The 254,191-nt window shown below is 39.0% G+C and overlaps 3 protein-coding genes and 1 pseudogene across 19 annotated transcripts in view; 1 reads left to right on the forward strand and 3 right to left on the reverse strand.

The window, feature by feature from the left end:
• The window catches only part of AP3B1 (adaptor related protein complex 3 subunit beta 1), a 158,001-nt gene extending 112,528 nt beyond the window's left edge, over window positions 1-45,473 (reverse strand). For 4 of the 5 annotated variants that reach the window (XR_016462209.1, XM_090132254.1, XM_090132253.1 and 1 more), the window contains exons 1-6: window positions 45,264-45,473; window positions 24,452-24,527; window positions 19,948-20,022; window positions 13,354-13,449; window positions 11,643-11,803; window positions 6,581-6,647 (exon numbers count right to left, since the gene is read on the reverse strand). Coding sequence is in view for 4 of the 5 variants with exons in the window: in XM_090132254.1 (XP_089988380.1) it covers window positions 6,581-6,647; window positions 11,643-11,803; window positions 13,354-13,449; window positions 19,948-20,022; window positions 24,452-24,527; window positions 45,264-45,394 (606 nt within the window). In the remaining variant the exon portion in view is untranslated. Of the gene's footprint in view, window positions 1-6,580; window positions 6,648-11,642; window positions 11,804-13,353; window positions 13,450-19,947; window positions 20,023-24,451; window positions 24,528-30,437; window positions 30,619-45,263 lie in introns of those variants that run through there. The other variant, XM_090132257.1, reaches the window with a different exon arrangement.
• Window positions 45,474-79,227: 33,754 nt separating this feature from the next.
• On the forward strand, window positions 79,228-115,811 carry SCAMP1 (secretory carrier membrane protein 1). Its single transcript, XM_031610167.2, has 9 exons — window positions 79,228-79,736; window positions 93,774-93,851; window positions 100,953-101,051; window positions 101,294-101,405; window positions 104,238-104,366; window positions 109,407-109,566; window positions 111,035-111,136; window positions 114,225-114,342; window positions 115,613-115,811. Exons 1-9 carry the CDS (start codon window positions 79,419-79,421, stop codon window positions 115,775-115,777), a joined length of 1,281 nt encoding a protein of 426 aa, XP_031466027.2. The 5' UTR covers window positions 79,228-79,418; the 3' UTR covers window positions 115,778-115,811.
• Window positions 115,812-119,139: 3,328 nt separating this feature from the next.
• On the reverse strand, window positions 119,140-123,685 carry LOC116239923 (uncharacterized; annotated as a pseudogene).
• LHFPL2 (LHFPL tetraspan subfamily member 2) lies at window positions 123,337-241,906 on the reverse strand. 13 transcript variants are annotated; one of them, XM_090130503.1, is made up of 6 exons: window positions 241,712-241,906; window positions 179,556-179,607; window positions 153,545-153,660; window positions 147,504-147,612; window positions 135,430-136,213; window positions 123,337-123,993 (listed from the first exon to the last, which is right to left on the reverse strand). In XM_090130503.1, the coding sequence occupies exons 5-6, from the start codon at window positions 135,857-135,859 to the stop codon at window positions 123,737-123,739; spliced, it is 687 nt and encodes a 228-aa protein (XP_089986629.1). In that variant the 5' UTR covers window positions 135,860-136,213; window positions 147,504-147,612; window positions 153,545-153,660; window positions 179,556-179,607; window positions 241,712-241,906; the 3' UTR covers window positions 123,337-123,736. The 13 variants fall into 13 exon arrangements, with proteins under 13 accessions (XP_089986629.1, XP_089986634.1, XP_089986632.1 ...); XM_090130508.1 differs by lacking the exon at window positions 241,712-241,906 and adding an exon at window positions 184,877-184,970; XM_090130506.1 differs by lacking the exons at window positions 179,556-179,607; window positions 241,712-241,906 and adding exons at window positions 174,956-175,056; window positions 176,738-177,502.
• Between the last annotated feature and the right edge of the window lie 12,285 nt (window positions 241,907-254,191).

Raw genomic sequence — 254,191 nt, forward strand, 5'->3', positions numbered from 1 at the left:
AACTCACATGCTGCTTTCCATTTATGTATTTTTTATATTAAAGCAATAAGCGTGCTTCATTTGTCTTCCTCTCGTTGCCACATTTTTCTGTGCTGTTGCTATGAACTTCAGCCATTAGCTGTGCTCCAAGGTAAACTACATGAACCATCAACAAAAGTGACACCCAATCTATGGAGTTCATATTTTCTCCAGATTATCTATGCTAGTTGACAAGCTGGTAATGAAAAAAATCACACTAAGCAAATGGTTCCTCTAATAACAATAAATTTTCTATAAAATTATGAAGGGTACAAAACGTTTCCTTGCATCTATTTTGTCATGAATTCTAATTAATGCTGCAAAAACCTGAGAGTGCTGGGTCATCACAAGAAGTACATCCAGGTTTGATTGATAATATACTGCAAGTTGGCCTATGCTGCCAAGATTCTTCTCTCTTAAATTAATGGCCACCCCACCTGCCCTAATCATGCAGCCCAAATGATATCCCCCTTCTTATTTCAATTTTCTGGAGGCACAGAAACTGGAAAAGATCAGTCATTTATCTTCTAATGGTGGGATAATAGATCTATCACAATAAAACATCTGCACAAAGCCAGTAATTTTTTTTCCAAAGGAGCAAAGCCTTTACCAACATTAAATCAATAAGTTAGAAAAACAATGTCTCAGACATACATTTTGATTTTAAACCAAAACATTAACTTATTAACAGAAGCCTACATTTGAACAGTAGACCTCAGCTTTCTTTTTCCCATTATCCCCAACGACATTGCTTTAGTTTAAAAGATCAAGATCCTCATTGCAAAGCCATCACCAATTCCAACCATCATTTTTTAATGTTAGAGATCTCACTTGCCAAGAACCTGTGCTTCATCTTGTAACTATGCAGTCTGTAAAAAATATCTCAATGCTCACACGTATGTTTAAAGACCTCTGATCCCTCAAGCAGAGTATATACTAGGCTATATGTGTTATATTTAGAAGTAAATTTTCACATGGGAATGGAATGATGAATTTAAAATTTAGAAGTAATTTAATGTGATGAGGATGTTTTCATTAAAGGAGAATACAATGTTTAAACAGCATCTGCAAAAAAAAAAAAAAAAAAATTATCCTTTGGGGGGGAAAAAATGTAGATCTTAACTGGGAATAAATAAATTCCATGCAGTAAATTAATTTACTGTCAGTCTTCACTCAAAACTTTTCTCTAACCTCTGCAGAGTTTCTTCACAACAGAAGTTTCTGGAATACATTATAGTGCAGGTTTAACAACATGTTTTGAAATTTCTCTCTAACATCCTTCATTCTAGAAGAGTTCAAAAGCAGTACTGCAGTCAATACACTACCTGGTCCCAGAAAAAAAATGCTACAATAGCAACAGCTATGATATATAACATAATACATGCAGCCACATACTAATCCCATTCTCTGGATGTGGGTGAACAAAATCATTTTTACAATGCAGCACATACATATTTATATTTTTATACAAGTATCATAAGCTTCCCTTGTATCAAAGAGGCATTTGTTCAAACCAAATAAAATCAGATCAAAAACAATTGATCAAAATTCTAGACATTTTTAAGACACTCATCATCCACACAATTACATCCCAGCAGCAGGTCTACACTCTGCCTTCTACTTTAGATGTGCAACTTGGAGATATATTTCTCAGTCCAAACTAAAGTGGGGAGCTTTTATCTAAAAGTTTTAAAAAATGGACATGATTTCTTCTCAATATCAGTATGAATGTTTAAAATTATTAGGTAGGTTAGGTATTGGTCATGCACTTGATTTTGTTTTTTATTACTGCTTACAAAATTCAGGTATAAAATGACCAACCTACAAACAGAATGTAGTTCTACAGTCCTTCACAGCATGCCAAAAGCAAATTGAGCAACAAATCCTGCCTGAAACCATTTATCTCAAAACTAGAAGAGCAGGCCTGTTAAGAACCTGAGGGAAAAAAAACGAGGAAAAATAGAGTGAAATCATATAGAAACCAATGATCTAAATAAATGGATGGATAAATAAATAAATAAATGTCCAATTACACATTCACACCTACCTAGCTCTATTAATTTCTGAAAAAGTGTCACTTTAGTATAAAAACATATATGGCCTTATCTTATTTTTACATAAAATCACATCAGCTGCTCAGTTATTCAGCGAAACTAGAAAAATAAAGCAGACATTCATGCTATTCTACTTGCTTATCAGAATTTGATGCACTTTTTATGTAATGGAAAGGTAAAACAGAAGTTTAAGTTACTGTAATAAGCAGATTTTTAAACATCTGTTTAAAAATTAAATACATTGGTAAACAAAAATCAAAGCTTTGTTGATACAACGTAGTTATGCTAAACAAGTTACAGGGTCTGTGGGGATTTTTTGAATTACCAATAAGAATAAACATGAAGTTGCATTTATTGCCTCCAGCTCTATCCACATTCTGGTACCTGCTGGTCCCAACACGCATACAGTTCATTTCAGGGAGTAAAATCTGATTATTTGATAGAGCTAAATAAAAATATTTAACATCTAAAAACAATAAGTTGATGTTGTTGTTCTACTGAGTTCTCTTCTTAGCAACCTGCTGCATTAAGCTCCTTAGTCATTAAAAAATACTGCCAGTTTACATTTAGGTGTGGAACCTGAATGGATCCAAAGGTCAGGAGAACACAGTGGTTAGCTCCAGGCAAAGCACTATCAGCCCAGAGTTGCGCTCAGTAAGCCCAGAAAAGCTGGTAAGGAAGAGAGTAAAAGTAGTGAAGAGTTGTATGCTAGGACTTACTTGTAGCAAAGCAATTTTATCAAAATTCTACACTGTCGTTCAGTTAGCACCTTGAAGGTAGGTTACTGTTGATTTGCACTTGATACTGTTTGCAAGTTAGATTAACAGAGAGTTTGGCTTTTAATTGTATCTTCGTGTTAAGCCATTTAAGGAGTAGAGTGATCTTTCATTTATATCACCAGAAATTTTAATTAAGTGCTGGGTTAAGGTTGGATCTCATGCCATTTTAAGTTTTGCTTACCTCAGCTTATATAAAAATTTACTGCTGATTGAGACCTAACAAATGAACACATGTTGTAGAGTCTGATAAAATAGTTCAATTCTACTGTAGTAAAATTCCCTAGATAGTATCTTTCTACTTCAAATATGAAATGACTGCAACTAATTTAAATGCATTTTGCCCTTTCTATGCAACATAAGCTGCATTAATAATTCACAATAGCATGTTCTCTTTGAAGAAATTTGCTTTACATAAATTTAGAGGCATCTATGTTTAGTAGCTACTCTATCTCATTTTAACGTAGACATTGTATTAGTAAGTTTTAAAACCACTGTGCAAATTCAAATATTTATAGAAAAGAAAATAAATGTGTTTTTTTTTTTAATATGGAGAATTTTCAAGCATCATTCGAACCAAACATTCATCTGTTATGCGACATTAAAGTTAAAAATTACAATCCTCTTCCAACCGTATCTAAAACAAATTGAATAACAACAACAAAAATCATGTGCATTGATTTCTCTCATCTAGACATTAAATGTAGAAGACATGATTCAAGGATTATTGGTCCTTAGGTATATAGAAATGCCAAAATCAACCTGACTCTTTGATAGAAACACTGTGACACGCTTCCATTAGGGAAGAAAAATAGCCCAAAAACAAACAAACAAAAAATCCACAAGAATTCAACAGTTCCCAGTCACTAGGATTCTCCCATCTGGGTAAAGACACTATTTAATGATGTAATATTGTGATCTTGATCTACTAGTATTAGAATAAAATTACCAGGAGATGACAATTAATGTTGATATGTGGAAACAATTTCTCTGCACTTGTATTGCAAGACCCCAAAGATTAGTGTCAAAAAAAGTCATGGGCAGAGTTCCACATTACTACCCTCCAAATTTCAAGCAAACTATCACTAGCAAAGGAAGCTGCAAAAAAGTCTGAAAAAAAAAAAGACATTAATCAGATGAAATTCATATGGCTATAGCAAATTATCTTTTTCTAAAGCTCAGTTTCTCAAAGAAGTCTTGTGCAGACAAATTTATCAATTTTCTAGGAGCTCTAGCAGAGAGCTCCTTCCTCTTGCATCCTAAGTATATGAAATCTAGATTCCCTTACAGAACATAAGAAAGACCATTCAAATTATTTAAGCTTATTTAAGCTATTTAAGGCTTTATTAACGCTTATAAAGTAACCTACATAAGATTATGTAAGCTACATATATAACTTTAAGAACCACCACGTGGACTGGAATCCATCCTCAGCAAGTCTGCTAATAATACTGAACTGGGAAGTGTTGTTGACTCCCTGGAGGGACAGGAGGCCTTACAAAGGGATCTAGATAGAATGGAGCACTGGTCAATCAGTAGCAGCATGAAATCCAACAAAGGAAAAAGCTGGAGGCGGCACCTGGGACAGAGCAATGCTGGACACAGGCACAGATGGGAGTATCCAGAAAAGGTATCAAATCTGGTGACAAGGCAGGAAGGCATGTCTTCTAATGAGAAGTTGAGGACACTTGGATTGCCAAGACCAGAGAAAAGGAGGCCAAGAGGACCTCAGCACTCCCTGTACCTCCCTCAGGAAGACAAGAAGGATGAAAACAGCACAGAGATACCAGGCAAGCATTACACTGAACATTAGGAAACATTTCTGTACTGTGAAGGTGGTCCGACTCTGAAACAGGCTTTCTAGAGAGGTGGACAATACTCCATGCCTGTTAGTGCTCAAGTGCTTTTTGTAAACAAATTTGGAGCTTTCCTGGGAACACTCAGTGGAACATGACTAGAGATGACTACTTAAATTGGAGCTTTTCTGTGCTATATTAGTCTTCCTGAAATCAAATGATCAAGCAGTAAACAGAGATAGATTCCTTTTAAATCAGAACAAACTGTGAAGCAGCTTTGATTTAAAATCCCAAAAGCAGATTTCTATTGCTCCTGTTTGGAATTTTTCATACTGCCTTTTGAAAAAAGTAAAACTTCTAAAGCAGAAACGTCAGCCAAAGCTGGAATCAGGGCTTGCTAGAGATCAAGTACAATTACAGGGAGAAAAACACTTCAGCAGTTATGACATTACATCTCCAAAGAAGCTTTCTGAAAAGGCCACAAAGAACAAAATATAAATTATCATTCTTAAATTCTGGGGAAAAAATAGCATAGCTGTGACTACTGCTTCAGCTGATATTCATAAATACAATGTCTATTATTCAGTGTCACAAAGACACCAGAATTATGGCATTTATTAGGCAGATATTAGGCATTAGATAACTAGCTTCCCCTGTAAACATCTCCAAGAATAGCCATTGAGAAAAACAGAAAAAAAGTTGGGATGTTCTAACATTTCATTAAAATTCATGTATAAGTGAGTACTTGTCAGGTACCTTATTTCTCACTCCAAGTACTAGTGGCCAGGGAAATTTAAGGATTTTATTTTCTTGCCATCAGCAATAAGAAGAAACAAAGATGGCTTCTCTGTCCTTTATGCCTCCACAGGTACACAAAATCTAATCTCACATTCACAGATTGCATGCACACCAAGAGCATGAACCACAAAAAGAAAATACACTAAGAACCACTGGGGGCAACTCCACAGAAGCACAAAGGTCTCTGACAAATGAGTACAGGTCAAGCATGGATGCAGCCAGGAGAACTAACTAACTGATTTACTGCCTGCTGAGCCATTAAGCTCTGACACTCTTCTTCAGCAACCCTTCAGTGGAAGTTGTGAGATGTCTATTAGAGATTGACACCATTTTTGTCCTGGACATCTGGACTGTGCTAGAACAACATACTGTACATTACATTAGTAATAGAAGACTAACATTACACATAAACACTAAAAACTGACATCTAAAAACAGAAAAAAAAACCCAACAAAGTAATAGTGACTAATGGTACCTGAAGCAACTCACTATCTGGTACCTAACAATGCTTTCACTTCGTATATTCACAAGGACAAAAAAGCACACAGCAAGTATTGTTGCGTAAACATTTGCATACACCACAGACTTCAAAAGGTACACTGTGTATTACACAGAAGTTATTCTTATCACAAATTGACATGATCCAGTTAATATCTCATTGAAAAAATACAAAGACACTTGTACACTGATTAATATAATTATAAATTTTTCATTTTTTAAGCTAAGTTTTAAAAAAAAAAGCATACACAAACACACACAAAAAAGCAACAAGAACCAGTAATAAGAAAATGGATTAAAAATACCTGAAACATAAAAAAAATTACCAATCTTGTAAAGGGATATTATCATTATCACATTCACAGTATAATGCATGGATACACAATGATGCTTCTATTTTAAAGCATATAAAAACATAGTAATAAGGCTTCAGGAAAAATCTTCCTCAGGCTGTCATTCAGCTGTATAGTGTGCGTTAAGAGTGATATAACTCCTTAAATATATGCAAATACTTATATAATATATATATATAGTTAAATATATAAACTTAAATATATATTTGTACACACACATACAAACACATACACACACACACGCATACAGCATATACATATATATGTAATAGCAACTCGTCTCTTACCGTACTTCTATCCTTCAACAGCTTTTCTATCACTTCAATTAACATTTCCTTTTGCTCTGGGTCAAGACTAGAAAAAAAAAATTGTTTTACATATTTGGTTAGAAATATCGGAAATTTAAGAAAGCTTAGATTTTTTGCTAACCAGACACAAGCTGGGAACCAAATTGTTGAAGAATCTGCTTGCAGAAATATCAAGTAATTCAAAGAACCAATTTCAAAATACCTTGTCTGAGAAAAAGTTCAGCATGAAATGTAATCTTCATAATTTTTAGTCCACACTTAAGTAGTATAACAAAGATAAAAATCTTATCTTGTCTTGTACTGGTGGCACAAGGAGCTGGCAGAGCGCAGTACCAGGACAGTTGACCTTAACTGGCCAAAGAGATATTCCATACTATAAGGTGTGATATAAAAACAACTATAAAACTGTAGGGAGTTTGTCAGGAGGCAGCCACTGCTTGGGGATTGGCTGGGCATTTGTTGACGGGCTAGTAAACAGTTTTTATTTCAACCTACATGTTCTGCCTTTTTTTTTTTTTCTGATTCTCTCCACATCTCAATGGGCAGTGGGGTTGTGAGCAAAAGGTTGGGTATGTTAGCTGCCAGCTCACTTCAACCACAAGAAATACCAAGAGAAGCCAACGTATTAGTGTTGTTGCCCTGTCAAATCCATTTTCCAATTTGTAGAGAAAAGGTTATGGGGTCTGTGTCAAAGACCTTACTGAATTCCAGACAGATGACATCAGTGGCTCCTCCCTTGTCCATGATGCAGTTATGCCAGCACAGAAGGCCACCAGGTTGGTCAGGCAGGAGTCACCCTTGGTAAAGCTATGCTGGCTTTATCACCTCCCTCTCTCCCATGTGCCTTGGATGCAAGATGACCAACAGGTCAGTAGTTCCCTGGGTTGTCCTTCCTACCCTTCTTAACAATGGGATCAACATTGCATTTTTTCCAGTCACTAAGGATTTCACCTGATTACCATGATTTTTCAAATATTATTGAGTGGCTTGGCAACTACATAAGCCAATTCCCTCAGGACTCTGGGACGCATCTCTTTGGGACCCACGGACTTAGAGATGTTCAGGTTCCTCAGGTGGTTGCAAACTTGATCCTCACAGCAGGAGAGACACTGTTCTCTCAGTCCCCACCTTCTTACTCATCTGCTCAGTTGCCAGTGGTGACAGAAGAAAAAAGTTGAGTACCTCAGCCTTAACTTTGTCAGCTGTTACCAGCTTGCCTGCACTGCTCGCTAGGGGGCTATGCTTCTAGTTTCCTGACTTCCTACTCCTGGGCATGGAGAGCTTCTGTGCACTAAAGAACATTTCCTTAAAGATTTGCCATCTCTGCTTCATTCACACCCTTGAGGACTGTTTTCCAGGGGGTTTTGCTGACCAACTCCCAGAAGATCTGGAATTTGGCTTTCCTAAAATTTAGCATCATAGATTTCCTGCTTTTCTGTCCCATACCCTTTAGGAGCATTTACTGCACCAGCCAATGATCTCTACAGCTGAGGCAATCAGCAATCCTGATTTCACTGATCAGTTCACTTGAGTTGGTGAGCAACAGGTTGGATATTGCATCCCTCCTGGTTGGGCTATTTCTTGGCTCAAGAAGTTATCCTTTATGCATTCCAGGAGGGTCCTGGACTGTCTACAGCTCACTGTGCTACTTCTCCAGCATATTCATACCTTTCCTTTGGCATTTTCAAACCAACCATGAAAAATTTGTCAGAGACACTGATTATTGAAAAACTTGCTTCCTTAGCTTTCTTGTATTTCATACCAAAGACACAAGGGGTAGGCAAGAACAAAATTTTCATCCCAATTTCCTCTTCATTAGTGATCTACAGAGCATGGCAGAACTCAAAGCCAAGGCAGAAGAAAACAGAGACTGTAGACTCAAATAGCCATAAAGATGTGGAGTTCTATAACTTTGAAAACTCATTTTAATATAGTTAAGTAAAGAAGCATTTGGTCATCATTGTACACTTAAGTTTTAATGGTGACTTATGAAATGTCCTAAAGCACTGTCCATCCTTTATAAGTACAGATTAACTATATGTACCCATCTGCATACTACGTCACTGAGGTTGTAATAACTAGCAATACTAGGCTAAATGTATAATAAAACTTTTAGAAACCACAATCATTAGCACATGCAAAACAACAGCACTGTCTTAAAAGGGGGAGGGGAGTTTAATCGAATCTCTGCCAAAGACCAAAGTCTTCAGATAAAAGTCCTAAGTCTTTTTAATAGATAATATTTCAAAACTTCTAAGTTAGCATGAGAAAAAGGGAGGAAGAGAGGTAGGTGAGTAACTTAGAATCACAAAATCATAGAATTGCTCAGGTTGGAAAAGACCTTAAAGATCAAGTCCAACCACGACCTAACCATACTACCCTAACTCTAACAACCTTCCGCTAAATCATTTCCCTGAGCACTACATCCAAACGGTTTTTAAACACATCCAGGGATGGTCACTCAACCACCTCCCTGGGGAGCCTATTCCAGTGCTTAACAACCCTTTCTGTAAAGAAGTGTTTCCTGATATCCAACCTAAACTTACCCTGGCATAACTTGAGGCCATTTACCCTCGTCCTGTCACCTGTCACCAGTGAGAAGAAACCAAACCCGCTCTCGCTGTAAGCACCTTTCAGATATTGGAAGAGAGCAATAAGGTCTCCCCTCACCTTCCTTTTCCCCAGACTGAACAGCCCCAGTTCCTTCAGTCTCTCCTCATAGGGCACATTCTCCAAGCCCTTTACAAGCCTTGTTGCCCTTCTTTGGACCTGCTCCAGCACCTCAATGTCCTTTCTGTACTGAGGTGCCCAAAACCGAACACAGTACTTGAGGTGAGGCCTCACCAGTGCCGAGTACAGAGGCAGGATGACTTCCCTAGTCCTGCTCACCACACCGTTCCTGATACAAGCCAGGATGCCACTGGCCTTCTTGGCCACCTGGGCACAATGCTGGCTCATACTCAGCCGACTGTCCATCAGTACATCAAGGTCCGTTTCCATCAGGCAGCTTTCCAGCCACTCCTCTCCAAGCCTGTAGGGTTGCCTGGGGTTGCTGTGACCAAATGCAGGACCCAACACTTGGCCCTAATAAAACTTACGTAGTTTAACCTTGGCCCATTGATCCAGTCTATCCGGGCGTCTCAGTAGTGCCTTTGTACCCTCTGGCAGATCAACACTTCCTCCCAGCTTGGTGTCATCTGTGAACTTACTGAGGGTGCACTCAATCTGCTTATCGAGATCATCAATAAAGATGTTAGATAGAAGCAGCCCCAGTATCGAGCCCTGGCGGACACCACTTGCGACTGGCCACCAACCGGATTTAATTCCATTTAACAATTTGGGCCTGGCCATCCAGCCAATGTTTCACACAGAATATGTACGCCCATGCAAACTGTGGGCAGCCAGCTTCTCCACAGAATGTAGTGGGGGACAGGCTTCACTGAAGTCCAGGTAGACCACATCAACAGCCTTACCTACATCCACTAAGTGGGTCACCTTGCCATAGAACAAAGTCAGGTTTGTCAAACAGGATCTAGCATTCATAAACCCATGCTGACTGGGCCTGATTCTCTGGCTGACCTCTAATTGGTCCATGATGGCTATCAAGATTATCCATTCCATAATATTCCCAGGCACTGAGGTGTGACTGATAGGTCTGTAACTACCAGGATCATCTTTCCTTTCCTTTTTGAAGACAGGTGTCACATTTGCCAGTCTCCAATCCACTGGAAAATCTCCAGTTAGCCAGGACTGCTGGAGAGTGGCTTGGTAACCACATCCGCCAACTTCCTCTACACTCTTGTGTGCAATCCATCCAGCCCCATGGACTTGTGAGAATCCAGCTTTCGGAGAAAACCCATAACCATTTCCTTGTGGATTATGTAGGTCCTATTCTGCTCCCCATACATATCTGTCAGTGCAGGGGGCTTAGTAACAACATATTTCGAAAAAAACCCATTTTGCATGAGATCAAAGCAATCTCCAGTAAGGGCACAAGTGATTTAATTTTCATTTCTCCACCTACCTCAGGTAACATCCTGACCCAACTACTCCCAGCGCCATCAGATGAGAGCATTCACTGAATAAAAGACCCCAGAGAGGAAACCTCTGCCCAGGCTCTTCACAAGGCTGTCATGAAAAAAACCATCAGCCTTATAGCCCAGAAGTTACACTCATCATCTGTACTACGAAAGGTACAGATATTATTGCCCGCAGATGGGTAAGCTACTATCCTCTTATTTGTAAGAGCTCTTCCATAAGAAGGATTTCTGAAGAGAGAAGAGGAACATTTGGAAGAAATGGATTTACACAGATAGAATTTCTATTAGGAAGCATTCTTTTGTCATCTGTATCGCAAACCAAAGTCAATGCCTTCAAGATGAAAGATACAGATGCTAAAAACTATCTTGCATTCTGAGTTGCTACAGTGATTACAGTAACAGGCTTATTAAAAACAGAAAATACTGCATCAGTTTCTCTTTTATATATTTTCATACTTATCATGTTACTGTATCAAGCAAAAAACTATTCAGCGTTGTGTCACTACATATACCGTACTTGTATTTGTTATAACTATATAAAAACTCTCTTTAATCAAAACACTTTGAACTTATACAAGAATATACCATAGAAAATAATGGAGAAAAAAATATAAAGCTCATCCCCCAGTAAAAAAAAAAAAGCATATTAAAATAGAACAGAATTTTATTTTCAAATTTTCATGAAGACATTTCAAAAACATAACGGTGATTTAAAAAATTCTCACAGTACTCTGTCTTTCCAAAGAGCAGCAAACACTAGATACACTATTGGTAAATGGTTAAGACTGAGAGTATGAAAACCTTTGCTGTAGTAATTAGGGAAAAAAAATTCAAAGGTGTCTAAATTCCAATAAAATCAGCTGAGTGATTGAGTCTATTTTATACTTCTAAAAAAACAGATCTGATACGCATCTGGGACACACAACATCCACAACAGTTTTACTAAACAGAATCCATAATGATCTTTAAAACGCTTTTCATTATTTCTCAGAATAACTCACCTGTACAGTTTTTGGATTGCATGGGCTGCATTTTTCCTCACATAAGGTGATAAATCAGAAGAGGCTTCTTTAATAGCAAGCATCATAATAGGAACAATAATTGGCACACGGATACTAGATAAAACTCTGAGAGCACTTGCACGAATTAACTGATTAGGATCCTAAAACATGGGAGAGAAAAGGAAAAATAAGATAAGAAACATACAATTAAATCCTCTGGAGTGTTTACCCTAGTAAGGGCATATTAAGGGGACTAGGGGGAATGGTTTTAAACTAAAAGAAGGGAGATTTAAATTACATTAAAGGGGGAAATTTTTCACTGAGAGCATGGTGAAGTACTGGAACAGGCTGCCCAGAGAAGCCATCCATGTCCCACCCCTAAAGGTGTTCGAGGCCAGGGTTGGATGGGGCCCTTGGCAACCTGATCTAGTGCTTGGGATTGTGGTCAGCAACCCTGACTGTAGCAAGGCAAGTTGGAAGCAGGTTATCTTTGAGGTCCCTTCCAACACAAGCCATTATAAGATTAAACCACCCAAATTTATCACACCATAAGTCAGACCTGCAAATTAAAGCCACACCAACAAGTAAATGTGCCAAACTTCATGCAGGAATCTTTTAATGAGAAAAAAAAATCTTTAGCATCATTTACTTTCCATTACAAAAGACTAGCATTTTATTTAATGATCTGGAATTCAGATATTTTGAAAACAACAACTCTGTTTTACTACTGAAACATAACTTCTAGCAAATTTAAATGTGGTTCTTAGTTGTGACACTTCCACTCAAGTTCTTCCTAAGTACATACTCGCTTTTATTCCTAGCTGGGAGATATAATACAAAGCCAGTAAGGAAATTAATATTCTCAAGAATGTGTAAAATCTGAAAGACAAATGTTTGGAAACCTCCTTCGTTTTCTACCATTTCTTCTTTCCTTCCAGGATATGTCCTTCTTTACAATGCTAAGGTTAAGCTGGAGACACAAAAATACCACGAAGTAACTGTACACTGAAGAACAGTTATGAAAACCTACGCCATTAATCACGGGTTTGAATACACAGAATAAATCTAGAATAGCTTTAGTAGAAAAATGCAAGGGAAAAAAACTCTCATAAATCATAAATTCTTGCCAAATTAATTTGTACAGATTTAAGAGACCTTTCTAAACCTCGAAAGTCATACTTCAAGGGCAATCTTGACTTCTGTTCTCTAATCCCATACCATGTTGTGACACAAATCAGAAGCAAACCAGTACAAAAAGCATTTTCAACACTTAATATTAAAAGAAGCACATGCAACATATTGCATATTGTAATGTAAACACTATCTTATGCTTTACTTCTCTCTTGTATATACGCATCTTTTACATAAACTAAAAGAAACAGGGGACTTCAGTTATAATAGGGTCTTGCTATATACATAATTTAACTAGGAAAGAAGAAAGGCATTCCTCAAGTTAGATGTTGTCTGTGTGAATCTGAGAGCACCAATGAGCTTCTTTTCTTTAGAAAAGTAATGGCACTTCATGCAGGCTTAGCTGCTTAACACTTGAAGTTTGAAGCAGCATAAAAAAAACCCTGTCAATGACATATCTGAATCTTGTTAAGTACATTTAAGTTAATTAGATCAAAGAACCTGATTATACTTAAGATCTTTTTACTTTTGCGATGGCAGCTCAGAATTCTGCATAAAATACTATTTCATAGTCACTCACTTTCAAAGCACGCTGAAAAGTACTGATGGACAACAATGCTAAATCTTGCTGTTCTTCTGCATATCGCATCAGATAAACATACACAAGCTTCTTTATCTGAAAACAAAAACACAAAGAACATTATTACAAAGAAGTTCTGGAATTCTGCAAAACTAAGACCTAGATTGCAAAGTTTCATAAACATTTTATTTTTTGAAGGAAGAGTTAATAGCATCACTGGAACATCCACATGCTTCTCATATGTCCGATGATTTAATGTAATCCCTTAAATAGAAATTCCCTGAGGTGCTGCAATATTACTTAATTTATGATAGTCAGATCAAGACTAAAAGTATAAAGTACTGTTTTATATTACTAACAGATTTATAAAGACTTCAATACATAAGAAGCTACCATATGGCAACTGACCGTGTGAGAACTGCTAATACATTCTTAGGGAAAACAGATTGGGTGAAATCATTGGTAACCACAGTTTAAACAGGCACAGTTTACACTAAAACTCAAAATGAATTACTTCACACATTTGAAATAGAATACAACTTCAAGCCAAAAAGTGGTAGTTTATGTAGTTTAACACTGATTAAAAAAGCATTCTGACTATGTCTTGGACAAAAGCAAAGGGCATTAGATCCACCTTTGCATGGCTCAAAACATTCAAAGGATGTGGCCAATATAACTATATTACACGGGACATAACATTCAAAGAGTAAGAAAACCGCAGTATAACTTTGGGGGAAGCACATATTCAATTTAACTCACTTTACCCCCTCATAGCCACTATAAGTCAAGGAAGCAGGGATAATATTTTTTACATTGGAAAACTTCAACTGACTCTTGGGGCTTATAATAGAAAACTCCTCAAGACCCTCAACTACAGCTGTGCTATAATTACCATTGCTATCAGAAGATGTATCTTTGTGCCAGTTCTGGCAAAAAAAACAGAATATTAAATCACAGAAGGTTACACCACACTAAATTATTTGCAGTTCTGCTATAGACAAACCACAATCAACATCGACCACAAGAGGCCTAGCACTGAATGACTGCAGGTGTGCAAAGATAGCCTCCTTTCCCTGAATCCACTCTGTGACTAGAAATGGTAGCCCTTACAGCTTCGTGACTACACTGTTCTTCTATCACTTACCTTCATTCAATGTTAAAATGCTCCTTTCTATGAAACTAATCATAACACGGGCACATTAGCCTTGAGGAATATAGGCAGATTTGTTTAATTAGTTTATCAATAAAACCACATCAAACTCCAAGAAGTATTGACCAAGATTTATATTTGTTCTATACCACCAATTGTTTATTAGGTCACTTTTTGCATCCTTACAATGCACGCCATGATGCACATAATCAAGTTAAGGTCAGTATGTACTTACAAAAACAAAAATCACAAGGCACTTCTGTAAAACAATAAGATGCCCTTTGCTTCTCTTAAGACAAATGAGTATGTTTTACTGCTTCCTCACCTCTACTTTCTTGTACCAGAGCACTTGGCACAGGTTTAAAGAAAAATAAAAAAAACAAGCAGCCTTTTCTGGACAGGAAAAGCACTCAAGAAGACCTGATATATTTTATGCTACTGCACTGTAGCAATCTGTACAGACAAATTTCTGTCAGGGTTAAAGCTAGGGGGAAAAATGACAAAAACTGTTTAAGAAAACACTATCGAGATCATAGAATCATAGAATCATTTGAGTTTGACAGGACATTTAAAGGTTACTTAGTCCAACTTCCTTGCAATGAACAGGGACATCTATAGCTAGATCAGGTTGCTCGGACCCCCATTCAGTCTGACTGAACTCATTCCAAGTAATTTCTAGGAATTTCAGAGTAAAAAGTGAACCATGAAAGGTCATTTGAGACCCTGAAGTGGTTAGCTCTGTCTAGTTACAGTGACCTAAATTCATCAATTTAATTCTTTACAAAGGTTAGCTGTCTTTTCTAAATGCCCTGATCTGTTTTCTGTTTAAGTCTCCTGCCACATAAATGTTTTTCACCAGTAAATAGTGGAACTTTGACCACTGCACAGAGAAAATGTAATTATATAATTATTTGATTTCAAATATAATAAAATAATCACAATAAGACTAATACAAAAAATGAATAGTAAATAGCGTTTATGTGATAAAATGTTATCTTCACATACAAAGGAAAATTGAGAGACAATGCAGTGAGAAGTAGCAGAATAATAACCTGACCTAGATCGGATCCATGACAGGAACCATCAACACTTCTCCAAGCAGAGAATTCAAATTTGAGGCTCCAAAGAAGGGATAAACTTTTGGGTCCCTCCAAGGATCTTCTCAGGCCCAGGGTCCAGGTGTGAAACCCATCAAGAGTAAACAGCTGTGCACCTTTCATTTGGGCTAAACAGTATTGTGGTCTAAGGGTATGGGGACACATTATTATATGAAGAGGAGGAGTATTTTAGGACTTTACAAGACTTACAGGATGTTCTAGGAAAGAACCAAAGGCATGTAAAAGAAGGAACCGTAATGTGATCTGGAGCAGAGTCAGTAGGTAAAAATAGAGAAATAAGGGGTAAAAAGGACTGGCTGCATGATTGGGCTCAAAGAGAGATGTGGTGAATGAAGTTGAATCCAGCTGGCAACCAGCCAGTCATGTGTTCCCCAGGGGTCAGTACTGAGGCCAGTTCAGTTTCATATTTTTACTGTGATCTGGACGAGGGAATTGAGTGCACTCACAGTAAATTTCCACACAACACCAAGTTGAAAGGAAGTGTCAATCTGTCTGAGGATTGGAAAGACCTATGGAGGGATGTGGTCAAACCAGACCGATGGGCTGAGGCCAGCTGTATGATCTTTAACAAGATAAGTTCCAGGGCCTTCATTTTGGCCACAACAACCCCAGGCAACACTACAGACTTGGGGGAGAGTGGCTGAAAGACAGAGAAAGAAATGGACCCAGGAGTGCTGGTTGATATTCAGCTGAATACAAGCCAATAGCATGCACAGGTGGTCAAAGGCCAACTGCATCCTGGCTTGTATCAGAAAGTGTTGCCCGCAGGAGCAGAGAAGTGACATTCCCTCTGGGGATGTACTTAGAGTACTGCTTTCAGTTTTAGGCCTCTCACTACAAGAAAGACATTGAGGCCCTGGAGCATGTTCAGAGAAGGGCAACGAAGCTGTGAAGGGTCTGAAATACAAGACTTAAAAGGAATGGCTGAAGGAACTGGGACTTTACAGTATGAAGAAGAGAAGGCTAAGGAAAGATGTTATGGTTCTCTGCCTCGGTAGTGAGGTGGGAGTAAGCCTCCTTTCCCAGGTAACTAGTGATGAGAGGTAATAGCCTTAAAGTCACACCATGGGAGGTTCAGGTAGGATATTAGGAAAAGTTTATTCTGAGAAGGAGTGGCAAGGCATTGGAACAGGCTGCCCAGGAGGTGGTGCAATTACTGTCCCTGGAGGTTTTTAATAAAAGGCACTGAGAGAGTCGGTTTAGTGGATAGGATGGTGATAGATCGAAGGTTAGACTAGATGATCTTAGTGGTCTTTTCCTTAAATGAAACCTTAAGGATTCTATGATCCTCTGTGTCCTGCACCTGATTAGCATTCTGTCATGTAGTCCTTTTTAAATTATGTTCTGTGAAGTACGTACAGCTTCATGCTGAATACACAATATATGACAGCAATCAGAACCAGAGCATGGGCCATTGGGTACCAACAGCAAAAAACACCACGTTGAGAGAGATCTCAGGACATAGTTGCCCCATAGGTGACAAGAACAAGTGAGGGTCTGAGTGCCATCACCACAGGTTAGAGGGCCCATGAGCAACTGGAGAGTGAGTGAAACTAAGTGTCAGCAAGTAGGTGGAGTGCATGGCAAGTGGAAGTAAGAATGCAGATACAGAAAAGAGACATCCTAGAAAAAGCTGGCAAGAAAGTGGGCAAGAAGAGTTCTGTCCAACTTCCAGAAAAACCAAAGTGGTCTGGAGGCTTTAGGGAGAGAAACATATTTATGTCTCTCCCTAAACAGAAAACTATAGCAGACCAGGATTATCCTGTCCAGGTGCATATGTTTGTATACACACACACACAGTTGTCCGTAGGGCAAAACTACAGGGTGGTAGCTACTGGTGGACATAGAGAGCATGTATGTGCAGAGCATTCTGTAGCAGCCACAGTAGTTCTGGAGACTCAAGGCCCTGTGTCTAGCTGCCATTATGAATGAGATCAATGAAAAGATTGGCACCTATTGGCCAGCTACTGGGGAGACTCAGTTAGATTGATTCAGTCTCTATATATGTACAAACCTATTCCCTCAAGAACTTCCTCTTGAACTGCCTGGCAGCTGCATTCATACAAGTTCTCAGTCACCTTATGTGGCAGCTGCAGTATGTACCTGTATTGCATATATCTATACAGACAGACAAAATATACCTGTATATGTGTACGTATGCACTATAAGGAATACACTCTCAGACTCAATACTATTGTACCTTGGAGCCTGGAGCTACACAGGACTGCCTCTACTGGACTAGCAACTCAAGCTCTAGCAATTAAAAACACTTATTACCTTTGCTTGGTTAGCCCTTATTGTCTTCCAGAGCGCAGTATTTGGCATTAGCCAAATACAGGCTTTTGGAAAAAAAGGAAGAAAAAAAGAACTTCTGAAGTAATATTTAAATAACCAACATTTCTTTAAAATAAAATTACACTAACTACAATTCTAGTAATCATCAGTGTAAAATAAGAAAACAGGTATCTGTGACTTGCTATACTGCAGTACTGTAGAGTGAGATAGCAGTTTCTGAAACCATCACAGCAGGAAATCTAGTCAGCAGTGGCACAAGCCTTGGAAAAAGCAACTTTTAACTCACAACAGATGTCTGGAGTACATATTTCCAGAAAAGAAGGGATGAACCACAGCATGCATTCTATTAACAGCACTTCAAAACGCTTTATTTTCCCAAAATTATTTGATAATTGCTACTACACAGGATGATAAAGTTGCATGTTTGCTCTACTGCCCAAAACCAGACCTCATTGGTCACTATGCAGTCTTGAACTGCTAATTGACACATACAATTTTCATCCAAATTTAATTTGTCAAGTCAACTACAATTTTGGAACCTCTGTACTAAAGCTGACTTGGTATGCATAGCACTGGGTACTGAGCGTAATAGTTATTTTATTTATAAAATGCCTGGCCGTACAACTTCCTAATGCAGATGTTGTTTTAGATCCCCTCAAGCCACGTGGAAAGTCTGTGGACATAAACAAGTCTTAGTTGGAGGCAAACTCAGTTTTTTAAAATCCTAGATAAAAATTTAAGTGAAAAACTTTTTCCAAAATAGGACATTTTCTCTCACATCCTCCCCTCATCAGAAAGCAAGAAAAGATACAAAAGCAAGAAACATTGTGAACTTACCACTTGATTCTGGGGAGAAGCTAGACAAATAATCGTGATGATAAAATTGATAGTAAACAAACAAATAAACCTTTTACTTCTGCTATTCCTTCTATTTATCGAAGTCCTGAAAAAGCTATTAAGTCTCCTTATAATTCATTTTTTTTTAATGACATAATTAAGTACAAGTCAAAGAAATTCATTCCTGTCTCAAGAAATTAACTCCTACCACTGATGATTCTGACCCAAGTTCTTCACCAGCTTCTCCTACATGACACTTAATCTTTCTTCAGTCCGTCATTTTTCATATAATACCCTTCATAACTATTCATATAAAGCAAATGAATAAAGGCAAATCCTAAAAAGCATGCATAGCCTCGCGTTAAAGTCTCCATGTCTGTTAAAGCATGCACCAAACAACATAAAGATTTGATGTTAAAATGCACAACAGTAAGTTTCTTCACTCAAGATGAGACCTACTTCCCCCCTCGGAAAAATTTCCACGATTTTCTGAGATTTGAAAGCTTCTGTTTTGTGATCTTCTCAGATCACAGACATTCACATAAAAAAGGAGGGCATAAAAATAACTCTTCCAAATTAAGTTATCAAAAGAACCAATATTTAAGTGTTGTGGAACAAACTACATATTCTTAACACACTTCATCAGCAACTACTGTCTAATCAAATCTCTAAAGAGACTTGAGTTAAAGTGATCTTCCTTCACAATCCTAATGCTTGGATACTTCATTTCTGTAAGTATAGTATAGGACTAGGCTCAGTGAAAGTTTTTTACTCCACTCTTCTCTCATTGTTAATCTGTATTTGATGTTTTCAAATGCATTGTAGCACAAATCACACTACAATTCGAAAAGATCATGTCCTCAGCAGTTAATTGCAACCACATGCTTCCATAAGCTTCCTCTTATCAACCCTTTTGAGCATGTTTCATGTGGTTTTGATTGTTTTTAATATTGTAAATCATCAATAGTTGTCTCTCCTCCCAAAAGCCATCCAGTGGGCTTCCTTTAATCTATACACAGAACTTTTTCTTTAACGCTATAATTGTAGGGATTTTTTTTTAAAAATAGCAATTCTAGTAAAAAAAAAGTGCTAGAAATATTTTACAGTTTATGCTGAAGTCTGATACAATTACATGAAATTTTTGTTTATGCAGTGATCTTCTCTAACAATGTTTTTAATAAGCTGTAGGAATACCTCAATATTTTTACTGGCAACATTCTTCACAACAGCAGGAAACAGCTCAGAAGCATTTTTTCCCTTCGCAATCATCTGAAAAAAATAATAAAATAATAGCATCATTTATTAGTGTTCTGGTTTCACTTTTTGACTTTTTTTTTTTTTTTTTTTAAAGGTAAGAAACATTTATTATAGATCTGTATGGAAGATAAGGTCTGAATTCAAACAAACAAAAAAACCAAACAACCAACCAGATACTGCTAGATGCCATCCATATAACAGCACCATGACCACGTGCAGGCTGGAATGACAGTAGGGGAGCAAGGGTGCAATCAACAAGCTGGACTTCACCCTACTAGACTCTAAAGCAATTTTAATGCTTTAGAAATTAAAATTAATTCTTCCAAAATAAATGAACATTTCTCTCATCTAAAATTACAGAACACCACTTCAGGGGGCTACTATCGAAAAAAGATAAAAGGCAGAGAAAGAAAAAAGATGGATAGAAAGAAATTCAAACCAAATTGTAGGACTAAATCCTGTTTCATTTCTCAGGAATGACTTTAGAGTGCAAGAAGAAAACCAAGAAGAAAAATAAATAAATCGACATTACATCAAAATCAAAGCACAGTTGGTTTCCATAGGAAGTTTAACACAGAAGGCCTTACTAAAGTAAGTACAGAGAACAAAAAAAAAAACCCCAAGGTAAATACACAGCCTGTCAACCTACCAGTATGCATGGTTGTTTTTAAGGGAAGTATTTGTATTTGACGTCAGAAAAGTCTAAAACTGGGATGTAGAGTAAACAATGGTTGTTCACGCAGTAAAGAGCACTACTAACAAAAACCCATTCAGTTTCATCCTTCATATATGAATAGCTAAAGGAAAGAATTCTATTTATCAAAAACAAATACATCAAAAGGAATAAAGTGAATGCATTTCAGCTGCGCAACTCTGTCATCGATTAGATCTAATTTCACCAGCATGTATGCCAATAATTCATATCTACACTGCAAGACTGCAAATCCTGGGACTGCAATGATGTGTTACAAATTTTCTAGTTTGGGTATTGCTGCAGACTGACAAGCTCAGAAGACATCAATTCCAGATACAGACAAGCTGGGATCCAGTCAGCATACTGGAAAGGATAAGAGTTCAACAAGACAATTAAGTAAGATTCAGATTGACCAGAGTTGTGCACAACCCAGTAACAGTGTACACTGCAAAGTACCACAAAACAGCATATCAACAATCTTCACAGCTTAATACAGCATGTTATTTAAAAATGCAGAGAATCCTTAAAGATTTCCCTTATAGGCTGTAACAGTATGACTCTACAAATCACTTCCATTATTTAACTCATCCACTGTAACAGCTCCAGTATACAATGTAAATATGTATTGAAGTTCTTTTAGAAGACTGTATTTTGACTCAGAAAGTCATAATGATTAGCATAAATGGAATATTAAGCTGGAGGAACATGATCATCCTTTCCAAGACTATGGTCTTATCACACCATTTTTGCTTCTGTGCACAGATACACAAGTTGTGTTGTATTACATACCTCAAGTTCCTGCACAGACAGGAACATTCTGAATCAAGAATCTTTACTCACATCTACAAGTCTGTGCACGCTTCTGTACCTACAAAATACTGTGCATAATACAGGGTTTGCTAAGCTTTTTTTTTTCTTCTTTTTTAAGTGAGAGATGGACATACACAAATGTCTCTATGGAAAACCAGGCACATTAATTTGTTTCTGAATTTATTCTCTGTATTGTTCTATTTGTAAACCATTTCCTTCTCCCCAGGAGAGAATTTGCCAACCACTTTAGAAGAGCAATAAGCAGCAAAAAGAGTTCTAAGAAGCGTTCTCCTGGTACTTTTCCACCACACCTATATAAACACAGGAAGGTTCAGCTTGTTGAAGTCTACTAAAAGAGTAAGAAAATTACTGGCCTATACAGCCTTTTCCTTTATCTAAAATTAGTGAAAAAAGCCAGTGCTCCCAAGAGACACTTTCAACTATGCTCTGACAAATTTCTTTTTCCTCTAGTAATAAGGGCAGAGGATGTCCTTTATCTCTGAAAAACATATCATGCCTGAGAGCTTACTAAATGTAAGCACATAACTGTGAATGCACAAATGTCTCTGTGCCCAGCAGGAATATTATTACAGCTACAGGCCTCATAATAATTACAGAAGGTCCCAGTCCTGACCTGGAAAGCTCGTTGTTCCAACTGGCTACATGACTCAAAGGTTGGTACCAGGTATCAGTTATGAGGCACAGTTCAAACACAAAATAGCAGTAAATACTTTGAAAGCATGGAACAGACTGAAAACAGAGCATCTTAACATAAGCAACTCATTGTCAGTCAAGTAATAGCCAACCTTATGAGCTAGAAGACTGTTTTTGCTTAAAGAAATGGAACAGTGGTGAAACAAGGAAAAAAAAAAAAAATCAAAGACGTTGAAGGCACCTACTGCCATCCGAGAAAGTAATACTTCTCCAGCACTGTGTAGTATATAGAACAAGGACTGAAGCTAAAAATAGAAACTTGAGCATCTTACAAGAGGGAAAATCCAGAATTCCTGCCTAAGACCATCAAGAACTGTAGCTATCGGTTAAATTTCACACTGTCACAGTATTATACACTTATTGGTAGAGACAGTGGTATTAAGAACTGCTTTGAAAATGTTGCAGCAGTGAGTGCAAATTAACCATCAACAAAGGACAGTAGTGGGAGTGAGTATCAATCTGGTAAATCTTTGTTTTAAATCTTTATTTTTGATCCAATTGCCTCAAACACACATGCATCCAGTTGTTAAAGTTTCCAAGTGCAGTTAAAGATCTAGTCACCTTTCTGAAAAAGAACAAAGTAAGCAACTTGCAATTCTCTTCAACTCTCCTGACCACAGTAATAAACAAAAGAAAGACTTTTACTGAGCAAAGCAGAAGAAATTACATTACATACTGCCCTCCAAAGGGCCATACTTACTAACACATAATTTACGTCTTTATTAGGACCAGGATCCAGGGTTGCAAAGTGAAAAGTTGAAGACAACCAACTTGAGTAAAATCTCCATTGTTAGAGGATACCAAAGAAAGGGAGAAGTCACTAGGATCCAAGGAAAGAACAGTAACACAGGATATAGCCAGCAACTATGCACTTCAGTACGTGCTTAGAGAGGATTAAGCCACATAAAAAGTAAGCAAAATGGAAAAAAAAAAAAAGAGCATCCAAAGGAAATTGAAGGAGAGGAGCTGCGACAGAAAGCAACTGCAAAAGTTCCAGAAAATGAAGCTAACTGGATACTAATCAGATTTCCACAGCACATTCTTCTAACACTTGTCAGAACTAAAAAAAAATATCTGTTATCAAATTCAAGATGTTTAGCTTGCAGAGCTTAAACACACTGTGATGTCAAGCAATGTATAATCACCACAGCAGGTACACAGTTGACTTGAAATACTTGGACAAATAAATAGGTAACAGGTTCAATTAAAAAATATCCTTATATCATCTTAAAGAAACATAAAAACAAACACAAAAAAAATACATTTAAGTATACTCCAATAAACTCCTGTTGCTTCCTGACTGCTGAATTAAGACAGTTCCTTCAGAAAAACTTCAATTGCAATTTTATATTTGAACATAGAATCATAGAATGGTTTGGGTTGGAAGGGACCTTTAAGGTCATCTAGTTCTAAGCCCCCTGCCATAGGTATGGACACCTCCATCTAGACCAGGCTGCTCGAAGCCCCATCCAGCCTGGCCTTGAACATTTCCAGGGAGGGGGCATCTGCATCTTTGCTGGGCAGCCTGCTCCAGTGTCTCACCACCCTCTCAGTAAATAATTTCTACAATAATATTGTCTAGTCTAAATCTATCCTCTTCCAGTTTAAAACCATTCTGTCATAAGAAGTCCCTCCCCAGCTTTCCTATAGGCTCCCTTCAGGTACTGGAAGGCTGCTATAAGATCCCTTAAGAGCCTTCTCTTCTCCAGGATTGAGTCCCAGCTCTCTCAGCCTGTTCCCATAAGGGAGGTGCTCCAGCCCTTGGATTATCTTCATGGCTCTCCTCTGGACCCACTCCAACAACTCCAAGTCTTTCTTGTGGTGGGGGCCCAGAAGTACTGCAGGTGGGATCTCACGAGAGCAGAGTAGAGGGGCAAATCATCTCCCTCGACCTGCTGGTCACACTTCTCTTTATGCAACCCAGGATACAGTTAGCTTTCTGGGTCCTCCCAGATGGCATCCCTTCCCTCCAGGAAGTCAACTGCACCATTCACCTTGCCCTCCCTACTGAAAACAATTATTTATAGGCATATTGGCACTGTTGAACAAATATTTTAAAAGTGCATGACTGTATACATTTTGAAAGAAATATACAAATTTAAGACTGCACAGCAGCTTTTAAACACCATCCAGAGATTCAAATTTCAACTTTGTGCAGAATCTGTGAGGTAAAAAAGGTATTCACGTCCAAGAAGAAAAATAAATAAATAAATAATCACATACCCCAACAATCCTTTTCATTGCGTCCAGCTTTGCAGAATCTTTACTGCTTTCCAGCATTTGTTTTAAGTCTTCATTTCTAAGACAAAAACACAGAAAAAATCTCAATTAGAAATAGTAAAATATATATATATATATATATATATATATATATATATATATATATATATATATATATATATATATGTCATCTTAACTCAAATAACTGAGAAACTCATTAGCACACTTTAGGATGGCCTAAACTCCAACAAGAATAAAGCACATAACCTTACTTTCATATTTGCCTTTCTGAATTTCCTTTCTGAAAAATCCAACCCCTTCAGACAAAAAGCCACAGACTGGTAATATATCTATTCTGCATCCCATAAGATTAAGACAGCCACATGGTGAAACGCATATAATGTCCAAATACTTTTTAGAGACAAAACAAAATTCCAATGTGAAATTACTAACTTGCAAAGGACATTCTTTCAGAGATTCAGCTTCCCATTAGCAATCTCTAATGCAAATCCAAACTTTGCTTGGCTTTTTGGATGCGAGGGGATCACAGTTTATTAATGTGAATTAATTGTATTTATAGACTCTGAAAATACATGAAAGATTCTTTGATTGCTTGAGTACTGAAATATATAAACCATGCAGTTGCCCAAGAAGAAGACACATGCCAAACACCAAAGAGCTCTGGAAACGTTTCAAGCCTACAAACCCTCCACGCTGTCCCACAGGGAAAGGTTTCATGGAAATCCAGAGACACGACTTTAAAAGTGTATATGAAGATTTAAGTATACTCCAGTTTATCAATCATAATTTCAGATGAAGAGAAAATGGAGGTCTAAGTAAGAAAACAGAATTAGACCATAAAACTTTGTCACATTCCTTCATGAAGTGTTAAATAGGATTTCTCATACTTGCAAGAGACAGTCATTCTAAAGAGATTTTTTTTCTTATGTTCTCAGACGTATCACTACATCTATCCCCTGCCCAATCATGAGAAATCCACACCACTCTCATGTTTCGGTGCATATAAAAGTTAAGAGCTATAGTCAAAGATAAAAAAAATAATAATTCTAGTAAACCAAAATAAAACCATAAAAAACCTGAAAAAATAGATGTATCATACAGGCAACTTTCAAGTGACATCAAGCTACTTTTTTCAAAAACAAGTATATCTTAAAATACTTAAGCAACTGAACACAGATGGTCTGCTCTAAGTAAAGGCTTCACTTAACAGGTGAACATTCTATTTTCTTGCCCACTTCAGCACAGTTTCTGAAATATCACTTGGAATCCCTCATATTTTCTTTGTTGGACACCCTCAGAAGAATTAACTGTTCTCGGTTATTCCTGAAGTATTCACTGAACTACCAGTCAATATTCTATTGCTGCATTTTTATTTTTATTTTTTAATTTGCTTCTCTCCTTTGAATTATACTCCCAAATGGCTTTGTTCTGTAGTTTTCAATACTATTAAGGTCAGCTTATAGTTTCCCTTCTTCATCAGTTCAAACACTAACATATAGTGTACCATTTCAAGTTGATCCATTTGTATATAATAATTAACGCTAAATTTGTGATGTCTCAGGTCTTTTCCTAAACCTCTCCTCCGAACTTCTCCATATACCCGTAAAAAAGTAACTTTTCTACATTTTCTGTCTCTCTGTGTTACACTTTGGTTTCTGATCTGACTTCATGTGCGTCCACGATCAATTCTGGATCATCACAATTCTGTATTTATGTATGTATGTATAATACACACACACAACACACACACACACTTTCCCCTCAGATGTGTAGCCCTTTTTTATATAAGAAATCAGTGTTCTTTTAAGGTCATAGAATCATAGAATTGCTCAGGTTGGAAAAGACTTTAAAAATCATCAAGTTCCAACCACAACCTAACTATACTACCCTAACTCTAACAACCTTCCGCTAAATCATGTCCCTGAGCACCACATCCAAACGGTTTTTAAACACATCCAGGGATGGTCACTCAACCACCTGCCTGGGGAGCCTATTCCAGTGCTTAACAACCCTTTCTGTAAAGAAGTGTTTCCTGATATCCAACCTAAACTTACCCTGGCATAACTTGAGGCCATTTACCCTCGTCCTGTCACCTGTCACCAGTGAGAAGAGACCAACCCCACTCTCGCTGTAAGCACCTTTCAGATATTGGAAGAGAGCAATAAGGTCTCCCCTCACCTTCCTTTTCCCCAGACTGAACAGCCCCAGTTCCTTCAGTCTCTCCTCATAGGGCACAATCTCCAAGCCCTTTACAAGCCTTGTTGCCCTTCTTTGGACCTGCTCCAGCACCTCAATGTCCTTTCTGTACTGAGGTGCCCAAAACTGAACACAGTACTTGAGGTGAGGCCTCACCAGTGCCGAGTACAGGGGCAGGATGACTTCCCTAGTCCTGCTCACCACACCGTTCCTGATACAAGCCAGGATGCCATTGGCCTTCTTGGCCACCTGGGCACAATGCTGGCTCATACTCGGCCGACTGTCCATCAGTACATCAAGGTCCCTTTCCATTAGGCAGCTTTCCAGCCACTCCTCTCCAAGCCTGTAGGGTTGCCTGGGGTTGTTGTGACCAAATGCAGGACCCAACACTTGGCCCTAATAAAACTTATGCAGTTTACCTTGGCCCATTGATCCAGTCTATCCAGATCCCTCTGTAGCGCCTTACTATCCTTTGACAGATCAGCACTCCCTCCCCTCCCAGCTTGGTGTCATCTGTGAACTTACTGAGGGTGCATTTAATTCCCTCATCACAATCATCAATAAAGATGTTAAATAGAAGCAGCCCCAGTACCGAGCACTGAGGGACACTGCACGTGACCAGTCACCAACGGATTTAACTCCATTGGCCACAACTCTTTGGGCCCAGCCATCCAGCCAATGTTTCACACAGAATATGTATGCCCATGCAAACTGTGGACAGCCAGCTTCTCAGTGATGATGCTGTGAGGGACAGTATCAAGGGCTTTACTGAAGTCCAGGTAGACCACATCAACAGCCTTACCTACATCCACTAAGCAGGTCACCTTGCCATAGAACAAATTCAGGTTTGTCAAACAGGATCTAGCATTCACAAATCTGTGCTGTCTGGGCCTGATCCCCTGGTTGACATCTAATTGGTCTATGATGGCTCTCGAGATTATCCTTTCCATAACATTCCCAGGCACTGAGGTGAGACTGATAGGTCTGTAGCTACCAGGATCACCTTTCTGGTCCTTTTTGACGATTTGCCAGTCTCCGATCCACTGGGACATCTCTGGTTATCCAGGACTGCCAAAGAATGATGGAGAGTGGCTTGGCAACCACATCCGCCAACTTCCTCAGCAACACCCTCTAGGGTGCAATCCAACCAGCCCCATAGACTTGTGAGCATCCAGCTTTTGAAGCAAATCCAAAAAAGTTTCCTCAAGGATTATGTAGGGCCTATTCTGCTCCCCATTCTATCTTCCAGCACAAGAGGCTGGTGTGTCCAGGGAACAACTAGTCTTACTACTAAGACTGAGGTAAAGCAGGCGAAGCTTTATCCTGATCCTTGGTCATTGTGTTCCAACAAGGGATGGAGATTCTCCCTTGCCCTCCTCTTACTGTTAATGTATTTATAGAAATATCTGTTGTTCTCCTTCACCTTAGTGGCCATGTTTAGTTCTAGTTGGGCTTTGGCCTTTCTAATTTTCTCCCTCCACAGCTTCACTACATATTTGTAATCCTCATAAGTTATTTGCTCCCTCTTCCAAAGACCATAAACTTTCCTTTTGTTCCTGAATTCCAGCCAAACTTTCCATTTGTTCCTCTGTTCAGACAGGCTGGTCTCCTTCCCATCAGCTTGTCTTCCATGACTTGTGGATGGTCAACACCTGCATCTTCCTTAAAGTATTCCCAGACTTCCTGGGATCCCATGCCCTCCACAACTACCTCCTTAGGGACTCTCTCAACTGTGGTCCAAAAAAGACCCAAGTCAGCCCTCCAGAAGTCCAAGGTGGCAGTTCTGCTGACTCGTCACCTCACTTCAACAAGGACTGAAAAAAATCTATCATTTTATGGTCACTTTGTTCCGGACTACCTCCAAGCTTTACATCCCCCACAAGATCTTCTCTGCTAACAAACAGCAGGTCCAGGAGCATGCTTTCTCTTGTTGACTCCCTCACTATCCGTGTCAGGAAGTTATCTCCCACACATTCTAGGAACCTTTGGGACTAATCACTTTCTGATCTCTTACATTTCCAGCAGATATCTGTAAAGTTGAAGTCCCCATGAGAACAAAGAGTAGAGACCGCAACACCTCACTCATCTATCTATAAAGTATCCAGCTCTTCATCCTGGTTGGGTGGCCTGCAGCAGACTTTCATGATAATGTCTGTCTTATTGATCTCCTCGATTCTAACCCAGAAGCTCCCAACCCTACCATCACCATCATTAATTTTCAGATATTCACGTTTTTTCTTAACATAGACAGCCATACCACGGCCTTTCCTGCCTTGGTAGCCATCAATCACAGCACTCCAGCTGTGAATCATTCCACCACATTTCCATGATGACAGTTATATCAGTTATTATATCAATTCTGCACAAAGGCCTCCAGCTCCTCCTGTTTGTTACCCATGTTGCACACATTAATATAAATGCATCTCAGCTGGGCCATCTTTAGAGTGGAAGAAGCCCTAATACCCTCCTGACCATACTCAAGTGTTTCCATAGTAACCAATCTCACACCAACCCTTGTGCTCTTCCTGCAAATGGTATGTCATCCTTCTCCTTCACCAAGACACAAGACTGAGATTTTGCTAGCACATTTCTCTCCCACGAGCACAGACATGTTACATTCAGGCTCCTTTCTAGCGAACCCAGTTTCATCCCCACTCCCGTTCATACCTTGTTTAAAGCTCTGTCAATGAAACCTGCCAATTCCCATCATAAACCCCCTTCCTATGCTTAACATATTTTACTTTTTTTCTTAAAGTCTCTATAGTATTTGTAATTAACTTTTCAGAAAGTCTAACTTGATTAACTTTTGATAATTCTCTATATTCCTATTCTTCTTGGCCAGAGATAGCTTTCTTTGCTCCCCATTCCTGTGCACCTAATTTTCTACCAGTCTAATTGAGAAAGCTGCTTCTAGACCTGCGCTACTGCTTTCAGCTTCCTTCTCCCATCCCACATGATTGTGCAAAAATTGAGATCGAAATACCAGCAAAGAGTATAACACAGAATAATATAACTAAATCATGATTCAGTTATAGTGTTTAGTGCTCTTCACAAAATTGGTAGGAGGATGTTTCAGTTCTCTGGCATAACCAACAACAAAAAAATTAAGATCTGACCAAATAATAAAAAAATGTTGAATGAATGAGACTTCAGAGAAAGCGTGTAAAATTCAAGTTTAGGTCTATATTTATCTAGCTAAAATATTACTAAAAAAGTTGACTTGAAAAAAAATAGGAGTATGTCATCAAAATTTCCAAAGAGAAAGTAGGAAATATGCAGGCAAGACTGGACTTTGAAAACTAAGTAGCAGAAATGAAGGAAGTTACACAGCATAACCACAAGGTGACAACTCACTGACAGACTTTGGGAATGACAGAAACAGCCAAGTACATAATAATGCTGTTGTGAGCAGAGAAGACTAAAAGGTGAAATTCAGACATGTGAAAACAGGAGAAAAAGTAATTAATGATGAAATGCATTTTTAATTGCTTACAGAAAATATTTTATCATATTACCAATAAAAACATTTTGAAGAGTTAATAGGAAAGATATATCTCAGAGACATTGAAACAAATATTTGCTTTTCTAAGAGAAAAAGCAGCGTAGAGGAAAAAACTCAAGAAAAATAGAATGATAAGTTGTTGGTTAATCCATTCGGAAGTTAATTTCTAGAGTAACTGATAATTTTTTAAAAATCTCTTCAAAAAAAAAAACAAAAACTACTTTTCTAGCACAAACAGTAATCCAGGACTAGTAGGCATTAGATACTTACAGAGCAAAATACTGTTCCATGTATTCATAAGGATCATTAGCAGCAAGCCTTTTTTCCTCAATACTTACATATGGTTTCAGTGTAACTTCAAAGTTTCCCACTTTAAAAGCAGATTTAATAGTGCATGAAACCTCTACTATTTTATCCAGCACTGTAGAATTTTGCTCCATTCTTTATAGTATTTAAAAAGAAAAAAAAAAAAAAAAGCCAACTGCACTCAGCTAAGCTTGCCTGCAGAGACTGGAGACTGAAGACTGAAGACTACTAAAAAAAAAAATCTTACAGTCTTATTATGTAACAGGATACTCACTCCCTTGCTGTTTTAACTTCTAGAAACAAATATCCTACGTAGATTTCAAAGGTCATTTCCCTCCAAAAACAGCTCTTATCAGAAGCCTCTAACAATGTTTAAAGACAAATGTATTTCAGTCTTTTACAGTATGTTGTATAGAATATCAATATGTCCATCTTCAGAACACTAAGAAGACTTAAGGGATTTTCAATTCTTAAATAAAATCCCTCAAAAAAAAAAAAAAAAAAAAAGCAAGAAAAAAAAATCACAACAAAATAAACACAATCCTCATAATGCTGTTTCTATGCTCATTAGTCACTATGAACTGACAGTTCTTCAGTGCACAACACAAAGACAAATAATGTCTTTATCACTTACATAAACCTGCCAGGAGCTTAGGAAAGTCCAAAGCAACCATTCAGCTGCATCACTACTTTTGCCTCTCCCTGCTAGAAGTTGGAGGGTGATAATAATGTAGTCTACAGTCACTACACACTGCAGGTAACTGAACTTTATTACTTCAGCAGCCAAAACTAGATTCAAAGAAGCCAAATGTGATAGTTTATGGATAATACTGAGCTATATTAAGCAGGACAGTATTCATCCCAACAAAAATAGGTAAAAAGAAAAAAACTTTCAGAGTAAAGATACAGTCTCTAAGTTCATTTTCCCTTCCAACAGTAGGAAACAGTGAAATGAGCTTTCCCTCCCCTCCTTTTTTCTCCTCCTCTCAGGGAGCAGACAAAAACAAGAATCCCTTAAGTCTGACAACCACCATATCTAAGAAAGTATAGAGGTTTCCCTCATCTGTTTAAGATGTAGTCTTGCATCTTAAACTCTATATAATACATCTCCTACTGTCCTAATAAGTTGCAATGTTTTAAGAGTATCAGTGTGCGACTTTAATCAGAAACAGACACATAGAACTTAAACAGGCTTTCAGATTCTGCTGAGCAACATCACCCAACTTTACCATAACAAAAAAAAAAAAAAAAAAAGGAACCCATATCAAAAAGGGTAGGTATATCTGTACGTCACTGAGGTATAAATCAGCTATGCCAGTGATAAATCTGGACCTCTCCCTCAGCTTTTCTTAAAGGAATTATCAGAAAGTGTTAGGAGCAATAACTTCTTAATCTGCAATAAAATGCTAAATCATGATCTCTAGAAAATAATTTGCCACTTCACCTAATTATCCCCAACAACTGCTGTTAAGAGAACACTTAATCCACACCATTGACAGATATTTATTATATTTCCTACTCTCATCCAGCAATACCGTAAGGTAATAATACCCATAAATTATTATTCACTACATTTCTAACATGCCCTGGTACTGTAATAAGTAACTCAGTAATTATAAGACTGTCATATAAAGCAGAAGTTTCATAAACACCAGGACTGCAACTGAAGCCCAAATAGCAATGAAACAATGACTCAACCACTGAGATTTATTTTATCTGCAGCTTAAAGTGTTCCAAGATAAAGCTGAAAATCATACAAATGTTACCAGGTTTGAAGCAGAAAGTGCATACTGACAGAGCAACCTATCTTGTCTTGGCACTTCATCAGTAGTTAGGTCCTATGGAGGTATTTCAGGAAGGAAATGACCTCAAGAGATCATCTAGTCGAAATCCCCTGCTAAAGCATAAGCGTACAGGGGGGTCTCGAATATCGCTTTAGAAGTAATCTTCAGAATCTCTCTGGGCAACCTGTTCCAGTGCTCTCAACCTTAACATAAAGAAGTTCTTCTGCATGCTAGTAAGAAACTTCCTGTGTTCAAGTTTTAGGCCATTCCTCCTTGTTCTACAATTAAACACCACCAAGAAGAGCCTCATCCATTTGCCTCCCACATCCTTCTGAATGTTTATAAACATTCATCAGAACACCCTTCAGACTTCTTTTCCCCAGGCTGAACAGATCCAGATCTCCCAAAGGAGATGCTCCAGGTCCCCAGTCATCTTTGTTGCTCTCAGATGGACTCCTCCTAGGAGATCCCCAGCTTTTTTGAACTGGGGATCCCAGAACTGGACACAGTGTTCTAAATGTGGCCTCGCCATGGCAGAGTAGAGGGGATAGATTATCTCCCTCAACCCGCTAGCCACTCTTTTTAGTGCACCTGTCTGAGCCTTCCTTTCTTCTTGTCTCAAAGCTCACTTTCTGAGGCATTTTTTGCAATAAGACTCTAACTTACATAGAAGGTAAGTGGTGGGTGTCACCATGTGACAATCAACATCACTGTGTGGACAATTTTACATTTGAAAGCACTTATTTGAAGATGTTTGCCTTCAAAAGAGAGTGACTACGAGTGTTTACTGGCAGAAGACCTGGTCCATGACCAAATAACTCCAGCTTCGTACAGGAGATTGGGGGACAATACCATTGTATCCTGTGAAGATGGGAACAAAAGGAGTTCCCGAAGCCAAAAGCTGTCACTCTAAAAACCACTCAACCACTTTGAACTTATTTATAAGTTTGTACTGTCATAAGCAGAGGTCTCAACTGAACAACACAACCTCCGACATTCCATCACTATTGAAGATCAACACCTAAACTATGAGCAATGCTGGAAACCTCAGTGGTGACTATCGCTCCTGTTTTCTACAAAGACTACTTGCTTTTATTTCCTATCTCTTTCCTGTCGCCTGTCTTCCCTTCCCCATCTCCCTTAGAGACTAGGATTTCTAATAAACTGGTCTGGCAAACAATTGACTTGTGTCTTAATCTTGCTTTCAGGTATACATATACTAAAAAGAACCTTCTCTCCTTCCTATGACTGGATCAAGACAGCACCACAGGATACCATTGGCTTTTTTGGCAACAAGGGCACACTGCTGGTTCATGGCCAACCTGCCGTCCACCAGAACACCCAGGTCCTTCCCTGCAGTGCCTATACTCTCTGGTGACAGTAACAGGACCGGAGGGAATGGCATGGAGCTGCATCAGGGGAGGGCCAGGAAGTATTAGGAAATGGTTCTGCTCCAGTCATGGAACAGACTGCCCAAGGCAGTGGGCATTGCCCTGAACTACTAGACTTCAAGAAATACCTTAACACTCTTTATGTCCTTTCCCTTCATAAAAATCAAGGTTCCTTCCTTCTGCCCCCCCTTTCCAGTCTACAGGCACTGTAAAATCCTTAAAATAAATTCGTTTACTCTAGTCTAGAGTTCATGCAATTGCCTGAACAAGCCTATATATAACACAAGAGAACCACAAACTGATTTCAAAGCCGTATAACAAGGAAAACAGAAGTGAATACATGCTATGATTTGAATTTATTCTGCTGTTGATTTGAGTTCTTTTTTCAGCAGGAAATTAAGAAGTCTCTGTTTCACTGTGAGCATTTCATTCTATTGCACAAACTGTTCGAATGACATCTTGTGGTGCTATTCAGTATTGTCACCCTTTCTCATTACAATGTATTTTTAGTTCATAATCCCACCTTGGAATTCAACTATTATTTTAAGGGAGACAAGTCAATTATACTGTGATTTAAAGAAAAATGATGAGATGAGAAATCAGCTACTTCCTTTTCAGCCTCACCTAACTCTCGTTTCAATCTGAAAAACAAATACACTCCTCAGAATGTGAATTTTGTATTTTTAAAATGTAGTCTACAGAGATGCAAGGAAAAACAGGATCATGTATGTCTGAGTGTTTTAAGTGAGGGAAGGGAGATTTAGATTGGACATCAGGGGGAAGTTCTTTACAGAGAGAGTGGTGAGGTACTGGAACAGGCTGCCCAGAGAGGTTGTGGATGCCCCATCCCTGGAGGTGTTCAAGGCCAGATTGGATGGGGCCCTGGGCAGCCTGGTCTAGCATTAGGTGGGAAGGTTGGTGGCCCTGCATGTGGCAGGGGGGTTGGAGATTCATGATCCTTGAGGTCCCTTCCAACCCTGGCAATTCTGTGATTCTGTGAGTGTCACAGAGAACAAGGCAGGTTATATTTAGATGACCAAGATAATTAACTAATTAAATGACTTTTTTCCAGTAGCTTCTCAAAGCACACGTCATTAGGCAGAGTAGGTAGTCTCATCCGTAGTAAGCAAAAATACAGAAAAACATAAAATTAATATGTTTCCTACTCACTGCTGTTGAGCTACGCTGCTACTTGACATATGCTTGAGCACATCAGCTCAGCATCAGAAGATGCTGCTACCACCAGCTTCAGTGTACAACCTACACCTCTAAAGCTCTAACCAGACAGCAATATGATACAGTAGTTTGAAAGACCTTCTGGAGAGGACTGCTCTTCATTTTCTACCAAAACACCAGAAATGTTTAACTAAGGAATTCTAATTTTCTCAAGAAAACTACTATGAGGAAGACAGAACATAAGCAAGGATGATACTAGAAAAAGCAGAACTTTTTTTTGCAACTGTCAGCCTTGTAACAATGCTACTGAAAAACATTTGTAATGTGATTCACCATGCAGATCATACTGTTTACAGCAAATATGTTACATAAGTACAATAAATATTTAGAAACCACAGTGAAGACCTTAAACTCACCTTTCTGGAAAACAAATAAACAAACAAACAAAAAAACCCCACCAACAGCAACAACCTAGGGCTTGAAAAAAATAAAAATCAGTCACTATATTACAGAGAATCACAGCAAATCAACAGTTCACTGCTTACATTCTCATATGTGCCAAGAGCATGGACATAAGAACATAGCCACTGTGTGTCACTTTCCAAGAAATCTGACCAATTTCAACTGGGGAAGTGCTCTGCAACACTGTTTCTGTTCATACACTGTATTTTGTTCCTATTGTACTGACTACGGGATCAGATTTTATCTTCTAGAGTTGCCATTTTACCCAAACCATTCCTCTTCACTGGCTTGTGCATCCTGCTGAGGTTGGCATATCACCATATCAGTGGGCACAGTGCCATTATAACAGATGGGAAAAAAGAGTGGACTTGCCAATGAGCTACTGTATGCATCAAGTTTGAGTATTAGGCTGGACTCTCCTCCAAGAATTTCGTAAACAGAAGCCTATACAAGCTTTCCATGACTGGTTGAACAGGATATGCTAAGGTAAAGCTAGATTAGCTGAAGACTCCAAGAACATCTCTGGCAGCTGTTGAAAGCAAGTTTTTAGCTTTGATGAATTTGGAAGAGTCTTGTGCACAGGGAACTGGGGAATAAGTACCTTAATGAAATCACCACCTTAGATCATCTCTCTCCAAAACAAACTTGCAAATCCCAGCAGGACAAAAAAAAAAAAACCAAAAAAAACAGGAGCTTACAGCACTGTTGAGCTTCCCAATGACATGTTCAACCGAATGCTTAATACAAAATACAAGGGTAATTTATTAGAGTTTTTTTCCTGCGGATCTGTTTGGCAGAAATATAGCTTAAAGATACAAAACAGTTAAGTTCAAAATGATTGTTACAAATTTTGACATCTGTTTCAATACTATGTTTTTGAGTACTTGCTGATGTCAGTCATAGGATTTACATGTAATTTTTTACATGTAAATTTTTACATTGGATTCCAATAAAGCAACAACTAGCTACATTGTTGAATTCACGTTGCCTCAAAGAACCTAACGTTATTATATTTTTATATTACAAAGCAATTAATATACATGAAAATCCTCCATGCACCTGGAATTAACAGGGATGGGCAGTAATAGCATCAGTGTAGCATATACAACCAATGTGGATTCCAGAAAATATTCTCTCTTTTTTTCTTTAAAATCAGAAAGTGGTTAGACTTTTTATCCATTTACATACAGCAACATCACATACTGTAAGGATAAAAATATCCCATTATCTGTGGCAATCTGCATCAAACTACATCTGCATGACTGCACAGTACAGTGAATATTGTCTTCCTGGACTTCAGTAAGGCCTTTGATGCTGCCTTGCATAAGATCTTCATAGTAAAACTGTTGAGGTATGGGCTGGGTAAAGAAACAATAAGGTGGATCAAAAACTGGCTGAATGGCTGCACACAGGGGGTAGTGATTAGTTGTGTAAAGTATAGTTAGTTGTACCTCCAGAGTCAATATTGGGTCCTGATTAACATCTTCATTAACTATCTGAACAACGGGGCAAAGGGCAGTCTCAGTGAATTCAAGGATGACATGAAACTGGGGGTAGCAGCTGATGCACATGATGGGTGCCACACATACAGAAGGAAAGATGCTCTGCAGGTAAAGACCTGGAGCTTTTGGTGGGCACCAAGTTGAATATGAGTCAACAGCATGCCCTTGCTGCTAAAAAGGCAAACAGTATTCTTGGCTGTGTTACACAAATATTGCCAGCAGGTCAAGTGAAGCAATCCTTCACACAAGCATAGAATCACAAAGTGGCTTGGCTTGAAGGGTCCTTAAAAACACACAGTTCCAACACTGTCATGGACAGAGTTACCAACCACCACATCAGACTACCCAGGGCATCATCCAACCCGGTCTTGAACGCCTTTGCAGATGGGGCACCCACAGCTTCTCTGGGCAGCCTGTGCCAGTGTCTCACCACCCTAAGTAAAAGAGATCCCCAGTACATAATCTAAATATCCCCTCCTTCCCAAGGAAGGAGAATGGCTTTAAACTATCACTACCTGCCCATGTAAAAAGTTGGTCCCTGGCCTATTTATAAGCTTCTTTTACATACCGGAAGGCCACAATGAGGTCTTTCAGAGCCTTCTCTTCTCTGAGATAAACTAGCCCAACTCCTTCAAACTTCTTTCACATGAGAGATGCTCCAATCCTCTGATCATCTTTGTGGTCTCCTCTGGACTCAATCCAACAAGCTCTATGTCTTTCTTGTGCTGGAGGCCCCAGAGCTGGTCACAGTATTGAAGGTGGGGCCACTCAATGGCAGGGCAGAGGAGCTCAGCCACCTTTCTCTCCTTGCTGGCCATCTCTCTTTGGATGCAGCCCAGAAGACAGCTGGCGTTCTGTGCTGCAAATGCACACTACTGGTTCATGTCAAGCTTTTCATCAGCCAAAATCTCCAAATCTGTCTAGATAGGTCTGCTCACAAGGATTTCTCCCCATCTGTACAACTACCTGTGGTTGACATGACCCAACTGCAACACTTGTTGAACCTCATTCGGTTCACATGGGCCCACTTTTCAAGCTTGCCCAAGTCCCTCTGAATGGCATCCCTCTGTTCCAGCATATTATCATATTCATAGCACTGAGCCTTCAGTGGACAATGCTCTCAGTTATGTGGCTGGGTTTTTGTGTAGTCCTATATGGAACCTGGAGTTCGACTCAGTGATCCCTATGGCTCCTTTCCAACTCAAGATATTCTATGATTCTAACTGCAGCACTCAGCTTGGTACAGTTTCCAAACTTGCTGAGGATGCACTTGATCCCACCATCTAGGTTATCGATAAATATATTAAAAAGTATCAGGTTCAGGATGGACCTCTAAGGGACACCATTCATGTATTTTCTGCCCACTCAGCATTAATACAGCCACACCTAAAGTGCTGTGTCCAGCTCTCGGTCTCCCACTCCAAAAGATACATGGACACGCTGGAGAGAATACAAGTGGAGGGTCACAAAAATGATATAGAGAATAGAACATTTTTCCCATGAGGTCATACAGGAGAGCTGGGCTGTTCAGCCTGAAGGAAGCTCAGGAAGAATCTCTTCCATGCCTATGAGTACCTGAATGGAGAGCAAAAAGAAGATGAAGACAGGCTCTTTCAAGTGGTGCTCAGTACAGGATGAGAGGCAATGGGCACAAACTAGAATGTAGGAGGTTCCCTCTGAATACCAGGCAGCACTTCTATGCTGTGCAGATGATGGAGCACCTGCACAGGTTCCCCAGAACAGCTGTAGAGTCTCCTCAGAAATCTTCAAAAGCTGCCTGGATGTCGTCTTGCACACCCTGCTCTGAGAGTCCCTACTTCTAGCAGAAGTTGGACCAGATGATTTCCAAAGGTCCCTTCCAGTTTTTCACCATTCTGTGAAACTATCCATGCAACAGAGATGATTTTGACAGTCTTCTGCCTAAACAGTTCTTAATCCATCAACTCCACCAATCTAGACAATGGAGGAAAAGTCCATGGTCCACAGGTCCATATGGTCTATGACTTACTTGACCTCTCAGCTCTTAAAATTTTTCCCCTGAATACTCCTGTTTAGAGTTTATGTGCCACCTCCATTATTCTGGTAATCAACAACCTGATGTATTTTCTTCTTTTTCAGAATTTTGGGGCATATAAATTTATGTATATTTGGAACAGGTAGAGATATCTGTGCCTTGGATATAACCAATTCACAAGTAAATACAAGACTACCTACCAAGGCACATGAATATGTTCCTAAAATGTAATTATGGAAGGTGTGTAAAGGAATACCATACATAGAACCATATGTCAGTTCATATGATGAATGTGGGGGAAGGAAAGTTGAAGGAGAAGAAGTACAGCCATCTCCAGACATTCAGTGGGGTCCATTTCACGCAGATTAGACTGACTCATCTCAGGTACAGAAAATGTTTTAATTGTTCAGTTACTGAGATATCTAAAAGATGAGCACAAAGGCAAAGATGCCATAGTCTGAGTGCCAGATTTATTTCTATTTCATAAAATCACAGAATGGCTTGGGTTGGAAGGGACATTATAGATCACCTTCTTTCAACACCAGACACTTAATCAGGCACTAGACCAGGCTGCCCAGGGTCCCACACATCTTGGCCTTGAACACCTCCAGGTATGTGGTATTTATTTGAAATTATCTAATTAACAAAAGTTCAATCTTGTGTTCTTACAACTTTTTTTTTTTTTTAAGCAATAAATACCTGCCCAATGGCAAGTTATATTTCTCTTTTCAGCCAGGATTCAATAGTCTGAATAAAAGCTAGCTCTAACCTCATCTTTGTTGTGAAACTTCTTATTCAAGAACAGTTCCAGTTTAGTCAAAACTAGCAAGCAGGAAAACAGTTCCTTCTGTATATACTATACTTAATGATAATTATTACAAAAGGGTTTAGAAATTTTCCATTTTTTCTCACTTCCTTTGTCCCGAATATTTACAGGGTTACCTGACTGAAGCAGATCTATATTCTATTTTGACAACCTCAGATATTTTTCATTGCACTGAACATATACAACGTATTAAATAGCAAGAAATGTGATATTTGCACATTCAATCTGTAACCACTTCTTTGTGGCATAGTAATTGCCTGTTTCAAAGATCATCCTCATTGATTTTCTCACAATTCTACTTATTCCAATGCAAGATTACATGACAGAAGTTCAAGACCCTGAAGCACTTTCAATACTGAAAACATGTCTCAATCAAACCACAGTACTGACATGTTGAGAAAATGCCATGCCCATTAAATAAAGATTCTATTTGGAACTGAAAATTTATGAATAAACCATAGAATTGATAAAGCTAAAAAAAGAAGCTTTAGCAGGAGAGAAGAAACATGGGCTCTTCACACTACCCAGTACTCAAAATGTTCGGGTAGAAAGTACTTCAGCTGTGTATTTTTACTGAATAAGTTTTAAAAAGTTACTTAGGACAATTAGTTTATACGAGGCTGACCTTAGACATCAGACTTGCAGCAGGCAAGTGTAGATCTCTGGTTCAACAGACAAGGGATGCTCTAGACCATACATGATATGTCTGTCCCTGTGCGGAGGGTGTATTAGAACTGTTGGATCATGGCCTGAACCTCTGATTGACCACCTGAGGCAAGGACTGAGTCAGCCAGGGGAGCACAGGTGAAGGCAATTCACCTGTGTGACCAGAAGGGATAGAGCCTGATTACACCTCTCCTAGATCCCATTTAAGGGCTGAATGCCACTGAGGAAGGATCTCTTTCTGGAGATTGCTCCTTGTGAGCTTACAATGCTGGTGAGTGCTTTTCATTTATCTCTGATTATCTTTTCCAATGTGATAATCTTACTAGCCTAACTTCTCTGTATACTTATTGATCATCCAATACTTTACAGCATCTGTATACTTATTGATCTTATACTTGGCGAGCCAGGCACACCAAATAGATTAAAAAATACATAATGTCTTTTCTTTGGAATATCTATAAATGGGTCAGGAGGGAGAACATTACCCCCCTAGATAAAATGAACCCTGGACAGATTCCAGGATTTCTGAGTTCCCCTTATTATGAGTAGGTAACCATAATTGAAAAATGGGGACCCCTGTGTGTTATGGGGAATATTTCCCCATTCTGCATGGCGGCAGATTTTCAAGGCCTAGATAAAGACATACTAACTACAAAAGAATGGCAGTTAGCTGCCTCTACGGTGGCATGGCCACTGTTGAATGCTTTAAACCAAGCTGAAATAAGAGCCAGTACTTTAGAAAGTGAAAACCAGCTATTGAAAGATTGTACTGAAAAATTAGAACAGCAAGCAACTTAGTATACTAAAAGGAAAAAAAACAACTTTGCACCTCCCAATAGGCCAGGTCTGTAATATTTCAATAGATAATGACCACATTTCTGAAACAAGGGACCTGGTTGAGCAGGGAAATAAAAATCCTAAATCAGATCTAGAGGTTCCCCTTGCAACGGATTCCCTAGAACTCTGCCCTATTATAACCCCAAAAACAAAGAAAATACAAGATAGGCTGTCAGGGGTGCCCTCTGATCAGTGGCCCTCTGCCCAAACACATTTATATGCAGCACCTAGGCCATACGTGCCAACGGAATTAATGGATGTGGTACAACGATCCCGGCAGAAGCCAAAGAAAAGTGTACCAACTTGGTTACTAAGACTATGGATTCAGGGGCAGAAGGTGTCATGGTTAATGGGCCAGAAATATCTGAACTGGCCACCATGATGATGCACCCTGCCCTCTGGCAAAGATTATATGCAGGCATCCAAAATACTAATGAAAACTGATTGGCTAATGGCAGCATGCCATATGGTATGGCCAAACAAATGAGATATACCATTAAATACCTGGAGAACCTTCAAAATTACACATGCGAACTAGGCATAAGAGAGACAATATATGAAGACTCATTTGAAAGTCCAGATATGGTAAGATTTCCGGCAGGTATGAGAGACTTGATCTTACAACAGGTCCCTTACCATCTATATGTTGGTATTCCTATACTAATTCCTATACTGAACCCTCTGGTGGCCTCAGAGTCTGTAGTCCAACAGGCTAGCCAATTAGTGGCAGACCTGGGGGAGACAGAGCACCTGCACACCAGGCACAATATTCGAGCAGTACAGGAAGCAGATGTACTCCCAGTAATTAAAACTAAGAAGTCAGTTCTATGAAATTCTCAACTGGGGCCTGTAAGGGCTTCCAGGAAGCAAATGTTCAACAATCTTATCCGGGCTACGGATTGATGAATTGACCGCCAGCCCAATCGTGTCCTCCTTCAGCTTTAGAGACAGCAGAAGGATAATCAGAAATTTGAAAATTACCCTAAAAAAAAAAAAAGAGGGTAAGAGTTATAGACAGAGTACCAACAACATGGAACCTAGAGGATTCATAATCCCTAATTGGAAAAAAAGAAGCCCTCTCAGGTGTCTCGGGCCACCAGAAACGAAAGATTTGACCATAGCACAGCTCATGGCATGACAAGCAATGTTAGTCCCCCTAGGGCCTCCAGAAGGGACTGGAGGGCCTATGTGGAATTGACAATTTTCTGGTCCCAAAAGAATATTCAAAGAGTTATGGTGCTAGTTGATACAGGGGTGGAAACATCAATAATCCATGCAGATCCAGCTAGATTTAATGGTGATAGAGAAATGATTGGAGGTTCTGGGGGACACACCATTCCAGCCACCTAGACCTGGTGGAAACTGGGAGTTGGGAGTCTCCCACCCCAGGAGTATAACGTATCTATTGCCCCAGTCCAAGATCCTGTACATAGATATTTTATGGGGTGTGGATCTCCAGACAACTGTGGAGGAGTTCAGACTCCAACAAAGGTGTATCAGTGTCCGGACAGTACAGGCAGTATTGAGAGGCCATGTGAAGCATGAGCACATTTGCCTGCCAAAACTGCACTGTATTACTAATGTAAGATAGTATAGACTCCTGGGTGGACAAGATGAAATATCAAGAACAGTGCAGGAGTTAAAAAAAAAAAAAAGTAGGCATTATAAGACTTGCTCACAGCCCGTGTAACTCCCTCATATGGCCAGTGCAGAAGTTGGATGGAACATGGAGAATGACAGCGGACTATAGAGAGTTAAATAAGGTCATGTCGCCTACTCATGTGGCCGTACCCAATACTGCCTCCCTAATGGATATATTGAGTAGAGAGATAAAAACTTACCATTGTGTCCTAGATTTAACAAATGCATTCTTCAGTATTCCAATTGCTGAAGAATCACAAATATGATCAGTTTGACTTTACATGGGGAGGCAGGCAGTGGACCTTTCAGGTTCTGCCACAGGGGTATGTGCATTTGCCAAAGTGCTGTCATAATCTAGTGACCTGGCTAATTGGAGGAAACCCGATAATGTTATTTTGTATCATTATATTGACAATCTCCTGTTGATATCCGACTCATTGGAGGCGGTAGGACAAGCAGCAGATTTATTAACTACCTATATGCCATCCTCTTTCCTGCAGATAAATCCTCAAAAGGTGCATGGTCCGGGCCTGTCAGTAAAATTCCTGGTGGTAGTTTGGACAGGAAAGACCAAAGTAGTAGTTAGTGCTGTAAAAGATAAGGTTCAGGCATTCCCAGTCCCTACAACACCCAAGCAGCTGCAGAAGTTTTTAGGTGTACTGGGGTACTAGTGCTCCTTTATACCTCATTTAGCACAGCTGCTGAGGCCATTGTACAGACTTACAAAAAAGGGACAACTATGGGACTGGGGGAGAACAGAACAGGATGATTTCCAACAGGTGAAACAGGCAGTTAAGACCTGGCATTGGATATATTTGATCCTACCCTCCCAGCTGAACTGGATGTTCATCTGAGCTATAAGCACTGTTCTGAGATCTCCATTTCAGCTCCAGATTCTGGATACTTTTTTGCTCTTATTGTGGATATGCGGAATTTGTTGGTTGAATAAATTACTCTGGGGTTTTTTCCAAACAGAGCACAATGCGGACAGCCTGTTTCTCTAACAACAATCTGCACTTGCAGCCCCGTAGTAGAATGTTGGCATTTTCACACTTTGCAAGTTTCATAATCTCTCCCGCAGTGTTCATTCCTCACACCTCCAATGCAGATTAAGAGTTTTACCACACAGGCTCAAAATCAAGGATAACTTCCACTTTCAGCAAGGACTTGTTTGTCAGCTACAAAGACCACAGAGACAAAAACCTACTTTCCTCCCAAGCCTCTTCTTCAGGGTTCTTCTCTCCCATCCTTCAACTACAGAAACAATAATTAATAAGGTACACAAATCACAACCTCCTGAGCTACTCTGGCTCTTTCATGTTCATAGAAAGCTACACACATATATACACAGCCTTGAGATGCCAGAGCTGAATCTCCCTAACCACTGGGCAGCTCCTGTTAAATTATTTTGTTTTTTTTTTTTCCAGCTAGAAAAACACTATATTTAACCTGCAAAACAGTGTGAAATCTAGGATGAAATGAGCTTATACATAGAATTGTGACCATGAACAATGACCAGGGGTATTATCCTCTCTCTGCAGAATAGAGGAATGAAAACAACAATTAAAAAAAAATAATGCACATAGGTGTTTCTACAGAAAGGAACAAAAAGAGAAGAGTGCAAATGACGTAAATCAGACACAGTGCACAAGTCAGAGGGGCATCCATGGCAGATCACTTAACATTTGAACTAGAGCAGAACAAACATTGGGCCAACAAGGAAGATGAGTGCAGCTGAGCAGCAAAGTGGTGAGGCCTACCAACAGCTGACCCAAGGAGCGACGCATCACTCACAGGAGCTTTGCCTTGCCATTTACTTAACTGTGGCATAAAAAACACATCAGTCGAGGTTTCTAAGCACAGATGCTCTCTTTGTGCAGAACGATCAAAGTGAAGAACTGATGATTGATTTCCTAATGTGCGCGAGGCTTCAGTTTACGGTCCTTTCTACTTGTTGCTCTAGGAATAGATTTCCAATGCGTTGTAAGGTATCACTCCCACCCGCCAAACCACCTGATCCCCTCTGCATGTCCTGTCAGCCCTCCAACTCACTTCTCCTTCAAGGAGGGAAAGGCTTTCCGCCCTTATTTCCTCATTTTGGTTTCTGACAGACCTCCTGGCTGCTGGCTCCCTCCCACCTTAAGGCAGACCTCCGCGCTTCCAGCTTCTGCAAATACTTCCAACGACTTTTTAAAAAGAAAGAAAACAAACAAACAAAAACACTTTAAGGCAGAACGAAACTTAGTGTGAACGCAGCTGGTTATTGAAAACGATGGAGGACTGTACGTTTGTCCCTTCCAGACAGCAATCAAACGGAGCCACACGCCCGCAGCCTTACAAGGGGTCGGCTGCGGAGGCCAGGAAGCGCGGCACGAGGCTCCCGGAGCCACGAAGCGCCGTCCCGCGGCCCCGCCGCACCGCACCGCCCCGCCCACGGCCACGCAGACGGTCACGCTCCGCCGCGCTCTCCCCGCCCGGCCCGGCCCCTTACTTCTTGGTGTCGCTGCTGAAGAGCCCGAAGGCCGCGGGTACCGAAGGGACCGTGGTGGGCGCCGCCTCCTGCGCCAGCTCGGGCGCCGCCTCCCCGCCCTGCTCGCCGTAGCCGATCCCGTTGCCGGACATGCCGCCGCTCCGACAAACTTAGCGGCGCGGCACTCCCACACCCTCCACCCGGAAGCGGCGGGTGCCTGACCACGTGACGGGGGCGGGGCCGCGCGGGTGGCTCGGTGCTGGCCCCGCCCCTCCCCGTCCTCTCCGCCCCACCCCCGCTCTGGGGCGCTGCCCAGGCGGTGGGAGGAGAGGGCGGCGGCTGAGGGCTGCACCGCCTCGGGGCGGGGAACCGTGGAGGGCGGCGGGGCTCCGAGCGGGCAGCCGGGCCGGGGCTGGGCCTGCCGTGCCTCTTGTGCCCTGTAATGGAAGAAAAGTTAGAAAGTGTCAGAGTGCAGATCTCCAGTGCGGTTGGTGGGGCGCAGGAGCAGATTGCCCGGAGGTGGTGGTGGATGCCCCATCCATGAAGACACTCAGGGTCGGGCTGGACGGGCTCTGAGCAGCCTGGTCCAGCTGTACGTGTCCCTGTTCACTGCAGGGGAGATGGATTAGACTGCCTTTAAGGGTTCCTTCCAAGTCACGCGATTCTATGATTCTACTCCCAATTTACCGTTTGCGGGTTCTTGACAGCGCCACACGCTGACTTTGCTGCGGGCCTGCTCCCAGGCTGCTGAGCGTTCAAGAAGTTACTTAAAAACCGAGTGCAAGACAAAGGGCATGGGGAAATGAAAAGGAAACAGCTCGGGATCTGACAGTTCGACAGTGATAGGCGCCATTTCCAGTGTTAACAACCGTAACAGTGTTGCAGCTTAGATTCAGCAATTTCCATGCAAGTGGCCACAAATATATATATATATATTACAATCCTATTTTCCTATTTCCTCCTTCTTTCCCCAGCAGAGAACTAATCTGTGCTCATTAAAATGCCCTTCTGTCTATCTGTCTACTGACATAACTTACATTAGTGGAGTCCAACCTTTTCATCTTGAGAACTGAACTCATTTCCAAAAGGTTACAGTTCACAATCGATACATTTTATCTTGCAGAGGGGAAAAATAAATGGTTTGTCATCATATTTTCTGAAGCAGATCCTTGAATTTCCTGTCTTTTGCCATCTTGTGTATACATTTCTGATTGAAAATCGGTCATTGACAGGCATGTAAACTAGAGGATATCAGTTATCATTTTACCAATATATTAATTGTTGTGTTTATTACTTTTGGGGTCTCTGTTGGCTCCCAATCACAAACCGAATATTCTTTATTGTCACCATTTTAGCTGATGGTTCTTCAAATTTACCTGTTTTCCTCCGTCCCCTTTCAATGTCTCACAGGAGCTTGTTCTAATTTTCTTTCCTTACAGATAAGAATATCTCATTATAAGTACTGCAAACACTCACAGTGCCTATCAATACTCCTCCAGTAACACGACTTGAGAGAGACACCTCTCACAAAGTCAGGTGGAATCCTAGGTTCTGATTTTCAAAAGATAAAAAAAAAAAAAAAAAGAGTAGGCTGTGGGAGAGTTCTGAGAACATCAGATAAAAATGGACAGTTATTCCTCTCCTAAAAGTTTAAACTACTGCTATGATCTACAGAGAGATCTGAGAACTCGTACCAGCAGTCTTCTGAGATCAGGTTTCTCAAGCTCTGCATTGATTGCAAAATGTAACAATGAGAGCACTTGAACTTCAGTCCTGTATGTGGTTTTGTATCTGCGTACAAGGGCCCCTGGCTTACATCTTTGATCTGTGTGTAAGGCATATACAATGTAGAAGTGGCCAAGTCCATAGTTCCCATGGTAGATCTGTTCTAGTTTATTTTGAGATTGTCTGCCTGTTTTCTGAAGTGAGAGGTTTAAGGCTGCTTTGTATAAAGCTGTAAAATACATGCATATTTTGCTGGCAATATAAAACACCATAAGTACAACAAGCTAATTCTTCTCTTATTACAGCACATAGCATTCAAAAATCTTAGAGGAAGGATTAACAGAAAAAGGAAAACAAGAACAGTGGGCATGTAGATTGCTTCAGATAAGTTTGTGGGAATATGAACAAGTGAGAAGGCAAACAAATGAGCTCCAGAGGAGGATGATCATATAACTGTGTTAGGAAAAGAAAAACAGACAGTAACAGTGACGCACAGCTCAGCAGGGCCTTGAAACTGACAACAGAAAGCAGTTATTGTACGAACATTTATTAAGTACCTTAAAACAGCTGTATCAGGAGGGTTCAGTACAAGTTCTTGCCCTCAGTTCTTGCTATGCTATCCTCTTTTTGCTTGAAAATACACACTCATTCATTGAATAGCCTTTCTCCAGGTTGCATTATCCCCTCAGAATAATCTTGCAGGGGTGATGTGTTCATACACTGAATTTATACTCATGCAAGATTATTTCAAAATTTCTGGATTACAAAGCACAAAATATCATTGAATCTAAATGAATTTGCATTCCCTGATTACAAAATTCTGTATTTCAGGTTTCTGCACACTACAAAAAACATCATAGACAATAATCAAAGACTCACTGAATATCCTGAGTTGGAAGGTACCCTCAGGAACCATAGAATCACAGAATCATGGAATCACAGAATCTTCAGAGTTGTAACAGAGCCCAAAAGGTTATCTAGTCCAACTCAGCCACAGTGAGCAAAAGATATTTTACAGAGCGTTTTGGAGTGAATTATGTCTCTTCTTTCTTTTCCAGCTAAGCTGGTTTGCCGTATGTTTACTTGGTGCCCTCTGGTGGATCATATTATTATTATTTTACTTGTCATAATAACAAATCCAGTGGATGCATCAGTACAGAATCTTATTTTAATGGCATTCAAGCTCTCTGTAACAGAAACTTTGGAATGTTAAATGTTTTGCTAGTATTTTCTATATTGCTGATAGTTTCAGATACACCTAAAATGTGCTGGTGTTGCAGATCCTACACAAATGTGTAAATTTTGACTTTAAGTTACATTTTAGTAACTTAGTAGTAACTTCTGTAGTAGTGTCAGCTACCAAAGGTAAATTATGATACACTACAAACTTCTGAATATTAGGATTTTTCATTCTGTAATTACTTTGAAATCTAATGTATAATCACTTAATTTAAAATTAAACAACAGAAACTCATTCCCTAACTAGGAATATAAGGAGTCATTGCAATGCACTTTCTGCCTGTGATCCAAACTCAGCTGCTAGTGTTCCACTGTAGTAGTCCAGAAAAACTCTTACGCAAGAGACAATGCTAGTGGCCCTAAAAAAATGTTTGATCAGCCTTACTCCAATTGAATATGGGCTTGGGAACGTAAGAAAAGCAAACAACTGTTCTTTTAGAAGTACTCATTCCATATAATGTACAGGAGCTACTAAAAATGCATTCTTGAAACCGGCAGACCCCAAATTCTCTTTTGTTCCTATTTTTTTTTTCTGTGAACTATAAAATTATGGAATATGTGTCATCTGGCTTCATTAATTAATATCCCTTCCAATGCTTACAAAGATTTTGATTAAATGATAAGCAAGCAAAGCAGAAAACAAACAGCACAGATGTTGAGAGTGAAAGTGAAAATAATTCTGCAAATTTAAGCATAGCAAATTTAAGCATTTTTTCAACTTGTCTTCTGATTTTCTTAATCTGCAAAAACACAAAAGTCTAGCTAAGTTAGAAGAAAATGTATTTTATTGCTTTAAGTAATGCAGCTCAAATACACCCTAAAAACTTTTGCCTGTATAAACAACTTACACTGTAGCATATCTGGTTGGATAAGCCTGTAGGTTGAGGTTACCTTCAAACTTCATTAGGGTTTTGCCTTTGTTGAAAGATTAAAGCACAGGTTTTCTTGCTTTTATTAATACTTTACAGTTTATTAGTTAAAATTCTTAAGATAGCAAAATTGTTTGAAGTTTTTTTTAAGCTAGTTTGAAATAAAGTCTTTAAGATACATGCATAGTTGATGTGTATATGATAATTTATCTCTCTTTATTGTACTGCCTACTAGTTGTAACCTAGAAACGCCATTGAGCTAGGTGCCTTTGTAAATCCATGCTATGACAGTTGGAAATAGTTCTTAATGAATCCTGAATTTTTAAAAGAAAATCAAGCTGTACTTACTGAGGACTTCATCCTTTGCACTCCTGTGTACTTAGACATCCTCTATGTTTTACTTTCAAACCACACTAGAATAGCTAACACACATACATGTTTGTTTCTGCTTTCCACTGCGCTGCAAGTGAAGTTTTTGGCAGAAATAAAGTGCCGAATATACATAGAAGAAATGGCAGGATAATAAAAACTTCTTGGAGTGTGCCTCAATCCTCCACTCAACAAAGAGAAATATACATCTATCCTAAACAACTTTCATTCAGGTTGTGAGTTAGTAATTCAGTTTACTACTGAGTGAACAGCAATTACAACACACACAATAACAAAAAGAGAAATAAATAAAAAAGACACTTGTGAGCCCCTTGCTCACAAGCAAAAGAAGGCTAGATGTAAACATTCTGCAACTTCCCTATCTTAGGGCAAACTATGCATCAGTCCTGGTATAGATTACAGCAGTATAGGAACAGACATTATCTAAGTTGTATGAACATAGCATTCAAATACTTTCAATCTTCTGAACAGCTGGAGCACACTGTCCTTTGAACACACTGTCTTCTTACTTCTGCGGCTGTCAGCATGCATCCTGTCCCAAAGGGGGTGAGTAAAGACAGCCTACAACAAAAATTTCCTCGTCCGAGGAGATATGACTGCTTTTCAAGCATTTTAGTGCAATTTGAGGACACAAACTAATCAGATCCACAATGACATTATAGAATCTGATTTATAATGTAAATTAAAATATAAAGTGAAGCCTACCCTTAAATAACAGAGGAAAGGCAAAACTTTTTTTTTTTTTCTTAGTAAGAAGGAGAAAATAAGAAATAAATGCTTAGAAAAACACCATGACTCTTTCAGATGGAAGCAATTATAGAAGATAAAATTCTGACACAGTGTGTAATAAAATTTGCAGGAAAAAATGTAGGAGAGTCTTTTACTGGAGGAGTAACAAAGAGAAAAAAAGAAATGCATGATGCCAAGAAGTGGTTACTCCTCATATTTTCCTAAGGGTGAAACACTTATACTACGTATCCTACCAGATTTTTTATTTATTTTTTTTAATATATGATAATTTCTAAATGGTTTCTGGAAAGAACATAATGAGCTGGCTGAGAATCAGATCTGTAAGCAATTGCTACACTCAAGTGCACTTGTATATGAAAGTGGTGAAAAGGCCAATAAATTATTTTCCCGGCAGATCAGGAATGAGGAAGTTGAAAGATTTATCTTGGAAATAAGACTGGATACACAAAATGTAGTTGCAGACAAGAAAATAAAAGCAGCCTTTTTTTTTTTTTTTTTTTTTTTTTTTGGTCACAGATTCCCTCTGCAGTTGCAGAGATCACTCATAACTTGTAACTCCAAAGGCCATGGAAACTTTTCTTCTTGCTGAACAATCTCTCTCGCTTGTCTTGGAATGAAATAAGGGTTCACAACTGAAACAGGGATTTTAATAGTTGCCATGGATGCTGCTGGTGCCAATAGTTTTCATTAGTCAAAAACAACAAGACAAATTCAAAGAAGAAAAGGTTATTACATGTAAAGATAACATCTCTGGCTCAGTAATTGCCTGAGCCAAAGGTTTATTACAGAGAAGCATCATATAATCTCCTTGTTCTGAATCTCCTCCACAGGATTCTGGCTCTAGACAAATTTAAATTTAAGTATTTTGTACTAGATTGGAGATTTGCAGGTGCAACTGTTCTTATGAGATACTTTTCAATTCACTATGACTATTGCAGCTATGTAATTGTGTGGATATCTTGCTGACTTGTAATACAGTTCAGCAGCTGAAAAAGAGACTGCAAGTGAAGAGCCAACTTTGTGCAAACTGCACAAAAGTACTCTGTGGAGCACCAACAGTTCACACACTGTAATAGGATTTTCAGCACAAGTAATGAAAAGATTTAGCATATACGAAGATTGCTCCAAAAGTAATGCCTATTTTACGATGTTGGTGGTCTGGCAGTAGAAGTTGAACCTTCCCACCAGTATCCCATTACATTTTGTTGCCATGTGACAGATGGCAGCAGAGAGGCATTCTGACAAAATGGCATCTGACATAGTGGGATGAAACGAACTTGCATTGAAAAAGAGTGTTTTGTAGTTGAGAACTGGCTCTACCAAATAGTGTTATTGTGCTCTTTGTAACTGTTGTAGTTTCCATGGAAATAGATAGGAGACATTACATGCAGAGCAACCTTCATGTATCATCTAATAGTATGATTCACATTTCACTGAAGACTTGAAGTCCAGTAGGACAGAAATTAAACTCACACTACATTTCTTCTTCTCAGCTTCGTCTTTTAAGAAACAGAAACATACCACTCTACCGTATCTATAGTTGAAGAATGCCACATATAGGGCAAATCAGGCTACACATCACATGCTCGTCTCAAAATCTGAAACATGAGAGCAGCTTCATGTTGTATTTCAGAGAAAAACAGAAACATCCTTTGTTTTCAGTCCTACATATCCCTCTTAGATCTCATTTGCCACACTGCCTTTGAAGGGAAATAAAGTGTCTTTTCACTCCTAACGGACTACCATGATAAGTCTTTATAAATGGTAAATGTTTATAGCTCTGCTATCTTCAAAATGTGCTTGAGATGTCATAGCGAGGATGACCTATCTGTTCTGCCCTCAGGAATACCAGCTCACATCTTGCTGGTTATATAGTTCTTCAATCAAAACACTTCAGTGATGAACAGAAGAATTCAGTCCTTCAGCAGAATCAAAACAGCCAATATGATTTAATAGAAAGTCTTTAGATGAAACTAGAAGATGATTGTGTTGAAGAGGAAAATCCCACTTCATCTTTTATATCTCTTTGTTCCACAACTCAAAAGAAAAAAAAAAATGGCTTTAGTTACAAAACATAATTGGAAATTAGTTACTATATGTGGAGATAAGACTGTTACTCAAAAGAATATCAGCCAAGCAGCTAGCAGCTATCAGAGGTCCTAAATATGTTTCCTTTCGAAACAAAATAAAGTGTATAAAGATTTGACATTATGTCATGTAAACCTTCTGACACCATTCTTGTCAGAAAATTTTACTTCTTTGATGTCTGCATTGCTTCCTTCTCTTTATCATTAGTGACTGGTTCATGAAATGCTAGTGAAGGAAGACACTGGATTTTTACTTCCTCCTTTTAATGGGTCTTCATCAGCAAAAGATAGCTGTTCATTACTGATTTGAGTTGCAATCCAGTAATCAAGGCATTTTATGCTTATTTTTATAAGAAGAAAATGAAGGGATAATCAAAGTCAAATTAATGGCCAGCATTGAACAACAGGAGCATCGCAAAAGGAGTGTTATCTACCCTGAAAAATTTAGAACTGAACATGCAGCGAAGATGAACCTGGCACAACAGTCCGGACACTGGGAGGATAGGAGTGGGATGAGGAATGCAGCTGGGACAACAAGGGAATACTACACCTACACAACAGCCAGGGTGGTCTACATCTGCTTCTTGTCTGCAAAGCTTTGAGCACTGGGCTTTGCTGCTGGAGCAGAAGATAATATAGAACACTGGACAGCACTACTCCACACATGCACATGTTCACCCACATGTGTGGGTGGGGAAGCAGGGAAGAAAATAAAAGCACCAAAGCTTTCAGCTGTGAAACCAAACCAGCATTCTTTCTGCCCTGAAAAAATATTTCTTTGTTGTAATTTTGAACACTGTCCTGCTCCTTGAAAACAGAAACAAGGACCCCATAGCAGTTTCCTTTGGCACAGTTCACAAACCCCAAGCCTGGGGCCCTCTAAGACCGCTTTCTGTAGTCATACGTCCTCAGACACCTATTCACCCTTTCTTCTTGTTATGCCTAGTGGCTTTCTTCCTCATAACTGCATTTTACCAGTCTAGTTCCCTAAAAGGTTGATTTTCATACAAGATCTACTTATATCTTTTTCAGCAGAATAGAATTTAAGCAGAATTAGTTCCTCTAGAATCAGGCTATTTCCACCCAAGAACTTGCTAATTGAATTGAAGTGTCTAAATTCAGGCATGCTCATTTTAAAGGGTAAGTAATTGTAAACACTAGAACAGAGTACACCAGCAAGACACTTTTAAATGGAGGAGAACTTTCAGACTTCCTGAAACAACAAGTTTGAACTGTAAGTTACCTAGGAATGTAATAGTTCAGTTTGCCAGAAGACATCACTTCTTCATTTCTTCTCTCGTGCTTTAAGCGCTCATAAGTATGGTTCTTAATTTCTCCATACACTTTTACTCAACTTCTCCTGTGACAGAGATGGGAAAAAAAATCATGCTAAACATTAAGAAGGTCTAGGGGAGCTCTCAAATGAATCTGTATTTTTGCCTTCTACTGCCTTCCACTGGAGTCTGCGGACCAAGAGATAAACTTTCATTCTGACTCACTGTGGTTTTGCTTTTGAGACAGTAACACGGTCAAGAGCAATATAAGGAAAAGTAGTGTAAAATTTGCATGGGAACAGAAAATGGGAAGGCCAAAGGGAAATTACCTAGAAAATGTGGCTTTACAAAAAGAGTTGAAAGAATACATAACAGAAAAAAAATCAATTATCTGCACAATACGTAGGTGAAAGACATCAACTCTGCTCTCTGAAGATTTTGATATTGTTTGTTCTATTCTACCTATATTAAGTAAATTCAAATTCTAAGTCTCCAGACCACAAATAAAACTTTACGCTTACGAGATCCTTATTTTTTTTCACATAAAGTTACTTTCAGATTAATGAAGTAAACTTAGTTTCAAAATTGACTTAACATAACTGCATTAAATAAAAGTGGTTTTAAAACTTCTTTGCATAAACAGACTTGTGTCCTGGCCTCGCCTTGCCCGCAGCCCCATGGAGGTGTACAGTACTGGGGTTGGGACTGCCCCAGTGCTCCCTGATGCTGGGGCAGTGGGAGGGCCTAGCTGACCCCCCAGGAGACCTGGCCTTTCCCTCACTTGCTCTACGCTGGTGTTTATAAATCCATAGGTGGAAAAGGACAATTCACAGACAAGTATTGGCTTTGTGGTATAAAGAAAAGTATGATTAGCATTTGACGTTGTTGAAATAATACACGCACACACACACACACAACACATATATTTTATTCTAGAACAGTAAATGAAAATTAGCCTTTTTAGTGGTAGTTCCAGCTGTGGGCACAAGAGGTAGTTGTTTTCACAGGAAACTTTCTGCAGGTACTAAATATTATTTAACTTGCTTTTATGTTCAAGGTAAGCAATGATGACCAGTTACTTCTTTCTTTTTCTGTGTTATATTTAGAAATATATTTACAAAAAGCTGTAGTAATTGTAAAGATGTAACATAGAGAAAGGAGACAGCCATGAGTTAACTTACAGTAGACTATAGTGAATAACTTGCCCAGGGCATCTTAAGGGTTGAGAAGGGATGAAGAGTTCTGAGAATACTGTGTTCCCTAGACAAAAAGATGGATCCTTGTATGCACTTACGAGGCCGGACTACAAACAGTACCGTTAATTGTGTTGATATGCATCAATGACATTTATTCAGCCTACACTGAATCTAGTAATTCTCTATGAGTTTGGAACTGTTTTGTTAGTTATTTCTTGCACTCTGCAAGTTAAACCATTAGTGATCAGCAGTTCAGAAGGCAGACTGTCATGCCCTCAGCTCCTGTTAAGTTCTGCTTAGTGTATTGTTTACATTATGTGTTCAGCTTTTTTCTTTGTTTTCCAATGAGAAGTCACAGGGACGAACTTTTAACTTCTTAAGAGTTTTTCCATTTATACACATAATCTAGAAAATGTGAGACATTACCAATAGTTATTTTTCATAGGGATCCTCGGAGTCCCCCCTAACATTCACTGATTAACAGCTACACAACAGAAGAATTATCAGCTGAACACTTTCGAAGGAGAATATGAATGATATTTTTATTAATGCAAATTTGAGGATTATTTTACATACAAACCTAAGTCAGATTATTATGTTCTGTATCAATTAAAATACTCTCTGTAATTTTCCAGTTACATGAGCATGACTTTTCAAAGGGCAGTAATAAACATACATATATTGTTTCATGGATGTTATATAGACTCAAACTATCCAATGCGAAAAAAACAATTTTTTTCTTTCTACAGTCTCAGGAGCAACTGGCAAGGAATCTGAAGTGACAAATACTGAGACCTGGCTTTGCATATATGTTCATTAGCTCAATCATTACCTTTAATATAGTTACTTACATGAGGATTTCTTGCACAAATGAGAATTTTCGTAGAAGAAATTATTTTGTCACATGCTGTGGCCCAGAAAGCTTTTAGAGGAAGTGCAATCAGTGACAGGCTTCACATTTTTTCATATCTCCAGGTCAGTAAGAAAGTTATTTTACAGAGATAGTCTTTACTTCAAAGGAGTCTGAAATTTTAAGTAGTTACTTGCCATTAGTTATCTGAAATTTCCTTTATTCTGTTTCACTTATGTGATGAACCTAAATTTCCTGTGGCAGAGCCTTCCAGTATTCACAGCATCAGTGTATACAGCTACTCCGTGATCATCAGTCACTGTGAAAACTGGCAGATTCCTTTATCCACTGAACCAGTTTTCTACAGGAGTCCTGGTTCTGATTTGTATCCATTCTGTTTTGCTTTTAAGTTTGATGCTCTAAGTGTATAATCACTGCCACAGGTGATTTTTAACTGTAGGCTCAGACAAGTGAAATACCAAATGAAACAAAACCGAAACTATTTGTTGTTATTCGTCCTACCATTCATTGGCTTCTCAGCCATCCACTGTGTTTCAACAGGTGCTCAGGATGCTGCAGTCGAAAGTGAAGAAGCACTGATTGAGACAGTGTACTTGACAATGATGTCAGAATCCTTGATTCTATCCCACTATTTCACACCACTGAGGGCATAAAGACAGTACATCATGGAAGTGCAAATCCTTCATGAGGAAGATTGTATTGGTTCGTTATTTAAATCTGCATTTTCCTACAGACTCAACAAGTAAAGAGCATGTACTTAGCAAAACCAGTGCAGCCAGCAGGAGCTGAGCATGACTTAAAATGAGCTGTCTCTCTCACCAGCCAGAAACCGATGTATTTCAAGCAGAGACCACAGACATCCCTCATCCTGCCCCTAAGAACCAGTGGGACTGCAAGCACTTCAGCAATACAAAATCCTAGTTAAAAATTCTGTGAGCACAGATCAGTTACCCCAAGAGAGATTTGGCTCTGGTCTCCTTTCTTGGCTCCTCATCTTGATGGACCCAGCTGCCATGGTTTCAATAGCAAGGTTCAGAGTTCAGCTGGCATCCTTGTTGCTGGGTGATAAGACATTGTGTTGTGTATCACTTGTTTTGTCTATTCCTTTTGTTTTGTTTCGTTTTGTTTCTGTTTTGTTTTGTTTTGTCTAATTCCAACCCGTTTTCTATTGAGCTGTCTTTATCCCCACCCATGACTTTTACTTTTGTTTTTGCCTAATTCTCTCCCTGTCCCCCTGAGTCGCTGCATGGTACTGAGCTGCCTGCCAGGTTCAACCATAATAGAAATGTACCAGACAGAAAGGTAAACAAAGCTTGCAGAATCGGTGGAAAATAATGAGATGATGAATTGTGATAACTATTTTAAACTCAATAATTCCTAATGTAGAATAAGGCATATGATAATTAATGCTATGCACTTCACAGTTTTTAATGTTTTAGAATAGCAATAGAAAAAAACACAGAAGAACATCTTTGAGGCAATGGTCATCAATGTACTACAGAGGAGAGCTAAGCTTGAAAAATAAATCCAACATTTAATAAAACAGGAATGTTTTCCAAACTTTCTTTTAAGCTATATTCTTCATATTTTTTTCTGAAACTTAATCCTAAGTGGTGGTTTAAAATTGGACACTTGCAGTGAGAATATAATTTAATAGTGAAGTACCAGTAACAGTAGTTCTCCAGTGAATATGAAGACAGCTGTGAAAACTTAGTAAAACCGTAATTTCTCATATATATTGCTATTTTAGCACCATGTGGACCCAAATGTTTAATTAAAATAATTGCCTGTGTGGTTCTGGATCATCTTTTTATTATGAAATGGAGACTTGATATGGCCTTTTACCTACTTCTTACTTTAATTAAGCTGAGCTGTAAATCTTTTTTTTTCCCCACTTAGTTCAATTCCAGCTCTTCTTTTCCTCTCCTCCAGAATAATTATCTCCAGTCAGGGCATCCATTGTTCAACAGTCTATTCCTAAGTATGCAGAGAGAGTACCATATATGCAATTTAGATTGTTGTCCAAGCTAAATCCTGAAAGAGTGTTTTTCAATCTAGTCCTCCCCACAGATGAAGTAGAATATGTATAGAATATTCCTATTTCAAATGAAAACTGTTCTGCGCTGTGACTACTTTTTACAACATCATATCTTCAAGATATAATGACAAACAACCCCTTATGTTGACACTTCCTTGATTACTAGTATTAAAATTCAGTGTATTTGAATCTGAATTCATGTCAGTTCTACTCACGTCTTGCCCAAGGAGGTTGTGGATGCCCCATCCTTAGAGGCATTCAAGGCCAGGCTGGATGTGGCTCTGGGCAGCCTGGTCTGGTGGTTGGTGACCCTGCACATAGCAGGGGGATTGAAACTAAGTGATCACTGTGGTCTTTTTCAACCCAGCCCATTCTATGATTCTGTGTCTCCTATTTTATGCTAGATTTAGCAATTGTGTATTCCCTGCACATGTGTAACTAAGGATTGGTGTAGGATTGCTGTTTGTCACAGTTTTTCCAATGTTTTCTTGAATACGTCTGTGTCGACAGCATGGAATGAATGACATAATATCCCTCAAAAATGGATCTGGACATGTAAATCTTTATTTGAATTGTGTTTTTTACTCTGAGATGTTCACAAGTATTGTTATAATGGGATGGTCTACTCCATTAGACACAGAACTGGAAAAATTCTTCATTTTGTTTTATCAGATCCAAATGGGAAGTGCCAAATGCTTTCTATATGGAACCAGAGAGGTTTAATTTCACTGCAGCTTTCACATGAAGAAAGATTATTTTTATGAGGATGCTTTTACAAGGGAAAGGTATCCACAGAGTAATTTAGTCCATTTTGCATAGGTAGGATTGAACTACAGTTAAAATGGGGCCTGTGAAGATTTCAGGACAACAGCCCCAGATGCTAGTGGCATTGACAGTTCTGTGTACTGCTAAGTTTCCAGTAATTTCTTCTAAATTCTAAACTGGATAGCTCTTCTGGATATTGATAACTAGATGGAGTTTAGGATGAAGAATCTGAAGTGAAAATAAACTTCTTTCTCTTTTAATAGCATGAATTTAAAATATCACACACAAAAAAAAAGAAGACTAAGAGAGTGTGGAATAAGCTACCAGAACTACTTCAGCAGCTTTAGCTGGGAGACTAAAACTCATTCAGAAGTTTTGGCTACTAATTTTAATACCCAGACTCCAAACATGTGACTCAAACACCTGTTCTCTTCACTGTCACAAAGTGTAAAAATCAAAGAAATGGTTGTATTTTTCAAGAACTTATATGTCCCAAGTGCAACAAAGTTAAACTTGTTTGTCTCTTGTGTGCTACCATGTGACTTGCAAACACTGCACTTTTTCAGGTGCGTGGCTTTGAGAGCAAAGTTTAATGTTGCCCTTTTGCAATTCACCGCAGCCAAATTATTTATGCTTGAGTAGAATTTTGTTGCACTTTAAAAATGCAAGTTTAATCCTACTGTCAGAGCTTTCACGACTAATTTGGCAGAATCCCACATAGACTGCTGCCTAAAAGCAGCAGTAGGGGAAATTTTTTGCCTTCAAAAATTATGTCTGTTTTACAGATTCCATGGCAAATTCTTTCTTTGATTTGTGTTTTAATTTAAATTAGAATTACCACTGATACTGTAGAAATTTGCTTTTGTAAATGCATGTAATGACAATGCCTAATCTTTAAGTGAGCAAATAGTAGCTTTGAAAAAACACACTTTTCTATGCACGTTGAAAATCCTGCAAAACAAAAAGTGCTGTATAATTCAGAAATTAAAATCCAGGAGTGTCTTTACTGATAAGAATATATTAAAATAATTTTCATTTGTTATTTGAATAGCAAGGAACCAAATGAAAGATAGACTTCAATCAACCTGGCTAAGGTTTTGGAAATATGTTATTTAATTTGTTAATTCCCTCCAGAAAGATAATCAGTGCATTGAAGTATGTGCCAAATGATGGCACTTCTAAGAAAACATTTTCATTAGTTTTGCAGCAAATCAGAGAGACACAAAATAACAAAACATTAAAAAGAAAAGCAATTACTGAGACAGCAGTAATTTTAGTTTTAGTGGTTATGAAATAGATGTTAGCACCAGTACAGCTGCATAAAAAAACTGAAGAGATGGGTCATTCTTAAAATTAAGCAGATTTTCAGATTTACACTGCTACCACAGAAGATTTCTAGACAGTTCGATAAAAAGCCTAGCAATCATCATTTATGATTTCTTGTTTGGAAAAATGGCAGAGAAAACATCAGAATCTATCACACTAAAATGGAATAAATATGCAAGGAATGAGATTTATTACTGTAGACCAAAGAGTTTCATTCTAAAGTAGCTGCTTGCTCAGATCTATCATGTCCTAGATCTTGCTATTAACTATAAACATTATCTTAGATGTATAGCTTAAATTGGCAGGATACGTTACAGATTTAGTCAAATTAATCCCGTCCAAAAAGAAATGTGAAGTTGGACAAAGTTTTAGAGTTGTAAGGCAAATTTCTTCTCATATCTACTCAACCATCTGTCTGAAGGCCTGCCAGAATATGCAAGTCGTTGTAGACTTCATGAATCATGAAAACAAGGGAAGATAAGTAAATTTGTTGGAAAGCATTCTAGTCCCATGACCAAATGTTGTGATTTAACCTGTCAGGCAGCTCAGTACCACGCAGCTGATCACTCACTCCCCAACATTCAGATGTAGGAGAGAGAACCAGGAAAAGGTAAAACTCACGAGTTGAGATGAAGACAGCTTAATAGGGCAGAAAAGGAAGGGAAAAAATTAATAACATCAGTAATAATGACAATAACAACATATATATATATAAATAATGTAATAATGTACATATATATATATAAAACAAGTGATGCACAATGCAATTGCTCCGATTTTGCCACTGATGATCACCCAGTCACCAAGCAGCAGCTGCCCTCACCTCAGCCAGGCCCTCCAGTTTTATCATTCCACATCACACTGAACATATGAAATATCTCTGAGTACAATTATAACCATCACCTCCCTTCTCACCAACACTATCAGCTGCTGTGTTTAATGGATTTAGCCCTGGTCACTGAATAGTTTGCCTGAGTAACTAATGTGGGTGACTAATATGTAATAATGAAGATAGCAAAAAAATAATTTAGTAAGATGAGCAGTGTGATGGACTATTACTTAACTGCACAAGAAAAAGTTAATTCACTACTAAAGTGTCATTATTTAAATAATGCTTACCTGTTCACCAAGCATCTACTTAAAGCTAAATCACAGCAAGCCTGTATGACATCTCCATCTAAACAAGACAGGCAAGTCAAAATGAGTGATGATATATTCAGTTTAGTAATTTTCAATTTAGTCACTTACCAGAATTACTACTGGGTGCAGCATCTTTCATTGCTTCAGTTATAATTTCATATTTGGAGCCATCTGATTTGTATTTCTATTGTTCTGTTTTAAACACATAAATTATATAAAGGAATATTGATACTTTTTTTCCTTTAAACAGCTACTGGAGAAGTTATATGAAAACAAGACAAAATGAAACAACAAAGGTTAGAATTTTATTTGAACTAGAATAAACTTTACTGCTGGATGAATATGGGTACTCTGCTCTTAGAGAGCTTCGTTAGGGAGCATTATCAGTAGTTCAGGTTTTTGTGCTGGAACACTTGACCTTGAAAGACTAGGCGTACTGCCAGTATTGTGGGATATTTGTAAACTTTGAGCACTGCTTAGTCTGGGTAGTGCCTTTTTTCTTTTTTTCCCCCCTCTTCTTGTTAGCTTCAATTCATTAACCCCCCTTTTAGCAGATACCAGTGATGAATCCACTCTTTATCATTGGGGCGCTGAGTAAGGGATTAAAAGCTATGGTGTTACTCACGACCTACTGGCCAATCATCAATGTCATAATTACTTGTTGTGAATTGTGTTCATATATAACCACATAAGGGCACTGATGGAGACACCTGTATGGTACCTATATTGATACCTATATGCTATGTGGTATGATACGAATTTTGACATTTACATCCCAGATGGAATGGCTAATTTTACAAACAACTATATCCCAAATGGAATAACTAATTTTACAAACCACACGATGCTCAGACCAGTTTCCAGGCTTTCCTCTCGGTTTGTCAGACGTTTTTCAAATACTGTGTTAATGCTTATGTTTGTGGGCGTAGCCCTGTTCATGTTATCAATCTCCCTGAATGTATTCCAACACAGGTGTGGTAAGTGGAAGGAGTCTCCTCCAAAACCAGAGAATGCTGTCTGGCAGGGAATATGGAGAGGTTTAGGAAAAATCTTAGAAACAGGGGGACCCGCAATGTCATGGGATTTCACTCTTGAACACCTGTGGGATCCCGAGAAACTTAGCCAGTATTTGAGTCAGGGACAGTGCGGCTTACATAAACCTAAGGAGGTACAACTTATTTGGGATTTGGCTTGTGCTTACTGCGCCCTATATAATACTACTCTGGAGAGAATTTTCGAGCTGAGGTTCAAGCCAAAGAGGAGAATCTCCAAGTTAAATCTGATCAATTACAGGAGACACCAGTAACAATATCAGCTGCCCCTGTGGAAGGCAAGAAATGGAAATGAGTGTCCTCACGTCTAGAACGGAAAAAAGAAGAAGCGGAGGAGGAGGTGGAGGAAGATACAGGTGAGGGGCCCTCTTCAGAACCACCATCATCAGGAAAGACAAAAGGAAAAACTAAAAGACATGCAGAAGAGAGTGATGAAGAAGTCACTATTATTACTCGTCAGCCTCTGAAGATGACTGAAATCCAAGGCTCAAGAAAGGAGAGCAAATAATCCGAATTCTTCTGCGTGCTGGTTTTGCAAAGCAAAGTGAAAGAACCTGCTCAGGAGATTCAGTTCCTAGGTATAAAGTGGCAAGATGGCCAGATGTGATCAACAAAATCACTGCTATGTCTGTGTCCCCCTAGTAAGAAAGAGACATAATATTTTCTGGGTGTAGTGGGCTTTTGGAGAATGCATGTTCCAAACAACAGCTTCATTGTAAGCCCCCTTTATCATGTGACGTGAATGAAGAATGAGTTTACATGGGGCCCTGAGCAGCAGCAGGCTTTTGAACAGATTAAACAGGAGATAGCCTGTGCTGTGGCCTTGGGGCCAGCACGGACAGAACAGTGTATAAAGAACATCCTCTACACTGCTGCTGGAGAGAAAGGTCCCACTTGGAGTTTGTGGCAAAGAGCCTCAAGAGAGACCTGGGGTTGACCCTGGGATTCTGGAATCCAGTGTACAGGGGGTCAGAAGAGGGCTACATTCCAACTGAAAAGGAGATCTTAGCTGTGTATGAGGGGGTTCGGGCTGCTTCTGAAGTGGTCGGTACTGAAACACAGCTCCTTCTGGCACCTCAACTGCCAGTGCTGAACTGGATGTTTAAAGGAAAGGTTCCCTCCACCCATCATGCAACTGATGCTACTTGGAGGAAGTGGGTTGCATTGATTATGCAACGAGCATGGATGCGGAATCTCAGCCATCCAGGAATCCTAGAGGTCATCATGGACTGGCGTGAAGGTAAAAAGTCTGGAATATCACCAGCAGAAGAAGTATCACGAGCTAAAGAGGCCCCACCATACAATGAATTACCAGAAAATGAAAAAAAAATATGCCCTGTTTACAGATGGATTGTGTCGTATTGTGGGAAAGCATTGCAGATGGAAATCTGCTGTGTGGAGCCCCACACGACAAGCTGCAGAGGCCACTGAAGGGAAAGGAGAATCAAGCCAATTTGCAGAGGTAAAGGCTGTCCAACTGGCCTTAGATATTGCTGAATGGGAGAGGTGGCCAATGCTTTATCTTTACACTGACTCATGGATGGTGGCAAATGCTCTATGGGGGTGGTTACAGCAGTGGAAGCAAAATAATTGGCAAAGCCCTATTTGGGCTGCTGAACTGTGGAAAGATATTGCTGACCGAATAAAGAATATGATCATGAAGGTACGCCATATAGATGCTCATGTGCCCAAGAGTTGGGCTACTGAAGAACAGAAAAACAACCATCAGGTAGATCGATCTGCCAAAATTGAGGTGGCTCAGATAGACCTGGACTGGCAGAACAAGGGTGAATTATTTCTAGCTCGGTGGGCCCATGAGACCTTGGGCCATCAAGGGAGAGATGCAGCATATAAGCGGGCTAGAGACCGAGGGGGGGACTTAACTGTGGATGCAATTGCACAGGTTATTCATGACTGTGAAACACGTGCCATAAACAAGCCAAAGGGATGAAACCACTCTGGGACGAAGGGCGATGGCAAAAGTATAAATATGGGGAGGCATGGCAGGTTGATTATATCACTTTGCCACGATCTCGCAGTGGTAAGTGTTATGTGCTTATCATGGTGGAGGCAACCACTGGGTGGCTTGAAACATATGCAGTACCCCATGCTACCGCCTGAAACACCATATTAGGTCTTGAGAAACAAGTCCTGTGGCAACATGGCACCCCAGAAAGAATTGAGTCAGATAATGGGACTCATTTCAAAAATTTTCATGTAAATACTTGGGCCAAAGATCATGGCATTGAGTGGATTTACCATATTCCCTACCATGCACCAGCCTCTGGTAAAATTGAACGATACAATGGGTTGTTAAAAACTATGCTGAAAGCAATGGGTGGCAGAACATTTAAGCACTGGGAGAAGCATTTGGCAGAAGCCACCTGGTTAGTCAATACCAGAGGATCTATCAATCGTGATGGTCCTACCCTATCCAGCTCCCTACATACCGTAGAGATAAAGTTCCTGTTGTACATGTAGAGAGCATGTTGGGAAAAGCAGTTTGGGTTCTTCCAGCTTCTGGAAAGGGCAAACCTCTCCGTGGTACTGTTTTTGCTCAGGGACCAGGGTCCACTTGGTGGGTAATGCAGAAAAATGGGGATGTTCAATGTGTACCACAAGGAAGCTTGGTGCTGGGGAAGTGCAGACAGTAATTCTATGTATACGTATACAGACGTGTGTGTAATGCATTTTAATCATTTTTGTTTGTTTGCATAGATATATATATATATATTAAGCATGATGTAGTGATGTAGAATAAGGGGTGGAATGTCATGGTTTTATGTGTTTTGGTTGTCAGTATTCTGCATCAAAACATCACGTACTGGAATTAAAGTGTTAATGCTCCAATTCCAGGTACCTATCCCTATACATTACCGAAGCCAGGGGATCTGACCCTTCCGGGGGGGGGCGGTCTCTTACTGCTTGCCAGTGGGTGCTGGAAGGTGCTTTCCTAGCCATTCCAAGCTTTTCAGGTTTGACTCAGTCTCAGGAACTCTCTCTCTCTCTCCTATCTTATCTGATTTATTAGTCTCAATTTTGATTAGATTGTATTATATTGTGTTATCTTGCATTCTGATATCATAGTTAATAAAATAAATTTTCCTCCATAGATTGTTGCCACTGTTTTTTTTTTTTTTCCTCCCTTCCTTCCTTCCTATTTTGTGGGGTCGGGGGGAGGGTGGGAGGGGCAGGGGCCTACTGCCCCCTGTCACGGGCATAGATTGATCTAGTTAGCTCCGTGACAGTGGGACTCTCATCTTTAAATCTTCAGTCTGCTATCTTTGCAGCAAACCTCTCAAATACAGTAAAAGTGTTGCCTGAAAGGTAGGAATTTGAAATAGATATTAGAAATGTTCTGTTGCTATTATTGAAATCTCATGGTTTTTAAGGCAAGCTTTTTTTCTAGATCAGAGAGAAGCACTAGATATTAATAACAGACTGCTGCAACACAGCTTTTGATTATTAAGAATGTATCAGAGCAATGACTAATCCATGTAAAGCATTAAAACCACTGAAGAAACTTAGGGGAATTGTACTAGTGCACTCTTCAGATTTCTTCCTGTCTTATTTTTGTAAGGATAATAATGTTATTTTTTTAATAATATTGAGATTCTTTGTCCAGATTCTTCTCTGTTTAGAGCAAGTGCAATGGGATTTTTTAATTATTATTTCAATACATAATAAAATTGTATATAGATTTTACTCATGGAATTGTTCTTCCATAATCATAGAAAGGCCTGGTGGGTACCAGGTTGAACATCGGTCAGCAACATGCCCTTGAGGAAAAGCAGGGTTAATAGTATTCTCAGTTGTATTATGCAAAGTAAGGCCAGGAGGTCAAGGGAAGGACTCCTTGCCCCCCTCTCTACCCACCACTGATGAGAACAGACCTGAAGTGCTATGTCTGGTTCTGGGTCACCTAGTACAAGAGAGACACATACAAACTGAAGAGAATCCAATGGAGGGTCTTGAAGATGATGAAGAGACTGGAAGTCCTTTCCTGTGAGGAGAGGCTGAGAAAGCTGGGGATGTTCAGGCTAGAGGGGGCTCAGGAAGGATCTTTTTCATACCTTTAAATGCCTGAATGGAGCATGCAAAGAAGATGGAGACACGCTCTTTTTGGTCATGCTCCGTGTCAGGACAAGAGAAAAAGGGCACAAACTGGGACACAGTAGGCCCCCTCTGAACATCAGGCAGCACTTCTGTGCTGTACAGGTGATGGAGAACTGCCACAGGTTGCCCAGAGGCTGTGGAGTTTTCATCAAGATCCCTACTACTGTACTCTGGATGTCCCTGCTTGACCAGGGGTTCAACCAGGTGACCTCACTTCATACCAACATGTAATAGCATACTAATGTGGTTACAATTCTTAAAAATACCTCATACACTCTGAAAAACTAAAATTTTACGCATAGCAGTAAATGACTAGAGAAACACCGATCTTTTATACGATGCAAAGTACAGGACTACATGAAGAGAATCTTGAAATTGCTATTTTTATCTCTTTATTAACTGTTTTCAGGCAAGCGTTTAGTCCAAAGCCTTAGACTTGAAATTTTGATGTCATCTGCACAACACTTTAGTGAAACAGTTAAGATACTAATTGGTTACGTTCAGAGAAGTTGTAAGTTTATATTAATGGAAACACACTGTACAGAATCACAGGGATTGGAAGAGACCTCTGGCGATCATCTAGTCCAACCCCTCTGCTAAAGAAGGTTCCCTACAGTAGAGTGCAACATCCAGGTGGGTTTTAGATATCTCCAGAGGAGACTCCACAGTCTCTCTGGGCAGCCTGTTTCAGTGCTCTGCCACCCTCAAGGTGAAGAAGTTTTTTCTCATGTTCATATGGAACTTTCTGGGTTCCAGTTTGTGCCCATCACACTTTATCCCACCTTTCAGTGCAAAGTCTTTACACAGGAATTAATATAGTTTAATAGAGTTTGTCAAACATATTTCTGCAGAGATGAGAAGCCTGAAAAGCAGCATAGCTATAAGGCTGGAAATGTCCATTTAGGTGCGAATAAAAGAGGGAGTACAAACAATTCAATTACAAGAAAGAAACAGAAAAATCTCATAATTAAAAGCCATCAATCTGTTGGTTACATCTTTAGATACTGGCTTTTAACATAGGTAGAAGTAAATTAGTAAACATACTCTGATCTCAAAACAAAAAGAAGCTTACTAAGCTTCTTCCATAAAGCAGACATAGCTACGACACAGGACTCAGATGAATACTTCTTAGCTACAACAACCTGTACGCCTTTTTATTTACGGAACATTTTTTAAGGAAAAGTGTCATCAAAAAATTGTTCCTCAGATTTTAAAAAAGATTATAACTGCTGAAGAAAAGGAAAATTGCTTTAGAAACAAAAGAAAGCCAGTTCAAAAATGAACTTTAAATAATGACTTCTTCAGTCACTCAGACTAGAAGCAATGATACTACACAGGAAAAAAATCTATGGACTTAAGTTCTTCTCATACTTACCACTCATTTTAACTATGAAGACATTAGGGCAGTTGGTGGGTGACTAGAAGCTGAGGAATTTATGTGCTGGAAGCAGAAAAGAAGAGTTGACTAAATGCTTATGAGTTTATGTTTTTCATGCAAGATACATAGTAAAGTTGGAAATCATTACAGGAACCAAAGTTGGCTTTTCTTTTTTTTTTTCTTTCCAGAATTGAGGGTATAAACTACTTTACTATAAACCACAGACAATTGTAGCTGGAAACAGTAAAAGATGACAAATAATTGCTAAAACTGATAGGTAATAAAATTAGTTGTTTTGGCGCTAATGTTCTGAAGAAGGAAAATAAAATAAAATATAGAATGTTAATTAATTACTATGATGGAAATTGGGGTATATTATTTACATTGAAACAGTCTGAAGACTTCCAGGGCGGTAAGTGAACAGTTGGGCTTCCATATCTCTATTAACCTACAAAAGAATGCTGAAAAAACCTTTAAGAATAACTAAAAATTTCCTAAATGTTAAATGGTCAACTCAGTGCATAGTGGAACAGCTGAAACAATCCTGTAGCAGGCCAAATCAGGGCAGTGCTGTCACATAATTCCTAGAGGAAACACTTCTTCAGAATAAGAAGAGAACTCACTGACCTAGATCCTGGAATGTAACCAAGCACCAAACCTTTATTTTAAAAACCCTCATCATTATGAAACATTCTCCAGAATGTAACAGCATGAAGGGCAGTATGTGGCTCCTTGGGTGGCAGGTAATTCGCTTCTATACATGTAATGTGTATATATGTATATATGAAAAATACAAATATCTACGTATGTATATATATGTGCATGCATTTGCGCATACTGTATTTGAACATACAGAAAACAAGCGAGGGGAGGGAAATGATTTCACATCAGAATCGGGAAAAAAAAAATTGCTTAAGCCTTGAAAGTAGTGTTAGGATTCATTTAAGGCATACAACCCTAGATAACGTATTTTTAATAGATTCGTTTAAACTACTCATACTACAAATGGCTAGAAGTCCTTGATAAAAAAGTGCCTAGAAAGCAAGCTAGTAAAAAACTACTTTACAAAATTTCACGTGGAAATCTGAAACATGCAGAGAAACATGCAGAGCCAATGGAGGTTGTTTTGCAATGTATCACCTCAAGGCTATGGTTTTAAAAATTCCAACTCAACAAAGTGTGAGTTGTATATGTGATTCAACAGAAAAAGCTTAGATTGAGATCTGCTAATGCAGATCACAAACACCATCTCAAAATTAACCACATAATGCAGGTGCTATCTATTTCACAGAACATTTTAATCTTTATATGATAGTACTGTTTTCCCTGCTATCACAGAGGAATATAAAATCACACAGGCCTCATTTCACATGTGACAGAGAGAGGAGAAGGATTCAAAAACTGATGTACAAACAAATTTTGCAACAGCATTCTGTGAAGGTATGAGTGAGGAAAACCAATCGTGGGAATGGATGAGATAGGAAATGACATGGGGGACGGTGAAAGCCTTGCTGAGGGTGGACAAGAAAGGGGGCCAGTCTGACTGTCTTGCTAACATACTAACTGCATTTTTGCTTATGTTTCATTGCAAGCACTTGGCAAATCCATTGACCAAGCTTATCTTTTGTATGGAACATCTAGGTGAAAATGTATCCCTTTTTAAACATTTCTCAGATTGCTACTAAGTGGATGGAGTACTTATCTCAAGTTCCACTTTTCATCTGAACTTAATGCAAGTTTATTTTGCTGATTCTCTTATCTTAGCTTTTCCACTGTGCTCCATGAGACACCCTTTCACAAAAACAGGAACGATATTGTTACTTGCTAAGCATTTTTGAAATGTTAAGTACATCTCAGAGAAGTGAACATAACACTAAACAGACAGAACTTAACTTCTTTATTCTGTTGCTACAAATATTGCAAGTTTAAGAAGAGATATTTTACAGTGTAATCATACTTTTGAATTAAAATCTGTTCTTGACTCAAAATTTTTCTTTTTGTGTTCTGCATCATGTCTGCGTTCCATATGATTCAGGTTTTCACTGGATATTCTTCTAATTCATAGGAGCAGGAGAAAGTAAGAAATTTCAGTTCTAGTAGTAGTATTTATCAGGAAACAGAATCTCCCTGGAGCCCAACAATATACTCACCTTACATTTCTGAAAAGTTAAAAACAGCAAAATTGCACACTCTGAATGCTAGGCTAGCTATATTTGGAAAGCAGGAAAGTGATAAATATGGAACCCTTTAATTACCATTTTCACAAAGCCACATTTTATAGCAGATCTAGACTTTATACAGTGCCACTATCAAATGTTTAAACATCCTGTGGAATGGCACATATGTTTGGTGTGATGGAATAGTATTTCTATAGGAACGGACACCCACTGATGATGGTGAGAAATTTAATTATTTGCTTTGCTAATTATTTCTGTGGAGAGAACGAGAAGAAAGAGGAGGAACACATACTCACTGAAAAAAGTACTGAAGACAAATTTCTAAAGATAAGTAGTACTTCATATATTGGAATAAGTACTTAAACAAAAAATGGAAGTACATCTCATTTCCCAAAAAGACCCTCACAGAACTACTCCATGTGTGAAACTGCTTATGAACTAGATCTTCTTTAATGTAAAGTATGCCAGGGCCATCTTCCTCATTCACTGGAAGAAGGCTGTTAGTTCTGTGAACTCATGCTTATGTAAGGAGTCTCATTTATACTATCAAATTAATGTTCAACATGCCACCATACTTCTTCCTCAGAGTTGATGTGCCAGGAATTCAGCACTTGCCTGCTCTTTTTTTTTTTTTTTTTTTTTTTTTTTTTTAAGAATATTTCCTCACAGACATTTGACAAACCCCAAATGAGTTTTCTGTGTACATAGTTAGGTCTTAATTTCATATTTTTTTTTCCCCAATGGCAGTTTCTGGCTAATGTGTATCAGATCTCTTCAGTTCTACAGTGAAAAATCAGGAAAAAACAAACAAACAAAAAAGCAGGGTCTTCCAGAGAAGAATCAAACAGAACAAAACAAAAGGATATTCTTGTCTAATTTTGTAACTTTATTCAAGACTGCTTTTGAGTGTAAGGCAAAAACAGTTATGTTTTTTTAAATGAGGGATGTGGGCATGTGACCGTAACAAGTAATCTCTTGCCTATGCTTTCAAGATTTCTTTGCATATGATAATATTTACTTTTAATTTGACACTAGGAAATACAGATATTACAAAATACACGACTTTCAGCTTTAAGCCATGTCACAGGGCTATCCTTAGATATAAGTCCACAGCAGGGGGGCACAGGGCCCGGGAAGAAGGAAAAAAAAGAAGCACTGCGTGCGCTCCGGGAGAGAAGGAAGGGCAGAGAGCGCTAGCAGATAGTTTTAATGAAGAAAAAACACAATGGCAACGATCTGAGGAGGAACGGTAATTTACTGACTTTAACTAAAACAAAACGAGAGAGACGAGAGTACCCAAAATGCGAGTCAAACCATGGCAGTGCGAGGGAAAGCACGTGCTTTGCTCCGCAGCAAGCTGAGACGGGCAGATGATCGGGTCCTGCCTGGAGCTCCACCACACTGCCTCTGCCCACCAGGTCCGATGGGGATGCCACCCCTCCCCTCCCCTCGGGATACTTGAAGTGCCCATTAGATGCAGTCAACGGAACCAGAACACTAACTTGTTAACTCCCACTGGTACACATGGTGTTCTGATGTGGGATACTGACAACAAAACCACAACAAGCCATTCACACTTACACAAATATAGATGCAGACAGGTAATCCTACCAAAAATTCACTCTGAGTTCACTCATGTTGCCCTAGGAATTTTACAATTTTTGGAAATATTGGGATGACAAGGTTATGTTTTAACCTCCCAGTGTTGTAACATCTAAAGTAGGTGTTTATAAAAAGCGATGTATTTCATCAGCGAGTATTATGATTTTTTGTTAACTATACTAACAACTGAAAACAAAGAGATGCTCCTAAAAAATTCACTTTTGAGCCAATAATGCAATTTTATTTCCCTTTCATTATCATAGAATCACTAAAGCTGGAAAAGACCCACAGGATCATCCAGACCAACCATTCACCCATCACCAATGGCTCTCACTAAACCATATTCCTCAACACAACATCCAAACGTTCCTTGAACACCTCCAGGATCGGTGACTCCACCACCTTTCTGGGCAGCCCATTCCAGTGCCTGACCACCTTTTCAAAGTAGTAGTATTTCCTAACATCCAGCCTGAACCTTCCCTGGCGCAGCTTGAAGCCACTCTGTCTAGTCCTATCACCAGTTACACGAGCAAAGAGCCTGACCCGCAGCTCACTACAACCTCCCTTCAGGTAGTTATAGAGAGCAATAAGGTCTCCCCTGAGCCTCCTCTCCTCTAGACTGAACAATCCCAGCTCCCTCAGCCACTCCTCGTAAGACCTGTGCTCCAGACCCCTCACCAGCTTTGCTGCCCTTCTCTGAACCCGCTCCAGGGCCTCGATGTCTTTCTTACAGCGAAGGGCTCAAAACTGGACACAGTACTCGAGGTGCGGCCTCACCAGAGCTGAGTACAGGGGGACAATTACTTCCCTGTTCCTGCTGGTCACACTACTTCTGATACAAGCCAGGATGCCATTGGCCTTCTTGGCCACCTGGGCACACTGCTGGCTCGTGTTCAGCCTAGCATCAATCAACACCCCCAGGTCCATTTCCTCTACACATTATTGTCTACACATCAAATGCTTAAAAACTTTGTGTCTGAAAAGACATAGATCTTTTATACGTTTGCAGCATGGCTTTGTTTTTTCCTTGATTCATCTAAGTTTAGGTAACTGTTTGCATTTTAAAGGTTATAATTACAGCATTTTTTCCATACAACAGAGCAAGGTCACAACAAAGTAACAGATCTGGTTGCCCTGTTTATTTTGTCTGGCAGCTAACAGCAGTATTGCTCTTTTTTTTTTTTTCCCCCAAAATGAATCTGTAAAATGAGTCAATAGAAAATGGAATAGATGTTGGAATTGTTTCCCCAGAGATCTGTAGTGTTCTAAAGAAAAGATTATTTTCTTCACAAAACCCTCCACTGAGCTACTGTTATTAGAAATGAGAAAGCAATTACTGCATTTTTAAGAGAAAATACCCTTTCTTTCTAATTGATTTTAAATCTGAAGAAATACAAGTTTAACAAACATTTATGTTTCTTCTTTTTCAGAGAAAGATTATCTATATGCCGAAATCTGTCACTCCCATATCCATAATTTGCCCCTTCTGAAAGTGAGCCTCTCAAAATAACAAGTGGGTTTTTTGTTTGTTTGTTTTTTTAGTTCTGCCAAGATGTTTTTCCTTTTAAGGGTATGATTAATGACCTGCTACGAATGTCAAAGGGCAAATTCAAAGGAAATATTTATTTTTCAAAAAGTACTGTTTTTAAATGTGAGCCCTTGTGCAATAATTATCTCATTTCATGCTGTCTTTACCACTGTGTCTGTGAGTAGCCACTGGAAACTTCTAGAGCTCTTTTCTGTGTCAATGCCTTCTGCTTGCTCTTTCCCATTCTCCTTCCTGCATACCTTTCTGTTTCAATGCACAACTAAGAAGCAAGAGATTTTTTAAAAGCCAACCCTTAAAATGATGTGTTTTTGTAAACCCTGAATCCTACAACACTATGCCTAAGAAAACATATACTCTTTAATCTGAAAAGGAGATAACAACTCTGTATTATATATGCTGTCAAGAAAAAACTAGCATTTGATTTTTTTATTGTTGTATTAGGTTTACAAAAGGAGGGTTGACAGACTTCTGAAAGCGGTTGCTATTATGGATTATTTTTAAAAGCATTGCTATGTAAAAAAGCACATACCAATCTACATGCCTATGACACGACAAGGCTACAGTTCCTTTTTTTCCCCCCCCATCATTGCTCTAGATAAATCCTCAGAAATCAACTTCAGCGTGAACCTGAAAACCATTACAAAAAGATACCTGGTCATCTGACTCACAGTTTACTGCCATCTCTGCTTTGAACTTTCTAGCAATCATTCATTTTTCTCCTCTACATATAAATCTGACATTGACACAGAAGAATCACACTTACCTAAATTAAACCAAAGTCTTTCCTATTTTCTTTCAGTTCTATGTCTTTCTAATTTAATGTCTACATCATACAGATTTAACTCCTTCTGTCAGTTTCACTTCATGTGTGCTATTGCAGCCTTCAGAGCATCTCCACCACAACATATCTCCCAGTAGCATGGTAATCTGCAAGATTATTCTCACCATCTTACCTTGGATTTTATATTGGACTTCGGTTTTTTGTATATGTGAAATGCAGCTTCAGACTGCAGGAAACTGCCTTAAATTTCCCTCATTGTCTAAATTTGTGGTGTCATGTTTGCATTTGTGTCACATTACTTTGGAGTACAGGCTTGCATCAGTCAGGAACAAGGGCACTTTTCCAACTACAGTGCTCACTTATCAAGAGCCAATAGTAGGGGTTGTTGGATGGCAAGAAGTTGCACGTGCAGCAGTTCACTACTTGATACCACTTCCCTGCAGGGCTGTGTATGGATTGATTTCTGTAGAAGAGCTTATATTGTGCTTATGCTATCAAACTTTTCCTATGCTGCCAGCCAGAAACAGGTGCCCTTAAAGCACTGCTCCACTGCCAGGACAATATTCAGTACTGCAAAAGCAATACCTCATTTTTGCTTCAGCCTGAGAGGTCACTGCAGAAATAGATGCATGGATCCTTGCCTGATGACAGCTATACACATCCTGATGCAGCTGCATCAAGACTCTCTATGCCAGAAACAAGCTTTCTTCTTCACTGATGGTCACATACAGGGAGATGGAATACACGTTGTTTTGAGCTTTGTGTGAAAAACTTGCACCTGCACATAAGGAGAGTCAAAGTACGAGGAATGCCCTGCGTGGTATTTTTTATGCAGATCTCCATATATTTGTTGCTCTTCAAAGCTGCATATAGTTGAACTGAAACCAAAACTTATCATTCCCTACATCTTTTTTTCCCCCTATTTCTTGCTGAACAGTATTTTTGACATTTGAAGACATTTAAGTATTGAATTACTCACTCCTTGACAGTGTATACAGATCACTTTCTAGGTCGTTTTCCAAATCCCAGAACTGCAACTCAATTGCTTTCTAATTGCAATGTAATTGCTTAATAATTGCAACTTAATAATTGCTCAATGAAGAATATACAAGGAGTGATTAGAAAGAAATAGAAAACATAATTAAAATGCAGACAACTATTTATATTCAACAATTTATGTACATTTTTAAATTGGAAGGGATGAGAAACATGCTGAAAAGTTATTAGCATTAATTATTTGGCTGGAAGAGGTCATAGCACAAGTCCTGCTGCTATTTAGATAATGTCCTCTGAAATCTACTGGTTTAACTCCTAATGAGAACAGTCCTACCTTGGGGAAGCGTAAGGAATGGACTACAATAGACAGCCACCAGAGGTATCATACAGCAGAGGGTAACACAGCAGGAGTAAGACACAGGTGAGGCTTAGGTCTGCCCACTGCTGATCCAGCTCTGCTCTCACCTGCTTTGGCTTTCTTACTTCTCACGCACTAGTGCTGGTACACAAATGCAGCACAGACTGCCAGCAACACTTGGCTTCATTCCACAGCTGCCTAAAGCACTACCAGAAAGCATGTGCTTGATTTGCCATATCTTCACCATAGTTTACTATTCATTGCTCCCAGTTTTTCTGCCATCCTCTTAAAGGCACTGTTTGCTGCAGTGTGAGTCTTCAGCAACGGGCATCACAACTCTTCACATCACTGGTGAATTGCTATTCACTGGTGAATTGCTATTACTTTACCCTCTGCTAGAGAGATAAACATGTTTTTCCAGAAGGAGTAACCCTGCTTCCATGATACACCGTGCTGTCTTGGCCAATGTTAATGACTGCTGGACTCTGCAAGTGTGCTCATGGCATACAGTCACCCCAGGGCCTACACTCACATCTTCCCTGTTGCCTGTGGAAAGCAGGCAGAGAGGTCCTATCCAGTAACAACATAAAGACTTTGTGCTGGGGATAGTTGTGCTGTGCTTGCATATTCCTAAAAATACAGGCATCCGCTGCCATGGAAGAAGTAAGGGTTCTGCTCCTTGGATGAGGACCAGCAGTTTGGTCCATGGGGAAAGAAAATAAGAAAAACTGTTTGCTGCTGACAACAAGCCTTTGTACAGTTCCCAAACAGACACAGACGAATCGGACTGTGGGGAACAGGAAGAACAGCACAGACTGATGGCTCCACTGGGGACATCTTTCACCTTCATGTTGAAGAACATGACATTGAGCAGTGTCATTCCAGGTCAGCAGGAAGGATTCACTGAGCAAGCCAAGAATGATCCAATCTTGTTATTTTACAGCATGTCCTTGATGCACCCAGAAAAAAGTAAAAATCAGCCTCTCCAAGTAACTATTCTTCAGACTGTTTTTTTCTTTTAAGTGAAGAAAGCTGTATTTTGGGGAATACTGCAGCTCGTGACCTTCAACTGTTATTCTAAGTACTCAAGTGTCATACTTCTCTTTTCTCTTTGTGAAGAGAAAATCCTTTCAACATTCTGTAAGAAAATCTCTGCTGTACAAGTTAGAAAGAGAGAAACTTGTGCATTCCAGCAATTTAAAATTCTTCCAAGAGCTGTTAGCAAGTAACTCTTCAGTTGAAATTTTACCTAACAAACTTGGTGTCTTCTGTCCAAGCTTTCAGCAAGAAGTTAGAAGTGGGATCTGCACATGTTCTAATCTGAAGCTGTACCTTGCAGTGAGACTGCCATGGAGTCCTCTTGCTTGTATTTATATGAGCTCCTAGCAGTCAGTGCTCCATGCCAGTTATTTTGACTACACTCTGCAGAAAAGCCTCCACAAAGTGCTTGTGTGGTGTGATAACATTCCTTATCCCCGCTTATTTTCTAACAATTAAGCTTGCCTATGGTGCTGTACAAGCTTCACTGTTCTATGAAGAGAAACACTTCTTCAGAGTGGTCATTGGGGCACATTTGTTACTGTTTGGCTTTATATTTCGAAGATCCATCCTCTTCACTGCGTCTGGGAAGATATATAGTGACAGATCACTTGATTGCCTATTCAGCAAGCAGGCATCATAGACTGAAAAAAAATAAATAAATAAATAAAAAATTAAAAACAAGTCTGACTTCAGCATTTCTCCTCACCATCTGAGGTTGACATACAGTGAATCCCACACAAGTGTTAGGAAATTGAGAAAACCAGGAGCTGAAGGAATACTCTCAGGTCAGATCTTTACCAAGATTTCTTGAACATGGGTATACAAGTACAATATTCACATAAATAGTTCAAGCCTACTGCTTGGTAAAGTCTGAACTACTTTTTTTTTTTTTCTGAGAAAAACAGCCAAATCAGATTATGATAATTTTGTTTGCTAAGAAGGAAATTATGTCAGAGTTACTGAAAGTTGTTGAATGAAACCAATCCCATGAGATGGGGGAATGTTTAGATGTGAGAGATATTTTTAATCAGAATCATCCATTCCCTACTTTGACTTATTTTTTAATGAATTTACATATGTGTAGTCAATGAATATACAAATGTTATAATTAAGAAATATACAAGAAAGTCAAGCTAAAAAGGTTGGCATGCTAAAGAAGAATGGATGGAAAGCTTACCCTTGTCCTGGACTCACTGAGAAGACTCCAAGGGGAGCAATTTCCAAAAGAGATCCTTCCCCAGTGGTAGTCAGCTCTTAAACGAGGTCTAGGAGAGGTAGAACCAGGCTTCACCCCTTCTGATAGCCCAGGAGAATTGTCTTTACCTGTGCTCCCAGTGCTGACTCATTGCTCGTCTCAGGTAGTCAATCAGAGGTTCAGGCCATGATTCAGCAGTTCCATACAACATATCAGTACATTCAAAATCAGACTAATGCATCCATGAATTATGCTCGTATCAGAATTAAAAAATGTTTATTGCAAGTAATTCTTACCTAAAATACACACACTACAAATTCTACACCCTTGGCTAATTGTGTATATTTTCTAATTCTGAAAGTCCTTTGGAAGACAAAGAAAATAATTGAGAAAATCTATTATATAACCCTCTGCAAGATATTATAACCATTTATATTGCCCATGTTGTGTATGTGGAGTATTAAGTAATTAGTTGGAAGCAGATATTCACATTTTCTATTAGCTAGCAGTTAGTCGGTACCTTCCAGTCTTCAAGCAGCAAGCAATGATGCGCTATCAAAGTTCTATCATTTGACAGATTAAAATAATTATTATCCTTTCAAAAAATATCCTAACACACTTTCATTACTGCCTTGAAAGTCAGATGAAATGACAGATTATTCCCCCTTAAATGTGCACAAACAAATTATTACTATTATATTATTATTATTACTATAACATTGCTATGTCCACAATTTGAGGCATCAGTAGCCATACCAGAAAAGATGCTCTTTTCAGAAAAACATTCACCGATTCATGCATACAAACAATGCATTCATACACACTCAGATGAAAAAAGAACAAATACACTGTTTTCAGTGCATAGAGTTTTTGAATAATCAGCATGTATCATTGAGCTATGATATATTGAGCCATGGGAAAATATTGGAAAACAACATGATTTAGTTTGCTGTCACAGTAAGTGAGCTGTATGGATGACTGTGACTAATACTGTAATGCAATTTTGTTCGTTGTACAACAGCTGCCTTTGTGTTTTTTGAAGCGTGAACTATTTTACACTTCATAGCAATAAAAAAGTTGAAAGTGCTTTACTCCTCAGAAGCTATGCTTTCATGATTTGTGCCATTTGCATATCATCATATATCTGACAGTCCTTCACAAATAATTGAGAAACTTCTGCATAAATTACAGGAAGCCTTGTGGTAATTATTGCTTTCTTTACTGATGCATGCAAAGTCAATCCTCTTGTACACACAGGACTTTTCTTGACTTGTTGATGAACAACACCATTGCAGCAAATGTCAGTTTCAGGATGGGAGTAACAACAAAAGCAGAGCCACTAAAATATGTAGGTCATTCTAAAAATAATGCCTCCCGTTGATTTGCATGGGAAATACAACAGATACATAGAGCACAACAGCACCATGCGAGAGAGCAAATTTCCAGCTACAGAACTTTCTTTTTCAACCTAGTCATGACCATCAGGAATGTGTTTTTGCCAGCGATGAACAAGAGTCTGTGTGCTCTGCTGGCAGCAATCTGCAGCAGCAGAGGTGACCTGCCGTCACCGCCACCACTGCTGAAACACACCACCCACTGCTTCGCTGCACTCATATTCACTGTTTGGTCTCCATTAAACGTTCAGCAAATGTTGATGAATTTCCTCGTGGAAGAATTCAGTGACGCAGCTTTGTTTCATACGCACTTGCACGTCAGTTGCCATTTTGTCAGAGTGCCCCTCCGCTGCCATCTGTCACACGGCAGCAACATGGCACGGGATACTGGTGGGAAAGTTCAGCCTCTACTTCAGTTGCACCAGTGTGTGCCTCTGATGTTGTGGTCCAGCCCCTGTACGTACACGTGTAAGGATCGTGCTCAGTGTGCATGACGGTGACGGGCTGATGTTGGACTATCTGATCTCAGTGGTCTTCCCCGACCCTCATGACTGTGTGATTCTATGCATTAATGTTCTGAGTCAGCCTTCAACAAGCCCTAAATAACAATACCCAAAGTTTGCCTGTGGTTGTTATACGGAGGAAAAAATAACAACTAACACTGAGAAAGCCAATTTTACTCTGCAACAGCTCCTTTCAGACAGACTTCGGGCCTCAGTTTCAACCCTCTCTTTCTGCATTTTAACGAAAGCTTAAACAATTTCTTTTAGAAAGCACGAAGAAGAGTTCAGGATTTGTGCCGGCGGACACATCAGAAGAGCTTCTCGGGGGCTCCTAGTCCGGCCTCCCACCTCCCCCGCGCCGCGCATGGGCTCGCCCAGCCGCACCACCTCCCCGCCGTCCGCTTCCCCCGCTAGCAGCGCCGTCTCGCCCGGCGACGCCATTTCCGGGGCGGCCATTTTGGGAGGCCGGCGCTCGGCGGCGGGTAGGTGCGGAGGGGGCGGGCTCGGGCCGCGCCGCAGCAGCAGCTGGTGTCAGGGCGGGGGGCATCCCGCGAGCCGGCGAGCGTGGGGCGCCACAGGGAGAGAGCCGCCGCCGCCGCCACCACCCGGAGATCGCAGTCCCGCCATGTCGGACTTCGACAGCAACCCCTTCGCCGACCCGGACCTCAACAACCCCTTCAAGGTGAGGCGGGGGGGCGGGGAGGGCGGTGTGCTCCGGGCACCCCGCTGCAGGAACCGGCCCCGGGAGCTTCTGCTGGCTCGAGCCGCAGTCCGGAGGCCGCGCCGCGAGCGGGGGGCTCGGCTTCGTGGGCTGGGCGGCTCGGGGTGTTGTCAGGGAAAGCGGCCGTTCTGGAAGCGCTGGGAACGGGCGTAGCGCTCTCACGAGTTCAGGTTCCGCCGTCCATACTGCAGCTGGAATAGCAGGAATTGTTTTTTCCACTTCTCTCCTACCTCTTAATTTTGTTTTCCGCGTAACGTCTGCAGATGCGTGTGTGCGTGTGATACTATACAGTATTTTTCTTTCCGTTCGGCTGACCCACATAGCGCCGTGGATTTATCACGTTTTCCCTCCGCCGTCTCCTCCTGGCCCTCATCGGGCTTACCTGCTTTGCTGCATTTTTCTGAAGCGCGCAGGGTGCTGACGGAGAGGCTGGGTTCTGCCCTGCTTTCTAAAATGCTGCGTTACAGCGTGTGCTGAGCTTTTGGTTCTAGCACTCCTGACCCGGCACGCCGCTGGGAATTGTTTCTTTACCCTCTGTTCTGGCTGCGGTGGTCAGGGTGAGCTGACCTCTACAGTGCTTCCCCACCTCATCTGCTCTTTATTATTTGAGTCTGGTTGGTCTGATTTTTTTTTTTTTCTTTTTTTTTTTTCCCCCAGCTAGTTAAAAAATCTCACCAAACTTCTCCTGTGCCTCATTATTATCTCGTGGGCGCTTTATAACACACGATACTGCATGTCAATGAATTTGGGGTGTCAGCTGAAATATTTAAGCCTTGTAGAAACTGATCTGTCACACTTCAACTGTACTCCTGCATAAGGAGTTGCTGAAAGCATGGTGTTGTCTGGTTCGTTCATTGGAGTCTTTCATCTCATAAAACTTAGTATATTTTGTTATTTGGGCTCACCACTATGTTTTCACTTCACTTTGTGCACCGTGCAGTGATGTTTCTAGGGGAACAACAGTCCAGGCACAGGGGTTGCTGCCAGCAGTAGTTTGAACTGGCACCAATGGCTGTGAGCTCTGTTCTTTACTTCCTGGCACCAGGAGACAAAAAGGTGTCATTGTTCTAGAACATGCCTTCAGCAACAAAAGTAAGTGATTCTTTTACTGTGCAAAAGCAGTATATAGCAAATTTATTGTGTGTGGATAACCAAAGCAGAAACAGCTTCCCTTGCATTGTTTGTTGGCCCTGTAAGTTCACAGAATCACAGAATGGTTTTGGTTGGAAGGCACCTTTAAGATCATCTAGTTCTAAGCCCCCTGCTATAAGTAGGGACACCTCCCTCTAGATCAGGTTGCTCAGAGCCTCATCCAGACTGACTTTGAGCACCTCTAGGGAGGGGGCATTCACAGCCTCACTGGACAGCCTGTTCCAGTGTCTCACCACTCACAACAAAAAATTTCTTCCTAATATCTAGTCTAAATCTACCCTCTTCCACTTTAAAGACATTTTCCCTCACTCTGTTACTACATACCCTTATAAATAGTGCCTCCCCAGTTTTCCTGTAGGCCTCCTGAGGTACTGGGAGGCCCCTATAAGGTCTCTCTGGAGCCTTGTCTTCTCCAGGCTGAAGAGAACTTGTCCTACATAGTGTTTCTGAGACCCAAGCTGAGAACCTACCTCAATCACTCAGTTTGCTCACTGCTTAAAGTGATGTTTTTTTCTAGTTCTTCTTCATTGTAGCTGTTAGGCAAGATCTGCAGTGTAGCACAATAAAAGTACTCTCGAACAACTCTGTAACTTGAAGCTCCTTGTTAAACACAGTTCTGGACTTCTCTCTTGCAGAAGTTGTTTTAGGAAGGCTTCATGCTTTTCCTTTCTTGGAGGGCTTTTTTCCCCCGCTTCTTCTCGTTTCTGCTATTTTCTTTCTCATTCAACTGCCGACAGAAAATGATGCTGCTTACCTTTAGTCATATACTTATTTACTTGAAGGGGTAGAAGGCCCCCTCAATATGCCAAACCTTGATTGCCGTTTCATTGCATGACGACTTTGAAGTACATGTGTCTGGATTTCAATTTACTCTATCTGTTTTATAATATGGGCTATGTATTTTATTGTATTTTACGTACAGAACCAGAATTTCCAGATAGGCCTTGATGATTTAGATTGTGTTGTCTGAACACTGTATTCAAATTTATTCATACTATTTGTCTATGAGATTACTTACTTCCCTTATGTTGGCAGGCACTTTCTATGTCTGTGTAAAATCACAAAGTAGTGTGATAGATAAAAGAGGGAGGAGCATTACATGAAGAGTCATTGCCAGGTTTGAAGACAGCTCCTGCTTTCTCTGAAGTATTTAGGTTTTGCTAATTGTCTGTGATCTGCTAGTTTCCTGCGACTGCTCTCATGTCTTTCAATGAAAAGATTTCAGTGGAGATTCTTCATTGATACTGAATGGAAAAACGGGAAGGCAGAGACGTCTAGTTTGCTCATGCTCAGCATTTTGGGTCATTACTTCTTTTGGAATCTTAAAATTATGTTTCTTGTTTGGCATTCCTGGACCTAAATGGATCTAGTCTGAAAATAGAATTTCTCATATGAAGTATTTGCTTGCTTAGATTGATCATGGCATACTGATATGTGAACACCAAACATCTCTTTTTAAAAAAGGCCAACACATTAAAAAACAAAAGCCCTCAAACTGAACCCAAAAGATGTTATGTTTTTGATATCACAGTATTCCTCTACAAGTAGTTGTCCCCTTGATGGTATACCAACCGAAATAGGAGATCTTTCATTTAGAAAGACAAGGAGTGATGAAACAAAGATATGAATAACATTCTTGCATTAGAAAGCTTGTGATCACATTAGAATTTTGCAGCAGAAAATGCTCTCATGCAAGTGAAGATATGTTAATCTCGCTATAATTTGATGTAGCAGCAGTGTGAATACATACAGAGTGACTTGAAGCATCATAAATGAAAATGGGCTAGTAATGAAAGCTGTTTCCTTCTCTGTGAAATATTTCTGTCTTGAGTGCAGGAACTCAGGTTTGGTAGCATTCTCACAGACAAATGGTGGAATCCCACCTAATCCAGACAGGGTGAGCAAAGTGGGTCCAGTGATAGTACTGTGTTCAGTTTGGAGTCAAGAACCTGCTGAGGCCAAGGTAGGAAGTCAAGTTTGGGTCAGTATCAGGTCCCCTGAAAGTAATAGGTCATCTGGTTGGGTCACTTCCCCTGCTGTACTGAGAGCTCTGAACAGATGCAGGTATTTGATACTAAATTAAGACTGAAAAGTAAGATGTATTTGTGTTTAAATATGAATGGTAGCCTCCTGGTAAAAACAACTAAATGATATGGATGGAGATTGAACAGAACACTGCATGTCTTGTTCAGTTATAGTCTGGAAGCTTGCAAGTGTGGAAACCTTCAAAATTATGTAGTTCTGGAAGCAGTTTCTTTGGATGGGTATCTGTATTGGAACTGTTAAGTCACAGCCTGAACCACCAATTGAGCACCTCGTGAAGGAGTGTAGCCAGACCTGGGAGCACATGTGGAAGCAATTCACCTGTGTGACTGGAAGGGGTGGAGCTCCCTAACCTCTTTTAAGGGCTGGCAGCTACAAGAGAAGCATCTCTACTTGGAGATCTTCTCCTTTGGAGTACTTGATGAGCCATGATCCTTGGAAAGGGTTAAGCAATTCTTTATTTACTGGCTTGTGATGTTTGCCATTCTTAGATAATTTAAAGCAGCTATATCTGCTGTTGCCTTTCTCTACATTATCCAAACAATGGTTAACCTCCAGTTATTGCTCCTCAAAGTCTTCCACAGTTCTGTCATGACTACCCTTCTTGTGTAGATGTCTGAGATTCTCTAAGACATCTAAAAATGGCATTAGATGCCTGAGTTGCTCCCACTGAGGTCACAGGATTAGTTTAGTCACTGAAGCTAAGTATACATTAGAGCTTAACTTCACAACAGAGCTAGTTCCAGTGATAATTTGGATATTGCAGTTAATCTGACTCACGTGAACACAAATAAATCTTCTGTCTTGTTTGGAAGGAAGGATGAGCTGAGATCTGATGCTGAAGCACCAGAGAATTGAAGAATGGTGCCATGTATTGCAGCAGAACTTATCTGTACAGCTTGCACCTTACTGCTGCTGTCAAAGTGAAGCTGAAGTGAAAGAAACTTGCATGAAGAAAAGGAAAACTTAATTGCGTGTGAAGGATCAGGACCCTAATTACATGAAGTGTCGTATGCCTATATGCCTACCTTTGTTTTAATTCTTCTTAGGTAATTAGAAAATGTACCCAATTAACTTGTATTTCTTTAAATCATTAAAGGACATAAACTACAGATACTTTTCTGATTTGCTTATGTTGTCCCTGCATATTTTCAAAACCTACAAGATCCTTCAGTCTCACATAATTTAACACTGAAAATAATGTTCAAATTGCCCTTTAAATATGCTACATAGTAAGTAGTTTTCAAGAGTACACTTCCTCAGTGCTGTTACAGTAATTCTCATTTATGGTGTAGTGTCTTGTTTGATGCTCAGTAGTGATTATAGCTGCATTTTTCCAAATTTTCAGTGTTTGAAAGTATTAGATTTGTATTAGTTTTGCATTATGTAGAGCGACTTCAGCATTACAAAGAGGATTATACTGTACCTTTCGTAGCTAAGGAAGGAGTGAGTCTTTAGAACAACTAAGAGACGTGATGCTTGTATTGGGCTTGCATGCGAATGTTTTGGTATCAGGAAAGCTGTAGGGATGACCTCTGTGCGCCCTCTCAGCACTGCCCCATGTCAGATCAGAGCCAGCTCCAACAGGAACCTGCTGCTGCCAGATCTGAGCCATAAGTCATGCTGGGAGTACATGGTTAAACAGCAGCTGAGAGAATGGGGTGAGGAAACAGGAGAGAAGCAGCCCTGCGGCCACCACAGTCACAGAATCACAGAATTGTAGGGGTTGGAAGCGACCTCCAGAGATGATTGAGTCCAACCCCCTGCCAGAGCAGGTTCCCTACACCAGGTCGCACAAGTAGGTGTCCAGAGGCGGGTCTTGAATATCTTCACAGGAGACTGCACAACCTCCCTGGGCAGCCTGTTTCAGTGCTCCGTCACCTTCACCGTAAACAAGTTCTTGCGCACATTTGTGCGGAACTTCCTATGCTGCAGTCAGTGCACAAAGTGCTCCAGGTGTGGAGCAGCAACACTCTGCAGCCCAGGTAAGGCCCATGGAGGAGCAGGCCATTTCTCTGCAGCCCATGGGCACCAGGAGGGTTAGATCAACCTGTGCAGCCATGGAGGAGCATGTGCTGCAGCAGTGGATGTGGCCTGGAGGAGGCACAGCTCATGGAGAGCCCTCACAAGAGCAGCTCTGGGCCAGAGCTGCAGCCCGTGGGAAGTGGCCTGCTTTTGGGCAGGGGCAGAGAGACCAGCCATGAAGAAGCAGCGGAGATAAATCGTTACGGGCTGACAACTCCCTTGTTCCTCTTCTTCCAGTGGGAGGAGGAGGTAGAAGAGGATAAATGGGAGGAAGGTGATTTTGTTTGTTTTTAGTTTCTCCCTGTTAGCAACAGGCAATAAATTACTATCATGGGCAAAACAAAACACTGTAGGGAGAATGATGTAATTTGAGTGATCTCTCTGTCTCAGCCTTTCAACTTTTTTTTCCCCTCTCTATTTTCTCCACTTATTCCTTTGGAAAGCAGTAGTGAGAGAGCAGTGTGATGGAGTTTAGCTGTCCATCAGTGTGAAACCATAATGCTTACTTAGTACTCTCTTGCAAGATGGGGCTGGTGTGGTCTTGGGAACCAATGATATTCTGTCTGGTTTCAGAGATGGAGAATTTGGTTTGCTTAGTAGCTCAGAACCCTTCAGAGCTGTGGTTCTATCAGATAATATGGCCTACAATAGGCACTGCTTGAGAGTCAAGTGAGAGAAAACCAGCTGGATACTTCTGCAGTATTTTGTTTAATAGTGTTCTGGTAGTTCTGGAGTGAAAATCTTTGAATGTCATTTGGAGAAGGAGGGGTAGTGAGAAGCACAGGTTAGAAGAGAAATGGCTGATCAGTTATGGAGATGGTAAAAATTTTGAATGGACTGTTCTGGCGGTTACTTTCAGTAGGTGCAAAACAAAGGCTGTTTCTGCACTTGTCCTTAATTCTTCCTGGTGTTACATGTGGAACTTTTCAGGACGGTTCTTCCTCACAATAAGTTGTATTTAATCATAGATAATGTCTTTCAAGAACTCTTGAACATAAACAGTTCCTACCATTAATATACTATTAAGACAGTAAAACATACAAATCTTGATTTACCACTTGTGAAATTCCTATAACTCTAATCTGCCTTGAGTTTGTAATGATGAAGGGAGAAATAAATCATGAAGAGCTTTTATTTTTCACTGCATCAAAACACGAATAACTTCTTGAAACTTGTGCAGCTTGTTGCGGCGTGAACAGGGAGGAAGTCTCTGTGGGGTTTAGTTGTTTGATTTATGCAAAGTTTTTGTTGAACAGGTACAAACTGAAATTTCAGAAGCTTGATCGCCACAATGTGGACAGTATTACGGGACTAAGAAACACATATCTATTATTTTCCAAAGGTTGGTTCCTTATTTAAAAGCTCAGAATCAGCAGTTAATGTAGGAGGAGAAAAACATTGGTATCCATTGCTAGCCAAATACACTTTTCTTCCTATTCTCAAAAAGTAAGCTCTGTCAATTCTCTCTCCAAGAGTGTTCTTTAGAAGCAAAGTATATCATACAGAGATTTTCAACTGAAAGAGTGGTGGCTTTGATTGCTCTAGAGAACTTACTCCTTCATGAAGAGTGGGGTAGGTAGTTCTCTTTTTGATCAAGAAGTCGTAAAATCTCAGGCCAATGAAGATAATTACAGGCTTTTTTTTGTGTGTGGCATTTTTTACCTAGTTTTCAGAGCTGATCATGTCACCTTAGGAAGTACTTAGCAGAAAGCAGGTTGAACAAAACTCAGGAGCATTCTTAGCATAAGGTATGTAGTTAGTATTATATATGTTTATAATGGGTATAGGAAATAATCTGTGATAACCAGTTGAAATTTGTATTGAAATAAGTTGATAATTTTCATGCATTAAAACACAGTCTACAAAGTAATCTGGGGGCACAGTCATGAGAGGAAAGACCTAATGGAGACTGAAAATTCATATTGAATTACACCCATTGCAATTGATCAGTAGTAAATTTAGTCTAAAATGGGGAAGGGTTCTAATTTTTTGTACTGAAATGCTGAAGCTTTCAGTGGGAGTGGTAGGTCAAAGAAATCCCAGTTGGCTAGGGTTGATTCAGTAAGACTTACTGATCTTATGATTTCCCCAGAGTGGACTCACCAGTCTGGATGTCTGTACAGGGTCAGGTTTTTTGAAGGCAATATCTTTGTATGTTAAGCAGTTAGAAGGATAACATTGGGGCTGAATTTCTTTCGCTCTCTTGGAATCTCCTTCCAAGTACAAAGGCAAAAGGACTTTTTTGTGAAAAAGTAGTTATCTAGGTGAAAGTAATTATGGGTGAATGCTGAAAAAGTTGCCTCAGTAAAAGGTGGATGGTGTCTGTGACTATTGAGGCAGGGAGGATGAAGTAATTTCTGAGGATCTTGAAGCAAAGGACAAAAACTGAATGGTGGTGCAAGAAAGGTGAAGCCGCCTTATATCAATCCCATAATCTTTTAGAAGTTTTTGTGATGAGAACTGTTTTCTCTGCGTGAATTGAAACCAATTTTGTCATTAACAGATCATCCTTTTGCCTTGAATCTGGAAACCCTGAAAATGAAAATCTCTAGAGTTGCATATAGCCACTTATTATTCCTTAGCTGTATTCAAGTAACTATGTTACTGATGAATTGTTTTCTTGCCCTGACTTCATCCATGAAAATTAATTAATCCTCTTTAAAAGTCTGCTTCTGCTTTCCTAGTCCGTTGCTTTATCCTTGGTTTCTTTTTTTTCCAAAGGCTAACCAGGTGTACTTCTGTCAGTTTATTCAGATACCTTTTTGCTATTGTCCTATGAATCCTATGTATATTGAGAAAATTAAAAAAGCTGTCACTTCCAAATGCAGCATTCTAGTGTTACCTGTTCTCTCAAACAACATGGTTATTATATTCCTTTGATGTGCTGCTCTCCAAGTAATGTGATCCAAGTCATGAAAGAAATTTAGTTGTCTTATTTACTCCCACTTGTCTAGTGTTAAGGATTTACCTTCCTATCCTGTTTTAGAAGTAGTTATCTTTTCCTAATAAAATTGTTTTATGCACTTATGCCTGTTATGGGTTTTTGTAATTCTCTATATGTTACACAATTTTAATTTGAAATTATTGTTTTGAGTTGCCAGTGCGTTGTGAAATCTTTGTAATCCCTGTCAGTGTTTAGAACGTGGGTTTTTTTGCTCTGTTTCTTGACCTCTGCAGTGAGATGTTGTTTTTACTTGCTTGCCAGTCCTTGGAATCAAAGCATGCTGAACTAAATTAATCATGACATCTGGTGTACTTAACATCACTGTCTCTTATGTTCCATTAAGGGGGGAAAAAAGGCTACAGAAATATGCCTTCTCAAATGTATTGTTAGCTTCTATTTTATTTTTCAAACAATTTGAACTACATGTTACAGTATGGAGAATTCCTAGTTCTCTACTCAGATGGCCACTTCAAAAGTCTTGAGTAGCAAAATAAATTTAGCTGGTAACATTTTTCAGAACATTTTCACATTGTGCATTATCCGAGCATCTTACTCACAGTGAAACAATGCTGGAGCCCTTCCCAGTGAACAGTAACACAGAGAATCATTACATCTAATATCTAGTTTGAGTCTTTAATTTGTTAATCTGTGGTGTGCTATCAGGGCATCTTAATCATGGTGGAACAATGCTGGAGCCATTCCCAGTGAACAGTAATACAAAGAATCATTACATCTAGTATCTAGTTTGAGTCTTTTAATTTGTTCATCTGTGATGTATTAGTGAAAATTATAGCAGATGACTAGCTTTTGTCTCCTAGACAACAGAGGTCTCTATTCTCTTCAATTTGATTTTTAAAAAGCTGTAAAAACTTGTATGGAATGGATTGTTCTACTCCATTTCAGTCATATGCTCTCTTACGGAGCATGGGGGTGGCTCAGGCAACCTCCCTTCTCTTTCTTTTTCCCCTTAATTTGTAAATAGGTGGTTTTGTGTGCCCTTTTTTAATAAGCCCTTAAGTGCTAATTGGACATGTGAGTGTAATTTATTAAGCTAGCACAAGAGGCATTTTTAACAGTTCTGTAGGTACTCTTGCAAATGTGAACTACAGATGTACTGTGGTTTTTCCGATTTCCCATTCTTAATGTAGGTATTGGAGTGCTTCTTACCCCTGACTCCTAGTGACACGAAATAATTCTAATCTTTTCAGGTTGATATTGTGGGAAAGACGCTACAAGAAATAAGTGAAAGTTAGGATGGAAAAGGTTGATTAGGTTGTTTTGGTTTCTTAAAACTCCTGTATTCCAAGCTAATTCAGATCTTGAAAATATCTGAAGAGTTTGTATGTGACCAGTGCACAGCGTAGAGTATCTGAGTGTGGAAAATAGCCAGTTCTTAAATTGTGTTTCTCAGTTGGTGTGGCTGAACTTAGGAGTTTGGGTGAGATAAGACTTTTGAAAGAAAGGTTAAGTGGGAAGAGGGAGCAGTAAGCTGGGTAAGCAAGAAGGGAATTCTTGGCATCTGTTCTGTAAGAAGCAAGGGCTGGGACTGGCTGGGTGTCTGTGGAACATTGAGTTGTGGCATACAGTCAGTGCAGGGGCAGGGACCGTTTTGGGGAGGTGTCCTCCAGGATATATCTTTCTCAGTCTAAGCATTATGTAGTTGCCCTATTCAGTGGCTGATGTCTGATATTTAAAGAACATCCCAGAGATTCTAAATCTTCTAGGAGTTACCTAGTTTTTACCACTTCAGTTGTGCAGCATGTGCACAATTGAAGTCTCTGGATGCTTGGTGGTTCCATTCATGCTGTTGCTTTTTGTGTGTGCGGGCATATTATCACTTAGTGGAGCTTATCTTTGGGGCCTTTTTCTGTTCCTCCATGTTAGCAAACTAGAACAGCTCAAATAATGCATTTAACTTAATTATCCAGGTAGAATACTAAATATGGAAAAAAAGTTATGTCAGCCTAGATTTGCTTGTTTGTTTAGAGTATTATGGTTCTAACCTTTTTAACCAGGAGGATATGTGTGTCTTGTACAGATTTGTTAGCTTTTATTTAAATGTCACTTTATTCCAGTGTTGTGTTTGGCAGACATTTGTCATTCACGTTTCTTGTTCCTTATTCAAACCCTGATAAACTGTTAAATTAGATGTTTTCTTACTAAGCAGCAGTGAGCATGAGTGTTTCAGTTTTTCTCCCTGCGTCTAGTTTTGAAGTGAGATGTAATGAGCGTAAGGTGAGAAGGTGCATGGTAAGCCTGTGTGTTCTCTGGGTTGTCAGGTCTGATCTTTTCAGAGTATTCTGAGCACTGTTTTGGAATATGAAATGTAGCTCTTGTTGGCATCAATACTTCACTGAATTGTGAATGTTTAGAACAGTCCAGTAGCTTTCACTTAATGACCAGGTTATGATGAACTTGTTCCTCTCCACTGTCTCTGGTTTTCCTAGCATTACAGAACATTGCAGTCAATAAGTATAGGAGAAAGTCTGATCTCCATGATGGTAATTGCCTCCTTCAATTGTGAGATTACTGTATTTTTCACTGTAATCTCTGGTTTACTTCTTGTGTCTTCCAGCTTGTGAGAGAGATCAGACCGTGAAGTTACACTGAAGTCCAGATTGAGGTTTCTGAGAGCAGAAATTTGGCATGATGGTATTCAATTCTTGTGTTTCAATAGAACTACAATAACCTTTGCAGGTTGTTTACTACGTAAGAGAACTTTTCTTACATGGAACTGACGTTGAAGATCCTCTGGGTCATTGTTTTTTTTTTTTTTTTCAGAGCTGTTGTTAATTTTGCAAACAGTGGCAATATCTGGCAGAAGTGCAGCAGTTGTTCGTTCTAAGAGCAGAATGGGCTTCTGCTGGAGGACTACATAGAGTGTTTTTGCATACAACTTATTTCTAGAACTAAGACATTTGGTGTAGTGAGCTTGTTTAGTTCAGTGAGCAGGGATTTCCTGTCATTCTTATAAATCAGTGTTAGAATGTCACAATCAGTGTGAAGAGATCTAAGAGTTCTTCCCCCATTCATCTCTGAAACACTTGAAGAAGAAAGGCTTTTTTTCATCAGACATTTATTGTTTGCACATCTAATTTGTAAATGTAGACAACCTTTCAAAATTTGATGTGACCACTCTTTCCTGTTTTTTTTGAAATCTGCTTCTGTACAGTGACTGTCTCATGAGTCTGTGATATTCTAGTTAAATCTGAGTTATTTGGTTAGTAATGAATGCACAGATGAATCACACAAGTGTTGAAGTGCGCTTTTGAAGCAACTAAATCAAATTGCTGTTTGAGTTCAATAATTTTGTTGTCTTGTTCATGGCTGATGGCCAGCTATCTATAGTTTCATCTGTGTCTACACTTGAACATTGGAAAAGGCAATGATTTGAGAAGATTTGTTGAAGTAATACTATACTAAAAGCATGAGTGAAAGTCCTGTGGAGAAGGACTTGGGAGTTGTGGTGGATGAGAAGTTTGCTGAGAGCCAACTGTGCATTTGTAGCCTGGGAGGCCTGCAGTACCCTGGGCTGCGTTAAAAAATGGGTGACCACAGGGTGAGGGAAGTGACTCTTTTGCTCTGTCTCTGTGAGGACCCATCTGGAGTACTGTGTCCAGGAATGGGGCTTCCAGCCCATGAAAGACATGGAGCTGTTGGAATAGGTCCAGAAGAGGCCAGGAGGGGCTGCAAGCTTGTTTCCTGCAATGGAATGTTGAGGGAGCTATGCTGATCATGCTTGGAGAAAGATCATTGGGGAGACTGTGTTGCAGCCTTCCCGTACTCAAAGGGAGCTCATAAATAGGAGAGAGAGCAACTTTACATGATCTGATAGTGATAGGACAAAGGGGAATAGTTTTACGTAAAAGTAGGGAAATTTACATTGGATATTAAGAGGAGATTTTATTACTCAGGGTGGTGAGACACTGGAATGGGTTGTCTAGAAGGACTGTGGATGCCTCATCACAGGAGGTGTTCAAGACCAGGTAGATCTGGTGGTTGGCAGCCCTGCCCATGACATGAGGGTTGGAACTGGGGTGATATTTAAGGTCCCCTCAAGACCAAGCCTTTCTGTGATTAGGGCACATTATGCTATTTAAGGGCTAGAATAGTCCTGGTTCTGGCTTCAGAAGAGTTAATTTTTCTCATAGCAATCTGTTTGGTGCTGAGTTTTAGATTTGGAACCGAAACAGTGCTGGTAACTAGTAGTGTTTTTGATGCTGCTGAACAGCTCTTGCACAGCATCATGGCCTTCTGTTTTTTACTCTTCTCTGCTGAGTCTGGGGATGTGGCAAATGGCTGGAAGGAGACACAGCCAGGACAGCTGACTGCCTGACAAAAGAGATAGTCCATACCTTGTATTGTCATGTTCAGCAGTAGCATATGGAAAAGAATCCAAAGTAACCATTGCTCAGAGGCTGGCTAGGTATCCCTCTGCAGGATGAGGATGGTGAGTGGTTGCCCTTGCATCATTTGTGTGTTTTTCTTTTTTTTCCTCTCCCTGTTCCCTCATTTACTCTCTACCTTGACACTGACAAGTTAATTTTACCTGTCTGATCTCTCCACCATCATGGTGGGGAAGAAGTAAGCAACTGGGTGGGAGTTTAACTGCTTTGGTCAACCCACCTGAGTAAGATAATAGTTTTCAGATGTATAAAACTTTCTGCAATCCTGTAATTCAAATGTATTGAATTATGACATTGCCTTATTTGTATTCACTTTAAGCTTTTCCATAAAGATCTTGCACTGGCAAGTCCAATAAATTGATACAAAAACCTTAGTTTAAACCAGAGAAATTACATACGTGGAACAAAGCACCATGTGGAGTAAGTACAGTTTTTACTTATATGAATATGAAGTTTGGTTTCTGGTAAGTAGCGGAACCAAGCCTGTCTATCTCTACTTAGGAATAAAGGCCCCTCTACTCTGCTCTTTTGAGGCCCCATCTGGAGTACTGCATCCAAGTGTGGAGCCCCCAGTACAAAAAAGACAGATGATCAGGGGACTGGAGCACCTTCCCTATGAAGACAGACTGAGGGAGCTGGGCTAGTTCAGCCTGGAGAAAAGAAGGCTGCAGGGTGACCTCATTGCAGTATTTCAGTACCTGAAGGGAGCCTACAGAGGGGAGGGGAATCAACTCTTTGAAAGGGTAGATAACTGCAGGACAAGGGGAAATGGTTTTAAGTTGAGGGAGGGGAGATTTAGGTTGGATGTCAGGGGGAAATTCTTTTGGTGAGGTATTGGAACAGGCTGCCCAGAGAGGTTGTGGATGCCCTGTCCCTGGAAGTGTTCAAGGCCAGTTTGGATGGGGCCCTGGGCAGCCTGGTCTAGCATTAAATGAGGAGGTTGGTGGCCTTGCATGTGGCAGGGGGGTTGGAGATTCATGATCCTTGAGGTCCCTTCCAACCCTGGCCATTCTGTGATCATTTTTCTTAAGTGCTTTTCCTACTCCTGGAGGTTCTATAGGGACTTCTAAGTAGGAAAAGCCAAACATAAACCAAGCTTTTTCTTCTATTGTGCTCTTTGTTGGTTGTATAGTTGTGGAGACCAACAGTCAAAATAGCAGCATGCAGTTTTGTTCCCTTCTCTGCTGAGAACATTTTTTCCTTATGAATTAAATGCATGACAGATGGAGTTTGTGACAAACTAAATTTGGAAGAAGCTCTGAATAGAACGATGTCAGGCTTAGAGGAAGAGGTGGATATTTACAAGTTTTTGTATTTTTTTGTGAAAGTAACTTTTTGTTAAACAAAAGCTAAATTTTATGTGCTGTAAGTGTTGTCTCATTTCTTATATACATGTCTGTGCATTTACAGAATTGTCTTGTCTTCTAGGATCCTTCGGTTACACAAGTGACAAGAAATGTTCCTCCTGGACTAGATGAGTACAATCCTTTCTCTGATTCGAGAACAGTAAGTATGTTTATGTTAACTATGCTGTTGTAGGTAAGATTTCTGGGTTATTGTTTTCAGAATTTGGAACAGTTATGTAAAATATGTGAAGAGCTAGCTGAAGGTAACGGAAGATCTGTAAGACATACCGTCTCCAAAGTATTTGAGTTTTAGTTTCAGGTAGAATAGAATCATTTTCTTCAGAGTGTCTGATACAATGCCATGTTTTGGTTCTGGGAGAAAAGCAATGTTGATAACACACTAGTGTTCATAACTGTCTGCTAAACAGTGTTGTATAGAGCCAAGGCCATTCTCAGCAAAGGATCCAAGGAGATGGGAGGGAACAGAATTAAGATCACTGACTTAATTGCTATATATATTAATATATAAATGTCATAATCATTAACCTTTTCTCCATCTTAGTAAATAGTTTTACCTCAACCCATGCGTTCTGCTTTTTTTTTTTTAATGGATTCTCTTCCCTTCTCACTGGAGAAGGGGGGAGTGAGCAAAGCAGTGTGGTGCTCACATTGTGGGCTTGAGTGAGTTTTGATCTCGAGGAATGTGGCTTCCTGAATGAGTCCCAAAACAAAAATGTTTTTCTTCTGTTCAGTGAGGTTTCTAGTAGTCTGTCCTTTGTGCTTTTTTGAATTTTTCAGTTCTTTAATACTGAAGTTTTTATAAAGAGTGTGGCATACTAAGAAAGTATCTTTTTCACATAAAACACAGAATTTAACTAATAATTCTCAGACTATGAATAGTTTTATTGTTACAAAAGGAGTAATTTATTCCTGAGAAACACAGCATTGTCTGCAATTTGCGTAGTTTCTACATTGTCTTCTCTCAATAGATTTGATTCTGTAACGTTTTTAAGTGATTATTTCTGACAGTGAAGATCTTGTGTGAAATCTGCATAATGTATGGGCAATTACTATCTATCAGTATAATTTCCAACAATAAAATACTATATTTTTCAAATTTAAACTTTTATTTCCTGTGGCAGATCTTAGAAGTGCTGCTCAGGGATATTGGTATCCCCATCTTGGCAACACAGTGGCAAGGTATCATATAGTATTATAGTGCTGGACTGAAAGCACTTTTTTTGAGCACATTTGGGTCATCTCTTAAATGAGATATAGTTAGAACATGCAGCAATATTAAATAAGCCCAGACTTTTTTCTTCTGATTTGTAGCATCACAAATTTCATCAGTTTTTCTTAGCTTGGATATAGCATGCATATAGCATGCACTTTGAAATGTATATATTAAAAATCTGAAAAAATCATTAGAGGAGTATTCTATTTTTAGAGGCATATATTCAGTAAATTCCTGGATAGCTCCCCATCTTTTTTCATCCCAGCAGTGAACATAAAACCAGACCCATCAGTTAGTTACAACTGACTTCTTTTGAAAGTTTTTGTTTTACTGATAAATACAGTACTTCATGCTTACGGAGAGATGTGCATACGGAATGTTCTTCTTAGCATTCATCTCTTGCCAGCCTATTGCCTTCAAGGGAGGTCATATTCATTTGCTTCTTTGCTCATTACAGCTTTGACAGAGAAACACTGAAATAAAAATCCGCCTAGTAAGTACAGTTTGGGATAGCCATGAAAAGCTGTGGGTTGAATTTCAAGATACAAGTACCTTGTAGTATTTGTCTGTCAAGATGAAAGACTATGGATGGATCTGTGTAGTAAAGTCTCTGTAGAAACGGACAGCATTATTATCCAGTGATGGCCAGAGGTCAGTGCAGTTCTTGCAATACAAGTCTGAATAATTAGTGTTAATTACCTTATAAAAGGTAGTTTCTGGCTGTGTTTCTCTCTGCTAATGCTTCCTCAGTCTCATCCAACCTGTCAGTCAGATATTTCTCTTCCCTACCCAAATCCCCAGTAGCACTTGGAAAAACAACTGGTAAGCACCATGTCACAGATGGCAGTGGACCTCTGGAAGTCATTCTTCAACCCTCTAATCAAAATGAGTCAGTGTACCATGTTGCTTATCTTATCTTATCCTGTTGAGTTTCGAATATATCAGAGGATGGAGATCCTACGTGATATTGCTGGGCAGCGTCTTCCAGTGCTTGATAGTTCTAATAGTGAATAGCTAGCTAGTTACTTGATAACTAGTGTGTGAATGTGGCATTGCTTTCAAAGCTGCCTCAGCGTTTTTAGTGCTGGAAATTCAGTGTCTATAAAAACCAAAATAACACAGGAGAAAAGAATATGCTCTTCTGCTTATTTAGTACTGTTCTGTGCACAAAGAAGGAAAATTGGTTCTGACAGATTTTTGCAATATCGAGCATTCACAGGTAAGCCAGTAGTCATATACAGAAGGAAGAGTTGAATGTACGCAACTGGCTCTCTGGCTGTGCAGCAGTTTGTTCTTCCTCCATGTGGGGAGTTATGGAAAGATGGTGCCTCATGAGAATATTTTTACAATGCTTTGCCGTTTTTACATAATTTTTTAGTGCAACAACTTGTGAGTGCTTTACCATTTGAAACTGTGAAGAACTTATTGTAAGCTAATGTTCCAGAAGGGATTTTATTAGGATTGTTTTGACTTTTTAAATGAAGTTAACTAAATTCTTAATTGAGCTGATTTTATAAGATGTGGTATTTAGAGAAAATCTGTGCTTAATCTGTGCTTGGAAAGTAATACAGAATGAGCTTGTGGAATAACTTTCTAACTTCCCACAAAGATGATCAGGGGACTGGAGCACCTTCCCTATGAAGACAGACTGAGGGAGCTGGGCTAGTTCAGCCTGGAGAAAAGAAGGCTGCAGGGTGACCTCATTGCAGTATTTCAGTACCTGAAGGGAGCCTACAGAGGGGAGGGGAATCAACTCTTTGAAAGGGTAGATAACTGCAGGACAAGGGGAAATGGTTTTAAGTTGAGGGAGGGGAGATTTAGGCTGGATGTCAGGGGGAAATTCTTTTGGTGAGGTATTGGAACAGGCTGCCCAGAGAGGTTGTGGATGTCCTGTCCCTGGAAGTGTTCAAGGCCAGATTGGATGGGGCCCTGGGCAGCCTGGTCTAGCATTAAATGAGGAGGCTGGTGGCCTTGCATGCGGCAGGGGGGTTGGAGATTCATGATCCTTGAGGTCCCTTCCAACCCTGGCCATTCTGTGATAATAACTGTGTACAGAACTCTAAGTCTTATTGCTTTGTCTACAAGATAATGAGCGGTTACTTTGACTTCTCAGAACATTTTGTTTACATGTATGAAGGAACACTCTTGAGTACCCTGTTTGCGTTAAGGCTTAATTTCTGTTCTTCCTACTTTTTTGTTTGCCCTTTATGCACTTTATTGAACTTCTGTTTCTCCAATAATTGCTGAACATTAGAAAATACATTTGCAGGGAAATTAAATTATTTGTGCTGCTATGAAGTAGATAAGTGGTTCCAGGTAATACTGCAAATAGCGATTTACACTTCTCTTTGATATTATCTTATTACTGCTGGTAATGGTCCAATAATAAAAGATCTTGGATGCTAGCAGGACTTCTGTTTAAGGCTATGCAGTCCTCCAGATTAGCAGTACTGTGCTAATGCTTGAGGACATACTTATTGCTTCTAAGAAACTCTGGAACTTTAAAGCTTTCATTTTCCAGGGCAGCTGGATATTCTGGTTGTTTGATTCTAAATATCTGTGGGACTTTTCTTCACTGCTTCTTAGCTTTGATTAGAGGTATAGAAATGAGTTCTTAGTTTAATAGGATGAGTTAGTGCAACCTGTGTTTTAAATGGCTTCATGTTTACAATACTTTCTCCATTAATCTGCAAAAGATGGGTTATAATGCTTGTGATGATAGCACACAGAGTTAGTCATTGAATAATAAACTAGAAAAATAAACACACTAAGGCAATTCTGAGCATCCATCATTGCAGATACATTGGAATGCTTAAGTTCATTTCCCTATATGCAAATTATGATAACACGAGTAATTATTATGATACAATGGTGTACAAAAATGTGCATGGTTCTTTCTGTTCTTGATGAAGAAATACTACTGTATTAACATAACTAGCTGTAGCTTATGAAGATGTTGGCCAAAATGTGATTTGTGTTGGAATTTTATTCTTAACTTACAGCAATCTAGAAGACAGAGATTCCAGTGAGAAATAATTACTGATCTTGAAGCAGATACGTGATTTTTCTTTTTCCCCATCTCCTCTGACTCTCTTACAAACTCTTCTTTCATTATTTTCTTACACTGTGCACTAGCTGCAATAAGTGGTAATAAGTGATAAGTCTTCAATAGCATTATTTTATGGGGTAGATGTACTTACTCTAGCTTGAAGGTAACAGCATAGGAGGGTCAGCAGCCATTTAGATGCCACCTGAGAGGATACGAATCATGTTGACTTTTTCTTGATTTTGATTTAAACAATAAGTGTACAGTAAGTGTGCTCCTGGGGTTAGACAGCATTTGGAAACACAGAGGTTATTTTTAAAGAAAATTTAAAGAGTTTAAACTCTGGCAAGCAAGCATGAAACTCTGAGGCAAGCTCTAAGGCAAAACAGTTGCAGAATTAATTGAGGAACTTTCTTTCCTGGAAGGAGGAAGCTTCCATCATCTTTAAGGTTATAAGAATACTGATAGAAGTTAATGACGAAGGAAAAAGCTTGATGAATAATTTCTTACAAGTAATAAATCAAAGGAAGTGTCTTAAACTTGAATGCTCAATAAAATAGGCTCCAGAGCAGTAATAAATTGCTAGAATCAAGGTAGTATTGGGCAGAGTATTAAGAAAACTGAAATGGGAAGTTGTTAAAGCGTGAACTGGAATGTACCTCAGTTGGCCTCGCAGTAGAGGAAAGAAAAGTGACAGCTGTCATACTTAAGAAAAAGCATTTCATAGAATTCAAGATGCTTCCAGTTCTTTATTGGCCAGGCAGAGGACAAAAATCCAAGCATAAGAGGCTTTGGGTTTGTTGTTTTCTTTCTTGCATTCTTATCAGACAGGGACAGTCTGTCAGTACAACCAACAGGGAGAACACTGTATCTAATCACTGCAGCTTCTTAAAAATCCTCTCAACTATTTTTCTGTAACATTGCATTCAGCTACCTCTATGCTGCAAGGTCTGGGAACCAGCAGCTTGAGCCTGGAGTGAGTGAACGAGGTACCAGTTGCTGTGGCCATGCCCCCAGGTAGTGATATCTGTAGTATTAACTTCCTCTTTCTTCTGAGAGGGGAGGAATGGCACAGTATAGTGTGTATCTATGTTTTAACACAATCATGTCAGTGTTCTGTAGGGATGTTGTTTAAGAAAGTTAGTGCCCTGCCTGGCTAGCTAGTTGGCCATATTAATGTCCTCAGAATGGGTGTGTATTTTTGTGGACCTCGAGTACGTATTTAGCCTTGCTAAAAACCATTCATCAACCTAAAACAGAGAGCCCTCAGTTTACTGAATTGCATGCACTGGGCTCTAGCAGTAGGAAACTGCCCAGATGGAGTGAGGGTCCCAGCGGAGACCGCAATCTGAGACTGCTAGATGTGGTAGCTATTATCCCATGTCAGTTTATGTGCACCAAGATTCCAGGCTGCATATCCACAGCTCCAAATTACTATTTCCATCTCATTTTTTCCATGGAGCACAGGCCTTTACCTTGGTGGCCAACTTTCTTCACAACTGTCTTTGTATGCATAGTAGACAGCAAAAAGCTGTATAGATGATTATAGCTATCATATAGTAGAGCCTGTACGTCTTCAGCGAGCATTAAAACCAGTTCCTTTACTTATAAGCATATGTGCATGTTCCAGTCATTAGCAGCACTGCAGGCTGTTTGGATGATGTATCTTTAAAGGATAAGCATCTTTGAATTCATTGTTCAAATATTTTTTGGTCTGCCCATCCACCTTTAAACAGTATTACAGGTGCCTTTGAAAGGCTGCTGGAATCATTATGGAGACTCTGGGTTGTCCGTAGTCTAGCGGACAGCTCCTATCAGTTATGCTTTCAAAGTCTTTAATTACTTTGGCTGCAGAGTTATAATAGTCATACTTCTGGAGGGGCTTCTTTAGCATTGCTCTGTTATGCAGTACATAATGTATGGAGTTTTTTGTTCAGTAGATTTTGTGCAGAATCTGAGTGTTATGTTTAAGTAGAAGATAAAACTCTTGGTAGTTACCTGGTTTTCATAGGAGTTCTCATGCAAAAGACCTTTCTTTGTTGTTGTTGCAGAATGCTCCAACATAAGGAGTAGTAGTATTAACAATCTTTAACCAACTTTGTTATCCTAAAATGATGAATAATCTTTATAAGGATGAAGAGTTTAAGTCACCAAATATTTCTGAAAGAAAATGAGGCCTCTGATATCTCTCCATTTTGTTAGAAGTTAATGTATAAAGATAATTTTGAAATGCTGGAAACAACTATGTTGCTAAGATGTCACAGTATTACATGTATAGATGGAATTTCCTTTGTCATGCCGACTTCTCTTCAAAGTATTGAAGTGTATTTCAAAAGGTGATTGGAAAAAGCGCATACAAAATGGACTGGATTATGATTTCCCACATTAGTGGTGTTTAGTTGATTTTTGCTTCAAATATTTTGTATTTTATTCACACTCCTCACCATATTTTTGTTACTGATTTCAGTCTTACTATGGTTTTGATCATCTAAAAAAATTCTTGTAAACTGTTTTGTTGTTTTTTTTTTTAATGGAAAATGACCAATATTTGAAACATAAATACCTGAAACTGGATGCTACTCTAAGTGCTACTGGGATAGTTAAACAATGTGTTATGGATCCTGAATTTGAACATTTAATACAGTGGATTGTTTCTCTAGGTCAGTTCTCTTAATAACTGTCCTTCCCCATATCCATTTCTGAACAAAATTAGAATTTTAATTACTTTCTAGTAATCACTAAAATTCTTTGTGTGTTTGTGGCAAGTAGTGCAGTGTAAAAACAACCAAGCAAAACACTGCATCATAGAATATACTTAGCTTTTTTCCTAAACATAGTAAATATTGCAGGCAGCATATCAGATTTTCAGGTTATCAGTAGCACTTCCTTTAGAACAGTTGTGTTAAATCTTACTGACTTAATGAAAAAATGATTTTTAGAATAGGAGACTATTTCCCTGTAACTGTCTCTTGTATTCTTAGGCTCCTCCAGGAAATGTGAAAATGCCTAATGTACCCAGTACTCAGCCAGCAATAATGAAACCAACAGAAGAACCACCTGCTTACACTCAAATTGCAAAGGTTGGTCTATAACTTTCAGGCGCTAGATTCCTTTTAAATCTAATTATGTAACATGCTTCTAGAACAGTCTTCTATAAAAAAGTATTGTTTTCCTGCTGATTTACAAAAATTAATACTGTTTTAACATAAACAGGTACTAAATGCAACACAAAGTTACTCTTATGCAGAACTGGAATTGCTTAATTATGTGAGATAGGCTTAGGATATTTATCTTTGTACATAATGATGTCTGTTTTGTTTAGGAGCATGCCTTGGCCCAGGCAGAACTACTAAAGCGTCAAGAAGAATTGGAAAGAAAAGCTGCTGAACTGGATCGCAGAGAAAGAGAAATGCAGAGTCTCAACCAGCAGGGGGGTATGTATGAAAATTGTTTTTTAATTGCAGAATTTAATTTTTCTTAGCAACCATTTCTATTTTATAGTGACATTGTAAAACAGATCTGAAAAGGTTTTTATAATCTCTTCTGGACAATTAATCTCCTTTGGAACAGTTCATACAATCCAGTAAAAACTGGCTTGTACAGTGCAAATTTTCACAGCAGTAATATTAAATGTGGTCTTTGTTACGTATTAGCCTCAGCTGTCAGTTATTTTTATTCTAATCTCCAAGCAATTCTATTTAATAGAAGTGGAACATTTTTCAGAAGTAACCTTTTTTTTCTCCTCTATTTATAACTGTAGAACATCTCAGTTTTGTAGCATTTTCTTATCTTTTACTATGTTCTGGGTATAATATTTATGCAAATAGCAGACAGAATGTATCTAGTATTAATCTTTGATATGAAACTTTGGAATCCATAATCAAGATCTGCATCTCGTTTTGCCAGAAATTGTAACTGTGCTTTTTAACGCTGTCAATTTTCGTACTGCAATTTCACAAATGAGAAGATAGATATATTCTCTTAACTGGAAATTTAGCTGGGGATACTATTCCTTTTCAAAAGGAATAAATATAGACTGAAATTATAAGAATACCCCCAAAACACTTTGTGCAGGGGTGTCTTTTGTGTGATCTTTTCACTTGCATCCTGATTTCTATCCATTTTATTTCCACATTAATCTCTGAGGTTTTATTTGCTCCTTTGGAAATAGAATTGTACATCTCTGTATGTATAATCACATAGTAATTCAAATTCACAGGGAATTTTCTAGCATGTTGTATACCACTAGGATCTTCGTATGAAAAGAGTCACATTCCCTTCATAAAGCCATTTTTATTTTCTCTGTACTTAACTCTCTTCGTTATCTTCATTAAATCTCTACCTATCCTCCAACATAATGATTTTTGGTTTATTTTTTCATTTCCTTCTCCATGTTACCCTTCATATAATTTCAGTAACTTGCATTGTTGGTCTGAATTGATTACTTTTGTCTTTTGTTACAATTTTATTCCTTTTCATCTCTGTTTCAGGGAATAGAAGTCTAATACCTGATGCATGTTTCAGAGTATTTTTAAGCGGTATTTATTGTTTTACCAGCTTCAATTGTTTACATTGAAGTGCTTAAAGAATGTGTAAGAAACTAAAGGATTCTTCAAGAAGGCTCAACGGGAATGAGAGGTCCTAAAGCTTTAAGGAGAATGCTAAATTTTTAGCAAATGCCCAAGTAAAAGATACTGCAAAGCATGAATTGTGCATTGTGACTGAGAAAAACACTGTCTTCCTTTTATTTTTTTTTTGTGCTCTCATTCTAGCTGCTTTGGAAATGCTGTAGGGGTGCCTTGATTGCAGGATAGAGCGTTCTGTAATAATACTGTAGATATTTGCATTTAATTGAGAATGGTGGCTGTATATCTAGGACACTAATTTTGTACAGCTGACCTACAGTTCTAAGATCTTGAAGCCTGATAGGTCTGCTCAACTCCATGCCTTTGGTCTTCTCTGTTCAAGTCCTGTGCAGTATTGCTTATGAGTTGGCTGAAGTGTGCTGCTTCTTACTTCAGCTTGTTCATTTGGGTATGTCTTAAAAAATCCATCAGTGTACTTTCATGAAGCTAGTTGGGATATCTTCAGTGACATGCCCACGTACGAGTGCAGTTATGTTCAGAGGTCTGGGGGTAGTAATGTTGTATTGAATTAAATAAATCTGAACTTGATCTTTGCTTATAATTCAGTACTGGAACATGAGTATCTTAAAATAGTGATACATAAAATATCATACCATCTTACTATGCTGTCTTTCACTGTTTGTTGAAAACTGGTGCTGGGTTGTAAAAGCAAATCAATTAGCATAATTAGTAACTTCAATTATTGGAAGATATCTGAGTTTTCCTGTTACTCTTGAAACTGAGAGAAACAATCATATACTGCCAAATAAAGATCTGAATTTTTCATAGAAGGAACTCCACAGTAGTTTTTAAAACAGGTGGGCATATTAATTGATTAACTTTTGTATGTTCTCATTATAAATCATCAGCTCTAAAAGCCTAGGTGAAAAAACCTGTAATGGAAGAGGCAGACTGTTCAACAGATCCTCACTGTTTAGGAGTTCTGTATACAGAACTGTCAACTTCATCTTATGTTGAGCGAGGAAAGAATTTATCCCAGTAGATCAGCATGCAGGAGTAAAAGGTTGTGTTGTCTTTGAGTCCTGACTGTATCTGAAAACCTAATATAAAAATGTAATTAGTGCTGTGGGGGCATATTCTTGTAGTTGAGAGTATTTTAATACTGCTTTTCTCAACTTTTATGGGCTTAGAAGCAATATTTGACTATAAACTGTATTGGGAACTAGTTCAAAGCTTTAGAGATAGCCAGATGTTAAAAATACCAGGATTCTGAGAATTAAGATGGCTTTTCTATCTCTGGCCTTTGTATTCAACAAAATGAGTAGGTGAGCATAGCACATCTTGGAGAAATGTGCATCTAGAAGATAAGAAACCTTGAAAATTTGTTTTTCTGACCAAAGCTTACTGGTTTTTTTTCAATATTTCTTTTCTTGGTACTCTGTAGAAGCTATTAAGTGCTTGCTTAGGCATTTACATAGATAAAATAGATAAAATATACAGTCATTTCCTTGATCTGTCTGAATTTCATCATATCTTATTTCTAAAATTTGTGTTAGGATTGGTAATAAAACTCTTGGGTTTTGGTAGCCCAAGCTATCTGTAATCTCTTTTTCTAATATAGAGAGATTGAACTTGTATTATAATGTATTTTTCTGGTTTTTTTATTATTATTATTTGCAGGTAGAAAAAATAACTGGCCACCTCTTCCTGAGAATTTTCCAGTGGGCCCATGTTTCTACCAGGACTTCTCTGTAGACATTCCTGTAGAATTCCAGAAGACTGTAAAGATTATGTACTACTTGTGGATGTGTAAGTATTTTTTTTAAAGAAGAAACAAATTGCAAATTCATACTTGATGATGATGCTTCCTACTTTTGGCTTTCGCAACATCTGTGATGATATATTTTTAAAACCCAGAAATTAAATATTTAAATGAAACTTTTTTGTTAGGTTTGATTTTAGAAACACTGAATTATTTCATAGAAACTACCCTGGGGATAAAAGGTTTGTCTTAAAGCAGTTTTGCATTATATACTGTATTCTTGTATTTTAAATCTCATTATTATCAGAAAGCAATATTTGACCATTTATTACCTTAGAAATAATTTTACTATTTTAAAAATCAGTTTGTATATGAAGAAATTGTACATCTCTCTGTATAATAGATGGTTCATAATTCATGGTTGATGTTAATATACTGTGATTTAAAAACTGTAATATCCATTTACTTCAATATGCATACTTACAATTCTGTGTAGTATTAGTGTTAGTTAGTATGATATTAGTGTTAGTTAGTATGATATTAGTGTTAGTATTATTATTGGTATGTTGCCCTCATTCGGACAATGTGTTTTGAAGAAATGCTGAATGAACCAAATATACAAATGACATTCTACCCCTTTGCAAGGATCAGGGCTCACCAAACACCCTAAAGGACGCAATCTCCAAGTACAGATCCTTCTGTTGTGGTTTCCAGCCCTTATATGAGGTTAGAGAGGAATGAGGCTATGATTTATGCCTTCCAGACACACAGGTGAATTGCTTCCACCTGTGCTCTCAGGGCTGGCTATGCCCCCCCCAACAGGTGTGCTCAATCGGTGGTTCAGGTCGTGACCTAACAGTTCCCATACAGCTGTTAGTATGATTGAAGTATGTATATGAAACATGTAAAATGAGTAGAGAACATTAAATCAATTCCACCTCATTCAGTTCAGTTCATCAATTCCACACCTGCTTGCTGTTTTCATTGCTGGGTCATCAATCATTAATGTAAGTCCATTGTAGGTAGAACACATGATTAGTCATTCTCAAAAATCAGACAGGCATTTCTGATTTATATTGAATGAAAGGTTAAGGGCTCAAGAATTTTAAGATGCTAGTTGTGGCCACTTTCAGAATTGAATTTTGAACATCCTGTATTTTTTAAACACAAGTTCAGTTGGTCAGTAAGAATTTGAATATTGTTTTTCTTTTCTCCTTATAATATATTAAGAAAGCAGTAATATAGAATTTCAAAATACATTTGAGTTCTGCACTCATAATAAGATCACTGATTTTCTTCTCATTAAACTGTGGTTTTGAATTCTCTTTCTCTTGTCTTTAGATCTCCTACTCTCTGACTTAAGGATTACTAAGGAGGGAAATGAGCATAATAAAGAAAGATAGATTATCTATTTGAGGCTAAAAAGAGATGGTTGAGTACTTCAGGGTTGACTACTTTAGTGCTTTAGGGCTGATATCTATGTAGTTTAGCTTATACCTTATTAGAGTAGACACGCTTCTTCGTGGAGGCAGTCATTAGCATAGCAAGTCAACTAGTTTCTGCTTGTTATTGTACTTCCTATTCTTCATCCTCTTTCAGAACTTCCTCCTAGGACTTTTAAGGCCTAGGGATAAATCTGGTACTGACTGCTCTGCACTTTGTAAAGCTGTTTTCCTGTCCTTTTTTTTTTCTTGCAGCTGTAAGAACACGTCATTCAGTGTGTGTGTTTCTGTGTGGGTTTGGTTAGTGCCAATTTTAATACTTCTTTCTTAGGCATTATGTATCTGAAGAAACTTTTTTTTACCTGTTTTGGATCTATGCATACCTTATCTTATGAGAATACAAACCTGCTTGTATCTTTATTCCTGTGAATTCATCTATATTTTCTCTGCTTCCACCAGAAGTCAGAGTCATCTGATTTCTTAATTTGTTTTTTTCTTTGCATGTATCTTTTTTCTCCCTGGAAAGAGACACCCTTTTTTGTGTGCTTCCTCTTGTTTTTGGACTATGCTGGTTACATGGTAATGGCTTCTGTCAGCTGCCAGTGGTGTATTTCTGTACTCTCTTTTTTGCTACCACTGCTGTTTTGGTGACTTGCAGATGAAATAGCAGCTTTCCTGTCTCTGTGGCAGTGGGCACTAGTTTTTAAATCTGTTTTTAAATGCTGCTAGAAGTGAAATGTCTGTCTCTCGATCACTTCCTGACATCAAAATTTTTTGGCTCAGAAGCCTGTTTTCTAGTTACACTCCTGACAGCACAATTGCATATGCAAAAAGAGCAGTGTCAATTTTCAAGGAATTTTTCTTATTTAAAGTTAAAAACTGAAGATCTCTTCAATCTTATGGAAGGTGTTATGGCATTTGGCTTGGTTACTTGTTTGAAATTTTCCTTTTCCTATGACAAGATTTTCACAGGCAAATGATTTAAACTACAGATGATGGTGGAAATACACTCTAAGGTGTCAAATTTTATGATATTTTTCTATTTAGAGTTCTTTTGTCTCATCCATTCTGCTGTGTGAGGATACAGCCAGTAGTCTGTATTCATCTGCGTGGATGTTTTGTTTTGGCATTTCCTGATCCCTTCAAGTGTGGGCACTTCGTAAGCTCCTTCCAATCATGCTCTAGTGTTGCTATCTTTATCATTAGGTGTTGTTTCCAAGTATATAATTTAATTCTCCAGGGATCTCACTGATCTTACTTGTGCCATCTACTGTTATTTCAAAATATGCCTGTGTCCCCTTTAGTTATTTTTTTTCCAAGTGAACTAGCATAGTTCACTCAACATGTTCTTTGTAGGTCATGTTTTCTAGAGTTCTGATTGTTTTGTTGGTATCTTACAGATTTGCTGTTTGGTCCATTTCAAATTGTTATGGCATTTTAATTATATAGCATCTAGAATTGGACAGTGTGGACCAGGTCCAATATTTTAGCTGAAGTCTTTATGTATTGTGTATAGAAGGAAAAAAAAACTTCATACTTCTGATAGTATATGCTCATACTCCTGCACACTATTAACAATTCTTGCTTTTTTTGCAATAGCTTGGTGTTGTCCATTCATAGTGTGGTGGTGGTGGTGGTGTGTGGTGATTGTTTTAGTCATAAACCGTTCAGGAAGAGCAGCACATACATGAGTTGTGTTGGTTGGCCAGTAGGCTGTGCATTGAGAGACATTATTTTTTTCTAAGCTTCTGTTTGGGTGAATTTTTCAAAGTGAAAATTATCTTGTGCTGATCAAAGCCAGTTTTATTCCTGTGGCAAATATTTGTCATTTTTAAGGTGTGTGTGCAGATGTCCCCTACCCTTTTCCAGAAAGTGCAGAACAGACAAGGAATGAAAGTGTTAAGTTAAATTTTAAGCTAACTTGTGGCTTCAAAATTCTCTGTAGACATCACATTCCAGTCAAGTCATTCTGAACCCAGCTGATTCCTGAGGGAAGAGCATATTCTTTTGCCACGTAGCCCGATGAGGACTTTACGGTCACAGTCATTGGATGAGTGCAGAGTTCTGCCAAAGACTGAAGTAATTTCAGTCCTCACACTTGTTTTTGAAGAGGTAGAATATTTTTAAAACTGCTACACGCAATTTGAAAACACCTGTCTATTCCCATAGTGTTTGTGTGAAGGCATTAGCTCTCAGAACAAATGCATCTAGTAACAAATGCTTCCAGTAATCAAAGATATTTTCCTGTTTTCCAGTATTGTCTAGAAAGAAGAAAAACACTACCCCCTCATAGTTAGTTTTCTCATATTTATGAAATTATAGTAAGAGTTTGTATCATTTGTTGTGCTTCCTGTTGAGTACGCACCAGAACTCTAACAGAAACAAGTGAGTTTCTTGGAACAGTGCTAAGATATGTAAATGAATTAAGTACACTTTATTTAAAGGATTTCTGGTTTTGCTGACTCTGAAGAAGGATTTTTCTGAGGAAGATGTTTTGAGTTCCTTTATTTTTGATGCAGTGATATAGGCGTTTTGTTTATCCACTTTTTTTCCCAGTAAGTTGATTTAAGGCTTGCTTAGAGTACTAACTGACAGGGAATGAAGCAGAAAGCTTTGAAGACTTTTTCAGAATCTTTACAATCTTACCAGTTCTTCTGTTGAACTTACCTTTCAGTAGAATGACTAAAATATTTCTCTGGGCTTAAGCAGCTTCTTGCAACGCCGTTTGCGTACTCTTAATTGCGAAAGGTGCTGCGCGTTTTACAGTGAGCGAGTAGAATCACTCCTGAATCACTGGGTATTGCTGAACAGGCACAGGAATTCATTTTTATCTTCTAAGTATCCAGAAAAAAAATAATTTCTATGCCAGATACTATGGAACTGTTTCATAATCAGATACTATGAAAATATTTTCATAATGTAATATTTCTTACTACTGCTGTGTTTTTTGTTCCAGGAGTAAAGTATTTTTGAAACAACTGTCAGAATGCCAATGCATTTCCTTTAGTTGAAATTTTAAACAAAACCTGTAACATGGTTTTGTTTTATGGATCAATTTATTTTCAAAGTAGGATATTTTGCTCTACTACATGTAAGACAGATAGTGTTTGGTAAAAATATATTTGATGTATTTTATATTTAGATTATATGTTGAAAGTTCCTTTCAAATTAGAGCATGTCTGATGCTAATTTTTAGTATATTTTGCATCACTTGTAGCATTGACTTAAAAATATATAGTAAAACAGTGGAAATGTATTTTTTAATATTAAGGCTGATACTCTGCATTTATTTACTTGCCTTATTGTAAGAGAAAGTAAACAGCCTATTAAAAAGTGCATATGTGCATAGTCAGTAGGTATAGTAGAAGAATCATCCGTCACTGCTGTAAAAACTTTTCTTCATCCTTTTAAGTATTCTGTCTTCACCGTATACCTGTTAAGACTTGATTGCTTTCGTTCAGTGCTTTCCCTTGGGAATGTTGACTTTACCTGAAAGTTAATATATAAAAATCAGTTAGATTGTTGCAGAGAGGATAATGTTTTAATTTTTAGCGTGTTTAGTTTTTTGGGTATTACTTTAACAGTTAATCTTTTCATATATAACTATAATTTAATTAAGACTTTTTCTTATTTGTGCTTCTGCAGTCCATACAGTGACACTGTTTCTTAATATCTTTGGATGTTTGGCCTGGTTTTATGTTGATGCTACTCGAGGTGTTGATTTTGGATTGAGTATCCTCTGGTTCTTGCTTTTTACACCTTGTTCTTTTGTCTGCTGGTACAGACCACTTTATGGAGCCTTCAGGTAAAAACTTCATCTTGACTTGTAATACATTTCTTAAATATTCTACATGTAGAAATACATTAAAATTCCAGAATTTTTGTGATTAGGATGATCCTTTAAACTGACTTCATTAGAAACAAATAATGTCTGCCATTGATTTGATCTCTGTATTTTATATTTGAAATATAAACAGCAGTAGTTAGGAATATCATAAAACATCTTTTAAAATATTTACCGTTTCTACCATTGACATAGTAATAACTTCTTTCTATTGGGCTGTTAACAATTTTAAGCAAAATTCTCATTCTATTTCAATCCTTTTACACCTGAGTAGATTTACAGTTAAAGGTTCTTAAATTTTTGGCTTCCTAAGTTAAATTAATGAAATGTACACTTCGTGTTTTATTGTCTAGTAGCCTGAAATGCCTGAAGTTGTTGTAGACTGAGATTTTTAAGCTTGAATAAAGCTAGAACTTAATAATCAAGTTCCAATGTTTTTTTTTTTTCCAGCTTTTGCTGATCTGTATTTGGTAGGCTTCAAAATCTTGAAATGTGTCAGTGTTGAAAAACAAAATGGTTGCAAAATTGATTTCAATCAACATGAGAAAATCTGAATTTTCTTGCTCTTAGAATATTTTTTAAATTGATTTTTACATTGAACTGAATCAGAATATTGTCAGATTAAATGCACTTAAATTTTTAGAGAAAGACTGATAGCCACAAATTGCAGTTCAGCATAATCTTTGGGCTAAATTACACATTCCTTTTGATAACCAATGAGATGCTGTTGTACCTACATATCTTTGAAGATTTGTGTAGCTTAAACTATATTTTTTCCTATCAACTTGTTTTTTTACTAACAAACGGTAATACCAGAATGCATGATGTAAATAATAACTGGTTGGGGTTGTTTTTTTTCATTTTTATAGAAACCAGTCTTCTTGAGAGCATTAGAGGAGTGATAGCTTTGACTGGTTATAGATCTGACATAGTGTTGATTAATAAATAATTGGTATTCCTGATTTAAACAACAAGCATATTTTGTATGTTTTGCTTTTGAACAGCAGTTGCTTCAGTACTGTGATCTGCATTATGCTTCTGTAATTCCAAATTAGATTTTATTTCCTTCTCAAGTAAAAGATTTTCGTACAATACTGCCAGTACTGTGAATTTCAGAGTTCTGTTCTGCATTCACTGTAGCGGAACTTCAGTGTTTACTCTAAGAGGCCCTGCTTTGTGCTGAACAAAACACAAAGGAGTAGCACCTTGCTGTTATGTGCACCTCTTAAAGAGATGCAAGAGGCAAAGATACTGTATTAAAGAGAAAAACTCTTGTAATTAAACACAAATCACAGAATACTTGAAATCATCATTGATAATTCAAAATAGTTTTCATCTAGTAAATGCAGATTTTTTTTTATAGCATAGTGGTTTGTCAAAAGTCATTTATTTCCTGGCTGCATTACATTCTTTTTTTTCCCTCTTTCAGGAGTGACAGTTCATTCAGGTTCTTTGTGTTCTTCTTTGTGTATATCTGTCAGTTTGCTGTACATGTACTTCAAGCTGCAGGATTTCAAAGATGGGGAAACTGGTGAGTATTCTGTTTTCTGAGTATGACAAACATATTTGATATAGCACTTGCAATGTAGTCTGTGTTTTTCTTTTTTTTAGTATATGTATATGTTGTTTTCACTAGAATTGTTACATTTGGCACTCAGAAAAGCTTAAGTGAAAGATGTCCCAGGAGCGTGAGGTACTTCTGTCACTGGGCTGTTCAAAGTTTTGCTGTTTAATGTACACAAATTGGCACTGCTTTTATACTTTCTCCTATATTTTAATGATGTGTGAAGGTGTTACATGCTTAGAATAAGGAAAGAAAACAGAGAAAATTAGGGTAATTTAGAAATAATAGTATGCTGTTCGCTTGTTTTGTTATTGTTGTTAGTTACTGTCATTTCGTGTTTACCACTTGCTAATGAAATTTACTAAAACTTGCAGAATGAGTCAGTCTGGTGTTTGAGTGCATATAGTAGTCTATGGCCAGAGAGGTTGTGGAGTCTCCTTCTCTGGAGATTCTCAGGATTCACCCGGACACCTACCTGTGCATCTTACTGTAGGGTACCTGCTTTAGCAGAGTGTTTGGACTCTTGTGGTCCCTTCCAACCCAATTCTATGGCTAGTTAGATGGGAGAAGAGGTCAACCCCTACCTATCACAATCTTTCAGGTAGTTATAGAGAGCTGTAATGTCTCCCCTGACCCTCCTCTTCTCCAGACTAAATAATCCATGTTCCCTCGGCCACTCCTTGTAACACTTGTTACACGCTCCAGGACCTCCATTTCTTTCTTGTAGTGAGAGGCCCCAAACTGATCACAGTATTCAAGGTGTGGCCTCACCCATGCTCTGTACAGAGGGATGATCACTTCCTTGCTCCTGCTGGCATCACTATTTGTGATACAAGCCTGGATGCCATTGGCCTTCATGGCCGCCTGGGCACACTGCTGGCTCAAGTTCAGCCAAGAATCAGCCAACACCCCCAGGTTCGATTCTTCTCCTCAGTCTTCCAGCCACTCTGCCCCAAGCCTGTGGCGTTGCCTGGGGTTGTTGTGGCCAAAGTGCAGGACTCAGCACTTGTTGAACTTCATCCCAATGGCCTCAGCCCTGAGATCCAGCCTGTCCAGATCCCTTTTCAGGGCCTTGTTACCCCCAAGGAGATCAGTACTTCCTCCAAGCCTGGTGTCATGTGCAAATTTACTGAGGGTGCACTCAGTGCTCTCATCCAGATCATCAATAAAGATATTAAACAGGACAGGCCCCAGTACCAACCCCATGGGACTTGTGACCAATCACCAGCTGGATTTAATTCCATTCACCACCACTCTCAGGGCCCGGCTCTCCAGCCAGCTTTTTACCCAGCAAAGAATGTACGTGTCCAAGCCATGGGCTGCCAGTTTCTCTTGGAGTATACTGTGGGAGACAGTGTCAAGGCTTTGCTGAAGTCTGTGTAGAATATAACAGTGCCTTTTCATCACTTTTCCTCATTCATCAGGTGGGTCACTCAATCATAAAAAGAGATCAGGTTGGTCAAGCAGGACCTGCCTTACATGAACCCATGCTGGCTGGGCCTGATGGCTGGTTTTCCTGCATGTGCCTTGTGTTCTCACTCAAGATGATCTGTTCCATAACTTTCCTTGTCACCGAGGTCAGGCTGACAGGCCTGTACTTCCCCAAACGGCCCTTGTTGTAGATGGGCATCATACTGGTAAACCTCCAGTCCTCTGGAACCTCTCTGTTGACTAGGAATGTTGATAGATGTTTGAAAGCAGCTTGGCAGTAACCTCTGCCAGTTCCCTCAGCATCTTCAGGTGGATCCCATCTGACCCCATGAACTTGTGATAGTCCAGGTGGAGTAGTAGGTTTCTAACTGTTCCCACCTGAATCGTGAGGAGCTCATAACTTTTAAATGTAAAATTTAAGTATTATTGGGAATTGTTGTTACCATTCCTGCAAAAAATCCTCAGCAAAACAGAGCTGACTAAAAGCATGATTGCAGTAGCCAGTTGATAGCATGGAATGCTGTGATTGGCAGTACAATATCTGGGTAATGATATTTTTCTATATCAGTGATATTTTGCAACTAATCTGCAAACATTTGTACAGCAGCCAAAACAATATTGCTTTACAACTGGAGCATAATGAAAAGTCCTGTTTCATTATTTTTTTGCTCTCAAATTTATTGTGTTCCTTTTTCATGGATACCTTGATTGACATGAAAAAAATAAAGTAATTTTGTAGGGACAACTTTCCTAGTACCTGGAATATGCCTCTAAGGATCTTTGCAGGATGAGTATAAAATGTAGCCAGATCAGAAGACGCAGTTTACAGTTCAGTACACTGAACTTTACAGTACATACAGATTTTAGGGATTTGTGGTAGAGTCCAGTTGGGCATAATGAATCAGAGCGGTATGAAACAGGTAGAGGAAAATTTTAATGTTTTGAAGATTTACAGAATTTATTTGCTCTCTTAATTGGAAGAATCTTTTCCATCTTGATATTCCATTTTTCTCAAGGCAGCCTGCTTTCTTGTGGTTTAAAGGTTTGGTATTGTTCTTCACTGTTGATGTCTTAGTTTAAAAAAAAAAAAAAGGTAATGTTTAAAGTAGAGAATGAGTAGATAATTGACTTTTCTACTAGTTGATTTATTAGTTGAACCTTTCTGCTTTAATAAACTATTGTATTAAATTAAATTAAATTGAGAAACCTTCATTCTGTGGATATAGCTCACTAAATCCTCCCACTTACAGGATGTATGTGTAGCATATTTTTGTGTTGTTTTTAAAGGAATTTTAAGAATTTTTTTAAAGGAATCTTCTGTTTCACAAAGTCATGCAGTTTTAAATTAGTCTGAAATGATACTGGGACCAAAGGTTACCAAGATTGATAAGCTACTCTCAGATTTCTTTAATTTCTTGACTTGTACTGAAGTTTTCCTTATAAAGTGGGAATGAAGCTGTAAAAACTGGCTACAATACAGAAATGTTCTCATTGGTAATTTTTCTGAATTTCCTTTCAAAAATTTTTGGAGTTGACTAGAATAAGAGTGTATCTAGCTTCCCTCTGATGTGGATGAATGGTTCCTGTACTGTTCAAGTAAAGTTCAGTGTTTTTCTTCCTTCAGTGGATGGATTTCATCTCTTACTGGTCTTAATAAGAGTATTCCTGTTGGCATTATGATGATCATCATAGCTGCACTTTTCACAGCATCTGCTGTTATCTCGTTAGTTATGTTTAAAAAGGTAAGCTGTTTATTCCACTTTTCTGCTTTCTGTGTTTGGCCTGGAATTTGTTTGAGAGTGGCACACTGTCACAAAGTAGGGGTTAATTATTTGATATTCTTGGGAGGTTTGCTGTACATATTAACAACTGTGCTTCTGTAGTACTAACTGCCTTACTCCTATGTTTAAGGATTTTCACATACCGAAACTCTTCTGTTCCTCAGACATCATGTCAGAAATTTTAAGTATAGCCTAGAGATGTCAACCTCTCATTATTTCTTTTCTCCATAAATACTCAGATACAGGAGAAAGAATCAAGAAAAATGTTGAACAGAGTTGTTGGGTTTTTTTGTCTTTCTGCCACATGCATCTGCATTCTTTCAGGAAGCCTGCGTACTTAGCATGCTCAGATGTGACTATTTTTCATCTGTGAAGCTATACCATGTCACATTTTAACATAGGAAAAAGATTATAAGATCAGTTTGTCTGCTGTGTGTAGATAGAAATGTCTTTATAATACTATTAACAACTATTTAAAGATACTATTGAGTGAATACGAATCTAAAATTGAGATCTAATTTTAATTCTCAAGTAATTGAAGGTTTCTCAGGATTTTATTTTTTACTATAAATCGTAGGGTGTATTGTTGGAAGAGTTTGTAAGCAATATGGTTATCATCTCTGCTTATTATGCAGACCTGTTGGGCATCATGCCTGCATATGCTAGCAGATGCATATCTACATTACTAAGTTATTTTGAACTATACTTAGTAATAATTTAGCTTAATAGATTTTTATAAGCATGTAAATTAGAGAAATTTTTTTCTAAAGATTGATGTATAAAAAAAAAAGCTTTTCAGATTGTTATTGCCACAGTGGCACTACTTCTTTAGCTTTGTTTTCAGCTTCTTTTAACATGGACATTCACTTTCAATGAGTATGCTAAATTGTGGACAAATTGAGACATAAGCTTTTGCAAGCCATGTCCCTGTGTAATACTAAGAATGCAGCCTGCTTTGCATACTTAAATATATTGTTTTAGAAAGTGAATATTATACAAGTAAAAGGCCTTTTGAAAGACCCCTGTGAAAGTCTAAGTAACAGAAATCTGTGTAGTCAAACTGTACAGCAGGGCAGTCAAAATTTGTAGGACCTTGTGTAGTAGTAGTCTGACTCATTTCCTGATACCTCTAAACATAAAGTGAGATTTCTCTACTACACAGCTCTCCTTTGCTATTACTCTACCAGTGAAATGGAAGTTTGTAACATTCACTGCTTTCTCACACTCCTAGGTTCATGGTCTCTACCGCACAACTGGTGCTAGTTTTGAGAAAGCACAGCAAGAGTTTGCAACAGGAGTGATGTCCAACAAAACTGTACAAACTGCTGCAGCCAACGCCGCATCGACAGCAGCAACCAGTGCAGCTCAGAATGCATTCAAGGGTAACCGAATGTAGAGGAAATAAAAGAAATTGTTGCGGTTTTCTTTGATTGTGCTTTATTTTCAGGTCATTTATTCTTTTTCCTAAAAGCCTAGAATAAAATTAACACAGCATGTTTGTCTTTTCTTCAGCTGTGCATGGGTAAAATGGGAAATGTTTTGTTCTATTATAAATTTATTTATTTTCAAAGTAAATTCTTTGCCCCTCTTTTGAAAGTTTCTATCTGTGATGTAAAGCCCTCTGTATTTTATGGGAGATAAATAATTTCAACAATTGGCCTCATATTGAACAATGGTATTTAATGATCAAATAAATATATTAGGAATTTGATAAATTCTTCAAATTTTTTTAGGGTAAGTCTTTTGATATAAACCTGTAAGTTTGCATGAATGCTGTTGAGCTATCTGATCATACTTAAATCGTGTTTTGGTCCAGAATTTACTTGCACCACTTTATAGCATTTGTTTGTATCTACTTTCATGGAGTATTCTCTTCCTGTGAGAAATGACAATGATGCATAAACATTCTTTGTAACGGAATGTGTAATGCAGTGTATAAGTTAAGGAAGTTAGCTGATGGTTACAATCACAGACATAAATGATTATATACTATGTTTTTTATTTCAGTATTTCTTTCTTGAGGTAATAATTTTGCTGGAAAAAACAGATATTGATGTTTAGAATTCTAGTTTCTTGTCTAGATCTCCTCATTGACTTGCAGTGGTATTTTTGTTTTGGGGATTCTTAGATTTTTTTTTTTAGTGTAGATTTGTGTTTAAAAGTGGTACTGAATTTCTAGCCTTGTCAGTCACTCTGTTTACTGCTTGTCCAAAAATATAAATACACAGTATTTAATTTTCTTACAATAATATTGTCTAAGATCAATCTTTTTAAGCAATGGCATTTAACAGATACTTGAATTCATTTTAACATAACTCAGCCATCTCTGTGATTTACGCTTGGAAGTAAGAGCTTCCTGTTTCAAACTGAAAAAGTGAAAACTATTCATCTTTCACAAAGTCATTGAGCTGAAGGCCTAAAAGGTTGAACGGTTGCTGTGGAACAGAACAGTCAGTAATGGGATGTACCGTCATAATGTTCTAAAGTTTAATCAGGTCTTATTATAAAGTGATGGATTTGTCCTTAGAAGGTTACTTAGAGTTCCTTGATTTGGCTCATGAGCATAATATTTGGGCTATTTTTTAAGCTTTATTTTAGAAAGTGAAAGCAGAACATCATCCCACGACCTTAGTGTAATTTTGTTGTGGCTGAAATTTTTTCAGCTCTTAATGTGAATCACTTTTAGCAAGATTGAGCCAGAAGTTTCTGAGGCCCCTCCATGCTGACCAATTAAATCTTTCTCATACGGTGTATTTATAATAACATAAAGTTTTTATTTTTTAGTGCTATTAACTTAATTCCTTGATGAGTACTACCATTAGCTGTAGTAATTAGTTTTCTTTATTTTACTGACTTCTTTAAATCCAACTTGAATTTGGATAAATGTAGCAATTTCACCTACGCAGAAGTTAAATATTTAGATGATAGTATATTATTATTATTCTTTGCATCGCAATATTAAAAGCAATTTCAGTGTTCTATCTAATAGGGGCTCTAAAATTTTACAGTAGTGAATAGGTTAGCTTTGAACTTAAATTTGTGTGGGATGTTAATAAAAGCTTTCCAGACAGGTCTTCATTTTCTGCTGAGATCGGGGACTACACTTCTAACAGCTGTACATCAAAGTTGTTCTTTTCAAAATCCTTTAAATTTGACTTGGAGGAGCTGTAATATGGATTATTTTGAATCTAAATTTAAGTAGTTAACTTGGATCTTCCTTGGATTTGAATTCCAGGGACATAATCCTTGCTTTAAGCTGAAGAATGCGTAATACAAATTACCTGAATATAATGAAGAAAAGATATAGATTTAGGTATAAAAACCTGAATTTGGCAGGCATATTTTACCAAATGTTTAAATGTTCAGTGAGAATGTTCAGTGTATGCTGGGTGTCGATTTGTAATGTCCCGGGCTGAATATATAGATCTAAACCTCATAAGCAAAATTTAAGAGGCAGTTATGTGAGCTTTTAAACCAGAAATCCGATGCTTTGCAGCCCAAAAGGAAGGAAGAAGTTTGAGTTTACCTTTGGCAACAAAAGGCTGATGTTAGTTAAAATACTTTTACCCAAATAAAATGAGATTTTAGCCTCTTACTAATTACCAGACTATGGCACCCACTTGTCATTTTGTAGTATTGTGACAAATTGAGTACAGAGTATGAAGTTTAAACACTGGAATGTCAGTAGTCATTGATACGTAATATAGGAGTATTTATCATGGGGATGTTTGTATATTTTGTAAATTACTAACAATGCTCTGTCATCCTGGTGAATGTCATGATTCTCTACAAATACACTCCTTCTGTCCCTCTGTTGCATGTCTGAGCTGTTCAGAAGTTTTGTATATTTATTGTATTAACACGGTGTCACAGAATAAAAAGAAAAAACTTTTTTTCCGGGATTTTTGCTCTGTATAGTTTTGAACAAAATAGTTTTTTCTTTCAAAATTCAGGATGACATACAAGGCGGCTGATCTATGTAAAAATCTCACTTGCTTTTTGTAATTCTGTATATAAATGCTTTAATTATGCTGGAATGGGAAAGTTGCCCACTATTGAAATTATACATTAGGATAATCAGAATAGCCAACTCAAATATTATAAGAAACATTCTCAAATACTTGCAGCCTGCTTCCTTATGCTATATAGCTAGAGAGTTAAAATCCAAACATGTTTTGTCATTACTGAATGAAATTCTGTGGCTATCCAGTGAATCCTGAAACGTTACTGAAAGTAAAATGAAGTTGCTGAAAACAGCATTGGTTTGGTACTGCTTGTTTTCCTAATTTCAATTGAGTTGACATGTGTCACTGCTGTGTCTTGGTCTTTTATTCATTAGGCTCTACCAGTCGTTTTTTTCCTGTGATGTCACCTGTAACACCAACTCTCTTGTATTGAATGTATTTCTGGGTTTTATTTGAACGGGAAACAAAAAATGAGTTTATCTATACCACTGTGGTATCAATACAGAGAACAGTGCTCAGACATACAGCCAGGATTATTCTGGGAGAGGATAGCAGATATGAGACTTTGAAGATGCTGGCACACTTGTACATCATTAAGTAGTGAAGGTGCTCATCAGTGTGACCTGTGTCTTCAATAAGCTACAATCTCGGGTGGCAGTGGCAGCATTAGAGGAACAGGTTTTGAACTTAGGTACACACACCTTACATAAGAGACTGTGTGTATGCAGACACCTGCTTTGAAATCCACAGAGATGTTTAAAGTAGTGATGCACTGAGTGGCACCTGTCGCTGGATTTGTTTGGGCTTTAGATTTCCAAAAGTCAAGGAAGATGCTTCAGATCTTTCACCATGAGCTACTTCTTGGAAGCTTAGAAAGTGTCAGAAGCTTAATTAATGTTATCAGACCTGAGCAACTATCAGAAAAAACAGACATCCTGACTTTTCTTTCAACTAGTAAAAGCCTTGTTTCTTGTTCTTCGATAAATTTGCTTAGAGAGCAACATAGAACTCTTCATTGTTTGTCAAGTTGCAGGTGAAAAATATACACATTAAAGCAAGCGTAATTTAAAAGTCTGTGACTGAGCAGTTTTTGTTCTAAACTTTGTCTGTACCCCTCCCACTACCCACTTTTTCATGAGAAATGAGCTGCAGTGCTTTAGTTGCAAAATAAAAATCATGTCAGACGTGCTTTTAAATAGAGAGTCTCTTTAATGCGACTGTACTGTATAATGCATAGGTACAATTTCAAATCACATACTTTTTGATCAGTAATTGTTAGTCAGAAAACTAAAACACTAACAGAATCACTGGGCTGGGTTCTTAAATGCTATTAAAGCTACAATTAAAGAAAACTTGCTCTGGCTAAACATATCTGATATGTTTGAATTAAGATAGTCATACTCCCGTTACAGTTCAAAAACTCACATTTTAATTGAAATTTAGATTCAGAAAAATAACACATTAGGTACATATTTCGTGCTAATAAGTGTACATAGTGGTGACTCAAGAACAGATAAACAGTACCACAACTAAACCATGGCTCAATCTAATTAGCTGGGTTGCCACAACTTCTTTTTCTATAGAGCATGTCTGTGCTGTGTGTGTTGCTACCAGCCCCTGCTTTTGTTGGGCTCTGTCCTTTCCGTATTGTAGGCAACAGTGCCCATGGCTTTCAAGGGACACAAGTGAGATACTCTCATGTGGGATAACAATTCAAAACTGAAATGTCTGGGCTGAAAAAATCAGAATCCAAAGAATTTGGAATAAAATTGATAAAAAGGTGATATAGACAAACAAGAAAGAGATCAGTAGCAATTTTTTTTTTTTTTTCAATGCCACATTATAAATAAAGCACACTGAGAAACCTTGCTGAACCTTTTCAGCTTTCAGATTGTACGCTGCTAGAAATAGCTACAGCTTCACATTTCAACTGTCTGTATTATATAGATTAAATCAACCTAGAAGAGATTTTTGTTAGATCTTTAAGCTACTGTTAATGTTGTATTCATCTTCAAAATCCATAACTCTATTGCATTATTCTATGCTTAGTCTGTCCACACCACCAACACACACTAATTCTTCCCTGGGAAGTCCCTTTTCAAACATCCTGATCAATAGCAAAAGCAACCAAAGGAAAAGAAAAACAAAAAAACCCACCAAGAGACATTCCTGTTATTGCACATCTCACACAAATTTGTGTATATATATATATATTTAAATATGCTACAATTAAAAAAAGTCTATGGCACTTTACAGAATATAAGTTTACAAAGTTGATCAAACCACAGATGCTTGAAGAATTCTTCAATACCACAAAAACAAAGTTAAACTGAGCTAATTGGCACACAGGTTTTAAAAATCCACAGCAAAGTCTTCTAGATCCTATGCAGTGCATGTACATAAAGAAGCAGTTACGCTCTGCAGCCCCCCTCATGAAATCAATTAAATTAGTTTTAATCTGATTTCTTTCTTTTTTTTTCAAAACATCTTTGAAAGCTGCTGTTGAGGCGACAGTCAGGAACAACTTTAAACAACTGTCAGATTTAATAAGAGCACCCCACATCTGAAAACTTCATCCAGAAAAAAAAGCGACAATACATAACACCTTATCACTTGCTAGAAAAACAGAACCCTGAGAAAGGAAATTCTGATTATTGTTTTTCTATATTTCTTCCCAGCCCGTCTTCCATCTATCTGTGTGCTATGTGATGAATGTGGGTATTCTTGCAAGTTAGTTGATTATGCCGTTGCAGAGCAGGTTGATAGCATATCAGCAACAAGCAGCTCTCCTTGGTTACAAATGAAAACAAAAGCAAAACGTGACACTGAAAATACTTCCTTAGTATTAAAAAAAAAACAAAACGACACCAATATTAAAAATTTTAAGCATGCTTTAGATCATAGCAGTGTATTCTGGGGTTGTTCACTGCTTACTTCTAAACCTAAGCAGCATGTACCCTCCATACCTTTTGGAAGTACTGACTTTGGCTCTGGCTAATCAGGTGCTCAAGCCGAAGCAGCGTTTACTTCAATAACGTAGTTACAAAAGGTCCTGGCAGTGGCAACATTCACATTGGATTGCTACCCACTTAAGAAAAGTTAAAACTCCAAATCCGACTGATAAAAACTCTGAATTAATTAATTTTTTTAAAATTAATTTTTAGCCAATTTATTGTTACTCTTATTCTTACCAGCCCTTCCTTTCCAATTATGCTGTTGACAAAAGCACAGCTGGGCTAATGCCCCAGCCTCCTCTGCTATGCACTCCAGTAGAGGGCTCAAGAGGAACGCCAAAGGATGTTTTCTATCACACTGCAGCTGTGCTGAACAGGTAACGTGCATGTCCTTCAGAGTGTGTATGTGTGTGTGTGTCCAGGAAAAAACAGGAAACCACAAGGGTAGTCAAGACATGCTGGCTGTGACTTTTTGTCCTCAAACACCACTTTGTTCCAAAAGTTTTTTAAAAACAAATTTTGATATATGCAGATAATCGGCATAAGTGGTTCCAGACCGTTTTAAAGTTTAAATATTTTAAAGAAAAGTTAATTACCCGTTTTAAAATCTACACTCTGGTGGGCTAGAGAAACAGGTGAATGCAAGAAGCTGCTAAATTGAAACAATCCCTTTTTAATATTGGCAGAAGTTGATCCTGGTTTTTGAACAGTGGCTCAGCCATCAGCTCCACATCCATCCAGCACCTGGCTTGAACACGTGCTGTGTACTGATGGGCACTGGCAGGGAGCTGAGCCTGCTTCTTCCACAGGTGGGCTGGGCTGAGGCGGGATCTGTGGGGCACAGGAGGCACTGAGGGGTGCTTCAGCACCGGTGCTCAGCCATGCTCAAGGCTAGCCCTGGGCATTTACTAGTGGCTGCTTTTACAAGTCTTGTGAATCACCCAGAGAGGAGCAGTGTATTGAAATTAGTCTTCTACCTGTACAGTAACAATTTTTAATATCTATAAATAGCTAACAGCACACATTAGTTGATAGACTAACCAGGCTCCAGTGATAGAAAGCAACGTATGATGTGAAACATGCACCAAAAAGTAAGAAGAGGAATTCACTTAAAGTTCATGAGAATTACTTCTCTGATGAATTCTTCCTAGTGCTTCTGTGCCACAGTTGCATCATTCCTTTCTTTTTTTTAAATACCTTTTAAATTTGCTTTTACAAGTAGTTCTAGTAAGTGATGGGACACCACAAGTAATGCAAGCAACTGCTTTTGAGAAAGGAATGTCATTTGTGGCAAGGTCTGTTATTTCTGCTGATTTAGTTGGAAAAGGTTCCACGCTACATGTGGTTCAAAAAATGGGAAAAGATCTTCACAGCCATTAAGAATTTGGCGTGACTTCCTGAAAAATGTAAATTTCTTAAGGATGTAGCTGGTTCTTGGAGATGAAACTGATCTGCAGACTAGGAATGAAGTTTCACAGGCAAAAGGAAGAATAATACCACTGAAGTCCAGCATTTGATGTACACTTGTACAAGAGGCTAAAGCCCAGCTCCAGCTGTTGGCATTCACAAAATAATGCCCAGCTGTGCTCTGGGGAGTTATCATCTGCCTGGGATTTGGGGGATTTCAGATAAAGGCAGAGTTGCTGTTTCAACATACAGTAAAATGGTATTTCTAATAGTTGCATCAGATTCAAGTGAAAACCAGTGTTAACAACAGCATCTCTACGGGGTCAGTGAAAACAAAATAATTAACTTGCTAGACAAGGGGCACACACCTTGTGTTGTTAAGTTTCAGGCAGGAGATGTGGTAGGGATTCAGCCTTAACTGTTTAAAGATTTGTGTGAACTGCATCATGTCAGCTTTGATCTCTCCATCGCATACTTACTTTCTGAGAAGGCACTGTACTGTAAGGACGTTCAGTATGAAAAAGCACCTCAATTAAAAATACGGTACCAAACCAGGTGGTGGTGAAAGATTCACAGGTGAGGGGAGCACTTAAAAAGAAAGCCTAATTAAAATAGGCTTCTTGGTTGTGTAAAAAAAAAAATGTGCTGGCTTCTATTATTTTAAATCCAATTTTTTTTAAAGTGACCAAGGTGGGTAAGGCAATCCAATCAATCAGAATTTGTCAGCTATGTAATAATATCCCCATTATATATATATGATTCCTCACATCCCCAATCTGATTAATATACTCCACAGTCTCCTGATAATATAATGAAACTAAAAAATCCCCATGTGTTTACATTCTCCTTTCTTGGGATCTTTTCTCTGATCCTCATTGCCCAACACGGAAGAAAGACCATTTCAGTAGTTCAGGGCTGGAATGCATGGGGCTCAATCACACAAACTGTGGAACCTGTTAAGTGGATCTCCTCATCGAGTCAGCGGATAGCAAATTAATATCCAGGCACTGGTATTTTTTCCCACTGGAATTAAAGGAGGCAGATAAGGTTTTTTCCTTCCTCTATTTCTTCTTGCACTTTGTCACTGGATGTGGCGATTTCAGCTTGCGCCGAGAAGACTGCACAGATGAACGTCAGAATAGTGCCACCAATAGCCGTGTAGAAAGCCCAGCCCAAGGAGCAGTCTCCCAGTTTGTAAGCAGAAGCATAATGTCCACAATAGCTTATTGCTTTCTGGCATCCCCAACCTGCAGGGTAAAGTATCAAGCCTAAGATAAGGAAGAGGCCTAGAAATAAAAAAAGAAAGAAAAGACAGAAGTTTAATAACTCGTAAGTTTCACAGCGAATGAAACTCATTTAGTAACAGTTAGAATGGACATTGCTGACTTAAAGTGCCAGAACTGGAAACAGACGGCTCTGTCTCATCCATCCTTCATTTACTATTTGTTCCTTAGTATATACTGTGTAGAGTTTTATCTCAACCCAGTGCTGTCCTACAGTTTTTAATTGTGAAAGTGTCATTTCATATGACCTTGTTCTTAGTTTTATTCTCTCTATTCCTCCTGCACTTAACTACTACATTTACAGAGCTTGCCAAATGTTCAGACATCTCATCTACTGTTTGTACTTAACACTTTTCAAATACTTAAAATTGTTTGTATCTACTTAAAATTTGTATTTAACAAGCCTTCATTCCACTTTGTCATTCATATATATATATTTTTTTTTCCTCTGGATTTTCCCTACATCTATTTTCTTAACCTGGAAAGAACAATCTCATAGAGCACTGCTTATTTGTCCACATTTGGACATAGTAGAAAAATCACTCAGCACATTCAAGAACCTTCTTTTGCAGTGAAGAGATTCTGGAGTCAGCCACAAACAAGTGGATGTAAAAACCCACTACCAGTGCATAGGTAGCACTGGGATCCTCTGAAGAGGGACGCTGTTACTGATAGCTTTCTCTCTGCTAAGAATCAAAGTTATCAAAGCAGTGAAGAGTTTCACTGAGAAGATGAAAATGTCATATTAGAGTCCCTATGCACGTGAGGTGCCTTTGTACAAAGGTGAGAGATTTAATCAAAATGTCTATAGTGCTGGAAGCTATAATGCTGTCATACATCCTCTCCTAAAAATCACAATGAGTTAAAAACATAACATCTCCATCCCGCAAGGTACACAGATAATTGTCAAGACAGGCATCTGTATTAGCTTTCTATTATTTTCTTTAAAATTTTACTTAGAATTGCAGGAAGAAATATACAAAACATTTTTTGCTTAAAGGCAAGCCATTTATCCAGAAAGTGAACACAGCCTTCAACATCCTGTATTACCCGATTTATTTCTCCTGTCCTAAATAAAGCCCTTTATTTAGCCAGGCATGCTGAAGAAGACAGCTGATAATAGTATTATTCTTGAAGCTGGCTGAAAGTTGTGCTTTTTATTTATGGCACCAGTTTGTTCATAAATTTAATTTCAAAATTTCTACTAGGTTGTCAAATAGATAAGTCTTATGTTATTCTCTCTACTACATATATTGCCAAGAACACCTGTTAAGATTTGTTCCCATCTTCAATTCAGTTATAATAGTCTGCTCTGCAGTGCATCAGATTTCCTTACCAATGTCTATAGGTCTATAAATACCAGGTATTTCACAAAAGATTGTCCTTCCTCCAGCATTTTCCTAATGGTAACACCATGGGCATGAATGAATTAATGCCATAATTTAGGGCAGCAAAATCCACTAGTGAATGATATCTGTTCTGTCTGAGAGGATTTAGTCACTGTTTTCATTTAAGAAGCAACGACAAATTTTATGCAGTGATTCCAGCCCAACTGGCCAAACTACATCAAGCATGAAGTACTGCTTTATCTTGGACAGACCTGGATAAGCTGTGCTTTCATCCTGCTGAGCCCAGCCAGTTTCAGACTAAACACTAGCAGTTCCTCTCCTCAATTCATCACTATCTTCCTGTTCAGTATTAACCAGCAGGACTAAACATTGCGTTTCTCTAACTGTACATGAGTATGTTCCAGCTGCCATTTTTTCTAACGATCACAAACGCTTTGGTAGTTAAAAATCGCCAGCCCTGAATTAAGAAACCAGGCATGAAATGCCAAAGTAGCTGCTGCTGCCAAGTTAGTTTTTAAAGCCTACCACCCTATCAGTGACAAATCCGGAGGTCTGTGTTTCACTCCAGATGGCTTAGGCACAAGCATGTCTAAGAAGTCACATCCATCTCTTTTAGCCAAAGCCAGAACACTAAGCAACTCCTGAAGACTACTGTTGCATGGCATGGACCCCCAAGCTGAAAACCCACTCAGCCACCTCTAAAAGGTTGCAGCACTTCTACATATTCATCAGTACTCTGCTGAATTAGACTTTTTTACCATTATTTTTTGTTTTTGTTTTTTCCCCTAAAGAGTAAAAAAAATGCCTGGAGAAATGCTGAATGCAGCCCACAGCTGGATAACTTACGGTTATTTCCTCAGTTAAGAAAATGATTTGGAGAAAACTACAGAACTATGAGCCATGACTACGGACAAATTCTCTCTCCCCCTTTGACCCCTGTACTACCATAACACAAGAAAAAAAATAACGTCTTCACCACGGAGCCTACCTTCTATTCCATCCCAGCGCAGACTCAAGGCTTCTCAGAACACACCTCCTATCTCTATCGCTAATCATCATTCCTAATTTCAGTAGTATCTGGTTCCTACTTGTTAGGTTAATAAAGATTACCTAATTAAGTCAGTTCAACACAAGCACAAGCAGAGATGGTACTCCTTAGGTTTCATGATAACTGGCATTAAGGGGAGAGGTGCAGACTCATCTTGTGCTCAGCCCTAACCTGCAAAACACAGTGATGGAGCTGTGCAGACTTCATACGTGGCTCTCTCCATAGGGACCTCAAGTAAAAAGGTCAAGAGGAGATTTGCTTGCTGCTTCCAAGTCACTACAAAAGAGATGATCGCATGTTGCAGTGATTCCTGCTGCTCAAACAAAAAATGGATGGAAGATTTTCATTACCCAACAGCAAAGAAAACCACAGGCTACAGCAGAAGTCAGCAACCAGCAGCACTTACCTGTCCAACTAGCTCTAGCCAGAGGCATCTTCCAAAGACCACAAGAAAAGAACCGCTGTGCTCCTGGGAACACAGATGCAGAGGGAGGGAAGAGAGGCCCATGTGGAAAGAACAAGCTCAGATATAACTGATACCAAGGTCAGATGAGGCTGTGATACTCCTTGGAAAGTCAAGGTCTACTTTTAAACAGGTGAAATGGTTAAATGTAATACGAATAGCTCAGCAGTCTCAGTGTTCTCTCACCTTTAACCTAAGGATTGCTGCTCAACCATTTTAAGAAATGCAAAAAAGCCAGAGGCATGTTTCTGTGGCTAATGCCGTAGCCTTGATCTGTGTCTCAAACACATGCAAGCAGCTGCAGTTGAGCAAAAAACAATTACAGGATAGGATCTGGCCAAACTGGTAGACTTTCAGTACTGAATTTTCATACTAGTGTCCACAGGGCAGAGCCTGGCTGAGCCCCTCACATCTCTTTACTTATTTGCCTGTATCTCTCCCTTTCTGCAGCCACTCTCAGTCCCTGGGGCTTCACCTGCCTGCACCTCTCATTTTTGTTATTTTTTTGCATTACTTCAGCTCTCGGCAACTCTGCTCGTAGTTTCTGTCAATAGCTGCAAACTCTTCTTACGTAACAAATAAACAAAGAACAAACAAGTTAATCCCAAGCAGCGCACTGGCAATGGTGTTTCATCGTGGTTCTAGTGGGTAGCAACCATGCCCACATCAGGGTGTTGGAACTAGATGATCTTGAAGGTCCATTACAACCCAAGTCATTCTGTGATACTAGGATTCATAGCCAGACTGCAACAAGACAGAGGACAGAGGAAATGAAGCTCAACTGGTTTTCAGTTGCTTATGGGCAGCACAAAACACGTTTTTGTTTTTTGAAGCATCCAGGAGCATGGGGCAGAGGAGGGCACTGGATAGGCTGCATGGAGCTGGGCACGAAGCTTCTTGTCAGTGAGCATGGGGCTGTCACAGGAGGCACGGGCACACCCTCAGCGTTCATTTATATCCACAGGGCACAGGGACACGGGAGCAGTTCTAGCACAATACTTATCTTATACGACGTATAAGAAGTTGTTCTCTGGATTGATTAACTATTAGAATTCTCGGTGTTCTTGAATTTGAAATGACTCAGTTACTCTTAAGCTCAGCACACTTAAATATTACCTGTGTATTTAATCTGCATGATGCAGATTTCTAAGGCATTTAACACTGTAAGTTAAAATTAAAGCACTTACGCTTCTCTTAGTCATAGAAGTACAAAGCTCACTGTGTGTTGTGTAACTTTATGTCAGCAAAATCTAATGAAGCAACAATTATCTCCTGTCGACAGTTTGTCTTAAGATGGATCTGGCAGGAGGACAGTGAATTATAATGATAATTATTTCCTTTTCTTAATAAATCATTTTTTGCTTTTGTCCCAGTGTATTTGAACAGAAGCCAATCTTCAACAGAAAAAAACACAGAACAAAAGTCTGGTGCTTTAGCTGAAGAATACTGTTCTGCAAAGAATCCTTTCTGTTCCTCTCTCCAATGTACAGTAAATGAATTTTAATTCACAGCCAATCCACCTGTTAATCACTGTTGTTTGTTCCCCATGCCGGGAGAGCAAATTAATTTTGAAAGCATGACATGAGGCTGTTTTCCACTGTGCTTCTCTACAGCCTTGCAGAGCTCAAGTTTGCTCTGTTGAAGATTTAACCTCCTCCCTCGTTGCACAGCTGCACTGCTATGGATGCAGCATTAATTACATTTTTCTTCTGTTAGCTGTTGCCAGCTTTCATACATGTTTTTTCTTAGGATTCCTTAAAACAGAGGTCTCAAAGTAGGCTCTGTAATGCAGTCAGATGCTTATGAACAACACAGGAAAACTATTCAAATAACCCTTTGATCCAGATAACTCATCTCATAAAGCTCACTGGTATAACTCTGTCAGCAGAGAACATTTTCACATGTTTCACAGAAGGGAATTTGCTCCCATAACATTTTATCAATCCCAAATTTTGTGATTTCAGAAGAAAGCCTTAAGAAATACAAAATGTAGACTAAACTTAATTAGGATTATTATCCCGATCCTGATTAAAGCTTGGACATCCCATTAAGCACTAGCCCTCAAATGTTAACACTAAAGCCAAACTTCTCAGTATGAACATAGCAGACGAGAGGAAAAGTTTCTGAAGACAGCCAAGTAATTACCTTTTTTATAAGAAAACCTTTTTCCACTTGCATCCCCAGACTTTCCCTTCTGGGGGCCTGGAACTGCAATAAGCAAGTGTTCCCTGTTTTTCATGCTCTACAGCAGTGTTGCTAACATCACAGAAAAACAACAGATCAGTCTGCCACTGTGGGCATCTGCATGACACATCACGTGTTGGTCAGCAGGGTCAGAGCTGAGTAAAAGCTTTCTCATTCCATCCTTGGAAACAACCCTCAAGAAAAGGGCTGTGCAGATCCCTGTTTAGATAAGTGCATGCTATTTAGTTTTGACAGGCTCCTGTGCAGCTGCTGTTGTGCCATATTATATAACAGCATATACTAACGAAGCCAATTCCCATTGCAAATCTTGAAACTATCTTCTCATTTCCTAGCAAAATAGCAAAAAAAAAAACCAAAACAAAACAAAAACCCAACAACCCAAAAAACCAAACCAAACCAAAACAACCCCTTCAGGCTGCTGAAGATACAGGGAATTAAGCAGCTGTGATCCATGAGGTGGCAATGCGATAGGCTCCCACAGAGCAGCACAACCCAGCAACAGCACTGCAGCAGACAGGAGTGGAAGTGGGAAGATGAGCCTTGCTCCACTCACGCGGTCTCCTCCTGGTGGTGACCCCACGCACAGCCACAGGAGACAAGCGCTCAGGACCAAGGGCGCACAGCAGCTTGGACAACAACCCTGCCTTTGTTACCCATGGGATATTAGCAAATGTGTCAATGTGCTAAGCGCATACCTGAACAATGTTTCATGCTTGAAATATGCGCACAAATGCAATTCACTAGCTTAAGCTGAGGAAGCTTTTACATACGTGGGCAACTGTAGTGATAGCCACTGCACAGAGTGGACATGGTGGAGCCTCCACACTGAACAATCACAGCTCCCTCAGCCAGTCCTCATAAGACTGGCCAGCCCCGGCCAGTCACAGAGCTCCATGTCAGGCAGAAGGGGTGGGAATTCCCCACGGAGGCTGCGACAGAACCACTGTGGTGCAGCAGGCCAGACACCACAACATAGTCCAGGCTTGTGGCCTTCCCACATCTTGCCCGCAGCCTTTCACACTGCATGGCCTCCAGCAGCCCTGGCAGCATTCAGTTGAGTGCGGCGGCACACGCACAGCAAGCAAGAGGAGAGTCTGTGAGCACAAGACCCTTGAAGATCTGGAAATACTGCAAAACAGAAGAATTTTGATTTCAAGTCCTATCTTGATACTGCAGTCGGTGTGGGTTCATACCCACAAGGGGATCTGGAATCTTGCTCATATTCCAATTCATTAAGCCAATCAAAGATGCATGTTCATAACCAATCAATGTTTCTGACGTCATTATTGATATATTAGGGTGTGAAATAGGGCTAAGAATACGTGGTGGAGGATGTGCATGACAGGAGGTATAAGGAAAAGCTATGGACGAGAAGCTATTATCACTATTATGTACATTTTGCTACCCACAGAAGGAGCCAAAGAGAAGCCAGCTTATAAAGCCTTGATGTGGGTTGCTTTGGCAGAGTGACAGCATATGGGCGATTCCTGCATGGCATTTGGGGTTTCTTGGGTTTAGGTTTATTTATTGTGTAATCTTCTGCTTGGTCTTCTCTTTAATGAAGCGTGAGCATACAGACTCCTCTTTTCAGGAGCGGAGAGGGTAGGCTGCATCCCATCAGACTTCACAGAATCACAGAATATCCCGCGCTGTGCCAACCCTACCCGTCACACCAATTTGCAGGCCCTGACCACCCTGTAAGGCTGCGGCACCTTCCTTTGAAGCAGGCCCTGTTGGTGTTCTCACACACATGCAAGCCCTGCCCAGCTCTGTGCTCAGAGCACCACAGCAAGGAGCCAGGCACACCGCTGTGCCTTCTGTGGGGCTGCCGCGTGGCTGCCAGGGTTTGCCTCAAAAGCCAGTGAGGTAGTGGGCGTTTTTAATCTGAGATGCCCTGATGGCAGGCTTGAAGCAGCTAAATGAGTAACTACACTGCAATGGTTGAATCTGGGAGGTTCGTTAGTTTGGAAAGAAAATACCAGATGATGTCAAATTGTCCATCCGCGAAAGAAGCAGGGGAAAAGACCCAGCACGTTTCAGTGCTTGCTGTAACTGTTTTCAGTGCCGTCCAACTGGCTGTTGCCAGTGCCCTCCAAAACATGAATCGGTTGTGCAGAATCAGCAGAAAGGGAAAGAAAAACACCTCGTGACCAGGGCTCTGCAAAGGAGCCGAAGCAACAAGCTGCCTTGGCTGAAACAATGAGGTAAAAGGGCCCTGGGACGTTTTCTCATTCCATTACATTTCCTCAGTGCTGATCCTGCAGTGCAAGCTGACCATCCCCACCCCTCTCTGCCTGCTGAGACTGAGCTGAATTCTTCTTTTTTCTTGTGTTTGAGTAAAAGCACAGACTCTGCATCTAAATATTCTCCTACAGAGTTCGCTGTTCTATGGAAAAGCAGCATCAGTCTTGGCTCTAAGTCTGAAAGCAAAAATCCACCCTGCAGGAGGGGCAGCCAGCCCCACTCTGCTGGACAGCGGGGAATGCAGACATCCCCAGCATCTCAGCATCGGTACAAGTACTGTACTGCCGCACACACATGCTGCAGGAAAGCATTTCTCAGAGTGCACAAGTTTCTCACACCGAGCACCATTTGATGGGCAGTTTACGCTTGCTTTCTAAGAACATCAACTGCTAATTTTTGTTAGTGAGAGCCTCAGCACTGACAATCTGCTGAGTGTCTGCTCATCCCTGTGACCATCGTGGGAGCACAGGAGGTAAGCCGACCTCCAAATCTAACTGAACACTAAAATCTTCACTTTATTTCTTTAACTGTCCTTTAACTACTTCTTAATATTGTCCCTCAGGCTCAATAGCAGTTCAGCACTGGAACTCATTCTCCTTCCCTGGCACAATTCCTCTTGCTCCAAATCAGCAGTCCCTTTAGCTTGAACTTTCATCAACCATGTGTGTATTGGATGTCGTGCTGGCAGCTGGCCATATAGGTTACAGGAAGCACTATACCACAGACAGCAGGAGCAGTTCAGACCATCAGGATTTCCATTAGAAATCCCCCCCCATCCCTTTTTCTTTCTTCCCACCCCAAGAATTCAGAATTCTGGCATCAGAAAAGAAAAATTCTAAGATGAATCCAAGAGGAAATATGCTTTTGAAAAATGCATGCTCTGCATTTTAGAAAGACAAACAAGAAGTTCCCTTGCCATTGAAGGCTGAACTGCCCTGGCTTCACTTTCCTCCTGCTCAGGCTCCCAGCCAAGCAGCAGCCTCAGTCACCTGCGGGCAGCAGCATGAGTGTGCGCGGTGCTTCCCCTGAGCGCCAGCTTGGCCTCTGACACAGCAATGCTTCTTAACAACATGCACAAATACCCAAAGTGCTCCACAGCTACAAGCCATCCTGGGCCTCTTCTAGCCTCTGTACTTCAAGTGTTTCATCAACTGTGAAAACAGAATAGTTTCCCAAAAAAGATGTTCAAAAAGTCTGCCTGAACTTCTTGCTGCTGGGTAGTAATTATCTATTTAATTACATGGCTCCTTTCTTTGCACTGTCTATTGCGGGGAAAATATTCTTTTTCCAGATGAAACAATCTGCAAACATTTCTAAAACCAGGACAACTGATTATTACTTCTACAAGTCCAGAGTGAAAGACACTGAAGCCTGAAAGCAAGCGGAAAAATGTCATGTCCTATTGCAACAAATTATAAGATTTCAAACAGAAGCTGTATAGCTTTTTATTTCTAATTTTCCCCAACGACAGCAACAACAAAAGCTCTGTGGACCAGATATCTGCATGGCTCCTACCCATTACCTAAATGAGGGCTTGTCAAAGGACCGTACAAAAAGCTGTGGCTTTGTGTTAGTAATTTCAGTGTCGGCATCACCCAGGTCACAACCACTGTTGCTAGACAGAAAAGATATATCCGGTGTCTGTTATTGTCTTTTCATGATGAATTCCAGGAATAAACTAACTTGCTGTATGTTTTTAATTATATCAAATCTCCATAGAAAAAATATAGAGATTTTAAATGAGATTAAGTCTGTGAGATCCTGAGTTCCTGTAGATTACTCTGTGTGGGCGCATCTCATCCTTGAAAATGAAATGTTTGACATGCTTAAAAATATTGGGCTGATATATGCTGATAAACAAAATGACTTTGTAAATTCTTTTTCCTAAAAAATGGTAATAGTTCACATTTGAAAGAATGATCTTAAGCTGAAGACAGTCATGCTGGTCTGTGTCAAGCTGTTCTCTGGCCAGGGCATTAGTTCACATATCATAATCCTCACACCATTAACCATGCCAACAATTGTCCTGCTAAAAACACGCGTAAGTGTTTTTCAAAACTCAGGAACTGAGAAAGTTGAAATTAAGAGCTGTGATAAGTCGTACGGAAAATACTTTCAACTAAGTAAGCAGATGCTGTAATGCTACTGGCACAAGAGTAGCAGTGGACCCAATAAAATTAATCTTGAGAAAATGAGTTGCTAGCCACAAGGCGCCTGGCTGCAAATATCAGCAGCGGTATTTCTCATAGCAACAGCTTCAGCAACGTGACCTTTCAATTACCCAGTTTCATGCTATCATTTATCTAAACCGTAGGAAGAGAAGCGCTTCTTTTCTCAATACAGATCAAAAAAAAAGAAAAAGGACTTAGCTATCTCTTCACATATCAAATGCTTGGTCTACCATATTGTTCAATGTCTTCCTTTACCCACACAGCTGGTTTGGCATTAAAACCTAGAACTGTCATATCTGCTCACAAATGGATGTTTTCCAGAACAGTTTGCTAAGATACAAGAATCTACTTCCTGCCGACTCTGATACTAGACTATATCCATCTTGAGATGGCACTGGAACCAGAAGCACAGTTATCTTTTCAACAGACATGAGTCTAATGCACCAAATGTCTACTTACACTGCCAACCTATCTCTCACACAAACATAACTTTAAATGAAAAGATGTAATCTCTTAAAAAACAGGTTTCATGGATTATTTCTGAAGTGCAGGGTAAGAAAGCAAGGAGCTAAAACCTTCCACTAGCTCTAATTTGCACTGCAGAGCTGCTTATTTGTCACACTGGTGCTGGTAGTTCTGTGAACCAGGAGGGATTGTGGCAAAACATGTCATTTTTTATTTGAAGGATATTCATCTGCTCCCACAATCTGAACAGAAACATCTTGAGCCAATGCAGGGATCTAATTCTGGTGCAAACGCACAAGCCTTATTGTGGATGCCACAAAATAACCCACATGCTTTTATACTGCTTTACAGTGCTTTAGTAGCCAGTGTCGGCCATGTCCCCAGCTGTGACCTTTGTAATCAGAGGAAGATGAGCACAGCCCTCATTCAAGCCAGGGAGCAGTCAGGACACCAGTCAAGGCACAACCGGCAACAGGGCCACCGCTGTCCTGGCAAGGAGTGGTCAAGATGGACCCCTCCTTCCAGCAAACAAGTCCCAACTCCTCATTTCTGGTTTAACCACATAACTGTATGAATTGAAAACATCTGGTTAAGAGCACCACCAAGAGGGAAGGCGGAGGCAGCCTGTGCTACTGCCACCTCCCTCACCAGTCCCTGAGGGCGGCTGGTTGTGGCAGGACCACTCTTCTCCTTCGGACCACCCCATGCACACACTGCAAAGCACAGAACTGGCACACAGAACCAGTCCTAGTGACCGCAGAAAGCCACACGCTGCTCTGCCTAGGGCTTTCCAGCTTCGGTTTGCATTACAGTTACTTAATCCCTGCAAACCTACGTTATAAACAGTAACAGGACATATCTAGAGTGGTTTCGTCATTTCAGGCAAAGTACAATCAGATCACGAAAAGATAAGCTCACAGGGCTGTGTGACTGCAGCTGAACAATGCAATGGGCTGGCCAAGGAGAGAGTTTACTCTCAGGTATGACTTGTCATGCACACGCCCTTGGAGAGGTGGCTTAGCATGAAACCTGGTAAGCAGAGTGTACAGCCGCAGGCCCTGTCCTGGGGTGTTTGCTCTCACCTCAGCCATGGGGCACCTGAACTGCCCTGCACCTGTGGAAAAGTCACCGAAGTAGTGAGAGGGAGATGCGCTACCTTAGCCTGAGGATTAACTTTGCTCTCTGATGGTAACAAAGGAGAGAAGTTTTTGTTACAGAAAGAAATTCACACAGAGAAAAAGCACTGAACAGCAAACAAAAGAAACACTGGTCAGTTCATTTTGGCACACTACATACTGCAATCCTACTGCCAATGTCAATGTATTACATGCTGTGTAGCTATAAATTTCAGCTGTGTTTGAATAAACACCAGCATATAGAATCACTCTGGGTCTGTCTATTGTGATCTCCTTGTAGACACCACAGAATTGCTGCGTTTCTCTAGTTGAACAGCACAAAAGTTAGCATTTTTAGTTGCTCTCAGAGCTCACGTACCTGCAATCCCTTGTAGCAGCCCACAGACATTAAAAATACTTTTCTTCATAATACTCTGCACACACATAGTAAAGACAGACACAAATGCCACGGCGCAGAGGATCAGGATTCCCACAGCTAGGAAAATAGCGGTCGCCTGCCAGAACCCACTGGCAATCTCACTGAAGTTTTCAGCGTAGGGGCCACAAAGCGTATCTCGCCTGGAGAGCTGCATGTGAGAGATCCGTGTGCAGCGCCCGTAGATTCCCAGGGTCGGGCGGTAGGGTTCCTGCGGCCCTCCTGTTCTGTTGTCCATGTCCTCGGTGCTGACCGGTTTGGCTTTGCCAATCAGCCAGTCCGCGCTCATGAAAGCGATGAGCTCCGCAAAAGCCACGACGATGCTCAGGAGAGTCCACAGCATTGACCGACATGTTACAATGACATGACACATATTGGTGTCCACTGCTCGCAAACAGTGCAGCTGGCAGTCTTCAATCCGGGCACGAGGGGGAAAAAGTTAAATAAAAGCAGAGAGAAGAGACCACGAGGAAATCACTGCTGCAGTTCCGCTCGCTCTTTCAGCTCTCACAGCAGCCAAGACAAAACTCCTCAGGAGAAAAAGTGAATCGCTACAAGTTTTGCAAGCAGTACAGTCATTCGTCCTCTCCACTCAGTTCCTCCTTTCTTCTCGCGGGGATGCTGAGCTCCGAAGCGCGCTTTTCCCTCTCACTGCTCATACTGGCACATGACGCTCCGAGCCGGCGGGGAAGGCTGCGGGGACTGCCCACTGCTCGACATCACGCACCTACGGGAGAGAGAAAAGGCATCAGCAGCAGAAAAAGCCCTCGCGCCTCCGCCTCCGCACAACCCAGCAAGCTGAAACCCTGCGCGCGTCCACATCCACACGCCGAAGCTTTCCGAGCGCGCTCGGAAGCCGCTCGCCTCGTCCCGAGGGAGCGACCGCTCCGGCTGCCGGCGGCACTCACTCATCCGCTCCGTCCGTCCCGCACGGCCGTGCGTCCGGAGCGCGCTGCCACTGAGGTCTTGATCGCGGCCCGGTCCCACCCACTCCTGCAGCACGCCCACATCATCTTCCCCTGCTCGAAATCACCACGGCTGCAGGCGGCGGCCCAGCAGAGCGCTTGGACGCGTTTAAGCGGTTTTACAGCCGCCGAGCGGACGCCTCGCCAGGATCTGGGCAGGGAAGGGTGCACCGGGGGAAGGCAGCGGGCCGTGGGGCTGCCCGGCCGCCGCGGGACACCGGCCCGCACCCCGCAGCCCTCGGCGCTCCCAGGAGCCTCCCCTTCTGCCGCCTGTGACGGTAGCTGGGGACATTCCCAGAGCTATACTTCCCTAGGAACGAGTGGCGATCGGAGATCACTACCCTCCTCACTCACACCCAGAAGCCTTCCTTAAAATAACAGATGGATCAACACACATGCCTCCGCGCTTAAACTTAAAATGTATCACTTGGAAAGGGGGAGAGCAGGAAATGCACTCATGCTACCCCTCAGCAAAGGGAGCGCGCAGCTCCCGCGATCTACTCACAAAAAAGACCAGAAGTGCCTCATCCGCTCACCTTTGCCGATCAGAGGGGGGTCAGCAGGTAGCAGCAAATAAAAGACATTCCCATCCTCCTTTCAAGTCTTTTAGCTTTGTCAAGGAGTGATGGAGTTGGTGTTTAACTTTTTAGGAGCTTCTGAGCCTAGTGGTTGAATCCCAGTCCCAGTGAATGCAAAAGTAAAAAAAACCAACAAAACACCACAACTTCAAAAACCTGAGAATTCCATACGGCAGTTTCTTCCCTTTCCTACATTAGGATTTATGGACTATCCACAAGATCTCACCTGCATTAATTCTTCTTCCCCACCTCAATCTGCAGGCTCCTTCAGGACTTACAGAGGCATGCACCTAGCCTAGGCTTTCATGCCCACAACCAAATTTAACCTCCCTCTGTTCGTGGTTACCATGCTGCCTGACCTGTTTTTCTGACAGATGCTCCTGCACACCCTGCCTGGTATTGTGCTTAGAACAAAGCCTGCAACTTTCAGCCTCTCTGTTGCCACTGGCCAACTAGAGAAAAATATCAGAGAATGACAGTCCAAACAAACGATGCAAGTCTGGCGGTCAAACAACTCATTTCATGACTTTACTAAGTAAATTATGAAAATGTACTAAACTAGATGTTAGCAAATGGCAGTCCACATTTAGTTGTGCGTTTAGCTGTACTGTGACAATCAATCTTTTTCCATTTTTTATTCTGGAAAAGCTGGGGAAAGCATCGAGTTTTCAAGCAACCTGACATACCAATGACTCGAATACACCCTTTGTAATAACAGAGAACTAAAGTGTTAGCCTGCCAAAAAAAAGTTAATTCTCTCAGTATTTCCACTTTAAAAAACAACTGGAAAAGCATACATGCTTATTATGTCACTGGCATGATTAAAGACAATTTAATAGAAAACACCTTTATTTTTTAAGAGAAGTTCCAAAGAGAATCCGATTTTTTGTGTAAGCACCACTCCTGTTAAACAACTCAATTTTGTAATTAATTGTATTTTTAACTGTGGTGCAAAGGACCAAACAGTCAAATCACGGCTGGTACATTTCACTGTGTATCTACATAAAATGATAAAATGCAGTTTCTTGAACACAGAAGAGAATAAAGTTCATATTTACTTAGGTAGGTGGGAATTCCAAATGAACATTGGAAGCCATAATACATGTCGCTAATAAAAGATGGTGAATGCATATTAGAATCTTAAGGAAAAGTACACACCATTGAGGTTCTTTTCATTTAAAATGCAACAGTACATGGCGGTAACAAGTTAAGACATGGGTATCTCCAGAAAAGTCAATATGTGAGCAGAACTGCCTGATCAAAAATGATTTAAAAATAGTGTCAAATCTCTGGACTTCCCTGGGACATACACTTCCCAGTTTTGCTATATTGTGAAATATTCATAGCATGTGAAAGTCACCAGTATAACCAGAATAAACGTCACCAGTCCTGCTGTCACACTTACCTTTCAAATGAAACCTTCACAACCCAGCTTTTCACAGGTAACTACCACTTTATTCTGGCAGAACGAGCACACAGATAAATTTGTTCCTGTACTAGTGATAAGCTGAATGCGAGTGCTGTTCCGTTCATCTCCTGTTATAGCTTAGAGGACAAAAACACACTAAGGAATATGGTTCAGGGGTCAGAGGAAGGGCAGGAACATTTCTTACTCATTAAATTCAGCAGAGAGGTTGCAGATGAAGTACTGGAGATTATTCACAGTTCAGCCATGCTTCTGTAGTTAATATTTTATATTTTTGTGCCAGCAGGTATCATTTTGAATTTCTGAATGAATTTACCCAATTCTCAGACAGCTCCAATAGAACACGTACACTGTACATCAGAGCCTTTCCAGCCACATTGTGCACTATGGAACTCTGCACTTCATGAAGCTGCCCTCCAGGACTCCACTTGCCCCTTTTCTCCCATTTTTGCTGGACAGAAACTCATGCTACAGTCTTTCCAGGCTGAAAACTAGCTGTTTATTCCAGCTCTCAGTTTCTCATCCATTGACGAACTTTTTCCATAACAGAGCTCTATGCTCTTCACAGCATGCCACTCAATATCCACTTCTGAGAGACTGTCAAAATATTTGCCTTGACAGCCTAAATTCAAAATATACAACAGTTCTTTAATCCCTTTGCTATTATCTCACTCAAACCAACTCTAATTGAGGAGGCAAACTTCTTTCTGCAGGTTCATCTCTTGGCCATTTACATCTGCCCCTATATTTACTGTCGTGATCATCCATGTGGGTGCTGCAAGAGGTCCCTGGCTGCCCCAGCCCAGCCCAGCTCCTCAGCCAGGCACGGCAGTTGGACACACTACAGGTTCTTTTGGAGGGGAGAGGAGGCGTTTTAAAATTTAGATCATTCCAGCCAACGAGTTCCCACCGTGCCCCTCCAAAAATGCTAGGGCAGCAGCAAACCCTGAGTAAGGCAAAAGGGCCCTCAAACATTTTTCACTGCCAAAGACAAAAATATTAAGAAACTACACCTTCAGTGTCACTTATTGTGTTCAATTGTAGTCAAATTCTGCACTAAGTGAAGTCTAACGAAGTTAAAAGATATTTGATCGTCACAGCATCCAGACAGGACAACAGTGAAAGCGAACTATTATTTTGGTTGCCTTAATCTAACAAAGCAAACTAAGCTTAAAACATCACTAAAATTTTCCTTCTCTTCAGACACAATTTTGACAGCCAGATATTATGCCTCAAGTTACACTTACACATCTCTTGCTAACAATTTTTAGCCATTGCTTTTTACTACACAGCATTGCTATGTTCTAAGTAAATAAGTAACATCTAATTTTCTGAACTAGATGAAGAATCACACTTGACTCCATTTTGCTTATGCTGCCAAGACCAAAAGGTCAGGAGCTGATCCAAATTATAATATTTAAGTTTTTGATTTTAGAGATGTTGAGCTGGAGAGTTTTGCTCTGACATACCACACAGATAGGAAGAAACAGCTGCAAAGTTCAAATTTGAGTCAATCACATACCACTGCTGTTTATTTTAAAAAGTGTCCTACAAGCAAAGCACAAGAGTCCCGCAAGTACCTTCCAGAACTATGTTATGGCCAGGCCTTTATGCTCTCCTTAAGAGTTTGACTGGAGGGGGCTCATACCAAACCCTGCAGCTCAGCTTTCGCCCTTCCCAGCCTAGTTCTATCAGCTCAAGAGTGAGAATAAATCATCTTTAGATAAGTGGCTTTTGGCTTGGCTTAAACAAACAGCTGAATGGAAGGCCACACAGACTGCTGAAATGACCCCAGTTTGTAAAATAAATCCAGGCACAATTACAGATTTTATTCTACAGTTTGCCATAGTCCAAAGCACAGCTATGCAAGGAGCTTCTAAATCTTGTTTACAAAACACAAGCTTGAGCATCTCATAACTAAAATGTGAAAATCCTAGAAGCTTCGCTTCTGCTTTCTCTGAAACATTGTTCACTAGCAGTTACAAACACTGTGAGAATGCTTTGAACCACCAGAGTGGAAGTAGCTCCTATTTATGTTGATGCTTGCAAACTCACCATTTAAAACAAATACAACTGAGGCTCACACACCAAGGGTCAGTCACTTCAGACTGACCCTAGCCAGGTCAGTACAGGCTGCTGCACTAGGCAGCTCCTTCCTTTGTGCTCTAGAGGCTAGCAGTCAACTGAAGGCTCACTCTGCCCAGCAAGCAGGGACAGCTCACAGCGTAAGCATTACAGATTATTCATTTATGGGTGAATGATACATGGCAAATAGGTTTGCTACCCCAAGGGCTGAAGACAAAGAAGACAATAATCTGGGATTTAGTGAATGAGAGGATAAGGAAAAACTAAGAGGAATAAAGGAGGAGAAAGAACAGTTGTCATGTGAGTCAGCTCCAATGGCACTTGGCCCCTTTGTGGGATGTGTGTTCCTGCAGGAGGAGCTGTCTGGAGGAGCACTGTTTCTCAGGAGATACCACCATGTAGATCAAGTCACTTTGCGGAAGGGCTATCCCCACATACTTACATGTGACCTGCAGATGTAAGAGGAGGTACATTCATCATGTTCTGCTCTCAAAATAGAACACGGATGAGGACTAGATCTTAAGGAAAAACAAGCTGTCCTAAAAGGTTAGGAGTAAGCTCTCTCTGCAGGCCATGAGGAGCTCTGCTGGCTCTGGTTTGTGCTAAGCAGCGCACACTCACCACAGGAAACACCTGCGTCACGAAGAGACAAGGCATTTAGATAGTTCAGTGTGTCACTGTACTTCAGTGCGTTTTTTTAAATGGAACAGATTTCAGAGTCATTAAAATATTCAGTGTCAGATAACAAAATAGGAGCGGTGGTTTAAAACTGAAGTGGTAGCACGTCAGCCATACTTCATACAATAAAGAAAGGATTCCCTCCTCTCTCCATCCACCATCTTATTTTCATCAAATTATTGCCTACAGAAGTGATACTTACGAGGAACAGAACTTTTTGCTTGAAGAACTGAAAGCAAAGCTTTGATTACCTGTCACTTGTGAATTAAGGAGAGTAGATATTTACATATTATAAATATTTAATTATTGTAAAACTGCACAGGGCTATTAATGAGTGCATTATATACAAGAAATTTCACACCCACAGGCTCTCATCCCAATGGAGGATTCCAACCACCCAGATATCCACTGGTAAGTCAACACAGCGAGCTGTAAGCGATCCAGGAGTCTCCTGGAGCCCACTGACAATAACATTGCGGTCCAAGTATTGAATGAACCAACCAGAGGCGAAGCATTGCTGGACCTGGTGCTCATCAATGCAGAAAAGATTGTTAAATTTATTAAGACTGGAGGCAGCCTGGGCTGCAGAGACCATGCCCTCGCTGAGTTTGTGATCTTGAAGAATGTGGGCCTCACGAAGAGTGGAGTCAGGACCCTGAACTTCAAGAGAGCAAACTTAAGGTACTTTAAGGAATTGTAGGATGAAATCTCCTCCTGGGAAGAAGAGCCAGGAGTGGAAGAAAGCTGGCTAGTCTTCAAGCATGCTATTCTGAGAGTGCAAGAGCTCTCCATCCTTCAGAATAAGACTGCAGGCAGGTGAGGCAGGAAACCAGAATGGCTTGGCAAGGATTTGCTGGTCAAACTGAAGGAAGAGAAGGGCAAGTATAGGCAGTGGAAGCAAGGGTGTGTCACCTGGGAAAAGTACAGTGATGGTGTCTCGACTTGCAGATATAGGATAAGGAAAGACAAGGCATAGTCCAACTGAACTTGCTAAAAACAAGGAGGGATTCTACCAGTACACGGGTCAGAAGAGACAGGCCAAAGAGAGGGTACTGTCTCTGCTAAACGAGAAAGGAAAACTGGCTACAACAGATATGAATAAGACTGAGGTATTCAAAGATTTCTTTGCCTAAATCTTTAATGACAGCCAGGATTCTCACATCTCTGAACCTCTAGGTGGGAACAGAGGAGCAAACTTCCCCTTCACTGTGAGGGTGGAGCAAATCCAATACCAACTCATGAGAGTAAATGTGTACAAGTCCATAGGGCTGGATGACATGCATCTCAGGGTCCTATTGGAGCTGGCTGATGTGGCTGCTGAGCCACTCTTCAACATATCTGAAAAGTCATCATTGTCAGGTGAAGTTGCTGGGGACTGGAAAAAGGGAAATATCTCTTTTTTACAAGAAAGAGAGGAAGGAGGACCTGAGGAATTACAGGCCAGTGAGCCTCATCTGTGTGTATAGGAAGATCATGGAACAGATCCTACAGGATGTCATGTTAAGGCACATAAGGGACAACCTAACATGGCTTCACCAAGGGAAGGTCATGCCTGACCAATCTGGTGGCCTTCTATGATAGAGTGATGGTATGGGAGGTCAAAGGGAAGACAATTGATACCATTTCCCTTTACTTCTACAAGGCCTCGGTGCCCTATCATATCCTTTTCTTTAAAATGAAGAGAGATGGATTTGAAGGATGGACTGCTTGGAGGATGAGGAATTGGTTGGATGGTTGCAACCAGAGGGATGTGGTTAATGGCTCTATGGCCAGGTGGAGGCTGGTAACAAGCAGTGTCTCCCAGGGTGAGACCAGTACTTGGGACCAGTATTCTTTAACATCTTTAACATAAATGATGGGACTGATTAATCAGCAAGTTTGCTGATAACACTAAGTTGAGTAGTGTGATTGGTACAGCAGAAGGAAGGGATGCCACCCAGAGGGGCCTTGATGAACTTGAAAGGTAGATCTTGTGAATGTAATGAGGTTCAACACAGCAAAGAGCAGGGTTTGTTTTCAGTCAAGGTAATCCCATATATGTGTGCAAGCTGGGAGAAGGAATCCTTGAGAGTAGCCCTGCTGAGTAGGACTTAGGGGTCCTCGCTGACGAAAAACTTAATATGAGCCAGCAGTGTGCACTTGCAGCCCAGCAGGCCAATGGTATCCTGGGCTCCATCAGAAGAGGGGTGGCCAACATGGAGACTGGTAATTATCCCCCTCTGCTCTGCTCTTGTGAGGCCCAATCCGGAGTACTGTATCCAAGTCTGGGGCCCCCAACACGTGAAAGGTGAAGCTTTTAGAGAGAGTCCAGAGGAGGGCCACAAAGATGATCCAAAGGCTGAAGCATCTCTCCTTTGAAAACAGGCTGAAGGAACTGGGCTTGTTCAGCCTGGAAGAGAGAAGGTTGCAGGGAGTCCTCACTGCGGTATTCCAGTATTTGAAGGGAGTTATAAACACAAGGAAAATCAACTTTTTACAAGGCTAGAGGCAGGACAAGGGGGAATGGTTTTAAACTAAAGAAGGGGAGATTTAGATTAGATGTCAGGGAGACATTTTTTACTGAGAGAGTGGTGAGGCACTGGCACAGGTGCCCAGAGAGGCTGTGGATGTCCCATCCCTAGAAGTGTTAAGGCCTGGCTGGGGGCCTGGACAATCTGATTTAGCACTTGATCTAGTGCTTGGCAGCCCTGCCTGTGGCAGTGGGGCTGGAACTTGATGATCCTTGAGGTCCCTTCCAATCCAAGCCATTCTATGATTCTATGTTTCACTGCTAACAGGGAATGCAGATTTACAATACATCGTGTCTTAGACATGTTGGCATGATGTATTATGCAAAATATAATTAAATTCTTTTGCAAATTAGTTAAAATTCACTAACGTATCATTATCAATTTCTTATTTCCTTGTATTTCATTTGAATTACGTGCTATTTATTTCAGTTTTCCTGCCAAAGACAGCTTGTAGATGTGAAATCATCTTTAACTGAACTGTTTAATACTCATGTGCCAAAATGTCCAAATTTTATGTGTGTCAACAGGTTTAAAAAAAAATAAAACCCCAACAGCGACTATTGTTCTCCTGATGCAGTGCAAAGTTATTCCACCCCATCTTGCAAATAAGTTCCCTTCTATCATACTACAGAAAATTTTATCTAACTGCAGGTGAATTTGCATCTTAAATACATCACTGTAGAAGAAATGAATATGAAAATTATTTCAACTTTAAAAAAAAGCAATTGAAATGCACCATTCTCTTTCTGACCTCATTAAAATCCATGGCAGGACTCCCACTGACTTTTACAGGGCCAATACATCCCTGAAAAATTACAAGAACAAGAACTTCCAAATTTTCAGACCAACTGCAGGGGAGATTTAAACACAGGACTCATTTCCCTCTTTTCTCATCCAGGCAAAACTTTGCATATTGCTCCCACACTGAGAGGAGATCAAGCTAACTTGGATTTCCACCATCTCCCCTAAACTGCACATTCTCATGCAGGAGATTTGTTCCATTGCTTCATATTTATTTACAAAAGTCTTTAAACCTTTAGCCATTACATTATGTTTTGAAAACTTACTCAAGATCTTCTGTAATTCCAAAATTTATTAAAAGTTATGAGGCAAAGAAAAGCTAACGTGTATTATTTCTATTGTTGTATCTCAAGAGAAAATTACACATCACATAAAAAATCATCACTAAGGGAGCAATCTTGGCTACAATCACTGATAGTCTAACTGCTCAGGAATTCACCAACTGGGAGTGGAATCTTGAGTTTCCTTTCTTACTTTCCCACTAGGTCACCAAAATCTCAATACTGTAAGCATCTCATTTGATGCATCCTTTCTTGGTCACTTAAAATATTACATCCATCACGAAGACTCAAACGCTGGGGTGTAATCCCTTCTAGCATCTCTTAAGTATAGCTTCTAAAGGACTCTGAGACGAGGATGGAGAAAGAGTGTCTGGGAGGAAAATGAGAAGTCAGAAGGAAAATATCGCTAATATTTGATAGCAAACAAAACTTTGTTATTTTTGTGCTAAGAATTTTTACCTTAAAAGGAAGCCAGGCTTTCACTGTTTGACTAGTTAATAGTGTGAACATGAGCTAGAGCATCAGCCCAAAAATACTTGGTATCTGTGCTTGTTGTAAAAAGCAACTCAATCCCACGAGTTCACTGTGACAGATTTGGAAATGCTCTTGATAATTTATGAATATTTCATTATGATATTTATTATAGAATATAGTGGTTATTGTTTAGTAAGAGACTGGTGAGAAAAACACACAGGAAAGAAAAGAATGACTCTATTATGCCACTTCTCAGAATGCTCTGGAGAACTGCTTACTAAAAAGACAATACTATGACAGGAAAATCCTTGCAAACACAAGAGATCAAAGACACAAAGACTGTTTAGGAAGGAACAAACTGAAGGGAAGAGAAGCTGTTTTGGACAAACAAGCTCAAATTAACTCTCAAAAGGATGATGGTGCTATATTCCCTTCTTTACTATGGATACTTAGCAGAGTTAGGAATGGTTATGAATCTGCTGCTGGGGCAAACACCATGGGATGGGCAACTCTGCTGAGATAAGACCTACAGCTTGAGGACCGCCCAGTAAAACTCAGGTTGTTTCAGTGTGACTCACTGCTTATTCCCGTAAGCAATTATCTGTGTAATTCCCTCCAGAAAACCACCATCACTTTACTTATCAATGAAACCAGGAGCTGGTGCACCTATGATGCACCTGTCACATTTCAAAATGTATGCATTCATTTAATTTTCATTCAAACTGAAAACAAAACATCCACCTAAAAATCAATATGAACAGGCACCTTAGCACAGTAAATTATACAAACTGGAATATGTGCCAGAAAGGCCCTTCTTGAGCAAACACTGAATTCTTGTTATGCAGGAGCTGAGAATAGTCGGTAGTGACGTAAGGGAACTGAAAGGGTCATGATGGATCGGAGCTGGCATGCAACTATACACACCTTTGTGTGCAGACATCTGAGTATCTGGACATCACATATAATAGTAAGCAACAGCAAACATGAAAAAAGTGTGTGAAAATTGTTTTATCTTGTCCGGGAACATACAAAGTACTCAGAGAAATACAGGTACGATATCTCTGCAAACACTTACTAAAGGTGAGCTATGACTGCAGTTAATAGCTAACTATTTAACCACAGTTGAGAGTGAAGAAAAAAGATGTTTCTTGTATTGCATATATCATAATTAATAATTAAAGGAATGAAATATGCATTTTAGCTTAAAATGGAGTCTCACAGCAAAGAGTTTGGAAAAATCTTGATTAGTAATTCAAATTCTAAACAACCATTTTAAATAATTAGAAGAATCCAATGATTTATTTTAACAAACGGATTCAATTCTAAAGTCAAGATTGGACATATTTCTGGGAGTTAAGTCATGTACAATTCCAGCTTGCTTCATGTGCTATGAGCAGTTAGACTAGGGAATCATACTAATCCTTTTTCTATCCTCAAAAATGCATACAACTGTGAAAATCAGTAACTAAAAGAAATTTTTTTTAAGCTGAAAAGGACTAGATGTTAAAAAATCTGTATCCTTTTCAACTGTACTTTCTCTGAATATCTCTCCATCATCTCTCTCTGCTGCTGAGGCTTAGGTTGGATATTAGGAAACACTTCTTTACAGAAAGGGTTGTTAAGCACTGGAATAGGCTCCCCAAGGAGGTGGTTGAGTCACCATCCCTGGATGTGTTTAAAAACCCTTTGGATGTGGTGCTCAGGGACATGATTTAGCGGGGGGTTGTTAGAGTTAGGGTAGTATGGTTAGGATGTGGTTGGACTTGATGATCTTTAAGGTCTTTTCCAGCCTGAGCAATTCTATGATTCTGTGATTATATGTTCTGAGAACTAAAACTGGAGCTGTGCATGAACATGCACACATATAAGGCAAGACTATGCCTTCTTGCCTTTCAGATCCATAGAAAAAAAAATCAAAGGATTGTAGCCAAAGGCATTATAGCCATCCTTGTTTTCCAGATGACATGCTTCTCATTCATATATCCACTGAAAACTGAACCTGAATGTTGATATAGCAAATCGTGAAACTACAGTGGTTTGACATGCTCCTCAATGTCATGCATTGTGCCTTTCTTGTCATCTCTCGAACACAATCCTCAACTATTTGAGGATTCATTTTGAAACTCCTGCCTGGACTTGCTGTATGCGAAGATACACCTAATTTTCTGCTAATTAGGACCTATGATAAATGATATCAAATGAAAAGATCTTTTATTTACCTGATCACTGAGAAATAGCTTTGTAATTACACTGCAGCTTTTCTTCCCACCATATTCAGTATAGAAATAAATAACTCCCACTGCAACATTACACAGCAGTCTGTTCATCCTGCAGGGAAATACAAATTAATTTGCAAAGAGACAGACTTAACTCTACAACTAGCCTGAACTTTTCTCTAATTGTACTTGAGTGTAGAATATAACCTCAGTCATAAGACCTATTGAAGATGCTTCTGCCCACATGCATACTTTATAATAAAAAGAATAAGACTATAAGATAATAGCAGATATTTGAAAAGGTCTGATAACGTACATGGAGAGGACTTCAGGACAGACAGCCTTTTTGCATATTCTTTTTCTTTTTAATGCTTTCTCAGATTAATCCTCTTGAAAGCAAACACAGTCTACAAACTAGCATAAACACAGCATCTGATTGTATCACTGCCAAAACGCATGAAGTTCTAGACTATGCTTCCCGTGGAGAAATGCGAATAAATTAAAATAAAACCTACATATCTGAAGATCTCCCAACACAAGGATAGACATCTGTTTCTTAGAACCCTGCATCTCATCAGCTTTAAGAATTTGTCTGCTCTGTTTTAATCCCTTAATTGGATTTTTAAGATGATCTTTAAATATATGATTGTTATGACTGTTAAATCACCTTGTTACCAGCTCCGTATAAACACAGAATTCAGTGCAAAATCAAAAGTTCGAAGTACTTACACAGTACAAGTGGCAGGTCTAGCCACTGTCTATCACATACCTATCAGTTTCAAAACAATTCGAGTGTATTGCATTTTGTAAACAGATAATGGCAATTCTTAGCATCAGTTGCTTCTTTAGAGCACATCGTTGTAACTCAAGTTTTATATTCCATATCCTAATAAATACTTGTCCTAGAAAACCAAACCACTTCATCAAGGACAAATTTAAGTAGATTTGATAAATCAGTAATGGCATTTATAAAATGGAGAGAAAATAAGAACACCAAGACATGTTTACTTAAAACGTTTATCAGAATTTTACTCATATCCTTACTTCACTAATTCACAAGGGTTTTTAATGTCACACAGTAGCAGTATTTGGATACAATCCTCTATATTTATATATATTTATATATATATATAAAATATATAAAAATATATTATATATATTTATTTATAAATAATATATATATATTTATTTATTATATTTATATTATATATATTTATATATTTATATATTTTATATCTATATATAATCCTTTATATTTTACTCACATGTAAGTCAATTCTGCTCTGGAATAAGCTTCCTAGTTTGCACTTTTGTCTCTTAGAAAACTCATCTAATTCTCCACATGCACTTTTTAAAACTGATGCTTTGATTTGGACTGCAAAACCACAGTCCTTCAGGTTAATCATTACCTCTAATATTGCCTTCAATTTCTGTCAGACTATTCAGCTCTTCTGTTAGACTTGCCTATTTAGTTATGTCAAGACCTTAGAATTAACTCTTCAGAAAAAGCTAATGAAAAATCAGAACCATTTGGGATATAATGTATTAAGTAAATATGGGGTTTTTGGTTGTTGTTGTTTGCTTGTTTCTTTTTCAAATGCTTAGCCTATGATCTCTTAATGCTAAATGATAATGTTACAAGATTGGCCAGAAGTATCAGAGAAGAAAGAAACATGAACCACCTAATTGTGGGGAGGACAAAACCATGCAGTTAGAGAGCCAAAAGGCAACACTATGAACACTGCAGCCAGTTTCCTTCCCCAGCAGGGCTTTGTTTTGTTTTTAATGAAGCATCACTTCATGTACTGCAATGCTTTTCAATGACTACTATCCATTACTGACCTTCAGATCTCCACTAATACAAAAAAAAAAATCTATTTTACATTACCATTTTACATTACATATGTATATATATACATATATATATGTATGTATGTATGTAATATATGGTATATACATGCATTACATACATATATACATATACATATACCATATATATATATAAATAATGGCAATATATATAATGGCAATATTCTTCTACAAAATCTTGTATTCTTCCTGCATAAAAGTTGTTTCAGAAGATTTATTTATTTTTCATTTAAACAGAGAAAAGATCAGGAGACACTGATGTTCTTGTTTAGCATTAACCAGTAAAAGTGCTTATATAAAAGGCACAAAAATTCCTAGCAGCTGACTTCAACAACTTATCATCTCAAAGCATTAAGAAGAAAGAGCTGTTATATATTCAGCCATCCATTCAATAAATCAAAATGGAAGCAAAGCAGTTGCATGCACATCAAGTATCCTGCCCATCTGCAAGCACTGTTGGATGAATAGTGTCTGTAACACATGCAGTTCATCAAGCTTGGCACCTCTTGCACAGCAGGCTCCTGTGATTCTGAAACTGTAAGTAAGATGTATTAAGCATGTTCAGTGATGCCATCTTTACCAAAGTAAGGGGTTATTTTTTTTTTCTTTCTTTTAAATTTTAATTCATTGTCTATAATAAGAGCTGACAGATTCGCTGAGTGTTTTGCATAGGATAAACTCCAGAAATACCTTGGTTGGTTGCATTTAATTTTCAGTTATATTTTCCAGCTACTTTTCTCTCACACTGGGGTAGTACTGTCTTTTCCAGGTCAAAAGTAAATAAATGAGCAGGCTGAGCAGAACATTTTGGATCCTTGCTCCTGGAATCATTTTTGTTCGGATATTCTCTGACCTGTTAAGGTGGCAAAGGAGTAAGAGTAGATGCTGTCCCATCTTTTCCGTGGAACAGCACAGTAAAAATAGGACATAAAATTCATTAGACTAGTCTGAATTATCATTTGGATAATCATGATCTCATCTGAACTGGAGATGTGAAAATAGAAAATAGACTTTAGATGATATCATCACTGTTGCAAAATCTAGATCCCTCTACAGCTCCCCTAGAAGGAAGATTTTGCTGGAAAGCAGGGATGAGAGACTTTCAGAGATGGTTCTCCTATGGATATGCTCAGGGGCTGGCTGGAACATACACACAGAGCTGCCAAGCAAAGCAGCTGGGGCCTCTTGTGGCAAGGTGTCTTCTCTTGAAGTCCTTTGTGCACTGTGTGAGCACTGCATCTGACCTTGTAGGAGAGAGATTCACCTTTGAGTTCCAAACTTTCTGCAGCAATATTTTAAAAGGCTAAGCAGCTCTGCATAGAGCAACTAGAAAACAGAGATTACTTTTTGCCAAAATTTGCAGGCTTATCTTTTCCTGTAGATCTTCTGAGAGGCGCAGCAGGAGATGAGCAGCAATTGTGCTCCACTGTGTTCAGGTGGCGTATCCCTGACTGTAAGCACACTTGCATCTGCTTACTATATGCATGTATCCCAAGAAATGGAGGAAAAAAAATGCTTTATTCCCTTTTTACTAGAATCAAAATGTGCTATTCTATACCAGTAATGATAAATAAAAAGCAGAAGGAACTTATCTTCAGTATTTACTTCAGGAGCAGGTTTTAACTTACAACGATCAGAATAACTGAAAAGCATTTTCAGGAGTTTGAGAAGCCTCTTTATCCAGGATGCACCCAGCTTGTCTCCCAACTGCTGGTTAAAATAAGAAACCACAGGAGTTTCTCAGCAAAGCTGTTCTCATTTGCCATATGCTGGAGCCAGATAGCACTTACAGCACGCTTGCAGCTTCAATTCTCTTTGGTATTCCAGAAGCACTAAATCTTTGAGGGCTTAAAAGCAACAAGTCTGCAATGAAATATGCTACAAGACCAATAATACATATAGCTCCTGTTTCCAAATATGGAAAATATTTTGGGTACTAGCATTTTGGTTTCTTTATGTCATGTCTTGCCACTTAACAAGGTACTAGGGAAATTAGTTTGTTCATAGAAAAAGAAAAAAAAAAAAAAACAACAAACAAAACCAGACAGGTTATGTTAGATTAGGCCTGAAATGTAAAACTAACATGCTGGTCTCAGTTATACCTGTAAGAAAATCCTCTACCCTGTATTCAAGCCAATATTTATATTTAAGGATTTTTATTATTTTTTTTTTTTACAGGAAACTATAAAAAGAAACAATAAGCAGAAAGTACATAAACTACAAGCAAATGCAAGGAAGAGATAAAGTGAAATACTAAAAATAAATCTGGAGGATTGTAAGTGTGGTTAGGAAGGAAAGTAACAGTAAAACATCCAAGTCTTTATGCAAATATGGTTAAAAAAGAAAATAATGCAAAGGGAACCGGTGAGAGGTAGAACATAGTGAGATTGCAATGTACCACAGAGGAAAACTGTATATCTAAGTATCCTGCTATAGACAACTTCACTTAAAACTGATACTGGCTACAAACCCTTACTAGAGCCTGGACAATTCAGCTTCCTAAGGGGGATCTACAAATGAAACTTTTATTTATAGGAGAGAGCAGCATTCAAGAGTTCAGTTCTGTTGCTATGACTCCTAGAAGTTTTAAATCACATTGCAGTCATGCTCTTATGAGCAAGTATGACTATTGCTTAGAAGGCAGGATTTGTAAGAAACTTGGTTTTGAAATACTCCAAAAAAAATTGTTTATCAGCACAATGATGCATCAAATAAGGATGACTTGTTCATTTTCTCTTCTGCTTTTTGAGACAGAAGAGAAAAAAAGTAAGGCACTACTTTGAATTTTTGCTGGTACTGTATTTAAGTGGTAGTTAATTACTCATAAACAAGTAATGTATTTATACAACAAATGAGGCATGGAAACAATTAACCAAGAAAACTTCTATTTGCCTTTTTTTCCTCACTCCGTTGGTAGACATAATTATCGTATTTGCATCCATACTGGATAAAGAAGGGATACTGTAACACTTCAACTGCTGTGCCTTCCTTAAAGGTACTTTTAAAAAGAATTATTTATGCCTACCTTGGGACAATAAAGTATTAACAAAGAGCACATGCTTAAGTGTGACAATAATATCACATGTACATTTAATTTAATTCAAAGCCATGCTTTGAATTTGACACAATATCTCAAGGAGGCTTTATTCCTTCTGATAAAATGTTATGTATGCTGTCAAACAAATGCACTGCAAAAAAAAGACAGAGAGAAAATAGAGAACACCTCCACCTACTTTTTATCCCCAGCCATGGAAGCAAGACACTGAACTCCATTTGACTCCAACAGCAAAACTCAGGCAATACTTGCTGGGGTGGAATGGTGACAGTGAGTGTTCTCTTTGATTTTGAGATTTCCTACAAAAATTCTGCATTAACTTGCAATAAGTAATACTATTTAGCACCCAGTTAAAATAAAACTGTACAGAGACTGTGACACTGATCTTTCAGCTGATTAAATATTTTCACACACGCTCTGCGATATTAAGATACAAATCTCTTTGGTTAGAGAGACAGAATTAATTTCCCAGAATAAAATAATATGAAATCCTGCAGACATATCTGAATTCTCAATTACTGGAGTAGTTTTCAAACTATAGATATATTTACATAGATTTTGTTTTCTGAGCAGAAAAATTTGACAGAATATGCTTAGAAATGCTCAGTATCATTTGAAAATTCCAGCTCCATCTCCTACAGTTTATGAGGTCATCGTCTCCACTAGGCTCCCCTTGCCATTTGAGCAAAGGAATACAAGCTGCTTTTGAGCATTAACATGAATCTACAAATGTAATCTTAGAAACAAAACAACAAACTGACTCAGTTACTGTGTTTTCACTTAGATTGTCTGGTATTCAGGAAGCTGGGCTGATTAGTAATCATCTAAGAGAGCCCTTGAAATGATGAGTGACCTTTTAAAGTTCAGAAGAATAAACATGTATCATGAAATCATTGGGAAACAGCTTTTCAAAGAAAACAGGTAATGGAGAAACTTAGTTGAGGGTGAGTGTTTCACTTTGTGTCCGTCACATCCTGGCCTTAATGTTTTGAACATGACAAAAAGTTGAGCGTCAGCCTTCTCCAAAACAGAAGGATGCTTATTTTTATTATGAAGCGGAAAAGCAGACACTTACAACACAGTGACGCTGCCTGTATATGCTGTAACACTAGCAGCCTACCTATGCTGAAAAATCCTTGTGCTTTGTTGACATGTTGTCAGCTGAATTCCCAGTAAGTCCTTTCAGGAAAACTTACTTGGTTGTTTCTATGAAGTTCGCTAGCAGCTACCAGAGACCTAATTTCAGTAAGAAAGAGACACAGCAGAAAAGACAATGAAAAAATACATTAAGCTAAAACTTATTAAATAAAAAATAACCCTTACGATCTTTTACAACATGGCAATGTGATCTTAAGTAGAGAAATTCAAGAGCGTCCTCACAGAAGTCAGTAACTGGACATGCCCATAGGATTACAAAAGATAAAAGCAAGGAACTTGCTACATATCATGAACTACAAATTAACTGACATCAATAAAATTAAATGAGAAAAAAGAAAAGTGAAGTAATATTATATTGCTGAATTTTGGGCATCTTTGTTGTTTCCTCAGCCAGAAATGATACTGTATTTTGAGAATGTCTGTATTTGCTTAAATGTGCAGAAAACTGCAGACAGACAGACAGACAGACATGGAGCACTTCTGGTTGAAGAGAAAAAAGGGGAAGAGATCAGAATGCCCTCTAACTAGAAAACTGTCCAGTTCTCCTTTTGCAATCAGAATCAGGTGATGAATGGTTTTGTTTTTACTTCTCAGAAGTACTTGAAGCATCCAGGAGTCTGGACGTAGTGGTAACAGAATATTATTCAGTTATTTCTTGAAAGTACAACATAAAACAGTATGAAATAAAAAAGAAAACATTCAATAAGGATAAGCTATAAGAGAGATAAATCAAATTTATAAATACAGATGGAAGAATAGTTTGCAATATTATAGAAGAAAATCCAAGTATAAAATGAGTCATAATTGAGTAGGAGTCAAAAGAATGACAAGATATGGAGGGGGGAAAAAAAAAAGGAAACTTAAAACTTATAATTCAAGGATGTATCAGTACTCACGCCATGACACAGAAGGCAATGAGATTCCACTCACATCCAGTGTTTATTACTTTATTACTTTACATGAAAGTTTATCACCTTACATTTCAGCAAAAGATGTAAACAAGAAAAGAGAGGCCAGAGGACTGCAAAAAGAATGTCCAGAGATTTTTAAAAAGTGAAGTATGAGGGAAGATCTCAGGAACATCTCATGTGAAAGAATAGGTCCATAATATGGTATTAATTAAAATGTGTAATAGAACACTGTCCCAGAAATAGTGCATAAATCCTTGACAGAGGGATACTTTATCCAACAAACAGTTTTGTTCTCAAATATGAGACTAGCTGATTAGCATACTTGAAACAACAGCACTGCTGAATGAGCTGTAATAAAACAGAAAGAAGAAAAAAAGTCCTGTGTGGGGCTAACTGAAAGATCCCATTCAAAAAAATGAATACAGGTTTTCCTCTACCTTTCTGCCAGTTTCAAGTTTCAGCAAGAGCCACAAAAGCAGCAACAGCTGTGGTAAGCTCCCATTACTGTATGGAGCTGCAGTAAGGATTTCAGTGAGCTTTGAAAAGAGCTTTCTTTCACAGTGCAATCAGTCAAATTCGAGATTCATGCCCTTCACACAGCCAGCCTATAAACTACAGGACAATAAATCAGCCAAATCAAAACAGGATGTGCAAGGCAGTTGCTGTGTTTCTTGAACACCTCCTCTGGGATGCAGACGCAAGGCACTCATGGGGATTTGCAGTTATTCCAAACCCAGGTGATGCACATGCTCAGTGCAGTCCACAATTAATTATAAAGTTGAATCCCAAAACACAATCTGCTGCTTTGCTTCCTGATGGCATTAGCAGCATCTGCTTTGTATGCCATCACAGCTCAATGATATTCTTCCTAAATTTATAGTTAAGCTAGCACAGAACTTCTCTGTGTTTCACTCAGTAATAGCTGCAAATAACAATCATTTACCTCTCAGAAAAAATGTTTAACTGACATATTTGGTTGTAGAAAAGTTTCAGTTTGGATATGGGATGAAAGAAAGTTGTTGCAGTTAAGTCTAAAACTCCAGCAGAGATTCCGTTTGTCCATCCAAATGTAAGTTCTGTCTTAGTACAGACATTGCTCAATGCCTTCCCCTCTTGAAAGACATTTTCATTTTGGACAATTTTGCCAAAATAGCAGTTTGAGCTGAAACTTTCCATGCCAGATGCCTGCCTGAGGCTGGATCTTCTTGCACAAGCTTCAGCCACACAGTTTGGATGTTTCAGAAAATGAAGCTACATTTTTCAGCATCAGAAGCTTCTGGTGACATTTTCTTCAAGAAGAAAATATATTCCTGTCAAATTTCAAATACCTGTTAGCTTGATAGAGAAGTCACATTTGTAATAGAGGATAAAATCTTCTGATTACACCAGCTGGCATGTGACACTGAGGGGTGCACATCCAACCTGATTTGGAAGCTGCGAGACTCACCAAAGTTAGTTTAGTAACTTCAAACCTCTACAGACTGCATCACCACTTTGTTCACCATTCCCTCAAGCCTAAGTCCTGTCCAGAATGCAGAGTCACCATCCCCAGAGGAAAACATGTGGTTTCCATCAGCTGCGCACCACAGCAGACCAGAGCTGGCATGGGAGCTGAAGACAGGGAGCGTTCTCTCTCTTGCCAGCAACTGGGGGATGCTTTGGAAGGAAACAGTCAAAAAGCTTTATTTTTTAAACACAAAAACAACCCAGCAACAACCCCAACTGAAACAATAACAGACACCACAGCATGGCTGGAGACCGGGTGGGCTGGAGGAATGAAGTGAGCTGGAAGATGATGGGGGACCATTATTAAGAAACAGAGAGGGACTGTACCAGGGACATACCAACCAGCTTATCCAGGGAGAGCATCTAGTTGTGTAAATGATAGGAGGTGGAAAAACACTTTAAAGCAGGGAGAATTTATTTTGCACGAGTAATCTCAAATCTCACACTTAACGGAGTTTTGAAACTCCATATGACAACATTCTTGAAGCTCTTTAGTTTCGTAGCTGCAGCACTACTTAACAATGTCCACATGTACTGTTTTGAATGAAACTGGACACCTTAGCAAGACTGGCTAGCTTGGAGGGCTAAAATTGATCTTTTTCTCCCCAGTTCCTGTCCATGCTACGCTCCTACTTTCCCTGACCACTCTGGCCACTGCTAGATTCTTCCATGAGGCAACTGAACCTACCAAAAAGTAACCCAGAAGAAAGAGGAGGAAAGAAAACCCAGGAAAGAGCTGCACAGGCATCCTCCAAGTGAGTCACATAGCTTCCAGCAGAGATGAGAACACCCACAGCTGGAGGCAGGAAGGAGCAGGACCACACAACAGGGAGTGAACAGGGAGGAGAGCAAGACCTCCCCATTCTCTTCAGATAATGGCCTTCAGTGTCCCAAGTTGAAGGATATTTATTAGCAAAATTACAGAGTGGCATATCAAAGCTTCAGAAGCAAGAGTAATGGAGTAATTTGGCTTACCTAAAGCCAAGCTATTATCTCTGTTCACGACAAGCAACATTTAAGAAAAATTGCTGAAAGTCCTCCTCTTCCTACAGATTATGGCCCCTGAAAACAAGCTTATTCCTGAAAATCTGACAAAACTACTGATATTTCCATGTTCGCTGTCACAACTCTACTGTGACCCACTAGAATTACTGCACTTGAGTGGTGCCAAAGTGACTCACAGTATTCTTCCCACAGAGAGCTAATCTCATCTTTCTGCTAGTTAAAAACCAGTATCATTTTATTTAGTCTCCCGTACATTTCTGTAGTTGTTATACTGGCATCCTGCCCACTTAGAGATTAAAACTGGAAAAATAATCTGTTTTCATAAAAAAAAGTTCTTCCCACTATACCTATGTAGTTGACACTATGACGTTTTGAACTCTTTTTCCACCATTTTTTTTCCTCCTAAACAACAGCCTACCAAGCCCAGCCAACCACAAACTCAGAAAATGCTTGACAAATCATACAATTAAATGCAAACCAGTGCTCAGCTGTAACAGGTGTGTTTGCAAGCAACAGTAGTCAGCAGCAGCGCCTCTTGTTCTGGATGAAGCAGTCCAGCCTTCGTTTGGCACCAACACAAAGCTGGCATGCAGGTGCCACAAGATTTGGTGAACCTCATGTCGGCGCATCAGGAGCCTGAGGGTCTCACCAGACCCCAGATAACTGTCAGAACTCCCATGCTGGGCGAGACCTCCCTTGTATTCCAGAGACATCTGGTGAGAAGCATTTCCCTTGCACCAGGGCTTGTTGCAAGAAAACAAAGCTACTATCTATCCTGGAGCAAACAGACTGACATGTACAACAGACTTCTCCTAGTTGTTCCCTGCAATTCAGTCCTTACTTCACAGAGGTACAGATCCTGCTGAGGCTTCTCCCCACTTCAGGATCCTCTTGACCAGAGTTGTCTCTGCATCAGATCTGTTGCATGAAGCCTCCTGGAATGAGGAAGGGATTGACACAGCATTCTGCAGCTACAGACTAGGACTATTAACCACAGCAGCTGGTAGATCAGAATCCTGTGCTGAGCAGGGAGGAGGGAATAGACAAAAAATGTATCACACATCAAGCAGTCTGCAGCAAGACAGAAAGAGTCTTGCATCACATCCCTCTTCTCATGCTGCATTCAGGGCCTCTTTGGCCCAAACTCTCTTCCTGACCTCATCTACTATGACTATCCTCCAAGTCCTGACTTAAAGCTCATTTCCTCAAGGGAGATTACCAGTTAGAAATTGTAGCTGCATGAGCACATTTTAGAAAAAAAGTAAATTCAGAAATATGCACAAGAGTGTCCAAGCAAGCTTTCAAAGAATGAGCTTCCAGTTGGTTTAGTCATTCAGTTTCAGCAACCCACTTTATTTTAGCCTGTTGTTCTTATCCCTAAGATACTGATTTTCTTGTAGGGTTCTTTCTGGGGACAGAGTACGTCTGAAATCTGAACAACACATACGAAATCCCAACAGGAAATTAATAAGAGAAGGCCTCTATTGGAAGCTCTTCTGGGCTCTTTGAAGGTAAAAGGTACTTGTTGAGAAATGTACAGCTCTTTCTAGAACATTAAGTGCTAATTACTTGTTATTATACACGTAATTCAAAATATATTTGTACTTTAAAAAAATTTCCTTTTTCCCTTCAGAAAGAGTTGATACTAACTGAAGTCTTTCAGTTTTCAGGTAACAGACCAGAAAGTCTTTCTCCAAGAAAGATGAAAGAATTTAGGTAACACTGTATATACAACTAGAATTCCCACATGTTTGCATCACTAGCAGTTCCTGTGGGTGCTGGGGGAAAGATTATGCTTGATTAAATTGCAGATCAAGCAAGTTTGTTTATAGTCTCAGATGTGAAACAGAATAAAAAACTACTACCCATTAATCTATTGGTAAAATACCTGAAGTCTGCTTCCCAATTATTTTCAACATAAAAACATAGTTTAATATGAGCTGAGAAATAAATGAAGTCCAGTGCAAGTGTTACAAAGGCAGGTAAAGACAAAGCAAAATTATTTCAATCCAAGAATCTTAAATGTATATTTCATTGCCTCTTTGTTGTGTTTGTCACATGGTTCCAATTCATGTAATGGTCTATTCAACTTAACTGCCTTTTATTTTCAGCACAAATTACTTTTTAACACATGCAATTTTGTCATAACAAGATTTTGCTAATATAAAAATATTTTTTGGATATGTATTAAGGTCTACTGTATTCTAACTCTGACACAGTAGATGGTTCAAAAATAGAAATACTATGAAATAACGACTCAACAGTGTTTTCCAACAAAGAAATTGGAGGTCAGAGAGAGAAGGATATAGAAATCCAGCAAAACACTCCTTAGTTCAGAGCCAACATTTTTTCCCGAAGACTGCCTAGCACCTCCAAACAACCAACTGTATTCCAGTCTTCATGGAAATGCAAATGCACTCTACACTGACAAAACAAGTTTCAGCCCAAAATAAAACAATTCTGAATATTGACTTGGAAGATGTGTAAGAGTTTGCCACTTATTCCATGAAAGGCAGGATTTAACCTGTACAACCCACTTCCCTAAACACTTCCTGCAAGAGACTATCTGAGCTGGATTCAGATTTGATGCTTTTGTTTCAGCATGCCACTGAGATTAAAAAGTCCCTTCTGTTCCTAGAAGAGTCCAAACAGTCCAAAATTAAGCACTTCTTTTCAGGAAGCTGGATTTACAGACATTACAAAAGAGGACCAAATTAACTCAAAATGCATCTAAAAGAAAGGCTGCAGCTTTTGTGGCTAACCTGGCTTGTATGAATAACAAAAACACCCAAATAATTAAAATTTCAAGCTAGAGCATTAAATATTTCCAGCCATTGGTGTTCTGCATTGTCTCAGTTTCCCTGGCCTTTCAAAATGTCACAAATTGCCTCTATGCCAGAGATGCTGCCTTTCCTAGCCTCAACTCAGAATGCTTGTTTATGTGAAATACACTGCTGAGTTAGCTTTTACCTCTTGTGTCTCATTGTAAGTTTTTCTGCCAGGCAGATTTAGTAAAAGCTTTTACCACTTTAGCAGTGGTGATTGAAAAAAAAATAATGCTGAAATGGGAAAAAAGTACAATTTCTTTTTTATTCTCATACTTAAAAGCCACATGTGAAGAAGTCCTCTAAAACAAATCCTGTTTCAGTCACCCAAGTGAAAGACAGAGGTCAGTCCTTCAGGGTCTTTCATAGTGCAATACAGGCTGAGAAACAAATTCACAAAAAAAAAAACCAGCAAGAAAATGGAAACTACAGAGATTTGTGCAGGGCTGAGTTAATTGGCAAGAGGTGATCTTGTGTGACAATGCAGGGAGCACTATGAGGTGGAGGAATTAAATTTGATGCAGTATGTCTTGTGTTAATGTGTTAGCATACCCAAAGAGAGTAAGAATCCATGTGAAAGTGAAGTTCTACACAGTATATGTGGGGTGTTCTCTCAGTTATTTATCTCATACTCCCTAACAAAGTGCTCAGGCAATAACAGGAGAAGGAGCTTCTCTTTTCAACAGCTTTTCCTTGATTTGTTTTTTGTAGCATCAACACCATTTCATGTAACAGTCGGCTGATAAACCTATGTTTTTTTTTTCCTCCCAGCTTACACAATAATCATGTATGTGACTGGTTTTTGTGTCTGTAGCAGTAAATTTGTTTTATGGGATTAAAGATAACACTGGGCTTCTTAAAAAAAAAAAAAAAACAACCCAAAACCCAACAACACAAAACCCACAATAAAAAAATCTCCAAAATAATGTCACTGGTACTGTCCTAAAAATAAGGGAAAACCCTAGCTTTTCATACTACCTCTTGGCATGTCAAAGGCAATTCCTGACACAAATAGCTGATGCATGAAACCAGATTCTATTTTTCACTAGGAAGGAAGCAAGGTGAATTTAAATGTTCCTTATGGTCTTTTGAAAGTTGTTATAAATTGTATTTAATGCCAAGGACTCAGTTGTGAGAATAGGAAGTATTTTGATACGCGTATCAAAACTTCTAATCACCTCTCTCAATAGCTTGGTTCAGAACATTGTAACAGATAAATAAAACAGAAGAATGAAGATTCATTTCACAGGTATTTCAAAAACACACTATACAAGTCATCACACATTGGGGTGTTTTGGCTTTGGTCTACCAGCATTATCATAACATTGACCACTACATCACAATGGAAGCAAGATACAAAACCAGCTAAGCTTTTTTTCCAGTGGATGCTCTTTGAAGTCTTGCAGATATTCAATTTATCTATCTACCTCCATATCTTTCTAACATATCATCAGGACGAGGCACACCCCCACTGCAAAAACTTCTTTCAAAAAGATCCTACGTTAACCTTCAAAAAACTTGCACTAAACGTTTTCAGCCTTTTTCAGCTAATTTTTAAGCAAAATTGTAAATCTTTGTAATTGTGTGCCTTTGCCTTGGAAAGAAAGTTTTATTACTGCTGGCTGATCTGACGTTTTGTAAAACTCATCACATGAGTAATCTCAGGCTGAAGTAACAGCAACTTGCCTATCCTACTGGTCATCTTCACAGTTAAGATCCATAACATTTAACTGTGAATAAAAAATGCAAATCTCTCCAGTCTGTCTGGCATTGGAAAAATCACAGAATGGCTGGACTTGAACGAGACTTTGAAGATCATCAGTATCAACCTCCTGCCATGTGCAGGGCTGCCACTCACTAGCTCAGGCTGCCAAGGGCCCCATCCAACTTGGCCTTGAGTGCCTCCAGGGATGGGGCATCCACAACTTTCCTTGGCAGCCTGTGCCAGTACCTCACCATCCTCTGAAAAAAGAGTTTCCTCCCAATATCCAATCTAAATCTCTCCACTTTTAGTTTAAAATCAATTTCCCTTGTGATATATCACTATCAGATGGTGTAAAAAGTCACTCTGTCTCCTGTTTTTAAGCTCCTTTTAAGCAGTGGAAGGCTGCAAGGACATTTCCCCCACAGCCTTCTCTTTTCCAAGCTGAACAGGCCCCAGTGGTCCATCAGCCTGTCTTTGTATGTGAGATATTCCTGCCCTCTAAGCATCTTCCTAGCCCTCCTCAGGAATAATGGAAAAATTTTCACAAATCAATGACAAAAACAAGAGAAACTGAGAAAGTGTTTTATTTGGAGATGAAAGAAAACACAGTGAAAATCGGAATTATTCAAATAGATGAAGTAAAGAAACAAAATTTATTAATAATCTGTAAGTGACCATGCAGATACACTGTGCGTATGCGAGACTTAACCTTAAAATACTACTTCTTTTCTTAAAAAGAAAGGTAATCATTTTGATTCTATGTTTGGGAACTACAGTATCACAAAATAATGCTCTACATAATCATTTTACTTCTGCATAAATATTTACATTGTATTAGTGGAAGAGTAACCCATACTCTTCCCTCCCTGGATTTAAGCATCACCACCAAATTACACGCGTCATGGCTAACTGGAAACAGCTGCTAAGCCACTTGTATCTCTCTTGCTTTCCAATACCCACTAATAACTCAAAAGGATCATATCTTACATATGCTTCTCTGCTACATCAAAGTTTTAACAGATATCTTGTAAGTGAAATTGTCATAGAAGCTGGGTCTTGAGAAGAGGCACAGAAAGCCATTCTGTTGTTACTGCAGATGTTTCCCTCTGTACGTTTACTAATAGCTGCCTGCTGAGTTTTAACATTCCTGAAGCCAAGGTTTCCAGATGTCTCCTCCAAAATGAATACGATTAACTGGAAAGTTTACAGAAGACAACATACAAGTCTCCTTCCCCACATTTTTTCCCCTGCAGCCTCTGAAATTTAGAGTGGAATTGTATGTAACATATATTTGCTGCTGCAATCCAAACATGCACACCAGTATTCTCAGATAAAGACCCCACACCATAAATCACTACTTTCACATACCAGATACAGCCTCTTAAGGACACTGGAATTGATCAGGCCATGAGATTGCACTGCCTCCTCCTGATGATTTTGCTTAGTTTGAGATAAATGCTCATCACCTCACAGACTTTTCATCTCAGAGACTATCTATAAGGTTTGATAACACACAGTAAGATACAAAGGCTCAATGCACTGAAATTTAATGAAAATTCACCCTAATGTAGACTTTACCAAGACTCTTCTGGCCAATTTATCCTATGCTGCCTCAAGCAAACACATCTACTTCATTTTCAAAAGCCTTTTGCATTCAAAAGAAACTAAGATGTATGATTCACACATCCAAGCTTTCAAATAACATAAAATGAAACCCTGCCAAGTTCCTTTATCAAATTTATCAAATATTTTCCTCTTTCTCTTCAAGAATGAAAGCAGTCACCCTATTCTTATTAAAATTCAAACAAAACAGACTGTAGTGACAAGGCCAGCCACAGTGATTGCTGTGTTTTATTCAAGGGTTCATAGTGCTTCCAGTCGGCAACCCTCAACAATGCCTCTGCGTATGCATAAGGCATTTCTTTTTTCAGCGACAATTTTATGAAGATGTACACACACAAAACAAGTTCCATGCAGGCAGTATTTACTGTCTTTCTTGCCTTCCGCCAGAATTTTTTTTCTTCTTTAAACAAAGAATGGCTGCTTTTCCTAATGTGATGAACATTTCTAAAGCCCTGGAAATCTAGCTGCAATTAGGTAATATAAATCAAAACACGACAATGAAGCACGCAGATGACCCATTTTTCTAAGCACCAAAGCAGGAAGCCTTTTGGAAGTATATCTAGTGATTTTTAGCACTAGTATACAACGTACTTTTATCTATCTGTCAGGTAACTATTCTCCTTTCTCACAATCAATCAATCAATCCCACAATTCTGCTTTGAAATAAGAAGAGTGAAAAAAAGGCAAAAAACAAACGTAATCCTGTTTACTACAACTAAAAGCCAGACTCTTTGAGAAAAAAAAAAAATTCCAACTTTTAACAATAGAGAAGACAAATAATCCGCCATGAGCTAGTATCATGAAAGTTAATCATTTCAAACATGGGTAAGACTTCAAGTTCTTGATCTAGCAAGGGTATGGGCCAGAAATCAGGGCTTTCATCTGAAATGGGGAGCAGCTTCTTCCCTGTTGGCTGTTTTAGAACAAGTGTACATTTTGTTTGCATCTGCAATTACATTCTTGTCACAGTCGGTCACATATACCTATGGTGAAACACTGATTTTTGTGAAGTTTCAGATTTAAGGAAAGTTAATGGAAAATTATCAGCTTGATATCTGCCAGCATCAGCTGGTAAATGACAAGCTGAAACAACTGCAGACTATTCTGGCATGTTAGAAAGAGATTTGATGAAAGAACATTTCAAAACAGTTTTGGCACAATATTCTTCTTGAAATAAAGCATCGTGGACTTTCTGTTGACCAGCATTCACACTGTTGCTATAGGACTATATCTATCAGCTTTCCACATCCTCCGTGTCAGCACCTCTTTATTTTCCTGCCATTCATGAGCTAAAAATGACCTTAAAATGTGAGCAAGGATAATAGTAAGAATTATAACATGAGACATCAGATTGTGCAAAGAACTGCTGTTCTCTTATTATTCACGGGATGGAAAAAGACAATGAATCTATGAATCTCTTTTAATTTAAAGTTCAAGCTTTACTTGCTTATCTCATCTCCATTCCTAGACTGTTAGAGAAAGAAGTTCCTCTTATTACAGTCAGAATGGTACTTTTTTTTTTTTTTTTTTTTAATAGGAAAATGAGTTTCTTTCTGCTCCTGAGATCCAAAATTGTTCGGGGACTGATTATTATTTGTAGCAAGCATCAGCTTGTAACAGAAAAACAAAAAGAACTGCAACAAGCAATGCTGCACTTCATAAGGTGGCAACTATGAGTAAACAAAATACTGTGCTAGAATATTATTCTGACTACGTAATTTATACTTTCTACAATACTGCAAACTCCATGGAGAAAAATAAAGAAAAAAATCAGAAGTTAAACAACAGCGAAAGCTTTTCTCTGAATACCTCTGCAGGAAGGCTTTCCATTCAGCAAAGAAAAGGCTGGATCTTACCTTTGATTTAGTCAACTCAGCACACTGCACATAGCTTCTTAAAATGTCTACATGATTTAGAATCCCAAATTATCCTTTTATTTTTATTTTTTTTCTTCAACGCCACACTTTTCCATAAGTCATTTCTACTTTAGGAAAGAAACTGCCAAGGATTGCCAGGTTTCACAAACTCTATTCCTTCTTGGAACAAAGGGGTACGATTCAGTTCACCTTTTAAAAACAGCAAGTGGGCAATTCTGTCCTGCGATAAATAATAGTAGTACTGTATAACATTAATGCTAACATTTGAGAATTAAAATGATGATGACCTAGGTCATTGCACCTTATTTTGCTAAAACTGTAACGCAGCATGTTAATCAGCACAGCTGCTAAAACCCTTATTGTGTAACCATAGGACATCATGTGCAAGTCAGCAAAATGCTCCAGTAGCTGGAAAATTTTCAGTCTAGATCATTATCAGAAGATGATCAGAATAATAACAATAATAAGATCACAAAGACTTGTGCATCCATTTAATTAAAATAATAAGCTCTTTACTAGAATATATACTTCATCATACTTGAGCAAACATCAAATCAGCTCTCTTCCATGACTGTTTAAGAATACTTTCCATAGGGGAAAAAAAAAAACAATCAAAAAAACTCCACCTAGTCTACTGTCATAAATTTAGATTGAATGATAGAAGTTTTACTCAACAGCCCTTTTTCTAGACTATACCATAGAGACGTAAGATCATTATGACATTTAGAAACAGACTTGAATCTGATTAGCTCTTTTTCTTCTTCCTCAAACAACAGAATTTAAACAAATAAAGTCATGAACTGTAAAAAACCCAAAACTACTTAAACTAAACAGCAGGAGAAAAAACAGCAATTCAACAGTTTCTTTCATCTAGACAGACTTAGTTTGAAACTAAAAAGCTATCACTTTTGTTCCAAACATAATTAGGGCAAAAACCAGATGTCCAGTTTTTATCTGCTATTTTCTATCTCTGCTCTCTTCTTTTCCAAGCACTTCTAAAACATGAGGCTAAACATTGCTATATTTCTTTCTGTGCCTATTTTAAGCCTGTGATTTGTACACTCTAGAAGTGAACAACAAAGCCTCAAATATAATGAGGTGAAAGAAATAAAAATACTTAATAATGTTCTAGTGAGAGCCTTTTTGCATGCTTTTCCCAATAACATGCCAAATTCTGTGGAGTTTTAGAATGAGGTTTGTTTCAACACAGACTTCATTTTTAAGGGTACATTTTAAGGCTTGCTGAAACCAATAGGAGTTTTTCACCTACCTTCAGTGGACTCTGGATAAGAGGTGGTTCCAGTTTTACTATAGACACAGACACCACACCCAGGGAGGTGGTGGAGCTGCTGTCCCTGGCAGTGTTCAAGAGGTGTGTGGATGAGGAGCTGTGAGATATGGTGTAGTAGCTTGTGGTAGCAGTGGTAATGTGGAGACGTTTGGACTAGATGATCTTATAGGTTGTTTCCAACCTTATGATTCTATGATTCTATATTCTTCCTTCTTTCTAACTTAATTGTGTGGACACAAACATCATGGGAATAGCTCTTGAAAAAGCTGCAGCTGTTTCTCAATTGAAGCATTAAATCCAGGTGGATCATGTAACAACTCTTTCAGTTGTGCTGAATATTCCAAATCTGAACATAGCCAACTTTTAGAAGATGTCTAAACCTGGATGGATTAGGCCACCCTCAGTGGAAAATCTGACAAAATACATAACTTCATTTCATTCTAGTTGATTTAGGCACAGTGCAAATCGCTGGACTGTTACAATAGACAGTGCATCATTGCATCCTTTGCCAACTGGGAACTGGACAAACATGCACAAACAGCTAGAATACATAATAAATCTACATATTACTCTCAAGTGGAAAATCATTCATTTCCTCTTCATCTAGGAGTATTAGACTCTCTCTTATCTCTCATGGGTAAGAATGGAAATAGTCACAGGAATGCTGAACGCTCAGCTTAATTTATCTGTTTTGAAGAGCAAACCTTTTGTTAAATACATGACATTTTATAATACACTACCTTCCAATGAATTAAACTGTAAAGATCTGAGCCACAGTATTTACTATCTTCTGTTTAATCAATATGAATTAAACTAATATTGTCCCTTAGTGAAGGATGAGATATAATTACTTATATCAATACTTATACTTTCATCACCTGGCACAGAAAACAAAGTTCCATTATCCAAATACCACTGCACAGTTCTTACTGATATTACTTTCCTTTTCATCAGCATGGATAATACCACAAAAATATGCGGTTAGGTGAACCTGCAAGCATGATCTGGGATCTGTGCAACAAAAATGTGCAACTATAGCCGATATAAATCAAAACTAAGGGAACTCAAATGATTTCCAGCACTTGTGATTTTATCATGAATCATATTCAATGTTTTGATTGAGTCATACATTTAGGAACCTCAGGATGGTGCACACAGTTACATCTAACAATTTCATTACTGTTGTTGAAGGCAAAGGAATGTGCCTCTTTATATGCGTGCATCCATACATAAAGCATGCACAGAATACCCGTGGTAACATGCCTAATTACTGCGTATCCAATGCTATTGCTCAGAAAGTAAGAGATTGTTGCAAAAGTGCTTTTCCTCTGCTAATGATAATTTCATAGTGACCATGAGTTAAGTCCCACATATTTGATTTCCAACACATTTTCTTTGCTATGAACTTTTAACTAATGAGACAATTCTGAGATACTCCTTTGAGAAAAAAAAAAAACAACAAAGGTTTATCTGTTGGAAAGCTTATGACAGCAACACTATAACATTCCACACAAAAATCAGCCTGTATAAGTAAAAAACTTAAAGAACATAGATGAAGCTCATTTTTCTGCTTTTTTCCCCTTTATTCATTCAATGACTTTTAGAAATAACAACCAACAATGGATCACTCATGTCTTTCCTGCCCCTGAAATCTTCTTCCTGCCATTCTTTTAATTTCCATCCTTCTTTCTCACCATTCTTACTGTTTACATAAAAAAGGTTTGGGTCATAAAATTATGAAAAAAAAATCTTGTAATTGTGTTAGAAGCAGGGTATCCAGCAGTGGGGAAAAAGTAATGCTCTACCTAGCTAAAATAGCTAAACAAAGTCAACAAATGTTAACAGTAAGAAGACAACGCTGACCAGGCCCTTACTGTTAAAAACTGTAATTCCGTGCATGATTTCAAGAACTTGCTAATCAAGAAGCGCATAAGAATCAACATGGTCTAAATTAAAAGCAGGGAGGGGAAGCACACAGGTACTTTCAATACAAACTTACATTTTAAAATTTTGCAACTCTGCATATCCTCAAAAACTCCAGTAAGTTTTTGAAAAGCAACAACTGCAAACAGAACTGCTTTTCAAAATTAACATAAAACTCTTTAAATTCTAACTATTGTCTGAAACAATCACCACAGTTTTTGCAATGATCAACTAAATTCATTTGAGGAAAAAAATGTTTATCCTGTCCTTGTTTCCAATAGTGGAAGTGTTAAAAGTTATTCTCAAGTTGCATCCAGCAGAAATGCTTCAGCAGATGAACAGTGGAGTTCTCTCACATCAAATTTTGATGATGTACCACATTTTACCTAATTTGTCATTTAACAAGGAATAACAAAAGTCCCCAAAGCAAGCTCTGTCTACAAAGTAGTTTTAAACAAGCGTGAATTTAAGAATTCCACAAAGCAGAATGCAGTAAGAAAAACACACAACCAACAGTGAGCTCCTAGAGTATGTTGTCATTTGCTAAAATAAGAAAGATTGCACTCTGGCTGCTATTCCTACAAACATCCCCATCTGGCCTCAGCAAATAGGGGAGAAGAGTGATGTAATTCCATGGTACCCACACCCTCAGAGCCAGACACTCACCACCTAAATGTCAGCAAGCTGTAACATAAGTCTGCTCCATTTACTGCTTCACACCAAGGCCTGAAACTGGCTCCCCTTAGCATCTGTTAATCTAATTGATTCCAATGAGCCTGTAACAATTAAATCTTTAGTTGCAGGAAGCAATACAGAAAAGGGATTTTATATACCCACAGCTGGGCTGTTAGCTGAACAAATGGACAGCATCCCACTCAGGGTCGATCACCGGAGTCCTGTTGTTAATCCATGAGAATGAGCCTAAATGAAGCTGATGGCCTCAGCAACTGGGCTGAGCTCAAAGCACTCATCAGCTGCTCTGTCACAATAGTGATCATAGGCAGGAGGTAAAAGGTTCAGAATTTCTCTAGTCGATAAAATTAACAATCCTGGAAGAAAGCACAAAGACTACAAACATGACAAATACAGGGCGAATCATTTACACCAAAAATAGAATTTCTCTATGATAAATTATGAAAGCTGCAGTTTTAAGTTGGCATGCATTAATAAGGAAATAAAAATCCTGGAATCAAAGTCCTTGTTTAGATTCAAAATATTTTACAAAACGGGAAGCATTGCAACAGTTGAGTAAACTCAGCTCTTTCCTCACACAAAATACTTTTGTGTGTTTAAACTAGAAATAACGTTGCTTTTTTCAAAAGAAAAAGTGAAAATGCAACAGAGTGATACCCAGCTTGCTACCAATCTCAGTTCCATAACACTTACGTATGCGTCATTGCACATTCACAGATAACTCAATTTCAAAAGGAATTCCCATACATCTAAGATATGTATTTGCTGAGTAGGAGCTAAAATACCTTCTGTATCATCAGCATCCAATATAAGGAAACAAACACTTAATCGTAAGTTCTGTTGGTCTCTAAGCCTGAACAACTTACAGTCTGAGAAAGCAAGCAAACCCAGCCGTTTTCTTCAAGTGTGTCAGATTCATCACTCAAGCAGTCAATTTCCTTTCTCAGGCTAGCCTTAGAATAACAATTTCATGAAAGTCTGCAAAATGTTTTACTCTGTGTATTCTTCTGTGCTTGCTACCTAAGCAGCTAGGGCTAACACTATACTGAGGTGCCACCACAACCCCTAGAAGTTCCTTGGAAATCCTTGTGATACCCTAACAGTTTACATGTCTCACATTTTGGATACCCCAGAGTTTATTAGCTCACATCCTAGGGGGTGAGAGGTAGGAGGAAAAACAGATGTTATTTACCTTGTGGGAGTCAGGGAATTAGAACCTTTCAACATTTGTTTTTTTAAGAACTCCCTATCTACTAGATTTTGGTTTGGTTTGGTTTACTATTCATCTTCATCTGCTCCTCTAATTCCAACCAACCTTTGTAAAATTCCACAGGAATGTTTCTAAGAGTTGGGACTTGGCTATTTTTAAATGAATGAGGGAACTCTTCCCTTTCTAAGGGTATAATTGAAGAAGGCCTATATATCTGAAATCTTTCTTCTTTTTCTTTCTTTGTGAACTGTTTCCTCACTGTAGCATCTCTCTTCTAGTAGCCATGCAAAAGACCTGCATGTAGAAACAGAATAAAGGAGATGACAGGGTGGAGCACAGGCAGCCCTTCTCGCTGCACCCACAGTAATGACTGGGTTTGCATTCTCACAGTCAACAGAATCAAGCTGGTCCACCACAGCAAGCTGGGCTGAGCTTCTTCCAAGGACTTCCAAGACAAGATGATGGCTTTGAGCTGTGCTGTAAGGAGCTGGGCTACAGGAGGGAGGGGCACTTCATCTCAAAGAGGATATTTGCGTACAGAATACTGAAAACAATAAATGTCCTACCTAGTTAGTAGTCTACAGTGTTGGCAAGCCCAAAGAAAATCTGATGGCAGAATTTCAGCAGCACAATAAAAAAAAGGCTAGATTGCACCTTGAAAAAAAGAATCACTGGAGCTTGAGATACAAGCAATTTTTTAAAGGAGAGTGTGTTTTTGACTGTTTGATTCAAGAAACGATGGATAAACCACTGTGTGTCAGGCCAGAGTGGATTTGCAGAGTGGGTATAAAGCTGTTGTGATAGGAAAGCAGGGAACAGATCATTCTAATATGTCTGCCTTCCTTATATTCAGGTTGCGATGGTGTAACTGTTACTGCAGATAGTAAATAAAAACAGTCAAAGGGCTTATTATATGTCATACTCTAATATTAAGGAGATGGAAGAAGAACCAACCAGGTTTTACATCACAACCACATTGCTTTTAATAAGCTTTGCAAGTCTCTTATATTACTCCAATTATCTAGCCTAGAAAACAAGTATCTCTGAAAGTGTTTCAGCAGCTAGTACTATAGCTGAGATGAATACACAGAGCACATGCACATGCATCCATACCTAATCTTCTCTAAGTTTCAGTTGTATAGAACTGTTGTTAAGCCCAGATATGATATGGAAGTCAGAGGATAAAAAACCTTAACATTGAAAGAAGGCCTGTCTTCTTTTATGTTTAGAATAATCTGTTTAATCAGCCCTACATGCTGTATTAGTATAATAAACCAGATATCCAGAGTGCATAGCATAGCATTCTGCAAAGCACTATAATTACCTATTCAGTATACTTCATCCAAATTATTCTCATGCCTGCTAGTATTGGACTGAGATAATATTTTTAGATTCCACCTAACTTGAAAATTCTCTACTGTAAATCTGAATCCTCGTTACACATTACATCAAATCTTAAGGCATTAACACTACATAAGAGCTCTGACAAGATAAACTGATAAAAGCAGACATCAACCTCTAGAGAAAAAGATTAAAGTATGTTATTAAACAAGAACACAGCCCAAATTCTGCTTAGATCTGTGTCAAATCTGACAATATATAACAATGAAAACAGTTTTGGAAAAGAAAAAGCAACCTTTCTTAATGCAAAAAGCTTAATGCTGATGTCTCAAGTAGTTCTGTGTCATTTCCTTTCTACACTTCTGCCCCTCCATCCACCTTCCTGTACATTAACATACAAGGCCTGGTATCAGGGAACTGATGTTTATCACAAATTCCATTTCACAACTAAACCAAGAAAAAAGTGGTTAAAAAGAAGTTTTGTTAGTTGACTTCCATCCTAAAATAGGATGGAAAAATAGTTGATTTTTGAAATTATTTGCTGAAATGCAAATTAAGGCACACAGCTCTCTTGATTCCTTTAATTTGAAGGGAATGTGCAGAATCTGATGATTAAAAGAAGTAAAAATAAATGGGGTCAGGACTTCTCAAATAAGAGTCATGGCCTATGGTCAGATCTCTTTTGATTAACTTAGATATCTTTCTATAGATAAGCAGTATCCTCCCTGTATTTTAAAAGCATTATTAAGCTAGCAGTACCTGTATAGTTCCTTTGGCTGCCAGGAGAATGGTCATCAAAATTCAGTAACAAAAAAAGTCACTCTGCTAATCAACCATCAGGGGATGGATTGGTGAGAATACCATGAAGAAAGACTTCAAAAATACTTACTGTTTTAAATACAATGCTGTCTCATCATATGTGCACAAAAGAGTGCTTTATCATGCTTCTAATGGATTTGACAGTTTTAGAAAGGGATATAAACTGTATCCAATTGCCAGAGAAAAATATGCTCAACACAATCTGGAAAACTAGTTGGATTTCAATGGGTGTTTTCAACCTAGTATATAATTTCCTTTTGCAGAGCATACTCTGCCTCAACTTTTCCAATACACACACACAGAAAGGGAGGGAAGGATTTTTTCCTCATTTAATGAAATCTTGAAATCTTTAGAGACTATAAAGTTTTTCATTTTCCACTGCATTAAATTTTACCCCCAAAGGAACTCTTATGAAAATATTTATCTTCCTGTATTATTTGTCTAGGACATGGTCTGAAAAGTGATCCAGCTGAGGACAATTGCAAATCTTTACAGCCTTCTGCAGGGTAGACAACACTATTATGCTTTTGCATTAAAAAAATATGTGAAAAAATATTAAAACTACAAAAAAAAAAAAAAAAGAAAGAAAAAAAGAAGGAAAGAAGGAAAGAAGGAAAGAAGGAAAGAAGGAAAGAAGGAAAGAAGGAAAGAAGGAAAGAAGGAAAGAAAGAAAGAAAGAAAGAAAGAAAGAAAGAAAGAAAGAAAGAAAGAAAGAAAAGAAAAACTATTGTTCTACCTCAAAATTTGATTACAGCAATATTCAAATTAAGACCATTTATTATTTTCAAAATATTCCATCAGAATACCAGTCTAATACTGTAGAACAATAAGATAACAATTTTTAAGACCTCCTTCATGGGCATCTTCAAGTTTTTCAAGAGGTACGTGTACCACAAGAAGATGTTCACCTTTGGTCTAACAACTCCAGTAGTTAAAACTACAGAGGCCATGAGGACGTGAAAAAACAAGTCCTCTGTGGGACAGAGAAAAAGGTTAAGTCAGAGTCAAGATATAAAAAAAGGAATTCCTTCTTTCATGAATTTGGTTCTCGTTGGTCATAAAGTAGTTAGCTCTATTGATGCAATCTGCACTGCTCTGTTTTCTACACAAGGTAAGCCAAATCACATCCATTATATAAAATACAATTCAATGAAAACAAAAGTGATTCTTCAAAATTAGTCTTACTTAAGTTATATGGATTTCTTCTAATTCTTTCCCTGGCAATTTAGTCTTAAAGTAACTTCAGAATTTATGATGGCCTTGCTCCTTAGAAATGATTTGCACATACAAGCTAACATATTTGCTTATCTTCCCACACATCTATAGAGTGCAACACACAGATTATATGCTTTTGAAATAAGTCAGTGTGTTGTACTACGTCACAGAAAGAAGAGGGTGAACAGAATGGTAAAAAGAAAAAAAAAAGAAACAACAGACCATCCAGTACATCTGAAAATTAGCTAAGGATCTTTTTAGTTCTAGCAGCTGCCTGTAACGGAAAAAATGAAGACAGGCTGTTGCCAGAAAAGCTGGCAGTAAGAAATAACAGATGTGAACGTCTCAGCAACATCATTGGCCAGTCCAGCCATACTTGGGAGCTGAGTCTCTGCTGAGCTGCAGTGTTCTCAGGGCTGTACTTGCCTTTCCACCTGCTGACCTGCTCCTCTGCCTTTACTGAATTCACTCAGTGACCTCAGCTGTGAATGCAATTGTCAGGATATATTCATATTCTTGCTGCCATGTGGGGGCTGTGGGTTAAAGCTCCCCGATTAGAGTTAAATGCTACAGCTTCCAAAGTCATCTGAAGATTTCTCCTCCTCCTTCCCCCCCACCTCTTTTTATTTCACAGAGTTGGTTTAAGCAGGCAGAAAAGACAGGTCCTTCAACACAATATCTTATTACAAAAGGTTCACAAAGAAAATAACTTCAAAGAAACCAATCTAATCTAGTGCATACATTTTTAAGAGAAAGGGCAGTGGGTGAAAAATGTCCTTCAAAGAGTCAACTTCAATTACAGAAGTCATTTTCAAAGAAGAATGAAGTTGCTTGACAGAGTTTAAAGGGGAAATCATGAGCACAATGTCTCCAGAATACATCACATCGAGAGCAACTTCTGTCAGCTCAATTTGCAAGATTAAGTGGACTTCAATTTAAAAGAAAATTAAGTAAAATAGAAACTATATTTAGGCATCAGAAATATGCCTTGAAAATGCAGTGTGGATCACAAAGATGACTGCTATTTCAGAGAAGCCAATTAAAAAGCAATATTAGAGAAAAAGTACTTCCAATGAAGACTACGTAACATAGCAACTAAATCCAGCAGACAGTAAGTTGGAGTATCATGTCTTTTATAAGCCATTGTTCTGGAACATTCAAAATCTGATTGTAAACTGCAGCTCTTAACAAGCATACATTTCCATGCTATGTCTCATTTGGTGTATTTATTACTTGTTGCTGAAAGAAACAGAACCCCTTTCCCCACCTACCTCCAGCTGCTTATTCCCTCCTTGTCCTTTGTGTTACATCTAGCAGTCCTACAGCCACAGGACAAACCAGCCCAGCACTATTGTCTGATGTCATTTCCTGCATTTTTTTTTTTTTATTTTTTTTTTTTAACTGCATTTGCTGCTTACCTTAAACTCACCTCAGAGCTGGAGATTGATGCAAGGACAGATGCAAGAGTGGGGAAGGAATAGGCTTAAGTGGTACTGCTCCTCCTGGCATCAGCCATCAGCCTGCAGTTGTCTAAGACCAGATGCAACATTAAACCATGCTCTGAATGTTATTACTAGCTTAATTCTGACATAATTAATACGCAACTGTCTTCAGGATTCCATGTTTCACATCAAGTCCCTGAGACTTAATGTCACAGCACAAGGGAAACTCTGCAAGTGCTGCAATAGCAGCTGAAGAAATGGAGAGACACCAAAGCACTGTGAGACATACTGAGCTGCAGCATCTGGAGCAAGTGCCTTAAGCCTAAAAAGACAAGAAGCGTAAGAAATAATTAACTTCCCTAATATCACTTAGCAGGTGGAAATAGAATCCAGAGTCATGACAGGCATATCTATCCACTATGCCACACTTTTCCTGCAGCTGCAATTGCTGTTTACTCACTGCATGCTTCATGGTATTTCCTTCCATATCAGCAAGTGCATTAAGTTTAACAAAATTAAAATTGCCACTCTATTTGTTGCTCCAGAAGCAAACTGTCAGTTCAGCCGCAAGTAATCCCAGTGCATTCCCAAAGAAAGAACTCCAAACTTTCATGTTTTCCTCATTTAGAAACTCATCCTCTCTCCCTTCTGCTGACAAACAAAAGGAAATAAAGTGACAAAGTGTCATTTGATATTTCTGATTCTATCACTGGAGGTGGAACACTGTTTTAGGGTTGTATTTTAATATCATCTTAAAGTTCTCACTTTAAGAAAAGAAAGCATACAGAGAAAAATGATATGGAAAGGAAAAAAACAGGTAAACCATATTCACAGAGAAGCCTTTGCTTATATAGGAAAAGCAATACAAACTTATAACTTCCTTTTTTCTCTGGCTCATAACAAAACAAAAGTAAAATCAGCAAGACTGGCTACAGCTCCTCTTTTGGCTTCCAGAGAGAAAAACTAACAAACAAACCTATTTCTGTATTGTGATGTACATAGTACATAAATGTATCAATATATATACAAGAGCTACGTAGGACAGACATACAGTGATCTTCCAATTGCATCAAACCTGTTAACAACTTTTCTATTTCAGGCCTAAGATATAACAAGGCTTCGTCAGAGACCTAAAATACAATTCCTAGAGTTGTGAAATTTCTGTCATGAGGCAGATGAAGGTCAAAATGTATGTGAGATGACAGCTGGAACACTATGAACAAACCATGGCTTTCTTTTCTTTGAGGGCTATCAGCACACAAGAAAAGATCTTCAGAAAGACATTCTACTTGCACACCTTCATCTTGGTTTCTCCCACTTGTTTCCAAGGCCAGAAAAAACCCTCATCCTACTAAGCCAACTGTGTAGGAGAGTCAAGTAAGTAATACTGCTTGGTGAGGAACCACACTGGCTGGTCAAACTATGTAGTTTTCACAATTATCTTTACATATAACATAATGTAGTTTCCAGTTACAATTTTATTATTTTATTGAAATGGAAGTGAATTTTTTCATGAGAGTAGGTATTTGCTTATTTTCAGTTGTTCCCCAGACAACTAAGGGAGTTGTTCACAACTAAGAAGCATATAAGAAATATTCAGACACCGAGGCCTTTACTCTGCTCAGTAGAACATGTGAAGATAAGCCAATGCATATATTTAGTTTACAAAAGTAATAAATGAAAGCAACTTGGCTTTCTTTTTACATATTATATCTGCACAGACTTAAACTTATTAAAAATGTGCATAAGCTTCTACATAGACTTCTCACCTAATGATACCAACAGTTGTCAAAGTCTTCAAGATAGCTTCGTGTTCTTAATGCATACACCAGTGTTTTCGTTATGTTGCTAAGCATCACAAAGCTTCCCTGTTAACTGGTTCAAGGAACATTGCTATGAAGTTCTACTCTTCTGAAAAAGTGTGCAATAAATAATTTTAAATTAATAAGAAGTGCCTTTATTTTTAAGACAAAGCTTCTTAAAGAGCATCAAACTTAAAGGATCGAATACGTATATACACTATTACATAAAGCTGTACAAATTGCCTACAGTGCATCAAGATCATCCACAGTGCCACAGAGTACACAGTCCTCTTTCCCACAGTTCAGTTTTCATCCCCCAGCAACTGCTATGAACTTCTGGTACAACATCTAATATGAGCAACATCCATAATATTAGCAAGATTCCTGTCTAACAAAAGTAGGTGCTTCAGCTGTTTCCCCATTCAACAAAATACTTAAATGTCTCCTTAGATTCTAAACAAATAGTATTTAAAACATATTCTGATGACCTTATGCATATCCTCTGATTCTCTGATGAAGCATCATATCAGAGCATCCCACCAAAAAGTCCACGGTATTAATCATAATGTAACAAGTATCAGTACTCTGCAGAGGAGGAAATTATTTCAGTTCAAAGTCATGCAATTAAATGTGAGTAAAAAAATCAGATTATTTCACATGAGCCATTAACGTTGTTTACAAGATTACTTTTAATTGCACCTACATCAAAAAGCAGTAGCAGTTACAAGCAATTTTAGAGTTACTTCTGAAAGCACTCTGGACATTTTTCTTAAGTCTCCCTTAAACTACAGGCATGCTTAGCATGACAGAAGGACACTTTTTATTTTGAGAATATTTGGGAGACAAGGGACTTCTGAACACTGGATGTATGGTGTTGTCAGAGCCCAATCATGAAGAGGCACATATCAGAATTCTCCCCTGTGCACTTGTAAAGGAACTTCCCTGTAGTTTCCATGTTTTGTGGAATCACACACTACTGGAGTGGTACCTCTTGGGTACCACCTAACTTACACAGAACATGAATAAATATGTCACACAGACAAATGAAGACAAATTCATTTACACCGAGGTATCTCAGTGAGGATGAGAATGGTTGATGAGATTTAATGTAGTTTTAATTTTTTTTTTTATTAGTTCTTCATGAACCTGAAGTTTACTGTGGCTTCTAATAAGCCTACACATATGAGCAAGAAAAAGTGCAAAAACTGGTTTTCAATGTGAAAGTTCAGATCTTCCAGGTATTCATGACAAAAAAAATCCTAGATAATTGAATACATTCTAAGTAGGCAAGGAGCTGTAATACTAATCTTAACAAACCAAATGAACTAATGTAAATATCAGAAAGTATTCCACTTATTTTTGAGGATTCTTAATGCCCAGGCAAAGAGTTGTCTAAGTACGAAAGAACAAATTTCATTCTGGCTGAGGAGAAGAGATGAAGCAGATGCAAAGTGCACAGGAACTATCAATTCATTCTATGTGTGTATCAGAGACAACATGAATACAGCTCTTTAGTCCGGAGTTAGATGGTTAGGGCAAGATGGTACGACAGTAGTCAAAAAGAAAGTATCCCAAATAAACTGACAAACTCAATTACATTCTACTTACCTGCTTTCCTTGGTTGAATATAGACAAAATTAGAGAAGTGATAGTAAATATAGACTTGCATGAATGATGTTTTGAACTGATAAAATATTCAAAGTTTGATAGAAACAGGATTTCCAGAAATAATAAAAAACAACAACAAACAAACAAACAAACAAAAAAACTATTCAAACATAACTCTCAGAGGCCATAAAGACAAAAAGACAAAGAGAAGGCAGGAGTATCTCAGTGTATTGTATTTTACCTGTTCTAGGACACCAATAAACAGCATGCACAACCAAATCTATGGATGCTGTTACCAGCAGCTCTGGAATCAAACAAGATTCCATAAAATAAAAGTATTTCACATATCATGGTTCAGCTATGGAAATCAGAGGAGTAGGAAGATTGCAATATTCCAAATAACTTGGCAAAAAACCACAGTTGCTTTTTGAAATATCATTTTTTTATCATCAAAGAGTAACAGTTGATGTGCTTATCTCTGCATTTATAAGGTTATCTTTGCCAACCTACCTCTACAGCCAGAGAAGTACAAACAATATATCTACAAGCACATTAATAAAGAAAGTTCACTGAAAAAGTATCTGAAATTTTTGAAGTTCTACCTTAGATCCTCTCTGTGTTCCTCTCTCAAGTCACCATAGGTACATAGTTGGCACATAGGATACAAAGAATGAACATATCTGTCTTTACAAAAGACACTAGAATTTTCAGAGGGGAAATTAAGAAACACGGACATAAAGCTGGGCATTTAAAGAAAGAAAGAAATCATTCTGCAGCAATTTATTAACTCACCTTTAGTCTTCCATGTATTGTGGAATGAAATGTAACTTCATATAGTTTAAGATATGCGATGTCTGTATTCAGGCATCGCTCATTTAATGCAACAGGTCACAGTGTATGTTACTGCTTTAACATGCATAGGTTCAACTCCTTTAAATAGTTTGAATGATTCAAGTTCATTACTTATAATTCAAGTTGATGGTAGGGAATAAGTTTCACCTACCAAAAACAGTCATCAACACTACCTTTTACTCACTTTCTTAAAATTGCTGCTTAAAAAAAATCAAATACTCTAAATAGAGCTGATGCATCCTCAGCCTTCATATAGTAGTCAGTCATAGAGTCAAACAGACATGTGGAAATACCAGATAACACCATCTGAATTTCATTAACTCACCAGTGTCCTATGTTCTTAGCCTTGGTTAACCACTTCAGAAGCCTGGCAATACCTAGAAAAATAATTGATGCAAAATGTAAGAAAGGTACAGAGCCAAAAATATTAAAACAATATTTATTGTTAGTTTCACGTGGTTGGAATGGCACAACTCTGCTCACAAGAGACTAAAAACACGTGGGTAACATTTCACTACCAGAACACTTCTGCTTTGCCAGAAATGCAGCATTCTGGTCTTTATGCCAAATCACCAGGGAACTAAGGAAAACAAGTACATGTGAAGAAGTAACACATAAACCACTAAGCATGCGCAACATCGCATCTTTTCTTGTCCTCTATTTTACCAATCTTTGTAGGCCAAGATTTGGAAATAAATTTAAAATTATTTTTATATAAAGCGGAATAAAAACCTAAACTATGTTAAGTTAAACATAAGCATGTTAAATCCTAGAAATTTATGAAGCACACCTCCAAATCCCTTCCATCACTCCCTAAATATTTCATGGAACTTCACTAGGTAGTCCTCTAACAAAGGTGGACTAATTCCTTGTGGAATGGCGCTGCTGAATCGGAGTTGGGCTAAATATGATCTAAGACTAGCCCTCGGTGGCAGCACAGAAGATCAGGCATTTCCGTGGCTAAGCTCTTGTTAATAAGCTATAATTCCCCCTCACCCAACCCTTCTGAAATACACATCTGAAATACCACATCCAGTTTCGGTATCAAAAAATTTAAAAAAGCAATAAAATAAGGTGAGAAAGGTATGGTAAGCTTGATTCAGTGGTGCTGAACCACAGCATCTTCCATAGTGATAACAAATTCTGCATTTTTGTATGTACATCTGAAGAGGCTAAACGAAGATCTCCCCTTATCTACAAGAATAAAATGAGCTGGAAGATCAGCAAACTTCTTAGAGATGTAATTGGCTTTTGAAAAGATGGTTTTACAAGGGAAAAATCCATGCAGAACTCTTAAAGCTCACTGCTGAGAGCAGAGGAAAGCACCCTGGGAATACTGGAAAGTTAAGCAAGGCTTAAAATCATGTTAGAATTCCTGACACATTGAAAAAAAAACAAAAACAAAAACAAAAATAGATAGTTGTGATTATTTCAACTTTTCCCTTCCATCACAAAGGCAGTTAACATATTTATACTGCAGTGTTAGCAGTGGCAAAGAAACAGCATTTCATGAACCAAAGAGGCCAAATTGTTTTCTTTTAGACTCAATTTTAAGTAGTAGAAATCAATAGATTGTTAAGACAATTATAACTTTTTTAAGGAAATTTTTTCACATGGAGTCCTGGCTCCCTAAGCAATGCAAGTGAGGGGTAAGATCAGATCAGTCTCCATAGAGATGGCTGCAGAGGAGTCTCCTCCACCTTGCCAAAGACACAGCAATGCTTTTCCTCAGTAAGACCCAGTAAATTCTTCCCTAATCCACACTCTTGTGTCCACCTCCCCCCCAGAAAAAGAAAGAGAAGAAAAAGGAGTAAAGTAAGTACTACATTAGAAATGGAGAAATGCTTCCATGCAATTCATGGAGAAGGAGTTGTCTCTACTGCATACTTTGCAGAGCCACTGATTTAAAGCTTTTTATTTACAGCCAATTGTAAAGTGAGAAGCAAATAAGCTGGACGCAGTTAAGAGAACGCAGCTATTTTGATAACATCCCTTTGTCACATACCCTGACTTTTCACACAACAGGAACAGCGTATGCTCAAGCTCCCCAGAAAAAAGGGAAAAAATAATACAGATATATCCGCTGTATCTTAAAACATCCTTTTCAAGTAGCTTTTTCTTCAGATATACTACTGTGCAATACTTCCATGTATTATACAATAACTAATATCCCAATCAAAGAAATATTTACTTTCTTGAAGAAAGTTTGTATGACCAATTATGACACTAAAAATAGAAATAATTCATTCAATGGATTCTTTGTCTTTTGCTATCAATGCAGAACAGTTTAAAATTAAAAAAAAAAAACAAACAACAAAACATTATTTTATAGGCGTCATAAAGGCTAGCTTCAGAAGCAACAAAACAAGGAGAAAGCATTTTCTTTAACAATACACTAGTAGCAGGTTAAAAAAAACTCTCTAAATTAATTTTGATAATAAACAACAAAGGAAACTAACAATTTAGGGGACTCAGCAGCTTTCTGGTTCTTTAACATTCCTTCCCATGTTAATATCCTCTTTTTTCACACACAAAAATTTCATTTTCATTTTTTGCATTTCTCCAGCATACCTAATTTGTTCAATCTAGAAGATCACATACCTACAGACACATAATTCAAAGTAAATTCAAAGCAGCATTCTATGGAAAGCAATAAAACTTGTTAGCTATTTCAATGAGGAAAAAAAAAAAAAAACACCCTCTCAATTGTTGTGAACTATGAGAAACATTTCACCCAAATGCACCTGTCCTGAAGTTTACACCTAATAAAACCCAGATGTACTCCTAATACACTGCTGATTCATTCTCTTGATTCCTGTTTTCCCACCACACTACCTCAACCAAGAAAGTGGTACAGTCTAGTTTTACACATCATTAAAATATTTAAACCAAATATTACATTTTTATAATCCTATCAATTCCCACAAAACTGAACTGAGTAAATACAGCAGTGTTAACAGACCTGCACCATGAAAGAAAAATTCCTCTTAGCCTGTTACCTAATACAATAAGCACTGAGAGGTCAGCGAATCAAATTACCACATCTCTTTAGCAAGTTGTTCATTACCAATTAAAACAAAAGGTACGCAAATTCATTTTTAGCAAAGTTATCCACTAAAGTGAGTTGTCTTTTTGTGTTTATTATGCTTGAGCCTAAAACTTTATTTGAAATAAGTAAAATGAAACACCAGGTAAGAGTCCAATTTTGCACACACTGCAATCAATAGGAGCTTAAATGTTAGGCCACAAGGATAAAATGACATAAATGGTTTACTTTCAAGGTTGTGTTAAAGAACTTAGCAAGTCTACTTTTACAACATACTTCCTAAGTCACATCTCTGTGTCACAGAGTGCAAAGGATAAAAGCAAGTCACCCTCACACAGCAACAGCGTGAATTACATCACTGCCAACACTCTGGTCATCCTCCATAAAACAAATCACATCTGTGAGCTCAAGCGTGACCAAATGTCTTCCCTCACAAAGATAGCCAAATATAGTGAGCAGTTTTGCAGCAAACTCTCTAGCAAGTGCCTATTCCCAGTCACCAGAAAATGTTCCTTGGCCCCATTCTGAAGAAAGCTGCTCTAGGTGGCTTTGGCTCAGTCATCACTGTGATTGGCTAGACAAGAAGCTACACAGAAAGTAGCACTATTCCACTGCAGTCAGGGTTTCTTTTCTTAGTGCAGTCTACTTCCTCCCTGGGGTTCACATGAAGGAAACTGCCTAGAATGGTAAAGCCAACAGATCATTATCCATTGCTGCTCTTACATATCAATGGTGACAAAGAAGGTACATGTAGAGCCCTGGAATAACTGCTGAAGAAACAACACAGGTGATGTGTTCTATTTTCTACTTCTTTTAGGGAATAAGGACACTGAAAGAAACATAAGGATACAATTTATAAACACTTCATGTCTGATGCCACCAGCAAAACTTAGGGTTTTCTGATGATGGAATAACCTATACAACACCAAGCTTGAAGGCATTAGATAGATTTCACCTCCCTAAAAGGGGGAAGAGAGTCCCTTGGGAAAAGCTAGCAAGGTTCATTGGGAGGGTTTTAAATTGAGTTTGAAGGGAGTGGTAATAGCAAGGGAGTGTTAATAGCAAGGGAGTGTTAATAGCAAGCCTGCCCATGGCAAGGTGTGAGACAGCCTAGCTGTACTAGAAAGACAGGGCTTTCTACTACTAGGGGGTTCTCAATCTGCTGTCCTGAAACATTCTGGCAACACTACAGCACACTTGAAATCTTACAACAATGAGCCAGGAAACACTGAGACAACTGGAGAACGTAACAGGGAAATTCAAGGGAAATAGTGGGAATTAAGGACTTATCCTCCAAGAAGGTGATAAGGCTGGCTCCCAGCTGAAGTGCCTATCTACCAACACACACAGCTTGGAAATAAGCAGGAAGAGTTGGAAGCCACCATGCTACCAGAAAAGCATGACATAGTTGCAAACACTGAAACCTGGTGAGATGATTCCCATGACCTGACCTTGGCTATCAATGTCTACCTGCTACAGGCCACCTGATCAAGCGAGGCCTGTTGATGAAACCTTCTTAGTCCAGCTACAGGAGGCATGGTAATCACAGGCTCTCATCCTGGGAGGTCTTCAATCATTCTGATATCTGATGGAAAAGTAGCACAGTGAGCTGCAGGCAGTCCAGGAGGCTCCTGGAATGCACTGAGGGTAATTTCCTGGGCCAGGTAATAGGCTCCCTCCAGCAGGAGGGATGCAATGCTGGCCTTGTTGCTCACCAACGTGAGTTAACTGATTGGTGATAGCAGGATTGGAAGCTGCCTAGGCTGTAGTTAACATGCAATGTTAGATTTCGTGCTCCTGAGGGATACAGAAAAGATAAAAGGAAAGTCAGGACATCAAATGTTAGGAAAGCCAATTTGCACATCCTCAGGGAGTGAGTTGACAAAACTCTTTGGGAAACTGTCCACAAGGACGAGGGAGTAGAACAGAACAAGCAGATCTTTAAGAAACCTTTCCTTAGGGCATAAGAGCTATCCTCCATCCTCAGGTGTATGAAGTCAGGAAAGGAAGGCAAGAGACAGGCACATCCAAACCAAGACCTGTTCGTCAAACTAGAGAGCAAGAAGAAAATGCACAGACAGTGGTAGCAGGGACAGGAACCCTGGAAGGAATACAGGAATGCTGTTAGCTTGTGCAGGTACAGGGCCACATAGAGCATGGTCCAACTGGAACTGAACTTGGCAAGGGTTGCAAAGACAAACAAGAAAGGCTTCTACAGGTACATCCATCAGAAAAGGAAAGTCCAAGAGGATGTACCTACCTCCAGTGAGCAATACAGGCAGGCTGGTAACGAGAGGTACTCAACAACTTTCCTGCATTAGCCTTCACTGGTGACTGCTGTACACAGAGCCCTTGAGTGGATGGGTAAGAAGGTGGGTACTGGGGGAAGAATGCCTCTCCCACTGTAAGCGACCATCAGGTTTGCGACCATCTGGGGAATCTGAACATCCATAAGTCTATGGGTTCCAATGAAGATGCATCCCAGAGTCCTGAGGGAATAGGCCAGCATAGTCACCACGCCACACTCAATGATATCTGAAAAGTCATGGCAGTCACGTGAATTCCTTGGGGACTGGAAAAAAAGGCAATGCCATACCCACCTTTAAGAAGGGTAGAAGGGATGATCCAGGCAACTACTGACCTGTCAGCCTAATCTCTGTGACAGGGAAGATCGTGAAACAGATCCTCCTGGAAGCTATGCTAAGGCACATGGAAGAAGAAGAGGTGACAATGGACAACCAGCATGGCTTCACAAAGGGTAAATTCCACCTGACATACCAAGTGACTTTCTCTGCCAGCATAACTGCAACAGTGGACAAGGGAAGAGCCATTGATGTCATCCATCTGGACCTTAATGGGGACTCTGACACAGGCCCTACAATGTTTCTTCTCTCTAAATTGGAAAGACATGGATTTTTGCCCTGCCTTTTTTGCCCTGCCAAAAAAGAAGTGGCGGCACTCACAGATGGCAAGTAATGTGCCCTCGGCAGCCCAGAAAGCCAACCGGATCCCAGGCTGCATCAAAAGATGTGTGACCAGTAGGTCAAAGGAGTGCTATTCTGTACTGGCGAGACCTCACCTGAAGTTGTGTGTCCACATGTGGAGTCCTCAGTACAGGAGAGACACTGAACTGCTGCAGTGTGTCCAGAGGAGAGTCACAAAAATGATCCAATCTTTGAAATACACCCCACAGACAGTCCAGCAGTTCCCAGGCACAAGCAGGCACCAGGCCAACCAGTAACAGATGGTTTAGGAACAAGCATACCTGCAACACAGCTCTAGCATCGACCATCTGCTCCAGCTGGCTGAAACAGTTTTCTGGGCCCCCAGGCAAAGGTGTGAAAGGGCCCACAGGAGGCTGAGCAGGAATGCTGAGGCCCAGCAGGGCCCTCAGGGGCCCAGGCATTTGTTTGCTAATTAAGTACTCACACCAGTAGCAAGTTCTTCAGCAATGAACTAAAAAAACTTGGCAGGCTTAGGCTATTCTTCTTCCTAAATGTCAACTGGCTTAATAAATAACAACTTCTGAGGAATATTATTAGCATCCAAATTATTGCCCCAGATTACCACACAATGTGGCCAGCAAAATACTAAGTTTACAAATAAAATAGTCTGCTGGCAGAAGTGGAACAGAATAACTCCAATCAAGACAGCTCAGCTATCTTCTTGTGGGGGCCTGCAGATACCAACTGCAAAGTTTCGTTGAAATAACACACCATTTTATTTAATCAGTAGACAGCCAAAGACTGCTGTAGAATGCAGCATGGCTATCCAACAGTGATCTGTCTGAACAGAAAGATAATGTGCATATGCACTCTTTAAATCAAAGGTTGTGGGGCTTGTTTTCAATCCAACACCTCTTTCTCACGCCAAAATTATATTCAGAATATTGTCCTAGTGATGCAAGTTGTGACTATTACAAGTCAATGAAAACAAATAGTAAAGTTTCCAAATGGCTTTATAAATTTCCTACATCTTTGAGTACTCCTATACCACAGTCCAATTAGAAACCTGTTTTGTGGCTTCAGCTGAAGTAAGAAGACTTAAGCACTATCTTCTCCTCCCCCCACTCGCACACATTCCCTCCTCCCAAAAAGCAGAAGAATTTTAACATTTTATTGCTTGTTCATTTAAGACAAGCAAACATATAACCATGGACTGACTTAGTAAGGCCAGAACAAGATTTCAAGTTTTCTGAAAAACATACACTCAATCTCCTTCATGGTTCTAGGAAGACAATATTGTTTACCTTAAGCATATATTCCATACCTGACTCGTTTCCAAGCTTTCCTCAGTTCACAGATTCAACAGTATATACACATAAAAACAAGTGCATAAAATTAAAGCAACCACAGGTACTACTTATGACAGTCCTTAGTAACCTTCCATTAGCGAAACGCAGTTTTTTAATCATGAAACTCTTCAATTACTAATGCAATGATTTTGCTAAGTAACAAAGCCTAGAACTCGGACCATTTGGCTTGACCTCAAAGCATAGTTTCTTCTACTGAAATCTGACTGAATGTTACCCAACTAATAAATCTACTGTGCACTCAAATCATAAAGCTAATACCACGCTGCTTAGAAAACCATGATCTTTATTTTCAACTGTTCTCCAGCTTGTATCTCAGACACAATATAAAATGAACAAATAAAGAAGAGATTTGAGCAAGATTCTGTGTGCCTTTGAGTAAAGTCTTGTTTTGAAAACAAAGATCTTTACTAAAGTTTTGTCTGCCCAGTATTCCAACTCTGGAGGACATCCTGCCATTTCTGCAGATGCCTAAGAAGTTCTAAGCCATCTCCATTTGCTTTTTAATCTGCTTTTCTAACACAACATTAGAAGCCCATGATGAGGTATTTCTTTGATGCTCATCCAAAGAAAGGTAAGTGAGTAACCATTTCTTGGTTAAAGTTAAAAATAATACTCAGTTTGCTGATGGAATAAACAGCCCCAGGTACAGTGGAAGGCGATCAGAAAGTAAGAAATATAAGAACTTTGTTTTGTTCACCACAAAGAGACCTTTGTCTTTTTAGCTTTTGTCATTTTCAGCTTTCTTTGGACCCAATTTGCTTAAACACTACTTTAGATCTTCTTTTCAGAAAATCAGTCTCTACGGGTAACATAAGAAATAAAACCAATGGGTTTTGCTTTCCTGAAGCTGGTAATATTCTCTTTAAAGGTTGTTAGAACTCACATTTCCTAAGTTCTAATTATTTTTTAAATCCTCAAAAAATATTCCAATTGTTCTCTAAATTCTATTAATTTTATTTTTTTCTTTAAAATACATTTCTCAGTATAATCAAAAACTAACTTCTTGATGAGTTACGAGTTCCTACTGATAAAATGCTATTCATCTAGGTTTCTACCATTTTAACTACATAAAGAAGATACTCTAATATGAAGGATTTTCTCTACATATATTCATGCACACGAAGAAGACCATAACATAAAAGTGTTTAGTCTGTTACCTCATAAAAGATACAGGTGTGAAGGCCTTCCCTATAATTTAGAATATTCTAAAGGCTGTCAGAAAATATTTTTTAAAATTTTCACCAGCCCAGTAGGCAGTATTATTAAGTTGCTGAAGATTCTTACAAGATTTTACCTTGAACACCAAAAGGGCTCTTATTATCTGTAAGCAAGGCACATGGGAAAAACCCAGGCCGGAATAGGAACAGACAAGAAAAGTTGTAGTGATAAAGGGAAAGGAGAACTGAGAAGGATGCAATGCAATTTTGCCTTCATTCATCTAATTTAAAATAAAAAATTAAAAAAAAAAAAGGTGCTAAAACCAAAATATAATTATTTCTTACAGTGAGTGACTAAGTAGTAAGAAGAAAGAAGTGAATATTTTTAGCAAGACAAAATAATAAATTGACTATGAATGTCTAAATTGCATGTTAGCAGATTACTTGATATTCTCCAACAAATTCTCCAACAGCCTTACAAACAAAAGTGGAGGCAGGAAGCCTAAGAAGTTTTATATCACAGGCTGATGACATAAGGAAAGGAATTACATACAGTCTGATTGTCTAGAATACCAAGGGAACTTATAAGACTCTTCTCATCCAAGGATCTGTACTTTTTTTTTTTTTCTAACAATATGTTAGTATTAATTACTTCTCAGCAACTATGTACTTAAAAAACATAACTTAAAAACATAACAAAACCCACTGTTAAAAGCAAGACATACATTGTAAATCCGTTTAAAATACCCCCAAAGTATTAAATGTCAAATATGGAATTTCTAATTTGAACTTTACCAGCACTGTAAGATTATGGAACTCTGCCTCATGATTTTAATTCTCAAAGGCAGCTGACAATCGTGTTTATTAGTCACTGACAAAATTCACAGTTATATTTAAAGAACATGAAATACTTAGTAATTTATGTCATTCTAGACCAAGGCTAAAAAACAAAGAATGATGGTATAAAGATGTTTATTTTGAATGTTATTAGCTCTTTTTAATTCTGTGAGGTGTATAAACAAAGTAATATCCATGAAAAAATATATATTTTTAAGCAAAACATGGAAAACTAACATCAACCAGACCTCTCCAAAAACAAAAAAGAAAAAAAAGAAATTGGTCCCTTCACAAAGCTCAAGCAAAACAGCCTTATAAAATCCATTCAATAGGTTTTTTGGTTTTTTTTTAAGGATCTCTCTACCAGCCAATTTAAGAGACAACACTTTTCCTGAACAGTAACAAACATTTCTGAAGGTTTCTTCTCTTAATGTCTTAAAACATTACATTTTGCTATTTTATTAGCAGCTAACATTTTAATTTACATTGGCCATTTCCTCCTTAACAAAATAAACATATCAATGAAAGTGCAACGTGACAAGTTAAGGATCAGTCAACAAGGCAGTAAGTTGGTGGGTTCCCATTTCTACTCCAAGGAAGGCAGAAAAATGCATCACTACTAATCACCTCACGGTCCACTCCAGTTTTGGGGGCCAAGAAAATCCACAACTGAGTTCACAGCTCTTTCAACCCTTCAACGTGATACTACAAGGCTAATTTTAAAATTCCTAAAGGAGTTGAATAACGTTCAATAAAGCAGTATCAAACCCTGAAATAAGATATTTCTTGAATATTGTCTATTCAGTTGAGCTTGTCAAAATCCAAGAAGCAACAAATTTGTTACGATTTTTTTCCCTTTCTATTTGCAGTTTCATGATGGTGAGTTATTTCCAAACTGAAAAAAAATCTTCCATGTATAAAGTTATACATGTTAAGAATACTTTAAATTCTGTATCAACTGAAAATGAAGATTCCTCTTTCTAAGTTGTAGTAAGTAGTTTTTTTTCAAGATATGTATGTATGAGTCATAAGATATATCAGACATACACATACATACATACACACACACACACATATACATAGATTGGTCTACAGTGTTAGAGGAAGGTGGTATGGCAGTAGAGAGTAGAGAGTAGAACCTTCCTGTCAGTATTTCGGTCCATCATCAATGATCTTTCATATCAACTATAAGCACATGAGCAAATTCATCCCAAGAACAAGAATGAGGGAGTTACTTAAGTCCTGCTGGTTGGCCAGTATACTAATTCAAATCCATAATTCTGTAAAGGTTGAATCCATAATTCTGAGTCCCTAAATACTAATCCTCTCTCCCCACTTACTAGCTTTCTGAAATATCTGTATGGGCTATCTATCATTTTAAGTGATTTTTCCAGTGCAGGACGAGTTTCAAAACACAACATGAATACATTTTCTTACATAATTGCTTTCTTATGGTATTCCAGCAATTGATTCAAAACCACTTAACAGGCAGAACTAGCTGCTCTAAATCATTGCTTTTGAAAGCACACAGATGATATGCAGCTACTTTACTTCCCAATATCCTTTGCTGCATCAAAAGAGTTTTGAAATAAAGGAAGAAAACTATACATATACACACAATATTTCTTTCATATTCACAAGCATAATATACTCCAGATCAACTCAGGTGGTCCCCAAAGGCTTTGGCTCTTTAGAAAGAACTAAATATCTAAAGTAGATACTTTTTTTTTGTTCATTTATTAGCACTCTTTTCAAAGGACTGTTCAGAAACAGAACCCAAAGAAAAATGCAAATTGTCCACTCCATGTTCAACTAACAAAGCACCAATTCAGTTCCCACTTAGCTCCAGTTCATTTTGTGTCCACATGTAAATGATTAAGAGTACATTGTTTGAAACTTAATTCCACATCTGTTCTTCTGTGGGACTTGGAAAACAGATGAATTTTTCTGACAATTGTTTGCAGAGAGGATAATCACAAGCATGTGTAATAGTATCCAAAGCGTAAGGGGAAAACACCAGAATCTAAGAAGCTTTTTTGCTGAATATTTTTATTTCTTTTCTAAGATTTAAAAAAAAAAAAGTTCTCAGATGGAAATCATTAATATGCTTGAGAAGCCATTCTCAATTCCCTATAACTCAAAAAAATGGGAAAAAAAAAAAAGAAGAAGAAAAAAACATAGAACTTTTGTTCCTAATAGTCTTTGTTTTGTGTCCCACTAAATTTACCCATTAAGTGATCAGAAAGGTAACTTAAAAAAAAAATCCCGCATAAGTGACAAAAACTCCAACACAGAAAATAGATGGTTTCTTCATGGAGCTCTGCAGCTGTAAGAGAGAACATTCCAGGCTAATACAGTGTAAGAGTCAGCATCTTGTGAAAAGATCACACGCTTAAGTGAAGGATATGATTTCTTTAGATCTTCATAGAACACTGATAAGCACAGAAGAGTAGATAAGAACTCTTCACGTATCAGCTAATGGAAGTGCAGACAGCATCAAAGGGCACTGGGGAATGTAAGGTTCAAGAAAGCACTTCTTCCATGTAAGATGCAGTCAGCTGCTAACTTTCTCATTTGCTTAATAACTGGACAAGTTAATGACAGAAAGGTCCACTAAAAGCTATTAAACACAAATCCTGCCTCCTTTGAATCAGTATACCCTAAAGAAGCAGAGCAGTGGAGATTATGAGAGCATCAATGTATAAATCTGTCCCCCAGGCCACTGGCTACTGTCATACCTGTACTGGGCTAAATAAACCCTTGGCCTACTTTTGTTTAATTAGGGCCTTAGGACATTATCTTGGACCTTGAACTGTATCTATAACAAGTGCAAAAGTGATGTTACCTGCAGTGATTCAGGAAGAAAGGGTTGAACTTGAGGTAACAGCTAGTCATCTATGAGGCTACGTCAAAGAATGGCTAAAATTTCAGTTCAGTCACAGCAAACTGATGAGTCAGTTAAAGAAACAAATACGTCTTCCAACTCCTGCAATTTTATTGTGAACTCCCTGATACTTGGTGATTTAAAACAGCATGTGTCAGAGATACACGATTAGCCTACATCATAAGAAGTGTTTTCAAACTTTTCTCCGCACTCATTAGGAATAGAAATGGCAGTAGAGGCTAAACAAACCAGAAAATCTAAAAACCCCACAAAAATTCCCACTGTAATTGCAAGATTAAGAAAGTATTTATTTTCATTTTTTATAATCTTTTTTTTTATTATTATTCTTTTTTCTTTGATGATACTGGCAGTAGTGGAAACAGTTAAAACTCAGAATTCCAATGGGTGGCCATTTCTGAAATACCACATCACCTCAGAGGAAACAGATCAAAAACACGATTGAGAACCAGTTGGGCTTCCTGAAGTAGGAAAGTAAGAAAGGCACAGAAGAAAAAAAATTCAACTAATAGAATGCTTATAATATGAAAAAGATGCTCTTCAGAGAAGGCAGGAAGCCTGCTTTCTACAGCAAAATAAACTACCAAGTTTTTTAAAAAACTCTACTAAGCAAAATTGTTATCTGACAATTATCTGTTATTAATTAAACAGAACTTTTACTTCATATGTGTATGATAACCCATGCCATAAATTTGAAGATATACAAAGAACATGCTGCAGATTATAATTATGTATTTTCAATTTCATTATGAATCTTAAAAAATGCCACAAAGATTTGACAAAATAGCACTGCGCTTTGGAGGAAATATTCCTATCAAATCTGTATTAAAGCCACTGAAATACTGAAAGGATAAGCAGTATTGCTTTACCAAGGAATAAAATACTACAAATGCCCTTATTTATACATCAAAAGTTGATAGGTTATGCAGGCATGACTATTGTATCCATCAATAGCCATTGATGTATCACCCCAACTTTAACACATACAGCTGTAGATAATAGTGACCGAGTCATACTGTTCCACTGCATTTAAGGTTGCAGAGAAAGACAGTGTGAACAAACAAAATTCCCTCCCATGCCTTCAATGCCACTGCTGCTGGAACAGCACCAAAGTTTTCCCAATTTTCTTTCCATGCATTATATGCAGTGGAAGACACACGCTTAATTTTTTTAGTTTGACTATCTTCTGCCAATAGCACTTCCTAAAAACTTAAGCATTCACATGCACTTACATGTACATATTCAAAAAACACTACATCCGCATACTCATACCCCAAAATTTTGAGCTTATAAATTCATATAGGACTGACTTTTTCTGCGGGGGTGACCAAAAGACTAAACAAAATTCAATACACATAGTAGTCCCATGGGTCCCATCCCTTTGTACCTCTGTAATTGTACCAAAAGCGTGTCTGGAGTCTCTCAAGGCATCTGGAATTGACACTTCTCCTATTTATCCAGCTAAAGAAAGGTTCCCTGCTTCTCCCTTGCCAATACCATGAAGAATTTAATGCATCAGCAGGGACTTGAAACCTGAAACTCTATGCAGTATTTTCATAAAATGATTCACAGACTTGCACTAACTTTTTTGACTTAAAGCAAAGGGTTTCCGTGCAGCAATTTGGAGCTAGATGAATCCACTCATTTCCAGCAGTGGAGGAGGGAGGAAGAACACTGTAACATGCCAATTGATTTTAACATTGTGAGACAGAAAGGAAATCCCAACTGAGTCTTTTCATGCCTTCTTAAAAAGATCAGAGCACGTATTTAATGCCTTCTATGAAAAAAAAAAAAAAAAAAAAGTAAAAAAAAAAGTAGGGAAGAACAGAAAGCAACACCAGAAAATTAAGGTGGAAGTAAAACAAAACGAGAACTAAGAAGCATGAAGAGACTGTTTTCCATTTTAAAAGAAGAAAGCAGCTTGGAACCAAATCTTGCTCTGCATCAATATCTCAAACAACACAGAAAAACTGAAGGAAGTTTCAGCTCAAAGGATTGTCCACGTGCAAAGCCAAACAGATCTCCCCTTTTCTAACTAAAAGGTGAGATAGATACTTAAGACAAAAGGAAATCCTATCCTATCACATTTGTATGTTTGTGTCAGAAAAACACTCATCCACACTTCTACACACTCCCACCCAATATAGGTATCAGCAAAGCAAGTTATTCTGCATGTAGCTATTTGAAAATAGAGTGTTTTGTGATTAATACTACTGCCTTTTTTTAATTGCGTGCTCATGCAAAATGGCGTCTTCTGTTTTTTTGAAACTTGAAATGTCATCCATTAACACATCCGCCAAATACGATGAGAGACAGTCATAGGCAGGATAGATACTGTATGACCACTGATTGCTCAGGAAGCTTTTTCCAGCTTCCTGGAAACGAAGACCGGACACATTTAGTATTGTATATACAGGTACAGCATTCCAGTTTCCATGTACGACAAGTCACACAATCACAGAACTGTAGGGGTTGGAAAGGACTCTGAAGATCATCTAGTCCAACACTCCTGCAGTCCACAGGATGTTTTTAACAGCTGAGTCACTATGTTTCTAGTAACTGCCCTCTGAGTTGTTAAAAATACCCCTCATGCTAACAGCACTGACGGGGAGAATATACTCCCCATATATATAAGTATACTTAGGAAAAATTCCTAATGATTAACTAAAAATCTAACTGCACAAAAAAACAACCACAGTAATCAGTATTAGATACTTTTAGTTTCTGTCATTTGAAGCACTTGTACCAATACTCACTTGTGTGAATGTGAACTGGGCAACATGCTCTACTGTCTCTGCTCAAGTAGGGCTTTGGAGCAGGTGACCTCCAGAGGTTCCTTCTAGACTCAGCCATTCAGGGATGCTCTGAATTAACCTCTTGTACCAGATGACAAGTTACTGTACTTCTACGAAGTGTGTTCTCAAGTTCAACAATCCTTCAAAAAGCCTTTGTATCTACAAAACACTCTTATTACTCCCACAATCTAAACAGTTTGCTTTTACTAATTAGCTACCATTTTGGAAATTTCAATACAAACAAATCAGTGCTATGAACCACACACTCAATTTGAAGCATTTCCACATTTCAAGAAGCTGTTACAACTTCACCTTTTTTTCTTCAGTGCATATTCAGTTTAGCTATCCCACAGTAAAATCATGAACTTTGATTTTTATTTTGCATTTATTGACACTGCATACCCAATGAACACATGGCTACAGCACCACCTGGCAGAAACAGCCTTCAGGAGATACATACCACTTGCCACCAGCTTGCTGCAGGGACTACTGAGCTTCTCCACACTCCTCACATAAGCCCGATGGTGATAAACTGTCCCTACAGACTGAGAGGCAAGTCACCATTGAAAAAACACATCCTTACCTCAGATAGAGTCAGATAACATGAAAAGATGAGTCTCTGAATCACAGTTAGCTGTGCTGCAGAGACTCTACAATCTGTTGGACAGAGTCTACTCTTTTAGCATTTTGACTCTCACTTTGTTTGAAAGCAGCTCAGACTCTAATCAAGTCAAAGTTTATACACTGTCTTGCTGAGCCTTGAATGCAAGACTTCAGTTTCCAAAACCTAACCTGAACAGATATGTGTTGTAATACTTCAAGTGAAGGGAAGGTCTGAACAACCAAACATTTGAACACCGCATGCTGGTCCATCATCATTCACCGAGTCACAGCACTGTCAATAAACTGGTTTGAAGTCAGCTTTTCCATTATATTCCTGGAAAACTAATCCATATTTTTGATGTATGGTGGAATCTACCTACAATGCTTATTCCATGTAAGCTGCCAGAGTCCCATTGTTTCAAACCGATGAAAGACATTTGCCCTTGCTTCACAGGCAGTGACTCAATGCTTCTGGAACCTTCCTTTGAGATAGGATGATAGAACAGCTTGAGTTGGAAGGGACCTCAAGGGTCATCAAGCTCCAACCTCCCTGCCACCTGCAGGGTCAACACAATACTCACCTTACTGTATCCTGTAACAAAGTGGGTAGCTTTTAACTACTAACATGTGATACAAATAAATTCAGAATCTGTACTCAGAATTAATGTTTTCTTCACTTTTTTCCCCTCATTTTTCAAACATATCCAGATGAAATACAGATTATAAGGCAGCACCATTGCCCTCTTCCTACAGTCAGATGCTTATGGCTGTAGACGTGCACATGGCTGCTTTTCCCACCAAATCAAAGGCAGCCAGTACTGACTAATTGACACAGCCACGCTGCTGCACAGAAAGATAAATCCTATCTGCAAAAACAGTCTTGCAAAGGACCAATGAAAAACACTTTCTGTGTGGTCTTGGCCAGGACAATGATAGCTGGAAGAGCCTCTGGAAGACGGACGGACTTAGAAATGCACACTCCTCATCTGGGCACTGACTTCTCCAGTAGGGCAGGAGCTGTGTGTGGTTTCTGCAGCATAGATTCCCTTCTTTGGGCTAGAAGCCTGAGCTCCCCCAGCAGCAGTTGAGTCCAGACCCTCAGGAAATAAACATCTGGCTCTTGACATCCACAGACGAAGGAAAACCTGCTTCTGGGTAGACAATACACAGATTTGTGATTCTGAACATTTCCACCCTACATTTGGGTTTTGAGACCTCACATTTAACTCCTGAGAAGCTCTATTTTTTTTTTTTTTTTTTTTTTAAGGGGGAATCAAGACTCAGTACTTTTTGCAGGCCTATTTGTGAGGATAAAAGCTGACTAAAATTATCCATTCAAGTTTCCAAGTATTAGCTGCCAACCTCAAGACAGATAGTTTAGGATGGCAGCACACACCAAGCTTGGCTCTCAAAGCTTCATGTCTAATGTAACAGCTTTCAGCTAGCAAAAATAAAATTGAGAGGTAGCTGCTGCTGTTGAACAAGAAAGTTGAATACAAAAAGCATCTTTAAAATTAGTCTTCATAGCTTTGATTCTCACCATAGTTTTGCAGTAGCAGAACTCTTCGTAATGAATTGCTTCTAGTTCCTTTAAAGCTTTCACTTACATTAGTTAATCTTATTAACTGTCTACTACTGTAAAATTAAATGATTAACATTCAAGAACCTTACTACTGAGTGTCTGACTTTTTTAATCTTTAAGGCTTCACCAAAGATTTCATCACCAGGTTCTCAAAGTTTGAAAAGCAAAGTCTTGCCTACTGAGAACATTTCAAAGTTTTGTTTAAAGATCTAAATTTTCTTACTACTGATTAGTAAGACAAAAACAGCTGAAGTGTAAAAATGAACTGCACTGCCTTAAGTGCATGCTCTGTAATCACAGAACACATTCAAACTGAATGCCACTCTGGTTCTTCACACTCAATCCAGTGCAGACACAACAAGGAGTAAAGCCAAAATTCTTCTCAGCAGCAATCTCGGGGAAACTCGTTAGGCTGCTAGTGATACATTGGACATCATTCTGCCTGCATGGAAGAACAACCTTGTTCCAAACTGCTTTTAAACATTAACTTTGGATTGATACTTTTTTCATTTGTAACACAGGTGATCTGAAGTGGAAGTGCTGTGCATTAATATTTAATCAAATTAACAGAAAAACTAAAGTAGTAAGCAAAACAAACAAACAAACAAACAAACAAAAAAAAACGACTAAAGCTAGATGTTACAATTACTCATGAAGATAACAAAGGAGCAGTCATCCTTTTCCAATTCCCGGTTTTGTTAATTTCTATATAAAACAAACATTGCTTTCATCTACATACTAAAACAAAAGCCTCTGCTATAAAACTCAACAGAAAAAGATAATTATGCTTTATAATGTCAGCTGAAAAACAGAAAACCTTTGAGACCTTTGCAAGTAAGCTGTGAGGCCAACAATGCGGCCAGAATTACAATATTTCTACACAACAGAACAAAGGAAACAATAAACTTCCATGGCAATTTTCAATTTCATATTTATGGAGTGATCAAAATTGACTTTAAAATCAGCATTACCAAAAATATCTGTTGTATTATTATTTAAGGTCTTTGCCCCAATGCAAGAAAACATGGAATTCCTTCTAGTACTTCAGAATACTGCTGAATACAGCTCTCTTTCCTAATGCAGCTATGCAGAGCAAAGAGATTGTCCGATCCCTAGAAGAAGAATGAAAAATAATATATTTTGTCTCTCAGAATTTACATTACTTATTTATAGGTTGGGTAAATTACTAGCTCTTAAAGCAAAACACTAATTCGTAACAGAAAGCATGAAGGGCACACTTCCTTTGCTTAAGTGTTTTGGGTAAGTAATATGTTTACATTGCCCCAAACAGCTTTTAAGTTCAACTATCCTAACCCATTTTACAAAACAAATACATTCCTGTATTCAGTCAAAAGGGCAGCTCTACATTTTCCTGGTTCAACACAATGTTAGCAGGATTTCCATTTGATAAATGTACCTTTCTTATTTCTAAGTATTACCTTATTATTCTTCTAAGTATAGTTCTTATTTCTAAGTATTACCAAAAAACCCCCACTCATCCAAATGAATGACAGAAGCTTTATTCATGACTTGTACATCCAGAAAGTCTATCTGGCTGAACCTTCAGATATGTGCTCATTTTATAGGTTGTGCTGTTTAAACTAATACCAACTATTTTCATTTTCTTCGTTCCCCAACTCATAGATGCACAAGCAATACCACATCCATTGGAATCAATCCCAGTCAGCCACTGAGGCAATTTCAAATCTTTTGAAGGCCACAAGAAGAGTCTCCAGAGTAGTGATAAGATCTCAACGCTCTTCTCCCTGAACACTGAGATCTCAGTGCCAAGGCTGGATCCTATTCCATACTGCACAGAAGGCTGCCTACCCTGCAGCATGGTGCCATGACTTCTGGAGGACCATACTGGGTTGCCCTGTGCCAGTGAGCTAAAGCCATGGCACTTCCAGACCGTGGAGATGGGACAATCTGAGCCACCTCTCAGCAAGGACAGAAAAACACATGGTTGGAATGTTTGTCCACGAAGAGCAACATTTTATCTGTCACACAGGCAACAAGAGAAATCTCAACACTCCAATAATTCAAAGTTTGGGGTTGGTTTGTTTTTTGGTTTTTTTTGTTTGTTTGTTTGTTTTCCTTTGTTTTCTTTTGTTTTTCTTTTCTTGTTTCCTTTTGGGAAAGGAATAAATAAATAAATAAATAAAAGAGAGATTGAGAGAGCGGCCATTTATCTGCAGGAAATGGCTCCAGCGTGGGCATCCTAACAACCTGAGATAAGTAGCAAACTCTGAAAAGGAGCAGGTTTCTTCTCACCCTCAGCTCTTACAGTTTACTCCTCAGGAACATGCTGCTGCCGAAACACACATGCACAGCCTCATCCAGCATTTTACAAATTTGCTCTCTGCTTTTGGTGTTCTCTCCCCATGCTCGCGGGTACCTGTATCTCCCTTGTGTTTAAAGGACTGTGCCAAGGTCTCTTATCTTTGTTCCCTTTCCTGTGGAAATTAAAATTTCTTGAAAGTTTTCCCTTCCACAGAGTAGCTGAGGAAAACTGGCTTTTATTATCTTCTTCCTCAGCTCTGCCTTTGGGAGCTGCAGGATCCAGAAGCCCATCCATTCCAACAGATGGGTTGGATCAGCCACCCCAGCCTCCTCGCAGCATCCTCATGTGGGAATGCAGTTACAGGAGTATGGAGAGCTTACAAACAGCATGAGTTTTCTTAGAGAATCCATAAATTGCACATAGACAAATTATCCAAATCATTTCAGGCATATTGCATGTATAAGCATTATTGACCAATTTAAAATCTTGTCTAAAATATATCCAACATCTTAATTGTTTCAAGATTACAATGAAAAGAGAGAAGGTACTCCTGGCTCTTCTTACTTTCATCAGGATCCTCTGTTCAAATGGATGTTCAGAAAACAAAGAGTCTGGCTAAAGCCTACATTTTCTAGAGAATTATTTTTAGCTTTCTTATGCTGAAGGAATTCACTACAGGCTCTCCACCGCATGGAACAACGTTCCCACCAGTCTCTCTGTTACAAATTAATGAAAAGCTGGCTGCTCACTCTCTGCCTAAAGGCATCTACCATGCATCATAAACTTCAGTCATGGGCACACAGATAGTCCGGCTGAAGCTCTGAGCTTCACATTCCTTGCAGCAAGACAACCTCCTGAGTATTCTAATACAATTAACTCTCCAGTCCTCTTCCCTCATTGCCAGACTTCTCCAGAAGTACCACAGAAGAAACTGAGAAATTCCCTCTTCCTCTTCAAACTACGGAGTTCAGGTTGGTCACACATCTTTAACTATCATACTCTACCACTAAAATGTCAGGTTGAGCTGGAAACAAAGATCAAGAACTAAGTGTTTGTAAAATTGTATCAAAAGCACTTGGTGGTGATTTGTGTATTTGAAGCCCTGCTCTAAACAAGACCTATAAAGCACTTTAGCTGTGTGCTTTGGAACAATGCCTAGAAACAAAGAAACCCCCAGACCCAAGGCACTGTTCTTAGACTGATATTTTATGACAGCAAAGAAAATATAAAATTACAAAAAGAACTTATATGGCTACAAAAGAAAAAAAAAAATCATGCTTACAACAAAGATACTATACATTCAAATTAAAACTGTTAAAAGTGCTAAGTACTGGCTTAATTCAAATGCTCCTGCTGGTGTCAGCAGCGTAACTTCAAGCTTTTACCAACTGCTACAGAACAATTCAATTTTCAAGCACTAAAAATATTTAATTACAGTTTTAATACTAATCTAAATTTGATCTACTGGGCTCATAAACCTTGCCAGTCAGAATTCTCAGTTTGTAAGGAAAAGGGATATTTTACAATTTAAAGCAGAAAAGCACAAAGGGATTGTAACAGTCTAACTTGAACATGGTGAGTTATTAGTTAATACTACAAGTTCAGTCATTTGCACTGTTTTGAAAGCCATGTTTCATCATTTATGACCCTGGGTTAGAAAGCATTAGTCTACATGCCAAAACTTGTGACCATTTTCAGCTTCTGTAACATGCAACGGAAGCACCCATCAAATATTTCCCCTGAATTTCAAGCTCAGTATTTCACAGATACTGACCCTCCCTTTCACCTGCTGACTTAGTCTTTATTCTACTCCTATGGAGTTTTGGTTGTTCCCTTTTAAAATTCTGCATGGCATATAGCTCCAAATAATATCTAGAAGAGAACAGCATGGTTCAGTGTGAACTTGTAACTTCTGGTATAGAGATGTAAACTGCACATGTGTAGTATTCCTCATACAAAATAGCAGATAGCAAGGACAACCCAATAATCCATGCAAACTTTATAATTTCTGAGGTTACTGATATGATATGTAAGGAAATCAAACAAAGAGAGTCATATTTTGTCAACTTTTGGAGGAGTGAAGTCCAAATTTTAATTTAAATTCATAGTGTGTTTGACTGCTAATGGAAAATTTGCATCTGAAATAAATCCTTATATGGCAAAGAGTTCCTCAACTATGGAAAACTAATTAAAGTAACTCCATGAGCTCTGCTACTAACGATGCTTATTTTTGTCACATTTGTGCTTTGCAGTTTATCAAGACTTCTGACAGAATGCTTTAGAGTCCTTTTTCCATCCATGTAAAACACTCTCGTTATTCCCTGAAATCACTAGATAACAGTTTCCTCCTAATATAGAAATGAGCAGCTTAACAGGACTGGGATGTTTTTCCTTGATGGGCCACATGGACCCCAGTCCCACTATCCTCACTGTTGAACCTCTACATCCATCCAACTCACACAGTGTGCACTTGCAGCCTGGAAGGCCAACTGTGTTCTGGGCTGCATTAAAAAAGGGGTGGCCAGCAGGGAGAGGGAGGTGATTGTCCCCCTCTACTCGGCTCTTGTGAGGCCACATCTGCAGTACTGCGTCCAGGCCTGGGGCCCCCAGCACAGGAAGGACGTGGAGCTCTTGGAGCGGGTCCAGAGGAGGGCCACTGAGATGAGCAGAGGGCTGGAGCACCTCTCCTATGAGGAAAGGTTGAGGGAACTGGTCTTGTTTAGCTTGGAGAAGTGAAGGCTCCAGGGAGACCTAATTGTGGCCTTCCAATATTTGAAAGGAGTGTATAAACAGGAAGGGGAACAACTGTTCACAAGGGTAGATAGTGATAGGAGAAGGGGGAGTGGTTTTAAAGAGAAAGATATTAGGAGGAAGTTTTCCACTCAGAGAGTGGTGAAACACTGGAACAGTTGCCCAAGGAGGTTGTGGATGCCCCATCCCTGAAGGCATTCTAGGCCAGGCTGGATGTGGCTCTGGGCAGCCTGGTCTGGTGGTTGGTGACTCTGCCCATGAAAGGGGGGTTGAAACTAGATGATTGTTGTGGTCCTTTTCAACCCAGGCCAGTCTGTGATTCTATGATACGTTCAGCAGAGCTACTGTGCCCAGCTCTTCACTCTGCTCACTTTATTCCCCACTCTGAACAGCATTACCATACAATGAAAAGCTTCCATAAAGCCAGGCAACAGATTGTCCTTTCCACTTCTGTACGGCCAATTACCTTCACTTCTCTGTGCAGAGTCAAAAAGGCACAGTAGAGACAAAAGGGGATTTATGAAACACAATATGTGATTAAATCAAAGACATATTGTCAGCTAATGGGCAAGGAAGATGTGTTCTTGGACTGCCAGATTTCTTAGAGAGAATCTGTTCGCAGGCTCAACAAATTTGGGTCACAATTCAGATGAAATTCATGATGGATTATTTTCTTTGAAACTAAAATGTAAAATAATGCCTAGTTTTAAGTAATTTGATTCCCTTTTAACTGAAATTTTATATAACATCATCTTGTTTCTCAGCCACAACAGTTGTTTATCAATGTTTCTTAAACACAATAAGATGCTATAATAAGACTGCCCTCAGTATTTTCAAATTTTTATACAAAAATAAAAGGAGAAACAAACAAACAAAAAAGCTAGTACAAGTGTGCTGCAGGTTTGTTTTAGCAACAAAAAGGTGGAAATATCTTCCAAAAAAAAAAACAACACCCACAAAAAGTGCTCACCATCAGTGACTGTGTACAGCATATAACAACAGTCTACTTGTGGGAGTTTGGGAGTTATCATTTGGAACCACACTTTATTTTCTCATTAATTTATAGATGTCATCTAATAATTGTGCATAGGCATCAACTGGACTTCATGTAACCTCAATTCATTGAACAGATCTTAACCAAGTTTTACTGGTAAAAGGAAAAAAATCAGTGTATTTGCTACAGTGGGTGGTGGTGCTTTCACAGTGTTGCAAGATCAACACTTCCGCTGGAGTCCTGTTGAACCTTCCAAGATCAAACAGACCTGAAGTCTTCAGCAAAAAAAGAAAAAAAAAAAATCAGCAAGAGAAAGAGCACAGAGGCTGGCAGAATAGCTAATATATAGAAAAATAAAAAAATGTTCAACAAGGAACATTTCTCACAGCAAAGACAACAGAGCAGTCAATGAAGTGTTAAATCTGAAACAAGGAAACGTTTTTTTTTTCCACTGTATGTAGTATTTAAGTTAGGGAACTCACTGCAGCAAAACCCTAGACACAAAGCAAAAGTGAACTCAAAGAAAACCTCACCAAAACTAAAGGCTTGAATGACAGATTCTTTTACTGCTTATTTAAAACATAAATGCTTGGGTACAACCCTCAGCTAAGGAGGTCCCTAAACCACTAATTAAGGGACTCAACCACAGGAAAGAATCACTACATATACTTCATGCATTTCTTACATTTTTCTCCCCAAGCATCTTTATTGATTGCTTTTGGGAAGAGTACTGAGCAAAATGGACACTTGGCCTGACCAGAACATGGCTATTCTTCTGCTCCCATGCAGTACTGGAAGATGTGCCAAATACTAGATGGAGACACAAGGCACAAAAAAAAGATTGTTATTCCTCTCCCCATTCACAAGCAGCATTTTTTATCACAATTAATAAAATTAATCACAATTTTTAAAAACAACATGATTTACTCTAAGACAACACATTTGGACAGATTTGTGTCATTACTGCGAGAAACAAAAATTACAAATGAAAAAAATTATTCTATCTTTCTCATATCTGTGATTTTATTCACTGCTGGGGGGCAAGCCATGATCCACAGCCAGCTCTCAAACAGCAAAACAAATTAGGTACAATCACATTTAAAATCTGAGGTTGCCTTCTGTGAAGTGGTTAAATATTGTGCTTTTAGAAAGCTTTTCAAATTCAGTGGAAATCAAGCCTGGACAGGTGGATCACATCTGAGGACTAGTCCAGTGTAGTAAATTGATAATACCCAGTGCAGAGTAGGAAAAGTCACTTACTTCAAGATTTAAGACAAAAACTGAGTTGGAAATATTACTTTTCTTTCAGTTAACGTAAATTTCTGTTGAGATATTTAAAGGCGTAGAGTGTTCTTTTTGTTTGGGAGTTATGATGATTTGTGTGTGTTTGTACACATGTGTGGTTTTATTGTTTTGTTCACTTTTTTAAGTGATACAATTCTTCTTGCATTAGGCAAATTTTTCACAAGTCTAATATCAACCCTGGTATCTTTTCTACAAAGAAAGATTTCAAACCAAGATTTAATCACATAATAGTGCTTTTGTCATGAAACTAAAGATATGTTTATTTGGGACAGAATTTGCTGCCCACATTCTATTTCCTACTATGCTCTACAGCCATTGGGCTTCAGCCCTCAAAATCAGAAACTCAGATTCCTAATTGCCAGTTAGGTGACATATGGGAACATGTTTCATATAGTAAACAAAAATCAAAATCAAAAGCTCAAAAAATTTGACAGAACTACTTTACTTATTAAGAGATGAGGAAAAACAAACTTCACGTGTTGGTCCAAGTGGCTGAGGATGTCTTCTTTAGGCAGAGGTAGCTCTACTCTCATGATGAATAACTCTCTTTTGGTCCTAGTCACAAGCAAGGAACAAACAACCTCGTGGCTCTCTGATGTAACATTTTCTACATGAACACTAATTCCTGTGTGGCTGGATCTTGTTGGTTTTTTTGCTTGTTTTCCCCTCGAATTAAATTGCTCCTATATAACAAGAACTGGCAAGAACTAGAAAAGACTGAAAAACCATCTCATCCAACTCCCACTGTGAGATAATGCAAACACAGCTAGATCCTCCATGAAAATTTTGGACATCTCTCATGTTCCTAGAAATCTCTGATTTCAAAGTCTATTCTACAACATTTTTAAGTCATCTATTCAGTGATTAACTACATACACAAGAACATGCAGGGGGATAAACCACATAATAACCACAGAGTATAATCAGGCAGCTGCCACCAAAATTTGCATACCTAAGATGCTGCTTATTTTCCTATTGTTCACCCAATCAAGCTACCTCCCTGGGGAGAACAGAAGAAAAAGTAGTACCCACTACCAAGCTTTTCACTTTTCCTGAGATGTTTCTTACATAACCCTTCATTTTTCTTTATGAGATTAAAAAGTCACTCCTTCATAATTTTCTTATAAGTCATATTTTCAAAGCACTTTATTACAGCTGTTTTCTTAAGACACAGTTCAATATATTTGTGTCCTTTAAAATAAAAAAATAAGAGAAAAAGAGAAAGCTAGTAACCCTAAGCTGTATACAGTAATGTGTCTCATCAGAGCTAAGCAGAAAATAATAGCTACTGCATTTTCTACATGTGGCATTTCCTATTCAAGCATCTCAAGCTGCTGTTCAATCACAGACCTCAGGGTGTTTTGTTGGTTTTTTTTCGGCTATGCTACTTCAGCATTTCATTCTCCTTTCAAAATTTGTTTAAAACATACCAACTTGTGCCCACCTTGCGTAAGTTCAACTTGGACTTGGATAGCCTTTGGATGATCTCTCTGCAAATTGTCAAAGTGATGGTTTTGCAGCCAACACTTCACATATGGGAACACCTTTACATTTTCCAGTGGAGGCACAGGATCCTACAAAGTGAATTTGAGCATACTGAACAAAATCATTATCTTGTTTTTGTTAGTTACCCTTATTTACTCCTTACAAGCAATTGGTGGATTCAGTGCATTTGTAGACCACAGCTTGAAAATCCTTTGTTGCCATCATTCTGAATTCATGTTAATTTTCACCATGCTAATGCAGCATTCCAGCTGACTTTTTTTTTTTTACAAATACTGTCTCTGTATTTTACTAACTAAGTCACTAATAAAAATACAGAGCACCAGAGAGAAAATACACTGCACCTATCTGAAATTCCCTTAGATGTTGGCGATCCTTTAACTACACTTAGAGACCTCTTCTCAACCACTTGTGTGTTCAGTTTGTATTGACTCCCCGTAATGCTCCTTAGCCATTTTCTAAGAATGATGTGTGAGATAGCATCAAGAATAGCACATGTAGTCATTGCATGAAAGAAGTTATGAAGTCAAGATATCTCATCCATCTACTAATCTTTTAATCTACGAGGCTAGCAACACTGCCAAGAAAGGAAATTAAAATTGTCTGACACTGTTTGTTCTTGATAAATCTATACTGGCAGTATACCAACTTTATTATCCCAGAGGTGCTTAAAAAGCAACAATTTAAAAATCATGCAAGGATTAAGGTTTCATGGAGCAGCTTACAACTCTCTTCCTCTTAAAGTTTTACTGACTGGTTTACAATTCCCTTCAGCTTTCCCATTACTTAAAAAAAATAAATTAGAAAGAAAGAAATAGGGAGTCCAGTTCCGTATTCATGCTTCTCCAGTCCTCTACAGAGTCTCCTTCTGCCCGCCCAAAGACTCCTTGAAGATTCACACTAATGGATCTGTGGCAAGAAGGATAATTTTGAATTTGGCTTATTAACTCTTAGATTCTATATGAGCTCAGAAGGTTAAAAGTCTGTGAAAAAAAAAAAAAACACCAAGATAATCAGAGTCTTGAGTAGCATATGAGATATCTGGAGAAGACAACAAAGGAGAACAATGAGGAACTGAACTTCATTTAAAGGGTTATTCTTAGTCATTTAAGTAGGAAAAAACCTCCAGTTTCTTGCCTGAAGGGAACTGATGGGTCAAATGTACTCCAAATAATAAAATAACATTAGGAGAACAAAAATATTCTAAGCTGCTAGCCTTACTGCTTACCTTAAGATGCATGTTGAAGTGCAATAAAACAGACTGTTTAAACAGATGTTTAACAATGCACTTCTGAACAACTCAGTAAACCCCTTTGGCCAGATCTGAGGAGTCAGGGGCCCACTTGGGTATCATCTTCAGCCATTCTGCTAGGAAAAAGCAGGAAGCCAGTGTCTCCATCATTCCGGTCTGAGGCACTCCTTATTGCTACAGCGGGAGGCTATTGTACTAATGGAAATCCCCTGTTAACTCTCAGTTTCAGTCAGGACTGTATCTTTCCTGCCAAGTTCTCCCAAAACGTGTCTAAAAAGGCCTGTAGTTAGGAAATTCTCCAAGAGACTGTGAGGCAGCTCACTCTGTCAGGGTCAGGAGACATAAAAGACATTCTGACAGCCTGCCAGGAAACAGAGAAAGCAGTAGGAATAGCAAAAAGGTGTTTGGTTGTTGGTTTTTTTTTTTTTTTTTTTTTGCCTTTTTTTTTTCCTACCTTTTGCCTTTTTTCTTAACTACCTTGAAGCAAATGGAAATGTCAGGTTAGCTAGAATGCAGAATGAACATTGGATTCGGCACATGAAAAAAAGATTAGTACTGTAATGTGCTATGATCTAACCAGATAAAGTAGTAGCCTGCCAGCATTGCCAGTAACTATCCTACCATAAGTGCACTAATTTAAATATTTGTTACACTAACCTATTTAGTCTTCAAGGCACATAAGGAAAACATCAAAAGGTGCCTCTTTATCTCTCCCCCCTCTAAAGAAGAAAAATCAAAGACAAGGAAGTTCTTAACAAGAAGGAAAACCAAGTCAGAAAGTCAGAAATATTTTCTCTGTTCATGTAATACACACAGTTTCTGGCATTTATGCATTCTGTTTCAATTCTCCAACAATGACAGTAAGGTTAACAAAGATGTTGAAGCTTCAAATCTATCTGAAGCTCAAAACACAGAACAGTAGAGTCATTTCCTTTATAATTACTCATCCAACAGTAAAATATTTATACTTCAAGTTTCATGTTCTTGAAATCTGCAGTTGTGCATTCCTACTTCACAACTCCAGCTTGTCGTGCTCAATGCACCTACAAGACTCAAGCAAGTACAAGGTCCAAAATCTCCTGGATGCCGTCAATACAGTGATATGTCTTCAGACACTAGAGTGCTGAAGCAGTTGAGACACTTGCCCAAAACCCAGTGGTTGAGAACACAGTCGAGTTCTGCATACTTAGAGAGAACCACAGCAACATACATAGATGAAAAAAGATTGTATCAGCACATCTGTCATCCCTCCACCTGACAAATGTCCATGTTTCATTGTTTAAGTTCTTGAAATGTCTTGAAATATCTTTTTGTTGGTTTTTTGTTTTAGATAGCAGTAACCATACCTTACTGTTCATGAAAAAAGCAGCTGAAATCAACCACAACTTTTCCATGACATCTCAGAAACACAAATGACAAAGAATGTTAATCTACAGCAAATATAAACGCAGGAATCCTTTCACTAGGATTCAGGTAAAGCTTCACTGAAAAGGACCAAGATTATAATACCTATATTAGCACTCAGAATACATTGTTTTGACTTGGAGAAAATATATTTTAGCAGAAAAATGATTTTCCACAGAATACAGCAGATGAATGAATTAGACTTGACAATCTCTTATTAGCAGAAGAGCAACAGGGGTACCAAGTTGCTGGTTCAGACTGATCCTCTGTTTGGAGCTTCTACTGCCTCATACAACTCTTAGCTATCCTGTACAGTACTAACAGTAAAAAGAGACAAGCTGTAACACACCTGCTTAAAGCATATCACGAGGAAAGAGAAGTCAAATACACAACAAAGAAGCTAGCTTTCCAATCAACCATTCAGTTGACAACAACGCATCCTGGAAAGATGGCACAATGACCCACAGCCCACTCCATGTTTTTCTTTTCTACAATACATAGCTCTTCATTAGGTATTTGTTTGTGTAGGGCTTAAATAAACACTTTGTTTAAATAGTCCTTCACTCTGGAAAGGTGATTACAGCTCTCAGTTTAGACAATTACAGTGGTCTACTCCTGACCAATACACTGCCTTAGCAATTCACAGACTTATAGGGGAAAACATTATAAAAGCAAAAAATTCCAGTGTTTTAACTAAACAAATGCAAAATGTATAAGCATGAACATTCAGTTTCACATTGTAGCAATGATCCCAGTGAATCCAGAAGTACTTCTCCTGTTGATATTCAAGAACATTGTTATTCCCCTTCCCTTTTTTAATGCTGAGATCATTTATTTCAAGATAAAAAACACACTTATTTGGGCTGACAGATGAACATTTTAGTAAGACTTTGCCAGTGTTTTCATACACGTGCAGTGCATTCATTAACCCAATTAACATATATATGCTGCAAACTCACGCCATTAGAAAACTTATTAATAGAAATACAAGCGTATTTCTGAAATACACACTTTCCCTTTTCAACCTGTTAATAAAGCTAGTCTCTTACATCATTATTTTTATTTAGGATTCAGATTTTCAGTACTGTTTGGCCATCAGAATACTTTAGAATAGCACTATAACTGGTTTTTACCTAAATCAAAAGGAAAACTATATACATACGTATGCAGTGGATATGTCACATCCTTACAAAAACAAACCAAAAGCCAATAGCTCCCCTTCAGAAAAATAACCTATACACCTTCAAAAAGAAAAAAAATAAATATAGTTTTGATGATTTCCTATACAGACTGGCACCATATGTTTCACTCATTTTTGTTGTTTTTTTTCTCTATTTGTGTTTTTCTTTCCTCTTGAAGGACTAGAGCAAGCTCTATTGTGCATGAATTCTGAAAGCTCAAGTCAGCCAGAAGTCACAAATCTCTCAGAATAGACACATCCATCTGTCATTTCACAGCAGGAGAACAATAGCAGCTTCAATATAGACACAACAGCTCACACAGTCCTCACACAGCCAGACAGAAAATCTGCCTTAGCAGATAGCTAGCTGCCTTTGAAACTTCAGACAGATGTTCCTGTGTAACACCAGGATCAATTTATCCTCTCATTTCTGCATTTTCAAATTCCTCATTTGTTCAGGGAAACCAAAACACAGTCAGTTTACTGCTTGCAATCTTTACAGAGCTTTGGGAAAAATCAGATTTCAAAGCACAAAGTACACTATTCTTTAATCTGAATTTTTTCTGCTATTGGGATCTATCTAAAAGTAGACGGTCTACAAAGATAGACAGAGACTGCATGTGTTTTGGCAAAAAAAAATATGTTAGAGCTATGCTTGGCAGCATCCAATGATCTTCTCCATAAATCTCCTTAAGAGATGCCATACCACGTCGCTTTTGCACTACTCAAAATTAAATTTCAACTTTTAAAAAATGATTTATTAGATGGCATATCTGTAAATGCCTCCCTTCCCCCCCCCCCCCCCTAAAAAAAAAAAAAAGGTCTGTAAACATCTTGATTTATTCATTAAATGGCCAAACAATTAGCTTTAATTCAGTTTGGAAAAAGTACCAATAATCTCATCCGGATGCCTGCAAAACTTTGTTTCAGGAAAACACATTTACTTTTTCTCTTGACAGTGAATCTCCTTGAGTTCAATTACAGCAAATTTGAAAAGCCATCTCATCTTCTTCACAGTTCACACACTTTCAGAAGTAAACAGGACAACAGGACAGTGTTCTGAACAACAGGACAGTGACCATATCATGAGCCTACTGTAAAGTTTCCCCCATTGAGAATATGCCTCTAAAACAAGCTTGACTGCTTAGTACCTAGGGAGACACTGTGAAAATGTATGCCTTGAAGTGACTTCAGAAGTCAATATTTGGATTTAGAATTTAAGTAAACCCAAAACTAAACAAAAAACACACACGAGATAATTCTACAGATTGGAGGCTGGCACATTACTGTTTCACAGGTAATAACCTTGCCTGCTTTTGTTCAAAATTGATATCATCTGCATTTCTTCTTTTCAAGGTCCACAAGAACAAAGAATGGTGAGGGTCCAAGAACATCGAAAAAATAAGGAAGCTGGGGAAAGGAGCAGGAAAGAGTAAGACAAAAATTATACACAAATTACTGATAGAAAGCATGCTTTGTAACCTTTGAATTTGTTTCAAAAATTTATACAACCCTCTCAATTATCACTGAGAAATTTCCAGGCACTGGATATAAAGTTCTGCTTATCAAAATCATCCCCCTTTCTGAAATTATAAAGCAAACTCATTTTCTTTTGTCATCCCTAAGATGTAGTTCAACCCCATCTAACTAGCCAGGACAATTAATTATGCATTCACTGTTAGTCTTTTAAAGTCTGCTGGCTGGGGACAGCATGTAGAACTTGAATAAAGATTATCCCTAAGCCAAGACAGAGTACAGCAGTGCAGGGGAAAAAAAAAGCCGAAACTCTTTCAGAGGGGCTTTGTTTTAATCTGGTTTTGGATGTCAAGAGTTGTTTGCTTTCTCATCTGTGCTGAAGACTGGAATTGCCTGAAGCCAGAGACAGCACAGACAGAAAAGGAGTCAGAATACAGCTGGGAAAGTCAAGAGGTAACAAACAGCAAATCCAGTTCCTCACGATAACCCACCAAACAAAAGTTAAGCCTGTCACGAAAGAAAATTAAAACAGAATGCCTACTTGTTACTTGTCTAAGTCTGTTGATACGGTTGGTCACTTTCCTTGTACTTTATGGCTTTTCATAACACGTTACAGGTACACTATATCATCCACTGAAAGGTGATTTCCTAAAACGTAGGTTATTTTAAGCATACTTCAATTTATCCCTCTTTCTGCATGGCAGATTATGTTCTACCTAGTAATAAATTCAAAGAAGTCAGTTTCTGCTGTTTAGACAGTAACTAAACAGAGTCTATGCAAACACACCCCTTTAAGAAAATGAAGTTTGGGGTAAGCATTAGTTTCCCTTTTTTCCCTTACACAAATGTCCATAGATGGAACGGCACCCAGGCCTTCAGGAAGCTAAAGAGAAAATCAGTCTTCAGGTGCAGACACACAGCACATGGCAACATCATCCTCCTCTTCTGTCTGTTCTTCTCCTGTTTCTCTGCCTCTCCTATGCTTTTTCACTAAGTAGATATACTGATAATATTTGCAATACACTGAAAAAGGTTAGTGCACAATGCTGAACTAGCATTTGAATAAGGATTTAGTTGTCAAGTAGTACAGACAACTGACCAGATTTCCTGGACAGAAAGTTCTTAAGGACACACTGTTGATATTAAAATGAAGAATTTTTCAGTTAATATAGGAGACTGAATGGGTAAAACAGCTATAAGGAATGGTTTGATTTATAAACATTTATTTTTCCTAGGAAAGTTCCCAAATTCAAATAAAATCTCACAGCAGTGGTGTACTAGATCTGTAGACACAGTGAGATAGTTTAATAGTTTTGGGAAAAATGAAGCCACAATTTATCTTCAGGGCTGAAGTGAAATCTCTGCCTAGAGGAAACATTTAATGGTGGGATCCTTGAAAAGAATACTTTCCTTGCATGTGTTAATATCATCAGTGTATCATCATACTTTTACCCAGAAGTCTCATAAAAAGTCATTAGTTTCACACATTTAATGCAGTATTTACCTGCTGGACTTTACATAAGTGAGTATACCACTTGCTGACATTCTTCTGGAGACTAGTTCATCGGCATGTCACATCATCCAAACACAGATTTTAAATCCACATGAACCCAAATGGAAGCCTGCTGTCCACCAGCAAACTCCCTCTGGCAATGTGCTTTGGTAAAGCTTCAGTGCTTTGTTTAAAAAAATAAATTAATACAAAAACAAGGGAAAAGAGTTCTCCAGTCTAAGAGGAACAGACAGTATTTGGGATATCCTTGTAGTTCTACTTTCTTTTGCATTACAGTGAAAAGATAGCAAAATTTCTAAAAGGTAAAACAAACTTTCCTGAAAACAACAAGGAAACAACAAGGAAAAAAACAACAAACAAAAAAACAACAAAACAAAGTTCCCACTGCAGCACCTCGCACAATTCATGTGGTTTCTAGGCCACAAACCCACCAGCAGCCCTCATAGTACACCATGTACCCAGCTGCTCTGCCTGCTGGTCTGCCATCCCTCACAGTGAGCACGGCCAGCTGGCAGAGACTGCAAGCTCCGGTTCACCTTGTATCAGGGGATTGTTCAGACAGAAGAGCCACAAGTACCAGCACATTCACCAGCTCATACCAGCTGTGCATGCAGGAAGGCACAACGTAACACCTCAGTGAACACCTCTATTCCACCCAGTAAATGGAGGAGACCTTCAAATGAAGTTGACTGGAAAGGTCCCTTCCTACAGATATTTTTCTACCAATAGCCACAGACAGATGTGGGCAAAGAAGAGAGATACCTGCAGTCACTGAACCAGTAGCTCAGTCACCGAATGCATCTCTGCAAGACGCCAAATATTCTGGTGAGCTTCTGGATGAGCTATGCTTTGCTTCTGTGCTATCACCCATCCCTTGCAGCTGATAACTGTCTATTGTTTTTTTAGGGTGTAGCCTTGGCCCTGGAAAGGCTCACCTTCACACAGTCATCGTCACATCAAGTTACTCCTCAGGGTACTGCACACGCAGCGGCTCCAGCACTGTGGCGCTCCTTTTTGCACAAAGCACTACTTAAGATTTCCAAGAACAGACCAGTGCATTTTCCCCTTTCCAAAACTAATATTACTGCTACAGTAATCCTGGAAAAAGTGATACCCAGGGGAGAATCAAACGGTAATGGCAGAAGTTGTGAAAACAAAATGGCTTCCTTCCATCTGCAAAGCATAACCGCTGGGGACGGCAAAGGGGGAATGCTTTGAAGAGAAATCTCTGCATTAAGAATTTATTTGGAAGTGTCAGACAGACAGTGTCCTGCTGTGCTTGTCCCCAATTATCTGGAAGAAGAAATAAGATGGGGAGCAGATTGCAAAGCTTTGATCTGAAGCGGAACAAGGATGGTTTCACGATTTCAGTTATGTCGTGGCTGCTAAGAGGCAGCCAAGTCTGAGATCTGTTCCTAAAGCTTCTCATACATCTTACAGTCTCCCATGTCCACTGACCTCCTTTGATCAGAGTGATGAGCAGTCCCTTTTGCACCCAAAAGGAAAGCATCTGGTAGAAGAGAGTGGCTTGCAAATAGCCACTATGCTGCAATTTCAGGAGCAGCCAAATCAGTTTTAAGGGTCCCTGCCATCCCAAAGCCTTCCTCCCTTTCTCAAAGCCTCCTCTTTCTCCTCCTCTCCCAAACCTGGCCACTCAGCCTAAGCTCTTCCCCTCCCTAATAACAGCACTTAAAATACTTTTCTAGTAAAACAATACACTTAAAAGCCTGGATAGCCTTTTTGCTCAGAGGTGGGAGAAGAAAAGAGGCAATATCATCTCCTTGTGAGCAGCATTGTCTCCATGTGGGTCTTGGGCATCAGGATATGAGGCTGATCGCAGAACTGTTCAATTCAAGTATCATTGGAAAAAGTTGCTTCATCTACGGGATTTTAAAACATTTCTAACTTGCCTTTATAGTTTTATATAATTTGACAGGAGTCAAGCACATGCACTGATTTTATTTTTTTTTTTTCGGATGACTCCTGATATTTCTGCTTCCTATCAAGACTGCAGTAGAGAACAAATACATGTTTTTTGGTAATGTTTCATGTTAAGGCTTTCTTCAGTCACAGCAGAACAGAAAAAGAAACTCCTTCAGCAGAAGACTTACCTAAAAATGTTATAAGGCTGCTCATTTGTTTTACTCAACTGAAAAATACAACAGTTGAGCATAAACAAAACTATGCACTCCTTCTTACTGAGTAACACAAACACAATTTTGTTTGTAGCACAGTATTTCATTAAAATAAAACAAATGCAAACTAAAGTGCAATCCTAGCATCACATGCCCTAAATACTTTTCCATAGACATATTCACAGTATGTCATGTGCTCACCAGCAAATGAATATATTACGTGTGTACATAAAATTATCCCATTTCAGAGACAAATGCATATTTCACAGTTTTGTTGGAAAACATGGCATTTTCACATAACACTATACTAATGGCTGCCACTTATCTTCTTTCATTTGAGAAAATATGTTTAAAGAATATGGTAATAACAGCTAGTGATTTACCATCCAATTTGTTTTGGAATACGCAAAGCTGCATCCCTCATTTCCACCGTGCAAGCACACAGAATCTCCTAGAATACTGCATGTATTTTAAATAGCAGTTTAGAATTAAAAGCTTAACTAAAGAACAAGAATTTAAATAGCCTAAAACTTATCTACCAGATAACTATTTCACTTAATCAGATCTGAACCCATATTAGATTACTTGAAATATGCCATAAGTGATAAAGTATTTCTGTAGTGAAAAGCAGTGTAAATTTTAAATCAGGAGGGGTAAGATTAAAAAACAACAACAACAGAGAAAAAAACAGAAACCATCCCATTTACCAGTGTCCTGAAGATTTGCAGATACTGTTCAATAGTAAAATGATCCCCTCAATATTACCTGCCTCGTACTATCTGAATACTCCTTAAAGGAGACTGTCAAAACAATGTTACGCTAAACTTAGTGCACAAGCTTCAGAACTGGAAAGGATATCTTCTTCATGTACATTCTCGCCTGATAAGAAAAATCAACAGCTGTCCATTCTGGAAAACAGACCTTTATCCTACTAGCACGATCACAAGTTAAACTATGACACTGGAGGAACCTCCGGTCCCAATCTAGATAAAGAAATTTTTCTTCAGATAAGGTCTCATTTGCATTCTTCTTTGCAAACAAAAGAACTGGCAAGCCCTTCTTTTGAGAGGGTGGAGATCTTATTAACAGCAACCAAAAAAAGATAACCAAAGAACCTTTTATAACAAACTTCCAAGTCTTAAGCAAAGCACCTACTTATCAGAAATTTACCATGTTGGTAATATAAATAATTCTTGTTGCAGATGAAACAATGACACAAAGATTCCAGTAATTCTAGGAGCAGTAAAAATGTATTAGGTCATACTGCAGAGAAAAACAGGCATACAACAAAACAGTAAAAGTAGGATCACATCATTCAGTCTAGCAGCACCATGAGAGCTTACCAACAAGCAGCTGACTGGCACTCTTAATCACTTCAAAAATAGGTTTGCCAAAATGTGCCTGCACTGAATCCCACTGGAACCTGAGGTGTGCTTTAGTTCACAGCATCACAGGCTGTTCTTCAGTTAAGTTTATTCAACATGATTGTGTCATATAAAAGGGGAAAAACAATCAAGAAAAGGCCATCCTATGCGTCTTTAGTAGCTCCACTGATTTGCCCCTACTCAACCACAGCAAGACCTACCTTCCTAGCAATGTTTCTCTTTTTCTTTTTTGAAGAAATTACCAGTCCTTTTCTCACAGAAGAGAAAATAATCCTTTTCCCCCATAAGATGCCACATAAATCTAATCTTTTTCTTTCTAGCTCTCCTTCATCATATCAATCTCATATTGCAGGTGTTGCAGAAAAGATCTGACTGGACTTGTAATTGTGCCTCACATGACTAGTACACTACTTGCACAATAAATACAGTGAAACTCAGTTCTCATTCAAGGCAGGACAAATCCAAACAGCTTCAAAGATGGTCCAGATTTTAAACATGTCCACAGTATACGAGCTCCATACTTGTGTTGGGAACATGATGGAACACAAGCTAGAAATGCGCACCTGCAGCCTGAGAGGCCAACAGTATCATGGGCTCCAACAAAAGGGTGGTGGCCAGAAGGAAGAATGAAGTGATTGTCCCCCTCTGCTCTGCCCATGTGAAGCCCTGTCAGTAGTGCCACATCCAGGCCTGGAGCACCCAGCACAAACAGACACTGAGCTGTTGAGTAGGTCCAGGAGAGGCCATTAAGATGATCAGAGTGCTGGAGCACCTCTCCTACAATGAAAGACTGAGGGAGTTGGGATTGTTCAGTCTGCAGAAGAGAAGAGGCTGCAGGGAGACATTATCATAGCCTTCTCTTTCTTTAAAGATAGTTACAAACAGGAGGCATTTTACACAGGTGTGTATATAATAGTGACAGGAGAAGGAGAAATGGCTTTAAACTAAAAGAAAGGGTGTGTAGATTAAATGTTACGGGCAAATTTTTTTGCTCAGAAGGTCACAAGGCCTCGGCACAGGTTGTTACGCATGCCCCATCCCTGGAAGTGTTCAAGACCAGGTTGGATAGGACTCAGTGCAGCCTGACACTCTAGATGGCAGCCCTGCCCATGGCAGGGGTAACTGAATGGTCTTTGAGGTCTCTTCCAACCCAAGCCACTCTATGATTCTGTGAACTCAGACAGTAAATGTTAGCCTGTTACAGCAAATGTAATCTTTAAACAATCAAGCTCTAACAACTCCCAATACACAAACCAGAGGATCAGATAAAAACTATTGCCTCTTAACTGGCAAAATATTTAATCAGTCTGAATAATCACTTAAAGAAATGTAGATCCCTTGATTCCATGTGTTTAAACATTAACATTTTCAGTTTGAAGAAAGTATAAGCTGGTTAGATATATACATGTACATATATACACACACTTAAGGCTACCTGCAGTCCATTTTCTTTGATATAGAAAAACACACAGTAGACACCAACAAATGGAAATATTTACATATGATGAAACTTTCTTAAGCCTACTTAATTATCAACTAAGAACCTGATGGTCTGAATGCTGTTTCTGATTTTATGATCCAAGCCAACTTTCTCAATTAAAGCCTTTACAACTTGTAGAACAACAAATAATACCTGAAAAATGTACCCAGTGAAACAGTTTAACTCAATTGCTGATAAACCTCCCCTCTCAAACAGCTAAGATCAGTCTTTTCTCATATTTCTTCAGGAGAGAATTATGAATTTTAGAGAACAAAGCTGACTTTTAAAAACCCATTTATGAAAATCCATTTGAAAATACTAACATATTAGCACATCCCAAGTAAATACTCTTAAGTAAGCACTAAAAGCATAAGACATTCTACAGAGTACAGAGATTTTAGCTCTAATCCTAGTATGTTTAAGAAAACCAAGATTACTTCCCTTTGATCTACGATAAAAACCAGTCAGGGATAGTGAGCAGTACATCTTCCACTGTCTGCCCTCTGTACGCTACTTTTACCGGAGCCAGTGATTTTCAGCTCCTTAGAAAATAACCAAGCCTTAAATACTCAGAAATGATCTACAGTGAGAAACAAAAGATACATCATATCACATACTTCCAGAACATATTAACAAATACAGCATAACTCTTTTTTCTTTTTTTAGTTTTCTGGTGTATTGTAAGTGAAATTTTCAGCCACAGCTGGTAATTATGAATGTCAAGTTAACATTAAATTGCTTCTATTGACACTTCATAGAATGAATCATAGAATGGCCTGGTTTGAAAAGGACTACAATGATCATCTAGTTTCAACCCTCCTGCTGTGTGCAGGGTCGCTAACCACTAGACTCTGGGATGTGCCCAGAGCCACATCCAGCCTGGCCTTGAATGCCTCCAGGGATGGGGCATCCACAACCTCCTTGGGCAACCTGTTCCAGTGTGTCACGACCCCCTGAGTGAAAAACTTCCTCCTTATCTCTAACCTGGATCTCCCCTGTCTTAGTTTAAAATCATTCCCCCTTCTTCTATCACTATCTACTCTCGTAAATAGACGTACCCCTCCTGTTTATAAGCTCTTTTCAAATATTAAATGAGGTCTCCCCTGAGCCTTCTCTTCTCCAAGCCCAGTTCCTTCAATCTTTCTTCATCAAAGTGCTCCAGCCCTCTGATAATCTAAGTGACAAAAATATCAAATACAAATCTAAGAAGACAATGTATCTGCCTGCACCACCAACACAGATACGTCAAGAATCAGTTCTTTATGGGACTTTAAAGTTTCTGTCACCAAGGTGAAGACAGGGCCACTCCACACCTGAGGAACTGCACCAGAACCCAACATCTGCCTCCACTACTAATAGCAGATAATAATCCATAATGTCACTTCAATCATGAGATGGAATGTTGTACTTTAAAATCCTTAAGGATCCTGGGGAACATATACATTAATATATATTAATAGAAATTAAACATGGGGTTAATACTTAGGTTGCTCCTCAAGTAATGCCTCCTATTTTATGACGCTGGCCCGTGACATCAAAGGTGGATATTGGTGCATTGATGGAAGAGGTTGAACCTCCCCTCAAACACTTTCTCCCACCTTGTACTCCTGACTATACAGCTCTTAGCTTAAGTAGATCAGCCTCAGGGTTCAGCCCCTACTCCCTCTCTCCCAGATAATTGTGTATCCTCATGTAATTCAGAGGCAGTTACTGGATGTGGGTTGCCCACCCCACTGGGAGACATGAATACAGGTCACCCATTTTCCATGCAAGCTCCCAGCTAGCTGCCAAGGTAGCTGACAGCACCATCTCTTCAACTGCAACAGCTGATGGACTGCAGAGCACACCTCCAGAGAGGATCTTACATGGATAGCAATGACCATTACCTCTGAGACAGGTGCCTCCACTCCAACAGGAGGGAACAGACACACAGTTTCTTCTGTGGTCTAACTGCAGACCACACCATTCCCTATGACATTTCTAATTTTTTCTGACTACAAACATTGCAGGCACTAGGCCCAGGTAACATGAATCTGGTGCCTAATTTTTCAGCTATACATGAGATACATACATGGAAATCCCTTGAAATTATATCCAGCATTTTCTTGACTAATTACATTGTTATATCAATTTCTGGCAGAATTTTAAAGCAAGCTACTCTGAAAACAAACTTATGAAAGAAAAATGAGTCTAGAGAGAGAAGGATTCAGTTTTCTTTTCCACATACAATTCATTTTAATTATCATCCTGAAAGCAGATCAGTTAATTGCCTGGAACAATTGATTAATCATTATTTTTCTTTTTAGGTAGAAGTCTTTACATACTCAGACTGAAAATCCTAGCATGAATTAAAACAGACCTCGTTTAGTATTTATTTTGCAACATAACTGTTTTCAAGTTATTGTTTCTGCAACATAATGGTAACTCAACATTGCTTAGGTACGTACTTTCATCGTTTTTCAACATCTGAAATCAGTTACACTAGCTAATAAAGTATTGTATTATGTTTTTCAAGCTAAGCATACAGATGTGTCTCTAGGCCTAAATAAATATGAAGGTTTTATTTCACAGAATAACAGGACTTTCTTCAAGGCACTACAGTAGAAATATGATTTGTTTTTATTTTTCTATACTTAAGGGGATGTCAAACAAAGCTAATTTGGCAGGGAGAAACAGCAAAGAAAAGAACCGTAACTTTTTTGTTTTGTTTTAAACATAGGTTGCTCCAAAAGTAATACCTCCTGCAGATTTGCATGGAAACTACAACAGACAGAAAGAGCATTATAATACTATTTGGTAAAGCACATACTCAGCTACAAAACGTTCATTTTTAACACAAGTCACACCTATTAGCTATACATTTTTGCCAGCAATGAACAAAAGTCTGCATGCTGCACTGGTAAAAATCTGTACCAGTGGAGATGACTATCCTCACTGTCACCACTGCTGAAATGCATCACTCAGCCACACTGTGCTCACATCCACTGTTTGGTCTCCATCAACATTCAGCAAGTGTCGATGAATGTCTGAGTGTCATTTTTTCCACATGGAGCAATTCAATGACATATCTTTGTTTCATATGCACTTCCATGCTAGACACCATTTTGTCAGACTGCCCCGCTGCTGCCATCTGTCACAGGGCAACAAAATTAGAATACAATCAAAACGCGTAATTGATTATATTTTATTTAATATATTTATACAAAATAAATTGTTATATATACATATATTTAATACATCTTATGTGTGTGTGTGTGTGTATATATATATACACACACACACACACACATTCTTTTGGTGAAACAAAAGTATACTCATGCTGAAAAGATTTGAATACCAAACAGAGAAGTCTGCAAATGAAAGCATGCCAAAACCAGGCCTGTAGTGGGCACACAACAAAATGACAATGACAAAAGATCTTGAAAAGTATCTTGCCTTCTGGACTGAAGTGACGTATTTCACCTGGGAAGAACACTTTTTTTTTTTTTTTTTAAGATCAAATGCACATGTTGGTACTTGAAATTGGAAATAAGACATGGCAGGCATAAATAAAGCAGTCTCCAGCTGCCACAGTTTGTTATAAGAAAGTAATATAACTAGAGAAATTATTTGGATTTACAGATGTTCCCCATTAAACGGAGGTCTTTTGGAATGTGCTATTTCATACAAGTGAAGTCTCCAAACCATGTTCAGGCTTGTGAGGGGAAGAAGTTCCAATCAGCCAGAGGTTGCTTCTGGGGTGAGCACTGGTGATCCAGCACTTCTTAAAACATTGGAACAGGCACCTGTATGTAGGTGATTGCACTGCAAAATGGAATACACAAAATTTCACCAGCATGGAAGGAACACCGAGAGACAGACAGGTTACCCTGGCTGACATGACATCAGTCCGAGATCTGCTCTTCAGGAGCCTGCATTTTGTCCAATGGACCCTGTGAAATAAACACAGCTACAGAGACACCTAATAATCTGAACAGCACATGAAACAGATTTCTACCTTTGGAGCCAGAAGGGCACCTATACACCTCTAAGGATCACATTAGTCTTTTCTGGGCATATTGTTCATGTTCAGCTCACTGTCCTGTGATCCTCCACTCAGAAGTGCCTCATTTCATAGCATCATAGAATGGCCTGGGTGAGAAGGGACCTCAGAGACCCCAACAGTTCCAACCCCCTGCCATGGGCAGGATTGCCACTCACCAGATTAAGCTGCCCAGAACCCCATCCAACCTGGCCTTGAATCCTTAGGGGGTAGGGCACCCACAGAATCTCTGGGCAGCCTGTACCAGTACCTCACCTGTTCTCTTATTTCTATCTCTGTAACTTTCTGTTATTTGGCTTCAGAATCAGCTTGCCAACCTACCCACATCATTACCCCTTTCTGTTATTTGTCACACCACATCATTCTTTTCCCTGTCATCAGTGATTTTTAAATGCACACGGAAAGCTCTTTCTATGCTGCAACTCAGATAGAATTAATTCAGAAATGTCTTGATGGCTCCCTTGCTCAGGAAGCAAGGCTGCCTGACCACAGGGTCCCTTCAGGCCTCATCAGCTCCAGTTCTGTGACTCTTCAAAGCTTGACAGGGGTAACACAATGCTTTGGTTCATGTCACCAATAAGATCAGTGAAGAGCCCATAGCTTATCTGGAAACCCAGCCGAACACTGACAACTTCATATTTACAGTTACACTAAACATCAGTCATTTAGCCATGTTAAAGCTCATTCTTTGACTTTGCCCTGTTCTACTCTGTGAACAAAAATGGTGTTAAAAGGTTAAATACTTGACCTACATTTATTACATCCTTATCTTTCACTTGAACTTGTTGCTTTGTGTAGAAGTATTACTAAGTTAATTCAAACAGACAAACTTTCCACAATCCCATACTAGTTGATACTAGCTCAACACACTCCTTTTAGCACCTATTAATTCAGTCCCATCATGGTCATCACAACATCCTGCCTTAAAGCTGACTTTCTTGGCACTTCCACGAAACTCACCCAGCACCTTTCCCTGGAGGAGACAGTGTGTGCTTTTCAAGTAGCACCCTGTTCTAAGAAGTTAACAGTGCTATGACAGTCTAAGCAGATGGTAAGATTGAAGTTACTGGCAGAGGGTCCAGTGACCATTTCTGGTGCTTCCTTACTCACCAACATCAATGTCCTCTTACCTCCATAGGCAGCAACAACCTCACTGTGGCTGGCAGCACAGTCCACCCAAACTATGTATCCAGCTGTCTTCTCAGCCTCTCCTCCCCAGCAGCCCATTAAAAAAAAAAAAAAAACCAACAAACAACAACACAGTTCCAGTCCCAGTCTGTGTTGTACAACATTAAGTCATCCCATGTAATCTAATAAAATAAAGACATAACACTGATGTCATCTTCTCATCTCTTAAACCACTCCAGAAGTAAACCAGAAATTGGAAGTATAGGGGGTCAGGATAGGGGTGCAAGTAGAATAAACACAGCAGGGAACTTGCTGTTCAGCTTTTCCAAGTTTTCTGCATGCACTTCTTTGTCCCAGAGGATTTTAAAGGATACTATTATGGATGATGTTACTGGACTGAAATCTGTTTTCTTATAAACCTGTGAAGAGAGCTACACTGTCTCTTCCAAATTCTGCACAACACTAATAAAAACCTCACTGTTTTTTCACTCTCATTTGCAGTTATACCATTTCTATTGAGTAATGCACCAACTGTAAAGTTTGCAGTGTTCCTGATACAGTAAACTCAATTTTATAGTCCTTAACCCAGGGATTAGGACAATCACACCTCTGCGGCACACTTAGTTTAAACAAGATTTGCAGCTGGTTCCCCTTTGTATAGATAGTGATCTAAAATATATATATAGTTCTGGTATAGTTCTGGTTCCTTTTTTTCCCCCCAACAGTTGGAGTGCAATTATGTACCCTGTACAGAGCACTTACATACACAATGCAATGATAAATTACCAACAGTCAGTGCCCAAAGATTTAAGCCACCTGTGAGGTGAAATATGACTAGATTAAGTTCTGAGAATATTGATTATTATCCAACTCCAAATACAAAAGATTAATGTAGGAAAAAAAACCAAACACTACCAAAAAACCCATGACCTTAAATCAGCTACATGGTGCATCTTACGTGGGCACATAGAATCTAGTGGATAGCACTGAGGAGCATTATGAGTTTTGTGTTATGATGGGCAAAGAGACACTCTGTAAATGTCTGAAAACTTTAAATCCGTTACAAAGCTGCATTCAACAGCTGGGAACCAGACTTCAAGATCCAGAGGCTCTCTGGCAATTTTGTGCTCTGAAATGATTTGCAAAAAAATAGTGTGTGGACACTCCTCTGAGTTCTATGGCAATTGAAAATAGGCATGGCATGGTTATTGCTGAAAAAGGGCTCCAACAATGTCTATGCCAGCAATGCTGGTTTGTTTTTTTAGAATGCATTCCAATTTACATTTTGGATTTCTGTACATGCAGAAGTGATTTATTCTCAAATATACAATCATAAGTACTTGTATAACATACAGTCTTGATGACCAGAAAATAAACATTCTATTAATTTCCTCTTACTGTGCACAATACTCACATAACCTTAAGCCAGATCTCCACCTGTCCTGCAACAATACCATTGCCAAATGGGTATTCTATTTCAGTGCTTTTAAGAAAAGTTATTTTCTCTCCATTCAGATCAAAAGCTCATATAAACTTAAAATACAAATATTCCCAAACTAAAGACTGTCCACAGCTTTTTCTAAATTTACTACAATTTTCATCATTTTCTGCTATAATTCGATGCTGATATTTTCCCATGCAGTTAGTAAGCAGTTACAGAAACGAATGGAAGATTGCCTCTCTTCAGAGGCTGGTCAGCTTCTGAGACAACTTCAGGAGGATTCCAAGATTTTGTTAACATGAACTCAATAGTGTAATGGCCTTAAAAAGAAATGCTCCATTTAATATTGATCTGTAAGCACTCCCTCCTGCAATTAAGGCAGCAGACATCTGAACACAACACAGCCTTCCACCTTCCCAGTGGGATGGGGGAGAGAATTGGGAGGGGAAAAAAGTGGAACTCAGAGATAAAAAACAACCAACAAAAAACAAGTGATGCCAGAAAAGCAGAAAACAATTGTGACAGCACAATTGCTTAGCACCCAATGACCAACACCCAGCCAGACCCTGAGCAGCACCTGCCCACCCCCGGCCAACTCCCCTGAGTTTTATAGTTTTTTTTCATATCACACCATATTTCACATCACACCAGAATATCCCTTTGGCCAGTTTAGGTCAGCTGCCCCAGTTCTGTCTACTCCCAGCTCCTTCTGCCCAACAGCCCCTCACTAGCAGGACAGCATGAGGAGCTGAGAAACTGAGATGTCCTTGGTTCTGTGCAGCACTGTGCTGAGCAACAACTAAAACACTGGTGTGTTATCAGTATTGTTTTTCTCCTAAAAGCTCTTAAAGCATAGCATCATACAACACCATGAAGAAAATCAACTCTGTCCCACCTGAAACCAGGACACTCCTGAACAGAAAGAGAAGTAGATAAAATGCTGAAGACATTATTTAACACATACATATTTCCTCCAGAATGGAACTGTTTCCCTCTACTTCAACAACTGAAAGCAACTGCAAGTTTATCACAGATCATTCATGGTTTAACTACTACTTAGACTTATCCTTTTTAAGAATTGGAATTTTTGTATTTTATATTCTAGCACATATATTTAATTAGATCGATACAAATGACTGAGATATTATTTTTCAATTCAGTTCTATTCACCAAATCTAGGCCAATATAGTCAGTTCCACCTCTCCCAAGCAAAATTAAACATTTCCCAAACCAAACTGTGCTAGTTTCAGCTCCTGAAGGGTTGAAAGGCAGGGCAGCTTTACAAAATTGGAAGATATTTAAAGCAACAACAAATGATTAACGTTAGCTTTTCCCTCAGCCATTCTGAGATTAAAAGCAAATGCAACACACACAGTGTGACTCTTCAAAGAAGTATGGGAACTACCATCACATGCTTGGAGGCCTTTACACTCTGATCATTTGATACCACACAATGAGCCCCCCGTATCGTTCCACTTCTCCAAAGAAGAGGATGTGCAAACTCAGAATTTTGTTCTTCTATAGAAGCCAAATAATAATAAAAACAACAATGCTGCAGTGCATGTCTACAAGAAATTTTAATGTAAGCACAACAATTTCTTGCTCACTGATACACTCAGAGGCTGGTGACGCACTAGAACGGGTTGCCCAAGGAAGTTGTGGATGCCCCATCCCTCGAGGCATTCAAGGCCAGGCTGAATGTGATTCTGGGCAGCCTGGTCTAGTGGTTGGTGGCCCAGTTGAAACTAGGTGATCATTGTCGTCCTTTTCAACCCAGGCCATTCTATGATTTTATGACTGCTTTCTTGAAGGCAGATCTGCATTCAGGATGAAAAAACCTTGACTCGTCATGAGTTTTCTCCTGAGAATAGCAGACTGCTGAGCTCAGGGCGCACAGACCGAACAGAAGGCCCCACAAAATGGAAGTCTGTGCGTACAGGATTTGTATGTACACAGTGCACACAAACAGCATATGGAAGCTACATCAGTATACATAGCACACAGCATTTACAGGGAAACATTTACTTCCCTGATAACGGGGATGAATCTTTACATAAATAACAGACTCTGAAGAACTGGTGCTGTAGAAACAGGAACCTTCCACCCAAAAAAAGCTCAAACTTCTGTCACTCTGCTCCTTTCAAACCAAAGGAAACTTCAATTTCAAATCCACGTTCACATCTTCATCTATATATAAAAGGTAAACAATGACAGAATTAGATCCTATTTTAGAATAAAATCCAATAAAGTATTTTACAAGTTTACAGGAAATGTTTCTAACAATCACATTCATAAAAATGCTACTGTTACAAGATGGAGGAGCAGAAAGGTGAGGGATGGTCTGTTCAGAAAGCAGTAGGTATAGAAAAAGAGAAAGAATATTCTTACTTCAGGAAGGTCCATGCAGTCTTTGAGGAGACAGATCACCAAACAAGATGCTCTCAGCTCCACTGCCAACCCTTAAATAAGGTCTGAGAAGGGGTAGAGCTAGATTCTGGCTCCACCCCTTCTGGTCACTCATGTGCACTGCATGAGCCTGAGTTCCCTTGGGTTGGCCCTGCCTTCCTACCACGTGCTCAATCATGTGCTCAATCACTGGTTCAAGACAAGACTTAGCATTTCTTTTGTCACAGAAAGTCATCCACCTGTGTGCATCTTGTGTGAGTTCTTACCTCATCACCAGGAGAAGGTTCAGGACACTTGGTGCAATCAATTGCATGAACCAAAGTCTCCTATCTTACTGGTTCCATCTCGGTGGATGCATCAGACACCTCTGGGGATTTCCCTGAAGGAATACAAGTGCACATCTCCATACTGACAGAGACTGAGAGCACTTTTCCCAGTTTTGAGCCTGCAAGCAAGGGGCAGTAGCCTGCCTGCATTAACTGCTCTAACAGCTCAAGTTCATTTAAAAACAAAACAAAAGCCAAAACTGTTCTCTTAGAAAAGAGATAGAGAACAGACAGTCTGGTCAGTCTAGGTCAATGTAAGACATTGAACAGAGTATCCAATTTAATTTTAACATATCTGACTAATGTAATCTTTGCTATTTGACAGGAAACAGTTTCAGAGAAAATTATTTCAATACACAGAGTAACACTGACACATAACCTATGTTTTCTTCATTTCAACCAAATATCATCTTGTTTCCTTGACCTCATTTCATCATTTAACAAAGCCATTAAAAGAAGTTTTGTTTTGCTCAAAAGTAATCCCACCAAGCTTTGATCAGTTTGATACCTTTTTCTTAATGTCTTTGATTTTATCATCATCTTTTCATAATAGGAACCTTAAAGAGCCTGCAATTCAAACAAATGAAAATGTATTCCAGAAAAGAGAGGTAAATTAGGAAACAGTGAAGAGATGTGTTTTCGTTTCTTTCTTTCCTAGTCCATAGGCTATTTTCACGTATAACAATTGGAACTGATTTTTTTTTTCACCATCTCAAACTCAGATCTCAAGTATTCTCAACATTTCTTAGCATTCTCACTCATTCTTTTATCAGTTTTTAGTGTTCTCAGTCCCACTTCCTTTTCATTTTAAACTGCATAGCAGCTAAATAACATTTTTCAAGATACATCTTGATGTAATGGTTTTCTCGCTGTTATTTTTAATTTGGGAAGCTGGATGCTGAGCAAGGGATGATACTACAATGTCTGTATCTGCTAGTATTTTCTTAACAGATTTCTGTCCTGCAAAATTATATATTAGTACTTGTATGGGAACTGCTGAATCAGAGCCTGAACCTCTGATTGATCACCTGAGGCAAGCAATGAGTCAGCCAGCAGCAATTCACCTGTGCTGCTGAAAGGGGTGGAGCCTGCTCCATCTCTCCTAGACCCATTTAAGAGCTGACTAGGAGGGGAAGGATCTCTTCTGGAGATCCTCTCCTCTGGAGTTTCATAATGAGTCTAGGATATGGGTAAGCATTCTATCTATTCTCTTTTGGTGTAACTGCTTAGCTAAACTCTCTGGTATATTTCATAATTATAACATCTGTACATTCATTGATTATACAGTACTGCACAAGAATCAACTCTGAATTTCAAAAAAAAAATTATGATTATTTAAGAAATCATCTCAATTATGGCCAAATAACCCTTTTGTTACGCACCTAATCAAACAAAACTAGGATTTTATCTCTGTACATTGGACTAGAAATGCATTCCTGAAGATAGCTATATAGTAAGTAATCAGATTTTCCCTAATATTAAATAGTACAAAAATTCAAACACTTTGCCACTTGCTTTTATATTTTTCAGACAGCATATGTATTTAAAACTTGTACAGCCTCCATGCTAAAATAGCTTTCCACCGTGTTCCAGAATAAACAAATGTATAGGTGGTGAATCTATCAGCTGAGCTAAGCAAGATCATCAGTACAAGTAAGTGAAGGGGAGGCAAAATAATCTCCCTCTAAAGGCAGAAACTCATTTAGCCATATAAAAACAAACATACAAACAAGAAGAAAAAACATATAATCATTAGGGAAAATTGTTTATCTTCTTCTTGTGAACTGATACAATAAAGAACAGATAGAGCCACAGTGTGGGCCACATCCAGGAAATCTGTGAGGTCTCCTGGACCACACACTCTGTACAGAAAGTCACACATCATAATCATGAAGCAACCAGTTCAGTCTTGGCAATGCTCTAAACACTGAAATATGGCTAAAACTGTTTCTGCCGAACTGTTTCTGCCCCCTCATGAACTGTTCTCCTGGCCGAACTGAACTCCATATATTCCAAGGGCAGTTCAGGATGTGAGAATAGCTATCAGCCTCTGCTCAGACCTTAACTCCCAAATAATTTCAGTGTAACAGGAGAAATAAATCTGAGTTTGCAATGTTTTCTATTGACTGCTTCATTTATTTTCTAAAAACTTCAACACGCGAGAGCGTACAGAACTGTGCTAAATCTCTGAGATGCAGTCAGCAACCACAGAAGTGGGTGCAGATCAACTCATTTCAGCCTAGAAATTAAGAAACAACTAAACATCTATGCAAAAATGAAGAGACAACCCAGTACTTCCCAGTTATGTTAAGTCAGAGGAGGAGATGAAGGTTTCCACTCAGTGATTGTTTTCCCTCTAACTGTTGACAGGTAGGGAACACTACTACAGTAAAGCAGCCCTTATAAATAATGATGCACACACTATCTTCAAAGCAAAGCAGATGAAATAGGAGCCATTCAAAACTTGGCTCTCAGCACAGCCATGTTGATGGAAGAGGGACCAACTGCTGAATCATCTACTCCACTCTAAGAGCATGCAAACTTCACAGAAAAAAAAAAAACCATCAAGCTTCTGTTGCACAGACAGGTTTAGGCTGTCTATAAATACCCATTTATAGCAAAATCTTGATCTTGAAATCTTCATCTCAGTCACGTGTATAAAAAAAAGTTAATAAAAATTAAGATTCTAGGCTTAAAATGTGGATTTGCCTCTACATACTAAGGACAATATTGAAGTGCAATTTACATTCCTCTCATTCTTCATAAATGAAGACTACTACAACATTCCTCAACTGTTAATGGAGTAACAGGATACGCATGTAATGATAAAAAAAAAATAAAATAATTGAAACTAAATTCAGAGCTACTGCTATATATAATTTGTCGGGTATCAAATAATTATCACTTACATGGGATCAAGCACTCCTTCATTAGCTTTGCAGATGACACCAAGTTTTGTGGTGCACCAGTAGCCAGAATGCTACCTCCTTCTCTGAATAAGGAGATACTAAATGGAGTACCGAGCTTCTGAAACTCTGCAGGAAACCGTGGGATATAAACATTATAAAACAAAACACTGCTTTTTAAAAAAGAAACTGGAAAAAAGCTTTATATTTTTTTAAGAATTTGACTGGGGAGAGGCACCTATTGGTCTATGCTGCACCACAAAAAGTAAGGATTAGATAACTTTTTCCCCTTAGATTGCAAACTGGTTAACCGTGTTACACAATGGGACCGTAATTGCCCATTCTTCATTATCAGACCAACATCTGCCTGAGATGAGTCATAATGTCTGAAGAATTCAGAGATACTGTGGAGTATACTATGTGTTTGCAAGACAGACAGGATCTTCTCAAATACGTACAAATATCTAAAGGACAGGAGTCATATGAATCAGTCTAGGCTCCTTTTGGTGGTGCCCAATGACAGAACAAGGGGCAATGGGCACAAACTGGAACGTAGGAAGTTTCATACAAACATGAGGAAAAACTTTACTTTGAGTGTGACAGAGCAATGAAATAAGCTGTCCAGAGAGATTTTTAAGTCTCCCTCCCCTGCAACCTACTGCAGAGTACCTGTTTTAGAAAGAGGTTGGACTAGATGATCTCCAGAGGTCCCTTCCAACCCCTAAGATTCTGTGAATCTGTAACAATGAATGACTTCTTCAGCCAGACAGACACAGGTTTGAACTTTCACACTACCATGTGCAGAATGTGTAGAAAAATACAAGTGAGCATTAACAGCACTGATTTTTATCTTTCTTTGTTCAGTCATTATGGTAAAGTAGATTGGAAAGGGACATGTTCATTTTCCCAGTTATCCAGCTAGCTTTTGAAATATCCTCAGTGCAAAACGTTTTTTTAAAGCAGTAAACTAATATATTCTGTGTAGCTGTAGGAGGAAACATAAATGGAAAATAAATCAATAAACATCAGATCAGTGCCTGCCTATGTAGATTATCCCTTAACAAGAACTCTGTGGCCATACATAAGGATTCAGAATGAAAAAAATTCAAAATTTTTTTTTTTCATGTTAGAACTTGTTGAGCAAGTTGTTGATATCTTTTAGACTCATATAATAAAGAACAAAATTCCCTGACAACCAATATCTTTCTATTAATATTATCGCCACAGTCTAAATTTTAACTGTGGTTAAATTATGATTGGAGAAGAGGATAGTAGTAATGACTTTTAGGAGTGCATTTAAATAATGATTTCCCTTTCAAACTTAACCTCTGAAAATAATTTTTAACAGTTTTCTCCCCCAGAATAACACCTGGTCACATAAGGACTTGGTGGAAGAATCATTACTGTAGATACTACATTAGAGGTCAATGATCAGTTAATAGATTGACTGATAGCTAGGATAGAAGGCCATTTATCTTTCCCCCCCCCCCCCCCCCCTTTCTTTCTCAGCATAACTCAATAGTGAAAGATTAAATGAAAAACAAACAAACAAACAAACAAACATCAAGAAGATTTCCTTTAGAGTATTTTCACAATCAAATCTAACACGAGCCCTTCAGGTGTATTCCCCAGTTCTCTGACAAAGAACTTTGTTTTACTGAAGAGCACTTCAGCTACAAGGTAGGCTTCAGGCATCTAAAGAGTAGCTTCACATTATCTGACATACTACTCAGAAGCATAATCAGTTAATGCCATGGCTAAGCCTTCACCTGTCCATGTAGAAGAGGTGTTTTAGTGGAACAGAAAAGCTGGACCACTTTCCAATCTAAACAGAAGATTTATCTTCCTCTATCAATTCAGGAACACACAGCTGTGATACTGCTGACTATGACTAACTCTGTTTGGCACAGCTTTAATAAACCTTCAGAGAGCAGAACTGTATTTGCTGTGTGCAAATATATAATCAGTTCAAATATTTACAGGTACTAGAAGATGACATTTGAAGATCAGAAGACTTCTGAGGTTTTCAACAGTTTATTCTTAAGGTAGTCATAAAATAGTCCTGAATTAGCGTTCACTCAACATGCAAAGATCAAAGGGACCACTATATACAAACACCCCAACAATAACAAAACAGCACTCACAGTTATTTACAACAAACTTCAATAGCCTCACCTACACAAACCCAAACGTTCTTCTCAGACCTCTGCACACTCCTGCCTTCCCCACCTCCAAAGCCACATACTTCAACCTAGCTCATAACAGATTGTGAAGTGAATGGAGCACTTGATAAAAACATACTTTAGGGGCAGATGTGAAAGCAGACTACAAATGCAATGAAGGGACATCCTACTACCTACTGTATGACCCTTGCCTCTGTAGCCTGTTCCCTACCTCAGTAGCATGAGATGATGGGGAACCTAGCTGCTGCTAACACAGAGTGCACAGAATGGGTTAATACTAGCTACAAATTAAAAAAAAAGCTCTATGGCAGCTCAATCACTGAGCAAGTTGTCCACATCCAGGTAAAGTCACTTTCCTCCACATCTCAGAACACATAGAAAAGGAGCATAAAATATTTTAAGAGTACAAAAACATAAGGAAAATTTAGATGGTCAGACATGAAGACATCTGCAGATACAATCTGGAGCAGAAAGCATTGGCAATTTAACTTTCATAGCCACTTTAGGCAAGTCAGCAATGCCCTGTTAAACGTAGCAACACGTGACAAAAAAGCCAAGAATGCATATGAAACATATGGCTCCATGTTCATTAATACCAAACTACCCATCTTGTACATCATCAGTGCGTACAATCGTCATGCAATAAAGACCCCAGAGCAGGTGCAAACACAATCATATCTCTGTGCAGTTCGCCAGAGCAAAGGACACTGCCTTTATGAAGACTTCACAACAGTGCAGGTGGACAAACAATACCTGACCTAGCATTATTGGTTGTAGGCAGACAAATAGTATCTGACACAGAAGATGCTAACATAAGCTTAGTAAAATTCAGGCTGAAAGGGTATGCTTATGGTAGAACTTTGCACCATGTGACTATGCATATTTGATCTGACTGTGAATGCCTTAAAGATATACCACTGAATCCACACTCCAAATTAATCCAGTACATCAGCGTCTGGAGAAAAGTAGGTATCCCAGCATCCTTCTTCCTGTACCTCTCTGTCTCATTCAGAGATAAAAGAACTTTCAACCTTTCCTCTAACTCTACAGGCAATCTCACATATTTTGTGGGCATGTCAGTATACAACTAAAAAAATAAAATTTCACATAACTGTTGGAGAAAATAAATCAGAAAAACTAGGATTACAGACATCGCTGCTTAGATTCCCCAAACAAGACAACATGTATTATCTCGTCTGGCATTTTAGTAAGGCAGAAATAAAACATAATTTGTAGTGAGCACCAACTGGCAGAAGAAAGACAAAAGTTCATGTAATGTCTGTGTTTTGTTAAAAAATGTACTTCTGTCTTAAATTATAAAGAAAACGAATAGGAGACTTTTAGTGTAAAAAATACAAGATTTGCAGATGCTACCCTGAGTTGCTAGCTCAGAGAAAAATGCGTCTCAAATTTATGCGAGTTAAAAAGACAAATCTAGAATTACGCCAGGTCAAATCTTCTACCCAGTACCCCTGTCTCCAAGAGCAGCCAAAAGCAGATGTCTGGGGAAGAGGATAAGAATAGTGTAAGCATTTAGTCATACTTTCCCCAAATAATCTCTAGTCTCAATTTGCCGTTCAGCGTCTTTCAAAGTCAGGGGTCATGCTTATGTATTTAATAATCCTCTGCAGACCTTTTCTTCCATTCATTTTTGTCCAGTCTCCCTTTGAATTGCTATAAATTTTCAGTATCCACCACACCACATCCTGTAGAGTTACACAATTTAATGACGTGTGAGTGAAACAATATTTCTCTTTTTTTGCTATTCTGAATCCAACACCTTCTAGTTTCATTGACATGCCCATTAGTTCTCATACTGGGAGAGACAACGACTTCTATCACTCCTGGCATCCCACGCATGATTTTATAAAACTATCACTGCATCCCCAGGTGTCTATTTTCCTCATCAACTTAATTGTTCTTTGAATGGAAAGTATTATACATTTGCAATTGTCTTTGTAAGACTTAACTGGGTGTTTCCCAGTTCTAATGAAACCTTCCTGAGATGGTGGTTCGTAAATGCATGTAAGCACTGAAGATGTAAGTACCCTCAGGATACAAATGGCAGACTTGTGCCCCATTCCTTTAAGAAAGAATCCCAATAACCTAGATTCCTAACATTCCACTTGATTTTTTAACTGTGACATAGTCATGGAAACATTTATTGTCCAAGATCTCATATCTAAGAGATAAGTCAGCCCAGAGCCTATCACTTTACAACCATGGTAGGTCTGGTCTCCCTGTCCCAACATTTCCATCAGTTTATCTTCAACGCTCAGTTGCATATACTGTTTTTTTGCTTAGTTTCTTGGTCTTAAGAATACTTTTGCAGGTGTTTGTTACCAGGAATTACACAGCAGCAAATGCACACTACAAGTTATTATTTGTTATGAATTGTGTATGAACAGCACCGGCAGTCAAACAAATCCATGTGCGTCTCTACAGGTAACCTTCCTCTCTTGCAATAAGAAGCCATTTACATCCACTGCTGTTTTTTTTTTTTGCTTTCTTGCCCATGCAAGAAGCTTTGCTTTTCCCCACCATAGCAAACTGTTTTCCTTAAGAGCTTTTCTGAATTCTTAGAAACATAAAAATCACCCCTATCTCCACTATCTGTATGCTTCCAGGTTTATAAGCCACTACTGCCTCTTGAAAAACTCATGTTCTCTCTGCCCCACTATCTCATGTTTCCATTAAGTCTATTCCTTGGTCACCCACATGTTGCAGACCACAGTCGGCAAACCACTGGCCTGTGGTCCCTCTCCTGGATTCCCTGTAAAGATGCCACACATTCACTATGTTCAGCCCTCCATTACCAGAATGTTTCAAATAAAACATCACTGCATATTTAGCAGTTACTTCATTTCTGAATCAGTTCTTCTGCACCTTCCAACAACAGTTCAAAACTGACCTTCTAACAAGTCTTCCATGACAAGGAAGTCCATTGCAAAAACCTCCATTCATTTCTCTTACTGCAAACAGAAAAGCAAAACATCAACTTAACCTTTCTATTATTATGGCCTTACCTTATTCCCTGATAACGTGTTGGTCATACAGACCCTCTGGAGAAATTCCCACTCCTCAACTTATTCCTCAGACTCTTTATTAAACTGCCTTCTTATAGTCATTAAGTTTTGCCAGAGTTTGTCACTTCTCTGTTCCTCTTTCAGACACAAATGTATTTTAAGAACTAAAGCCAATACTCTTGAGAATGTATTTTTCAATGAGCACTGATTATGCAGTGACCTACTACTCACATTACAAAAACAGCTAAGGATGTAGGGCATTCGTTTCTTATAAGAAGTATTATCTCCATCACCTGTAAGCTAACTGAAAGACTTGAGAAAGGAGGTTCTCTCTGAGCATTAACATCTGCACAAATTGCTTTTCCCAACCAACAGGATCATATGAGGTCCAGTGAATTTTTCATTCCCCAGATTCTTCAGTACATATGGCTAAAACACTTGCACTACTAGGAAAATATCTTTCAATGGAAGAAAAAAGAGAGAGAGAGACAGTTAGAAATGTCTTCCTTTCTTTAAGGTAAGGCTCCCCAAAAACATCTGTCCATACCCTATAGATGCTGAAAAAGTAACCTACTGTATTTGCAGAAGGTAGTAAGTTTGTTAGAGTCGAGAATTCAAAATGACAAACCTTAGGAATGACAAGAACATGTGCAAAATGCTACAGGCAGGCAGAAACAATAAGCAGTAAAGCAAAGACTGAAAAGGATGTCTAATAACCCTTGTGTTTGGACAAGGATCTGTTTGAACATGAAAAAGTCACAGTGCTGCAAGACAAGCACTGTATTAGCAAGTACGAAGAGAATCCTTTTCCATTTTGCTCAACAATATTAATAAATCCTCAAGGTTAATAGAGTCCTAATTTGAACAGAAAACTTCAAAATAGATGTGAGATGATGAAAGATAACTCAAGAAAAGTAATAAGAATAGCTGAAGTACAAGAAAAAAGCACCTCTGTGGTGAAATAACTGAGCTTGAAGAAACAGTAAGCTAGAGCAGGTAAGAAGTAAACCTAGTAAAACACACTCTAAGAAGACAAAAAACAACTGTTTTCTCTGTTCAGTAGAGATGCAGGATGGTGTGAAATTAGAATAAGAAATGTATGAATTTGATAACATGTAAAGAAAATTTCTCATAGCAAGTTGATATAAGGGAGACTCTAGGGTAACAAGTCACATAAGAGATCTAGGATCATAACTGGAGGCAGATGAATGGACTGGATGAATTCATAAGGTCTCTTCCCGTCCTGTTTTTTTAGGATCATTTCATATAATCACAGTACATCCCAAGCTGGAAGGGACCCACAAGGACTGAGTCCAAGCCCCGTCTCCACACAAGACTATCCAAAATTCGAACCATATGTCTGAGAGTGTCATCAAAATGCTCTGTGAATTCCAGCAGCTTAAGGCTGTGCCCACAGCCCTGTGCAGCCCATTCCATGCCCACTGCCCTCTGGTGCAGCCCCTGTCCCCAGCCCCCAGCTGCCCTCCCCTGGCACAGCTCCATGCCGTTCCCTCGGGCCCCGTCGCTGTCACACAGAGCAGAGCTCAGCGCTGCCCTCCGCTCCCTGTCAGGAGCTGCAGCCGCCATCAGGCCTCCCCTCAGCTCCTCTGCTCTGTGCTCAGCACACCCAGGGGCCACAGCCACTCCTCATAAATTCTGCCCGCTAAACTCTGTCTAGACGTTGTCTAATGGGTTTGTGTCCTTACATTGTGGCACCACAAACTGCACCCCGTACTCAAAGTGAGACTGCACCATGGCAGTGTAGAATGGGTTAATATCTTCCCTCATGTCATAGAAAACAGGTTTGAAGTAGCCTGTTCATACACAGAATATTATCTAGATCTCTCCCTGACCATATCCAGGAAGCTTTAGAAAGAAAGGAAGTCTAAGAGCAGCTAAGAGCTGCATGATCACACCAGAAGTGAGGACTCTTATTCTCTAACAGTCTCCTCAAATGCAGATTGGAAGCAGATGCATACGCTGCCCAGTATAGCGCGTGTAGACATGTGCAACAATCCTGAAAGAAATTGTCTTGTCTATTTACTGTGCAGCATGTACAGTGCATAACAGAAAAACTACATAAATTCTGCCAACACAGGCTGGTCAAACATCAGTGAATCAGAATATTCTTAAGGTGCTGTTTTAGTCTGAACTTTCGCTCTTTCACATCAACATGCGCCTTCTTGCGCTAAGCAAACTCAAGACAGGCTGGATATTTCTGTTGTCCAAATCTGCCTGCAATGAAAAGCAAACTCTAATTCAAGCTGTCAGGGTTGTCATGGAATGTGGTCTGGGTCACTTTGGCATAAAGATTGGCTGAAGGTAATTACACTGATTTTATGCAGCCATGATCACAACTAATGTCTGGATAAACAGGCACGCACAACACAAACCTCATGCATATTTCTGCAAACTGGCTACATCTACTCAATTATACAGCATCTCAACAGGGTAATCAGCTGGGCAGTCTGCGGAAAATCTTGCACTCCGGCTGTCACGTACTATGTCTATTAGTAGCTTAAAGAAAACCTAAAACAGAGAAAAATGAGAACTTAGTTAACTCTTGAAAGATAAACCATACCAGAATAGCACTGGCATGAGAAAAATCAATGCACAGATAAAGAAAGCAGGCAGGAGACAACATTGCCTGAAACTTTCTCTTAGACATAGAACTACATTGTCATTATCATGCTAAACTTGAACTACCAGTTGATGTTCAATTTGTAGGTTAAAATAATTTTTTTAAAGCATAGAAACAGATCCTCAAATATGACTGAATTTTAATGTTAACATACAACCTGTCCATACAGGATATATCAAAGGAATATGCATGTGCTAAAAGACCATAACAAGAGCACACAGCCATTAAAATAGAGCTTCTCTCAAAGTCGTTTGGCAACATATAAAACTGGTGCATCAGCACCAACACCAGTGAGGTGGTCCATTTTTGAGAAAGAAGGTTCAGTGCAAACTCTGGGGAAAAAAAAAAAAAAAAAAAAGCTGTTTACAATGACCCTGATGTACATTGCAATTCACTGACCTATGTAAACTTACTTGGCCTACAGATACTCTCTTGGCGAACACTGTTATAAAATCTGTAAACACAGATGGCGCCAAGGCACCCTATCTGCAACCTCAGCAGATCAAATACGTTTGAATTTATCCTCTGATATCACAGGTGATTCTTTCCAAACCTGTTTAAGGGATTATGACTGGAATCCAAACTAATGCTGCAGCAACCCAAATCCCAGCTATCCCGATAAGTCACACCACCTGAATGAAGCTCCTTGAGAATCTCCGTGGCTTTTAACAAACCATTGCAACACTTCAGTCCTGATGACGTTCAAGTTGTAATAGGAAAAATTAAGCTAGACAGACGGTTTGGCAAAATCTCTTCATTAGCCCTTCTGTAGCACTACAAGCTGTTTAGAGGTGAAAATGAAAAGCTCTGAAGATCAGCTTAATGTACAGTTTTTCCATGTGTTGTTCAGTTACGCCTTACAGTTGTCTCAGTCGGCTGCAACGCAACACGCTTTTTCCAAGGCAGCTTTTTTTCTCTTTCTACAGTATTTGTCTTTCTTAGTTTATCATTTAGTTTCCATGCTCTCACCAGGGAGACTAAGGTCTTTAAAAAAATAAATAAATCTAAGCAACAATATTTAAATCAACGTAAATAAGTACTGTTTCCAGGCAAAAAAAATTGCTGCAGCACTCTCATTGTGCAGGTATGTTTAAACAGCCTGCATTCTCCCTTGAAGAATCCACTGCCTAACTCGGCCACAGCGCCCCGGAATGTAAAAGTCAGTATGATTATGAGGACCAGGAGACAAGGAAAACTAGAGAAATTAATCTTTAATCTTTAGAGTGATCTAGTTATTTATTATGTTTTACATTTACTGGGTTCTAGTGATTGTGTCAACCACATAGCTGTCTCCAGTTATCTTCTACTGTGATTTATTGTGCTTGGTCACGGAAAAGGTAATTGCCCAATTACCATACAATTCCCCAGGTTCAGAATTTCAGATTTGTTCAGATAGATTGGTTATTTTTTTGGTCATTTACTTGACTTTTGTGGCAAATTTATATCTTAATTCTTCACTGTGGGGTTGTTTTCTCTGGAATTGACTTCCACAAGACTCCCTTCTAGAAAAATACATCTAGGAAAACTGATTATTCTATTCTCTGATTAACTGGTGTTAAAATGCTTATCTGTGATCTTTGTCTGACCTTCTAGAGTCTAAACAGAGTGACAAAAAATAAAAGGTAATTAAGAAAAAGATCTCAAACCAGCAGAAAAATATTTTCCAAAATACATCAGTTACATTCAACAGCATAATATGAAAATGACCAAAATTATTTGCTTTAATTGGAAGACTGTTTAAAAATAAAATACCAGAACTGCTCTTTGCACAGGTTTCATAGTGCATGACCACACCCCCCAGCCAGGTAAGAAGACAAGTAATAACAATTTTTTTCTTTGTTTTGCCAAAACCCTACATTCAGTTTAATTCCAGTTCATCTGTAGTTACCATGCTAATTGTGGAATAACATATCATTTTATCTCCACATTTGCAGAGAAGATCTTAGGCACTATGACCCAGGAGAATCCTATCAATTCTTGTGAAAACTGGAAAACCAGAAAGTGGAAAAGGGCCAATCAAAGCTTACCAAGCTTGTCAGCTATAATCACATCAGCAAGTGTCTTCAGCAAAAGGGCTCTGAGAGCAGGCAGTGCCTTCCAGTCACTCACCACCTCTGCCCCCTCTCCCACATGCATTATAACCATTGACAAACCAATGATAGGATCCTCAACAGAAGGAGAAACTGGAAACTGCTCTAGGTTAAGGCAGGCTGGGAAGGACAGGGACACAGAAAAGCTGCCTGCATTGCCAGCTGGCAGCTCAGCAGCTGAGCCTTGCTCCCTGCCCGCAGGCTGGGTGGAGAGGATGGGCAGCCCAGAAGAACAGTATGTGCTAGCACATAGCCCTCTAATGGAGCTGGTCTTACATGAAGGGTTTTCTTCCTCTTTCTCCAGTCCCTTGAATGAGTTGACTTGAAGGCAATGAGGAAGGGAATTTCACAGACTTGTTGTTTCTCCTATAGACAACTAGGTGGCTGTTGCATTTAGGGATGAACTGAGCAGCTGTGTCCCCAGTTGTGACCACCACTTCACTTCTACTGGAAGCCATCCTACTATCCTACATCCTACATCCTACACAGGTACAGCCTGTGTAACATAGGAGGAACTTCTGGAAATACAAAACTTGGAGAACAGTAGTTGTATTCTTCACATCACTCAGAACAATCACTCGTCCTCCTTTCCACTTCAAGATATATTTTTTTAAGTGTCTGCACTGCCACAGTACACAAAACAAAACTAGGCCCGTACCCTGGGGCAGCTACCAGACCCCATGCAGCTCAACCAGGCTCTGCTACAGCCTGGCTGCCTGCAGCACAGCACCCACAGTCCCTGCTGGCCAGAACATACACTACCACAAGCACTGTGCACAGCTGCAGGCTGCAGCACCACCACAGTCACAGCAATCCTGACCCAGACATAACAACACAGCACAGTCAGGAGCGAGCAAGCGAGGTGATGCACAGGCAAGCCCTCCAATTAAGTAGGAAGAAAAGGAATATGTTTCTGTACAGAAATCCAGCATGCAGCCCCAAAAAATTAAGTTCTTAAAAACAAACAACCCAATACTGTTACTTGCCTAACATGCAGGTACATCATCACCCCAGCATTTCCCTGAATGCTTAATAAAAAGCAGATGATTAACTACAAAAAGATAAAGTGGGTAATTTCTTAACCACTTATTAAAACCAACTATCACCCAGACAGAGAAAACTTGAGAAGAAAGCAATGATGTGAGTGTATGGCATGTGCTGCCATTATATACAATGGAAACGGAGTTACAGTGCTACAGAACTGTGCCTGAGATGAAACCTGCTCATCAGGGATGGATGGTCTGTCTGTACCCTGCTTTAATAAGAGGCAAAGAAGGAAAATACTCATTAAGATGCCACAGTTTAACTGGGATTACACTTTTGTAGGATATTTGATTCAGAAGAATATTGACTTGAGTGCCACCAATGCCTTCTAACAAACCACACTTTGTGCACAGCAGATATTCAGGCCCCCGTGAGGTTTCAATGACCAAAAAAACAAGAGGGCTCTCTGCAGGTGTGCACTCACATGGCCAGAACCCAGAACAGGACTGGGGCAGGGCTGGCATTTTCATTAAGGAATCTATAATTGCGCCTAGGGATGTTTTCCTAACAATGCCATACCTTTTAATTAACACACATAACGTTTCCTTCCAGATGAGGTCAGCCTGAGCTTTTTCTTCTTTCGTTACTTCTCACATCCCATCTCTCATTGGGACCGGCGCTCCCGCCGATGGCTGGCAGCACCTGGCCCTCCGGTACCGGTACCAGAGGTAGTGCACTTGGCACAGCGCTCGGCTGGTTGCCCTGGGACCTCACCAGCGCGCTCACGCCTTCCACATGATGGAATCACTCCAACAGACTTCTACCGACGCGCACGCCGTGCCCGGCTTTCCCCTTCCAAAAGGCTCCCAAGAAACAAAACCCTTCTCAGTCCCTTCAAAAGCAGAGGGTAGAAAGGTGCGGGGAAGCAAGAGCACGTTCGGAGGAGCGCTGAGCGGCCGCGACGAACCTCACCTTTCCCCGCGGCGAGGCTGGGGCTGCCATCGGCCGGCACCTCGTGCGAGAAGGGTACGAGAGCGGAGAAGCAGCGCGCTCCCCTTTGGCCGCCGCTCCCCCTCGCCACATCCCGCCCCGCACGGAGCCAGGGGACCCCGCGATCTCAGAGCCCTCCCGTCCCGGCCGAGGCGCCCCGAGTCCCTATGAAGAGCTTCCGCCGCCCCCTCGCGGGAATGGAGGGGACGGGGCGAGCAGGCGCCCTCTGGCCCCACTGCTCGGAGCGATGCGGGCACCGGCTGGCTTCCGCCACGTCCCGTCCCGTCCCATCCCGTCCCATGGCTGCCGCCCAGCCGGCGCTCGGGCAATGAATGGAGCGCTCCCAGCGCTCCGCTCTCTCTCTTCCTGCTGTTCCCTCCCTCCCTCTCTCTCGCATAACTTTTGCGCCGCCGCCTCACCTCCTGCGAGCAGTGCCCGCTCCCCGGCGCCTCCTGCGCGCTGTGGCTCGGCTCCGCTCCGCTCCCGCCGCCGCCTCCGGCCCGCGCCCCGCCGGGCTCACGCTGTCCTGCTCCCGCAACCACCATGCACCGAGGGAGGAGGAATGGGAACCCGGCGAGAGCCGACCCGGCCGCCTCCAGCCGGAGGGAGGGAGCGCGACGAGGGGAGGGACGCGGCGCCTCCGCCCTGCCCACGACAGCCGCCTCCCCGCCCCGGGCTGCGGGACGGGACTCGACGCGGGGCGGCGCTGCGGGCGGCCCGGGGTGCGGAGGGTCCGCGGGGCGCCTCGCGTCTGTCCCGGAGCGGCCGCCGAAGGGGAGCGCCGCTGGGAGCGGTCATCGGACGGCAGCGGACGCCGAAATCTTGAGGGAGTGAGACGGACTGGCGTTCGCCTCCACTGCGAGAGGAGTGGACCCCCATCAACCGCCCGCTGCTCTTCGCCGTAGTAAGAACAACTGTAACAAGAGCTGTAGGTTACAGTAGCTGTATGTTGCAACAGCTATACGGTACAATAGTTCTACAATAGCCGTAGGTTACAACAGCCGAGCAGTACAACAGCTGTACAGTACAGTAGCTGCTCTAATAGAAACAGCCATTATTCTCAAAACGGCCCTGCTCGACCTTGTCTTAGAGGACACATTACAAAGTGGGAATGCTGAACTCCTGCTTTCACACGTTCCTCCTTGTCTGGACCGTCTGAAGGGGAAAAGAAAAAAAAAAAAAAAAAAAAAGCAGTTAATTATTATACAATTTCCACTGCAAGAAAGCACCTCAAATTGTCTGCAAGGCATCTACCTTCATTTGTTTGTCTGTTTTCCTGGAATCCTTTCCCCCCCAGAACTAATTATTTCCCATCAGCCTCACTGTGAAATCTCCCATTCATATTCTACCATTTCCAAGGAAGCACTCAGTGGTACCAACTTTTCAAAAATTTCGTAATTTGCAAAGTGTTGTGACATGCCTGGTTCTGAGTACACTTGTGTCCAGGAGCAGTGATCCATGAGCATCTGCAGAGAGAATCTTCTCAGGCTGGGACATGTCCCCACAAACCCGTGCTGCTCCTGCCCTTGTGCCTGTATGCATACACTGATTGCTGTGAGCGTGTGACAGGTGTCCAAACTCATCCAGCTTCTCCCAAAAGAAAGCCTCACTTGCGAGAATGGAGCTGGCATTTGTAATAGATAGACCAGCCACTAAATGGGTAAATAAAATAAATCACTCTGGGTATCTCAGGGACACAAATGAGCTGCTGCACCAGTGTAAAACTTGATTTGTTGTGGCTCATGACTGTAAGAGAAGCAGGCTTTTTCTCTGCAGCTGTCAGAGCACTTCCAGGAGCACTGCGTTTATGGGAGCCAGGCTGGGGAGCTGAATTCCTCCTTCCTGCAGCGTGCCGACCTAGGCATGGCCCTGCCAGCAGCCGGGGTTCCCAGGGCTTCTGCAGGAGGAAAAAGCTGGGTCCCTGCTCCTCGGAACAGCAAAACCTACTGCATATTCTCACAAGTGTGTGGAGTTAAGAGGAAGGAACAAGCATGGATAAACAACAAGCTCATGCAGAAGAAACTTTAAAACATTTACAGGTAAGAAGATAGAGCATGTTTTTGTGCTTTCTCATGTTTATCTTCCAAACTTGTAGCCTTACACTACTTTTACCCCTTCTTTATGGGTGAGTCATTAACTGCAACACTCTAACATGCTTTTAATAAAACTTTATTTTTTGTTGTTCTTATTAAAGTCTCCGAAGATTCACTTTTAATAAAATAAGGGAGTCTTTGTAAAGCTGAACTCTCTGTGACCTCCAGTAGCTGCTTTAACATACAATAAGAGACAACTCAATAGGCCCGTCCAAAAATAAACATCTGTTTAAAGAATATTTTTACCCTAGAGACTTCAAGCAAACAGAGCAGTCACAACGTTACTTGATAATACAAAATGAATGTAATAGATGCATTAATTTGCAAAAGCTCCAAGACATTTTGCATTCCAGGGTCTGAGTGCACTTTGAGCTGCTCTTTTGAAGGGATGCCTCTACCACTTTCAGGCTGGAGCACTCTCCCAAAAAGATAGATGCCCCATGGCTTTCCAAAAGGACATGTTGGAACGATGAGAACCCATCCCTAACATGAACTGGGAAGATAAAAGCTGCACTGCAAATGTTCTTGTAGCAAAGATCAGGTCTCTTTCATTTCTGATCATTATTAACTCCTAAAAAGATAAAGTGCCTATTAATTTAATGCAGATTACCTATACAGTACTGAAATCATCATTCGGTCCCTGTTATATTCATTTATGAAGTTCCCTGGGTTTCCCTGCCATGTACAGATGGGATAAGGAGGGCTGTTGTGATGGTTGTGGCAGTGGGCCCAGTGCTGGCAGCAACCCATTTCTCCTTCTCTATTGCCTTTAGAATAAAATTGAGTGTTTGAAGAGGAGAGGGAGGAGAGACTCCACTGACCAGGCCTCACAGAAGGCAGAGTGCAGGCAGTTCTCTCTAGCCTGAATGGAGACAGCTTCCCTGTCAGGGGCTGCCAGAGCAGCCTACAAAGGCCCACCAAGCCTGAAACCTTACAACTCTGCAGCTGGAGTGATGGAGTCTGAAAGCACAAACACTAAAGCAAGCAGCACCTTGCAGCATTTTGGGGGGGGGGGGGGGGGGCGAGAAGGAAGGGAGGAGGGGAGGAAGAAGCAGAGGAAGTGTCCAAACATGCTATTTAACCTGAGTAGTAAAGAAGCTCTGCAATCACCTAGCACCCACATTGGATAAATAATTACTAACAAAATCATAGAATCACAGAACATCCTAGATTGGAAGGAACACACAAGGACCATTGAGTCTGGTTCCTATCTCCACACAAGACTACTTGAATTTCAAACCCTGTGTCTGAGAGTGGTGTCCAAATACTGCTTGATCTTTGGCAGCTTGGCGCCATGACCATGGCATTCCAGTACAAGTGGAGACACTCAATATTCAGAAAAAAGTAATTCATACAAAGGGCAGCCATGGTTCTGAACATTTTAATTTGTGTTGTCAGACAGTACAGCGCAAACTGCATGCTGTCTGGTCATCAGAACTGACAGCTACACTTAGATTTAACACACTGTCCTGGATGGAGAACCTTTTGCAGCCAGCAGGGCATTTGGCTGCGTAGCTGAGCAAGTCTGGGGTTCAGAAAAGCTGAACACACACAGTTAGCTTTCCTGGGGAGGTGAGGAGCAGCACTCCAACATCGCTGTGGGGCCATTCTATCACATTCATACATCCCACCGAGGTTTGGGGCTCAGACAGATCTCAGGGCAGCATTCTGTTTCAATTTGAAAATATTATTTATTGGAAGTGGTGTGAGGAACTTGTTAATTCCTCCTACTGAAGCACCAGGGTTTTAACGTTAACTATGAACAATGTTGTCTTTGATGTGCAGATCTAAACATTTCTATTTTGATTATCTGAAATGCAACAGCACAAACAAATTATTCATCTCCAGAACTTTGCACATATGCATTACACAAACAGGAAACGTAGATGTCAAACAAGCACACTCTGGATTAACTAATATATTGGATGGAAAGGATGATATAATGTTTTTTTCCTCTCACTCATAGATCTTCCCAAGTATTAACTTCACAGGCATGCATTTGTTTAGACAGTTTTCCTCCCTAAACACTGGTTTACTGACCATCCCAGATAGCAATACCTGACATCACTCCAACTGATCTATTTAAATTCTCCACAGACTATTAGAATGAGGGATTATTTCTCCCTGAAATTTCCTGAAGTTCACCTGAACAAATACAGCCTTGGATGAGGCCCAAAAACGTTTTCTGAAGGTTATAAGAATAGAATATATTCAGGACAGACAAAACAGGATAGCAGAAAGTACGACCAACGAGGCTGCTACATCCAAACAGCCAGGAAATAGCACATAGGTTGGAAAGCAGACGAACACTCTTTGGCTCAGAATGAAGCTCTAACTTAGCTCTGTGAACAGATCCTGGAAACTATTAAAAATTCTGGAGAAGATACAAAAATGTCTATATGGTGCCTACAGAAAGCTAAAAATGAACAAAGGGAATATCATGCCTACATACTGCAATTAGAAGTAGTTATACTAAATAGCAAATCAATCCTAACATTATAAGCTTCAGGTGTATGTATATTACAGATGTACCCTGGTTTTATTTACTTACCTGTTTCTTCTGTAGGTTTGGCTTGGTTTGGTTTATCTGTGGTGTTTGTTCATTTGCTTGTTTCCAGTTTCCTATAGCTGGAGTTCTAAAATTGTATCACTACAGGAGAGTGGAATTAATTGTAACTGAGTGTAATAAATTCTACTGAAATAAGTGATCTGAGTTTAGATCACATAACATAACAGCAAATAATTTTGTCAGAGGAACATAACAATCAATGCTTGGAAGAACAATGAACAGACTGAACTAGTCCTGGGAAATCTCATGTGGTGTGGTGAGAGCTGAAGAGACAAAAGCTGAAGAGATAAAAAGTTGAAGAGAAAAAAAATGGTGGGAAATACACAGAAGAAATGACCCAACTCTATAAGAGCTGAGAAATCAGAAGAAATACAGTGAGGGCATGGATGTTAATCTACTGTGGTTTGTTTATACTTTGCCCCCTGAAGAAAAGTAAGACGTAAAACATTCACTTGTTATCTTTCTCATGTAACACTTACTTTTGTTTACAGCCCCAGAAATCTTGTTTCCTGGAAGCACTTAGTTTTGACATCATTCTTCTAGAGTCAACTAGCATATGGTGTTACAGAAAATAATCTCATCGCTCTGCTCAGTAACTAGTGAGAGTAGAGCCAAAAAAACAACAACAAAAAAGGGTCACTTGAAGAATCTGAGACTGAGAAACCCGTCTGTTAAAACCTGTTTTACCATAGCTTGCAGGAATCTTGGTCAGGATCAGACTTACACTGTATTACAGAGTGAAATGATGGCCTGCTGGCCAGAAATATCTTTATTACATTCTAAGCAAATCAGACAAGGAAGCCAATGCCTAGATACAGACAAACAGAAGGACACTGAGAACTAAATAACTACTGATAACTAAATAACAACTACTGATCAGCATCTTTCGGCAAAACTGTTGTTTAAAAAATAATACTCGTGGAGGGGCTGACTGTATCATCACAGATTGTTTGTAATGCAATGGACATTTTGGTAGAAATGAGAAGAGCCTGTGGTTAAGCTGGAAAGGACATTCAAAATCAGCACCTTATGTTGAAGTTAATTAAAAAAGGGTGCGGATCCTGAGTGGGTAACAGCAGTATCATATGGAATCAATCTATCAAGTGACAGAGACATGGAATTTTTAGTTCACACATAAAATAAAACCAAGAATTTTAGCCATGGACAGATAGAAAATTATCTGAAAGATATTACAGAGAATCAGTGTGCAATATTTAGCCTATCTGCATGTGAGGACTGAGGAAAAGATCCATGTTGAGAAGCAGAAAGCATGGAGATATATGCAATGAGAGAGGAAATTAGAGGAAGGCTATGAAGGAAAGCCTGGAGCTGTCTTTAACTGTACTGATCTTGAGTTGATGGCTTACCTCAAACACATCCTGAGAGATTATGTGAGATTTTTGTCTCCACAAAGAAAGAAGTCTGGGGCAACTCAGTACACCCTCACATTAAGAAAGTTTATTTAACTGCACGGGCAGTAGTTTGATTCCAGGAACAAGCTAAAGGAAAGAAAGGCCAGAGCTGCTTAGAGATTCCCTGTGAGAGTGATTAGGATATCCTTACAGACATGCAGAGAATGCAAGGCACTGCTGTGCACTGATTAAAATAAAAACAAATTGAAGAACAACGTCAGTTAAAATTGAGTATCTTGAAGACTGAGACAGCCAAAAAAAAGGAAACATCAGAAGAAATGAACACCTTTGGTGGCTGAAAAGAGATATATTTGGCCCTGGTTGGATACTCTGGTCTCACATTCCAACTCTGAACGAAGCTCAGAGTTTTGGGGACAGTAACTGTTGAACTAATTTGGGACTCAGACAGTTTTTTACAAGCAAGAATCTACCACTGTTTCTTAAGGGAGCTTTAATTGATTGCAGATACGTTCACTGAAGGGATTCAGATTTATCCCTATGTCTAATCTGTATTTTTGAAACACATATTATTGCAAGAAGTATGAGCAAAACTGTCTAGCCAAATAAGTGCTGCCTGACACAACAGCAGTAACAGCTGCTTTATCTCCTCAGACATAATTTGGGGCTTTAGGTCAAAGAATATTTTTAAGAGCACTGTGAGGCACTAATTCATGGGAATTTAAATTATCAGTATTTTTCTACTGAACAAACTGCAGCATCCATTAGGCATAAATAATTTAAAAGGCTGAGTTTTAGATATGGCATTCATCTATTAAAATTCCCACATTAATACCCAGCAATGCTAATCTGTTTTTCTTCTAATGTCTTAAATTTGCTTTTCATGTCCTAAGAAACACTAAGAGAAAACATACAAAGTCAAATAGACTCAGTAATCTTGAGCAAGATACTATGCATACATTATTCGAAATTACCCTATCAACTCATATGTCCAGTTGAAAAAAGCAACTTCGATATGTTCTTCAACTACTAGATTATTTATCACAAATGAGGCATTTTCTAGGACTTTTTCCAAAATATCCAACAGTTCTACTGGCTGTGTTACAAATTATGAGAGGATACAGTCTAGTGCTATTTGTAATTACATATCTCAAAATTATTTTAATATTTTTCACTTATCACTGGTAACATCACTGGAAATAGGAAAATCTCAAAGATTATAACACTGCCAAGTTTTTCAAAGTAATTTACAATTTCAAGAAATTGCATAAGAATTGGATGGAAAAGTCATCCAAACTAGCTAAGAATATTCAACAAAAGAAGCTTCTTGCTGCACAACTCCAGCTTGAGAATAACTGAAACTTTTTTTTTTTTTTTTTTGAATAAAAATGGATTTCAGTGAGCAGCCCTGCCTACAGAAGGACTCAGCCATGAGTCCCCCGATGAACCTTTCTATGCTACATTCAACTGGAGTGTCAGTGAAACCCGGACCTGTGCAAACCCAGTTATAGAGACTGATTACTCTCACAAGAAGTTTGTGCTCCTTTCAAACTCATCTCCAGCCCCACATTCACAGACTAACAGTGCCTGGGACCTCAGGATTATACACACTGACCATAGCATTGCCAGAATGGAAAGGCAGAAAAAAGATGCTAATTGCTTTTTGTTGAATTCCCTTTCTTTGTTTTGTTTGTACTCTACCTCAATTTCCACACCTCGCAGTCTAATAACACTGTTCTCACAGAAGACATAGCTCTTTGAAAGAGTAGATAATGGCAGGACAAGGGGAAATGGTTTTAAGTTGAGGGAGGGAAGATTTAGGCTGGATGTCAGGGGGAAGTTCTTTACTATGAGAGTGGTGAGGTGATGGAACAGCTGCCCAGAGAGGTTGTGGATGCCCTGCCCCTAGAGGTATTCAAGGCCAGGTTGGCTGGGGCCCTGGGCAGCCTGGTCTAGTGTTAGATATGGAGTTGGTGGTCCTGCATGTGGCACTGGGGTTGGAGTTTCATGATCCTTGAGGTCCCTTCCAACGCTGGCCATTGTGTGCTCCTGTGATAATGATGTTTTCCAGCCTAGAAGTATGAATGTGTATTTCATCCTCAGCTTCTTTACTTGTCAATTATCTGTAACGCAGTACCTTACGCTGTTTTTGTAATCTTTTCCTTTGCTTGTCTCATATGGCTCTAGTTTTACTCTATTTCCTTTTCCTGCTCTAGACACAACTGTATCGAAATCCTTGTTTCATCCAAATATTAATAATACGAAATGATTACATCCGTCTCCTAAATGAAACTACATAGCAGGCTCTATCTGTTAGCTCCTTATTTATTCTGTCTTGAATCACACTTTCATCTTGATCTTTCTTCTTCTTTTTGTTTTTCCCTCAGAAAAATTTTCTTTATGTTTTGAATCTTACTGACAGTAAAGTTAAATTAGTAAGCACACATTCTAGGGCTTTTGCCAAGACTTTTTTGTTTTGGTTAAACCAGAACTCTGAAAATAAACAGAAAAAATATATATATGCAGAAAGGGCTGTTCTGTGTTTTAATTTGAGTTTCCCGAGAAGGAAAAAAAAAAAAAAAAGCATTTTTCCACATGCTCAGACTTAGGCTATAAATTGTTAGAAAATATTAAAAGGATTTTAAAAATGAACTTTCTGAGGATATACCATCCAAACCATATTCACTGAAATGAAGAGAATGTACTTCATTTTCCCAGAAAGCAGTTAGTATTGAATGTATAATTAAAAGAAAATAACATTGAGACAGTTTCAGTTCTTAAGCACCTGCAACATCAGGTATTAATTGAAAGTTAAACTGTTACAGGCTAGAGCAACTTTCTCGAGGGAAAGGATGGCAATACTATTAACTCATCCCTCTTACTGTATGGGCCTAGATCACGTTCATTTTCAAGGCCTCACTCAAGTAATAATCTGGCGTGCCACATTAAAGAGATTCATATGTCCTGTGCAGGCTGGGGGCAAATGACAGCATATCTCAGCACTTCATCATTTTGGGACGATATTTCAAAGTAGAGGATCAAGTCTACATGACTTGGGAGAAACTGATCTTGCTAGAAGAAACAATTTGTAAACTAATTAGGAGAATGCCTTTTAAACTTGCATCCTATTTTCGCTACGGTCTGTTTTTTGACTCCAGCACTGACTCCAGCCAGCAGGCTTTTCTTCTGTCAATCTTTGGTAATAGTCATGAGGATACAGAAATTTCATTGAAACTATGCAAACTATAGACTATTACCTATTAGCTCCCTTTGGATGTGGCCGTTCTGACTTTTAACAGAGATCATAAGAGAAGATGTACAAAGTGGTTTGCATATGATCATTCATAATGCAAAATCTTCTGAAACAAGCAGATTTCATTGGCCAGTGTAGCACAAAATGCTAGAGACAGTAGGCAAAACATTAGACCGTTTTGTAAATAGCACATACTGAATAAACTTGAGAAAGTGAACAACTATTTGCTTATAAAATATCAGAGAACTTACCAATTATATATTATTTTGAAGAAAACATTTAACCATAGAAGTTGCTCACAGAGCTCAAAGATGTCTAGGAAAAAAAGAATGTTGTCTCATCACAATTATAATTGTTTGGTACTTGAAATTAATGACAAAGTGATGGAATCCCTTGTGGATAATACTGTAAAGCAAAGCTAATGCAAAAAACTCCATATTTTAATATCAGACATTAAAGTGTTAATTGAGTTTCACATAGAGCATAGCACTACATGAAGCTCCTTTGAAAGTATTGTTCCTTTCCATTAAAAAATTCCATTACCATTAAGGAACACTGTAACTGTTTCCACTAAATAGTAACCTGTATTTGTTAGTGAGCCACAAAATGTTCATTAGTCTTTCATTTTTAAATTCCACCTAATTGAGGTTACTGTGTTTTAGCAATGAAGTGTTGTGCTGACCAGAACGCGGGCTATGACAAACTTCCAAAACAATTTTAATGACTAATAAAGCCCTGATGAAGTAACCTGATAATTAGGATTTATAACCTTTCCCTGTACAGAGAATTGCCTTTCTCCTGTTATTCACTGAAAGCTGAATCCATCACTTTGTTTGATATAGTATCTCTACATAAAATTTATAGAATGTGAAAATCAGCCCCAATATAAATAACTGAGACCTAAATAGCTAGACTAGCCTTTTCTGGTCTAGACACTGAGGATTCTGGACTACTGGCTGCTAAACTTTTCAAGAGATCCAGCCCTGTGCTAAAATACATACTTTGCACTACATTTGTCTTTCTTTTAACGAGACAACTGGCATTTTCATAACAATTTATTTCATCTTATCCATTACTTACCTTTCAGCACATATCTGTGTATGTTAGCATGGGAGATCTATTGGGAACTTTTGCTCAGGATTCTCATTACTATGTTATAAAATCACAACTTTTGCGTCTTTGTCTCTGAAATGTGTTGATCACTTCTTAGAAAAAGATTTCTTGAAATGATCTGGATAGTAAATAGTACTGCACCACGTCTCTACAAGGGGTTTAAATTTGTCTTATAGGCCATTAGTGCGAGTTTGTGTATGTTCAGTAGCAGTGAAGTTTTCTGATGAGTTAATGGAAATCTCTATGAAATAATCAAAGGATCACATTGCAATCTTATAGTCAGTTCTGACTGCTGGGCACATTTCAACAATACATAACCTCATTAAAGACATTCAATTAAAGATCTCTGGGCTCTCACCCTTACAAGCACGAAAGCAGCTTTCTACTTCTCAAAGATCCTCACGTGTGCTGCTAAGGGAGTGCTGGCTAGTCACACTTCCTCTTTAATTATTTTGTGTGCAATCAGAAAAGTTTAAATTGCATTGTTATATTTTTCATATCTTTAGGAATTAAATTAGCTTTTCAAGAAGTGATGGATGATCCACATTAAAACACAAATGAAAACTCTTAGCTGGAGATAACATTAATGAAATACTATGCTGATTAATGCTAGGGATTCATGCTTCCTTTGAACAGATAAGATGGAATCAAAGAAAGCAACTTGGGAACCCAGTATTTGCTTTTAGCTGCAGATGGCACTGATCTTGCAAGGACACAGCAATTGTTGAGAATAATGTGGAAAGAAGAAATAAGTGAAAATGTAAATACAACTGATTAAATGTAAATATTGCTAACAATGATAATTACAGGGCTTATAGGCTCAAGAGGAAATGGAAAGGAAGAAATTAATTACAGAGAAAAAAAGGCACATATTGAGTGGGTTGCAAAGCCATTAGAGCATGTTTTTCCTTCAGCACCAAAACACCCCTGAAGAGCTGCAGTGAGTGAAGAAAATTCTGATATGCAATACCACATTAGCCAAATTAATAGAAAGAGCAGATTCATCATATAATGATTTTACATAGCTATGAACTGCACTTTATGGCTTGGCATTGTAGCCAAATCCAATACTAAAACAGTACATCAGCTGTAGATCACAAAATATTATTCTGCAGAATAATAAATCTGTTAACTATCTCACTGAAATCTTTAAGATACACAATTTTATTATGTAAGCTAGTTTTAGCAAAACTGCAAATTTCAGTTAGTTCTGTTTTTCTTTTTATTACCTGGTTTGTGCAAAATCAGAGTAAATGAGAAAACTCTGGAGAGAGAAAAGTAATCACAGCAGGAAAAGGCATGCAGGGATGGTTGTACATGGAAGTGGCTGGCACTTCACTTTCTAGCATGCAAACTACTGTCAATTTGCAGTCATTGAATGGCAGGTAAGCAAAAGTCACACCTTAACTTCAAAACTAATTCAGTTTATGGTCTTTCCTGGGAGTCGTGTTTGGCTACAAATCATTGAGGTGGCACTGGGAGAGCTTCCTAAAAAATAGATAGAGTGAACAGGGGAAAAAAAAAACCAGAGCTCTTTGTTCTCAGAGAGGGGAGCATTGATCTTGGCAGGGAATTCACAGCATAGCAGTGACGCACTCAATAAGAATGGCCATTCTAAGCACTCCATGAAGGAAAGAGATGATAGCACAAGGTCGTTAAGAAATACTTCCATACAGCAGTTTCAGATCATGCACTACACAGAAAAAAAATAGGATTAAAGCCACCATTAATATACAGCCCCTGGCTTTGGAACAGCAAACAAAGAAAACCAGTCTCTCATGGCAAAGTGCACATGGTTTTGCAATGATGCAACACTGGCAAAATTAACAAAACTCTACACTACTTCTTTGGTACAGCACAAGCTTTTATTATGCTCTCTGCTTACTGTGTATATGCCAGTCTTGTGGATTAGTATTTTTGGAATAGTTGCTGTTTATAACAAATTAGATTTTTGTGGTTTTGACTATCTGATTTCAATTGAGACATCTGGCTCAGAGGCAAATAATGATCTTTCCAGAACTGATTGTAGGCCAAGCGGACTCCACTGAGCCCAGATACAGCATATGCAGTAAATCAAACAGGGATCCTATTTTTCTCGTCTTTCAAATTAACTAAAGGTCCATAAGGGACCTGACCTTCATTAGTTTTATTCCAACTAAAATAAATATAGCTCTCACTCTTTAAAAAAAAAAAAAAAAAAAAGCACAATTTATTTCTTGACAGTCTGTTCCTTCAGAGTACAGATCCAGTGAATAAATATTTTGCAACTCAAAGAACCAATAGGTTTTTTGAATGGCAGCTACCTTTCATATTTGTTATATCAACATATGCATAAATACAGAATGGTAGATAAAAATATTTCTCTGTTCTTGAGGAAACCTTGTTAAAATTAATCTAAAGTGGATGCTCAATTCCTCAATTCAAACCAAGGGCAATCGTGGATTAAGGCAGAGATCCAAAAACTGAATAAATATGTTTGTTTTTCACTTACAAAGTGAACA

The sequence above is a fragment of the Phasianus colchicus genome, chromosome Z (assembly GCF_987193195.1).
Source record: "Phasianus colchicus chromosome Z, bPhaCol1.hap1.1, whole genome shotgun sequence".
Lineage (NCBI taxonomy): Eukaryota > Metazoa > Chordata > Aves > Galliformes > Phasianidae > Phasianus > Phasianus colchicus.

Bases quoted from the DNA above. Each gene is read 5' to 3' on its own strand.
- SCAMP1 (XM_031610167.2), top strand. From the start codon at position 79,419: ATGGGCTCGCCCAGCCGCACCACCTCCCCGCCGTCCGCTTCCCCCGCT. The intron at 109,567-111,034 runs GTAAAAACTTCA...TCCCTCTTTCAG, and splicing joins CCACTTTATGGAGCCTTCAG to GAGTGACAGTTCATTCAGGT. The intron at 114,343-115,612 runs GTAAGCTGTTTA...TCACACTCCTAG, and splicing joins CGTTAGTTATGTTTAAAAAG to GTTCATGGTCTCTACCGCAC.
- LHFPL2 (XM_090130511.1), bottom strand. From the start codon at position 135,859: ATGTGTCATGTCATTGTAACATGTCGGTCAATGCTGTGGACTCTCCTG. The intron at 123,994-135,429 runs GTACGTGAGCTC...TTTTATTTCTAG, and splicing joins GCTGCTACAAGGGATTGCAG to GCCTCTTCCTTATCTTAGGC.